This window comes from Neoarius graeffei, chromosome 17 (genome assembly GCF_027579695.1).
Source record: "Neoarius graeffei isolate fNeoGra1 chromosome 17, fNeoGra1.pri, whole genome shotgun sequence".
Lineage (NCBI taxonomy): Eukaryota > Metazoa > Chordata > Actinopteri > Siluriformes > Ariidae > Neoarius > Neoarius graeffei.
The window spans coordinates 45,951,945-46,203,842 of record NC_083585.1 but is presented as its reverse complement, the minus strand read 5'-3'; the positions used below and the strand labels follow the sequence as shown (position 1 = coordinate 46,203,842).

The 251,898-nt window shown below is 42.6% G+C and overlaps 5 protein-coding genes across 10 annotated transcripts; 3 read left to right on the top strand and 2 right to left on the bottom strand.

The window, feature by feature from the left end:
• Positions 1-8,468: 8,468 nt before the first annotated feature.
• On the bottom strand, positions 8,469-83,396 carry LOC132901727 (NLR family CARD domain-containing protein 3-like). 4 transcript variants are annotated; one of them, XM_060944304.1, is made up of 19 exons: positions 83,262-83,396; positions 82,901-82,996; positions 68,360-68,458; positions 67,413-67,511; positions 63,370-63,468; positions 56,214-56,312; positions 55,242-55,340; positions 52,427-52,525; positions 45,697-45,795; positions 38,265-38,366; positions 31,363-31,464; positions 31,008-31,109; positions 27,591-29,393; positions 27,312-27,485; positions 18,025-18,198; positions 17,745-17,915; positions 13,730-13,903; positions 12,829-13,002; positions 8,469-10,177 (listed from the first exon to the last, which is right to left on the bottom strand). In XM_060944304.1, the coding sequence occupies exons 2-19, from the start codon at positions 82,984-82,986 to the stop codon at positions 10,171-10,173; spliced, it is 3,762 nt and encodes a 1,253-aa protein (XP_060800287.1). In that variant the 5' UTR covers positions 82,987-82,996; positions 83,262-83,396; the 3' UTR covers positions 8,469-10,170. The 4 variants fall into 4 exon arrangements, with proteins under 4 accessions (XP_060800287.1, XP_060753651.1, XP_060753652.1 ...); XM_060897668.1 differs by lacking the exon at positions 52,427-52,525; XM_060897669.1 differs by lacking the exons at positions 82,901-82,996; positions 83,262-83,396 and adding an exon at positions 71,316-72,316.
• A 14,213-nt stretch (positions 83,397-97,609) lies between these two features.
• Positions 97,610-129,824, bottom strand: LOC132901726 (calponin-3-like). Its single transcript, XM_060944303.1, has 7 exons — positions 129,628-129,824; positions 104,008-104,129; positions 102,257-102,323; positions 101,973-102,110; positions 99,576-99,692; positions 99,261-99,407; positions 97,610-98,598 (listed from the first exon to the last, which is right to left on the bottom strand). The coding sequence occupies exons 1-7, from the start codon at positions 129,682-129,684 to the stop codon at positions 98,257-98,259; spliced, it is 990 nt and encodes a 329-aa protein (XP_060800286.1). The 5' UTR covers positions 129,685-129,824; the 3' UTR covers positions 97,610-98,256.
• Positions 129,825-134,830: 5,006 nt separating this feature from the next.
• On the top strand, positions 134,831-161,822 carry LOC132864755 (TLC domain-containing protein 4-B-like). Its single transcript, XM_060898171.1, has 7 exons — positions 134,831-134,968; positions 145,011-145,177; positions 145,323-145,412; positions 145,503-145,561; positions 151,916-152,010; positions 157,519-157,592; positions 161,149-161,822. Exons 2-7 carry the CDS (start codon positions 145,023-145,025, stop codon positions 161,465-161,467), a joined length of 792 nt encoding a protein of 263 aa, XP_060754154.1. The 5' UTR covers positions 134,831-134,968; positions 145,011-145,022; the 3' UTR covers positions 161,468-161,822.
• Positions 157,518-199,311, top strand: LOC132864754 (holocytochrome c-type synthase-like). 3 transcript variants are annotated; one of them, XM_060898170.1, is made up of 7 exons: positions 157,518-157,592; positions 172,005-172,112; positions 173,296-173,456; positions 173,677-173,825; positions 196,580-196,699; positions 196,783-196,869; positions 198,522-199,311. In XM_060898170.1, the coding sequence occupies exons 2-7, from the start codon at positions 172,010-172,012 to the stop codon at positions 198,712-198,714; spliced, it is 813 nt and encodes a 270-aa protein (XP_060754153.1). In that variant the 5' UTR covers positions 157,518-157,592; positions 172,005-172,009; the 3' UTR covers positions 198,715-199,311. The 3 variants fall into 3 exon arrangements, with proteins under 3 accessions (XP_060754153.1, XP_060754152.1, XP_060754151.1); XM_060898169.1 differs by lacking the exon at positions 157,518-157,592 and adding an exon at positions 168,481-168,789; XM_060898168.1 differs by lacking the exon at positions 157,518-157,592 and having other exon boundaries at positions 171,998-172,112.
• A 1,036-nt stretch (positions 199,312-200,347) lies between these two features.
• On the top strand, positions 200,348-209,466 carry rwdd3 (RWD domain containing 3). The gene is made up of 4 exons (XM_060898167.1): positions 200,348-200,473; positions 204,902-205,371; positions 209,105-209,220; positions 209,338-209,466. Exons 1-4 carry the CDS (start codon positions 200,389-200,391, stop codon positions 209,447-209,449), a joined length of 783 nt encoding a protein of 260 aa, XP_060754150.1. The 5' UTR covers positions 200,348-200,388; the 3' UTR covers positions 209,450-209,466.
• The last annotated feature ends 42,432 nt before the right edge of the window (positions 209,467-251,898 follow it).

Genomic DNA, 251,898 nt, shown 5'->3' with positions numbered 1-251,898 from the left:
AACAGACTAATATAAATACTGTATGTATAAATGTTTCAGGAAAAACTCCACTGATGCACATAAATGATGTAATGTCTCCCTCTAGCGGTCAGTGCCTTTAATTTCGTGTGTGCCTTATTTTACTCTGATATGTCGTAGTAGCAGCAGCAATAATAATAATAAGCAGTAGAATAAGAATAGAAGAAGAAGAAGCCTTAATTTGTCGCATACACATAAAAGCACATTGACTTTTTTTTTTCCACACATCCCAACTTGTTGGAAGTTGGGGTCAGAGTGCAGGGTCAGTATCCATACAGAGCGTCCATCGAGAAGAGAGGGTTAAGGACCTTGCTCAAGGAACCAACAGTGGCACAGCTGGAGCATGAACCCATGACCTGGAGGTCTAATTATTATTATTATCCATCCATCCATTATCTATACCGCTTATCCCTCAGGGTCCTGGGGGAAGCTGGAGCCAATCCCATCTGACTTCAAGCGAGAAGCAGGGTACACCCTCAGCAGGTTGCCAATCTATCCCAGGGCTACGATCAACCATTCACACTCACATTCACACCTATGGGCAATGTAGAGTTGACCTAATTTACATTTCTTTGGACTGTGGAAGGAAACCAGAGCCCTTGGAGAAAACCCACACAGGTACGAGAAGAACATGCAAACTCCACACATTTAAGGCCCCAGTCACCTGCGAGGTTCGAATCCAGAACCTTCTTGCTGTGAGACAACAATGATAACCACCATGACATTATTATTATTATTATTATTATTATTATTATTATTATTGTTATTATTATTTCAGTTACATAATATTAGATGGAAAAGTCATATAAATAATAAAATTACATTAAATAAATTTATGAAATAAAGTGACTATGAAAGAGACACAGCAGATCAATACACACACACACACACACACACACACACACACACACACACACACACACACACACACAGAGCATAAAATAAGATAACCAGGCTGGGAATGTAAACCGTGTAATGAGCAGCACTGGGTGAGGGCTGATAATCTCAGTACTTGTGTCAGGGTTCAGCTGCAGCCTGCGTCACCAATTCAGGGGGTTTAATCACAGTCTTATTGACCCACATAGACAGGAATGTTTCTGCTATTGATCTCCACCTCACACCTGGTCTCTCCAACACAGCCAGATGGTCCTGCTAACAGGGGCTGTCAATCATTTATCCCACTTTCTCCCACCTTCTCTCCCTCTCTTTCTTTCTATCATCCTCTCACTACCTTCCACATACATTTGTCTTTTCCTTTTCTCCTCTATTTCTTTCAAAATGTTCCATCTCTTTTTCGCTGTATCCTGATCCTTTTCCCTCTGTCTCTCTCCTTTAATCTCCTCCTAATGTATTTATCTTCTACCTTGAAATGTGCAGTACTTTTAAAGCTTTACTCTAAAAAATAACACAAGGAAGTTCTGAGAAAATCAATTAAAGACCAATTTTAAGGCTTTAATATGTCCATTTATAGTTGAACTAACAAACATACATGTATCTCCTAACACACAAAATGTAGTCGATCATCCAAAACATTTAATTCCTGATGTTTCTTTGTTAGTGGTTAGCACTGTCACCTCACAGCAAGAAGGTTCTGGGTTCGAGCCCCGTGGCCGGCGAGGGCCTTTCTGTGCGGAGTTTGCATGTTCTCCCCGTGTCCCCGTGTATGACATCTTATCAGCCGCCCACAATGCACCCATCAGCATTCTGATTCGGATTCTATGATGATCCATGAGAGAATAAATACTGGATACTCCCTAGTAGTCAGACAGAACTGAGGATGCCTTTCGAAGGAGAGGCGAAACGTTTTCAAGAATCGTCAAGCAAGTCCAGTTGCTCTCTTCTACCAACCACAGATTACTGTGTACCTGGACGACTGAGTTTCTTTACAGATATGTTTCTACGCACTTTGGGATGAGTTCCCTTCGACTGGTGCGGGAGTATGAGAGGACTTCCAGAAAACTGGCAGACATCTTAGCCAGAGAGGATCGTTAATTTTTGTCAACCTGGAACGACCATCATTGAACAGAGGTGGGTGTCTATGACATCTATCAGCCACCTACAATGCAGCCATCAGCATGATGATCCATGAGAGGATAAATACTGGATACTCCCTAGTAGTCAGACAGAACTGAGGATGCCTTTCGGAGGAGAGGCGAAACGTTTTCAAGAATTGTCAAGCAAGTCCAGTTGCTCTCTTCAACCAATCACAGATTACATGCAGGTTAGGTTAACTGGTGACTCTAAATTGACCGTAGGTGTGAATGTGAGTGTGAATGGTTGTCTGTGTCTATGTGTCAGCCCTGTGATGACCTGGCGACTTGTCCAGGGTGTACCCCGCCTTTCGCCCGTAGTCAGCTGGGATAGGCTCCAGCTTGCCTGCGACCCTGTAGAACAGGATAAATGGCTACAGATAATGGATGGATGGATGGATGTTTCTTTCTTGGATTTTGCACTGATGCTTATCGCCGCCATATAGTTTAGCAAACTGCAAGTTATCACAAATCTTGTTGAAGATATAAAAGATGTTTACTTATGTACTTCCTGACTTTGTATGAGCAAAAGTGTGCAGCAGAGATTTAAAAACATTCATACTTCAATTGTAAAAAATTAATCACTTTTCTCCTCATGAGATAATTTGATGTCATTCCACACAAGCCTCACTCTCAGGTAGGAGGCACGGCCCAAAGTCTGAGTGCACAGCTATATGGGAAGAGTGTTCAGGAAGATAATATGATTATAATTTCTTTTGCTTCAGTGCAAAACTAAAGCAGAAAATCATGTATAACAAGTAAGTCTTGGCTGATCAACTAGACGTGGCATAAAGAAGAAATTGTGTATATTGTATTTTTGGTTGAACTATATATTGAAGTTGAATATGTGAATGATGAACAGGGTGAATCTTCTTCTTCTGCTTCTTTTGGCTGCTCCCGATTAGGGGTCGCCACAGCGGATTTTTCGTCTGCATTGCTCCCTGTCTTCCACATCCTTCTCTACCACACCTGCCACTTTCATGTCCTCTCTCACCACATCCATGTATCTCATCGTTTTCGTTTGCCTGGCAGCTCCATCCTCAACATTCTCCTTCCAACATGCTCTGCATCTCAGTCTCATCTCTCTTAGCTTAATTCCCAAGCTCTCCACATGTGCTGTCCCTCTGATGTGCTCGTTCCTTATCCTGTCCAACCTCCCATCGCAAACCTTAACATCCTCAACTCTGCCACCTCCAACTCTGCCTCCTGTCTCTTCGTTAAGGGTCCGGTCTCCAATCCATACATCACAGCTGGTCTTGCTACTGTCTTATACAGCTTACCTTTCACTTTTGCTGGGACTTTCCGATCACAAATGACTCCCGAAATCCTTCTCCAACTGCTCCACCCTGCCTGCACTCTCTTTCTCACCTCACTATCGCAGCCCCCATTGTCCTGCACAGTTGACCCCAGGTATTTGAAATAAATAATATATATAAGAATAAATGTCTTTAAATGGCTTTGAACAATTCATACAAACAGTTTTGCGACAATGGCTTAGGACTACAATAGCCCTTAACTGTTTTGCGCTCAAGTCTCCATCAGTAAACAATTGAATTTCCTTCACTTTTTGACCAAATAGGACACATTTATAGAAGCAAGTTATGTATAATCACACCTGTTATCACATAAATGAGGATGGATAACTAAGGCAGGGAAAAACTCCCTGAGACGACACGAGAAAGAAACCATTCGAGGAACCAGACTCAAAAGGGATTTTGAGTCTGGTTCCTCGAATGGTTTCTTTCTCGTGTCGTCTCAGGGAGTTTTTCCCTGCCACCGTCATCTCAGGCTTCCTCATTAGGGATCAATTTATAAATTTATATGTTGAAAATTTATATGTGGAACTGATATATTTCTGGGGCGGCACGGTGGTGTAGTGGTTAGCACTGTCGCCTCACAGCAAGAAGGTCTGGGTTCGAGCCCTGTGGCCGGCGAGGGCCTTTCTGTGCGGAGTTTGCATGTTCTCCCCATGTCCGCGTGGGTTTCCTCCGGGTGCTCCGGTTTCCCCCACAGTCCAAAGACATGCAGGTTAGGTTAACTGGTGACTCTAAATTGACCGTAGGTGTGAATGTGAGTGTGAATGGTTGTCTGTGTCTATGTGTCGGCCCTGTGATGACCTGGCGACTTGTCCAGGGTGTACCCCGCCTTTCGCCCGTAGTCAGCTGGGATAGGCTCCAGCTTGCCTGCGACCCTGTAGAATAGGATAAAGTGGCTAGAGATAATGAGATGAGATGAGATGATATATTTTTGTAAAGCTGCTTTGCAGCAGTGTCTGTTGTAAAAAGTGTGATACAAATAATATTATATTGACTACACACACACACACACACACACACACAGTTTACTCTGTGCTTCTTGCCCTCCTCTGCCTATCTAATCACAGTCCACGAGTTAGTCCATTAAAATTCTTTAGTCCAATTTGAGAAGAATCCATTTCTGTGAAGGCTGAGTGGAATGACTGCTGCTCACGCAAGCAGGGTCTTTCAGTCATGCTGGAACACTTACGGTACATACGTTCTCTCTCTCTCTCTCTCTCTCTCTCTGTGTTGGTCTCAGATCTACTGTATGTACAAATGTTCAAGTCAAGTATGTTGCAGATATCAGTTCTGACAAATAGCAATTTAAAACAATTTAGCATCATATAATTTCACAATATAGTCTTCCTGCAGCTGTGTCCTAAGTGAGGTGTATCTCAGTCGGGAAGGGTGGCGCTTAATCTAAAAACTCATCAGCCAATTACAAATTTAATAACTTAGAAGAACTGCTGGCTGTTCTTTTCATTTAACTCATAAGCCATAGTGCTTAGCGTAAAATACTGGCTTTAGTTACCCACCCACCCATCATCTGTAGCCACTTATCCTGTACAGGGTCACAGGCAAGCTGGAGCCTATCCCAGCTGACTATGGGTGAGAGGCAGGGTACACCCTGGACAAGTCACCAGGTCATCGCACGGCTGACACATAGAGACAAACAACCATTCACACTCACATTCACACCTACGATCAATTTAGAGTCACCAGTTAACCTAACCTGCATGTCTTTGGACTGTGGGAGAAACCGGAGCACCCGGAGGAAACCCACGCGGACACGGGGAGAACATGCAAACTCCACACAGAAAGGTCCTTGCCGGCCACAGGGCTCGAACCCGGACCTTCTTGCTGTGAGGCGACAGTGCTAACCACTACACCACTGTGCCGCCAGCTTTAGTTACACAATACAATATTGTATTTAAACTGGACAACTACACAAATTGCAATAACAGCTAGTTATCCAACTAAGTAGCAAAGTGAAACATTATCTTTCTAGAAGTAGCTAAAATTTCAGTAGCTATCTAGTTAACATTACACGAGCTGTTGTATTGTGTATAAATATAAATTGTCAAGCTAACATGAGTTAACTGTCATACTGTGTAAGTTAATTGAATGCAGAAACCAGTAACTTTGAAGGAACAAGCTAGCTAACATTAGCTAAACTATTGCTGTGATGTAATGTACAAGTGGCTAATGTACTGTTTTATTTTTGGATTGGTGTTAAATTAAAGCAGATGTATGTATCTATGTTTGTATATATGTATATATCTATATAATAAGTGGCAAAGTTTGTTTGTTTGTCTTGAGCTAATGTCACCATTTCTCGAGGGATTTTCACCAAATTTGGCAAGTCGGTCCGGGGATGACCCGGAATTTTGCAGATATAAACAAAATTCATGTACGGACCCCAGGGAGTCTCCAGTGGGCCTCTGGGTGGTGGATGTTTGGATTTTTGTTTGTCTTGGATTGACATCACCATTTCTCAATGGATTTCACCAAATTTGACATGGAAGTCTGGGGGCAATCCCCAATTTTGCAAACCCAGGCAATGCCAGGTAACCTCCTAGTATAGTGTATATATATATATATATATCACACATCACATCACATTATCTCTAGCCGCTTTATCCTTCTACAGGGTCGCAGGCAAGCTGGAGCCTATCCCAGCTGACTACGGGCGAAAGGCGGGGTACACCCTGGACAAGTCGCCAGGTCATCACAGGGCTGACACATAGACACAGACAACCATTCACACTCACATTCACACCTACGGTCAATTTAGAGTCACCAGTTAACCTAACCTGCATGTCTTTGGACTGTGGGGGAAACCGGAGCACCCGGAGGAAACCCACGCGGACAAGGGGAGAACATGCAAACTACACACAGAAAGGCCCTCGCCGGCCCCGGGGCTCGAACCCAGGACCTTCTTGCTGTGAGGCGACAGCGCTAACCACTACACCACCGTGCCGCCCCATATATATATATATATATATATATATATATATATATATATAATCTGTAACAAACTGTTGCTGTTCATTTTTCTGTCAAATTAATACATGTATAAAAGCTAAAGGAGAGCTAGAAGACATCTAAGGATGAGTGTCATATAGGGTGATTAATATGGCATATGGATGAACCCCTTGAGAAAACACAGAGCTTGTTATGAGGAATTTAATGATGGCTCTAATGACTGCAACAAAATCAGTATTTTTACAGTTCACGTGAAAAGTGTCTTTGAAACACGTGCTCTGAATTTATTGTAATGACTGTCATTATCTACTGCAAATAAAATTACACTTGAACACAAACTACACCAAAACTTCATGTTCTATCAATTCTATCAGACTGAGGTTTTTCTCGGGTAGAACAGCAGGCCGTCAGGGCAGGAAGTCGGATACGTTTACTGGTTGCTGTAGTTTTTACCCGCAGCTATTTCAGAGTCTGGTTGTTCTAATCACTGAATCTGAAGAGACAGAGTAAATAGATTTATAGTAGGGTTATAGTAATAAATAAAGAAAAAGAAAAGAAAAAGCTAGATTTGGACACCAAACATGTCTTTATTGATTGACTGCTTTCCAAATAAATAAATAAAATTAAATAAGATACCAGACAGTCTGAATATTTGAGTTTTCTTTTCACACCATTCACTGAAGTGCCTGAAGAACCCTCAGAGCTTGCAGGCACCAGTGCAGGTGCTGTTTGGAGTCTCAAGAGGTTTCCACCCAGCATTCTTTTCTTTCTTTCTTTGGAGTCCATTGGATTACTTCAGCTCTACTGGGAATTTCAGAGTCAGTTGTATTTCTTCTTTTCAAGTGTCCAGCTACAATGGCCTGCTGTGTTTCAAATGCAGCTGGCTTTCTCTTAGTCTTACACAAAGTATATCTAGGCTACAAGATGAAAGTGTGAATAAAATTAAGTTGCATTTCAAAAAGAAGTGAAATCATGCAATATGGAATTAAAAAACAAACAAACTCAAGATATTTTCTGTTTAGAACATTTTATTCCTTTATTTTCTTCTTTTTTTAAAAGAAATATAATTAAAAATGGGCAAAATAATATAAAAAGGTATTGCACATATTAGACAAACACCAGAGGCACCATATACACAAATAAAGTTATAATCGTCTGTATATTCACATACTTAGGACTGACAAATAACAGAAAGATACCTGTGTAACTATAGCAATTACAAAGAGACGAGACACTATGATTAAAAGAGCTTTTGGACCCAAACAATGATCTCATCAAGATGTAATAGGATACCAGGCCATTCTTCATGAAGTAGGACCTTTAAAAAACCTCTAAATTTATCATTTAAACCGTTAAAATAATCTATGATGAATAACAAATTTAGTTATTATTCACGCCATGACTTATACCACTACTAAAAATGGAAGGAAGATGATTTAGCTTGAGAACATACTTAAAGAGCATCATGCAGATCCAGGAGCTATCAAAACAAGTCAATAACAAAGCTCTGGATAAGCATCAGTCATGGTTTGGTTATATAAAAAAAAACAAAAAACCCATCCCAGACTTTTAGCATCCCATAAAGCACTATTACATCCATTACTAAATCTGAAAAGGATATTACACAAATGCACTGAGAGGAAGAAGGGCATTAGTCATTAAATAAGCCACCAAGAAACCATGGGTAGTGCAAAACATGATGCTACCATCAGCATACTTCAATGTGGTGAGTGCAAACACTGCTTAAATATAACGTTACACAGGCAGCATCATTTTGAATGGACCCAAGATGTAGTGACAATATTTTGAGACACCATGATTACAATATTATGCCATTACCAGTTATGAAGGTTAATTGTGAATCTCATCTCATCTCATTATCTCTAGCCGCTTTATCCTTCTACAGGGTCGCAGGCAAGCTGGAGCCTATCCCAGCTGACTACGGGCGAAAGGCAGGGTACACCCTGGACAAGTCGCCAGGTCATCACAGGGCTGACACATAGACACCCATTCACACTCACATTCGCACCTACGGTCAATTTAGAGTCACCAGTTAACCTAACCTGCATGTCTTTGGACTGTGGGGGAAACCGGAGCACCCGGAGGAAACCCACGCGGACACGGGGAGAACATGCAAACTCCACACAGAAAGGCCCTCGCCGGCCCCGGGGCTCGAACCCAGGACCTTCTTGCTGTGAGGCGACAGCGCTAACCACTACACCACCCTGCCGCCTTAATTGTGAATCTCTTTATGGATAAAAGATTCCATGCGGATAAAAACAAATCTCTTTATGGATACAAGGCTCCATCCTTGGCCCACTGCTTTTTCCCCCCATATATGCCCGCAGATATATCATGTAACTAGATAGCACCACATGTCTTGTAATATCATGTTTATTTATTTAATTTTTTTGTTGTTGTTGGGTTGTTTTTTCTTGGTTGCTTGGTTTTAAACTGAAACTGGTGACTAGGGATATTCTTCTTCCAAGATGTAAGATTCTGCGGTGGATTTAGAGAATTTGATTAGCCATATTAAGTAGTGTATGACAAATAAATGCAGCGTTGAGTTTTCACAGTATCTATCTGCTTTGAGAAATCTGTGCTACCTCATATTAGTCTGGCTAACGCAACTTCAAAGCTCTGCGAGCATTGGTCTGGCATAGATATTAAGCCCAACCGTTTCCCAAAGGCGTGGTTGACCCGCCTCCCTGAAATGCCTCAGTTTGCTACTGGTCGAAGCCAGAAAAGGCTGTGATGAAGCTTAAACCAATCACATCACTCCTTCCTCTGACATATGTGATGCGACGGAAACTGCTTGAGTAACAGGAAGAAGAAGGAGGAGCTGAAGAGGAAGTGGATGATAATAGCGCGATCAAAGGCGAGACGACCACAACGATAGGATTCTCGCTGAGCCTCATTGATTTGGCTACCAGCAGGGCTAACTGGTAGATTAAACTCTTACCGAAGCCGGTCGGGAGCAAGGCGAAAACGTCCTTCCTTTCAATAAATACCTCCAGGGCTGCTCTTTGCTCCGTTTTCAATGAGAACTTCCCGTTGAATGCTTTCAATACAGCATCTACCGCTGTGTCAAAGGCTTGCCGCTGCTCCATGTTCATAATGTTTCTAGTGAATGAAGCGCTTCCGGCATAGATTCTGTAAACAATCTATGGCTTCCGGTCGCAGTTCTACTACGTCACTGCCTTGAACACGCCTCTACCCAGGGCCGTTGGAGATGCTCAAAGTTGATTGGCTCCCGATTTTTCGGGAGCTTGGAAGAGCTGGAGATAGCTTGCCTTGACAGACTAAGTTCGCAACAGCCCCCCGTGTTGCGTAACACTTAGGATGGGCGGGCCCAGGCTAACCTGATAGACTGTTATGTATATTGTACTATACGTTGCAGCTTTCAGTAAAACACTGGCTCCAATATGAAAATACAAAGCCTGACTTATAAAATAGTAGTTCATCTTAACATGTTCCAGACACAGGGAAGGATATGTGAGGAGAGAATGAGACCATTTTTTTTTTTGTGCGTGTTTCATAATTTACTTGTTACAATACTTTCAGTTGGTTCCACCATTGCAGACAGAACGTTCAACATCTTTCCACACACACAAACTTATACAGATGTTACTGATGCTATCACAACAACATCTCAGAAGATACTCATATGCATTGCATAGTATTTTCTCAAATGAAAGACAAAGACCAGAGTTGACCACCATGCCGTGTGTGAGTATTCATTCACCTTCCACACTTCCATTTCTTTTTCATACTACGCATTCCACTGATTCATGGCAGAAGGACATGTAGTTTTGTGCAGGAGTTAGTGCATGAGTCTTCTATAACCTACAATGATAAGAAAGAAAAAAAAAGACAAACTAAGCATAATGATTATAAAGTTACTCAATCTTAAATAGTTCTTCTGGGAGTATTAGTCAATGTTTGCTACAATCAGAATTAATTAACAGGACATTAGTGTACATTTGCAGTAAAACTACAATATGTTCTGATATTTAGAGTTTGCATGTTCTCCTCGTGTCCGCGTGGGTTTCCTCCGGGTGCTCCGGTTTCCCCACAGTCCAAAGACATGCAGTTAGGTTAACATGGGGTGGCCTTGGGCTGAAGTGTCCTTGTGCGAGGTACTTAACCCCTAGCTGCTCCCTAGGTGCTGTAGCAAAACTGCCCACTGCTCTGGGTGTGTGTGTGTGTGTGTGTGCTCATTGCTCACTTGTGTGCACACGTGTGTTCACTGCTTCAGATTGGTTAAATGGAGAGGACGAATTTCACTGTGCTTGAGTGTGCATGTGACAAAGTTTTCTTCTTCTTTCATAACATGATGACTACAATTTGTGATTGTAATATAAATTATTTATATATATATATATATATATATATATTTTTTTTTTTTTTTTTTTAATTTACTTTTATTTGTTACCTCCGCCATCTATGTTGGAGGCGGTTATGTTTTCGGCTCTGTTTGTCTGTTTCCAACGTAACTCAAAATTCAATTCAAGATGTCTTTATTGAAATTCGCAGTGAAGTCGCCACTGAATTACTTTCAATTTACAGACTTAAAAATTAAAAACTTATACGCCTAACGATATTGCACATCTCGTAACATTCGTAATTAAAAGTAGCAAGATTCTTACACTATACCCCTTACACACAATGATTAACACATTCATAAAATATGTATACATCGATTGCACTTAATTTTTCAATCGTCTGAAAACAGAGAAGTGTTAACGACATGGAAAATATTTGCGGCTTGCTGCTGATGGAAATTATTCCCCAGACTTATTGAGCAGGTTGCACATGTACGGAATAGGAGAGTTACTATATCGGTATGTTCTTGTTTTGGGGCAGTTCAGTTTCTGACTGTTTCTCGTGATATGGCCTGAGACCTGAAGCCTGGTCGGTGGCAGCCAATCTCTGTATTCAGACTTCAGCAATGTCCTTGAGAACTTGAGGCAGAGCTGCTCCCTTCTCTCTGCTAATGTCACAAGACCAAGGCTTTGCAGTGCACAAGAGTAGCCTGTGTAAGCGTTCCCTAAAATAATACGGCACGCCCGCTTCTGGATTCTTTCCAGTTTGTCTGCTTGAGATTGGGTTAGTCCTGATGACCATGCGGGTGCTGCATACTCAAGAATGGGCCTAACATAGCCCGTATAAATCGTTGTCAGGTCAGCTGTAGACAGGGCGAACTTCCTTAGTCGTTTGAGGAAGTAAAGCTTCCTCGATGCTGAACTTAGCATTTGATCAACTTGTTTGTCCCATCGCAGATCTTTTTGGATGTGAAGCCCTAGAACTTTCAAACAAGATACAACGGCTAAGGGCGTTTCACAAATCTGAAGTGGTGGAAATAGAGGAGGGTTTCGACAGAAAGTCACATGCATGGTGAGGCATTTGATACCGTTCAGCAGCATGTGGTTGTTCATAGACCATAAGTGTAGCTCGTCCAACTCCTGTTGAAGGGTGGAGGGCTGGTGGAGGGCTCTGGACTCAAGCAGATTCATGTCGTCCACGTATTTCCACGTTGGAATGGCAGTGTTACTTGCCGCGTCATCAATAAGGGTTAGGAACAAAATGGGACCAAGCAAGGTTCCACCACAAGACAGATGTTCAAAAAAAAAAGTACTCAAAAAGTAGTGAACAGATCTTGATGAAATTTGGAGGAAAGGTGGACCATGGGCCAAGAAACAATTGATCAGATTTTGATGCAAATCCGAATGTGTGGCTTGGCAGAGGTATGCACTCTACTGAGTGCCCTTGTAGTTTCATTTGTTTTCAGTGGACAGCACAGCCTACGTGCAAATCTCGTCTGAAGCACTGATAGAAACTCAAATAAGCTGTATTTGTATGGGGTTCTATGGCAGATTCAAGTACAATATGTTTTAGTAGGGGCAAAGATTGACTTTTATTGGACAACAGGATTGTAACACGTCAGATTATCCTCTTCTTCTTTCGGCTGTGCCCGTTCATCCAGGGTCACCACAGCGGCAACCACAGCAAATATCTGTTCCACATATTTGATTTGGCATAGATTTTACACCAGATGCCCTTCCTGACACAACCCTCTCCAATCTATCTGGTTTGGTACTGGCACAAAGTATGCACTGGCTTGTGTAACCCCAATGGCTGGGTATTTTACCTCATCTACATGTCTTTGGGTACCCTGCCTCTCACCCAGGCTCCAGCTTGCCTGCGACCCTGTAGAACAGGATAAGCGGCTACAGATGGATGGATGGATGGATGGATGTCTTTGGACTGTAGGGGAAACCAGAGCACCTGGAGGAAACCCACACAGACACAGGGAGAACATGCAAACTCCACACAGAAAGGCCCTCATCAGCCATGAGGTTCGAACCTGGAACCCTCTTGCTGTGAGGCGACAGGGCTACACTACACCACCGTTGCCACCCTGCAGCTTGGATTATCCAGATATTGGGATATTACAGATTATCAGCACATGTCTAGATACAAAGGTGAAAACTCACTTTAATTTTTCCAGTCTGTAGTCTTTATGCTGTTGTAGAGTTGAAAGTCTTTCTTTTCCAGAGTTCTCCAGTTTGTTCCCAGTTAGTTCCAGCTCTTTGAGATGTGATGGGTTCAGTGTGAGAGCCGAGGCCAAAGCAGTACATCCGCGGTCAGTGACTGAACAGTATGACAAACTAGAAAAATACAGATTTAATTACACTTGGCACATCTCCACAAAAGTGTAAGCAGCTACAGTATAAAGTATTGTGTGAAAACGGTCCACACTGAAAAGTATACTACTGTATATATTTGCCCCTCTCAATGACTGGCCTAGCTTCTGTTTTTTTCCCCCCATTCATTAAGTTCTTTAAGATTCAATTAAGAAATTATTCAAATTGTCCCCGAGTTAAAGGACTAGTTTGGAAAAGGATTTCATTTATATTCATGATCAGCCAAGATATGGTTGCTACCCCACTTTTGTTTCATCGGTCTTATGCTGGAGATACAAGGCTAACTGACCATCAATTAGCATCATGATAACATCGGGGAAGGTAAGTGGTGGAATCATTGCACCTGATGGGAATTAACCTGTGGTTGTGTGTCTTCCCCAGTGACCGCGCCCTTTAAAAGGAGAGAGAGAGCAGAGAAAGGGAGCTCTCTCCCCAACCAGAACACTTGTGTGCGTGCGTGTGTGGCTGGGAGAGTGTGGAAAGCTGAAAAGCTAAAGAATAAAGAGTTTTTGTGAACTCAGTTCTAGCCTGCTGTGCTTCTGTGCTCCACCCACCTGGTCAGATGCAACAAACTTGCTTGGCTAGATTTGAGTTATATGAAACCATTTCCCCTGATCCATTTGTTAACATTCCCCTGATATTCATTTATTTAAAGCAGCTGTTCACAGAACTGAAATGAATTAATCTTCACCTTAGCTTCTCCAGCTTACAGCAGGGCTTGCTTAAAAAATCAGCGACGTGCTGTATGCCACGGTCCGTAAGCAGATTCCTGTTCAGACACAGCTCCCTCAGGTGAGAGGGGTTGGAACTCAGAGCGTTACACAGTGAGCGGCAGCCGTCACTGTTGATGCCACAGTCTGCTAGGCTGTGCGGGGAAACAGGCAGATACATGCTGTCAGCACATAGCTCCTTCTGAGATTATCAAACACTTCACTTAACCCCAACACAAGAATGATCAGTGTCTTTTGACTCACAGTACCAGTCAAAAGTTTAGACACACCTTCTAATTCAATGTCTCATCTCATCTCATTATCTCTAGCTGCTTTATCCTTCTACAGGGTCGCAGGCAAGCTGGAGCCTATCCCAGCTGACTACGGGCGAAAGGCGGGGTACACCCTGGACAAGTCGCCAGGTCATCACAGGGCTGACACATAGACACAGACAACCATTCACACTCACATTCACACCTACGGTCAATTTAGAGTCACCAGTTAACCTAACCTGCATGTCTTTGGACTGTGGGGGAAACTGGAGCACCCGGAGGAAACCCACGCGGACACGGGGAGAACATGCAAACTCCACACAGAAAGGCCCTCGCCGGCCCCGGGGCTCGAACCCAGGACCTTCTTGCTGTGAGGCGACAGCACTAACCACTACACCACCGTGCTGCCTCTAATTCAATGTATTTTTCTTTATTTTTATTCATTAAAAGATGCTTCATGTCTTAAAGTAATGATGAACTGTCATTTCTCTTTACTTAGTTGAGCAGTTCTTGAAATAATATGGATTACTACATACATATGGGTGTCATGGGAATATGAGTGTTTACATATTCAAATAGGGCTATCTGTGTGCAAAGCTGTCAGCAAGGTAAACGGTGGCTATTTTGAACAATCTAAAATATATTTTGTTTTTAAAAACACTTTTTGTTTACCACATAATTCCATATACGTTCCATATGTTATTTTATAGTTTTGATGTCTCATCTCATCTCATTATCTCTAGCCGCTTCATCCTGTTCTACAGGGTCGCAGGCAAGCTGGAGCTACGGGCGAAAGGCGGGGTACACCCTGGACAAGTTGCCAGGTCATCACAGGGCCGACACATGGACACAGACAACCATTCACACTCACACCTACGGTCAATTTAGAGTCACCAGTTAACCTAACCTGCATGTCTTTGGACTGTGGGGGAAACCGGACCACCCGGAGGAAACCCACGCGGACACGGGGAGAACATGCAAGCTCCACACAGAAAGGCCCTCGCCGGCCCCGGGGTTCGAACCTGGACCTTCTTGCTGTGAGGCGACAGCGCTAACCACTACACCACCGTGCTGCCAATGTACAAAATACAAACCCCAAATCAGAAGAATGAGATGGTAGGGAAAATGCAAATGGGGAATGAATGAATGAATAAATAAATAAATAAATAAATAAATAAAGCAATTTCTAAATTTACTTTGAAATATTTCAGTGCAGACAGTATGAACCCAAGATATTTCATGTTTTATCTGCTCAATTTTATTTCGTTTGTTAACATGCATCCATTCCTGTGTTTCAGGACTGCAACACATTCCAAAAAAAATTGGGATGGGGCAAGTTGGGGCTAATAATGAGGTAAAACAATTAAAGGAGAACTGAAGGCAAAATTTATCATCAAAATTCTATTTCTCTCATTTTATTCAATATAGGAATGCATTTTTGATCGCTATTTTGTCACTGCTATAGCAAGTTATGAGTGTTTGAAATATGCTATGTAATATATCAGTCCCTATGTCAAAGCAATGGCTGTAAACAGGATTTGTTGAGACCTGTGCGAGACATCGTAGGACAGAAGTAAAACGTACAGTGGAAATCAAAGTGGCCAACATCTGCCAACGTTGTCAAAAGACGCGCGTGTCCTCTTTCGAATGCTGATGTAATCAACCCGGAAGTTTTGTTTGTTTCGATAGCAATCAGGAAAGTTTGAAAAAAGTAGGCAGTAATCGTCATTTAAACTCGTTTTTGTGCAATATTTCATTTGGAAAACAGTTTTCAAAATGGTGGCACTGACACCTGGCTGTTACTTCACGTTTTGAAGTCTCGCACAAGTCTCGTGAAGATCGTGCGGATAAGCGACGCCTGCCGTGGACCATCTCATTATCTCTAGCCGCTTTATCCTGTCCTACAGGGTCGCAGGCAAGCTGGAGCCTATCTCAGCTGACTACGGGCGAAAGGCGGGGTACACCCTGGACAAGTCGCCAGGTCATCACAGGGCTGACACATAGACACAGACAACCATTCACACTCACATCTACGGTCAATTTAGAGTCACCAGTTAACCTAACCTGCATGTCTTTGGACTGTGGGGGAAACCGGAGCACCCGGAGGAAACCCACACGGACACGGGGAGAACATGCAAACTCCGCACAGAAAGACCCTCGCCGGCCACGGGGCTCGAACCCGGAACTTCTTGCTGTGAGGCGACAGCGCTAACCACTACACCACCGTGCTGCCCTGCCGTAGACCAAACGAACTAAATTCAACATGGCTACAAACCGAACAGGCTGATAAGTATAATATTTAATTGCAATTGGTTGCCAATACGAGTCATGATATAAGGTTACTACAACCAAAAACATAACTGAATAACATGTTAAGAAATAAAGCAAGGTTAAAAATGACTTCCGTTCTCCTTTAAATAATGATGCTATTTGAAACAGGTGATGTCAACAGGTGATTGTAATCATGATTTGGTACAAAATCAGTGTCCAGGAAAAACCTAGTCTTTGAGGAGCAAAAATGGGCCAAGGATCTCCAGTTTGCCAACAAATGCATGAGAAAATTCTAGAAATGTTTAAAAATAATGTTCCTCAAAAAAAGATATGAAGGAATTTAGATATTTCTTCCTCTATGGTGCATAAGATCATGGAATAGAGTTGGGTCAGTGCCCTCCCTTGGCAAGGGTAACTTACACTTCTGTGATAGCAACATTAATACAGAAAAGTACACTGAGATTTTGGAGCAACGTATGCTGCCTTCAAGATGACATCTTTTCCAGAGATATTTCAACAAGACAAAGCAAAACCACATTCTGCACACCTTACAAAGGTACGGCTGTGGAAGAAGAGGGTGTGTCCCGTCTGTCCCCAATAGATAATACATGGTGAATTTTGATATGAAAAATATCAAAATGATCATCCTGTCATGTTGCACACCTTAAGACCTGTGTGCAGGAAGAATGGGACAAAACACCTGAAACGCTTCATCACTTGGTCTCTTCAGTCTCTATTAGTCTTAAGTATTGTGAAAAGGAATGGCATCATTACAAAGTGCTAAATGCTTTAATGTGTTGCAAGAATCAAAATTGAAATAAGTGTATATTTTTTAAAAAAGACAAAAAAATTCATGAAGTAAAACATCAAATAATGTGCTGCTGTATTGTTTTGAGTGCAATGCAGGTCAAAAATTATTTACAAATCAATGCTTTCAGTTTCAACATACCGTTCCAACGTTTATTGTTTTGGGGTTGTCGTCAAAATCCAGGATTTTTTTTAATTTATGAGTTTTGTCATAGCGAGATATATATGTACATATACGTAATGACTGGGAAACCACTACAGCTTGCACCACTTACAGTGGCCCCATTGTACCCAATCTGTATGTCTTTGAACTGTGGGGGAAACCAGAGCACCCAGAGAAAGCCCACGTAGACATGGGGAGAACATGCAAACTCCACACAGAAAGGCTCCCGTCGGCTGAGAGATTCGAATCCGGAAACTTCTTGCTGTGAGACGACAGTGCTAACCACTGCACCACCGTGCCACCCAGAAAAACCTATGAATGAGTAGGTGTCCCCAGACTTTTGACTGGCACTATAAGTAATGCATTTCTCACAGAAACACGACATTGCACATTTTAAGCTTCAAGACCTGAAAGCAAACATTTATTCTGAAACTTCACGTGAGTAAAAAAAAAAAAAAAAAGTTATATACAAACACCCCCTACCTTAGAACACTCAGTTTACAGGAAGGATTCCTCAGGCCATTAGAGAGATCTTCTGCTCCGTAGTATGCCAGAAGATTTTTACTCAAATCCAATTCAATCAAGCTGGAGTTATTTTTCAGCGCTGCAGCCAAGTGTGCCCAGTCTCGGCTCTTTTGGTGACAGCTACAAAGCCTGGTGACAAATAGTTTGAAAGTTTCACCTTTGATAAAATATTACAACAATCATTTTGTCTCAATAAATGACATTAAGTGACTGTTTAAAAGTGTGTTCTAGCACTCACTTTAATGTCTTCAGCCTACATTGTGGTTTCTGCAGAGTGTCAGAGAGGAGAGATATTCCTAATGTGCCAATGGGATTGAAGCTCAGGTCAAGCTCTCTCAGATGTGAAAGGTTTAAATTGAGGCCTGAGAAAAGGAACTTGCAATCTTGTGCTTGAATAGTACAATCTGACAACCTACAATAAAACAAATGGAATTAGGAATAAGGGCATACTGTAGAACCATTTTACCTAGTTCTCATAGTGTTGCAGTCAAGACCACCTAAACTGAGACCAAGTCATGACAGAGACCATCGGGACTGAGACAAGCCCAAACTTTGAAGTCAAATCAAAAAGTCCTTCCCATGCCACATCGGGCAACACAAATTTCTGTTTCAGTTGCCCTTGGCCTCTCACTTACCTAGGGTTACAGTGGGGGGGCTAGTCCTCTGGTAACCACAACAGTTTGACTCCCTGCTCACATCTGTATTTTGCCTCACCAGATGGCAGTAGGTACCATTTTTACAATGGTCTTTGGTATGACCCAACCACAAGTAGAACTCACAATCTCCCAGTCAAGAGGCAAACATGCTAACCATTAGGCCAACTCACAATCAAGACTTTGAGGGGTTGAGATCAAGTCAAGACCAAGGCAAAGGCAGGGTGAGATTGAGTCAAGACCAGAACTTAGACTATGCGACGACAAGATGGCGCCAGTGTGTGTGGCTGGCCATCTGCTGCTCCTGCAATGTTTGGTGTTTTTATTGTTTTTAACCATCGGCACTAAACAGATTGAGTCTCTGCTGGTGTATGATCGCCAGTCGCTCTTGATTATCCCACAAAATGTCAGTGATTTAGGTCTGTTTGCTCACAGTGGACACAATACCTTGCCCCCATTCCTGGCGAGGATTCTGCCTCATCTATGCCGGGCCTCGGCCTTACCTTTTCGACGGAAGCATCCACATCGCCGCGGCAGACGCCGCGGCTGGCTGGTGCAGCTGAAACTTCATCTGGCACGCTCTTCGTCCACTTTCCGGACAGGACATGGGTTATTCCCTCCTTCTGCGGTGCCCCGGTGCTTCCTGGACCCAATCGACGCCTGCCTGGTACCTGTCGCCGGCGTTTTTGATGGACTCCAGCCCCGACGCCGCTGCCCTCTTCGGCTGTCTCAGCATGGGGTAAACCACCGGCTCCTGAGGACGCTGCCCCGGGCTCCTCGATCCATCGGACCACAGGCTCCAGCTCTCACCAGGATTGGCTTGGTAAACGCTAGATCCCTGGCGAACAAAACTTTCCTCCTGAGGGATTTCTTCAGCTCCCATAACCTGGATTTCCTCTGTGTGACAGAGACCTGGATCGGTACCGGTGAGTGCAGCACTCTGGTCAAACTTTTACCCGCTGACTGTTTTTACTTCAACTCCCCACGGATGTCGGGTCATGGAGGGGGAACGGCGATAGTTTATAAAAATGATTTTAAATGTAAACAGCGCATCGTCTCATCCCCACCCTCCAGCTTTGAGGTGACTTTATTTAAGGTGGGTCGTTCCGACCTGGTGCTGTGCGCAGTCATCCACCGACCCCCCAAATACAACAAGGACTTTGTGAATGACTTTTCTGCTCTTTTGGCTGAAATTATGCCTAAAGTATGACCATGCCCTTTTTCTCGGGGACTTTAATATTCACGTGTGTTGTCCTGAAAAGCTGTTGGTGAAGGAGTTTTTAGGCCTTATTTTGTCATTTAATTTGGTGCAGTGTGTGTCTGGTCCCACACATGAACAAGGACACACATTAGATCTTGTCCTCTCTTATGGTCTATCTGTGTGTAACTTGGAGATATGTGACAGCGTGATTTCTGATCATACTGTATGCCTGTGTTGTTTGAAGTTGCCTTTTCCAGTGCTGAGGTTAAAACTGGCGCTCCTGTTCAGAACCATCGGATTGTTAACTCTTGTACTGCTGGTCAGTTCTCTGTTGCTTTTGATCAGCTCTGTGACCGTCCTGCCTCTGTTAACACAGAGGAGCTCAGCTCCTGGTTTCATTCCTCCTGCCGTACCATACTGGACTCTGTGGCTCCAATAAAAACCGTGCAGTCCAAAACTAAATCTGAGCCGTGGTTCAATGAGGAAACTCGCGCGGCTAGGCGGGAGTGCCGCAAAGCTGAGCGAAAGTGGAAGAAGGACAGGCTGGAGGTTTCCTTCCAAATCCTAAAAAGCTGCTGGCGATGCTACCAGAACACCGTTAAGGAGACCAAAAGACAATACCTGTCAAATATCATTGAGTCCAATCATCAAAACCCATGAGTGCTATTTAAGACCATTGACACTGCTCTTAATGCCCCACAGCCTGTCAGCGTGGAGGCATCTCCTGAAATGTGCAATAGCTTCCTCCACTTCTTTATTGATAAGGTTGCTACTGCTAGGGCTCTCATCTCAGCTCCTGCATCGGACCCCTCAGACTCTGCTCCTTGTTCTGTAGTTCTTGATAAGTTTGAGCCTGTGTCTCTGTCGTTTTTAGAAGATCTGGTCGGCCATATTAAGCCTTCAAGTTCTCCCTGTGACGCTGTCTCTCCTCGTCTCTTTAAAGAGACATGTCTGTGAAGATTCTCAATCATCCAGGTCATAGTAAACTGTGGGTGGTAGAAATGGGCAACTGGACTTGCTTGAAAATTCTTGAAAACGTTTCACCTCTCATCCAAAAGGCTTCCTCAGTTCTGTCTGACTAATAGGGAGTACCAGATATTTATCTTTTCCTGGATCAGAATCAGAATTCTGATGACCAGCTCATCTAAGGTGTCATTGAGGCATCATGTTGGTGTGGGTCACTGGAGGCTGGGTGTGAACGGCGAGTCATTAGGGTGATCAAAGGATTGCCCGTTAGGGTGATCAATGGCAATCTGACTCCCTCTGTCCTCCTGTGAGTCACCGAAAACAGCTGGGTCCTGGCGTACACCCAGCCATCTGGGAAGAGTGTCCAAGACCGCCTTGTAGATGTTTGACAAATTATGTCTTAGACCCCCACCTCTGTTCAGTGATGGCCATTCCAGGTTGACAAAAATGGCTTCTTTAACTCCTCGCTCATACCAACGATCCTCTCTGGCTAAAATGCGTACGTTACAATCCTGAAATGAGTGTCCTTTGTTGTTAAGATGAATGTAGACAGCCGAGTCCTGGCCTGAGGAGCTGGCTCTCCTGTGTTGGGCCAAGCGCCTGTATAGCGGTTGTTTCGTCTCCCCAATATACGAATCCGTGCAATCATCACTGCACTGAATTGCATACACTACGTTGTCCTGTTTGTGTCTGGGTATTCTGTCCTTAGGGTGGACCAGTTTCTGCTTCAGGGTGTTACTGGGTCTGAAATGTACCGGAATGTTGTGTTTGTAGAAGATCCTCCTGAGTTTCTCGGATAGACCAGAAATGTAGGGAATGACAATGTTCTTGCATTTGTTCCTGTTATCATCCTTGTCAGTTATGTTCCTTTTTATGCTCTTTAGGAAAGCCTAGTTGGGATAACCGCAATTCTGAAGTGCTTTCTTGATATGATTCTGCTCCTTCTCTTTTCCCTCTAATGTTGTAGGAATGTTCTGAGCCCTGTGTTGCAAGGTCCTAATGACCCCCAATTTATGTTCCAGTGGGTGGTGAGAGTCGAAAAATAGGTACTGGTCTGTGTGTGGGGGTTTCCGGTAGACCTCGATACTAAGGCTTCTGTCTTGTCTAATGTGTACATCACAATCCAAGAAGGCTAGATTATTCCCACTGACATCCTCCCGAGTGAAGTTGATGTTGCTATCCACTGCATTGATGTGTTTCGAGAAAGCTTCCACCTCATGGATTTTGATTTTAACCCAGGTATCATCCACGTATCTAAACCAATGGCTGGGAGCAACTCCTGCAAAAGTGGTCAAAGCTATATGTTCCACTTCCTCCATGTATAAATTAGCCACAATAGGGGACACTGGTGATCCCATGGCGCATCCATGCTTCTGTCTGTAGAAACTTTCATTAAACTGGAAATAAGTGGTAGTCAGGCAGAGGTCAAGCAGGGTGCAAATCTGATCCGTGGTGAGTTTCGTTCTATCCAGTAAGGAGCTATCCAGAAGGAGTCATTTTCTTACAGATCCGACTGCTTCTGTGGTGGGAATGCAGGTGAACAGAGAAGTGACATCGTAGGAAACCATGGTTTCATCTGCATCTAGTTTGAGGTCTGCAACTTTAGAAGCAAAATCTTGGGAATTTTTGACATGATATGGTGTATTACCAACTAGAGGAGCCAAGATGGTGGCTAGGTGTTTAGCAATGCTATTGAGGTATTTCACCTCACGTGACGCCCCGGTGTCCACCATTTTGGACGGCAAGCTAGCTAATGTCAACAACAGTAGCTAGTATGTTACTGTAGCAATATTTACGTTCAGTCATTTGGATGACTGTTAAAACCTTTCAGTCTCAAGTTTTTCCTTTACTGGATTTACTAGTTTACTGAGCTAGCGCGCGATGGCTCCCGGCCCGGCCGGCGAGCGCGCGATGGCTCCCGGCCCGGCCGGAGAGCGCGCGATGGCTCCCGGCCCGGCCGGAGAGCGCGCGATGGCTCCCGGCCCGGCCGGAGAGCGCGCGACGGCTCCCGGCCCGGCCGGAGAGCGCGCGATGGCTCCCGGCTCGGCCGGAGAGCGCGCGATGGCTCCCGGCTTGGCCGAGCACGCTAGCTCAGTAAACTAGTAAATCCAGTAAAGGAAAAACTTGAGACTGAAAGGTTTTAACAGTCATCCAAATGACTGAACGTAAATATTGCTACAATAACATACCAGCTACTATGTTGTTGACATTAGCTAGTGCTAACAGCTAGTTGCTAATACACTGCTACAACTACACCGACCCTAATAATACAGTTCTTGGTCATTGCCTGGTAACAGCAAATTTATAACGGGACATGTCTCAACAGACTAAGAAGTTATTTCAATGACATTTAATAACATTTTGTTCATCCTGAGGACCGAAAGTAAATGAAAATGTGAACAAACCTTAGCTGTAATCAGATGGCGACCACCGGCTCCAGGGACGACCCGCTGATGTAGGCATGTTACCCAGCCTGACACAAAATATTTGTAGGCATCCAAACTCTTATACGCTTTCAGATCAATACCTGTGTATGGCGATGGGTTTTTAATGACATAGGTATACAGATCATGTGGGCCGAAGTCAGGTAAAGACGAGGGCTTCGTGTACTTCTGTACGTCAGTGAACAATCCTGGTGGAAGCAGGTAAACGTCGTTCTCCAAGCCTGCTAACCTCAATTTTTGCAAATGCCTCTCCCTCTGCTCGCCCTGTAAATGCCCTACGTCGCTGGATAGTGAAGGTGTTTTCTGCATCTCGCTCCTTTTTCTTTTATGTTTTTCGTTTGTCGCCTTCCTCGCATTCAAACTGATTCGAGCCGTGCCGTCCAAAATGGCAGCATCACATGACTTGGTCACGTGAGTGAAATACCTCAATATGTGACCGAGTTTATACTGCTGATAATAGGTCTGAGAGGAGCTCCTTCTTTGTGAATCTTGGGGAGTCCGTATATGAGAGGCACGGCTTCCCCAGGGTACAATCTGTAGTAAAGAGATCGGTTGATGGCTTGGTCCTTTTCTAGTTGTTGCAAACAGCTAACAACTTTCCTTTTGTAACCACTTGTGGGGTCCCTCCTCAATGTTTCATAAGTGGTTGTATCACTGAGGAGACTGGTCATCCTGGAGTGGTAGTCCCCTATTGTAGCCAATTTATACATGGAGGAAGTGGAACATATAGCTTTGACCACTTTTGCAGGAGTTGCTCCCAGCCATTGGTTTAGATACGTGGATGATACCTGGGTTAAAATCAAAATCCATGAGGTGGAAGCTTTCTCGAAACACATCAATGCAGTGGATAGCAACATCAACTTCACTCGGGAGGATGTCAGTGGGAATAATCTAGCCTTCTTGGATTGTGATGTACACATTAGACAAGACAGAAGCCTTAGTATCGAGGTCTACCGGAAACCCCCACACACAGACCAGTACCTATTTTTCGACTCTCACCACCCACTGGAACATAAATTGGGGGTCATTAGGACCTTGCAACACAGGGCTCAGAACATTCCTACAACATTAGAGGGAAAAGAGAAGGAGCAGAATCATATCAAGAAAGCACTTCAGAATTGCGGTTATCCCAACTAGGCTTTCCTAAAGAGCATAAAAAGGAACATAACTGACAAGGATGATAACAGGAACAAATGCAAGAACATTGTCATTCCCTACATTTCTGGTCTATCCGAGAAACTCAGGAGGATCTTCTACAAACACAACATTCCGGTACATTTCAGACCCAGTAACACCCTGAAGCAGAAACTGGTCCACCCTAAGGACAGAATACCCAGACACAAACAGGACAACGTAGTGTATGCAATTCAGTGCAGTGATGATTGCACGGATTCGTATATTGGGGAGACGAAACAACCGCTATACAGGCGCTTGGCCCAACACAGGAGAGCCAGCTCCTCAGGCCAGGACTCGGCTGTCTACATTCATCTTAACAACAAAGGACACTCATTTCAGGATTGTAACGTACGCATTTTAGCCAGAGAGGATCGTTGGTATGAGCGAGGAGTTAAAGAAGCCATTTTTGTCAACCTGGAATGGCCATCACTGAACAGAGGTGGGGGTCTAAGACATAATTTGTCAAACATCTACAAGGCGGTCTTGGACACTCTTCCCAGACGGCTGGGTGTACGCCAGGACCCAGCTGTTTTCGGTGACTCACAGGAGGACAGAGGGAGTCAGATTGCCATTGATCACCCTAACGGGCAATCCTTTGATCACCCTAATGACTCGCCATTCACACCCAGCCTCCAGTGACCCACACCAACATGATGCCTCAATGACACCTTAGATGAGCTGGTCATCAGAATTCTGATTCTGATTCTGATCCAATCAGATAAATATCTGGTACTCCCTATTAGTCAGACAGAAATGAGGAAGCCTTTTGGATGAGAGGTGAAACGTTTTCAAGAATTTTCAAGCAAGTCCAGTTGCCCATTTCTACCACCCACAGTTCTCTTTAAAGAGGTTTTTCCTAGTATAGGGCAGTCAGTCCTGGCTATCATAAACACAGTCTGTCTTCTGGTGTTGTCCCCCTGAGTTTTAAACATGCAGTGGTGCAACCACTACTTAAGAAACCTGGCCTTGATCGTAGTGTGCTGGCCAATTTCAGACCCATCTCTAAGCTGCCTTTTATTTCAAAAATTTTGGAGAAAGTTGTTCATGCTCAGTTGAAGTCATTTTTAGACGAGCATGGTGTCCTGGAGGTCTTTCAGTCTGGTTTTAAAACTCTGCATAGCACAGAGTCAGCTCTATTAAGGGTTTTTAATGACATCCTCATGACTAATGACTCTGGTGACTATGTAATTCTTGTTCTGTTGGACCTAACTGCGGCCTTTGACACTGTGGACCACAACACCTTGGTGGCTCGGTTACACCGCCTAGTGGGTATTCATGGTACTGCTCTGGAATGGTTAAAATCATATCTGGCTGACAGAAGCATGAGTGTAAGCCTTGGAAATTTGGAGTCCAGCTCTGCTCCACTGTTGTATGGGGTTCCACAGGGGTGCATTTTAGGGCCGCTGCTTTTTTCTTTGTATTTATTGCCCCTGGGCTCCATCCTGAGAAAGCATGGCATCTCCTTTCATTGTTACGCAGACGATAGTCAGATATATGTGTCACTGAAGAAAAAAAAAATGCTTTCTCCCTCACACCACTTCTGTCATGTCTTGAAGACATCAAGGCCTGGATGGCCTTGAACTTTTTAAATTTTAATGAAAATAAAACAGAAGTGATGGTGTTTGGCCCCAGCGGCTCTTCTGAACCCTTGCCCGTTGATTTGGGCCCTTTGGCAGACTATGTAAAGTCAACAGTCACAAACCTGGGTTTTAAGATGGACAGTGATTTTAAATTGGATCGGCAAATTAGTTCCGTAGTGAAGTCCAGCTTCTTTCAAATTAGGCAGCTGGCAAAGGTAAAGCCTTTCCTTGCACAAATGCACTTTGAGACAGTAATCCACGCCTTCATAACATCTCGGCTGGATTACTGTAATGCACTTTATTTTGGAGTCAGCCAGTCCTCCCTCGCACGTCTCCAGCTGGTGCAAAATGCAGCCGCTCGCCTCCTAACTGGAGCACGTAAGAGGGAGCACATAACTCCCATCCTGGCCTCCCTCCACTGGCTGCCTGTGCACTTTAGAGTCCATTTTAAGATTCTTTTATTTGTTTTTAAGTCTTTAAATGGTCTCGCCCCCCCTTACCTCTCTGAGCTCCTTCAACCCTACGCTCCTGCTCGGTGCCTCAGGTCAGCTGACTTGCTGCTCCTGGAGGTACCGAGGTCTAAATGGAAGCTCAGAGGGGACAGAGCTTTCTCCACTGCTGCTCCAAAATTATGGAACGAGCTACCATTGCATATTAGGCAAGCCTCCTCACTGTCCACTTTTAAAACCAGTCTTAAAACCCATTTTTACTCCTTGGCTTTTAACTCCACATGAGATTCTGCTCTTGTTTTAGTGTTTTATGGTTTGCTTTTATTTATTGTTTTATTGTTTCTAATTGCTTTTAAAAACAATGAAACAACTGTTTTACTGTCTGTTTTATTTATTTCATTGCTTTTAATTGTTTTATGTCTTTATGTACAGCACCTTGTTTTCAACTATGGTTGTTTTAAAGTGCTATATAAATAAAGTTGAGTTGATAACCAGACCAGGGTGTGTGAAGGGGGGTAGGGAGGGGTGACAGCCATTAACAGTGACAAAAATTTTAAATTAGCAATGAATCACATTATTGGTTGCATTTGAAGCAGGAAATTTTACATCCAATCACAGTAACGATATTAACCAAGAAATCAGACAATACACAGGCAATTTAGTAAAACCCCTATACTTGTAGTCTTGACCTGTCTTGAAATAAAATCCTGAATCCTCTATGTCTGAGACCAAGACAAGACTGTAAAAAATGTCATCGATTCAGAGACTGAGACCTTCAAAAAGTGATCTTGAGACTGGTCTAGGGACCAAGACCAATCTCAAGTACTTCAACAATAAGTTCTAGTATAGAGACCCTTAAAAGTCCTATTTTGAACATCACAACAAAGGGGTTTGTTTTCAGAAATGGTTTAAGTAGAAGTGTTAACATTCTGTGAAGAATTTCTATGAATGTACAGCACACTGTCATGGTCAAATTGTTCATGTTGGGTCAACGCTGGTAATATTCAATAACAATGAATGGCATAAATATTTGCATTTAAAACATGATGTACTTACTCCAGAATTTCCAGTTTACAGTGTGGACTTTGAAGACCTTCAGAAAGAATCTTTATGCCAGACTGATGCAGATCATTACCATTGAGTTTCAGTTCTCTAAGGCTTAAAGACTTTGAACTGAGGGCTGAGGTCAGCGCTTTATAGCCTTTGTCTGAGAGGTTACAGTTTCTGACTCTGGAAGACAAATCAGAAGACAAAGCTGATGCAAAAAAGCTTTCTGAAAATCATCATCATCATCATCATCATCATCTTCCATGTGTTGCAGACATGAAAACTTACTCAGCTGTTCTGGATGCCATCACAACAGGCAGCATTCTCTGAAGACATTCATCTGTATTGTCCATGGTGTATTTCCTCAGGTCAAAGACGTCTAGAGGATTTCCTGAAGTCAGCAACACAAACACCAGGGCACGCCACTGTGAAGGAGACAGCTTGGTCTTTGCAAGGCGCCTGGATTCCTGGAAGTTTTGTATTTCTTCCACTAGAGAAAGGTCATTGAGTTCATTTAGGCAGTGAAACAGGTTGATGTACTTCTCTGGATTAAGGTTCATCCTGAGCCGGATCTTGATGTACTCGATTGTTTCTTGAACACTTTGGGAACTGCATGGTGATATCTCTGGCAGCAGCTCTTGCAGTAGAGCCTGGTTGCTTTCCTGAGAGATGCCAAGAAGGAAGCGGAGGAACAGGTCAAACTCCCCACTTTTACTTTGCAAGGCTTTGTCTACAGCACTCTTGTGAAGGTCAGCGAGGGACGAACATGGAAATGTAATGGCACACTTTGTCGGATTCCACTGGTTAAGCACAGTATTTTTCCCTTTGTTGAAGGCTATATGCACATACAAACCTGCAAGATGCTCTTGGATGCTTAAGTGTACAAAGCAGAAGACCTTTCCTTGACTATGGAAAAGCTCAGATTCCTCTCTGAAGATTTGTGTGCAAACTCCTGAGTACTGGACTGCATCCTTGACATTGATGCCGCACTCTTTCAGGTCTTCCTCATAGAAGATCAAATTGCCTTTGAGCAACTGTCTGAAGGCGAGCGCTCCTAGTTTAATAATCATCTCGCCATCATTTCTCTCTTGACCCTCATGATACTTGTCCCTTCTAATCCGAGTCTGGATTATGAGGAAGTGTGTGTACATTTGAGTCAGAGTCTTTGGGATTGCTTTACCTTCTGCTTCTTTTAACATCTTCTCCAGAACAGTTGCTGAAATCCAACAAAACACTGGTACGTGGCACATTATGTAGAGGCTCCTTGACACTACCAGATGTTTGATGACTTCATTGACCAGGCTTTTGTCGTGGATGTTCTTCCTTAAGAACTCTTCCTTTTGAGGGTTATTAAATCCTCGGATCTCAGTGACCTGACTAATCCATTCATGAGGAATTTGACTAGCTGCTGCTGGTCTGGAGGTTATCCAAATGAGTGCAGAACGAAGAAGATTCCCTTTGATGAGGTTTGTCAGTAAAACAGCAACTGAGGTTGTGATAGTTGCTTCACTTACAACCATACTGTTTTGAAAATCCAGGGGTAAACGATGTTCATCCAGACCATCAAAAATGAATACAGTGTTGTGTGTGGTAACATTGGTAAACTTTATTTGTTTGAGCGGTGGAAAGAAATGGTGAACCAGACCCTCCAGACTGAAGCACTGGTCCTTCATCAAGTTTAGCTCCCTGAAGGGAAGTGGGAATATGAAGTGGATATCCTGATTTGCTGTACCTTCAGCCCAGTCCAGAATGAATTTCTGCACAGAGACTGTTTTTCCAATTCCAGCAATTCCCTTTGTCAGCACAGTCCTAATGAGTGTATCTTGTCCTTGTAAGGGTTTGAAGATGTCATTGCATTTGATCGGCTTGTCATCTGTTGACGGGTGAATCCTTGATGCTGTTTCAATCTGTCTCACCTCATGTTCATTATTCACTTCTCCACTTTCTCCCTCTGTAACGTAAAGCTCTGTGTAGATGTCATTGAGAAGTGTTGAAGCTCCATATCCTTGTAGTTCAGATAACCGCTGGGATCGACTCATGAGAATGGATTTTAAGGTCATGCATAATTCTTTGTCAAGTAATGTTGAGCACCTGTAATATGACCACATTATTAACCACACATAGATTAAAACAAAATCATGCTTTCTGAAATGCATTTACATTTGTCATTGGTTTTCTTGGTTGAACCTTAGTTCTATTCCTATTTCTTTGGAGAAGTGTCAAAATACATTTTTCCAAAAGACATGCTCTGGTGTTAAATAACCTTATTTATTACCATATTAACTATACCAACATCTTTCTACATCATTTTCATTTAGTGCATTTTCTCTGCTGCTCTTCTCGACCTTTCTCCAAATACATTTGATGCTGATATTTGAAACTGGGGTGGCACGGTAGTGTAGTGATTAGCACTGTCGCCTCACAGCAAGAAGGTCCTGGGTTCGAGGCTGGTGAGGGCCTTTCTGTGTGGAGTTTGTATGTTCTCCCCATGTCTGTGTGGGTTTCCCCCAAAGACATGTAGGTTAGGCTAATTGGTGGCTCTAAATTGGCCGTAGGTGTAAATGGTTGTTTGTCTCTGCATCAGCCCTGTGATGATCTGGTGACTTGTCCAGGGTGTACCCTGTCTCTCGCACATAGTCAGCTGGGAGAGGCTCCAGCTTGCCTGCAGAACAGGATAAGCAGCTACAGATAATGGATGGATGAATTTGAAACTGGCACAGTATGTTGATACTTTTGACTACTGGCACTCTTGACTTAAGGGGACTTTTTCTTAACAGGGACAATCCCCTTAGATGCAAGCTGATTTCTTTCTAAGTAGGTCGATCCAGTGGGTGCAAGGGCACAATATGCAGTACTTTGCCAGAATTCCTTCTTTTTCACTGTACGGCTACTCGAAAGAGTACATAAACTTCACCCTCACTGATAACAAGGCTGATGTAAAATGAAGCAAGAAAACTTCAGTACCTGTCCTGTAACTTTTTTTTTTGACTGTAACAAACTTAAAAAGGTTGTGATCTTTTCTCCTGGATTGGCATGAATGAACATTAGAATGAAAATGATGCCTATTACACACTGTTAGAAATAGGGGTCCAGTAGGAATCTATTTCTGTCCCCCAAGGTACAATTTATGCTGATGTACCGCCTAGGGCTCATCATTGGACTTCAAGGTAACTAACTGTGTGTAACTTTTTTGGGTCAAAAAGGTACATGTATATGTTCCCAATCAGTATATAAAGGGTACAAATAAATACCTTAGAGGATACTGCCCAGCGACAAGCCATTGTACCCCTAAAGGTACAACAATGTACTTTATTTTCTGAGAGTGTATGCTATGGCCTTCACACTCACCAGATCTCAACCATTTGAACACTTATGGGAGATTTTCGACTGACTTGTCTGAGAGCACTCCAGCACCATCAAAGCAACACCTCAGGGAATATATTTTGGAAGAACATTGTTCCATTCCTCTAGTACATATCCAGAGACTTATAAAGTCAATGCAAAAGCTCATAGAAGCTGGGCATAGGGCAAGAATACACACTGATTTGCTGAGGAGGATGTAAATTGATGTAAATTCTATGCTATTGCGTTCACAGTCAGATACTGGAATGACATATTAGACAGCGCTCTGTGCCAAGATCATAAAAGTGACAGCTGTGGGAAAACATGCCTACAAAATTGGAAAATGTGTTTCAGAACTGTTACCCAGAAGATCTGTTCAAAGAGCTTGGTCGCTCCATGGACGAGTCACTTTTGAGAGACGCACAGCTGGGTGCTGATGTGTGTGATCTCGCTTGCTGGATCGGCCTGAATGAAAATGGACAGTGTCAAAATATTCCTGTGTATCTGTAACAACTTAAATGGCTCTATATTAAAGAAATGCAATTTCAGTGCCTTGTTTATTTTACATGACTGATGGGCACACTGTTTATAGTATTTCACAGAATATGATCAAGTATCTCATGACGCTGGTGTTTTTAAAGTGTCATTTTCATAAATTCAACTATAATTAGCCTTAGCAGCTTTGTACATATGTATTTATTGTATATCAGAGTCTTACCGGGGCATTTTTGAGGTCTCTCTTTGAAACTTATGTGGAGGGTCCATTGATCTGTCGCTTTTCATTGACAGACAGCTCGGTACAGGCAAATTTGGATTTAACCTGTGGGGGGGAAAAAAAACAAAAGAACAACCACCCAACAGTAAATATTATATTTGAATGTACACACATCATTGCCTGGCTACATTTCTTAATTTCTCTGCTCGATCATTAATTCCATCCATCCATCCATCCATCCATCCATCTTCATCTGGATTTTCTGGGAAACTGGGAGAGTTGAAAACTTATGAAAGCAGCATTTTTCAGTTGTTGATTTTCTTTGAAATACTTGCTGACCAATAATTAAATTTAATTTTGAAAATTCACTGTAAGAGAATATGAGTTTGAACTCAGGTTTAAGAGATTAATGGGAATGGACAAATCAATGCTAGCCAGCTAGCCGACTGGCTATAAAGTGAGTGTGGCTTCTTCGGGATCTATTACCGCTAACAGAGCAAAAATAAACAGAACATTTGTCCATATTGTGTCTGTGATGTGACTCCTCCTCCTTCTTGTTCTTCTTCACCTGTCCAGCATGTTCTGGGCTGGGACCCTTTCTTAGGGTTTCTTGGCTAAGTACAGCCAGCTAGCCACTCCTCTGCTGCACTGCTTTTGGTCGTGGACAATTTAGAGTATCCAGTCAGCCTAACTGCATGTCTTTGGACTGTGGGGGAAACCGGAGCACCCAGTGGAAACCCACGCAGACACGGGGAGAACATGCAAACTCAACACAGAAAGGCCCCTGTTGGTTCTTGAACCCAGAACCTTGTGACGTGACTTACTCTATATTAATTTCTTGTTTATAGAATGGTTGGATGAAAGCAGGGTGGCATGGTGGTGTAGTGATTAGCACTGTCGCCTCACAGCAAGAAGGTTCTGGGTTCGAGCCCAGTGGCCAACAGGAGCCTTTCTGTGTGGAGTTTGCATGTTCTCCCCATGTCTGCATGGGTTTCCTCCGGGTGCTACGGTTTCCCCCACAGTCCAAAGACATGCAGGTTAGGCTAATTGGTGGCTCTAAATTGACCATAGGTGTGAATGAGAATGTGAATGGTTGGTTGTCTCTATGTATCAGCCCTGCGATGATCTGGTGGCTTGTTCAGGGTGTACCCCGCGTCTCGCCCATAGTCAGCTGGGATAGGCTCCAGCTTGCCTGCAACCCTGCACAGGATAAGCGGTTATGGATGGATGGATGAAAGCAATATTCCACACAGAATCATGCAGTTATAGTGAATATGAAAAGGGCTGTTCATACCTACTGTCAAGTCACAGCTGTGCTGATATTCAATATAATCTCACTCTTATTTGTGCAATATTGCTTAATTAACAGCTTAGCTACAGGTAAAGATGATTTTATTTATCTATTTTATTATATCTATGTATTTTTATATTCTTGCATATATGCGAGCGCTTGGTGGCTGGGCCTTTGCCCACAGGGCCCGGCCGAGCTCAGCCCGAAGCGGTGACGTGGGCCTGACCTCCTGTGGGTTCACCACCCACAGAGGTAGCCATAGGGGGCTGGTGCAGTGTGGATTGGGCGGCAGTCGAAGGCAGGGGCCTCGACGACCTGATCCCCAAACACAGCAGCTAGCTATTTGGACATGGAATGTCACTTCGCTGGGGGGGGGGGGGGGGAGCCTGAGCTTGTGCGGGAGGTTGAGAGGTACTGGCTAGAGACAGTCGGGCTCACCTCCACGCACAGCTTGGGCTCCGGAACCCAGCTCCTCGAGAGGGGCTGGACTCTCCACTTCTCTGGAATCACCCATGGTGAATGGTGGCAGGCTGGTGTGGGCTTGCATATAGCTCCCCAGCTCAGCCGCCATGTGTTGGAGTTTGCCCCAGTGAACGAGAGGGTCGCCTCTCTGCACCTTAGGATCGGGGAGAGGGCTCTTGCTGTTGTTTGTGCCTATGGGCCAAATAGCAGTATAGAGTATCCGGCCTTCTTGGGGTCCCTGGGAGAGGTACTGAGAGGTGCTCAGATTGGGGACTCCATTGTTCTACTGAGGGACTTCAATGCTCACGTGGGCGACGACAGTGACACCTGGAGGGGCGTGATTGGGAGGAACGGCCTCCCCGATCTGAACCCGAGTGGTGTTTTGTTATTGGACTTCTGTGCTAGTCATGGTTTGTCCATAACGAACACCATGTTTGAGCATAGGGGTGTCCATAAGTGCACGTGGCACCAGGACACCTTAGGTCAGGTCAATGATTGACTTTGTTGTCATTTCATCGGATCTCCACCCCTATGTCTTGGACACTCGGGTGAAGAGAGGGGCTGAGCTGTCAACTGATCACCACCTGGTGGTGAGTGGATCTGCTGGTGGAGGAGGAAGCCGGACAGATCTGGCAGGCCCAAACGTATGGTGAGGGTCTGCTGGGAACGTCTGGCCGAGCACTCTGTTGGGGAGGTCTTTAACTCCCACCCCCGGGAGAGCTTCTCCCAGCTTCCGAGGGAGGTGGGGACATTGAGTCCGAGTGGACCATGTTCTCTGCCTCCATTGTCGACGTGGCTGTTCGGAGCTGTGGCTGCAAGGTCTCCAGTGCCTGTCGTGGCGGCAAGCCCCGAACCCAGTGGTGGACACCGGAAGTAAGGGATGTCGTCAGGCTGAAGAAGGAGTCCTATCAGGCCATGTTGGCCTCCGGGACTCCTGAGGCAGCTGATGGGTATTGGCAGGCCAGGCGTGCTGCAGCTCGGGCAGTTGCGGAGGCAAAAACTTGGAACTGGGAGGAGTTCAGTGAGGCCATGGAGGAGGACTATCGGTCAGCCTCGAAGAAATTCTGGCAAACTGTCCGGCGTCTCAGGAGCGGGAAGCAGTACTCTGCCAACACTGTTTACAGTGCGGGTGGGGAGCTGTTGACCTCAACTGGAGACACTGTCAGATGGTGGAAGGAATACTTTGAGGATCTCCTCAATCCCACTGTCACGTCTTCCATTGAGGAAGCAGAGGCTGATGACTCAGAGGTGGACTTGTCCATTACTCAAGCCAAAGTCACTGAGGTGGTTAGCAAGCTCCTTGGTGGCAAGGCACCGGGGGTGGATGAGATCCACCCCGAGTATCTCAAGTCTCTGGATGTTGTAGGGCTGTCTTGGCTGACACGCCTCTGCAACATCGCGTGGTGGTCGGGGACAGTGCCTCTGAAGTGGCAGACTGGGGTGGTGGTCCCTCTTTTTAAGAAAGGGGACCGGAGAGTGTGCTCCAATTACAGGGGAATCACACTTCTCAGCCTCCCAGGGAAGGTTTACTCCAGGGTACTGGAGAGGAGAATTCGGCCAATAGTCGAACCTCGGATCCAGGAGGAACAATGTGGTTTTCGTCCTGGTCGCAGAATACTGGACCAGCTCTATAGACCCTTTTCAGTCACGTGACCTTCGTAAACGCGACCGCCATTTTGGACATGTAGTGGACTTCGGCTCAAATCAGTTTGAATGCAAGGAAGGCAACAAATGAAAAACATAAAAGAAAAAGGAGCGAGATGCAGAAAACACCTTCACTATCCAGCGATGTAGGGCATTTACAGGGCGAGCAGAGGGAGAGGTATTTGCAAAAATTGAGGTTAGCAGGCTTAGAGAACGACGTTTACCTGCTTCCACCAGGATTGTTCACTGATGTACGGAAGTACACGAAGCCCTCGTCTTTACCTGACTTCGGCCCACATGATCTGTATACCTATGTCGTTAAAAACCCATTGCCATACACATACACGCCAACGTCCGAGGTTCCGGAGCGCGCTCCGGCTTGCTCCAGGAGTGCTCCGGCCGAGGTTCCGGAGCGCACTCCGGCTTGCTCCCCCTCAAATTAAGCAACGTGCTCCGGCTTGCTCCGGAGCAAGCTGGAGCACGCTGCTTAATTTGAGGGGGAGCAAGCCGGAGCGCACTGCTTAATTTGAGGGGGAGCAAGCCGGAGCGCGCTGCTTAATTTGAGGGGGAGCAAGCCGGAGCGCACTCCGGAACCTCGGCCGGAGCACTCCGGGAGCAAGCCGGAGCGCGCTGCTTAATTTGAGGGGGAGCAAGCCGGAGCGTGCTGCTTAATTTGAGGGGGAGCAAGCCGGAGCGCACTGCTTAATTTGAGGGGGAGCAAGCCGGAGCGCGCTGCTTAATTTGAGGGGGAGCAAGCCGGAGCGCGCTCCGGAACCTCGGCCGGAGCACTCCGGGAGCAAGCCGGAGCGCGCTGCTTAATTTGAGGGGGAGCAAGCCGGAGCGTGCTGCTTAATTTGAGGGGGAGCAAGCCAGAGCGCGCTGCTTAATTTGAGGGGGAGCAAGCCGGAGTGCGCTCTGGAACCTCAGACGTTGGCTCCGGCAGCTATTTACACTGGATCCGGTGTAAATAGCTGCCGGATCATAATTACAGTAAACTAGTAAATACAGGAAAGGAAAAACTTGAGACTGAAAGGTTTTAACAGTCATCCAAATGACTGAACGTAAACATTGCTACAGTAACATACTAGCTACTTGTTGACATTAGCTAGTCAACAATAGCTACTACAGAAGAACAAAGAGGTTACAATGGGTTATTTTAACCCATTTGGTTACACACTCACCGCCACAGAATGTTAACAGCAATGTAATGCCTTTTCTGGCTAATTTTATTTGTCTTACCTCCAACAAAGTGGTCACTACACAAGCGTTGGTATGCCGAGGGCTGCCAATCTTTCCTGTTAATGGCCGCTATCCATCTTCTCCGTTGGGATCCGATAAAATGATAAACCTTGCCTTGTTTGTTGATGGTTACTACATCCAGGTGCACAACAATATAGTGGCATGATGGAAGTCTTGCTGAAAGTAAAAGCTTTCTTTCCTGCCGTTCCTCAATGTTGGCTGTGGTAAACTACTGGTAGTACATGTCCAAAATGGCGGCCGCGTTTGTCGTGACGTCACGTGAAAAGGGTCCATACCCTTCATAGGGTGCTCGAGGGTTCATGGGAGTTTGCCCAACCATGTACTTTGTGGATTTGGAGAAGGCATTCGACCGTGTCCCTTGTGGAATTCTGTGGGGGGTGCTTCGGGAGTATGGGGTTAGGGGCTCTTTGCTGAGGGCTGTCCGGTCCCTGTATGAAGGGAGCAGGAGTCTGGTTCACATTGCCGGCAGTAGGTCAGACTTGTTCCCAGTGCATGTTGGACTCCGGCAGGGCTGCCCTTTGTCACCGGTTCTGTTCATAATCCTTATGGACAGAATTTCTAGGCGCAGCCAGGGGCCGGAAGGAATCCTGTTTGGGAACCACAGGATTTCATCTCTGCTTTTTGCAGATGTTGTCCTGTTGGCTTCTTCAAACCAGGACCTTCAACATGCACTGGGGTGGTTTGCAGTCGAGTGTGAAGCGGCTGGGATGAGAATCAGCACCTCCAAGTCAGAGGCCATGGTTCTCGACCGGAAAAGGGTGGCTTGCCCTCTCCAGGTTGGTGGAGAAGTCCTGCCTCAAGTGGAGGAGTTTAAGTATCTCGGGATCCTGTTCACAAGTGAGGGAAGGATAGAGTGTCAGATAGACAGGTGGATTGGTGCGGCCTCCACAGTGATGCAGTCGCTTTACCGGTCCGTTGTGGTGAAGGAGCTGAGCCAAAAGGCGAAGCTCTCGATTTACCGGTCAATCTATGTTCCGACTCTCACCTATGGTCATGAGCTTTGGGTAATGACCGAAAGAACAAGATCGTGGATACAAGCGGCCAAAATGAGTTTCTTTCGCAGGGTGGCTGGGCGCTCCCTTAGAGGTAGGGTGAGAAGCACAGTCACTCGGGAGGAGCTCGGAGTAGAGCCGCTGCTCCTCCACATCGAGAGGAATCAGCTGAGGTGGCTCGGGCATCTCTTTCGGATGCCTCCTGGACGCCTCCCTGGGGAGGTGTTCCAGGCATGTCCCCCCGGGAGGAGGCCCCGGGGAAGACCCAGGAGATGCTGGAGGGACTATGTCTCTCGGCTGGCCTGGGAACGCCTTGGTGTTCTTCCCGAGGAGCTGGCCGAGGTGTCTGGGGAAAGGGAAGTTTGGGCTTCCATGCTCAGACTGCTGCCTCCGCAACCCAGCCCCAGATAAGTGGAAGAAGACAAGATGATATTTTTATATTCTGTATATTAGGGCAGTGTGATCAAGTATTGCTGAATTTAGTTAAGTTTTTTGGTGGCAAAAAATATGTGGACACCTGACCATTGCACTCATGTGCCCATTCCAAAACCATGGTCATGGCCCCACTCTATCTCATCCTTCTCGATAGACAGACATAATTTCACTGCATCAATAAATAAATATCACCTAAAAAAATAAAGCACTGTTCAGTAGATATTTGGGAATATCAGCAGTACTCCACAGCTTTTAAAACTTTATTTGTGCCAGGGACGTGCATGTCACAGCAGGAACTTGGATACTGTACTGCTTGTAACAACTTGATATCACACACTTTGTGAAGAAAGCTATTCCCTCACTGTTGGGGGGGGGGGAATTCTGCACTGGTTTAATAAAAGCAATGTTTAATCATTTAAACATTGTTCCAGGAGGAAGATGATCAATGGCTGTTTGATTACAGATATGCCTAAAATCAGAGGATCTTTTTGTTTTTTGGTGGGGGGGATGGGCATGCATGGGGGATCTAATGGCTTTGATTGTTTTCCAAAAGTAGACTCATTCTTGACCGAGATACTGTATGCTTAGTACAGCTTTGGGGATAAAATGGCTAACAAGGAAGACATAAAAGTATAGCAATCAGTTCAGTATGTTTAAATTTGATCAAAATGGATTCAAGTCAGTCTCTTCTAGAACAACTTGAAGTTTTACTTGAACTAGATGCTGTATGCAAGATAGGATTCATTCAGACATGATGCAGATTACATGCAAATCAGTGTAGGCTATGAAAATAACCCTCATGGAACATCTCCTCATCTTACCTGGGAATGCTTGATGATTCTTCCTGAAACTTCATTGGAGGGTCCATTGAACAGTTACTTTTCATTGACACACAGCTCGATACAGGTAAAGTTGGTTCTATGCTGTAAAAGAGGATTAATACTAGACATCACATTTCCACCATGAACCTACACAGTTGGTGCCGTCAAAAAGGCCGTCACAGACTACAACAACTATCCTATACCACACCGCTCTCAGGCTACATCCACACGACAACGGCAACGAGATGTTATTTAAAAAAATATCGCGTCCAAATGGGCAACGATCAGTAAAATATCAGGTCCATATGGCAACGCAACGCTTGCTGAAAACGATGCAATACACATGCCACACCTCTAGGGGCGCTGTAAGACGATCCCTTCGGAGACACCAGAACAATAGAAGAAGTAAGGACGCATGCGCATAAACTATTATGCGCGAGACTTCATATTAGCCACAAAGTCAGGAAAATCTGTTCGTAAAATTACGTTATAATGACCAAATACAATGAAAAGTATTTTTCCAGTCTCACCTGTGAAAGGTAATCCCATGTGATTTCGTTTGGACGGTAAACCTGTTGGTACAGTTAAACGCAGCACATGAATGAGGCATCTTTATTCTCCGCTTTGACCTATCCAATATGGTGGAGAGCATGACGTATGATTCTACGCGGAAGGCGGTGTCTTTAATGGTCCGGAATAAATTGAATGCTACACGTTGATGGATTAATTTGTTGTTCTACGCCCTTTTTGAGGAATGTATTGTAGGACTTAAACCAACATCTGAAGAGGTGAGATTGCTCCTTTTTTTCCCTATTTTTGCTGGCGGGATTGACTCTGCCCTAAGGGCTATTCTCTCTCTCTCTCTCTCTCTCTCTCTCTCTCACTTTGCACCATTACACAATAAATATTCACAGTGAAAATATTTTGTAAGCGCGTTTCATGAACCAAGTTATAGGATTTGTTGACAACTCGCATCGAGTTCGTTACACTTCTACCCGGCGTGAAGCACTGACAGTCATGTGGTTGTGACGTCATCATAAACAAATCCGTTCTACTCATCCAGACGACTTTGCAACGGCAACGTTGCCAGATCTTTCCACTCTGGAACCCGTTCTCAAAAAGATTGCGTTTTGGGCACCCAAAACGCCGGTGCCGTGTGGACGCCAGGCCTAAACGATAAGCAATTGTATCGGAGTCACCTGAATCCGTTGCCGTGTGGACAGGGCCTCAGTCTCCGGAATACTGATTATCACTCAAACCTTTTCCTGATCACAGCTTAATCACTGAGCAGTTTGGACTGACCATTGACTGTTTGTTGACTCTGCCTTCGCATTACAATTTTAATTTGTCTGCCAACTTTGTCTTTAATAAACCCTCTGCTGCTTTTACATCCGTCTGTCGCCTGAAATCCTGACATAGACTTGATATTTCCATCATGAAAGTACACAATTAGCTCCATTTCTCTAATAAACATGAACAGTGGGTTACACTTGATCGATCATCAACCAAAGCACACTCTCCATCTAAATCTGCAAAAACAATTCAATCCTTCATGGAGGAATTTAACATGTCTGATCCATGGTGTTTTCTATATCTGAACAGTAAACAATACTCTTTTTTTCTCTAATGTCCATCAAACATTCACACGTATTTATTATTTTTAATAAGTAACAATTTATTACCTTCTCTTCAGTTTGTAACATATAATCCCCTAGTAATATCCGACCATGTGCCAATCTCTTTGACAATAGGTTTTGATGGACTCAATTCAAAGCGCCCAACTTGGTGCTTCAACACTCGCCTGCTATCTTGTGATGACTTTGTCCAATCCATCTCCAATCAGATCAACACCTTTATAGAGATTAATAAAACTCCTGATATAGCTGCATCAACTCTATGGGAGGCATTGAAAGCGTATCTCAGAGGGAGCATCATCTCATACACTGTGTTTGAAAGGAAGACAAGGGAGGCAGAATTGTCTAGACTGATGCAGAAAATTGGTCAACTTGACATAATATATACAGCGAACCCCTCCCCTGATCTATATAAAGAATGCCTTGCCCTTCAAGCAAACTTTAATATTTGTTCTACACAGAATGAGGAAGAATTGTTACTTAGATCTAGATACAATTATTATCAACAGGGGGATAAGGCAGGCCGCCTGCTTACACACCAACTCAAACAGGAATCCTCCTCTCACCAGATTCTTCAAATTAGGACCCTCTAGGCATGACAACAGATCCAAAACAAATTAATGATCACTTTAAGGACTACTACAGCTCGTTATATGCGTCTGAACACCCTCCCGATTCTACCACCATTGATCTTTTTTTTTTATTCATTGGACATCCCAAAAGGTGGATGAGGAGGCTGCTAGCAGATTGGATCAGCCTCTGTCTGTAGAAGAACTTGGGACTGCTATGGTCTCAATGCAGTGTGGAAAGTGTCCAGGACCTGATGGCTACCCCATAGAGTTTTAAGGCCCAGTCACACAGCCAATCACGCATAAATCACGTATAAATCACGTATAAAGTTGGCTTGTGCGTGATTGTCAGTGGAGAAATTGACCATTTTTTGGGGGTGTGCGTGGTCGAAAATCACCGATTAATTGTGCATGAACTACGTACAAATCACTTACAATCACTTACAAATCACGCACATCAGCGCATAGGGTCAAAAGAGGGACAATTTCTGGTTTTTATTGACGAACACTCCACGCATAAACTGCGTATGAACCACGTATAAGCACGCATGAACCGCACACTAGCACTGATGAACGACGCATAGAACGCGCATGGATCACGCATGGATCACTTATGATTCACTGATGGCTAGCGAACAGCGGGCGTCACTATCGCATCCGCTCCGCGCACAATAAATAGCCTGCAGTTATGGGGTTTTGCCAGTCTCGTTCCAGCAGCCGAAGGATCCACATCAGAATACTACTTGAATATTACTTGACGTAGTATTCACGTTCCAGATCTGTCTTCTCCTCCTTCTTCTTCTCCTGGCCAACATCTGATGAAGTTGCAGCAGCTGATCATTCTGGTTCTGCATCAGGAACACCAGGACATCTCTTCTCTGAGGGTTCATGCTGGATGTGTACCCCTTGGCAGCAAGGACAAGACTGGCAAAAGTTCAATAAATGGTTGCTTTTATACAGCAAAAATCATACGTGAGTTGTTAGTGATACATAAGTGATTCATAAGTTTTTCATAAGTTTTTTATGCGTTTTTGTAAGTGTTATATACGTGTTTTATGCGTTAATACTTTTTTGTCAGTGATTGTCAGTGGATATCAGTGAAATGTACGTTACTACAGCGAGACATGCGTGATATGTGCGTTATTCGTCAGTGAAAAGTCATCGACGTGCGCGGTAGCGGTAAATTTCTTGTGATCAACCACTAACGGTCCACGCATATGTCGCGCATTGTCCGCGTCAGAACTATGGCAAAGGACGCACGAATTACGTTAAACGGCGCACAATCGCGCATACTTGTGCGTGATCAATATTTTTGAGCAGCTCAAAACCTGGAATCGCGCACAAACCCGATTCGTCGAACATCCACTGACAACTACTGATGCTCCACATCAAAAAAACTTATGAATTACGCACAGCACTGATGAATCGTGCACGACTCGAAATTTATGCGCAATTCATGCATAAATCGTAAGTTTTGGCTGTGTGACTGGGCCTTTACAGAACATTTTTTCCACTATTGGCCCCCCTACTGGTCAATATGTATAATGAATCATATACAAAGCATACCCTTCCATCAACTCTCACTCAAGCCACCATATATTTGATTCTTAAAAAGAACAAAGACCCTTTGGACTGTACTTCTTATCGGCCTATTAGTTTGTTGAATGTGGATTTAAAGTTACTTTCTAAATTATTAGCGCTTCGCTTAGACCCTATACTGCTGACCATCATCTCTCCAGATCAGACAGGGTTTATTAGAAATAGGTATTCATTCTACAATCTATGACGTCTTTATAATATAATCTATAACCAACCCTCATCTAATACCCCTGAAGCCTTGATCTCCCTTGATGTGGAGAAAGCATTTGATCGGGTGGAATGGGCATACCTTTTTTACACAATGCAGAAATTTGGCCTTGGACACAAATTTATCACATGGGCTCAACTATTATACTCTGCCCCAAAGGCCTCAGTCAGGACTAATAACAACTTTTCTGAATATTTCTGCTTACACCACTCCACTAGACAAGGATGCCCATTGAGCCCTCTTCTATTTGCTATAGCAATTGAACCACTGGCTGTTCTCCTTAGATCCAATCAGGAAATTACAGGCGTATTTAGATCAGGTATAGAACATAAAGGTGTCGCTTTATGCGGACAACCTTTTGCTCTATATATCAAACCTGTCCACATCTATACCTGCAGCACTGCAATCTCTTGCAACATTTGGCTCTATATCAGGCTACAAATTAAACTTGAGCAAAAAAGTGAGTTGTTCCCACTAAATGCTGCAGCTAGAGCATACCCTACCCATTCTTTCCCATTTAAGATAGCAAACCACAGATTTACCTACCTAGGAGTACAGATCACAGACAAGTTCCATGATTTATACAAATTTAATTTTGCCAGCCTGCTGTCCCCGCATACAGAAAGACTTTGAATGGTGGTCTTTACTGCCCCCATCACTACCAGCAAGAATTAATTCTGTCAAAATGAACACCCTTCCTAAATTCTCCAACCTTTTTCAGAGTATCCCCATTTTCCTTCCACAAACATTTTTTCGCAAGATTGAGAGTCTGGTCACAGAGTTCATCTGGAATAGGAAGACACCTAGAATTCGCAAATAATTTCTCCAAAGGCCCAAAAAAACTTGGGGGAATGGCATTACCAAATTATTGCATTATCAATATTATTATTGGGCAGCCAATATCAGAGCCTTACATTACTGGCTGCATTCAGATACACTCAGTCCACTCCCTACGGTACATGGTTGCAAATGGAAGCCTTGTCCTGTAAACCCACATCTTTGAAGGCCTTAAAGTGCACATCACGGGTAAATTCAGGAGCAAGATCAATGTAATTCTCCTATTTTATATTAAACTTTGGTCAAATATCTGTCACATTTTGCATTTTGTGCAATTTTTTTACCTTGCGCAATACCAGAAAAATTCAGTTGAAATCAAGCCATTTGAGGTGAATTGGTCCGCCTCTGAAAAAACTTGGCATTTGGATTTCCCGGCAAACATTGATTTTTGTGACGTCGCGTGTGGGACGCCTCCTTCTGAATCGTACATCAGCGCTGGTTTGTTTATGAGAAACGACCGCATTATTTACATCCCCGGTGTTGTCTCTATCGTCTTCACTACTTGAATCATCATCAAATCCAAACAGATGAAGCCCCAATTCTGACATCTCATTATATTCTTCATCCAAAGGTGAAGTAACATTGCGCTCAGGTGACAATTCCATATTTCAATGCAAAATCGCTAGCTGCTAAACTTGGTGTACACAGACTGTGCACTGAAACCGTGCAAGCTCTCGCAGCCTGCTGGTGCTTCCACAGGTGACGTCACGAATCTGGCTCCAGAGTCCCTTGGGATTTTTCCAGACGCATTTTTTTTTTTTTTTTTCTGCTGTAGACAGATGGCCTTGTGCAAAATTACCCTTCTGGATGAGTGTGTAAAGGGACATACTTTCATATAAATAAAAAAAAAAATTACATTGGTCCAGGATATGCACTTTAATGTACTCCCCCCTTGGATTCCCTCTGTCCCCATATACTAAAAATGTATGCGTTAAAACATCATTGAGAATATGGAACCAGTTGAGAAAACATTTCAACCTAAAAACTCTTTCCACCCTTTCTCCTCTTACTACAAACCCTGTTTATCCACCCTCCCTGATTGACGGAGCATGGTCGGTATGGTCTAAGTTGAGTACCAGGACAATTAATGACATATATAGATGGCTTATTTGCACCATTCCAACAACTGTCTGAGAAATATTCTTTGGCCAAACCGCAGTTCTTTACATACTTACAGATACGTAGCCTTGTTAGATCCTTATATCCCCATTTTTCTAACGCACCACCTGCCAGCCCTACTGACTCCCTCTTTATGCCCCTCCCAAATATTAGAGGAATGATATCTTTTATATTTATAATAGTATGTATACCTTACGACCAGGAAGTCTCAACTCAATTAAAACTCAATGGGAGGAGGACCTAGGGGATGAGATCTCAGACGAACTATGGGACTCAATCTTACACCGAGTACATTCCTCATCAATATGCGCTAAACATGGTTTGATTCAGTGCAAGATTGTCCACCGTATTCACTGGACTAAGGTCAAATTAAGCCCGTTTTTCCCAGATATTGACCCCACACGTGAGCGGTGTCACTCATTACCTGCATCCTTGGCACATACACTCCGGTTTTGTCCAAATCTATATGAATACTGGTCCAAGGTCTTTGATATCCTATCAGATGTCTTGGAACTGACAATTTCTCCCTCTCCTTTTACTGCTTTGTTTGGTGTTCTCCCTCCTACAGTACCCCTCTCTTCATATAAGGCTGACTTTGTTGCATTTATCACACTTGCGGCAAGACGTTTAATTCTGCTGAGGTAGAGGTCTTCAAATGCCCCCTCATTCAGTTCCCTGATTAAAGATATCCTTTCTTTTATGAAGAGAGAAAAAATAAGACACACCATCAAAGGGCTCTACCCGCAGGTTCTATGAAACTTGGGGATGTCTTTCGAATTACATAGACAATTTGAACCTTCCCTCTGTGACAGACTAGAGCTGGGTACACACTAACTAAATAGACAACAGACAAACCACTGTAGTTACATTTCTCTGTAGAATGCAGGGTTTGTGTTTTTTGTTTTGTTTTACACAATTAGATCCATTTCTCTAATAAACATGAACAGTGGGTTACACTAAATGTTAATATAATTTGCTGAATGAGGTAACACCTATGTCAAACTAATCACAAGATCGCAACCATTTGAACACTTATGGGAGATTTTGGACTGACTTGTCTGAGAGCACTCCAGCACCATCATCAAAGCAACACCTCAGAATTCTGTAATGGCTTAATGTTTTAATCATTTAAACATTGTTCCAGGAGGAAGATGATCAATGGCTGGTTGATTACGGAAATGCCTATAAATCAGAGGATTTTTTTTTTCCAAAAGTAGACTCATTCTTGACCGAGATACTGTATGCTTAGTACAGCTATGGGGATAAGATGGCTAACAAGGAAGACATATAAAAGTATAGCAATCAGTTGAGTATGTTCAAATTTCATCAAAATGGATTCAAGTCAGTCTCTTCTAGAACAACTTGAAGTTTTACTTGATCTAGGTGCTGTATGCAAGATAGGATTCATTCAGAGACGATGCAGATTACACGCAAATCAGTGTAGGCTATGGAACATCTCATCTTACCTGGGAATGCTTGATTCTTCCTGAAACTTTATTGGACGGTCCATTGAACAGTTACTTTTCATTGACACACAGCTCGATACAGGTGAAGTTGGTTCTATGCTGTAAAAGAGGATTAATACTAGACATCACATTTCCACCATGAACCTACACGGTTGGGTCAATTTCTCTAATAGATATAAACCATGGGTTACACTTAGCATTAAGAAATATTATTTGCTGCATTAGATAAACTTTACCGGGCGGCACGGTGGTGTAGTGGTTAGCGCTGTCGCCTCACAGCAAGAAGGTCCTGGGTTCGAGCCCCGGGGCCGGCGAGGGCCTTTCTGTGTGGAGTTTGCATGTTCTCCCCGTGTCCGCGTGGGTTTCCTCCGGGTGCTCCGGTTTCCCCCACAGTCCAAAGACATGCAGGTTAGGTTAACTGGTGACTCTAAATTGACCATAGGTGTGAATGTGAGTGTGAATGGTTGTCTGTGTCTATGTGTCAGCCCTGTGATGACCTGGCGACTTGTCCAGGGTGTACCCCGCCTTTCACCCGTAGTCAGCTGGGATAGGCTCCAGCTTGCCTGCGACCCTGTAGAAGGATAAAGCGGCTAGAGATAATGAGAATGAGATGAGATAAACTTTACATTAGTTAATAAAGATAAACAATAATCCATCCATCCATCATCTGTAGCTGCTTATCCTGTCCTACAGGGTCACAGGCAAGCTGGAGCCTATCCCAGCTGACAATGGGCGAGAGGCGGGGCACACCGGGGACAAGTCGCCAGGTCATCACAGGGCTGACACAGAGACACACAACCATTCACACTCACATTCACACCTACGGTCAATTTAGAGCCACTAATAATCCTAACCTGCATGTCTTTGGACTGTGGGGGAAACCAGAGAACCCAGAGGAAACCCATGCAAACACGGGGAGAACATGCAAACTCCACACAGAAAGGCCCTCACAAGCCGCTGGGCTCAAACCCAGAACCTTCTTGCTGTGAGGCGACAGTGCTAACCATTACACCACCGTGCCGCCCTAAACAATAATCCATTACAAGTAATGTTCAAAAAGTAACTAACACCTGTGTTGAACAATAGTTACTCCATCCCTGTTTAAAGTACAGTGGTACTTGAAAGTTTGTTAACCCTTTAGAATTTTCCATATTTCTGCATAATATGACCTAAAACATCATCAGATTTTCACACAAGTCCTAAAAGTAGATAAAGAGAACCCAGTTAAACAAATGAGGCAAAAATATTATACTTGGTCATTTATTTATTGAGGAAAGTGATCCAATATTACAAATCTGTGAGTGGTAAAAGTATGTGAACCTTTGCTTTCAGTATCTGGTGTGACCCCCTTGTGCAGCAATAACTGCAACTAAACATTTCCGGTAACTGTTGATCAGTCCTGCACACCGGCTTGAAGGAATTTTAGCCCGTTCCTCCGTACAGAACAGCTTCAACTCTGGGATGTTGGTGGGTTTCCTCACATGAACTGCTCGCTTCCGGTCCTTCCACAACATTTCGATTGGATTAAGGTCAGGACTTTGACTTGGCCATTCCAAAACATTCACTTTATTCTTCTTTAACCATTCTTTGGTAGAGCGACTTGTGTGCTTAGGGTCGTTGTCTTGCTGCATGACCCACCTTGTCTTGAGATTCAGTTCATGGACAGATGTCCTGACATTTTCCTTTAGAATTCGCTGGTATAATTCAGAATTCATTGTTCCATCAATGATGCCAAGCTGTCCTGGCCTAGATGCAGCAAAACAGGCCCAAACCATGATACTACCACCACCACCATGTTTCACAGATGGGATAAGGTTCTTATGCTGGAATGCAGTGTTTTCCTTTCTCCGAACATAACGCTTTTCATTTAAATCAAAAAGTTCTATTTTGGTCTCATCCGTCCACAAAACATTTTTCCAATAGCCTTCTGGCTTGTCCATGTGATCTTCAGCAAACTGCAGACAAGCAGCAATGTTCTTTTTGGAGAGCAGTGGCTTTCTCCTTGCAACCCTGTCATGCACACCATTGTTGTTCAGTGTTTTCCTGATGGTGGCCTCATGAACATTAACATTAGCCAATGTGAGAGAGGCCTTCAGTTGCTTAGAAGTTACCCTGGGGTCCTTTGTGACCTTGCCGACTATTACACGCCTTGCTCTTGGAGTGATCTTTGTTGGTCAACCACTCCTGGGGAGGGTAACAATGGTCTTGAATTTCCTCCATTTGTACACAATCTGTCCAACTGTGGCTTGGTGGAGTCCAAACTCTTTAGAGATGGTTTGTAACCTTTTCCAGCCTGATGAGCATCAACAACACTTTTTCTGAGGTCCTCAGAAATCTCCTTTGTTCGTGCCATGATACACTTCCACAAACGTGTTGTGAAGATCAGACTTTGATAGATCCCTGTTCTTTCAATAAAACAGGGTGCCCACTCACACCTGATTGTCATCCCATTGATTGAAAACACCTGACTCTAATTTCACCTTCAAATTAACCTAGAGGTTCACATAATTTTGCCACTCACAGATTAGATTAGATAAAACTTTATTGATCCCTTTGGCAGGGTTCCCTCAGGGAAATTAAGATTCCAGCAGCATCATTACAGATAAACAGAGAAAAGGAATAGAGAAAACTTCTAGATAAATTAAAATAAATTAAGTATTTACATATACAACCCCGATTCCAAAAAAGTTGGGACAAAGTACAAATTGTAAATAAAAACGGAATGCAATAATTTACAAATCTCAAAAACTGATATTGTATTCACAATAGAACATAGACAACATATCAAATGTCGAAAGTGAGACATTTTGAAATTTCATGCCAAATATTGGCTCATTTGAAATTTCATGACAGCAACACATCTCAAAAAAGTTGGGACGGGGCAATAAGAGGCTGGAAACATTAAAGGTACAAAAAAGGAACAGCTGGAGGACCAAATTGCAACTCATTAGGTCAATTGGCAATAGGTCATTAACATGACTGGGTATACAAAGAGCATCTTGGAGTGGCAGCGGCTCTCAGAAGTAAAGATGAGAAGAGGATCACCAATCCCCCTAATTCTGCGCCGACAAATAGTGAAGCAATATCAGAAAGGAGTTTGACAGTGTAAAATTGCACAGAGTTTGAACATATCATCATCTACAGTGCATAATATCATCAAAAGATTCAGAGAATCTGGAAGAATCTCTGTGCGTAAGGGTCAAGGCCGAAAAACCATACTGGGTGCCCATGATCTTCGGCCCCTTAGACGGCACTGCATCACATACAGGCATGCTTCTGTATTGGAAATCACAAAATGGGCTCAGGAATATTTCCAGAGAACATTATCTGTGAACACAATTCACCGTGCCATCCGCCGTTGCCAGCTAAAACTCTATAGTTCAAAGAAGCCGTATCTAAACATGATCCAGAAGCGCAGACGTCTTCTCTGGGCCAAGGCTCATTTAAAATGGACTGTGGCAAAGTGGAAAACTGTTCTGTGGTCAGACGAATCAAAATTTGAAGTTCTTTATGGAAATCAGGGACACTGTGTCATTCGGACTAAAGAGGAGAAGGACGACCCAAGTTGTTATCAGTGCTCAGTTCAGAAGCCTGCATCTCTGATGGTATGGGGTTGCATTAGCGCGTGTGGCATGGGCAGCTTACACATCTGGAAAGACACCATCAATTCGGTATATCCAGGTTCTAGAGCAACATATGCTCCCATCCAGACGACATCTCTTTCAGGGAAGACCTTGCATTTTCCAACATGACAATGCCAAACCACATACTGCATCAATTACAGCATCATGGCTGTGTAGAAGAAGGGTCCGGGTACTGAACTGGCCAGCCTGCAGTCCAGATCTTTCACCCATAGAAAACATTTGGTGCATCATAAAATGGAAGATACGACAAAAAAGACTGAAGACAGTTGAGCAACTAGAATCCTACATTAGACAAGAATGGGTTAACATTCCTATCCCTAAACTTGAGCAACTTGTCTCCTCAGTCCCCAGACGTTTACAGACTGTTGTAAAGAGAAAAGGGGATGTCTCACAGTGGTAAACATGGCCTTGTCCCAACTTTTTTGAGATGTGTTGTTGTCATGAAATTTAAAATCACCTAATTTTTCTCTTTAAATGATACATTTTCTCAGTTTAAACATTTGATATGTCATCTATGTTCTATTCTGAATAAAATATGGAATTTTGAAACTTCCACATCATTGCATTCCATTTTTATTTACAATTTGTACTTTGTCCCAACTTTTTTGGAATCAGGGTTGTACAATTTCCCATGGTAACAAAGAAGCTTCTATCTTTTAAGTATGATTTTAACCATTTGATAACTTTACCAGTCAACCCAACCCAATGTTCAAGTCGATATAGCAGTATGTTCTGATCAACAGTATCAAAAGCTGCACTGAGGTCCAGTAATACCAGGACCGATGTTTTGCCTGCATCAGTATTAAGACGTATGTCATTTATAACTTTAATCAGCGCTGTTTCAGTGCTATGATTGGCACGAAATCCTGATTGAAAGTTATAAAAACAGCTGTTTGATATCAAGAAGGCAGTTAATTGATTGAAGACAATTTTTTCAAGGATTTTCCCGATGAATGGTAGATTTGATATTGGCCTGTAGTTATTTAATACTGAAGCATCCAGATTATTCTTTTTAAGTAGGGGCTTTACAACGGCTTTTTTCAAGGACACAGGAACAATGCCAGTCTCTAAGGATGTATTTATGATTTGAAGCACATCTGTAATTATAAGATGTAGAACAGACTTAAAAAAGTTGGTGGGCAGAATGTCCAATTCAGATGTTGAGGAACTGAGATTTTGTACAGTTTTTTCAAGAGTCTCAATCAATTAAACAAAATTCTGACATTGTGTTGAAGTTATCTGTCTGTGTCACTGGTGATTGCAGTTTTTCAATTATTTGCAACTGAGATATATTATGAGCAATATTATGTCATATTTTATCAATTTTACCTTTAAAGAAGGATGCAAACTCATTGCATTTATTAACTGAGAGAAGTTCAGGTGCTAATTGTGGTGGGGGATTTGTTAGCTTCTCTACTATTGAAAATAGCACACGGGCATTGTTCATATTCCTGTTGATGATGTTGGAGAACCAACATCATCAACAGGAATATGAACAATGCCCGTGTGCTATTTTCAATAGTAGAAAGACTGTCTTTTCTATTTTCAATAGAAAGACTGTCATGCTTTACGAATTTCATAATTATATTTACAAAGCATCTCTTTATGGATTTGATAATGGATGTGAAGTTTAGTTTTGTGCCATTTTCTTTCAGTCTTTCTACATTCTCTCTTTAACAGTTTAACAGCTGGGTATTGCTTCCATGGTGCTTTCTGCTTATCATTGACTCTTTTGATTTTGAATGGAGCAATATCATCCATAATTTGGGTCATACTTATATTAAAAATTTCCAGTAAATCATCTACAGAGTCTGACATTTTGGTTGAGATCCGAGAGAGAGCTTGCTCAAAGAGAACACGTGTTGTCGTTTATGACTCTCCTACCCATAGTCATTGAGCTGTTCTGAATGTGAGGAGACATAGAAACATCAGAGAAAACACAAAAATGATCAGATAAGGCCAGGTCAACAACAGTAGTAGAAACAGTCTTGCTGTGAGGCGACAGCGCTAACCACTACACCACCGTGCCGCCCTTCTTTCTTTCTTTTATATGGTAAATGTCCACAGACATAGCATATGTCATGCACACTATATGTATGGGTGGGTGGGTGGGGGTTCTGTGTGTTGTTGTTTTCATAAAACAATGTCTCATCTCATCTCATCTCATTATCTCTAGCCGCTTTATCCTTCTACAGGGTCGCAGGCAAGCTGGAGCCTATCCCAGCTGACTACGGGCGAAAGGCAGGGTACACCCTGGACAAGTCGCCAGGTCATCACAGGGCCTTAGGTATTTCAATTTTAGAATTATTTTTTCCTGTTGTGCCTTAGACATATACCACATATCAGTACCCTGTGTGTTTGTATTTGTACTTGGGGGAAAAAAAAATAAAGAAAAAAAAATGAATAGCTACATTTATAATTAGTCTCATATCTATCCATCTATCTATCCATCTCCTCTCAATAGATAGATAGACAGACAGACAGACATTACTTCACTGCATCAATAAGTAAATATCATTTAAAAATAAAAGTACTGTCAGTAGATATTTGGGAATATCAGCAATACTTCGCAGCTTTTAAAACTTTATTTATGCCAGGGACATGCATGTCTCAGCAGGAACATGGATACTGTACTGCCTGTAACAACTTGATATCACACCATTTTTTTTTAAAGAAAGCTATTCCCTCAATGTTGGGGGGGGATTCTGTAATGGCTTAATGTTTTAATCATTTAAACATTGTGCCAGGAGGAAGATGATCAATGGCTGGTTGATTACGGAAATGCCTATAAATCAGAGGATTTTTTTTTCCAAAAGTAGGTTCATTCTCGAGCTAGGTATTGTATGTTTTGTACAGCTATGGGGATAAGATGGCTAACTAGGAAGACATATACAATTACAGCAATCAGTTCAGTATGTTTAAATTTCATCAAAATGGATTCAAGTCAGTCTCTTCTAGAACAACTTGAAGTTTTACTTGAACTAGGTGCTGTATGTAAGACAGGATTCATTCAGACACAATGCAGATTACATGCAAATCAGTGTAGGCTATGAAAATAACCCTCATGGAACGTCTCCTCATCTTACCTGGGAATGCTTGATTCTTCCTGAAACTTCATTGGAGGGTCCATTGAATAGTTACTTTTCATTGACACACAGCTCAATACAGGTGAAGTTGGTTCTCCACTGTAAAAGAGGATTAATACTAGACATCACATTTCCACCATGAACCTACACAGTTGGCTCAGTTTCTCTAATAGATATGAACCATGGGTTACACTTAGCATGAAGAAATATTTGCTGCATTAGATAAACTTTATATTAGTTAATAAAGATAAACAATAATACATTACTTGTAATGTTAAAAAAAAGTAACTAACACCTGTGTTGAACAATGGTTACTCCATCCCTGTTTTAAAATACAGTGGTGCTTGAAAGTTTTCTATATTTCTGCGTAAATATGACCTAACACATCATCAGATTTTCACACAAGTCCTAAAAGTAGATAAAGAGAACCCAGTTAAACAAATGAGGCAAAAATATTATACTTGTCATTTATTTATTGAGGAAAATGATCCAATACTACATATCTGTTGTAGGATTAGCAGTTCGTTTGAAGGTGAAATTAGAGTCAGTTGTTTTCAATCAATGGGATGACAATCAGGTGTGAGTGGGCACCCTGTTTTATTGAAAGAACAGGGATCTATCAAAGTCTGATCTTCACAACACATGTTTGTGGAAGTGTATCATGGCACGAACAAAGGAGATTTCTGAGGACCTCAGAAAAAGCGTTGTTGATGCTCATTAGGCTGGAAAAGGTTACAAACCCATCTCGAAAGAGTTTGGACTCCACCAGTCCAGAGTTAGACAGATTGTGGACAAATGAAGGAAATTCAAGACCATTGTTACCCTCCCCAAGAGTGGTCGACCAACAAAGATCACTCCAAGAGCAAGGCGTGTAATAGTCGGCAAGATCACAAAGGTCCCCAGGGTAACTTCGAAGCAACTGAAGGCCTCTCTCACATTGGCTAATGTTAAATGTTCATAAGTCCACCATCAGGAGAACACTGAACAACAATGGTGCGCATGGCAGGGTTGCAAGGAGAAAGCCACTGCTCTCCAAAAAGAACGTTGCTGCTCGTCTGCAGTTTGCTGAAGATCATGTGGACAAGCCAGAAGGCTACTGGAAAAATGTTTTGTGGATGGATGAGACCAAAATAGAACTTTTTGGTTGAAATGAGAAGCATTATGTTTGGAGAAAGGAAAAACACTGCATCCCAGCATAAGAACCTTATCCTATCTGTGAAACATGGTGGTGCTAGTATCATGGTTTGGGCCTGTTTTGCTGCATCTGGGCCAGGACAGCTTGCCATCATTGATGGAACAATGAATTCTGAATTATACCAGCGAATTCTAAAGGAAAATGTCAGGACATCTGTCCATGAACTGAATCTCAAGACAAGGTGGGTCATGCAGCAAGACAACGACCCAAATCACACAAGTCGTTCTACCAAAGAATGGTTAAAGAAGAATAAAGTGAATGTTTTGGAATGGCCAACTTAATCCAATCAAAATGTTGTGGAAGGACCGGAAGCGAGCATTTCATGTGAGGAAACCCACCAACATCCCAGAGTTGAAGCTGTTCTGTACAGAGGAATGGGCTAAAATTCCTCCAAGCCGGTGTGCAGGACTGATCAACAGTTACCGGAAACGTTTAGTTGCAGTTATTGTTGCACAAGGGGGTCACACCAGATACTGAAAGCAAAAGTCCACATACTTTTACCACTCACAGATTTGTAATATTGGATCACTTTCCTCAATAAATAAATCTCATTCTCATCTCATCTCATTATCTCTAGCCGCTTTATCCTGCTACAGGGTCGCAGGCAAGCTGGAGCCTATCCCAGCTGACTACGGGCGAAAGGCGGGCTACACCCTGGACAAGTCGCCAGGTCATCACAGGGCTGACACATAGACACAGACAACCATTCACACTCACATTCACACCTACGGTCAATTTAGAGTCACCAGTTAACCTAACCTGCATGTCTTTGGACTGTGGGGGAAACCGGAGCACCCGGAGGAAACCCACGCGGACACGGGGAGAACATGCAAACTCCACACAGAAAGGCCCTTGCCGGCCCTGGGGCTCGAATCCAGGACCTTCTTGCTGTGAGGCGACAGCGCGAACCACTACACCACCGTGCCGCCAATAAATAAATGACCATGTATAATATTTTTGCCTCATTTGTTTAACTGGGTTCTCTTTATCTACTTTTAGGACTTGTGTGAAAATATTGATGTTTTAGATCATATTTTGCAGAAATATAGAAAATTCTAAAGGGTTCGCAAACTTCCAAGCACCACTGTATGTTCCACTCCTATGTTCTCTGTGTTCTTCCTCTGATTACTCCTGAACTGTCCTTCATGAGAACTGATAAGCTTAAAAGGAAATAAGCAATGTGAACATTATGCACTTGCAATACACTTTACACTGCTAGTCAAACCTTTTAGAAGTGCGTATAAGCACTTATCTGCTAGCACGTATAAATGGGCTAGCAGAGTTTACCCCACCTACTTTTTTCTCCAAATGTAAAAGGAAAATGAATACAAGTTTTCATATTTGGGCATCATCATCATCTTATCTGCACTTAAACATTTTAAAGAGGATTATTTATAAATGATTATTTTTTTTAAACCAAGTGTAACACCACTAGTGTTCATGCAAAAAACACACACAGGCTGTGGGTTCACTGAAACGAGCCCAGTGCTGTAGTCAGAGATATTCTCTGCTGTAGGCCGATCAGGAACAAAAATGTCACGCGACACTTGATCATATTCTACGAATGGACATCAGTGTAGGCTCTGAAAATAACCCTTATGGAACATCTCTTCGTCTTACCTGGGAATGCTTGATTCTTCCTGAAACTTCAGTGGAGGGTCCATTGAATAGTTACTTTTCATTGACATGCAGCTCGATACGGGTGAAGTTGGTTCTACACTGTAAAAGAGGATTAATATGAGACATCACATTTACACCATGAACCTACACAGTTGGTGCTGTCAAAAAGGCCGCCACGGACTACAACAACCACACCGCTCTCAGTCTCCGGAATACTGAATATCACTCAGACCTTTTCCTGATCACAGCTTAATCACTGAGCAGTTTGGACTGACCATTGACTGTTTGTTGACTCTGCCTTCACATTACAATTTGAATTTGTCTGCCAACTTTGTCTTTAATAAACCCTCTGTTGCTTTTACATCCGTCTGTCGCCTGAAATCCTGACATAGACTTGATATTTCCATCATGAAAGTACACAATTAGCTCCATTTCTCTAATAAACATGAACAGTGGGTTACACTAAATGTTAATATAATTTGCTGAATGAGGTAACACCTATGTCAAACTAATCACAAGATCGCAACCATTTGAACACTTATGGGAGATTTTGGACTGACTTGTCTGAGAGCACTTCTGCACCATCATCAAAGCAACACCTCAGAATTCTGTAATGGCTTAATGTTTTAATCATTTAAACATTGTTCCAGGAGGAAGATGATCAATGGCTGGTTGATTACGGAAATGCCTATAAATCAGAGGATTTTTTTTTTCCAAAAGTAGACTCATTCTTGACCGAGATACTGTATGCTTAGTACAGCTATGGGGATAAGATGGCTAACAAGGAAGACATATAAAAGTATAGCAATCAGTTCAGTATGTTCAAATTTCATCAAAATGGATTCAAGTCAGTCTCTTCTAGAACAACTTGAAGTTTTACTTGATCTAGGTGCTGTATGCAAGATAGGATTCATTCAGAGACGATGCAGATTACACGCAAATCAGTGTAGGCTATGGAACATCTCATCTTACCTGGGAATGCTTGATTCTTCCTGAAACTTTATTGGACGGTCCATTGAACAGTTACTTTTCATTGACACACAGCTCGATACAGGTGAAGTTGGTTCTATGCTGTAAAAGAGGATTAATACTAGACATCACATTTCCACCATGAACCTACACAGTTGGGTCAATTTCTCTAATAGATATAAACCATGGGTTACACTTAGCATTAAGAAATATTATTTGCTGCATTAGATAAACTTTACATTAGTTAATAAAGATAAACAATAATCCATCCATCCATCATCTGTAGCTGCTTATCCTGTCCTACAGGGTCGCAGGCAAGCTGGAGCCTATCCCAGCTGACAATGGGCGAGAGGCGGGGTACATCCGGGACAAGTCGCCAGGTCATCACAGGGCTGACACAGAGACACACAACCATTCACACTCACATTCACACCTACGGTCAATTTAGAGCCACTAATAATCCTAACCTGCATGTCTTTGGACTGTGGGGGAAACCGGAGAACCCAGAGGAAACCCACGCAAACACGGGGAGAACATGCAAACTCCACACAGAAAGGCCCTCGCCAGCCACTGGGCTCAAACCCAGAACCTTCTTGCTGTGAGGTGACAGTGCTAACCATTACACCACCGTGCCGCCCTAAACAATAATCCATTACAAGTAATGTTCAAAAAGTAACTAACACCTGTGTTGAACAATAGTTACTCCATCCCTGTTTAAAGTACAGTGGTACTTGAAAGTTTGTTAACCCTTTAGAATTTTCTATATTTCTGCATAATATGACCTAAAACATCATCAGATTTTCACACAAGTCCTAAAAGTAGATAAAGAGAACCCAGTTAAACAAATGAGGCAAAAATATTATACTTGGTCATTTATTTATTGAGGAAAGTGATCCAATATTACAAATCTGTGAGTGGTAAAAGTATGTGAACCTTTGCTTTCAGTATCTGGTGTGACCCCCTTGTGCAGCAATAACTGCAACTAAACATTTCCGGTAACTGTTGATCAGTCCTGCACACCGGCTTGAAGGAATTTTAGCCCGTTCCTCCGTACAGAACAGCTTCAACTCTGGGATGTTGGTGGGTTTCCTCACATGAACTGCTCGCTTCCGGTCCTTCCACAACATTTCGATTGGATTAAGGTCAGGACTTTGACTTGGCCATTCCAAAACATTAACTTTATTCTTCTTTAACCATTCTTTGGTAGAGCGACTTGTGCGCTTAGGGTCGTTGTCTTGCTGCATGACCCACCTTGTCTTGAGATTCAGTTCATGGACAGATGTCCTGACATTTTCCTTTAGAATTCGCTGGTATAATTCAGAATTCATTGTTCCATCAATGATGGCAAGCTGTCCTGGCCTAGATGCAGCAAAACAGGCCCAAACCATGATACTACCACCACCACCATGTTTCACAGATGGGATAAGGTTCTTATGCTGGAATGCAGTGTTTTCCTTTCTCCGAACATAACGCTTCTCATTTAAATCAAAAAGTTCTATTTTGGTCTCATCCGTCCACAAAACATTTTTCCAATAGCCTTCTGGCTTGTCCATGTAATCTTCAGCAAACTGCAGACAAGCAGCAATGTTCTTTTTGGAGAGCAGTGGCTTTCTCCTTGCAACCCTGTCATGCACACCATTGTTGTTCAGTGTTTTCCTGATGGTGGACTCGTGAACATTAACATTAGCCAATGTGAGAGAGGCCTTCAGTTGCTTAGAAGTTACCCTGGGGTCCTTTGTGACCTTGCCGACTATTACACGCCTTGCTCTCGGAGTGATCTTTGTTGGTCAACCACTCCTGTGGAGGGTAACAATGGTCTTGAATTTCCTCCATTTGTACACAATCTGTCCAACTGTGGCTTGGTGGAGTCCAAACTCTTTAGAGATGGTTTGTAACCTTTTCCAGCCTGATGAGCATCAACAACGCTTTTTCTGAGGTCCTCAGAAATCTCCTTTGTTCGTGCCATGATACACTTCCACAAACATGTGTTGTGAAGATCAGACTTTGATAGATCCCTGTTCTTTCAATAAAACAGGGTGCCCACTCACACCTGATTGTCATCCCATTGATTGAAAACACCTGACTCTAATTTCACCTTCAAATTAACCTATAGGTTCACATACTTTTGCCACTCACAGATTAGATTAGATAAAACTTTATTGATCCCTTTGGCAGGGTTCCCTCAGGGAAATTAAGATTCCAGCAGCATCATTACAGATAAACAGAGAAAAGAAATAGAGAAACCTTCTAGATAAATTAAAATAAATTAAGTATTTACATATACAACCCCAATTCCAAAAAAGTTGGGACAAAGTACAAATTGTAAATAAAAACGGAATGCAATAATTTACAAATCTCAAAAACTGATATTGTATTCACAATAGAACATAGACAACATATCAAATGTCGAAAGTGAGACATTTTGAAATTTCATGCCAAATATTGGCTCATTTGAAATTTCATGACAGCAACACATCTCAAAAAAGTTGGGACGGGGCAATAAGAGGCTGGAAACGTTAAAGGTACAAAAAAGGAACAGCTGGAGGACCAAATTGCAACTCATTAGGTCAATTGGCAATAGGTCATTAACATGACTGGGTATAAAAAGAGCATCTTGGAGTGGCAGCGGCTCTCAGAAGTAAAGATGAGAAGAGGATCACCAATCCCCCTAATTCTGCGCCGACAAATAGTGAAGCAATATCAGAAAGGAGTTTGACAGTGTAAAATTGCAAAGAGTTTGAACATATCATCATCTCCAGTGCATAATATCATCAAAAGATTCAGAGAATCTGGAAGAATCTCTGTGCGTAAGGGTCAAGGCCGGAAAACCATACTGGGTGCCCTTGATCTTCGGGCCCTTAGACGGCACTGCATCACATACAGGCATGCTTCTGTATTGGAAATCACAAAATGGGCTCAGGAATATTTCCAGAGAACATTATCTGTGAACACAATTCACCGTGCCATCCGCCGTTGCCAGCTAAAACTCTATAGTTCAAAGAAGAAGCCGTATCTAAACACGATCCAGAAGCACAGACGTCTTCTCTGGTCCAAGGCTCATTTAAAATGGACTGTGGCAAAGTGGAAAACTGTTCTGTGGTCAGACGAATCAAAATTTGAAGTTCTTTATGGAAATCAGGGACACTGTGTCATTCGGACTAAAGAGGAGAAGGACGACCCAAGTTGTTATCAGTGCTTAGTTCAGAAGCCTGCATCTCTGATGGTATGTGGTTGCATTAGCGCGTGTGGCATGGGCAGCTTACACATCTGGAAAGACACCATCAATTCGGTATATCCAGGTTCTAGAGCAACATATGCTCCCATCCAGACGACGGCCCAATCCCAATTCTAATTTCTACCCCTACCACTCCCCCTTCCCCTTGGCCCTTCCCCTTGAAACTGAGCTACAAGGGATAGGGCTTGAAATTCAACCCCTACGTATTGGGATAGCCCTTCAACGATCGCATATGTCATCGCGTACCTCCGTCAGCGTTTACGTTAGCAAAACGCGACCAAATGCGTCATTGGCTGTGACCAGCCGCTCCAGTCAGAGCCAGAGGCAGAACCAGAAATCTCTGCTGGCAGGGTGTGATTTGTTAACTAACACCACTGAATGGGATATCTCTGGCGCTTCGTGCACCACATCCGACAGAATGAGGTGTCAGAACACTCATGTAAACAATAAAAGCGAGAATAACAGAACAAAACGTACGCAGTCAAGCAACCGAAAACAATACTCACTCCCAAAGCTTTTTAGCAGCAGCTTGGATTTCAGAAATCGCTGCTCATTCTCAGCTCGAAAGCGAATCAAGCGGCACGTTTCCTCTGGATAACAACTTAAAACACGCAAATAATGGAGAAAATACATTTATGACAATCTTTCGCCGCGGGAACCGCCATCTTTCTGAAATCCGCATGAAATATCGCTGAAATCCGCATGGCATTGTGGGAAATCACTCAAACCCCTTCGTTCGGAGTCAGCTCCAGGAAAATCTCCGTTTGGAGGGGTACAGAAGCTCTACCCCTTCCCCTACCCCTCCGCGTTAACTGGGATTGGGATACCCCTACCCCTTCATGTGAACGCGCAAAATGGAGGGGAAGGGCCAAGGGGTTGGTCCAAGGGGTGAAATGGGATTCGGCCGACGTCTCTTTCAGGGAAGACCTTGCATTTTCCAACATGACAATGCCAAACCACATACTGCATCAATTACAGCATCATGGCTGTGTAGAAGAAGGGTCCGGATACTGAACTGGCCAGCCTGCAGTCCAGATCTTTCATCCATAGAAAACATTTGGCGCATCAAAAAACGGAAGATACGACAAAAAAGACCGAAGACAGTTGAGCAACTAGAATCCTACATTAGACAAGAATGGGTTAACATTCCTATCCCTAAACTTGAGCAACTTGTCTCCTCAGTCCCCAGACGTTTACAGACTGTTGTAAAGAGAAAAGGGGATGTCTCACAGTGGTAAACATGGCCTTGTCCCAACTTTTTTGAGATGTGTTGTTGTCATGAAATTTAAAATCACCTAATTTTTCTCTTTAAATGATACATTTTCTCAGTTTAAACATTTGATATGTCATCTATGTTCTATTCTGAATAAAATATGGAATTTTGAAACTTCCACATCATTGCATTCCGTTTTTATTTACAATTTGTACTTTGTCCCAACTTTTTTGGAATCAGGGTTGTACAATTTCCCATGGTAACAAAGAAGCTTCTATCTTTTAAGTATGATTTTAACCATTTGATAACTTTACCAGTCAACCCAACCCAATGTTCAAGTCGATATAGCAGTATGTTGTGATCAACAGTATCAAAAGCTGCACTGAGGTCCAGTAATACCAGGACCGATGTTTTGCCTGCATCAGTATTAAGACGTATGTCATTTATAACTTTAATCAGCGCTGTTTCAGTGCTATGATTGGCACGAAATCCTGATTGAAAGTTATAAAAACAGCTGTTTGATATCAAGAAGGCAGTTAATTGATTGAAGACAATTTTTTCAAGGATTTTCCCGATGAATGGTAGATTTGATATTGGCCTGTAGTTATTTAATACTGAAGCATCCAGATTATTCTTTTTAAGTAGGGGCTTTACAACGGCTTTTTTCAAGGACACAGGAACAATGCCAGTCTCTAAGGATATATTTATGATTTGAAGCACATCTGTAATTATAAGATGTAGAACAGACTTAAAAAAGTTGGTGGGCAGAATGTCCAATTCAGATGTTGAGGAACTGAGATTTTGTACAGTTTTTTCAAGAGTCTCAATCAATTAAACAAAATTCTGACATTGTGTTGAAGTTATCTGTCTGTGTCACTGGTGATTGCAGTTTTTCAATTATTTGCAACTGAGATATATTATGAGCAATATTATGTCATATTTTATCAATTTTACCTTTAAAGAAGGATGCAAACTCATTGCATTTATTAACTGAGAGAAGTTCAGGTGCTAATTGTGGTGGGGGATTTGTTAGCTTCTCTACTATTGAAAATAGCACACGGGCATTGTTCATATTCCTGTTGATGATGTTGGTTCTCCAACATCATCAACAGGAATATGAACAATGCCCGTGTGCTATTTTCAATAGTAGAAAGACTGTCTTTTCTATTTTCAATAGAAAGACTGTCTTGCTTTACGAATTTCATAATTATATTTACAAAGCATCTCTTTATGGATTTGATAATGGATGTGAAGTTTAGTTTTGTGCCATTTTCTTTCAGTCTTTCTACATTCTCTCTTTAACAGTTTAACAGCTGGGTATTGCTTCCATGGTGCTTTCTGCTTATCATTGACTCTTTTGATTTTGAATGGAGCAATATCATCCATAATTTGGGTCATACTTAAATTAAAAATTTCCAGTAAATCATCTACAGAGTCTGACATTTTGGTTGAGATCCAAGAGAGAGCTTGCTCAAAGAGAACACGTGTTGTCGTTTATGACTCTCCTACCCATAGTCATTGAGCTGTTCTGAATGTGAGGAGACATAGAAACATCAGAGAAAACACAAAAATGATCAGATAAGGCCAGGTCAACAACAGTAGTAGAAACAGTCTTGCTGTGAGGCGACAGCGCTAATGACTACACCACTGTGCCGCCCTTCTTTCTTTCTTTTATATGGTAAATGTCCACAGACATAGCATGTGTCATGCACACTATATGTATGGGTGGGGGTTCTGTGTGTTGTTATTTTCATAAAACAATGTCTCATCTCATCTCATTATCTCTAGCCACTTTATCCTTCTACAGGGTCGCAGGCAAGCTGGAGCCTATCCCAGCTGACTACGGGCGAAAGGCGGGGTACACCCTGGACAAGTCGCCAGGTCATCACAGGGCCTTAGGTATTTCAATTTTTGAATTATTTTTTCCTGTTGTGCCTTAGACATATACCACATATCAGTACCCTGTGTGTTTGTATTTGTACTTGGGGAAAAAAACAAACTAAAGAAAAAAAATGAATAGCTACATTTATAATTAGTCTCATATCTATCCATCTATCTATCCATCTCCTCTCAATAGATAGATAGACAGACAGACAGACAGACATTACTTCACTGCATCAATAAGTAAATATCATTTAAAAATAAAAGTACTGTCAGTAGATATTTGGGAATATCAGCAATACTTCGCAGCTTTTAAAACTTTATTTATGCCAGGGACATGCATGTCTCAGCAGGAACATGGATACTGTACTGCCTGTAACAACTTAATATCACACCTTTTTTTTTTAAAGAAAGCTGTTCCCTCAATGTTGGGGGGGGGGGGGGGATTCTGTAATGGCTTAATGTTTTAATCATTTAAACATTGTGCCAGGAGGAAGATGATCAATGGCTGGTTGATTACGGAAATGCCTATAAATCAGAGGATTTTTTTTTTCCAAAAGTAGGTTCATTCTCGAGCTAGGTATAGTATGTTTTGTACAGCTATGGGGATAAGATGGCTAACTAGGAAGACATATACAATTACAGCAATCAGTTCAGTATGTTTAAATTTCATCAAAATGGATTCAAGTCAGTCTCTTCTAGAACAACTTGAAGTTTTACTTGAACTAGGTGCTGTATGCAAGACAGGATTCATTCAGACACGATGCAGATTACATGCAAATCAGTGTAGGCTATGAAAATAACCCTCATGGAATGTCTCCTCATCTTACCTGGGAATGCTTGATTCTTCCTGAAACTTCAGTGGAGGGTCCATTGAATAGTTACTTTTCATTGACACACAGCTCGATACAGGTGAAGTTGGTTCTCCACTGTAAAAGAGGATTAATACTAGACATCACATTTCCACCATGAACCTACATACTTGGCTCAGTTTCTCTAATAGATATGAACCATGGGTTACACTTAGCATGAAGAAATATTTGCTGCATTAGATAAACTTTATATTAGTTAATAAAGATAAACAATAATACATTACTTGTAATGTTAAAAAAAGTAACTAACACCTGTGTTGAACAATGGTTACTCCATCCCTGTTTTAAAATACAGTGGTGCTTGAAAGTTTTCTATATTTCTGCGTAAATATGACCTAACACATCATCAGATTTTCACACAAGTCCTAAAATAGATAAAGAGAACCCAGTTAAACAAATGAGGCAAAAATATTATACTTGTCATTTATTTATTGAGGAAAATGATCCAATACTACATATCTGTTGTAGGATTAGCAGTTCATTTGAAGGTGAAATTAGAGTCAGTTGTTTTCAATCAATGGGATGACAATCAGGTGTGAGTGGGCACCCTGTTTTATTGAAAGAACAGGGATCTATCAAAGTCTGATCTTCACAACACATGTTTGTGGAAGTGTATCATGGCACGAACAAAGGAGATTTCTGAGGACCTCAGAAAAAGCGTTGTTGATGCTCATTAGGCTGGAAAAGGTTACAAACCCATCTCGAAAGAGTTTGGACTCCACCAGTCCAGAGTTAGACAGATTGTGGACAAATGAAGGAAATTCAAGACCATTGTTACCCTCCCCAGGAGTGGTCGACCAACAAAGATCACTCCAAGAGCAAGGCGTGTAATAGTCGGCAAGGTCACAAAGGACCCCAGGGTAACTTCTAAGCAACTGAAGGCCTCTCTCACATTGGCTAATGTTAAATGTTCATAAGTCCACCATCAGGAGAACACTGAACAACAATAGTGTGCATGGCAGGGTTGCAAGGAGAAAGCCACTGCTCTCCAAAAAGAACGTTGCTGCTCGTCTGCAGTTTGCTGAAGATCATGTGGACAAGCCAGAAGGCTACTGGAAAAATGTTTTGTGGATGGATGAGACCAAAATAGAACTTTTTGGTGGAAATGAGAAGCATTATGTTTGGAGAAAGGAAAAACACTGCATTCCAGCATAAGAACCTTATCCCATCTGTGAAACATGGTGGTGCTAGTATCATGGTATGGGCCTGTTTTGCTGCATCTGGGCGAGGACAGCTTGCCGTCATTGATGGAACAATGAATTCTGAATTATACCAGCGAATTCTAAAGGAAAATGTCAGGACATCTGTCTATGAACTGAATCTCAAGACAAGGTGGGTCATGCAGCAAGACAACGACCCGAATCACACAAGTCGTTCTATCAAAGAATGGTTAAAGAAGAATAAAGTTAATGTTTTGGAATGGCCAAGTCAAAGTCCTGACCTTAATCCAATCAAAATGGTGTGGAAGGACCGGAAGCGAGCAGTTCATGTAAGGAAACCCACCAACATCCCAGAGTTGAAGCTGTTCTGTACAGAGGAATGGGCTAAAATTCCTCCAAGCAGGACTGATGAACAGTTACCGGAAACGTTTAGTTGCAGTTATTGCTGCACAAGGGGGTCACACCAGACACTGAAAGCAAAGGTTCACATACTTTTACCACTCACAGATTTGTAATATTGGATCACTTTCCTCAATAAATAAATGACCAAGTATAATATTTTTGCCTCATTTGTTTAACTGGGTTCTCTTTATCTACTTTTAGGACTTGTGTGAAAATATTGATGTTTTAGATCATATTTTGCAGCAATATAGAAAATTCTAAAGGGTTCGCAAACTTCCAAGCACCACTGTATGTTCCACGCCTATGTTCTCTGTGTTCTTCCTCTGATTACTCCTGAACTGTCCTTCATGAGAACTGATAAGCTTAAAAGGAAATAAGCAATGTGAACATTATGCACTTGCAATACACTTTACACTGCTAGTCAAACCTTTTAGAAGTGCATATACAGTGGTGCTTGAAAGTTTGTGAACCCTTTAGAATTTTCTATATTTTTGCAGAAATATGACCTAAAACATCATCAGATTTGCACACAAGTCCTAAAAGTAGATAAAGAGAACCCAGTTAAACAAATGACACGAAAAATATTATACTTGGTCACTTATTTATTGAGGAAAATGATCCAATATTACATATCTGTAAGTGGCAAAAGTATGTGAACCTTTGCTTTCAGTATCTGGTGTGACCCCTTGTGCAGCAATAACTGCAACTAAACGTTTCCGGTAACTGTTGATCAGTTCTGCACACTGGCTTGGAGGAATTTTAGCCCATTCCTCCATACAGAACAGCTTCAACTCTGGGATGTTGGTGGGTTTCCTCACATGAACTGCTCACTTCAGGTCCTTCCACAACATTTCGATTGGATTAAGGCCAGGACTTTGACTTGGCCATTCCAAAACATTAACTTTATTCTTCTTTAACCATTCTTTGGTAGAACGACTTGTGTGATTAGGGTCGTTGTCTTGCTGCATGACCCACCTTCTCTTGAGATTCAGTTCATGGACAGATGTCCTGAGATTTTCCTTTAGAATTCGCTGGTATAATTCAGAATTCATTGTTCCATCAATAATGGCAAGCCGTCCTGGCCCAGATGCAGCAAAACAGGCCCAAACCATGATACTACCACCACCATGTTTCACAGATGGCATAAGGCTTTTTTGCTGGAACGGAGCGTTTTCCTTTCTCCAAATATAACGCTTCTCATTTAAACCAAAAAGTTCTATTTTGGTCTCATCCGTCCACAAAACATTTTTCCAATAGCTTTCTCGCTTGTCCATGTGACCTTTGGCAAACTGCAGATGAGCAGCAATGTTCTTTTTGGAGATCAGTGGCTTTCTCCTTGCAACCCTGCCACGCACACCATTGTTGTTCAGTGTTCTCCTGATGGTGGACTCGTGAACATTAACATTAGCCAATGTGAGAGAGACCTTCAGTTGCTTAGAAGTTACCCTGGGGTTCTTTGTGATCTCGCCAACTATTACACGCCTTGCTCTTGGAGTGATCTTTGTTGGTTAGCCACTTCTAGGGAGGGTAACAATGGTCTTGAATTTCCTCCATTTGTGCACAATATGTCTGACTCTGGATTGGTGGAGTCCAAACTCTTTAGAGATGGTTTTGTAACCTTTTCCAGCCTGATGAGCATCAATAACGCTTTTTCTGAGGTCCTCAGAAATCTCCTTTGTTCATGCTATGATACACTTCCACAAACATGTGTTGTGAAGGTCAGACTTTGATAGATCCCTGTTCTTTCAATAAAACAGGGTGCCCACTCACACCTGATTGTCATCCCATTGATTGAAAACACCTGACTCTAATTTCACCTTCAAATGAACTGCTAATCCTAGAGGTTCACATACTTTTGCCACTTACAGATATGTAATATTGGATCATTTTCCTTACTAAATAAATGACCAAGTATAATATTTTTGTCTCATTTGTTTAACTGGGTTCTCTTTATCTACTTTTAGGACTTGTATGAAAATCTGATGATGTTTTCGGTCATATTTATGCAGAAATATAGAAAATTCTAAAGGGTTCACAAACTTTCAAGCACCACTGTAAGCACTTATCTGCTAGCACGTATAAATGGGCTAGCAGAGTTTACCCCACCTACTTTTTTCTCCAAATGTAAAAGGAAAATGAATACAAGTTTTCATATTTGGGCATCATCATCTTATCTGCACTTAAACATTTTAAAGAGGATTATTTATAAATGATTATTTTTTTAAACCAAGTGTAACACCACTAGTGTTCATGCAAAAAACACACACAGGCTGTGGGTTCACTGAAACGAGCCCAGTGCTGTAGTCAGAGATATTCTCTGCTGTAGGTTCATGCAGCCGATCAGGAACAAAAATGTCACGCGACACTTGATCATATTCTACGAATGGACATCAGTGTAGGCTCTGAAAATAACCCTTATGGAACATCTCTTCATCTTACCTGGGAATGCTTGATTCTTCCTGAAACTTCAGTGGAGGGTCCATTGAATAGTTACTTTTCATTGACACGCAGCTCGATACAGGTGAAGTTGGTTCTACACTGTAAAAGAGGATTAATATGAGACATCACATTTACACCATGAACCTACACCGTTGGTGCTGTCAAAAAGGCCACCACGGACTCCGGAATACTGATTATCACTCAAACCTTTTCCTGGTCACAGCTTAATCACTGACCAGTTTGGACTGGCCATTGACTGTTTGTTGACTCTGCCTTCGCATTACAATTTGAATTTGTCTGCCAACTTTGTCTTTAATAAACGCTCTGTTGCTTTTACATCCGTCTGTCGCCTGAAATCCTGACATAGACTTGATATTTCCATCATGAAAGTACACAATTAGCTCCATTTCTCTAATAAACATGAACAGTGGGTTACACTAAACGTTAATATAATTTGCTGAATGAGGTAACACCTATGTCAAACTAATCACAAGATCGCAACCATTTGAACACTTATGGGAGATTTTGGACTGACTTGTCTGAGAGCACTCCAGCACCATCATCAAAGCAACACCTCAGAATTCTGTAATGGCTTAATGTTTTAATCATTTAAACATTGTTCCAGGAGGAAGATGATCAATGGCTGGTTGATTACGGAAATGCCTATAAATCAGAGGATTTTTTTTTTCCAAAAGTAGACTCATTCTTGACCGAGATACTGTATGCTTAGTACAGCTATGGGGATAAGATGGCTAACAAGGAAGACATATAAAAGTATAGCAATCAGTTCAGTATGTTTAAATTTCATCAAAATGGATTCAAGTCAGTCTCTTCTAGAACAACTTGAAGTTTTACTTGAACTAGGTGCTGTATGCAAGATAGAATTCATTCAGAGACGATGCAGATTACATGCAAATCAGTGTAGGCTATGGAACATCTCATCTTACCTGGGAATGCGTGATTCTTCCTGAAACTTTATTGGACGGTCCATTGAACAGTTACTTTTCATTGACACACAGCTCGATACAGGTGAAGTTGGTTCTATGCTGTAAAAGAGGATTAGTACTAGACATCACATTTCCACCATGAACCTACACGGTTGGGTCAATTTCTCTAATAGATATAAACCATGGGTTACACTTAGCATTAAGAAATATTATTTGCTGCATTAGATAAACTTTACATTAGTTAATAAAGATAAACAATAATCCATCCATCCATCATCTGTAGCTGCTTATCCTGTCCTACAGGGTCACAGGCAAGCTGGAGCCTATCCCAGCTGACAATGGGCGAGAGGCGGGGTACATCCGGGACAAGTTGCCAGGTCATCGCAGGGCTGACACAGAGACACACAACCATTCACACTCACATTCACACCTATGGTCAATTTAGAGCCACTAATTATCCTAACCTGCATGTCTTTGGACTGTGGGGGAAACCGGAGAACCCAGAGGAAACCCACGCAAACACGGGGAGAACATGCAAACTCCACACAGAAAGGCCCTCGCCAGCCACTGGGCTCAAACCCAGAACCTTCTTGCTGTGAGGCAACAGTGCTAACCATTACACCACCGTGCCGCCCTAAACAATAATCCATTACAAGTAATGTTCAAAAAGTAACTAACACCTGTGTTGAACAATGGTTACTCCATCCCTGTTTAAAATACAGTGGTACTTGAAAGTTTGTGAACCCTTTAGAATTTTCTATATTTCTGCATAATATGACCTAAAATATCATCAGATTTTCACACAAGTCCTAAAAGTAGATAAAGAGAACCCAGTTAAACAAACGAGGCAAAAATATTATTTTTTGGATGGAGTAACCATTGTTCAACACAGGTGTTAGTTACTTTTTAAACATTTCTTGTAATGGATTATTGTTTAGGGCGGCACGGTGGTATAATGGTTAGCACTGTCGCCTCACAGCAAGAAGGTTCTGGGTTTGAGCCCAGTGGCTGGCGAGGGCCTTTCTTGGTCATTTATTTATTGAGGAAAGTGATCCAATATTACAAATCTGTGAGTGGTAAAAGTATGTGAACCTTTGCTTTCAGTATCTGGTGTGACCCCCTTGTGCAGCAATAACTGCAACTAAACATTTCCGGTAACTATTGATCAGTCCTGCACACCAGCTTGGAGGAATTTTAGCCCGTTCCTCCGTACAGAACAGCTTCAACTCTGGGATGTTGGTGGGTTTCCTCACATGAACTGCTCGCTTCCGGTCCTTCCACAACATTTCGATTGGATTAAGGTCAGGACTTTGACTTGGCCATTCCAAAACATTAACTTTATTCTTCTTTAACCATTCTTTGGTAGAGTGACTTGTGCGCTTAGGGTCGTTGTCTTGCTGCATGACCCACCTTGTCTTGAGAGTCAGTTCATGGACAGATGTCCTGACATTTTCCTTTAGAATTCGCTGGTATAATTCAGAATTCATTGTTCCATCAATGATGGCAAGCTGTCCTGGCCTAGATGCAGCAAAACAGGCCCAAACCATGATACTACCACCACCACCACCACCATGTTTCACAGATGGGATAAGGTTCTTATGCTGGAATGCAGTGTTTTCCTTTCTCCGAACATAACACTTCTCATTTAAATTAAAAAGTTCTATTTTGGTCTCATCCGTCCACAAAACATTTTTCCAATAGCCTTCTGGCTTGTCCATGTGATCTTCAGCAAACTACAGACAAGCAGCAATGTTCTTTTTGGAGAGCAGTGGCTTTCTCCTTGCAACCCTGTCATGCACACCATTGTTGTTCAGTGTTTTCCTGATGGTGGACTCGTGAACATTAACATTAGCCAATGTGAGAGAGGCCTTCAGTTGCTTAGAAGTTACCCTGGGGTCCTTTGTGACCTTGCCGACTATTACACGCCTTGCTCTTGGAGTGATCTTTGTTGGTCAACCACTCCTGGGGAGGGTAACAATGGTCTTGAATTTCCTCCATTTGTACACAATCTGTCCAACTGTGGATTGGTGGAGTCCAAACTCTTTAGAGTTGGTTTTGTAACCTTTTCCAGCCTTTTTCTGAGGTCCTCAGAAATCTCCTTTTTTCGTGCCATGATACACTTCCACAAACATGTGTTGTGAAGATCAGACTTTGATAGATCCCTGTTCTTTCAATAAAACAGGGTGCCCACTCACACCTGATTGTCATCCCATTGATTGAAAACACCTGACTCTAATTTCACCTTCAAATTAACCTAGAGGTTCACATACTTTTGCCACTCACAGATTAGATTAGATAAAACTTTATTGATCCCTTTGGCAGGGTTCCCTCAGGGAAATTAAGATTCCAGCAGCATCATTACAGATAAACAGAGAAAAGAAATAGAGAAAAGTTCTAGATAAATTAAAATAAATTAAGTATTTACATATACTACAAATATAAAAAGAATAAGATATGGGGGGGGCGGCACGGTGGCGTAGTGGTTAGCGCTGTCGCCTCACAGCAAGAAGGTCCTGGGTTCGAGCCCCGTGGCCGGCGAGGGCCTTTCTGTGCGGAGTTTGCATGTTCTCCCCGTGTCCGCGTGGGTTTCCTCCGGGTGCTCCGGTTTCCCCCACAGTCCAAAGACATGCAGGTTAGGTTAACTGGTGACTCTAAATTGACTGTAGGTGTGAATGTGCGTGTGAATGGTTGTCTGTGTCTATGTGTCGGCCCTGTGATGACCTGGCGACTTGTCCAGGGTGTACCCAGCCTTTCGCCCGTAGTCAGCTGGGATAGGCTCCAGCTTGCCTGCGACCCTGTAGAACAGGATAAAGTGGCTAGAGATAATGAGATAAGATATGGGGAAGAGGGGGAAGGAGGGGGAAAAAGGTGGGGGGGGGCGGTAGGAGAGATATTACATTTTAGATTGCATATTGTCCAGTATTGCTTATTGTTAGGCTAGGCTACTGCTCCTTACCATCCTCTGTCCTCCTGTTACCCCTCCTCCCCCCAGAGAGGAGTTGTACAGTCTGATGGCGTGAGGGACAAAGGAGTTTTTGAGTCTGTTCATCCTGCACTTGGGAAGGAGCATTCTGTCACTGAACAGGCTTGTCTGGTTGCTGATGACGGTCTGCAGAGGGTGACTGGCATCATCCATGATGTTCAATAGTTTGTCCATAGACCTCTTCTCTTCCACCGTCACCAGAGAGTCCAGCTTCATGCTGACCACAGAGCCGGCCCACCTGATCAGTTTGTCCAGCCTGGATGTGTCCTTCTTGGATGTGCTGCCCCCCCAGCACACCACGGTGTAAAACAGGACACTGGCGACCACAGACTGATAGAACATCCACAGGAGTTTCCTGCAGATGTTAAAGGACCGCAGCCTCCTAAGGAAGTATAGTCTGCTCTGTCCTTTCCTGTATAAGTGTTTGGTGTTGCAAGTCCAGTCCAGCTTGCTGTCCAGCCACAGCCCGAGGTACTTGTAGGAATCCACAGCCTCCACCTCAACTCCGTCGATCAGAACTGGTCATGACCTTGGTCTGGACCTCCCAAAGTCAATGACCAGCTCCTTGGTCTTCAAGGTGTTGAGCTGCAGATGGTTCCTGTTGCACCACACAGCAAAGTCCCTCACCAGGCTCCTATACTCCTCCTCTCTGTCATCACTGATACACCCAATGATGGCTGTGTCATCGGCAAACTTCTGAATGTGACACAGCTCTGAATTGTAGCAGAAGTCTGCGGTGTACAGGGTGAAGAGAAGAGGGGCCAGCACCGTGCCCTGGGTTGCTCTGGTGCTGCTAATCACAGTGTCAGACGTGATGTCCTTCAGCCTGACGTACTGCGGCCTGTCAGTGAGGTAGCTGGAGATCCGAGTGACCAGGCAGGGGTCCACTCGCATCCTGTTCAGTTTGTCCTGAAGCAACAGGGGCTGGATGGTGTTGAAGGCACTCGAGAAGTCCAAGAAGAGGATCCTCACTGTGCTATTTCCCTTATCCAGATGCGAGTGGGCTTGGTGTAGCAGGTAGAGGATGGCGTCTTTCACACCAACACCTGCCTGGTATGTAAACTGCAGACAGTCCTGGGCATGTTGTACCTGGGGTCTGAGGAGGCTGAGGAAGAGCCACTCCAATGTCTTCATCAGATGTGAAGTGAGTGCCACCGGTCGGAAGTCGTTCAGCTCGCTGGGCAATATTCTTTTTGGGGACTGGAACGATACATGATGTCTTCCAGTGGGTGGGCACTCTCCCCAGCTGCAGGCTAAGGTTGAAGATGCGTTGGAGTGGTTCACCCAGTTCAGCAGCACAGGTCTTCAGTAGTCGGGGACACACCTTGTCCAGGCCTGCTGCTTTCCTGGGGTGAAGCTTCCTCAGTTGACCTCTGACCTGGTCTGCAGTAATGCATGGAGGAGTCTGTGTTGAAGTGGGGGAGGAGGAGGCTGCTGTGATGACTGGGGGGAGGTGTGTTGAGGGAAGAAGAAGAGGTGGCTGCAGTGAGGGAGAGAGTGGGGGGGACATGGGCTGGTTGAACCGATTGAAAAAGTCATTCAACTCATTCGCCCTCTCCACTGTCCCCTCAATGACTCTGATCTTTGTATTGTGGCCTGTGATAGTTTTCACACCTTCCCAGACCTCCCTCATGCTATTCTCCTTCAGCTTCTGCTCCACCTTCCTCCTGTAGCTGTCCTTAGCTTCCCTCATGCAGCATTTTACCTCCTGCTGTGCTGCTTTCATTGCCTCCCTATCCCTGCTCCTGAAGGCAGCCTTCTTCCTGTTGAGGACAGCTTTGACTTCCTGTGTTACCCATGGCTTGTTATTAGGGTAACACCATACAGTTTTAGTGGGGGAGACCACGTCTGCACAGAAGTTAAGGTAATCTGTCAGCCAGTGTGTCAGCCCCTCTATGTCCTCACGGTGTGGGCTAAGCAGCACATCCCAGTCCGTGATGTCATAACAGTCCCTGAGGGCATCTTCCATTTCAGGGGACCACCTCCTGATGGAGCTAGTTGTTGCAGGCTGCCTTTGAACCGGGGGGGGGGTGTACTTCGGCTGTAGAAGAACCAGGTTGTGGTCAGACTTCCCTAGTGGGGGGAGGAGTGTGGCTCTGTATGCATCCCTCACATTAGCATACAGCAAGTCAGTTGTCCTGTTGTTCCTTGTTGGACAATCCACAGCCTGGTAAAAAGCAACCAAAGTAGAATCCAAAGTAGCATGATTAAAGTCCCCAGAAATGATCATAAATGCCTCAGGGTGCTGTGTCTGCAGCCTTGCTGTGACAGAGTGAATCCTCTCACATGCAGCGGCTGCGTCTGCCCTCGGAGGGATGTAAACACAGATGGTGATCACGTGACTGAACTCCCTCGGCAGATAATATGGCCGCAGGCTAACAGCTAGCAGCTCCAAGTCCGGGCAACATAAAACTGTCTTTACGGAGATATGTCCTGGGTTACACCAGCGATTGTTAACAAATGATGAGTCCTCCACCTTTGCTTTTCCCGCATGTGTTCGTGTCTCTGTCGGCTCTCACAGCAGTGAATCCAGTGGTCCATGTTAGCATCCGGTACAAGGTGTGTTAGCCATGTCTCTGTAAAGATAAATAAGCTGCTCTCCCGGTAAATCCGCTGGTTGTTCAGTGCGGATAGCTCATCGACTTTATTCAGCAGCAAGTTCACATTCCCCATGATAACGGAGGGAATGGATAGTTTGTAGTGCCGCTGGTTGTCCGCTAGCCTAGCATTTAGCTTAGCCCCAGTTTTGCAGCCCCTGGGTTTCCTCCTCAGCTCCGTCGGGATGGGGTGTCGTATCCCGGCTCGTCCCATTGTTTTCAGGGCCAGCAGCTCCTCTCTCGCACAAGCAAAAAAACTGGCTCCTGGTTGTGTGTTAAAGTTAAAAATATCCATGTTATATAGTAAAACACACTATGTCTTCGTAAGAAGAGCAGAAAGTAAAAAAGGTGGAAAAAAGAAGTTTAAAGAGCTAAAAACTACAGAGCTACTGGAGAGGCAGCTGTCTCACACAGCGCCCATTAATAAGCTGTAATAGGTAATATTGGATCATTTTCCTCAATAAATAAATGACCAAGTATAATATTTTTGTGTCATTTGTTTAACTGGGTTCTCTTTATCTACTTTTAGGACTTGTGTGAAAATCTGATGCTGTTTTAGGTCTTATTTATGCAGAAATATACAACCCCAATTCTAAAAAAGTTGGGACAAAGTACAAATTGTAAATAAAAACGGAATGCAATAATTTACAAATCTCAAAAACTGATATTGTATTCACAGTAGAACATAGACAACATATCAAATGTTGAAAGTGAGGCATTTTGAAATTTCATGCCAAATATTGGCTCAATTGACATTTCATGACAGCAACACATCTCAAAAAAGTTGGGACAGGGGCAATAGAGATCTTGCAGTCACGTGACCGGAAAGTACACAACCCCCATCTTGTCGGTCAAAAACACCGCTGAATACTGCTGCACTCGTGTACAGAATGGATCAATTTCAACCGACGGACTACACGGCTCATTTTTCTAATGAACAGATAACTAGATATATGTCTAAAATAAACGATCTACAGATTAGTGACCCTTATGGCTTTCCGGACGGAGTTTTCACGACCGGATTTTGAACTGCCAGTGGAATACCTGGACGTGTATGATTACCTCATTCACTTTCCCTCGCTGTTCAGTGGTGAAGCACTGCGTGCTTATAAATCTCTGGACAGTTATCTTTACAGAAATTCAGGATTTGTCAGCGACTCAGATGTGGCATCTTGTAAACAAGAAAATAACAATCCTCATTGGATGGGTAAGTCACTTAAGTATTGAGTATAGCACTGACCAGCCGATTATAGAATAGAATAAGGTAATTCCAAATCGTCCGTCTTGTTTACATGGATCTGGCGTTGGAGAGGTAGAGGCTTGGCAGTGGAGGTTTGAGTAGCTGTTTTCTGAGCTTAGTCAACAGGCCGGCTCTGCCTGTAGTCTCGCTTTTGCTTCCGCTCCCGGCGCCGCCTCCTTCACTTTGCTTCCGATAACAATCCACGGAGACCCTGCTGGTCTCGCCCGGAATGTTGTGCATGCGATGGAAATCGCTACAAACCGTCATTTTCTGCTGGAAACCAATGTCCAGTAAGTCCATACGGTTGTAGTGGATATTCAGGGTTAGATCTTAACACTAGCCCGCTAGCCCGTGTCTAGTGCAAAATCTCTGCTACTAGCCCGTGTTGGCTAGTGCAATAACTTGACATGGGTGTGGCCATCTTGAATCACGCAAAATCTGATACAAAATCTTTTAGCTCATTCTATTTATTGTACATGGTGTAATGCATTGTTGCTGAACATTACTGTCACAGTTCATTGACACAGGTTGTAACTGTGTACCATGATGAGTGCCTAATTTGCCAGACCTACCACAAGGTGGCACCACCATTCAGCACATTTAATATTCTGTAAGAGTAGGTGGTAGGGCAGTGGGGGCTGATGTCAGCCATGTTTGAAAAGTTTTGAGATGTGAGTAAGAGGAGATTTGCACTGAATTTGCAAGACAGCATAGTTTTTAACTGGCCTATCCATATGGCCAGTGATTCTGAGTGAATGAAGCATAACCTTGTGAGTATGAAAATTCAAGATGACTCCAAATCAGTCAGTTTTTAGAATTGAAATACATGTCACATTATGCTTGTATGGCAAGGCATTAATGCCATAACATACAATTTAAAGCAAATGTATTGTTATCAGTAGTTTATCATTTTGTATTTTGAAGAGTGCATTCACAATGTTTGCTCACTTGTAATTTCATTAATTTGCAGGAATGGAACAGAATTTAGTGCAGAAAAACCTTAAGATCTAACCCTGCAATGACTACCTCTTTTATACTTCAAAGTGACAATTATGGTTTGAAACACAGTCACATATGAGAACCATAATGGATTGAATAAAGTACTGGTTTTGTTACACTGAATTGGGAGCTTCTGTTGTTTCAACTTGTTCATTGTTTAGTATTTAAAATTCTTTCAATTGTCACAGGAATTGGGCTTAAAATAGCGGGCTAGTGCAACACTCTGCGGGCTAGTGCAATTTGCAAGCCACTAGCCCAGCTGGCTAGTGCAGAAAAACCTTAAGATCTAACCCTGATATTGAAGTCCGGTACAGACGAACAACATGCAAAAATACACACAAAAAACATAAAAAACGTGCACAGGTGGGGAGAGCTTGTAGCCGCAGCCGTTGTAGTAGAATTGTATATAGTAGGGTTTTCCAGAAGAAAAGGTAGAAGTAAAAGCAGAAGTAGAAGGCGGAATATGGCGTTTGACCAACACGATGGCGTCTGTCACAATCTGGATCGGCTGTGACGTCACATGCAAGTGCTCCATAAGAGGCTGGAAAAGTTAAAGGTACAAAAAAGGAACAGCTGGAGGACCAAATTGCAACTCATTAGGTCAATTGGCAATAGGTCATTAACATGACTGGGTATAAAAAGAGCATCTTGGAGTGGCAGCGGCTCTCAGAAGTAAAGATGGGAAGAGGACCACCAATCCCCCTAATTCTGCGCCGACAAATAGTGGAGCAATATCAGAAAGGAGTTCGACAGTGTAAAATTGCAAAGAGTTTGAGCAAATCATCATATCCAGTGCATAATATCATCAAAAGATTCAGAGAATCTGGAAGAATCTCTGTGTGTAAGGGTCAAGGCTGGAAAACCATACTGGGTGCCCGTGATCTTCAGGCCCTTAGACGGCACTGCATCATATACAGGCATGCTTCTGTATTGGAAATCACAAAATGGGCTCAGGAATATTTCCAGAGAACATTATCTGTGAACACAATTCACCGTGCCATCCGCCGTTGCCAGCTAAAACTCTATAGTTCAAAGAAGAAGCCGTATCGAAACATGATCCAGAAGCGCAGACATCTTCTCTGGGCCAAGGCTCATTTAAAATGGACTGTGGCAAAGTGGAAAACTGCTCCGTGGTCAGACGAATCAAAATTTGAAGTTTTATGGAAATCAGGGACGCTGTGTCATTCGGACTAAAGAGGAGAAGGACGACCCAAGTTGTTATCAGCACTCAGTTCAGAAGCCTGCATCTCTGATGGTATGGGGTTGCATTAGTGCATGTGGCATGGGCAGCTTACACATCTGGAAAGACACCATCAATGCTGAAAGGTATATCCAGGTTCTAGAGCAACATATACTCCCATCCAGACGACGTCTCTTTCAGGGAAGACCTTGCATTTTCCAACATGACAATGCCAAACCACATACTGCATCAATTACAGCATCATGGCTGTGTAGAAGAAGGGTCCGGGTACTGAACTGGCCAGCCTGCAGTCCAGATCTTTCACCCATAGAAAACATTTGGCACATCATAAAACGGAAGATACGACAAGAAAGACCTAAGACAGTTGAGCAACTAGAATCCTACATTAGACAAGAATGGGTTAACATTCCTATCCCTAAACTTGAGCAACTTATCTCCTCAGTCCCCAGACGTTTACAGACTGTTGTAAAGAGAAAAGGGGATGTCTCACAGTGGTAAACATGGCCTTGTCCCAACTTTTTTGAGATGTGTTGTTGTCATGAAATTTAAAATCACCTAATTTTTCTCTTTAAATGATACATTTTCTCAGTTTAAACATTTGATATGTCATCTATGTTCTATTCTGAATAAAATGTGGAAGTTTCAAAATTCCATATCATTGCATTCCATTTTTATTTACAATTTGTACTTTGTCCCAACTTTTTGGAATCGGGGTTGTATTAAAATTCTAAAGGGTTCACAAACTTTCAAGCACCACTGTAAATAAACAAATTACTTTGATTCTAAATGTTGATAATCATTAGAAGTTGGTGGGTGTTAACACTGGAACACATGAATATTTAATATATTATATGGATATGAGTTTTAGTGGGAAATATCCATCCATTGTCTGCAGCCACTTATCCTGTACAGGTTCGCCGGCAAGCTGGAGCCTATCCCAGCTGACTATGGGTGAGAGGCAGGGTACACCAGGGACAAGTCGCCAGGTCATCGCAGGGCTGACACAGAGTCAAACAACCATTCACATTCATTCACACCTACGGTCAATTTAGAGCCACCAATTAGCCTAACCTGCATGTCTTTGGACTGTGGGGGAAACCGGAGCAGCCGGAGGAAACCCACGCATACACGGGGAGAACATGCAAACTCCAATTAGTGGGAAATATGCCACTCATATTTTTCATACGAGCTACATCCAGGACATAAAGCTCTATATGTAACTTGTGAGGAAATCAATGAATTGTTTTGATAAATTTGGGTACTTTGTTTGTGAATGTCTATATAATCAAAAGAAAATCACACACTGGCTTGAAGATATGAATTTTATCGTCTCGTGTTGAAAAACTCGCACTTTTTATACAAAATACATCATGGATCTTCGTGACCTATTTCCTGATATTTCAGTCCGATGGCGTCACTCCCAGTGTTTTCCCACTGACTGGAAGCATGTTGACTCTAAATTGACCGTAGGTGTGAATGTGAATGGTTGTCTGTGTCTATGTGTCAGCCCTGTGATGACCTGGCGACTTGTCCAGGGTGTACCCCGCCTTTTGCCCGTAGTCAGCTGGGATAGGCTCCAGCTTGCCTGCGACCCTGTAGAAGGATAAAGCGGCTAGAGGTAATGAGATGAGATGTTGTTAAAATGGCGAACCAGTTCAAAAATAAAATTGCTGATTAACTTGCTTTTTTGGGGGATGTGTCCATATGTTATAAAGAACATCACATGGTGGCGTGAAGATATGAAGTTTATCGTCTTGTGTTGAAAATATTTTCACTCATTTGCTTCACTCACTTGTGAAATATATTCACCACTTGAAGATAAATTTCCTATCTTTGCGCAACTGTGTTATATCCTCTCGCTCTCTCATTTTATTATATATATATATATATATATATATATATATATATATATATATATAACACCACAACAGCATCAAGAACGGCACTGAATATAAACTAACAAAAAAATGGTTTCCGTTAGCAAATTTTCCATCTTCTTCGGGCACTGTATATTTAAATGTACAAACAGCAGTACACGGAGTGAAATTTATTTATTTATTTAACAGTTATTCCATGAAATTGAGTTGGATATGCACGGATATATATTTACTCTATCCACATTCACTGGATATGAGCAATCACGCACTCAGATTGGCTACTCTTTTACTAGGCTATCAGCTCATACACCAGACCTGGGCATTTTACGGCCCGCGGGCTGCATCCGGCCCTTTGGTTCATTCTGACCGGCCCGTGTAAGGTTAATTAGAAATTACAAAATAAACGTATTTTCTAATTTTACCTCATGCATGGATTGAATGTGCATTGCTTTTATTTTGAAGTTGTGTTCAACAAAAACACAATGTGCGCGACAAGAACATTACATGAAATCCCACGAAACCTAATCCCGCGATAACTACTTCCATAATTTGTCCAGACCAACCACAAACTTGTATGTCATCCTTCAAACGGTCCAGCCAATCACATAGTGTGACGTCACCAGCAGGCGCCGCAGCCCGAGCCGATCTGTAGATCTGATTCCTACACCGAATCGACTGATGATCATCTGTCAGCTGTGCTTCGCATCTCCACCTCAGACATTCAACCTGACTCTGATGCACTCGTTAAAGACCAACAGAGACTAGATTTCTCTCACTGAACAAATAAAAAACTGAAAAACACTAAATGAGGTGATTAGACTACAAATGTGGGCATCATTATTATAATATGATGTATCTTGCTTGATATTTGGAGTAGAAAGACAATTCACAAATTGCTCCTGTCATTTTGCTGGTTTGTTTACATTCGGAGAGGAAATGATTGTCAGACATTTTGTATAAAGTTCTAATTTATCAAATTTGAAAAAAAAATGCTCTGTTTCTCAAAATCCAGTGAATGTGGATAGAATAAAACAGTTATTCCACTCAATCTCATCGTACATGGCTTATAGCCGACTCGGTGCTGTGCACCTTGTCGGCTATCAGCTCATGTACGACTCGATTTCATAGAATAACTTAAATATATACTTAATATTCAAACAAACATCAACTGATTTGAGTGTTTATTAATATTACTTGTAAAACACTCACTGTCCATTTTAAATAGGAACACCTGTATTCCTGCTCATTTATGCAGTTATGCACAATGCATAAAATCAGACAGATACACGTCAAGAGCTTCAGTTAATGTTCACATCAACATCAGAATGGAGAAAAAGTTTGATCTCTGTGACTTTAACCGTGGCATGGTTCTTGGTGCCAGATGGACCATGGTTTGAGTACTTCATAAACTGCTGAGATTCACCCACAACACTCTCTAGCGTTTACACGGAATGAGACGGGGGAAAACATCTTGTGTGCAGAGGGTCTGCAGGCTGAAGCACCTTGTTGATCACAGCAATCTGAGGAGAATGACCAGAGTGGTCTGAGCTGACAGGAAATCTCTGGTAAATTAATTCTTTATAACCATGGTGATCAGAAAAGCATTTCAGCATGCATAAAACATTGAACCTTGAGGTGGCTGGGTTACAACAGCAGAAGACTATATCAGGTTCCACTCCTGTCAACCAAGAACAAGACTATATCATGGGCAAGAGGCTATCATGTGCACAGACTCAGTGAAAACGGGACAGTTCAAGACTGGAAAAAGACCTGGTGATATATTTTTTTTCTCATCTTTCAGACTGTCCAGTTTGGGTGGGTCGATGCCCATGACAGCCTCAGATTCCTGTCTTTGACCGACAGGCAAGGCAAGTTTATTTATATAGCGCATTTCATACACAGTGGCAGTTCAATGTGCTTTACAGAGGTAAAAGCAAAACAGTAAAACAATAGAAAATAAAATTACATAAAATAAATGGGGAAGAAGAGAGAAAGTTCAGTAAAAACAGCAGAATAAAATGGAATAAAAGTTAAGTAAAGTTTAAGACATGCAAAGACTATAAAAGTTAAGTAAAGTTTAAAACATGTAAATATGATGATATTTATCAATTAGCGGTAGCAGAAAGCATCTGAGAACAGCTTGGTCTTTAATCTAGATTTGAAGCTGCCAACAGCAGGAGCATTTTTGATGTCCTCTGGGAGTTGGTTCCATAGCTGTACTGCATAGTAGCTAAAAGCTGTTTCACCACACTTTGTTTTAACAACAGGTTTTACCAGTAAATTTTGCTGCTGCGATCTGGTAGATCTGATTGGGTTAGGCCGCTGCAACATATCAGAGAGGTAATTGGGCCCTGTACCATTTAGAGATTTGTACACCAGCAGCAATGCTTTAAAGTCAATTCTGTAGCTTACTGGAAGCCAGTGAAGGGACCTTAGAATTGGAGTAATGTGTTCTGTTCTTTTTGTTCGTGTGAGAACCCTAGCCGCTGCATTTTGAACCAGCTGAAGTCGTTTGATGGTCTTTTTTGGCAGGCCTGTGAAAAGTAATCAACCCTAGTGGACAGGAGTGGAATCCACTGTGGTCTTCTGCTGTTCTAGATCAACCACCTCAAGGTTGAATGTTTTGTGTGTGCTGAGATGCTTTTCTGCTCATCACAGCTGTAAAGAGTGATTAAACGAGTTACTATATCCTTCCTAGCAGCTCAAATTAATCTGGCCATTTTCCACTGACCTTTGTCATCAACACAGTTCAGTTCAGGTCACAGAAACACTGCTTATCACACCATTCTATGTAACACACGTTCTTAAATTGGCTTGTCTGGCACCAACAACCTTGCCAAAATCAAAAATCACATTTTTCCACCATTCCAAAAAGCGCGAACATTAATTGTACTGTATCTTCATGATTTTATGAACTGTGGCATGATCAGGTGTACAGGTTTTCCTAATAATATTAGTTCAGTGAAAAACAAATACAATACACAGGTGAGTTTGATCTGTCGGGCCAAGGTTCCCTTGAAGGAAACACACCCTGTTCGCACTCACCTTTATAAGACCGGTTTTTCACATTTCCTCCAAAACAATTTGAAGACAAAACAATTTTTTCCATCATACCAGTCGTACAAAGAATTATTATCATTATTATTATTATTATTATTATTATTAATTTATTTTTTTATAAGATCAGAGCTCCAGTCTTCAGAGGTCTGTTGCAAACCATTTGCATTTCAAATGAGATTTGAAACACGGTCATTTGATGGTAAAAATTTTTACAAGACTTACTTCTCGGGCGGCACGGTGGTGTAGTGGTTAGCGCTGTCGCCTCACAGCAAGAAGATCTGGGTTCGAGCCTTTCTGTGTGGAGTTTGCATGTTCTCCCCGTGTCCGCATGGGTTTCCTCCGGGTGCTCCGGTTTCCCCCACAGTCCAAAGACATGCAGGTTAGGTTAACTGGTGACTCTAAATTGACCGTAGGTGTGAATGTGAATGGTTGTCTATGTGTCAGCCCTGTGATGACCTGGCGACTTGTCCAGGGTGTACCCCGCCTTTCGCCCATAGTCAGCTGGGATAGGCTCCAGCTTGCCTGCGACCCTGTAGAACAGGATAAAGCGGCTAGAGATAATGAGATAATGACATGAGACTTACTTCTCACACATAGGATCAGCTTGGTGTTTATTAATCATTTCTGCCATCCCGCTCAGGGGCACTTCTGTAAGTGGGCTCTGATTCATAGCTGCAATCCTGTTTAGTGGTACACCATAACACAGCATGACGTCACACATCATAACAACAGAGCTGAAAAATGACCTTAACATTTCAAGTTTGGATAAAATGTTTGCTACAAGAATAATCAGAAATGTCATTAACCTCCTCCTACAGAGACGAGGACTTTAACATGGGAGGTGAATCATCAGAGTAACCAAATGTCCATGAATAATGCATAAGGAATGTTTTAGCTATTTAGACACATATTTGCAAAAAAAAGAGAGAGAGAAATTTTGCTCACTTGAAGTGATCATCTTATTTGCCCATGTTTTGTGAATACTCCTACTGGTTCCATTGCATTCTGATTGTGGCTGCAGCTGTTTCATTTCCTCTCCAAGCGCCACCCAGTCATGTGATCTTTCTCTGTTTGCAGCCCTTTAACTCTGTCTGTCTCAGCTTGTTCAAAGTGCAAACCACCAGCGTTAATACAAACATTGCACAGGTCTTGCTAGATGAAATTCCAGAGATATCCTGTTATTTTTTTTTGGGTGTGTGTTTTTGTCAGCTTCTGTACAAGCAAATTAATTGGTAGAGCAAAGCAAACAATACCCAAACGCAAGACGACACCAACAGCTCGTAACCCAATCATTTTGAGAACTGCTGACGTGTAAATATTACAGAAAGAATGTGCATAGCTTGATTTGAAAGTGTCAGACAAAAGATTGGTGTCCCACAAATTACGCAAATGACATTCAAATGAAACTCCAGGATTTTTTTTTTTTAACCTGGGCCCTAGTTTCCTTTCTCTTGCTGTTCAAATATGTACTAGGGACAAAATCAGTTGGAATCATTCAAACATTGAGTTAGAATGTTATAACTGGCAACCTCAAAATGATTACACAATGTCATCTTAAGGGGAATTTATCTTTGCCAAAGTAAAGCACTTGTTTTCGCCACTGACAGGCTCATAATGTTATTAGAGGTGCGTGACATCATGGAACGGATCCCTACAGAGACAAACTTGTGTCTGTTTACCTCAATAACTGTAAAGAACCTGCAGAATATGTCTGTTTCTACACTCATTGTTTTACCTTTCTATTCTATTTGAAAGTGGCAGGCAAAAGATTGTTGTCCCACAAATTACATGGTGGTGGAAGTGGTTAGCACGGTTGCCTCACAGCAAGAAGGTTCTGGGTTTGAGCTCAGCAGCTGGCGGGGACCTTTCTGTGTAGAGTTTGCGTGTTCTCCCTGTGTCTGCATGGGTTTCCTCCGGGTGCTCCGGTTTCCCCTAAAGACATCCAGGTAGGTTAATATGGGATGGCCTTGGGCTTAAAAGGCATATCCTGGACCAATTTAGTGTTTTTTATATGAAAGTATGTCCCTTTACACGCTCATCCAGAAGGGTAATTTTGCACAAGGACATCTGTCTACAGCAGAAAAAAAATAAAATAACAAAACGCGTCTGGAAAAATCCCAAGGGAGTCTGGAGCCATACTGATCCAGATTCGTGACGTCACGTGCAGATCCGCCAGCAGGCTGAGAGACAAATATAGGAACACCTAATTTAGAGTATAGTCTCTCTTATTTCTTACCCTGGCAACAGTCAACTTGTGAATTGCCAATTTTCTTGGTCTTTTTCTCGGCTCTGCTTGGTCCTCGGCTTCGAGGGCCTCAGTGGATGCGGCACTTCGCCTTCTGTCAGGGGAGACGAACACGGCTGGCTCCTTTGGTGACGCTGACACAAATGTAGACGGTGTTGCTTTGGGCATTCTAACAGATGGAACTGTGTCTTTTTTCAGATCAAGTTGCTTCTTGAAGCCCATTTCCCACTGCAAATAGTTCTCCAAGTAGTCAGGCTTTATGAAGTGAGCCCCGCATATGATGCTGTGGTCTGTTGCATGTTGCCAGTTTTTCCAGGTGCCTCGCACGAAGCGCTCCCATTTCTCTCTCATTGTCCGGTCTTTTGGAAAACGATGAGTACTAATCCCATCAAGATTGGTGTTGCTACACCCTCCTACGATACATCTGTTAACCATTTTAATAATTACGCGATAATGTTGAAGAAATTTGCAGAAAACCACCAGGTTGTTTTCTCATAAACAAACCAATGCTGACATGGGATTCAGAAGGAGGCGTCCCGCACGTGACGTCACGAAAATCAATGTTTGCCGGGAAATCCAAATGGCAAGTTTTTTCAGAGGCGGACCAATTTACCTCAAATGGATTGATTCCAAATGAATTTTTCTGGTATTGCGCAAAGTAAAAAAAATTGCACAAAATGCAAAATGTGACAGATATTTGACCAAAGTTTAATATAAAATAAGAATTACATTGATCTTGCTCCTAAATATACCCAAGATGTGCCCTTTAAAGTGGTCCTATGGACAGATGCTCCCATCTCTGCTGTGGATCATTGCAGCTCCTTCAGTGTTGTCTTTGTTGCATCTCGGATTAATGCCCTCCTTGCCCGCTCTGTCAGTTTTGGTGGGCGGCCTTCCCTTGTCAGGTTTGTAGTGGTGCCATATTCTTTCCATTTTGCTATAATGGATTTAATGGTGCTCCCTGGGATATTCAAAGTTTGGGATATTTTTTTTATAACCCAACCCTGATCTATACTTCTCCACAACTTTGTCTTTGACCTGTTTGGAATGCTCCTTGGTTTTCATGTTGCTTGCTTAGTCATGTTGCAGAGTCAGGGTCCTTCCAGAACAGGTTGATTTATACAGAGATCATGTGACAGATCATGTGACACTTTGATTGCACACAGGTGGATCTTAATCAACTAATTATGTGACTTATGAAGTGAATCGGTTGGACCAGCTCTTATTTAGGGGTTTCATACGAAAGGGGGCGAATACTTATGCACACTCCAAATTTCCATTTTTTTCATCTTAATTATTGTTTGTGTCACAATAAAAAAAAAAAACTTTAAAGTGGTAGGCGTGTTGTGTAAATCAAATGGTGCTAATCCCCCCAAAATCCATTTTAATTCCAGCTTGTAATGCAACAAAACAGGACAAACACCAAGGGGGATGAATACTTTTGCAAGGCACTGTACGTCATACAAGTATCTTGTACCTTGGGAGAAATTATTTCATCTCACTTCATCTGAACACTGTATACGGCTGTGACGACAACAAAGATCTACTTGACTTGACTTGAAGTATACATGACTGAAGACCACTTCATGTCTATCTTTCAAGGTTGTGTTCAAACCCTTAACTGTCAAACACCCTTCTCTTTGATCCATCTCTCAACTAGGTTTACTATAATAATAGTTCCTGTTCTTTATGCTTTTACTTTCTTCTTCTTTCAGCTGCTCCTGTTAAGGGTCGCCACAGCAGATCTTTTTTCCCACATATTTGATTTGGCATAAGTTTTACACCGGATACCTTTCCTGATGCAACCCTCCCCGGTCTATCCAGGCTTGGGACCAGTGCCAAGTATGCACTGGCTTGCACAACCCCAGTGACTGGGTATTTTACCTAATCCGCATGTCTTTGGGAAACCACAGAACACGGGGAAAACCCACGCGGACACGGGGAGAACATGCAAACTCCACACAGAAAGGCCCCTGTCGGCCGTGAGGTTCGAGCCCAGAACCTTCTTACCTTCTTGCTGTGAGGCGACAGTACTAACCACTGCACTGCCCAATATAATATAATATAATATAATATAATATAATATAATATAATATAGGGCGGCACGGTGGTGTAGTGGTTAGCGCTGCCGCCTCACAGCAAGAAGGTCTGGGTTCGAGCCCCGTGTCCGGCGAGGGGCTTTCTGTGCGGAGTTTGCATGTTCTCCCCGTGTCCGCGTGGGTTTCCTCCGGGTGCTCCGGTTTCCCCCACAGTCCAAAGACATGCAGGTTAGGTTAACTGGTGACTCTAAATTGACTGTAGGTGTGAATGGGAGTGTGAATGGTTGTCTGTGTCTATGTGTCAGCCCTGTGATGACCTGGCGACTTGTCCAGGGTGTACCCCGCCTTTCACCCGTAGTCAGCTGGGATAGACTCCAGCTTGCCTGCGACCCTGTAGAACAGGATAAAGCAGCTAGAGATAATGAGATGATAATGAGATGAGATAATATAATATAATATAATATAATTCATTATAATAATATAATATAATATAATTCACTAATATAATAATTTACACTGTGAAAGGAAGCGCCTTTATGCGCTTCCTTTCATATAGTGTAAATTATCAGTGTACTTTTGCAATGCAATTATGGTATTAGTTTGTATAGTTTAATAAAAATGTCGCATATGTAGAAATCACAAAAAAAAAATTCAGAGCCAGTGCTACAACACTCAGAAACAGCATGTGGCGCCATACCACCACTTATGAGAATATTTCATAACAGGAAAAGTCTGTGTATCATGAACCTGAGCCAGACTGCTACACTCAGAAAAAGGGTACAAAGATAAGCATATCACCCAAGCAACAACGGACAGGTGTTTTTGACCCCAAAAAGGTACACAGTTACCTTGAGGTCCAAAAATGAGCCTGAGGGGGTACTGTACATTAGCGTAGATTGTACCTTGGGGGACAGAAACGGACTCCTACTGTACCCCTATTTGACAGTGTACATACTAGAAGTACATAGGATGTATGCTTAAAGGTACGGTCTCAGTGACTACCCATTTTTTCTCTGAGAGTGTGCCTTAACTTGCAAGGAGAGAAACAGGATTTCGCCCTGATCTTGCTTGTACTATTCACATTACCATTTTGTCACTAAGCTTATGACATTTTTTTTAAATTAAAAAAATAATTAAGTGAACGAGGTCATTGATATAAACCTGTGATTTGAATTACAGCCAACACTATTGTCAGAGCGGCTGTTATAAAAAAATAATAATAATAATGGGCAGTACGGTAGTGTAGTGGTTAGCACTGTCGCCTCACAGCAAGAAGGTTCTGGGTTTGAGCCCAGTGGCCGACGGGGGCCTTTCTGTGTGGAGTTTGCATGTTCTCCCCGAGTCTGCATGGGTTTCCTCCGGGTGCTCTGGTTTCCCTCACAGTTCAAAGACATGCAGTTGGGTTAACATGGGGCTGAAGTGCGCTTGAGCAAGGTACCTGACCCCTAACTGCTGCCTGGGCGCTGTAGTATGGCTGCCCACTGCTCTGGGTATGTGTGCGCGCTCGCTTGTGCGTGTGTTCACTGCTTCAGATGGGTTAAATGCAAAGGATGAATTTCACTGTGCTTGAGTGTGCATGTGACAAATAAAGGCTTCTTCTAAACACCTTCTAACCAATCAGATACCACAAATCAGCAGCGGCAGTGTGGGGTAAAGTGTAAAGTAGCTTATTATGGTGGAGCTAATTGGGGCTTATTGAATCAATATGCTTGTGGAAATGTAAAAGCAGTGTTCACTAGGGTGGTCCCCAAAATTTTTTTTAGGATTTTGTTACGACCATCTTACCTTTTTTTTACACTGCCTAAAAGAAGTTATTGTGCGAAATTTGGTTAAGATTGAACAATGTTTAAAGGTGCCACAAAGCCATTAAAGTTTTCACTCAAGGCACAATATAAAATAATGTGACTTACAGTATTAACTGTTTCATATTAATACAAACAATACAGTAATATAACTTCCTGTGTTCAAAGTAACAATAGCTATTACTTGTCTGTGATTTTCTAAACCCTTCGGTATTATGGTATCTTGTGGAGATAAAAGAACACACTAAATAAGGCTACGTTTACATTAGACCGTATCTGTCTCGTTTTCTTCGCGGATGCACTGTCCGTTTACATTAAACTGCCTGGAAACGCCGGGAAACGGGAATCCGCCAGCGTCCACGTATTCAGTCCAGATCGTGTCAGCTCCGGTGCTGTGTAAACATTCAGAATACGCGGATACGCTGTGCTGAGCTCTAGCTGGCGTCTCATTGGACAACGTCACTGTGACATCCACCTTCCTGATTCGCTGGCGTTGGTCATGTGACGCGACTGCTGAAAAACGGCGTGGACTTCCGCCTTGTATCATCTTTCATTAAAGAGTATAAAAGTATGAAAATACTGCAAATACTGATGCAAATACTGCCCATTGTGTAGTTATGATTGTCTTTAGGCTTGCCATCCTTCCACTTGCAAGTGGTAAGTGATATGCGCTGGGATCACACACACAGCGGCTCAGTCCCGAATCACAGCTTGTGCACTTCACTCGCGCGCTCTGTGAGCTGCGCAAGGCCGGAGTGCGCACCCTCCAGAGGGCACTCGCTGTTCAGGGCGGAGTGATTTGGAGCGCAGGATGCCTGCGGAGCCGAGCGTATCCGTGTATTGGCGTTGCTGTGTGCACACTAATCATTTTAAAAACGTTAATCTGATGATCCGCTGATACAGTCTAATGTAAACATGGGCTAAGAACTTCCCTAGCAGAAGGAAGCTTTCTCCCAGACAGTTCCTTGGAAGTGGGACCAATTAACCAAACATAATTGTCCTTTCTGGTTTTGTGCTTTGCACCACCGGTACTACTTGTATTACTGTTGCTAGCCATCTGAAAAACATAGAAAGAAAAACATTCACAACTTCATCAGCATATTACAATCAGTGCTCATTGTTTAAGAAGCCCTTAGTGCATGAAAGTTAACCTTCTATCAGTCTATAAACTCATCCTGCCTCTTCTTTTTCATAGAAGTGGCATATTCCCTCTAGAACTGTGACTTTTTGGGGGTTTGAGATCTTCTCTGCAACAGTCTACGCACCAACTAATGTTAATGGCTTAACCCGATTTGCAACCTCGTGTGGCACCTCTAAATATTAACCAATTTTTCTGAAATTTTGCTTGTTGCCTTCTTTTAGCCTATGTAAAAAAAAAATGGTAGGGTGGTCGGAATGTTTTGGTAAAAAAAAAAAATTTTCCCATACATTTCGGGACCACCCTAGTGTTCACTAGCCTCTCCCAAGTTGTCATCTGCAGATGCACTTTGTTGTCTTAAATCATAAGACTTTAAAGAATAAATTAAATGTAATCATGGTAAATGAGTACCGCTTACTCTGGTGCCTGGTAGGCATTTCATACTGCATGTCATGTTATGTGGCATCTTAAATTAGGGCATAACAGACAAGAGAGAAAATCTAGCTTGTGGGTGCGCTCGTAAGAGAATCCAGACCACACTTCAATTTCTGCTCTCTTTATTTTCCTGCCAGGTCTATCTATAATGTTTAATAATGTCCTTGAAGGCCCTGTGATGACCTGGCGACATGTCCAGGGTGTACGAGTACCCCGCCTCTCGCCCATAGTCAGCTGGGATAGGCTCCAGCTTGCCTGCGACGCTGTAGAACAGGATAAGCGGCTACAGATAACGGATGGATGGATGGATGGATGTCCTTGAAGCTTATGTAGATAAATCTACAAGCCGTGATATCACACTTCTGCTCTAATCATGTCAAATTACTTTTTCAAGTGGTTCTTAATAGTGTATGAACATTGTGCTTGGCTCAAATCCTTCAACGATGATGGAAAAAAAATCCTGCGTATCTGTGTGTAGCAAATATAATTTAACCACAGAGAAATTTCCACGCAACTTATAATCATATGAGCAGGAAGTAGTGTACTGCCCCCACGTGGTAGCTGCCAGGGCTGCAGTTTCCTTCAATCCCTGTCCCTATAAAAAAATCCAAAAGATGTCAAACTTGGGGGCAGCGCGGTGGTGTAGTGGTTAGCGCTGTCGCCTCACAGCAAGAAGGTCCTGGGTTCGAGCCCCGTGGCCGGCGAGGGCCTTTCTGTGCGGAGTTTGCATGTTCTCCCTGTGTCCGCGTGGGTTTCCTCCGGGTGCTCCGGTTTCCCCCACAGTCCAAAGACATGCAGGTTAGGTTAACTGGTGACTAAATTGACCGTAGGTGTGAATGTGAGTGTAAATGGTTGTCTGTGTCTATGTGTCAGCCCTGTGATGACCTGGCGACTTGTCCAGGGTGTACCCCGCCTTTCGCCCATAGTCAGCTGGGATAGGCTCCAGCTTGCCTGCGACCCTGTAGGACAGGATAAAGCAGTTAATGAGATGAGATGTCAAACTTGTACAATCACTTGGCAGGCCTTTCGAATTAAAGCATCTTCCTGTATGCCTGCTTATAATATAAAAGTCTAAGCGGAATTCCTGCCTTACGTTCCTTCAAGAAATGGGCGAAACCGTCACATTGCAACAGTACAGACCTTAAGGTGACTTCAAGCCAAGTTATCACTGAAGCAATACAGCACAACATGGTTGCTGGTTATGGATGAAGGTTCGCGGTTTATATTGTTAACATTTAACCACAAATGCTTCCTTCTGAAAAATCTCAAAAATGATTTATTCCACACTAGCGCTTAATTTGCAAACGCCCTTGATTGGAATGTTGATAAGCTCTATAGGAACACATTTCATATTTGTTCATGGGTTGAAACTCCTGTCCTTAAAACTTACTTGCATTAGAAGTTTTAAGTAAACTTTTTTTTAAGTAAAACTAAGTCCTTTTCTCAGTCCAGGGAAAAGTTCTTCTTCATGGTAATTGCATATAACCCAAATGTGGTTGAGATTTTTCCAATATGAACTCAGATACATCTGTAAACTTCAGAGTCTTAAAACAGAACTTAATACCACAGACTCGGAGCCAATGTTCCAGATGATGTTTCAATTTCTAAAGCACTATAAAAGGAAGTGTGTTAATATCTTATACTTAAATTAAAACTCGCCAAATATATAGAGACTGAGCAAAAGTGAGACACAGAGAAGGAGAGGGGCTGGGAGTAATCGGAAGAGAGGGTGAGGGATGTTTTCAGTCCCTTAGCAGCTGTGCACTGCGAGGAATTCCCTTTGAGCCACAAGTGGAAAATATTCCTCACCAAGTACAAAGCAAATTCATTCTCGTTTACTGAAACCACAGCCGGCTGTTCTCAGATGGTGCTCTTTCAGGGACTTTAGTAGGACGACACAAAGATCATCATGCAACTGCTTTAAAACAGTGCTGTTCAAACTTTTCTTACCTGGTGCAGAATGAGATTTTAAATAAATAATAGCCACAATAAACTATTTGATTACCAGCACAACGAATTAAGTGAATACAGTGGCATGCAAAAGTTTGGGCACCCTTACTGAAAATGTCTGTTACTGTGAATAGTTAAGTGAGCAGAAGATGAACTGATCACCAAAAGGCATAAAGGTAAAGACATTTCTTTTCAGCGTTTTCTGCAAGATTTGTGTATTATTTGTTTTGTACAATTGGAGAGTGAAAAAAAAAAAAAAAAAGATACATCATGCGAAAGTTTGGGCACCCCAATACATTTGAGCTCTCAGGTAAAAATTTTACCAAGGTTCCAGACCTTAATTAGCTTATTGAGCTCTGGCTTGTTCAAATTCTTCATTAGGAAAGGTCAGATGATGCAGATTTCAAAGCTGTATAAATTCTCTGACTCCTCAAACTTGTCCCTAAAATCAGCAGCCATGGGCTCCTCTAAGCAACTCCCTCGCATTCTGAATAATAAAATAATTGATGCTCACAAAGCAGGAGAAGGCTACAAGAACATAGCAAAGTGTTTTCAGGTAGCTGTTTCCTCAGATTGTAATGTTATTAAGAAACAGCAGTTAAAGAGTGGAGATCAAGGTGAGGTCTGGAAGATGAAGAAAACTTTCTGAAAGAACTGCTCGTTGGATTGCGAGAAAGGCAAATAAAAACCCCTGTTTGACTGCAAAAGACCTTCAGAAAGATTCAGCAGACCCTGGAGTGGTGGTGCACTGTTCTACTATGCATGCTTTGGGGTTGTGTTGCAGTCAGTGGCACAGGGCACATTTCATTGGTCGAGGGAAGCATGGATTCGAATAAATACCAGCAAATTCTGGAAGCAAAACATCACACCATCTGTAAAAACGTTTAAGTTAAAAAGAGGATGGGTCCTACAATAAGTCGATGATCCAAAACACACCTCAGAATCTACAATGGAATACCTCAAGAGGCCCAAGCTGAAGGTTTTGCCCGGGCCCTCACAGTCCCCTGACCTAAACATCATTGAAAATCTGTGGATAGATCTCAAAAGAGCAGTGCATGCAAGACAGCCCAAGAAACTTGTAGAACTGGAAGCCTTTTGCAAGGATGAAATGTGTGAAAATCCTCCAGGTAAGAACTGAAAGATTATTAGCTGGCTACAAAAAAAGGTGTTTACAAGCTGTGATACTTGCCAAAGAGGGTGTTACTAGGTACTAACCATGCAGGGTGCCCAAACTTTTGCTTCAGGCCCTTTTCCTTTTTTGTCATTTTGAAAATGTAAAAGAAGAAATTGTTTTTGCTTAAAATATAAAGGGAATGAGTCATCTTTAACTTTATGCCTTTTGGAGATCATTTCATCTTCAACTTGCTTAACTGTTCACAGTAACAGCAATTTTGACCAGGGGTGCCCAAACTTTCGCATACCACTGTTGCTAATGCATGATGGTCAGGGAAAACCTGTCAGATATCACCCAGCAGGTTTCCATTGCAGTTTTATGCAAAATAGAAGTGATTTTTAATTTTAAAGTCAACAAAAATTTGCGAATGGTCCGTTTCCATTGAATGACGTACAATTAAAGCTGGGTTTTCTCCGCTCATGATAATCATTCCAATTAAACAAGGTGATGATCCCCAAGGCCTAATAATTGTTGACATTTTTTCATTGATTTTATTCCTCATGTCATTAGGACTACAGTTGTCATAAACAGTTTTGCACTCAAGTTTCCATCAATGAAATGTGTTAAAACTGTTAAAATGTTATAAATCACATCACCCAAATGAGGATGGGTTCCCTTTTGAGTCTGGTTCCTCTCGAGGTTTCGTCCTCATGTCATCTGAGGGAGTTTTTCCTTGCCACCGTCACCACAGGCTTGCTCTTCAGGGATAAAATTAGTTCATGTTTGAAGCCACTAAAATTCCTGTAAATTCCTGCTTTGTGACGTCTATTGTTAAAAGCGCTATAAAAATAAAAATGACTTAAAAGGAAAAAGTTTTTCAATTTTGTGAAATACTGCTGTGCCAAATTGCCTGAGAAGTCACCTCATGTGAGTGTATAAACTTTGTACTTGAGTTTTTCTGTTAAATTCACGTTTCAATTACTTGTTTAAAAAAAAAAAGTTTCAATGCTGTGGCTGAATTCTGGCAAAATAGCCAGAGAATCAGTTTTTCATCTGATTGCTTGGGCAGCACGGTGGTGTAGTGGTTCGCACAGTCACCACACAGCAAGAAGGTTCAGAGTTCAAGCCTAGCGAGGGCCTTTCTGCGTGGAGTTTGCATGTTCTCCCCGTGTCTGCATGGGTTTCCTCCGGGTGCTCCGGTTTCCCTCACAGTCCAAAAGACATGTGGTTAGGTTAATATGGGACGGCCTTGGGGTGAGGTGCCCTTGAGCGAGGCACCTAACTCCCAAATGCTCCCCGGGCGCTGTTAGCATGGCTGCCCACTGCTCTGGGTGTGCGTGCACGCATTGCTCACATGTACACGTGCCCTGCTTCAGATGGGTTAAATGCAGAGAGGAATTTCACAAGCATGTGATGAAAGTTGTTCTTTTGCCAAAACATACCTGGATACATAATTCTACAGGCTATTTCACCAAAATGACAATATTTACTTTTATAGTTGCAACATAACCTTGCTTTTTGCCTACAAAGATATTGCATAAGAAGCCAGTTTAACAAAAAGCAGTTTAAAAAAAGTCTGATTCCTGCTAGCTAATGCTAACTGTACACTAGAAGACTTTGAGAGACTTAATACTAGAAGTGTGACACCTTTAGACTCGCATCTAAAAAGATAACTAACATTTTATGCCAACTTCCAAGCGATGAGTCTGCAAAGACTGGGGCTCTTTAGTGTCATTATTTGCATGAGCCAAGACTAAAGAAACCACAGAATTTAATCAGAACAACATCAAGATGAGAAGACTGGTATAAGACAGCTATCCTAACCACTCCAGCAAAACTCATTTTATTTCGATATTGTACATTTTTCTGTGACGGTGTGATTTCAAACAAATGGCGACTGGCACGCTTTGCTCAAGGCGCTTTATTTTTTGACTAGCTAGTTACTGTAACAAAAGACAATTCAGTCAGTAAATCACATACTGGCTGTCACATTGCTTTATGTGATGCTTCTGTGCTTTCAAATTGTGATCATTTCCCCCACCACTGTAAAAACAGTGTAGATGCCATGACTGTCAACAGGTGCAGAGAGATGATCATGTAAGAACTCACTCCCCATCGTAAACTTACTTTGAAAACAAGGTTTCATATAAAATATAGCTTATATTAAAATACTTTACATATTAAAACTGACCAACACTGCTTTCATTTAGACCGTGTTGGTGTGCTTCAGTGGAATTAGGCCAAGTAGATTTTAAATCTCTCCGACTTGATTGATGGTTGAGACACATGCAAAGGAAAAACATTTCAGTGCAGCTCAGCCTGTAATTTTCAGTTATATATAGTAGAAAATGTCAGTTTAACCATGTGATGGATTTTAAAGCACCCATGTGGTGTCCTGTGAATCACCTTCTGCTGTACAAGTAAAGAGTTTACAGTAAAATATTTAGATTTAATGACTGCACCCAAAATCTGGTTTTGTTTGAGTGCTGCCAGGTCTACTAAAAAAAAGGGCTCAATAATAAGATTAATGTAGGCTTGTAGAACTAATACTAGTAATGCTTACAACCTGATCCTGAACAACAACAAAAAAAAGATCATTGTTGACTTCAGGAAAAACCAACCCAGCCATGCTCCACTTCTCAACAACAGTGCCGTGGAGGTGGTCAATAGCACCAAGTTCCTGGGGGTGCACATCACAGACAACTTCACCTGGTCTGTGAACACCACATCACTGGTCAAAAAGGCACAGCAACATCTGCACTTCCTGTGCAAGATGATAAGAGCCCACCTGCCCCTACGCATCCTCACTATATTCTACAGAAGCACCCGAGAGAACATTCTAACCAGCTACATCTGTGTGGTGTGGAGGCTGCAGTGCCTCTGATGCTCCTTTTCCACCAAAGCAGTTCCAGGGCTGGTTCGGGGCCAGTGCTTAGTTTGGAACCGGGTTTTCTGTTGTTTCCACTGACAAAGAACTGGCTCCGGGGCCAGAAAAACCGGTTCCAGGCTAGCACCAACTCTCTGCTGGGCCAGAGGAAAGAACCGCTTATGTCAGCCGGGGTGGGGTGGGGTGGGTGTTAAGACCAACAACAATAAGACCACGAAAGATCGCCATTTTTAAGCGACGAGAAGCAGCAGCTGTACAAACGTGAAGTCATCCATTATTATTGTTGTTGCTGCTTCCGTGTTGTTTTTGCTTTGATATTCACGCCAAGGTTTATGCAAACGTAGTGACGTACCTGACATATACAGCGACGTAACTGACGTGGCTTCCCTTAGCACCGCGAGCTATGGAAAAGCAAACTGGTTCTCAGCTGGCTCGCAAGTTGAACGAGTTGTGAACCAGCACCAGCCCCGAACCAGCCCTGGAACTGATTTGGTGGAAAAGGGGTACCAGTGGAAGAATGTGAGAAAAGTGGTGAGGACAGCAGAGAAAATCATTGGGATTTTTCTCCTCTTCCCTCCATTCAGGACTTGCCTCCATCCAAGGCGTTGCATGTCTTGCGCCAGAAACATCAGTGACCCCTCACACCCTCATCATGGACTGTTCTCCCCTCTGGAAAGAGGTTCCGCAGCATTAGGTGCAGGACCACCAGGTTCTGTAACAGCTTTTCCCCCCTAGGTCACTAGACTGCTGAACTCCAAACCCAAAACTTCTATAACTTGAACATTCCAAATTCTACAGGTCACTTTATATTTCTGCTGCATAATTTAATACACTTCATATTTAATTTCTGTGCTGAGCCAAATTGCAACAATTTCGTTCGGTGTACACTTGTTGCATACTGAAGGACAATTAAAGGTTGTCCAAGTCTAGGAGAGGAAAGAGGAGCTTGAGAGTTTGTTTCCAGAAATAACCAGCATTCAAAAAAGTAATTGTTTTTAACCTTCTTCGCTTTCACAACAGCTCAAGGGTTGCGATTCAGATACTCCTGCCTTGAAGTAGAAAAATGTGGTTATAAGTGTTTTTTAGCTGCAGAACTGAAGCACTATGATCCCAGTGCGCTCCCTTGGAGAATTTTGCTACCATGATAACCTTACATTCCTGGAAGTTTCACTTACCACAACAGAAATCCAAAATGAAGATGTACGTGTGCACATGCACATAGGCTGTTGTGCACTAGCTGGCATTTGGTTTGTCCAGAAAGGCCAAGTTGCTAGGAGAACCTGTGCTGTTGCTCAGCTTCTGTTCCAACTGAGCTGTATTATGATCAGGCCTGAATAGCCAGACAAAGCAAGGCTTATTCTCGAGGGGGGAAGGAGGGAGTGAAACTCTGAGCTACTGGACTTTTCCCATGATCCTATCAGGCAGCTCACTTCCTTGTCATGTCTTACTGAGCTGCTGTAGCTGGACAAGTTTGGGCTTACTGGCATGGATGTGAAGATTTTAGCTCCCCTCTCCCCCACGGATTTATGGTCCCCGAAAGGAAAAAAGATCTCATTCCGGAGGTGGCATACCTCCACTAAACAGATCCTCGTGCACAAGATAGTTATTTCTTCTAAAGGCTGTGAAACCTCTTCCATGATGGTTGCATCATTACAAAACAAAAATCGAAAACACCCCTGTGGCTGTAGGTCATATGTAAAAATTTATTCATTAAAAATAATTTGACAGGACCATATCGAGTGACAGCAGCAATAAATACAAAAAGAATACAAGAGAAAAGGGATAGACTGCCTAAAACTTGAAAGATGGTACAAGTAACAATCACTATTAGATCAAGTTAACTAAAAGGAATCTAAACCAAGGAATCTAAAAGAGGCCATGTGTTTAAAACCGACAGCTAGTGATTGAACAGCTTCCTGGCCAGGCATGGGGAAACTACACAAACTTTCAGGAAGTGGTACTCAAGTCCCTCCCACTGTCCTTGAGCAGAGAGTCCAAGAGCAATGAGACGAACGTCCCGTAAATCAGACAAGCTACAGGAGGATAAAGACGACTCCGAGGGAGGGGTTGCGCACTTGGCATTCCACCAACACCAAAGTTAAAACAGGCTTTAAAAACAATGTTCCAAACATAATTCAGTAATTAAGAAAAAAATAAAATAAAATAAAAATACTGACAAGCTACATAGGAATGGAGTATTAAGGCAACTTTTGCTCCCTCTGCATCAGTTTTTAAGGCCAGCAAGGAAAGAAATCTTGCTCTGTTGAAATAAGAACCAAAATTGGAAGGGGGGGGGGGGGGGGTCTTGATCTGAACACTTATTCAGCTGCTTAATAATCAATACCCTGGTCATAGTGGCCACGGTACTCGTCATATTGCGGCTGGTACTCGTGGTGGTATTCCGCTTGGTAGTCACCCTGGTAGTCAGTGTCGCTGACCTCGGAGCCGGTGGTGCCTGTGCCCTGGCTGCCGTTGGTGTGGGCTCCAGGCTCCCCAGCTGAGCAGTACTTGGGGTCATAGATCTGCCTGCCCAGGCCGTAGGCACTCATACCCTTCTGGGAGGCTGTTTTATTGGTGCCCATCTGCAGTGAGATGGTGGAGTTGTCCACTGGCTGCAGAGACACCTTCTGGTCGTAGATGTCTCGCCGGGTGCCAGGGGCGCCCATGCCAGCCTAAAAAGAGAGTCAAGAAAGCCAAGTAGATAAGACTGAAGTTGTGAGTTTAGATGTCTGTATCTGTCACACAATGGAACAGTGAACACACCATCAGGTCTGTCTAATAATAATTTCCCCCCTCCATGCAACAGCTTAAATTTTCACTTGTGTATTTAACTTGCTTTTATTTGGCTTACATTTGATAATTTTACTTGTCTACTTAGGATGGGTATTATTTTTTTATACCCGTCATACTTTAAATATACAAGAATATTAACTATAACCCCTTTTTTTTAATATGCATAGTCTCCAAGGAAAAACTAGTGAGGAGCTGCCAACACATCCTGTGTGTAATATGCACAAGTTACTGCCATCACTTTCTGTTGACAGACAATATGAATAAATTGAGTTGATGCCAAGTATCATGTCAGCTTGGACTTTTTTCTGGAGCTGAGCAGCAAGTTCACTGAAGAAACACGAACACATGAGAAGTGACAAATGGTTTTCACTGACTCACTGCACACAGCTCATTCAATCTGCTGCAGGGAGCATGATTATCCCATCTCTGCTGAGGAAAGCCACGCTATCCACAGTGTACAATGGTGTCTCCACCATGTGGAATGATAACCATGGACACCAAACTGTTCGACATGGTACAACTGTTTTCACCATCAACATACCTGACTTGCTCCCTTATTGGTGCCCATCTGCAGGCTAATGGTAGTCTGGTCATATGGCTTCTCCGTTTGAGTCTTTGGGTCATAAAGATGCCTTCGGGTGCCATAAGCAGTCATGCCAGCCTGACTGGCACATTTATTTGTCCCCATCTACATGTCAAAGGGAAAAAAAAAAAAAAAAAAAAAAGTCAGAAATGGGCAGCGAGATGTACTTCAGTCAAAACAACCATGAATAAATGGGGTGGGAGGAAAGCTGCACACACTATGGTACAAGAATGCTTCAGCAACCCATACTTAAGTTATGATGATATGCCACACCTGTAAGCCAATGACGCAGTTTCCAGCCTTTAGCTTCTCATCATCAAACATGCGTTCCTGCTTGTCTGCATACTTCACCCCAATAGCAACCTTGCTGCCCATGCCTTTGGTCTTTGCCTTTTGATTCAAGACAGAATAGTTTAGTACACAAAGTGAAAAATTGCATTTTTGGACCATTTGGAAAAAAATGGTCAATCCCTATTTGGGCCAGATTCGTTTTACATTGGGAGGAGAGATGGTTCTGGTGCACCTCCAAAACCTAACAGTCATTTTTGGCTCACAAAACCTAAAATCAAATCGTGGCAGAGTTGAAACCATGGAACAAGAAAAACAGACAACATTTAAAGGAAGCCTTCAGGGGTTTTAGTCAAGTTATCGCATTTATACATGCAGTAACGGTCAAACATTTGGACACCTACTCACTCAGGTTTCTGTATTGACCATTTTCTACATTGCAGAACAATACTGAAACATGTATGCATAATCTATCTTCCAAATCCAAACTAAGTCAAACTGAACTCTAAACTATTTATACTTGAACAATTCCCAATTCCACAGGTCACTTTATATTTTTGCTGCTGCATATTTTAATATACTTTTATATTTAATTCCGTGCTGAGCCAAACTGCAACGAAATTGTCCTGTGTATACTTGCTGCATACTGAAGGACAAAGGTTGTCATGTCTAAACACATTTCATACACTACGTTCACACTGCAGGCTGAAGTGACTCAAATCCGATTTTTTCGCCCATATGTGACTTGTATCCGATCTCATCTCATTATCTCTAGCCGCTTTATCCTTCTACAGGGTCGCAGGCAAGCTGGAGCCTATCCCAGCTGACTACGGGCGAAAGGCGGGGTACACCCTGGACAAGTCGCCAGGTCATCACAGGGCTTACACAGACAACCATTCACACTCACATTCACACCTACGGTCAATTTAGAGTCACCAGTTAACCTAACCTGCATGTCTTTGGACTGTGGGGGAAACCGGAGCACCCGGAGGAAACCCACGCGGACACGGGGAGAACATGCAAACTCCGCACAGAAAGGCCCTCGCCGGCCCCGGGGCTCAAACCCAGGACCTTCTTGCTGTGAGGCGACAGCGCTAACCACTACACCACCGTGCCGCCTGTATCCGATCTTTTATTGACAATATGAACGACACAGATCCGATTTTTTCAAATCGGACCCAGGCCGTTTGGATATGTGGTCCTAATTCCGATTCCTATCCGATCTTTTCATATGCGACTTCAGTCTGAACCGCCAGGTCGCATTCATCCGACTTACACGTCATCAACAAGCCACAAACGTCACTATTCTGCGCTGAAGTAGGCGGCAGGTCTCAAAAAAAGTTACAACATGGCACATGACATCAATGCGACTCCGCACCCACACGTTCCTTTGAACGGAGGCTGCAGTCACTACCCCGCAGAACACCCGAGCCAAAACCCTTGCCCTCTTCCTTCTCAACCTCCTCCTTAACATCAGGCTATTGTGCATGTTCTGGCTCCGTCGCAACAACAACTGCATCATTGCCAGGTACTCCATGCTGGCTACTGTCATACACAGGAAACTTTAGGTTACTTCTGTAAACACTGGCCATGCTCACTGCGTGTGACGTCGTCGTATCCTGCAATGCGCATGCGGAACACTTTTAGGTCACTTTTCGTTCATACTGAGGATCACATACAAGTCGCATGTGTGTGTTAATGTGAATGACCTCACACACAAAAAATAAAAAAATAAAAAATAATCGGATTTCACCAAAAAAATTGGAATTGAGCATTAAGCCTTGCAGTGTGAACGTAGTGATAGAGTCTTCAAAGTAGCCAGCATTTACCTTGATACTTTATACACTATTGGCATTATCTTAACCAGCTTCATGAGGTAGTCACCCAGAAAGCTTTTCAATTAACAGCTGCCTCGTCAAAAGTTGGTGCAACTTCTTGCCTTCTTAATGCATTTGAGAATAAACAGTAAATAGCCCTATTCCATAACTATAGTAATGCATATGTCAAGAACTGCTCAATGAAGTAAAGAGAAACATTAAAATGTCTTTTAAAAAAATTGAATTCGAAGGTGTCCTGTGTCACGTGACCTACTAATGATTGATAAGCAGCCACAATTAATTACTTCAAAACACCATAAAACATTAACAGCCACGTGTCCAGAAATCCAATCTGAGTAGTACACAAGGGTGAGCCTATTAAGTTCAAAACACTTTAGGCATTTTTCTAACTGAATAACTAACCTACGACACCAACAGTGAAAGACCTTTTGTACTGCGATGCCATTTAAGGTCATGGTCTTTGAAAATGAAATGAAGTAACTGGATACCATAATGCATCTTAAACCACAATATTGTGAATTTCCACCAGGAGTGAAAGTCTCACCATGCCAGCCAGGGCAAGCAGTGTTGTCTGGACCTGCGTCATGTTCCCGTTCTCAAACAGGTCATTCGCTTCAAATATGTCATTTGGCTTCAGGCCATATGCAAGAATGGCTTTGATGAAGTTGCCCAGGTTCTCCAGCTATGTTAACAACAAAAAAGGGGATTTGGTGCCTTGGCTTTAGCATGCAAAAGCTGTTCTGGTACAAGATTCACTTTGCAGTCAAGCTTAAGTTGTTGTGCAAATAAATAAAATGACACTTTCCTAGCAAGTCAGAAATACCTCACCTTATGCCAGTTGAGTTTGGAGTTGTTAATTTTCTTTATAGAGCCAGGCTGGAGTTTGTTGATCAGCCTGTAAATAATGAACACAGTAGGTCATTCATTCACTTAGTCAACCATCAGGAACTACTTTATCCTGGTCAGGGTCAGAGTGGCTCTGGAATCTATCCCAGGAGCACTGGGCACAAAGTGGGAATTAAGCTTTTTTTTAAAAACATGGTGTGCCAATATCAGACAGCACCATGCAGACACATTCACACCAGAGCTCCCTGCGCACAAAGTGAAATGCCATCGTTAAGAGAACGTCGTAATGAATCAACCTGATTTTTGAAGGCTTTTGCGACCACAGGACGTCTAGTGTACCACCACAGGGAACCCAAATCGTAACTGCAAGGCAACATCTCGAACACGACCACCAGACAAAATTTGTAGCTTTATTTACCTTTAGATGGGTTTTTAATCCACCTTTTTTTTATTTAGCTTACTTTTTAATAAATTACATGGGATTTACCAACATTTTACAGATCGTGATGAATCTCATAGCAGGCAACACATCTTTGCATTGTATGCTTTTTTTTTTTTTACACCTGAACAATTTCTTACTCTGCACATTTGTGTAAACAATTATAGTAGTTCCCACAATTGTGACCACCCTTCCTTTGTTTTAGATAATCTAAACCTGTGAATTGATCTTGATTCATTCTTGTGTCTGATAATATACATGGTAACTATATAGTAAAGTGAAGGTGCTGGTTCACTGCTGTCCACCAGGCACCCAGCAGAGTTACACCATAAACATTGCAGTGTTTCTGGCATGTGGTACGCTGTGTCAAAGAAAAATCTATTCATAACTGATGTGGATCGCATATTGAGATGACGGTCAACAATGCAGCAATTTATTGATGTGAAATACACTACACAAGTCGATGATTCATATACTTTTTCACCCTTGCAAATATTTTGCTTATTACACATCAGGAGCACCACTTTTAGGCGGTGCCTAAATATACATTACTGAGGGGTAATTTGGGGTAGCCAATTGACATGGCAGTAGGTTTTTTTTTTTCCCCCCTTGGTGGGGCAGGGGACACCAGAGAACCTGGAGGAAACCCACATGTACTTGAGCCAGGAACCCCGTCACTCTGAAGCAGCAATGCCCAAACACTAATTCACATTTGTTTTAGAAGTGTGCGCTGAAGCATTTTGATTAAAACAATGGTGACCGCTGAAAAGGAAGTTGGGAATTTTGTGCCCCATGCTCAAAGTAAAGGGTACAAAATAAACCACACTAAAAGGCTTGAAATGCTCAGAATTACAACAGGCTCCCGAGTGGCGCAAATGTTATCAGGAGACTGACGTCAAATCCCCATGATGCCACAGCTATCTGAGACAGAACAGTGAGTCACACTAGCCAATCACAGGCATCTGTTAGCTTGTCTACAGAATAGGCCAATTAGCACTAGGACACTACATAAGCAGCAGTTCGGAAAGAAACCAAGTTGAAAGTTTCCCAGAAGAAAATGGAGAAAGTAAACTGGGCAAAACGTTTCCTGTTAAACACTTCTATTCTAATGAAAAATGTCCACTTTGGGACTTTGTTAGCCTTCACTTTTGATCAACTCCAAGTATAATGAAAACACGCAAGGCTACCCAAATGACCGTCTTCACAAGTGTTGGTAGAATGGGGGAAGGGGAAAATTTAATTCATGCAAACCAGTGCTGAGACAGTTAGTCAAATGACATTAGTAACACCTTACTCGCAAAGGATGACACCGTCCTTCAGCCCCAACTGGAAGTTCTCTCCAATCGGCATCCCGGTGACCTCCTCAATCCAGTAGCGTAGCTCCTCCTCCTTCTGTAGGTCATACTTCTGAGCAATCTGAGAAAGGAAGAATATAACCAGAACGTCAGTATACAGATAGACTCTGCAATTTATTGGAACCTCTATACAGAGCTGTAAGATGTGGGTTAATTTTCCCTCGGACAACTTAGGCGGGGATTTACGGTAAACCTGGGGGGGGGGGGGGGGGGGGGGGGGGCGGGCTGGGATAGTGTACATTTGGCATTTTCATAAGGGGTTCTCCAGTTTTGAGACTTTGACAGTCAAAGGTAAAATTGCGACCAACTTTTCAGGCACAGAGAAGTCTTCAGCATAGAGCCTTCACTTTTGTGGTTTCTTGGTAACATGATGGGCTGCCTTATCTTGTCATTGGTTTTAAAAGAGAGGGGAGGAAAATGCATCTCGTGAGGAAGTTACTTTATTAGCTGCTATAACCTTAATGATAAGAAGACATTTTATTTTGTGGCTGTTGCATGACATGAAATGGCTACAAACTGGCAGTCAGCTATGATAAAACGCTTCAAGAAGTGCTTATTAGAAAATGGTTGACTTCTGGGTGGCAACAATAATTCTGCTTCATATCAGGTTATTCCTTACTTCCGTTTCTTCAACTTATGTTCATCAAAGACAGACCAGCACACGAATATCCGCAAGAGGCAAGTTTAACTGTGTGCATATGGGGTGGGGGGGAGATTGTAAGCTGCTTGAGAACACTCCACTGACAGCTTTCTGGTCTCCTAGCATTTAATCAAATGGTGTTCATTACATCCAGGAAAAACAAAGACTCAAATGTTGTACAATGTGTCATGTTCTACTGGACATCTGCATCTGATGAAGTTGCAAAACTGAAAATACCACATTTATACCCTGTCCACACTAGGGATTTTGTACCGATACGATACTACACTACTTTCGTACCACAACACCTGTCCACACTAGCAACTATACCGGTATAACTATTGGTACGAAACCCACAAAGGTATGGGTTTCGTACTGGTACAGTATCACTTCGCTGTAATGTGGACAGATGAAGCAGTTCTGTATCAATACAAATATAATGCGCAATGAACCATTCCTACTTCTTCCGGGCTATTCATACAATACAATACGCACGTGCTTTCCAGCTGTAAATAAAACGTCAAAATGGCTCAAAACGACCGTGGAGCTACATGGAGCAAAGTTGTGTTTGTTGAAGCTTTGGGGAGACGAGCGATGCCAGGAACAGTTGGAACAGGAGATTAGTTTTCTTTGTTTCTTTCTCAACTGCCTCGCACGTTTTATATGATTCGACTGAATAAATGACCACCAGAAATACAGACTGTACATTGACAACAAAGCACACACATTGTTTCATCCGCCATATTCTCGGAAGGAAGTTACTTGGTAACCATGGAAACGTTTCGCGCATGCGCATTTCAACTACCGTGAAAGAAAACCACAAACATTTCTCGGTAGTGTGGACAGATGCACTAAACTGTACCGGTATACTTTGTATCAATACAGTTACACCACTTTCGTACCGGTATATATGTGAACACAGCTTTAAACAAATTCACACAGGTCAATGGACAGGAATTCTGTGAAAGCCAGCCATAGCATCTCTTAAATATTTGTATCTGCATACAAGCCTTGTGTGAAAATAAGGATCATCTCTCCCCCTCCCCATGATTGAGGGCCAAACGTATTCATTGTGAAAATCCATTGGGGAGGGGTGTCAGATCCCGTTTTTCTAATCCTAGACCATCTCAGCCCTCAAAGAACACTCATGGTCTCTGAAGTTATGCTACTGGAGATCAGATCAGGGAAATGTTTTGCCTCTTCACCCCAGCCATGTTTGTGGAGGCTCAGTGCCAAGCACCGCGCTCCATACAGGAAATTGCATTGAGGGTTGCCCGACCTCTGCCCTGTGGCTTTAGTCAGCTCTGGATGCAATTTCAGCTTCTGAAAAAACAGCATAGGGATAGGGACATGGGAAAATTCTATCCAGATACTTTAACCAACTCATGCCAAGCTTTAAAATATGTATTTTTATCTGAAGTGTGTGTACATGTTAAAGAAACAAGGCCAGTTTACACTTGTATGACCATGTTAACCTCTGCATCACAACAAATGTAAAGTGTAACGTGCAGAGAGCTTAAAACCCTATTAGCGTGTTGTGCAGGTCAAGCAAATGCTCACTGGCTGTGCTGGGAAGACTCAACCCTTCAAATCAAAATGCAGTTAAACCTACTTCCTGAGATTTAGTCCATCAGTATTCTTCATTTCACATTATATCTTAGTTTACATCACCTCTTAATGTATTTGAATACATTTGTATAAAAAAAGGATCCCATTTTAGCAATACTAAAAATATTGCTTTTTATTAGCCCAAAGAATCCAGAATGGACCTCACAAATTAAACACAGCCTAGACATGTGATGCTACAATAGGCAAGTATTGGAGTGGGGACGGCGGCACGGTGGTGTAGTGGTTAGCGCTGTCGCCTCACAGCAAGAAGGTCCGGGTTCGAGCCCTGTGGCTGGCGAGGGCCTTTCTGTGTGGAGTTTGCATGTTCTCCCCGTGGGTTTCCTCCGGGTGCTCCGGTTTCCCCCCCCCCACAGTCCAAAGACATGCAGGTTAGGTTAACTGGTGACTAAATTGACCGCAAGTGTGAATGTGAATGGTTGTCTATGCCCATGTTTACATTAGACCGTATCAGCGGATCATCAGATTAACGTTTTTAAAACAATTAGTGTGCACACAGCAACACCAATACACGATTTGCGTGCACACAGCAATGCCAATACACGGATACGCTCGGCTCCGCAGGCATCCTGCGCTCCAAATCACTCCGCCCTGAACAGCGAGTGCCCTCTGGAGGGTGCGCACTCCGGCCTTGCGCAGCTCACAGAGCACGCGAGTGAAGTGAACAAGCTGCGATTCGGGACTGAGCCGCTGTGTGTGATCCCAGCGCACATCACTTACCACTTGCAAGTGGAAGGATGGCAAGCCTAAAGACAATCATAACTACACAATGGGCAGTATTTGCATCAGTATTTGCAGTATTTTCATACTTTTACACTCTTTAATGAAAGGTGATACAAGGCTTAAGTCCGCGCCGTTTTTCAGCAGTCGCGTCACATGACCAACGCCAGCGAATCAGGAAGGTGGATGTTACAGTGACGTTGTCCAATGAGACGCCAGCTAGAGCTCAGCACAGCGTAACCGCGTATTCTGAATGTTTACACAGCACCGGAGCTGACACGATCTGGATTGAATACGTGGACGCTGGCGGATTCCCGTTTCCCGGCGTTTCCAGGCGGTTTAATGTAAACGGACAGTGCATCCGCGAAGAAAACGAGACAGATACGGTCTAATGTAAACGTAGCCTATGTGTCTGCCCTGTGATGACTTGGCGACTTGTCCAGGGTGTACCCCGCCTTTCGCCTGTAGTCAGCTGGGATAGGCTCCAGCTTGCCTGCGACCCTGTAGAACAGGATAAAGCAGCTAGAGATAATATAATGGAGTGGGGACACCCACATACACCACACTCATACCAGTAACACTGCAACCCCACTATAAAACTTATGAACTTCTGCATATAACGAACCAACTGTGTGTCTCCATGACAAGCAGTCAGAGTCAACCCCCCCCCCACGAGCCACATGCTCCTCTTTCCACCAGAGAAACCATAAACAATCAAGTCTGCAGGTCAAGTTAATACATGTCAACACCATAAAACAAAAAGGCTTAACTAGTGCTCGACACAGAGGTCAAGAGTTAACAAGAACTGTTATCAAAAGGCTCAATAAGAGGACAAAAGTGACTGATACCAAACTTAACACCTAGTTAAAAGCATACCAGTGGTGTTTTATAATCCGAAACCAGCCTTGTGACACAAATGACCTCACTGATTTGGAACACATGAACAAACTGAATGGTAAATGATTTTTTTTTGGGGGGGGGGGGGGGGGGGGGGGGGGAGGAGACAGTGACAACAATATACCAGTAACCTCAGTCATTTCCATAACTGATAAAGAAATCATTGTCTCCATTCATGATCCTTTAACTCAATGAACTGTGATAGTTCTATGCGAAAGTTCGTAAGAGTTCATATAGCAGGGGTTGCAATGCATGCGCTTTAAAAATAATAAAAACCCTAATCAGCTACTTTATGCAGTAGTAATTTAACAATTTGCACACATCAATATAAATCAAGCATGCAACACCATATTGTATAGTCTAGTCTTCAATGCTTACTCGGGTAATATCAGAAGCACAGAGTCATTACAAGGTCAGTTGAGACGGCTATAACAAAACAAGGTAACTGACTCAACCCAAGTCAGCAGCAGTGGTATTACTAAAAAGGACTTCCTTTGCATGCTCAAACACACCAGTCTTTCCAGTAAGCTCAACAAGTCTGTGCTTGAAAAGGCAAATGAAAGAAGTCCTAAATGCAGGATCATGGTGAGCTTAATTCAACAAGCAAGCAAACATTAACATCCATGAAAACATCACCTATATCCAGAGTACGCGACACTGCAGTTACAGCTAGTTAAAGAACATGTGATTTAGAACAAACATGATCAGTTACACAGCTCATTTGCAAGTGATTAACATTGCCACATGACATTTGGTAAGTGTGAGGAAGGAAATTGAACGCATCAACTCCTGTTACAAATCAACAGTAAGCCATCACATAGTTCCATGAGTCATGGTGAGATGTACAACTGTTCTGTAGACTTGTGCTGTACAAAAAAAAAAAAAAAAACCTCCCCTATACCCAGTTATAACCTGAAGATAATTATAACCAAGGATCTCCTTAGTTTCAGTGTCTAGAATTTATGCTGAAATGTTACAAATAGTCAGTAAACAGCAGTTCTGTGAATAAATTCCTACTGATGGAGGAGACTAGCCACTGGTTTGAGTCAACAGTAAGGCTACAGCAAGTCAAAACCATGGCAAACTGAAAAGCATCTCAGAATGCGCAACATATCGAACCTCAAGCTGGATGGGCTACAGCAGAAGACCATGTTGGTTTCCATGCTAATTAGCCAAGAACAGGAATCCATGACTACAGAACAGGTTCATCGAACCTGGACAACCAAGTCACGAAGGGCGAGTTTTTACTTGTAAAATACCTTGGATGATCTTAAAGTGCCACCACCAAGTGTTAGTCTGTCATGTTTTTAAAGCAGATCATTTATTCATTCATTTTTTTTATAACCCAAAAAAAAAAAAAAAAAAACCTACTAAATTGTAATCTCCTAAATGTTTTTGCCATGATATGGCCTCAAGTGCTGACATGGCATTTTAACCCCCCCAAAAAAACCTCGTGGTGTTTAGCCCAGGGCAGCAGAGTAAAAATATGCTCCACTGTCAATGACCATGAAGAATGATGGTTCTTTACCTTTTAATAAAAAGCCACAGGTGAGTTTTGTATGTCCAATCCAACACCCGGCGTATGCTCATGTCCATTTTGAAATGGGGATAATGTCTTTAACAGGGTTAATTTTGTGTGATTTGTTTGATATACGAAAGTGTTTTCCCAACTGAGGAAGAACCCAAGCCAAGGGGTGTAGCTGAGAACCTGGGTCCAATACACCAAACCTACAATCCTATGAGCCATTATACAAAAACATGGGGGGGGGGGGGAGACCCACACAACCACTTCACCTATTGCCACACGCCTTGTGGGAAAGTTGCGCTAGAACAGAAAGGTTAACAAATTAGCCAACTTGCACTTATGTTCTACATAGGCATGTAACAAATCAATCACGGTGCAAATTTGACATTGATGCAATTTTACAAAAAAAAAAAAAAGCACCAGACTGCAAGCTTAGTTTGTGTAGTTCAGACAGCAAAAGGGCACAATAACTGTACCCTGAAGTCTAGCAGGAATGCACACGACTTCACCATAGGCAGATGCATCACAGCTCTAATGCCTGCCAACAGATCTAAATGGAAGAACAATTGTGTACTGACTGTACAAATAGATTTGACAAGAAATCAGCTCTTTACAGTGTTCAAAAGAAAATGGAGGTAGTAGAAAAAAAAAAAAAAAGTGTTCAAAAGTTTGAGATCCATTTGTTAATTTTTAATAAAAGGAAATTTACTTTAGGTAGCCATGATTTTACAAGAGAGTAAACTACTGGTTACCATTTTATTTAACAAGAAATAGTCAAGTTGATAAGAGGAAAATGCTGCATTTTGTTAAATTATGAAAATTTGCTTTTCAAAAAAGGGAATCAAGCTGTGAAGTGAACGAACTAGTTGAATTTTACCACAAAAGCCCTGCCACATTGGATTGATCCCAACAGCATGCATTTTCCTTGATGTTCATAAAGCAAGTGTTTGTGTGTCTCTGGTATGACCAATCTTTCTACTGGTTCAAAAATACCCAAGTTTACAAATCCACAGGTCAAAACACTCATCTAGCGAGTCTGTGCAATAGGGAAAGTAACCATTACCAGAAGCAAATGCAACCTTCATCCCATGCTCTTTCCCCTTCAGCAAATTGGCTTTTCACCAGATAACTTATTTCTATTTGGCTTGACTGCAATTTTAGCTGAAAGTTTAAATTAAAAAAAAAAAAAAACCAACACTTTCCCATTTCACCGATTACCTATACATACTCCAATGCCATGTAGCTTTTTTTTTTTTAAAACCCTGTTAAAGAATGGTCAGCAGTGGACAGAAACTAAAAGGTTGTTCCTCAGAAGTTCACTAACCCAACCTTTGTATAACTGAAGCCATGTTATAACTGGCTGTCCCTCAGCTGTGTCATTGTCAGGCCAGCAGGAAGCAGCACTTCAACAAAAGCAACCCGTTGAGTAAACACGAGGTTTCAACATGACAAGGTGCGAGTAAACACGACAGGGTATTGGCACAGTGTTCACACCCCCACACTCAAGGTCTCCTGGACTGTGGGAGAGGTGATGTGATGAGAGTAAAAGGCAGGGGAGACATTAATCATAGCATTGCACTTCCTGTAATACAGAATGGCCGGGTCTCCAAAGACCCGAGTACTCAGATGTACAAAAAAAAAAAAACAAAAAAACCCACACCTCAGAAGTGAAAGTAGTGAACCCATGCTCACTTCTCTACATGATCTCATTCAACAGCACAGACACAGCAGGCAAAATGCAAAACGATGGACAAAAGGCAAAGTCAACAGCTGTCTCTGGAAAAAGGCACACCTGCATTCCAATATTGTTCAGTACACCGCTGTACACTTCCCCTCAGCATGTCAGCTTATGCTTAGGACAACTGAAATTTGAAACATGGAGTTTGATAAGCGACTGCATGAAAAACAGTAGCTGAAGATGGACAGTTTAACAGTTGTTCAGGCACAAAAGGCACACTATCAGGGATGAGAATGAAAAATATTTTTAAAAAGTTTGAAAAAACCGGGGCAGGGCCGGGGGGGCTAATGATTTTTGGCTTTTTTTTTTTTTTTTTACACCCCAAAACCATTAATTTTATCAGCAAAAATTTGCAATTTGTTTGGAAATAAATTCCCCTTCTTGGTGGACTCCCAGGTGAAAATGATTAATATGGTACAAGAGACTTGTTTTTAATCAATTCACATTTGAGGATTTAAAAAAAGATCAATGCACTTTTTAATATAAACGAGCTCTACAGTATTATATTTCTGCATTTTAGCTATTCATGTCTTTGAATACTCTAATCCTTTAAAATGAAGTGCAAACCAGAAAAAAAGTTCTATCATATAATTCTCTTAAGCTTTCTTCTGATGTTATCATGGTAGCAGGAGGTCTTGCATATTAAGCAGGCAACATTCATCACTTCCCTTTCAACTGCTGTGTACACTAACTAGGTTTTATCTGGACAGGATGTTATGTAATGTAATACAGATACCATATGGTCAATCTGAAGATCGAGATGGTGATTTTGAATTAAAGAACAGGCATGTACAATGGGCATTACATATTGGAAATTTAAAAAAAAACTAAGTTCATCTCGGCCTAAAAAATTTGGGCAGATGCTCCTGCGCGGCACATGCCAGCAATTCCCCCCCCGTCCCCCTATGAAATGAGCAATAAGTAGGAGAGTTATACATGCTATCATACTTAATTTCATCAGAAATAGATAGGATACTATGATTCTCCCCAACATGCTACATTAGATAAGCTAACCCCATTTATAAGAGATACACACTTGTACATGACATGTAATTGATATATATTTTTTGGGGCACGCGCGCTCTCTCTGCCATAACGATCCTGTAGGCTGCACTGACAACTGAAAACTCCAGTCCTCGAGAAGAGATAAAAGCCCACCCACACTGAAAGCTGATTGGCTTATTTTGCTGAGTAACACAATCAAGATGCTCTTTGTCTGGCATACGCTACATGAACAGGCAGTGTTGCCAGATTGGGTGGTTTTAAGTGCATTTTGGCAGGTTTTGAACATATTTTGGGCTGGAAAACGTCAGCAGTATCTGGCAACACTGCACACAGTCTCCCTCACACCCCCTCGCGCGCGCACATTCTAAGATGCGTGATGCAGACCTTAAATGTTGCGCGCGCATGCTCTTGCTCGCTTCTATCAATATGCAGGAGACTCCCGGAACTTCCGGGAGACTTGGGATGTCTGCGTTATAAGGTGACCACAGATCGTTAATCATAACACCCCCCCCCCCCCAAAAAAAAAAAAAAAACTAAACGGATTTACATCAATCTCAAAAACGATCATTTTGGTCTGAAAAAGTCGGAAATCCGCCAATCGGCGGAAAATTCTCATCCCTGCACTACAGTGGTGCTTGAAAGTTTGTGAACCCTTTAGAATTTTCTATATTTCTGCATAAATATGATCTAAAACATGATCAGATTTTCACACAAGTCCTAAAAGTAGATAAAGAGAACCCAGTTAAACAAATGAGACAAAAATATTATACTTGGTCATTTATTTAGTAAGGAAAATGATCCAATATTACATAACTGAATGGCAAAAGTATGTGAACCTCTAGGATTAGCAGTTGTTTTGAAGGTGAAATTTGAGTCAGGTGTTTTCAACCAATGGGATGACAATCAGGTGTGAGTTGGTACCCTGTTTTATTTAAAGAACAGGGATCTATCAAAGTCTGATCTTCACAACACATGTTTGTGGAAGTGTATCATAGCACGAACAAAGGAGATTTCTAAGGACTTCAGAAAAAGCGTTGTTGATGCTTATCAGGCTGGAAAAGGTTACAAAACCATCTCTAAAGAGTTTGGACTCCACCAATCCACAGTCAGACAGATTGTGTACAAATGGAGCAAATTCAAGACCATTGTTACCCTCCCCAGGAGTGGTTGACCAACAAAGATCACTCCAAGAGCAAGGCATGTAATAGTCAGTGAGGTCACAAAGGAACCCAGGGTAACATCTAAGCAACTGAAGGCCTCTCTCACATTGGCTAATGTTAATGTTCATGAGTCCACCATCAGGAGAACACTGAACAACAATGGTGTGCATGGCAGGGTTGCAAGGAGAAAGCCACTGCTCTCCAGAAAGAACATTGCTGCTCGTTTGCAGTTTGCTAAAGATCACATGGACAAGCCAGAAGACTATTGGAAAAATGTTCTGTGGACGGATGAGATCAAAATACAATTTTTGGTTTCAATGAGAAGCGTTATGTTTGGAGAAAGGAAAACACTGCATTCCAGCATAAGAACCTTATCCCATCTGTGAAACATGGTGATGATAGTACCATGGTTTGGGCCCGTTTTGCTGCATCTGGGCCAGGACGACTTGCCATCATTGATGGAACAATTAATTCTGAATTATACCAGCAAATTCTAAAGGAAAATGTCAGGACATCTGTCCATGAACTGAATCTCAAGAGAAGGTGGGTCATGCAGCAAGACGACCCTAAGCACACAAGTCGCTCTACCAAAGAATAGTTAAAGAAGAATAAAGTTAATGTTTTGGAATGGCCAAGTCAAAGTCCTGACCTTAATCCAATCGAAATGTTGTGGAAGGACCTGAAGCGAGCAGTTCATGTGAGGAAACCCACCAACATCCCAGAGTTGAAGCTGTTCTGTACGGAGGAACAGGCTAAAATTCCTCCAAGCCGGTGTGCAGGACTGATCAACAGTTACCGCAAACGTTTAGTTGCAGTTATTGCTGCACAAGGGGGTCACACCAGATACTGAAAGCAAAGGTTCACATACTTTTACCGCTCACAGATATGTAATATTGGATCATTTTCCTCAATAAATAAATGACCAAGTATAATATTTTTGTCTCATTTGTTTAACTGGGTTCTCTTTATCTACTTTTAAGACTTGTGTGAAAATCTGATGTTTTAGGTCATATTTATGCAGAAATATAGAAAATTCTAAAGGGTTCACAAACTTTCAAGCACCACTGTATGTCTGAGATTTGATCTGAGCTTTGACTTAAAACGAAAAGGCTAATGTAGCTAACAAAATGACATCAAGCCAACAACTACCAGTTGGCCATCATTCAAACTACACATTAAGACATACTTGTACAAAGAGCATGCTTTAGAGGCTGTCCACATGGCAACGGATTCAGGTGAATCTGATAAAATTATTTTGGCCTGGCGTCCACATGGCACCGGCGTTTTGGGTGCCCCAAAACGATATTTGAGAACAGGTTCCAGAGTGGAAAAATCTGGCAACAGCGCCGTTGCGAAGTCGTCTGGATGAGTAGAACGGATGTGTTTACGACGATGTCACAACCACACGACTAGAACAAGCAGCACTCTCGCTGTTTTGTATGAACCACTGCATTGCATTCACTTTTGTATACAGCTTTTCTTTTAAATAAACAAGTAACCATTTCTTGAATTTCTTTTTTTTTTATTGGATAAGACTGCTTTTCAAAATGTTCACACAAGAAGAAAATTAAGTTATATAAAACTATGCACACTAATAAAACTAATTTGTACACACAGAAGGCATGATTTCCTCGCGTAGTCGCAGCCATCTTGTTGTTGTGGGTTTGTTCCTGTGAGTACTTCACGCCAGGTAGAAGGGGTTTATGCGCATGCGTCCTACTTCTATTGTTCTGGTGTCTCCGATGGGACCGTCTTACAGCGCACGTAGAGGTGTGGCATGTGTTTTGCATCGTTTTCAGCAAGCGTTGCCATATGTACCTGATATTTTACTGTTCCATTGCCCGTGTGGACGCGATTTTTTTTTTTTTTAAATAAAATCTCGTTGCCGTTGTCGTGTGGATGTAGCCTTAGTAGCATATTAGCTTGTTACAGAACCAGATCTGTTCTTTCCATTCTTTCACTCCAGTAATCTAAGCATTTTTACAGATATCAGCCCGATACGGACATCAGACTGCCGCCATCTATAATATTTAGTCATTACATTAAATTCAGAATCCTGTCTTTTGGACAATTCCACCTTCAGATATTGATCTGGTTTGAGGCAAGTGAAGATTGAGATGCTAAACCATGCTATATTAGAGGGTCATAGTGCCAGTGTAAAAATTTCACAAAAGTAAACTTAATCTCAAATATTTAATATTAGTTTTGCCATGTTCAGTTTGGGTACAGTGCCTCCAACATTACTCATGTAATCAGGACATTTTAATTCCGCTAGCTAATAAAGTTGTTAGCAAGCCAACTACAGTCTAGCCGGCAACAAATCCATAAAAGCGTCATGAAACAGAAGCCTGTCACATACCATCATGCACAGTAAAGCTATAATTAGCACAAAATATACACCTCTGCTTTTCTGCATATAACACAGGGGGATATAGACATTGCTCTGTCCATCTGTCTAAACACCGAGTTATCTTCTGGAAACTAAAGACTATTAGGAATTCTCATGAAACCCAACAGTTGTGTAAAGTGTCTAAAAGAATTGTGCCTTTTGACATTTCTGCAATTTTTATCTCCGTTTCCATGGCAACCAATTCAACTTAAGAAAATCTGGAGTGGGGTTTCATGTGGGGAGCATCATTTCCTGATAACCTTCTATGCAGTAGCTTTGCATTTTCTTTACCTACACATTTTTATTCCAAGTTGATCAATTCACTATCCTGCCTTCAGTTCACACCAAAAGGTGCTGGGAGTCGAGCTCAGAGTCGATTCCCCAATTCCAGGCATCGAAAACAGGCAATCCCAAAGCCTTGGAATCAACTCTAGACTCACTCAGCTGAATCAGTTAATCAGGTCAGGGCACACCCATTGTTTATTGGCCTTTATTTTGAGCTTGTTTGGACATTTAATTTGGGTTATGATATGGGGGAAGGACAAACTCTCATGCCAGGACAGGTTATCTGAGAAATGTTCACAATACTGAATTGTACCCAGTTACCCATTATTTAATTACACCTAGATGTTCTGTAGTACAACTAGTGGACTGAAATGCTGGAAAGACAGTTAAAAATCAATATTTTTGGAATTAGCACAAGTTAAAAACTTAAACGGACTAAATAACTGCAATCGTCCATTGCAGCCCTAGGTCAAAAACAGGCACATTGCCAATTAAAAACAATTACTATTATCCTACAATCCATTTGCCCCTACACACTCCTCCACCAGCTGTGAGTGTACTCATGTGATGCAATCAATACCCTTCCAAGCAGAGAAGGAAATTAGGACATTAGCTGAAAACCCAATGAAGTAAATACCGAAAAGCCGATCTACAGTTCCCAGTGATCTCAGCCCGTCATGAAAAAGACGACCATTGACAGACCCACAAAGGAAAAGTGTCCACACACACAGGTCAAAGGTTAACAGCAAGATTCTTTCCAACTTCCGCCTCTCAAGATGCTTGGGCGTTTTGTATCCAACAGTAAGCAAGGGACCAAACATGTCTTTACAGAGGCAGCCATCTGCATCCATACAATAGATCCTGTGTCTCTGGCCTTGATTTTGCTTGTTTGAGGGGGAAGAGGAAAAACTGAGTGCAAATCTGAAGATGGCTCAGAAACCTCCAGGTCTGACAGTCATCATTTTCATCCCACAAGGTGATCAATTTCTCAATCCTAATCAACATGGGGTTTAGTGTGAACATGCTCACAGCTGTGATTCAATTTTCAGGCATGATGAGTCAAGAACCTCAGGTAGAACCTACAATTTCACTCCAACCTGTATCGAAGTAACACTTGGCATACACCATTACACACACCAAGATAAGACACACCCATAACATTGTCTGTTTAGAAGACAAGTAGTTTTTCTGTACATGATGCAACACTAAATTCCATACAGTCTGGAAGACTGGGTGCAAAATTGGGAAAGTAAAGTTATTCTATAGAAAAAACCCACAGGGATGTACAAGAGACCTCATTAACAGCACCACTAAAATAAGCCTATCCATTTTATTTCTTGGCAAATATTTCTGATGTAAGAGGGGGAGGCAAACCACACATTACACCCTGAACTGTTATTTACTTTACCAACTCATTTATATATAAAAACAAACAAAAACAAAAAAAAAAACAAACAAAAAAAAACACCTCCCCCCAAAATTCCCCCAGTCCATAGAACTAGTTACTTCCTGTTATCACATATTGTGAATATAAAACCCCCATTGTTCCTTTGCTTTAAGTTAAGAAAAGCAAAATACATCCATAATCACGTTAATTGTCCTTTTTTAGCTTACCTTAATTGTGTTTATTCATTTATACATAGTTTTAATTATTTGGGCGGTGCCTCGCATGGCACAAATGGAACTTTCGTTCCATTCGGCACGAATGGAACTTTCGGGTTCCATTCGTGCCGACCCCTTTGGGTGGCTTTCTTGTCAGTTATTTATTTATTTGCTCATTTATTTTTGTATTTTTGTAATTTGATGCGAGAAGTCATGCCCAATAAAGCAATAAAAAAAAAATAAAAATAATAATAATAATAATAATCCTTCCCATGGCGAGTGTGTGGTTTTTTTTTTTGGGGGGGGGGGGGGGGGGGGGGGGGGTTAAAGCTCCAGCTTCACCTTGGACCATTACCAAAAAAAAAAAAGTGACACTGGAGACTCCTTCCAAAAATGCTAAATAAAAGCACCTAACAACAAGAACACCTAACAACAACTTTTCACCATATCCTAATTCACATTTTTAATCCATTCATGTGGAGGGTCCACCAGACAAGTCCAGTGTTATTATAGAAACATTAATATAATCCAAAAGCTCATTAATATAAACCAATTGCCTTTTAGTCAGCACTGTCCGATCTCCAAGAGGGAGGGGAGAAGAAAAAAAAAAAAAAAAACCCTTCCGACCAATCAGAATCAAGAATTTAGCAGTGCTGTAGAAGAACAAACAGTTCATAGCCAGCAAATAGCCCGTGTTCATATGCGTCAAATTATCCCTGATAAAATCATCACGTACCCCCACCCATACAAGTTGATTAGTCAAAAAGTCAAAGTCCCTCTCGCACCAGAATCTGGTCTTCCCAAGCAGTCTCCTGTCCCAGTACTAACCAACTCCAAGGCATATGGTGTGGCACCGATCTCCATTTCAATAGCCCTCGGCCTCTCAGTTTTGGATTATTGATGTTGCGGGGAAGATAACTTGAACCAACATAACATTTGCTATAACCAGGAGTTTAAGGTATTTTCACTACATTCACACTGCAAGGCTTAATGCTCAATTCCGATTTTTTTGTGAGGTCGTTCACATTAACAAATATATGCGACTTGTATGTGATCCTCAGTATGAACGAAAAGCGACCTAAAAGTGTTCCGCATGCGCATTGCAGAATACGATGACGTCACACGCAGTGAGCATGGCCAGTGTTTACAGAAGTAACCTAAAGTTTCCTGTGTATGACAGTAGCCAGCATGGAGTACCTGGCGATGCAGTTGTTGTTGCGACGGAGCCAGAACATGCACAATAGCCTGATGTTAAGGAGGAGGTTGAGAAGGAAGAGGGCAAGGGTTTTGGCTCAGGCGTTCTGCGGGGTAGTGACTGCAACCTCCGTTCAAAGGAACATCAAAGCCATGTTGTTGTAACTTTTGAGAGACCTGCTGCCTACTTCAGCGCAGAATAGTGACGTTTGTGGCTTGACGCAAGTCGGATGAATGTGACCTGGCGGTTCAGACTGAAGTCGCATATGAAAAGATCGGATAGGAATCGGAATTAGGACCACATATCCAAACGGCCTGGGTCGGATTTGAAAAAAAAAAAAAAAAAAAAATCGGATCGGTGTCGTTCATATTGTCAATAAAAGATCGGATACAGGTCACATATGGGCGGAAAAAAAAAGTTATCGGCTTTGAGTCACTTCAGCCTGCAGTGTGAACGTAGTGTTATTCTTTACCTCTGCCAACTTTGATCGTATTTTCCCCTCCATTTGTTTGACTTCCCAATGTAACTCAAAAAGTAGTGAATAGCTTTAAGAAGTTTGGCCTACAGCTTAAGTATTATCCTAGCTTCAAATGATTTGATTCATGCTGATAATATGGCTTGACAGAGGTATTACACTTCACTGAGTGCCCTAGTTTGAAGAAGCAATAAGTAGAGAACAGTTTGCCCAAATATGATCTCTAATTTTGACACACAAAGTCAAAACATGTTTGGTGTGAAGTTTAATTCTACATCACTTGTGAATAATTCACGAAATACTTCATGCAACAAACAATAGATCAGGATCGACTAAATATGCAAATTAAACTGAACTCTCGGAATTACTGCTTACAGTTTTGCATTTTAGGCCACGCCTCCTACTCGTGGAAGAACGCAAGTTGATGGTAGGTGTGCGTGATTTAGACAGGCAGTTTTCACAAAGTAGATCTGACTTGATGTGGTTTGAGGTGAGCGAGTGAGGATTTAGACACTAACTAGGTTAAACTGGATACAAGCCTTGTAGTCAAGTACTTTTGCATTTGTTCAAACCATAAAACAAAAACGCCAGACAGCAAACATTCCACTTGATCAACTAATCACACCTAATATTTCACTTGCTATGTTTAACTTGGGTGTTCTCCAACTCCCTTATGTTCATGACAATCAACCTGATCATGTTTTTTTTTGGGCTAGTTATGACTAGAGCTAGCCGGCCAGCGTATGAAATTAAAATAAACTGCACAAGTTGCCATGGACATAAGCAGCATTTTAGCTGAGAGAATGTACATGGAGAAATTGAAGTCGCACTTTGGAGGTACATGTAGTAATAAAAATCTTAGTGGCTTTATATTTAACACACACACACACACACACACACACACAAGCAGCTGTGATACATTGGAGTTTTTGTTGACATTCCTGTGCACGTTAAGCTGGCACTTCAATTGCAGCACAGTGTATTTGAGGGAAAACATGGAGTTTTATATTCATGTCAGTCTTTCATTTTGCCTAGCATGTGTCAATGATTAATCAATAACTGTTCATAACTTGAGTCTGTTCTTGACAAAAATTGTACCACTTACTAGGGTTGGGCGGTATCCAAATTTTGATACCTTTAAACTGTGTGTTTTCCCGGGGTATACGGTATTACCGAGAAAAAAAATATTTTGTTTTGGCCTACTGTGTAACATGCGCCTATACCGGCGGACCTTGTCCAGACCTGCGCCTATGCCTCAAATGTACTATTTAAAAGCAGCATAGCGAATTGTGTGCATTGTGGTATGGATTAAGCAGCAAAGCGAATTTTGTGCATTGATGAATGGATTAAGAGATATTTCAAAGCATCACGCAACTCTTCCTTAATCTTGAAAATAGCATTCAACTGTCGTTTACACATGTCTGCATTGAAACGCCATTTGCAGCACTATTTCACCTACTCCATCAAAAAAAAAAAAAAAGTACACGATGAGCAGGATCATACCCTTTCAAGCATGGGAAATAAAAAAAAGAATCAACCAACACCCAAGTCCGTTTAGACTGCGCGATAAACCATATTCTTCAGCGCAAATGAGGCGAACCTAATTCAAATGCGTGATAGCTGCACAAGGCAAAATCATATGGGCCCACGTCATGCCATGGCGGGGAAATTAATAATCAAATGGCCTTACCTTGCTTAAAACGTTGTCTTGATCACATAACTCCTTACAATTATTCCACTTAAATCCATACGGTTTAACACACCCAACAAAGATAGCAAGCGCATTGCTAATTCCCACCAGAAACCTAACAGTTTACGCTACGATGTTTTCTTCCGTTTCTTCAGTAGATGACATTTCAAACGTTTATTACCCACATCCCAAATGTCATACGTTATATTATTTTACCTTGTTGTTACTCATGTAACCTACTCAAAACACAACTCATTGGAGAGATCTCGTGGAAGTGGAGTACCCCAGGTTATGGTGTGCCTTAGGGGACATATTAGATTTTTCGTTTGGTTTGAAACCAAAATACTGCCACACTGCCGATGTTGTATTTTTTTTTGCCACTAACTCGTTATCTTGACTTGCCATCTTTCAACCGCGGTCTCAGTCTTTTTTTTTTTTATAGATAGGACAGTATAGAGAGACAGGAAATGAGCGGGGGAGAGAGAGACGGGATCGGGAAATAACCTCGGGTCGGAATCGAACCCGGGTCCCCGGATTTATGGTACGGTGCCTTAGCCATCTGAGCCATGACACCCCCGGTCTCAGTCTCTTGCGAAGCTTTCTGTCAGACTGCAAATGTCACGCAGGGTTGCCATGGTAACAACAAACAACCCTGCACGCGATGAGAACTTCTTTAGGAAATTGATAGAATTAGTGAAAATACGATCACACAGTTATTCGGGATGATCTTCAATTTATTATTTTATATTATGACCTCATGTACTCCATATTTATTTAGATATCATATTTTTTTAAAATGACGGTAATGAGACCGATACCGTTGGTACTTTTGGATACCTCGGGATACCTTCTTACCGTAATACCACCCAACCCTACCACTTACCAAGTATGGTGCCCATTGTTTTACACATTATACCATCCAAAGGAGTACCAACATGCTTAGTAACATACTTGCACTTTAAAATGTTTTAAAAATAAATAAATAACCCACAAGTCTTTTTTTATATATATATATATATATATATATATATATATATATATATATATATATATATATATATATATATATATAAAAAGCCACACCCTATGCTAGCCAAATGCATCTTGGGTGATTGGATTAGTGCTAAATACAAGCGTAAACAGCCACCAAAACACATTCACTCATTTTACCCACTTGCTGAGGTGGTCTGGGCCACATTCAACCACATTTCATAGCGCAAGCTCAAAAAAAAAAAAAAAAAGAGAAAAAAGTGCAGAGCATTGGCGCATGTGGTAGAACAGAGTGCAAGAAAATAATGAAGGCATGTTGCAGGTTTAATATTAAACTGTGCACGAGGCCTTTTGACCTAAACAGACATGACACAGGCAATAAAGAAACCTGAACATAAGTGGACACCTTGAAGAGCCATGATCAACACTGGTGTAAATGGCAGCGTGTTTCGGCTGTCCATTTGTAAGCCGATCACCCAAGACGCATTTTAAAACCAAATAAAAAAAAAATAAGGGGGGGGGGGGGGGGGGGGGGGCAACTCTGTACATACAGACCAAGAAAACAAGAACAAACCCACATTGATTCACATGGGCGGCAGTTCAGTGACGCTTGTAGACACCTTATAATTTGATATGAGTCATACCCTGTTAAAATCAGCTTGGATGCTAGGACTAGAGTTAAGAGTCGACTACACTGCACCTGGCTTATACAAGCGTCTCGGTGCCAATATCCAGAGCACCATGCAGCCCCAACACCAAATCACCACCCTGCCTGCATGTGGCCTCCTTTGAACAACACACTGCAATTTAGTATTTGCCATCACCAGCTGATACATTTTGACTACTGAAATGTCAACTTCCTCATTCATACCAGTCTGCATGCAGAGTCTGACATTCTGCACATTGTGAGAGAGTCCAACTGCAGCATACACGTGTAAATCAATCCATGCGCGATTGAATTTCAGCAAAAGCAAATGTGTCTGAGCATTAACACTCTGTTCCAAGTATTCAGTGTCTGACACCGAGTAGTTTACATGAATCTGCACACCCACGTGAGAGCAAATTTCTCAAGATGTGGAGGAGAACAAGGTACATGCCTGAAATCAGGTTCGTCAAGAAACTACTTCAGCTTGCATGTTATTGAAATTCAGAACAACTTCAGTAACTGCTCTGCATCATGGCTGGTTTCAGTCTTTCAGAGAACTGCTTTCTGAGAATAGATGCAATTCAAGCATTTTTTTTTTTTTTACAAAATAAAAGAATGAAAAAAATCCTTAAGCCATCTTCTGCATGGGACAAATCTTTAGGGTTCAAGCAACACAAAAGGATGTGATGTTAAACAGGTGCAATAATAATCTAATCAATTACTGGCACACGCCATTATTGACAAAAATTCTACTTTCTGTTTGACAAACAGGAAGCCTCCACCTCAAGTGCGCGCGTGTATGTGCTAGAAAAACAGCACACCTGCAACTTGCATTTCTCCACCTCGTTGCAATGAATAACAGCTTTTATCAATTTGACTTTCAAATTTAACAAAGTGCACCGTTCACTTTACAACGTTTCCCAGAACGACAAAAAAAAAAGTGCAGAGGATTTGCCCTTTTTAAAGTGATCAATACGAGAAATCAATTTATCTAGGGACTTGAAAACAAGGCAGAACCTAAGCTGAGTGTTAAGGATTTGACTCTAGGAACGTGTGCAAACCCATGATCACATCCCCCATCACCACTTAACACTTATTACCATACGAGGAAACTCGAGCTGCAATTTCTTTGAAACAAGAACCCAAAAAAAAAAAAATCTGTTCTGTGTGTCAGACATTTCAGATGAGGCATGATCACTGAGAATACTCAAAAAAAAAAAAAAAAAGTGCATGAGATCACTTCCTGAAGGGTTTTGACCACAGCCACAAAAAGTTGCTTCCATTTTGCTTGAACTATACGACTCGTAAGGGAGCACGGGGAACAAACCAACAGGGCAAACTAACATTCCAGATGCTTACATGGTGTTACAACTAAGCTGCTTTTCATAGCATTTAGTACATTTACACTACCGTTCAAAAGTTTGGGATCACCCAGACAATTTTGTGTTTTCCATGAAAAGTCACACTTTTATTTACCACCATAAGTTGTAAAATGAATAGAAAATATAGTCAAGACATTTTTCAGGCCATTTTGAGCATTTAATCGACCCCACAAATGTGATGCTCCAGAAACTCAATCTGCTCAAAGGAAGGTCAGTTTTATAGCTTCTCTAAAGAGCTCAACTGTTTTCAGCTGTGCTAACATGATTGTACAAGGGTTTTCTAATCATCCATTAGCCTTCTGAGGCAATGAGCAAACACATTGTACCATTAGAACACTGGAGTGAGAGTTGCTGGAAATGGGCCTCTATACACCTATGGAGATATTGCACCAAAAACCAGACATTTGCAGCTAGAATAGTCATTTACCACATTAGCAATGTATAGAGTGGATTTCTGATTAGTTTAAAGTGATCTTCATTGAAAAGAACAGTGCTTTTCTTTCAAAAATAAGGACATTTCAAAGTGACCCCAAACTTTTGAACGGTAGCGTACATGCACACCAGTATTCAACTATTATTCCAATGATGACAAAATTTGGAGTTGATACAGTTCATGTAAATCGCATATTCCATTTGAATATTCCCAGTTTAGCCTCCACCAAATAAAACGTGGGATATGGTGCCATTATCCAGGTTTTAGGAGCATTCTTCAGACATGGATACCATGCACTTGGAACATGCATCTTATTTTCGGTCTTCACAGCGGTTTGTGACGCAGGACCTCTTGCCCGTTAATGGTCAGCTCTGTGTCGTACACAAAGCAACCAGACAACAGTTTGCAAGGCTGGAATAGACACAGGGCTCCATGTAAACAGGAATTAGTGGAATGCTCATTTTCCTTAGCTGTGTAAGCAACATGGTTTTTAGAATAAGAGCAAAAAATGAAATATTGTGCATGTAAATGTGATGACTGGCAAGGTCGCGCTCATTTTTAAAACAAAATCTGCTTGGGACTTGTGTGGTGTGAAAATTGTTTCCTCTGTCCCTGGGAGTAATGGACAAAGAGTCTCCTCTGTGAGGGGTGTGAGCAAACTCACTGAAGGTTATAAACATTTACCTCCACCAACTGTGCTGAAGGTTGTTTTGCCTCCGTTGGTTTGCCTGTTCCCAATGTAACTCAAAGTAGCGAGCGGATTTTGAAGAAAGGTGAGCCATGGTCAAAGAACAATTGATTAGATTGATACAAATCCTGGATTTTTTTTTTTTTTTTTAGGTCTGTTCCCAGTACAACTCAAAAACAATGGATTTCGATTAAATTTGGTGAACAGCTCTCGTATTAGCCATCCTAGGTTCAAGTGATTTGATCTTGATGTGGCTTGATGGAAGTATGAACTCTACCGAATGCCCTCATCATCGTCATTCGTAATGAAGCATACGCCCATGATGACCTGCAGGGTTTCCCATACATAGACCATTGTGTGGCGCAGCACCACACAATGGCTTCCTATCGCCACACAGACTCACGATTTTGGGGGGGGGGGGGGGGGGGGGGGGGGGGGGAATTCCGTTGCGTATCGTTCCGTTCATTCATAGTGCTCTTTCTTCTCGTTCACGCGCGCACAGAGAGAGAGACGGAGAGACGTGTACACAGGCCTGCCGTTGCGCATATACCCAGACTGCAAGTAGGCCTGTTAGGCTAATTAAAAATAACGCAGCCTTCCCAATTCGCCTTCTGATCCCTTATTTTAAAAGGTAGCCTACGTCGTGCTCGTGATGAGCTTTATCATAGCCTTCTTGGCTTACAGGAAACGGACATCCCTGAGTCAGGCTAGAAGCCAGTTTTGATGCATACAGTAGCAGCTTGATGCGAGGAACCGGCCTTATTGCATTATCCCGTTTATCCCGCTTCAGCATTCACGCAAGTTATTAATAACGGCTTGACATTCACAATAAATAAGGATTTCCCACTAGCCTAAATAAAATGTTATACTCGCGGGAATGCCTAGTTGATGCTATTTTTTTTTATTATTTTGTTACATTATACTATTTATTTCATTTTAGTATTGGTTGAGGTAAGTGTTGAGTTCAATACTTAAAAACCTCCAGCTTGTTTTTTGCAATTTATTACTTGAATGTCAACTAAAGAATGATTGAAAGATTGCCACCAAAAAGGCAAAAAACTAAGGTAAAAACTAAACTTTAACTTCAATTTTGGTGAGTAATTTTCATAAATTTAAGAGAGGTTTTCCACCAACATCAAAGTCCAGCAAACTAATGGTCTGCCCTGTAATGTAAAGTTGGGTCGAGGAATGAAACCAGGCAGGGTTCTGGTAAAAACTGTTTTAGCTGTCTTCTTTTAAAGAACTTAAAAGAATTTAGATTATTCAGTTCAATCTCAAATGCTTCTTGTAGCTTTAAAATAGTCCCAGCAGGTGACTCTGAAGAAAAATACTGTGTGTTTGAACACCGCCCGCTGTAAACACTTTGCATACACCCCAATGACCAACTCCACCGACCGCCACGACACCACCGCGCACAATTCCCTCATTGGCACAGTGGAGCACCACAAATTGCCACCTGGTCTGTGGGAAACACTGACCTGGTCATGATAATTGGACATTGTTGCAAATACACAAGTAATTTATTTCCCCATAAATATCATTGCAAAGATTATATAGGAACGAAAGTGAACAAACATTGTTGGCACCAATTTATCAGGCTTTTCTAGCAAATGTTAGAACTCCTCCACTGTTCCAATGAGCCCCACTTGTGGGATAAGTTGTAACACTGCCCATCCTGCCACTTTGGAGTGGAACAGTACATGAAAGGTAGGTGCTAGAAACAAAGCTCGAGTGTTCATTTGCAGCAGGGAGAGCTGTACACGTTGCTTGTGTAAAAACATGATTATAAACTTAAAAGTAGACAGCCCTTTGATTTCATAAAATCGGTGAAATTTGGTGATTGGGATACACGTTTCCGTAATAGCTTAAACCCAGACCATTCTGTGGCTGGGAAGTTACTTAATTTGAGGTGATTCCCAAGCAAATAAATGTGCATGAAATTGCTCGTGTCACACAGTCAAGCAGACAGAGGAAGTCCGTGTGCACACGCGCCGGTTTACCTTCATCTTTTGGGTTTTACAGCAGCTGGCATCCACAGCCTTGCATTACTGCCATCTACAGGTTTACCTTTGACCATGCACTGACAGTTCCATCATTCTGTCGCTAAACGAACAGCTGATCACACCGAGGTGCTCGCTGACCGCCAATATTTATTAGTTTGGTCCTGCGTTTCCTTTGCAACATAACAGCGTCTTGCTTTCTGTTACTGTAGGCAGTCTTTCACATCCTCCATTTTTCTCTCCCATTTCAAATTTGCATCCCACAATGCCTTGTGCAACCAGGGAAAGCCCACCACATGACATAGTATCTTGTATTGCATCATGGTGAAGCAGGAAAAAACAGAATTTAGGACCACTATTTAAAAAATAAATAAATAAATAGGAAGTCTGTGATTTGACTTTAGTAGCTTTCGGTCCACTAAACAAAAATGATTGGGTGTCAGGGAAAATTCTTTTTAATGACCTAAATTTAAAATCTGAAAAGGCAGTCTACCTTTAAATATTTCAGTGTTTCCCCTACCACCAGCGAGTGGCCTAGTGGTTAGTGAGTCCACCTCTCAATCGCAAGTTCTACTTACGGTCAGGTCATACCAAAGACCATCATAAAAATGGTGCCTACTGCCATCTGGCAAGGTAATACAGATGCAAGTGAGGAGTCAAACTCTTGCAGTTACCAGAGGACCCACTGTAACCGTAGCTATGTAATACAGGTGAGAGGCCGAAGGCTATGAAACAGATCAGCACCACCAAACGCACCATGAATGGTGCAGGAAGGATTGACTTGACCCTTTCCCCTACGGCTTTTTTTTTTTTTTGGGGGGGGGGGGGGGGGTGTTTCTAAAATAAGTGTGAAGACTTAGGGCCTCTGCATGCTCTTGCGACAAGGCTTTCGCAGATAGCTTTTCGCAGACAGTTGTAATTTATCGTTGAGCGGGGTGTAATAGGCATGCGCGATGTTATTCACCGCCACAACGTAAGGGGGCGCGAAGTCGCTAGGAGTAGTTGGTGGGTGTGGTTAGTGGAGTGTTTATCCTCCGGTTACTTATAATGACTAGAACTGGAGTCGTATAGATGTACGTACTTCCTCGATCAACCGCTCTTCGTGCTGCTCCATCTTTGCCCGTGTTTTTAAAAATGGCGGTCGTGAAAACAAAACAAACCGGGAAAGTAGGGAAGCGGAAGTGCATGTACAGCGGATGTAGAGTGGACCAATCAGAGCCCTCTTATCTGCGAGGCTTCTGCAGTGGTCACAATTTTTGGGAGGTGCGCGCAGAGCGTCTGCAGGGGGGGGGCTACGCAAACGCCATCTGCGAGGACGGCGTTATCAGCATAAATTGGCCTTTATATATAATGACTCCTTTAACTGTTTGCTCAGGTCCAAATGCCCTGTAAGAGCAGCCACAGGGAGGGGTCCTGCAGGTGACCATCCTCATCCCAAACCAGCAAACTTTGGGGGACCACACCAAAACATTGTTTATTAAAAAGCAAAAGCCAAAACACATTGGGTTGTGCACAGTTCATCTGCTGTTATGCTTAAAGGACAGCGAAAAAAGACAAAACAAGACCCATGATTACGCAATGCATGTCAAAGCACCTGAAGCATATGAGCTGGTTGTATTTTGAATATCCAGGTCATGCTATAACAAACAGCCTCCTTCTCCTAGTCTGTTTCTGCATTAAAAGACTCCACCCTGGCTTTCCAAGAAAAGGCCATGCATACTTGTATGAAGCATATACCACTTTCTACACTACCCTCTGGCACAGTACATAATGCATTTCCCTTGTTTTAATGCCCCCAAGCATGTAGCTCTTAATCTGAGGGCTAGAACTTACCCCTTTTGCCTCATCACAGATAATAATAATAATAATAATAATAATAAAATGACTCAGTTTTAATACAAGCCTTAGCCATAAACTCTAAAACCAACACTCTGGAGTTTCATGACTTCATAAAATAATGAGATGTGAACACATGCTGTTCTGCCATAAACTCATCAACGAAATGCATTCGTGGCAGAAAGAGAGTTTCCTCAAAGTGCCGGAGATTTAAATAAATAAATAAAAGTTTACATTTACACCACAAACAAAAAAAAAACAAATAAACAAAACACTGGCTTCCATCATTCATTCATTAAATGAATGTGTGTATTATGCATGTGAAAGTGTGAATTAAAAAGTTTTAGACCCAAATACTTTCCAGAACATTCTCAAGGAAAGAAAGAAAGAAGTGATGGGCAGGACAAAGAAAGTAGAAACTAATCTACATGTGTCCCAGCAAAAGAATCAGAATATCGTCGATGTGATTATTAGCTTCGAATATTCGATTACTGCACCAGTTAAAAAATAATCGAGCGCGGAGATGAAAGGTAAAAGAAGAAGAAGAAGAAAAAAGGAAGCGACAGAACAAACAAAGTAACAACAGATTTCAGTTCAAACAAACAGGCAGGGATTAGTAAAGCTGGTCCAGGCTTACCTTACTCCTAACTTCAGCTGATAAACCATATGCAGGTCCTTTATTAAAGTGAGCCATTATTATTATTGTTTTATTTTCTTGACTTTGAAGTCGGTGTGGATAAATACTGCTCCAGAAGTTTGCCTCAATTTTGAGGAAGATCCTCAACAGCACACCACCGCGCCAAAGAAATAGGCAACTTGAGTTTGGGTTGGGCAGCGTGGCGTTACCTCCTCCCCACTACGCCAGAAAGCATGCGCTATGGAAGGCCAATGAGTCCAAAATATCAGATTTTTAAAATGTATTTATTTATTTATTTAGGCAGGCAAGCTGGAGCCTATCCCAGCTGACTATGGGTGAGAGGCGGGGTACACCCTGGACAAGTCGCCAAGTCATCACAGGGCTGACACATAGACACAGACAACCATTCACACCTACAGTCTATTTAGAGCCACCAATTAGCCTAACCTGCATGCCTTTGGACTGTGGGGGAAACCGGAGCACCCGGAGGAAACCCACGCGGACACGGGGAGAACATGCAAATTCCACACAGAAAAGCCCTTGCTGGCCGCGAACCCGGACCTTCTTGCTGTGAGGCGACAGTGCTAACCACTACACCACCGTGTCGCCCTCATCTCATTTCATTATCTCTAGCCGCTTTATCCTGTTCTACAGGGTTGCAGGCAAGCTGGAGCCTATCCCAGCTGACTACGGGCAAGAGGCGGGGTACACCCTGGACAAGTCGCCAGGTCATCGCAGGGCTGACACATAGACACAGACAACCATTCACACTCACATTCACACCTACGGTCAATTTAGAGTCACCAGTTAACCTAACCTGCATGTCTTTGGACTGTGGGGGAAACCGGAGCACCCGGAGGAAACCCACGCGGACACGGGGAGAACATGCAAACTCCGCACAGAAAGGCCCTCGCCGGCCACAGGGCTCGAACCTGGACCTTCTTGCTGTGAGGCGACAGTGCTAACCACTACACCACCGTGCCGCCCTGTATGATAATAATAATAAGTTCAATTTATATAGCACTTTTCTCAAAACCCAAGGTCGCTTTACAATTATAGGGGGGAAAAAGTCCAGCAAATAGAGGCCAGGATGTCATTCCAATGGTGTAGCAGCCACAGTCCCACCAAAAGGCGCACAAAAACAAGTCCCACACCTCCAGCACAGCCACCACGCCGCCGCCAGGCAACATCACTCAGAACACCACGCCATGGATCCACAAAGCGAACACAGAAGCACCGCCACGCAGAGCGCTGGCACATCCCAAACCGCCTGCACAGCTGCCGCGATGCCACTGAGCAACATCGCTCGGAACACCATGCCAAGCACCAAAGCACAGAGGGCTGGACAACCACAATGCCAAAATGAGCAACGAGCCCACTGCAGTCCACAGCGAGGGGCACAGGCACCACCCACAGCGAACCAAGGCCTGGAGGGAACCGACGCCCAAAACTGGGTCTAGAGCCACACTACCACCGGTGGACAAAGCACCCAAACAAAAACAAACATCAAACTACACAAGCACATGCACAAAAAAAGAGAGAGAAAGCAAAATAAAAAGCTCCAGTGAGAAGTGGCAGCCAGAATGCGCACAACGTACTCTCAACCGGAAATGGAAAAGGTGTGGTTCGCCTAAGTGTACTAGTCAAGTCAAGTCAAGTTTATTTCTATCGCACTTTTAACAATAAACATTGTCACAAAGCAGCTTTACAGAATTTGAACGACTTAAAACATGAGCTAATTTTGTCCCTAATCTATCCCCAATGAGCAAGCCTGTGGCGATGGTGGCAAGGAGAAACTCCCTCAGATGACATGAGGAAGAAACCTCGAGAGGAACCAGACTCAAAAGGGAACCCATCCTCATTTGGGCAACAACAGACAACATGACTGTAACATTAACAGTTTTAACATGAAGTCAGTTTCGTTGATGTTATAAACTCTTCATTGATGGAAACTTGAGTGCAAAACTGTTCATGACCACTGCAGTCCTAAAGTTAGCAAGTCAACTGTCGTCCTCAGCCATAAAAGCATTACTGTAAGAGTCCAGAGCGTCCTCCAGGTGTGACTTTCAACTGTCCATATGGGGCCGTCCTCTACTGGAGCGATGTGATGAGACTCCTACCAGACATAGGGCTAAGTAAGGACAAACATGCTCCCAGGGTTCTCCACTTTTCAAAAATAAAAGGTGGTGGCGGGGGTTTGTGGGTTTGTAATGTAACGCAGGGATAGACCTCAATCTGCAGAGCTCTGTGTCACAATCTGTATGCAGCCGGCAGGATGTTTTTCTACTGCAATCGCATGGGCACTTCAGGTAGCCCTGTATGCATTCATTTAATGGTGTTCTACATGTTAAATAGTTACAAAATTATAATAAAGCAAATACTTTACGATTTATTTGGTGTATACTGATGAAGTTACGTATTTTTTTTTTTTTGGCCAAGGGAAGGGTGGCGGGCCAGTATTATAATGTGGCGGTGCACCACTTTAAAAATGCCCGTGGAGAACACTGTGCTCCATTATCATTCAAACTATTTTATACACCATTTTGATTGGCTGATCGACCTGCATGGTAGTGTAGTGGTTAGCACTGTCGCCTCACAGCAAGAAGGTCCTGGGTTCGAGCCCAGTGGCCGATGGGGGGCCTTTCTGTGTAGAGTTTGCATGTTCTCTCCGTGTCTGTGTGGGTTTCCTCCACAGTTCCAAGACATGCGGTTAGGTTAACATGGGGCGGCCTTGGGCTGAAGTGCTATTGAGCAAGGTACCTAACCCCTGACTGCTCCCTGGGCGCTGTAGTATGGCTGCCCTCTGCTCTGGGTGTGCGTGCGTGTGTTCACTGCTTCAGATGGGTTAAATGCAGAGGATGAATTTCACTGTGCTTGAGTGTGCATGTGACAAATAAAGGCTTCTTCAAATAACTGCCTAAAAACAATGGTCTGCTCATGCACATTAGCCTGTTTACAAAATACGGACAAGTCGCGGAATACAGATTCACGGAAAATAAAAAAAATATAGTACAAAGCACGGATCTTTTTTTCACAGATATGTGATATTTTGTATTAAATATAAATAGTTAAAAGTAAATCTCATCTCATTATCTCTAGCCGCTTAATCCTTCTACAGGGTCGCAGGCAAGCTGGAGCCTATCCCAGCTGACTACGGGCGAAAGGCGGGGTACACCCTGGACAAGTCGCCAGGTCATCACAGGGCTGACACATAGACACAGACAACCATTCACACTCACATTCACACCTATGGTCAATTTAGAGTCACCAGTTAACCTAACCTGCATGTCTTTGGACTGTGGGGGAAACCGGAGCACCCGGAGGAAACCCACGCGGACACGGGGAGAACATGCAAACTCCACACAGAAAGGCCCTCGCCGGCCCCGGGGCTCGAACCCAGGACCTTCTTGCTGTGAGGCGACAGCGCTAACCACTACACCACCATGCCGCCGTTAAAAGTAAATAGTAAATTAATAAACTAAACATACACATGTAGGGTCTCTCGCACATAGTCAGCTGGGATAGGTTTCAGCTTGCCTGCGACCCTGTAGGACAGAATAAGTGGCTACAGATAATGGATGGATGGATGGATGGATACACATGCAAGTAATATATTTTTATTATGAACTTTGGCAGTCCAAACATTTAATTGTTCTAGACTTCTTAATTTGTTTTTTTACTAAGTTTACAATAGGCGGCATGGTGGTGTAGTGGTTAGCACTGTCACCTCACAGCAAGAATGTTCTGGGTTCGAACCCAATGGCCGACAGGGGCCTTTCTGTGTGGAGTTTGCATGTTCTCCCCGTGTCCGCGTGGGTTTCCTCCGGGTGCTCCGGTTTCCCCCACAGTCCAAAGACATGCAGGTTAGGTTAACTGGTGGCTCTAAATTGACCGTAGGTGTGAATGTGAGTGTGAATGGTTGTTTGCCTCTATATGTCAGCCCTGCAATGACCTGGCGACTTGTCCAGGGTGTACCCGCCTCTCACCCATAGTCAGCTGGGATAGGCTCCAGCTTGCCCGCGACCCTGCACAGGATAAGCAGTTACGGATAATGGATGGATGGATGGATGGATGGACATCTCTTATTGAAAGACTTGTCTGCCAGTTAGTTAGTATTGGCTCAACTTTATCTGGTGCTTCTACCTTCATCATGTAGATGATGACGTCACTGTGGAGACAGTCTTTGTGACGTTTGTGTCATTGTTCCACCAACCCGTAGCAACATTCGTAAAATTAACCATCCATAATACGTAACCATCCGTAAAATTAATCATCTGCATGAAATCTGTGACCAACCTGTAATATACTTAAACATCCATGATGCATCCGTGTTAAAATCCGTAACAACGGCATATTTTGTATCCTTTTTTTTATATTTCCGTGAATCCGTAGTCTGTGACTCGTCCGTATTTTGTCAACCACCGCCTCATTATGGTGGAAAGTCATTTTGCTGTAAATAATAGTCTGCGCATACACAGTTCCTTTGCACTTTTGTATTTTGAGTTCTATGATACGTAAATAAAACAGTGATTGCATCTGTTTTCTTTGTTATCGTTTGACTCGTCACGCAAACTTTATAACCAGTATTTCAAAAAAATCATTTGAATGATTAAACAATTAGTGAACTCGGTTTTCACAAAATATCATGATTTGTTCGTGTCTCGCAAGCCTTTGGCATCAGCAAATAATTGCTGCTTGCTCACCACTAACAAATCATGACATTTTGTTCAACCTTGTCCAATAATTTCTTATTATGTGCTGATACATGAAAATAATGCATGACTTGGATTTTGTGATGCAGTATGAGGTACAAGCAGAATGTGCATTATTTTCATAGAACATTACAGTCTGGAGTGTGTAATTCTGCTTATACCACAGTGATTTGCTCACAGTTATTGTATGGTGCAACACAAATTTTAGTGGTTTATAGTTAGATGTAATGTTGTCGACCATAAAAAAGACAAGTTAGTATTCTCATTTATCTTATAGCTGCAATAAACAGTCATACCCTCACTAGTCCCCATCTCTCTCTCTCTCTCTCTCTCTCTCTCTCACCCCTTTTCGATCAACAGGGAACGGTTTCCATTCTCATTCATGCACCAAATTTTGAACCGTTCAGAGCACTTCAACCAAAAATAAATTGGTTTGGAGCCTGAAAAGTTGGAACTAAAACATAGCTGTTTTTTCCAGTCATGGCAGACAATGATGACATCAATGGGTGTGTCATTATTTCGGCGAGGAAGTGGAGTGCAGCAATGGAGAATGCAATGGAAAAGGATACATCTACAGAAAAAAATGGACTGAAAACAATTATCTGCAGGAACAGAACAGAAGCTTGCAGGTAATCAATGCACTCTGCCATCTCTCAAATCTCCTGTATCACAGTCTGAGTATGATGTTTAAATGCAGTTTTGTTCCTTTGCGCTATTATAGGTAAGCAGAACCTAATTTGTCCTTGAGATATAATCCATGAAGAAGAGAAATATATTTTAGCCCAAGAAAGCCTGTAATCTTCTGAACCGTATACAGGGGAAATGATCAAATTTCACCATGTTAAAGGTTTTCCCATGCACCCACACATATAATCTGTTCTATTCGCAGAAACAGATGGGTATGTAACCGCACAGGTTAATCAAGAACCCTTGATGTTTACTTAGTTCACAATCATCAGTGTTCGACCAGTTTCTCATGCTCACAGCAGTGACAAATATTTTACCCCATGCAGGGATTTGATATTTTGTAGCAATTTTGACACTTTTGGACTTCCATAAACATAAACTTGGTAGTTAATCTGTTGGGTGGATTTTGAGGTTTGGACATGATTGTCACCAATTACAAGTCAAATGTTAAAGCCATACATATTTTAGGACGTTTTGCTAAGGTTATGGCTACCAAGAGTTAAATTTATAATCTAACAAATGCATTAGAGAATCATCTATGGATGGTTTGTAAAAATAGTTCAGTCTTATCACACAACACCAAAAACAGTCACTAATTATATGTCATTCATAATCTCATCTCATCTCATTATCTCTAGCCGCTTTATCTTTCTACAGGGTCGCAGGCAAGCTGGAGCCTATCCCAGCTGACTACAGGCGAAAGGCGGGGTACACCCTGGACAAGTCGCCAGGTCATCACAGGGCTGACACACAGACACAGACAACCATTCACACTCTCATTCACACCTACGGTCAATTTAGAGTCACCAGTTAACCTAACCTGCATGTCTTTGGACTGTGGAGGAAACTGGAGCACCCGGAGGAAACCCACGCGGACACGGGGAGAACATGCAAACTCCGCACAGAAAGGCCCTCGCCGGCCCCGGGGCTCGAACCCAGGACCTTCTTGCTGTGAGGCGACAGCGCTAACCACTACACCACCGTGCCGCCCCATTCATAATACTAAATTAATTAATTTATTTTTTTGTGAAACTATTTTATGAGATCACATATTGTTTTCCATGTTTCCCACTGAAACCAAGAGTGGATTAGTTCTAATTAAGTCCACACTCTTAGAACACAAATTGGTCACAACATGTTGAACATTTTCGACAGGCAAGGCCTTTGCTAAAATTAGTGAGAGGTTGAGGTCATGATTTCAGAACATTTTCTTTTTCCAGGATATCCTGCACACAGAGTTGACAGCACGTCTTGTCTTTTCTTTCTCTGTGCTTCCTGAGACCTTAGCACAGCTACTAGGGTACGCGGAGCCATAAACAGGAAACTGCCAGGAACAACTTTTAGAAAATTACACCAGTTGCAAGTTTCTGGACAACTTTTAATGAGCTGAAAGCCATATAAAGTATCCTATAGCATATGCATAAAGATTAGGGCTTTGTCTGAAAGGACTTGTGACTTCTCATCTTATCTCATCTCATTATCTCTAGCTGCTTTATCCTGTCCTACAGGGTCGCAGGCAAGCTGGAGCCTATCCCAGCTGACTACGGGCGAAAGGCGGGGTACACCCTGGACTAGTCACCAGGTCATCACAGGGCTCTAAATAATTATGCATAGATAAAAGTAAACCATGAAATATCTTGCTTATGGTTACTAAAATGGATGATTTAGCAGTTTAAAATGTTCTCAGTTCAAAACTAACAACATAACTGTTCCATAAAAACACATCATGAATCACAAATAAAATGATCCCAAATTATAGCTAACCCACGCAAGGCAAATGTGATTAAAATATCCTAACTGGACAAATTATCATCAGTTTGGCAACATACACCATTTCTGTGCCTTTTCTCTCTCTGTCCACACCTTTAACAGCCTTGTGATTGGACTGCATGACTCACAAGAAACTTTGGATTATGGTATCTACCAAATAATTCTATGTAAATGCAAATGCTGGATAGTTTGACTTTTACAAATGATCTAGTACATAATTCATGCTGTTATTAAAACGTAATGTGGATCAGGGAAAAACTAACTCATCAGAAACACTGACATATAACTGTCATGTGATCTCCATCCATCCATTATCTGTAACCGCTTATCCTGTACAGGGTCGCAGGCAAGCTGGAGCCTATCCCGGCTGACTATGGGCGAGAGGCGGGGTACACCCTGGACAAGTCACCAGGTCATTGCAGGGCTGACACACAGAGACAAACAACCATTCACACTCACATTCACACCTACGGTCAATTTAGAGCCACCAATTAGCTTAACCTGCATGTCTTTGGACTGTGGGGGAAACCAGAGGAAACCCACGCAGACACAGGGAGAACATGCAAACTCCACACAGAAAGACCCTCGTCAGCCACTGGACTCGAACCCAGGACCTTCTTGCTGTGAGGCGACAGTGCTAACCACTACACCACCATGTGATCTCCACAATTCCAATAATGGAGCCCATTTGTATTAAATACTTTCTTATTATATTTGACTGCTTTGTGTAGTATACAAGCGATGCTGAGGTGTACAAGAAAGCAGTTTTTATGTTCATATTATCAAAACAAGCAAAAATTGACGAGAATACATAAAAGTCATTGATCAGACACTCCGTGCGCATCATTTCTGCATTTCATTGTGGACTGTAAACTTTAAGGAAGCGGACAAAAAATGCTAACATTAAAAACAGCATTTGACAAATGATGCATGTTAGTGTGGACTACTGTAGGTGTAAGTCAGAATTCATTTTCTATACCAGTTATCCAAGGAAGCTGGAGCCAATCCCAGCTGACACTGGGCATGAGGCAGGGATGGGTTGCCAATCCATCACAGGGCTAATACAGAGAGACAGACAGCCATTCACACCTATGGGCAATTTACAGGAGCCAGTCGACCTAACTGCATGTCTTTGGATTGTGGGAGGAAACTGGAGCACACAGAGGAAACCTACGCAGGCACGAGAACATGCAAACTCAGCCATGGTGCGCAAACCTAGAACCTTCTTGCTGTGAAACAACAGTGTTAACCACTGCATCACCATGCTGCCCATATAGCAGAATTTTTTTTTTAAATATTTAATAAAGTTATGGCGGCACGGTGGTGTAGTGGTTAGCGCTGTCGCCTCACAGCAAGAAGGTCCTGGGTTCGAGCCCCGGGGCCGGCGAGGGCCTTTCTGTGCGGAGTTTGCATGTTCTCCCCGTGTCCGCGTGGGTTTCCTCCGGGTGCTCCGGTTTCCCCCACAGTCCAAAGACATGCAGGTTAGGTTAACTGGTGACTCTAAATTGACCGTAGGTGTGAATGTGAGTGTGAATGGTTGTCTGTGTCTATGTGTCAAGCCTGTGATGACCTGGCGACTTGTCCAGGGTGTACCCCGCCTTTCGCCCGTAGTCAGCTGGGATAGGCTCCAGCTTGCCTGCGACCCTGTAGAAGGATAAAGTGGCTAGAGATAATGAGATGAGATGAGATAAAGTTATTTTTATATTCCAACGCTCCAATCCAGTTTTAAACCAAAGAAAGAAAAAAAAACTCATGTAAACTGGAGAACAAACAAATGATTTGGACCACCAACATACAAACAAATCAGGGCAGTAATGTTGACTATCAATTTGGAGAGCTTCTACTCTTGCATTAACATTCAGGCATTCTAGCCTAAGCAGCATGTGTGGCTTTTTTGAACTGGTGCTGGATTTATTTGGATTTTGTGTAACTTCTTCTACCAAAATGACTGTCTATAGCTTTACTTTTCTGAAGCAAATACCCTTCTGGAATATTTACACCACTGAGGATATTTACACCACCATGGTGTTCTTATTCACTTTTCTTTTTCTTTGTTTTTTTGCATCATTCCTCAGCTCTGTCCATGCACATTCTTCTGTTTTTATTCAGTGCATCCTGTTTTGGTTTTGGTTGAGTGAGACTAAAATTAAAGGATTAACACTTGCAGTCTTCTTCCGTTTTCTTTCTTTCATCTGGCTGCTGGTGTGTTCTGATCAGTGAGTGGGAAGGTGTAATATAAGTTATGCTTTTTACCTTCATGTTCTTTTCTCTCTTACAATGGCTACACTGTTATGCTATCTAATATCATCCCCTTTAAAATGTGAAGGCGTAAGCAGATGTAGTGATGTACTGAGAATCCCGATATTAGGTTGTACAGTTAAATACTGTAAATGTCTCATGTCACTGTACTCCTGATGTTTATATAGCCTAAATGCAGAGGATGATGTGTAGACAGTTCGATGCTTTGCACTTTCCCCCCCCTCCTATAGTGTTACACGTGTCAGCAGTAATCCCACACTGCTGGAGGACAGTTCAAATCTGACAAGGTCACTGTGATTCTTGCATCACTGCCCGTTCCATTATTATTTCTCATTATGGAGGGATTGACAGAGTCCAGGAAAGACATATGTTATTGGTGGATTTTAATGTTATTTTCATTGTCTAATGGATATAGTCCACTACTACTACTACTACGACTACTACTACTACTAACTAGAGGTACTGTGCCAAGGGCACAGTGGTATCCCATTTCCACACCTGAGGCCTTGGGACAAAGGTCAAGGTCACAGAGCTGAAAGAAATGAGGCCACTTGTCTGGAATCTGATAACAAAGGGAAAAGGATATAATACTTCCATGGTTAATAATATTAACTAAGTTCCTATCTTTCACTAATTTCTTGATGCAGACCAGTGAAAAATATGCAGATCACTGATCTGACCTGTCAAGGTCACTCCAGGGCAAAACCAATGTTCCCAAATGAAAGTCCATATATGACTTCCTATTCATGGTTAATAGTAACTATAGCTTTGTCTTGCTCCGTTTTTGAAAATATGTGAAAAAACCTCTAAATATTCATTAAAACGTGTTTTTCTATGGCAAAGGAGCAAGGCTAGCTCAAAGACCATGATAAATAGACAAAACTCTGACTTTTTGCTATAGAGCCACCTAAATTGACAAGTTCAAGGTCACGTAAATCAGTGAAAATAGGTCAAATCGCTTAACCGATGTGAACTATTCTGAATATCTATATCTATAGGTTCTCCGTACCCAATTCGGTGAAAATTCATGAAAGGAAGGAGTAGCGAGTTAACGCAGAAGTGACCTTTGACCTAATTCTGGCAAAGGGTCAAGGTCAGAGGTCAAATGAGTGCAAAAAAGTATTCAGGTATAAGGGCCATGGAAGATGGCATGAAAGAATTTTGTCTCGCTTGTCCTGGTACTGTACCAAGTGGTCCCATTCCTGAAATTTTTATGACATCATAAAATGATGTCATGACGTTGTGTGATGTCATGCATGATATGAAGAGCACAGATGGCCACTATCTATATGCACACCAAGTTTCATCCAAATATCTTGAAAACTGAGTGAGAAATGACCCTTGTCTAACTACTACTATGACGTGTACACTAAACCTAAGCAATTTCAAGATCCCATTTCCACTGAAGTGGAAATGGGATAATAATAATAAAAACCTTTCAAAGGTATTTCAAGCCCAAAGACATTCATTCATATTTAGTAAGTGCTTCATTTTGATCATGGTCTTCGATCTGGAGCCTATACCAGGACCACTGGGTGTGAGGTGTGAGGGGGCAGCCATGCCCTAAAGTTTAGAGAAGCAGCCTTGGGTTCAAAGGGTTGCTGGTTCGATTCTCTGGACCGGCATAAAAATCCATGGCTGAAGTGCCATTGTGCAAGGCAACTGCTCCCCAGGTGCTGGGTATTTCTGTGTGCTCCTTGTACATTGCTCTGTATAAGAGTGTCTGCTAAATGCCTGTAATGTAATGAGGCAGGAACAAGTCCAGGATAGAATGCCAGTTAATTGTGGAGCACCATGCACACACTCACTGGCACCGAGGGCCAATCCGTCCAATCCACCTAATATCATGTTTTTGCAAGGTGGGAGGAGACTGGAGAACCTGGAGAAAATCCAATCCAGACACAGGGAAAATATGCAAATTTCAATAACAAACTGCTGCCTGCTGCACCACTATGCTGCCCTAACCCAAAGACGGTTACACAGATATGTGGAAACAGAGATAAACACTGAGAGACACATAAACTTACATGAAAATAAGAGACAATGATGCAGGTGAGAAAAGCGTCAGGAAAAATGACATAACAGAAAATGTCATCCAGTGACATCCAGTCGAGGCAAGTTGTAGGTTTAAGCAGCAAAAAAGGCAGAGTAACAGGGGAAAAGACAAAATCCAAGACAGGTAAGGGTTTTTATAGTGGATCTTGTAGGGTTTGAATGACATAAAACGGTCCAAAATGATACTGAGATTACAAACTAGGGGGAAATACGTAACGAATCATCAATGAGCAGTGTTGTAGGATCTTGAGAAAGTTGTGTTTCACAAGGTTTTGATGTGTTTCTGATTTTTGAAAGGGTTTAGTGTTGAGGTAGATCTGTGTGGTGTCGGCATAACAGTAAAAGTCAGCATATGTGGCTAATGATTGGCAGTGGTCCGTGCATTGAGCCTTAGGGAACCGTATGAGTGACACTGCAGGTGGAAGAGGTGTAGCCAAAGAGGATAAGTGTGTTCTGTTGGTCAGTTTAGGAGCAGATCTGAGTGATGTGATGTCCTGAGTGATGAACATCCAGTTCACACAACCTGAACAAGACAAAACTAATATATAATCTCATCTCATCTCATTATCTCTAGCCGCTTTATCCTTCTACAGGGTCGCAGGCAAGCTGGAGCCTATCCCAGCTGACTACGGGCGAAAGGCGGGGTACACCCTGGACAAGTCGCCAGGTCATCACAGGGCTGACACATAGACACAGACAACCATTCACACTCACATTCACACCTACGGTCAATTTAGAGTCACCAGTTAACCTAACCTGCATGTCTTTGGACTGTGGGGGAAACCGGAGCACCCGGAGGAAACCCACGCAGACACGGGGAGAACATGCAAACTCCACACAGAAAGGCCCTCGCCGGCCCCGGGGCTCGAACCCGGACCTTCTTGCTGTGAGGCGACAGCGCTAACCACTACACCACCGTGCCGCCCCCCTAATATATAATACATAGTTTAAATGCTATTGCAAGTATTATTATTCTCATCTCATTATCTCTAGCTGCTTTATCCTGTTCTACAGGGTCGCAGGCAAGCTGGAGCCTATCCCAGCTGACTACGGGCGAAAGGCGGGGTACACCCTGGACAAGTCGCCAGGTCATCACAGGGCTGACACATAGACACAGACAACCATTCACACTCACATTCACACCTACGGTCAATTTAGAGTCATCAGTTAACCTAACCTGCATGTCTTTGGACTGTGGGGGAAACCGGAGCACCCGGAGGAAACCCACACGGACACGGGGAGAACATGCAAACTCCGCACAGAAAGGCCCTCGCCGGCCACGGGGCTCGAACCCAGGACCTTCTTGCTGTGAGGCGACAGTGCTAACCACTACACCACCGTGCCACCCAGTATTATTATTATTATTATTATTAGTAGTAGCAACCAGACCAACCATGATGGCGTCGCTCACTCCGGCCCCATCTAGTCCAGAAGGAACGATCTAAAGTGGGCCACCTTGTGCAATAAATGTTGCAAATGATATACACTATATAGAAGCTATATACACCCTAGGAATACCGACCTATTTGCCAGAAAGAATCCAAAACAGCGAGGAATTGACCGAGAAGAAGTGACTTTTATTGAACTGCTCATTAAGGCTTAATTAATCCATAACTTCATTAATAATTGTAATTAAGCAAATCTGAGTAGAAGTTATATGCACCCTAGGTACCCCTACCTTCATGCCAGAAAGAATCAAAATTGGTGAAGAATTGAGGGAGAAGAAGTGATTTGTGTGGAAACTGGTCATTAGGGTTTAATTACACTTTATCTTCATTATTAATTACAATTATGCAAATTTGGGTAGAAGCTATATACACCACAGGCAGACCTACCTTCCTGCCAAAAACAATAAAAATCGGTGAAGAATTGAGAGAGAAGAAGCGATTTTCGTGAAATGTGGATGACGCCAGACAGACGATGGACAACACATGATGGCATGGGCTCATCACCTGTCAGCCGGATGAGCTAATAATAGTAGTAGCTTTAATATATACTCAGAGTATCACAAGCTTGAAAGGAACGATTTGGTGAAAAATAAAATTTCTGTTACCCTAACATGTCTAGTCTCTGAAGTTTATTTCTTTAATTAGTAGCTAACATGCAGTCAATTTTTTCCCATAAATATCTAACCAGTTACAGGTTCTTGAGTGATGAAGAAGAGGAAGAAGAAGCCTTTATTTGTAACACGCACACTCAAGCACAGTGAAATTCATCCTCTGCATTTAACCCATCTGAAGCAGTGAACACACGCACACACACCCAGAGCAGTGGGCAGCCATACTACAGCGCCCGGGGAGCAGTTAGGGGTTAGGTACCTTGCTCACAGGCACTTCAGCCTAAGGCCGCCCCATGTTAACCTCACTGCATGTCTTTGGACTGTGGGCGAAACCAGAGCACCCAGAGGAAACCCATGCAGACACAGGGAGAACATGCAAACTCCACACAGAAAGGCTCCCATCGGTCACTGGGCTCGAACCCAGGACCTTCTTGCTATGAAGCGACAGTGCTAACCACTATGCCACCATGCCTCCCTTTTTTTTTAATTTTTAAAATTTTTTTTATGATACATGTACTTGCTTTTGTGGTTTGACATTGTGATAAACATGAATAAAACTTCCCAATGTAGCTGTAACGTGAAGGAGGCAGCCGTGTTGGAAAACCAGAATTACTTTTGCCCTTTCGTGCCATTTCGCATCAATCCAAGCCTTTGATTTTAACATAATTCCACTCTGCGCTTCCACTTCCAATCCATTTCCTGGCAGGTTTTTGGGAGATGGGAGAAAACCAGAGAACCCAGAGGAAACCCACATGGATGCAAGAAAAATCTCAGGACAGAGAGTAACCTGAGCTCAGGATTGAATTATGCATTTTTTTTTTCTTATAAAGAAATTATCAAGGGTGGCACGGTGGTGTAGTGGTTAGCGCTGTCGCCTCACAGCAAGAAGGTCTGGGTTCGAGCCCCGTGGCCGGCGAGGGCCTTTCTGTGCGGAGTTTGCATGTTCTCCTCGTGTCCACATGGGTTTCCTCTGGGTGCTCCGGTTTCCCCCACAGTCCAAAGACATGCAGGTTAGGTTAACTGGTGACTCTAAATTGACCGTAGGTGTGAATGTGAGTGTGAATGGTTGTCTGTGTCTATGTGTCAGCCCTGTGATGACCTGGCGACTTGTCCAGGGTGTACCCCGCCTTTCGCCCGTAGTCAGCTGGGATAGGCTCCAGCTTGCCTGCGACCCTGTAGAACAGGATAAAGCGGCTACAGATAATGAGATGAGATGAGAAATTATCATAGGATGGTGGGATTTATCCAAATCAGGACTAAATTTACTCCCAGTATGTCAACTACACTGGTGTTAATTAAAAAGTTGACTTTTAACGAGTCTAGTGTTCTAAAGGAAAGGGAAAACATATTGAAATATGTTTAACATGCATGATTGAAGTGAGTGAAAAGACCACATCTGGGAACAAAAATAAGCCTGTCGAGTATCTTTTTTCGTCGAGCATCTTTTTTTCCTGACACTGTATATTTTGCCAGATGCTTGTACTCCACTCATTTCTGTGTGTATCTCCCAAAGCCATTGATCATTTCACTGTAAAAGAAGGATACAGCAATATGAGAATTGGTTGTCCAATAGCGCTGTGTCAGCAAATATGCAAACGGAGCTCCATGCCGGGTATTTGGCAGCAGAGAGGTACTGCGGCAGCACGTGGGACAAGTGATGCTTTTCACCTAGCTGCAAATCTGAAACCTGGAAATAGTCTTTTTTTTTACAGCATAAGGCATGATGTAGCCTAGTGAGGAATTTACTGCATGCTGGAGTGAGAACAGTGGTGTGTATGGGTTGTCTCTGTCCTCTATCTTGTGTTGTCTCTGTCCCTCACTCACACTTCTTCTCTCTGCAGGACGAGGTGGCGATGGAGCCTCTGAGCATCCCTGTGGTGTTGGTTATCCTCAGCAGCTTCCTCGTCTCTCAGTGGATCTTTCACGTCGCATGCCCGTGGCTGTCCGAGCGCCTCATCCCAGCTTTCCTCACACTCACACACATGCAGAGGACAGAATGGAGCTCTAGGTCAATATTTTTTTCTTTTATTAATATGTCTTTTATCTTATGTTTGCTGTAAGAATGTGTATTTGTGTAGAGCGATATTATTTTATGTTTACGTGTCCCTATTCATGTTATATTATAAAATGCAAGCTCTGTGTATCCCAAACAGGGCTGTCTCTACAGTTCATGCTTTGGTTGTAGGACTTTTTTGTCTCTATATATTACTTTTTGATGAAGCTATCAAGAAAGACCCCATTTGGTGAGAGTTTTCTTGTGGCATTATCTATGGTTAAACTTGTCCATTCGTTCGTTCATAATTGTTCATTGACATTCTTGTCTTTTCTTAAAGGGGAGATCCGACACTGGTGAAACTGAATGTGGGCGTAACCACAGGCTACCTCATCTCAGGTGGGAACCTTTACAAATATTTAACACTTAACTTTGTACCGCAGGACTTATATCGATATATCAGTAGGCCTGATATTAAGGTTGCATGTCTTTTTGCGTGTGTGAGAGAGTTCTGCATTGTCAGGTATCTATGTTGCATGTTCATAATAATATACATCTGAACTACATCAGTAAACACTCTTTCAGAGGTGTAGTTAAGGGGTGGATTATGGGTTTGAATCCCTGAAATACACTCACCGGCCACTTTAATGGGAACTTGTTCTTGATTCTAAGATTCCTGTTCTTGGCTGCAGGAGTGGAACCCAATGTGTTCTTCTGCTGTTGCATGCTGAGATGCTTTTCTGTTCACCACGGTTGTAAAGAGTGATTATATGAGTTATTATATCCTTCCTGGCAGCTCAAACCAATCTGGCCATTTTTGTCTGACCTCTCTTATCAACAAGGCATTTGTTTCCACCCACAGAACTGTCGCTTACTCGATGTTTTTTGTTTTTCGCACCATTCTGTGTAAACTCGAAACGCTTCAGACTGTAAACATGCTGAAGAAAAGACTTTTGTTTATGAACTGGAGAATGAAAAAGGATTTTGGCATTTACCTTTGTTGGCTCATTTGATATTTGCATTTGATTGCACTTTATTGATCCTGCAGAGAGCATGGCCTAATTATTGAAGGCAAAGATAATCTCATCTCATTATCTCTAGCCGCTTTATCCTGTTCTACAGGGTCGCAGGCATGCTGGAGCCTATCCCAGCTGACTACGGGCAAAGGGCGGGGTACACCCTGGACAAGTCGCCGGGTCATCACAGGGCCGACACATAGACACAGACAACCATTCACACTCACATTCACACCTACGGTCAATTTAGAGTCACCAGTTAACCTAACCTGCATGTCTTTGGACTGTGGGGGAAACCGGAGCACCCGGAGGAAACCCACGCGGACACGGGGAGAACATGCAAACTCCGCACAGAAAGGCCCTCGTCGGCCACGAGGCTCGAACCCGGACCTTCTTGCTGTGAGGCGACAGCGCTAACCACTACACCACCATGCTGCCCGGCAAAGATAATATATTTATATATTATGTAGGGAATAAAACACACCATGGCATGCTGTTATACAAAAATAAACAATTCCAGGGTGGTGGTCTGATATCCATGTACCATCCTGAAGATGATTATTTTCCTCAAACCTCACACCATGAAGGGTTTTATTCCTCTTATCCCACAGCGATGTGCCCTCACAGAATTAACAAGGTTTTTTTTTAATTTATTCTACACAGAGCTTCCACCATATAAGTGCCTATGTCAGTTAATATAGAAATTATATAGGATGTAACAGAACAAGAGGACATTATGGAAGAAGTACACTGTGATCCAAAATTACTGGATAAACCAACCATATGGACTAATTATTGATGTAGTTTATGTGTTGCACACTGTGGGATGTGCACGACACTCACCGGCCACTTTAATAGGAACTCGTTCTTGATTGTAAGATTCCTGTTCTTGGCTGCAGCAGTGGAACCCAATGCGTTCTTCTGCTGTTGCATGCTGAGATGCTTTTCTGTTCACCACGGTTGTAAAGAGTTGCTATGAGTTGCTATATCCTTCCTGGCAGCTCGAACCAATCTGTCCATTTTCCTCTGACCTCTCTTATCAACAAGGCGTTTGTTTCCACCCACAGAACTGCCGCTCATTCACTCAGTGTTTTTTGTTTTTCGCACCATTCTGTGTAAACTCTAGAGACTGCTGTGTGTGAAAACTCCAGGAGATCAGTCGTTTCTGAAATACTCAAACCAGTCCATCTGGCTCAAACCAACACAGTGAAAGAAAGTCACACTTTGAGATCACAATTTTTCCCATTCTGATGTTTGAAGTGAACATTAATTAACTGAAGCTCTTTATTTGTATCTGTATGATTTTATGCATTGTGCTGCTGTCAAGGGATCGGCTGATTAGAGAACTGCATAAAACAGCAGGTGGATGGGGGTTCCTAATAAAGTGGCTGCGGAATGTATGTTATGACAGTTCCAAATGCTTATTCGTGACTGGTTAACATTGCTCATGTACAGTACATCGTAGCTGACTATGAATGTGTCAAATAACATTTTCTTCACAGTAGCTGTGCTGTAATGTCGCTCATCATAGGTCAACATCAAGTCATCATAATAAAATGAGAAATTCTGAACATGAACACTCCTACTGATACTCATACTCATGTATGAGCACATTATTAGCATTTTAGTTGCATAGATCATGTACTGATTTTACTTTGAACATTTCCTCGTTCCCTGGAAATTAATCCCTGACTATGCCACTGTACTCTAAACTCCATACACTCTGAGGGAAAAAAAGGTTCTTCAAAGTTTTTATAGATAGTTCAAATCTGTTGAGTTAAAACCTCTGACTACTCTCAGAAAACAGGTTGTCATTGTAGTTTTGCTCAAAATAGAAGCAAGTTAAAAAAAAGTCAACCAAACACAATTGCGAATGTTCTGCATTTCCATTAAGTGATGCTCTGTGATTAAAGCTAGGTTTTCTCCTCTCGTTATAGTCATTCCAGGCATTTCAGTTAAACATAGTGATGGATTCCATCCATCCATTATCTGTAGCCGCTTATCCTGTTCTACAGGGTCGCAGGCAAGCTGGAGCCTATCCCAGCTGACTATGGGCGAAAGGCGGGGTACACCCTGGACAAGTCGCCAGGTCATCACAGGGCCGACACATAGACACAGACAACCATTCACACTCACATTCACACCTACGGTCAATTTAGAGTCACCAGTTAACCTAACCTGCATGTCTTTGGACTGTGGGGGATACTGGAGCACCAGGAGGAAACCCATGCAGACATGGGGAAAGCATGCAAACTCCACACAGAAAGGCCCTCGCTGGCCGCTGGGCTCGAACCCAGGGCCTTCCTGCTGTGAGGCGACAGTGCTAACCATTACACCACCGTGCCGCCAACGGCAAAAATATGAATGCAAATACCAGGTTGCATGGGAGAATGAATTTCCATGGATAAGCAAATGTTCGACCAGCCAGTTACACATTTCAAGGTGAAGATACCTTAAATCAGAATATAATGGACATTTGAGTGTGAAATTAAACTAGTCTTCCAGACCATTTCAGAAACAAACTGTACAACTTCTAAAGTGTTTCGTGAAATTTTGCATGACAGAGAATTTGTTTGGTGAGTGTATTTGAATAGTGTGGGAGTGTCTTCGTGTTATTTTGAATTTATGTTTGAAAGTTTTAAGTGAAAGTTTACATGTGAATTATTTGGAAAGTGATTGATTTTGATCGAGTTTTGAGGTTTTAAGTGAAAGATTACTAGTGAATGTATTTGGGTCGTACTAAAATTTTGCATTCGAGTGAATTTCTTTGTGGCGTACACTACCGTTCAAAAGTTTGGGGTCACTTTGAAATGTCCTTATTTTTGAAAGAAAAGCACTGTTCTTTTCAATGAAGATCACTTTAAACTAATCAGAAATCCACTCTATCCATTGCTAATGTGGTAAATGACTATTCTAGCTGCAAATGTCTGGTTTTTGGTGCAATATCTCCATAGGTGTATAGAGGCCCATTTCCAGCAACTCTCACTCCAGTGTTCTAATGGTACAATGTGTTTGCTCATTGCCTCAGAAGGCTAATGGATGATTAGAAAACCCTTGTACAATCATGTTAGCACAGCTGAAAACAGTTGAGCTCTTTAGAGAAGCTATAAAACTGACCTTCCTTTGAGCAGATTGAGTTTCTGGAGCATCACATTTGTGGGGTCGATTAAATGCTCAAAATGGCCAGAAAAATGTCTTGACTATATTTTCTATTCATTTTACAACTTTTGGTGGTAAATAAAAGTGTGACTTTTCATGGAAAACACAAAATTGTCTGGGTGACCCCAAACTTTTGAACGGTAGTGTATATTTTGATAGTATGGTAGTATTTATAATGCCATTTTTAAATTTTGTTTGAAAACTTTCAGCCAAAGTTTGCAAATGAGCATATTCCTTTGATGCATTCCGATAGGATTTGGATAGGATTTCTAGTGCTTTTTAAACATTCTGTTGGAAAGTGTTTCGTGAGAGGGATGCATTTTAGTAGTACTAAGACAGGGCAGTATTTCTTTAATTGAGTTGTTACTATTTTGGTTAAATCTTATCAAAATTTTATTTAATTTCTATATGATATTATAGTTCTCTGTATTTTTACATGAGCTTACAGAAGGAAATCACATTTGATGCAATCCAATAATACTTTCATTCACTGTGACTATTTTAAGAAATGATAAACATTCTTCTAAAGCATCACTTGTGTTATTTTCTGTGGGTCTCTGTGTGTAAACAATATTCAGGCATGAGATTTTTCAGCTCAAAATCTGATTTAAGACTTCCCTTTCATTGTTATGATATTAAAATTCAAGACGAGTATTATTTCAGATTTTTCACTCTGAGCTCTCTCATGCCTGATACATGAATCCCATAACCTATAGTAACTGATAGAACAATATCAACAATTCAAAAACTCTTTAATTGTATACATTTCAAATGGTTTGCAATTAATTGGGATCCACTGTTTTTATCATTTCAACCGCGCATCATACCCTCGTCCAATTGAAAATGTCGTTCACGCAGTTTTCTCCCCCATGAGAATTTTGAAAAGTTGGCAAGTATGAAGTATGGTTAGAAGGTATATTTTTAGCCGACTGGAAATATTCATATTGGTGACATTCATGTTGCTACATACAGTATCCTGCTTTCGGGTGGGGTTTAGTATGAGGAGTATGTTCAGTATGCCATTTTGTCCCATCCACCCTGATTCCATCACTGTTCACTCATCATACTCCCTGACATTCCTGACATACATTCCTTTTGTGGTCAGTACTTCTTGTTCTCATTTCCTCTTGCCATGAGAGTTATTTATTTCACCTGTTTGCTTGCTATTGCTTGGAATTCTGTATAGTTATGGCTGCTGTATAGTTACGGTAGGAAGCCATGGCCTAATGGTTAGAGAAGCAGCTTTGGGACCAAAAGGTCACTGGTTTGATTCCCTGAACCAGCAGGAATGACTGACGTGCCCTTGAGCAAGGCACCTAACCCCCTCCTGCTCCCCAGGCTGTTCTGGGTACACTGTACATCACTTTGGATAAGAGCATTTGTAATGTAATGCTTGGTTTCCTGCTGTGTTGGTGATGTACTCCATGTGGAAAGCTGGATTACTGAGCTGTGGGTTTCCTAGTTGTGTCAGTCCTGGTGTTGAGCTATTTTGTTTGTTCCTTTCTTTTTATTTGCATGTACCTGAACCTTTTTTAAATTATAATTCTTTTATATTTTTCCTAATATGTGCATTTTGGGTCCTTGTGTATCTGCTGTTAAAATTGACAATATCTGTTTGACTAAAATATTGATGTCTGCTTAATTCGATCAGCTGGTTTTGAACTTTTAGCTCCTGGTGAAAATTTCTGTATCAGTCAGGCTTTAGTTAGTATCAACCCTTCATCATAATCTTTTTTCTCATCTCATCTCATTATCTCTAGCCGCTTTATCCTGTTCTACAGGGTCGCAGGCAAGCTGGAGCCTATCCCAGCTGACTACGGGCGAAAGGCGGGGTACACCCTGGACAAGTCGCCAGGTCATCACAGGGCTGACACATAGACACAGACAACCATTCACACTCACATTCACACCTACGGTCAATTTAGAGTCACCAGTTAACCTAACCTGCATGTCTTTGGACTGTGGGGGAAACCGGAGCACCCGGAGGAAACCCACGCGGACATGGGAAGAACATGCAAACTCCACACAGAAAGGCCCTCGCCGGCCACGGGGCTCGAACCCGGACCTTCTTGCTGTGAGGTGACAGTGCTAACCACTACACCACCGTGCCGCCCTATAATCTTTTTTAATTCGAATAATTTTCCAATAAAATAATTTTCAATTACTGCAATTACTCAATCTGTTCAAATAAATTAGCTCAATTCTGTATCTAGTTTGCAGCGCAATCTGTGTTACATCCAGTAAGTAACAATTAAAATAAAATTTACATGCATGCAAGTGCTAAAGCACGTTTGCAATCACAAGACCATTTCTGTGCACTAGTGATACTGAAATAAAGCAAAATTCTACCACACAAAGCTTTCACAGCTTCATTTTGAATAATGATCATTGCACTGTAAAGTGTGCTGCTGCTGTATCTGCCATGACAGATTTTTTTACTTTTTTTAGAGAGAGATTGAAAACCTTGAATTTAATTAAAAGTGATCTTTGTATGGACATCAGAAGTGAACATGCCATGATCGTGTCATACTGTTTGGCTAAAACGGATCTTAGGGACTGTGCTCTGTTTCCTTTCCAGATCTGCTGCTTATGATCTGCTTCTGGGATTTCATAGGAGAGAAGTATTTTGTCATACACCACCTTGCTGCTCTTTATGCCTATTATTATGTACTGGTGAGTTTGTAGATTTGACAGATTATTTGATGATACTGACTAGAAAATGTCATTATCCTTTCTACTTGCTGGGACTTATCTTTATATATCTTTTTTTTTAAAAACATGAGTCTAATTCTAATATGCCGTAATTTTAATATGTGTTTTTATAGTAGGCGTGCTACTTACAAAAATGAACATTAATGTCATAGAGGCTGATAAAAAGGATCTTATAAAGTGAATGACAAGATTTCAGCATGAAACATTAACATATGCTTTCTTGGTAAGACCATGGAGACAGATCAGAAATGTAGAAAAGAAAAAACGAAAGAGACTCAGTAATACAACTATGACAACTCTAAGCGGACAAAAACTAAACTAGACCACACCAGTACAGTCAGTATTAAATATAAACATAAATAAAATGACTGGTAGCTAAATAGGACAAAGTGACATTATCTATCTATCTATCTATCTATCTATCTATCTATCTATCTATCTATCTATCTATCTATCTCTTATTTATAATGTTTATAATGTAAAAAGATAAACAAGAAGAGTCCTTGCAGCTTCAAACCTCACACACACACACACACATATACATATATATATATATATCAGCTGGATAGTACAGTGGTAATGCTCACTGACTACGACGCAGGAGATCGGGGTTCGAATCCCGGTCGGGGCAAAACATCATCCAGTAAGGGTCCTTAGGCAAAACCCCTCATGATATATCAGCCTACCTCAGGAATGAGCGAAAACATAACTGATAGAGTCATACCGGCTCAGACGTCGCCCGGGTCAACAAGGTCTGCGTCAGTTGCTAGGGAACCAGGGCAAACTGATGAGAAATGGGCTACTGGAACAAGACATCGATGGACGAGGACAGAAAATACGGATTTGCTGGAATGCTACTATACAAGCAATCCCAGAGAGAGGGGATACATGCAGAGAATGTGGGACCATTGGATACTTCGAAACCCACAATCAAGGCTAACAAAGAAACAGCTATTAGCCCAGTGTTCCAACATCCATAATCGAAATCTGCTATCACAACTAGAGATTAATGAAATACAACAACGATGCTACGGCAAGGGGGAGCCAGGAAGACAGGTCAGCGGGGAGATGTCATCATCCCCACAACCAGAGATTGGGTACCAAGCCCCAACAGCTAACAGCCTCAACACAAGAGCTGCTGACCTGAGAAGGAAGATCGTGACCCAACTGGAAACCTGGAGCCCCCGACGAATACCAAAGCTGAGTTGCCAAGTACCTTCAGAAGATCTACTAGTAGATGTGAATGCTGCTCTGAAGACAATCTCCACAAGAACCATCACTGAGACCAACAAGCTGATACACAGTACAGCAACAGTAATCATGGAGATGCTTGGACACAAGGTGGGCTCGGGACATAACAAACAGTATCCACCATGGAAGAGACGATTAGAGGCCAAGATAAAGGCAGCAAGGAGAGAAGTTAGCCAGCTAGCTGAACTACAGAAAGGGAACATGGTGAATAAAGGGGCGCCTAGGAAGTACAACTCACTCTCCATACCAGAGGCACTCGAAACTGCCAAACAGCGACTAACAGCTCTGGCCACCCGGTTGAGGAGATACACCAAGGAAGCAGAAGCCAGGAGAATAAACAAGCTGTTCTCCACTGAACCAGCAAGGTGTACTCTCAATGGCAGGGGAACAACAACCGGTCAGACCCACCAAGAGCTGAGGTGGAAAAATACTGGAAAGACATATGGGAAAGAAAGGCATCACACAACACCGATGCCCAATGGTTAGTGGACCTAAGAGCTGACCACAGCAACCTCCCAGAACAAGAACCAGTAACCATCTCAATGGCAGACGTCCAAGAAAGAGTGTCAAAGATGAAGAGCTGGACAGCACCAGGCCCCGATATGATCCATACGTACTGGCTGAAGAAGCTAACTGCACTCCATGAACGCCTAGCAGCACAGATGAACCAGCTGCTGAGGGATGGAACCCACCCAGAATGGCTAACCCAAGGCAGGACAGTCCTAATCATGAAGGACCCCCAGAAGGGACCCATCCCATCCAACTACCGGCCAATTACCTGTCTCTGCACAACATGGAAGGCCCTGTCAGGCATCATTGCGGCAAAAATAAGTAAGCATGTGGCTCAATACATGAGCGAGGCACAGAAAGGAATTGGCAGTAACACCAGAGGAGCCAAGCACCAGCTACTGGCCGATAGAACAGTCGCCCGAGACTGTAAGAAGAGACAGACCAACCTGTGCACTGCCTGGATTGACTACAAGAAAGCCTACGACTCAATGCCACACACATGGATACTGGAATGTCTGGAACTGTATAAGATCAACAGGAACCTAAGGACCTTCATACAGAACTCAATGGAAATGTGGAAGACAACCCTAGAGGCCAACTCAAAACCCATTGCCCAAGTCAACATCAAGTGCGGCATATACCAAGGAGATGCGCTATCACCACTGCTGTTCTGCATAGGCCTGAACCCCCTCAGTCAGATCATCACGAAGAGCGGCTACGGGTACCGATTCCGTAGTGGGGCAACAATCAGCCACCTGCTCTACATGGATGACATCAAGCTGTATGCCAGGAACGAGCGAGAAATAGACTCGCTGATCCACACCACCCGGATCTACAGCGATGACATAGGGATGTCATTCGGATTGGACAAGTGTGGCCGGATGGTCTCAAAGAGAGACAAGATGATCCGGACTGAGGGGATTGACCTACCAGAGGGCAACATAGGTGATATCCAAGACAGCTACAAGTACCTTGGCATCCCACAGGCTAATGGAAACCATGAAGAGGCCACAAGGAAGTCAACCACAGCCAAATACCTCCAGAGAGTAAGGCAGGTCCTGAAAAGTCAGCTGAATGGTAAAAACAAGGTCCGAGCCATCAACATGTACGCACTACCAGTCATCAGATACCCCGCTGGTATCATAAACTGGCCAAAGGAGGAGATAGAAGCCACAGATATCAAGACTAGAAAGCTCCTCACCATGCATGGAGGGTTCCACCCCAAGTCCAGCACCCTGAGACTATACACTAAGCGGAAAGAGGGAGGCCGAGGGCTAGTGAGCGTCAAGACCACGGTCCAGGATGAAACATCGAAAATCCGAGAATACATCAGAAAGATGGCCCCAAAGGATGAACTGCTAAGTGAATGTCTCAGGCAGCAGAACCCTGATGAGAGTGCAGAGGAGGAGGAGGAACAGACAACCTGGAGAGACAAACCCCTACATGGCATGTACCACCGTCAGATAGAGGAAGTGGCTGATATCAAGAAATCCTACCAGTGGCTGGATAATGCAGGACTGACAGACAGCACAGAGGCACTAATCATGGCAGCACAAGAACAGGCCATAAGCACAAGAGCCATAGAGGCCAGGATCTACCAGAGTAGATCAGACCCAAGATGCAGACTGTGCAAAGAAGCCCCTGAAACAGTCCAGCACATAGTAGCAGGGTGTAAGATGCTAGCTGGATCAGCGTACATGGAGAGGCACAACCAAGTGGCTTGGATAGTATACAGGAACATCTGCAACCAGTATGGAATAGAAATACCCAAGTCCCAATGGGCCATACCACAGAAGGTGGCTGAGAACAACAGGGCCAAGATTCTGTGGGACTTCAGCTTCCAGACTGACAAACAGATCCTGGCTAACCAACCGGACATAGTGGTGGTGGACAAAGAGCAGAAGAGGATGGTGGTGATAGATGTGGCGATCCCAGCTGACGCCAACATCAGGAAGAAGGAACATGAGAAACTTGAGAAGTATCAAGGGTTGAAAGAGCAGCTGGAACGGATGTGGAAGGTCAAGGGTTGCGTGGTCCCCGTGGTAGTGGGGGCACTTGGGGCAGTAACCCCCAAACTGGGAGAGTGGCTCCAGCAAATCCCAGGAACAACATCTGAAGCCTCAGTCCAGAAGAGCGCAGTCCTAGGAACATCGAAGATACTGCGCAGAACCCTCAAACTCCCAGGCCTCTGGTAGAGGACCCGAGCTTGAGGATGACATGGATACCACCCCCCCGCCGGGGGTGAGAAGGAGATTTTTTTTTTTTATATATATATAAAAGCTACCAGTCATTTTATTTATGTTTATATTTAATACTGACTGTACTGGTGTGGTCTAGTTTAGTTTTTGTCCGCTTAGAGTTGTCATAGTTGTATTACTGAGTCTCTTTCATTTTTTATTTCTTTTATTTTAAATGTAATATTATTTCTGCTCTCAGGCTACCTGAGCGAGGTAACCAAGGATTTATTTATCTCTGGTGTGTGTAAATGAAACCCTGATGTGGTTGAGATTCCCTCAAGACTCTGTGCAGGAGTTATTTAGTGTAAACGTTCCGCATCATTGCTTTCCTTAATGACTGTGAAAAAAAAACATGTTCTTCATGTTCACTGGCTTGAAACATAAAGATTTTATCTGTTGCTTTAGTTTACTGAAAATATACACTAATATTTAAAATGTTAAAAATCACCTGTGTTTATTATTAGTAGTAGTAGTCAGATAAAATATGAAATGGTTAAAATATAATATAATACAAACAAATGAGTAATTTAAATTTATTTAGTATTTCAACAATTCTGGGAAAATTATAAAGAGTTAACAGATATCTACTATACTGCAGTTATTTGTACATGTACTGTAGGCAAATTTCCCAATAAAGTATTCATTTCAAAATGTTAGCATTTTATTCCAAAATACAAGAAGTTTATTTATTGTAGTAGTCATCATAATATAATGTACTGGAGCATTATTCTGAATGTGAAACAACTTTATACGTCTGGAATTTCCCAAAACATATCTAATAGTTTCATTTCCACAAATGGTTTGAAACCAATGACATTCATTGGTTTCAAACCATTTGTGGAAATGAAACTGAAATGAAACTATGGAGAACCAAAAACATAAATCTCTATGTCACTTGTGAAGAAATCGATGAATTCTTTTGATAAATTTGGGTACTTTTTGTTTGTGAACGTGTCTATATTATAAAAAAGAAACTCACATGTTGGCTTGAAGATATGAAGTTTATCTTCTTGTGTTGAAAAACTCAAATTTTTCATACAAAATACATCACAGATCTGAGTGACACATTTCCTGATATTTCATTCCGATGATGTCATTCCCAATGTTTTCCTGCTGACTTGATGCCAGTTGTCAATATGGAAAACCGGTTCAAAATTAAAATTCTTTTGATTACCTTGCGTATTTTTTGTGGATGTGTCCAAATAATATAAAGAACATCGCATGGTGGCATGAAGATATGAAGTTTATCTTCTTTTGTTGAAAATATTTTCACTCACTCGTGAAATATGCATTCACCACTCGAAGAGAAACTTCTTCATATCTTCATGCAACTGTTTAATATCCTCTATGTATTTAGGGTTAGATATATAAAATGGACAACATTTTATATGAATTTGACATTACGGAGAGTGTTCAGTTTGAATACTAGTGTACTGTATGATCACATTAATTCATGTGCATTTTTTTTTAGAGTCAGGGAATATTGCCCCATTTTGCCAATTTCCGTCTGCTTGCTGAATTTTCCACTCCCTTTGTGAACCAGAGGTAAGTTACCTAACACACACACACACACACACACACACACACACACACACACACACACACACACTTCTGTCTCCCAAAATATGTTTAGTTGCAAAAGTTTGCACCCCATTTTTTGAATATGATATAAATCTCCAAAAACTTCAGAACATTTAGTGTTCAATCCCGAGCTCAGATTACTGTCAATATGAAGTTTCACATGCTCTCCTCATGTCTGCATGTCTTTCCTCCACCTCCTAAAAAACATCCCAGTACATGGATTGGTAATGCTAGATTGTATGCAGGTGTGTGTGTGTGTGTGTGTGCACACGCATGTGTCCCACCCTGGGTGTATTCTCACCTCATAACCAGTGTTCTCAGGGCACGTGCCACGTCCACGTCAACCCTGAACAGGATAAAGCAGTTGCTAAAGACCTGGAGACTGGGCGGGGCATGGCAAAATTTCTTTTCAAACTATGCTACCGTTGATTCTGTGTGTGTTTTTGGATTATTGTCTTCTTGCAGGATACACCCATGTTCATTTGTTTTTTAACATTTTGTCATTTTTCTGGAATGTGTTTATAGATAAATTGTAAAATGGAAGTCTATTTTCCTTTCTTCTATTCAGAAACAATGGGGATGCAAACTTGCTCTTAACTGTAAAGTATGACGTATTTGGAAGATATTATTTCACTATATATTCAAAAACAAGAACTCAGCGTTCTAGCTTATTTTCTCCCAGTCTGACAGATGACTGGAATGGACACAGTGATTAGAGACCCAGTGATCATGAATAAATGATCAACGTTAAGAAACACAATTAAAATAACACTGTAAAAACTTTATCAGGATACTTTCAACTCTGTGAAGTTGCATCCTACATGCTCGGAAAAATGATGAACATTATTTATGTCCTCTTTGCAGAGGTTAATTGGTACACAATGTAACTAATAAATGGAGCTCGCCATGCTTTTGGAATTGAATAACAAACTGCCTAGTGTTTAATCTGCATTACACTAACCATTTAAATTAGCAATGGATAACACCAAGGGACCACACCGTTATATGCTTTATATTTTCGGCTTTTTATTTGGTTATTAGCTCATCCAGCCAACAGGCGATGAGCTTATGCCATCATGTGTTGTCTGTCACTCGTCGTCCATCCGTCGTCAATTCTTCACTGATTTTTATTCTTTTTGGCAGGAAGGTAGGTCTGCCTGGGATGCATATAGCTTCTACCCAAATTTGCATCATTGCAATTAATAATGAAGATATGGAGTAATTAATCAATCAGTCGCTAATGAGCAGTTTCCACACATCACTTCTCCCTCAATTCTTCACCGATTTTGATTCTTTCTGGCATGAAGGTAGAGGCATATAACTTCCACCCAGATTTGCTCAATTACAATTATTAATGAAGTTATGGACTAATTAAGCCTTAATGAGCAGTTCAACAACAATCACTTCTTCTTGGCCAATTCCTCGCTGTTTTGGATTTGGCAAATAGGTCAGTATTCCTAGGGTGTATATAGCTTCTATATATCGCTTGTATAGAGTGTGTATATCTTGCAACATTTATTGCGCAAGGGCACTTTAGATCGTTCCTTCTGGACTAGACGGGGCCGGAGTGAGCTATGCCGTCATTGACGCTCTCATTCGTTTATAGAATGCCAAACATTCCATGATGTGTTTCCCATAACCAAATAACAGGAAAAAGTGTTGCCCCTGAGTACCATTAGTTCCTTATGGTACCAACTTTAAACCTCTCTGTACCCCAACAGAATTCAAGAACACTGCAGTATTTCACTGAGAACAACAAAGTTATACTTAGAAAAAGAAAGAAAAATGATGATTAAAAAAAATTAAGTTTGTTTTGTTTGAAAGAGCATGAAGTATGTTTTAATATGATATAAAATGTGAATTTGTAACATTTACAAATATTAAAATACAGTACATAGTTTTACATACACACTAAACCTCATTTCCATAGCCAGGTCCAATTTGGACTTCTGTTTTGAACAATACTGCAGATGTATTTATTACATTTCGTATTTTCTTAATGCGTTTAAGCGGTATTTATCATATTAGCATCTTATTTTTCATCTTATCACACAGGTTATAAGATAAGCTCAACTTTATTCATGTTTCAGCAGCTCACAAATAGAAAAGAGTCAGGAATAAACAGTAACAACAAACAGAGTGCAATAAAAGTCTTTAAAAAACCCTATCGGAAATAAATATATATCTTTGTATATCAAAAAAAAAGAGTAAAAACATGGGCCAGGTACAGAATATACACAACAGGATAAGAAATCAACTGAAAAGTTAATGATTTATCCAAAAAGATAAATCAAAATATAATAACTCTCTCTCTCTCTCTCTCTCTCTCTCTCTCTCTCTCTCTCTCTCTCTAAAACCACTCCACACACACACAGCAACTAAACATGGCATGGATTTCCATTTTTTGTTTGATTTTGCTTGGTTTACAATACATGTATTCTTATTTATCTTAATCTGATCATCTTAATGAGCGATTATGCCAGTGATAGCTAGCTATGGACCGCTAGAGAGTGAGCTAGTCATAAAAAAGGAGGATGATAATATTACTCTTAAGCTTTTTTTTAATTATTTTGACATTTATCACATCAATATGAGCATCACTGTAATTCAAACACAATGGATCATCATGATTGGTGCACATAAATACTGTCTCACGCCATAGTGAGAACAGACACAGGGATTTCCGATAGCTAGCCATAACTCCCTGAGACACTGCAACTCCTCAGCCCATCAGTCAGTAGCGAAAAAAGTGAACAAATTGCTTCAGAAATGTCAATGGCAACACTCCCGGTTGACTTTTTGAAAATAAAGCTATGGTGTTCATGTATCCATTGGTAAGCACGGTAATATTTCATGAATGAAGCTTCTACTATAGCAGATATGAGTTTTAAAAGTCATGGCCGCTATGGGGTATAAGGAGTTAAACAGGTCCCAAAAAACCCAACTAGGACATTTGGTGCTGGATCAGTGATCAGTGGAAAAAGCACAGTTCTAGATTGGTTAGCGCTGTCGCCTCACAGCAAGAAGGTCCGGGTTCGAGCCCCGTGGCCTACGAGGGCCTTTCTGTGCGGAGTTTGCATGTTCTCCCCGTGTCTGCGTGGGTTTCCTCCGGGTGCTCCGGTTTCCCCCACAGTCCAAAGACATGCAGGTTAGGTTAACTGGCGACTCTAAATTGAGCGTAGGTGTGAATGTGAGTGTGAATGGTTGTCTGTGTCTATGTGTCAGCCCTGTGATGACCTGGCGACTTGTCCAGGGTGTACCCCGCCTTTCGCCCGTAGTCAGCTGGGATAGGCTCCAGCTTGCCTGCGACCCTGTAGAACAGGATAAAGCGGCTAGAGATAATGAGATGAGAGATCATGACAATATCATAAAACAGGAAAAATAATAGCTAGGTTTTGTCATCAATTAAAAAAAAAATCAACAAAACATCAGCACATGCTGACTCAAAGGTCATCTCTGGATGCTTTTTAGGACGACTCACTCAAAGCTCATGTTTGATGACCACATGATGTGATTCCAGGTGGTTTCTTCAGGTTCTGGGCTACCACAAGCTTTCCAAAGCCAGCTTTGTTAATGGGGTAGCCATGGCATCCTCCTTTTTCCTGGTGAGGATCGCAATCATTCCAGTCTACTACAGCCAAATGTACAGTGTGTATGGCACCAAGGCCTTCTACAGACTCACACCGGGGGCTCGCTGTGCCTGGATTCTCTGCAGCCTCTGCCTCGACATCATGAACATCATGTGGATGCGCAAGATCTTTCGGGGTTGCATCAAAATTCTATACTCCAGCAGATCTCAAAAACCAGTGATGGAAATGGAGAAGCCAAAAATTGACTGAGACTGAGAAAGTTAAGCCTAGTCAACTTTTACTGGTGTGTCATCCTTATAGACAAATACTGTGATATTAAATATTAAGCCTCCAGGAAGGACCATGAAGGTGCATGTAAGACAATACAGGGTTTCTCTACTTGGGCCTACATAAAGAGCAAATAGCAAGCATTTTGTAGGTGTGTAGTTACTGACTGGAGCCCATGTGTTGACATGAACAAACTGTCAGTCCTTCTTTCCTCTAGTCATCAGTGGAAAGAAATGACAAGACTTTACATTTTCAATATAGTTCTTTTACATATTGCTTGTCGAATCTATGTATCTGAATGTGACTACACTCAGGAGAGCAAAGCAAAAAACAGTGTTTTAAAATCATTTTACAATTAATATCACCATTAACATTATTTGTAAATTGTTACAACCACAATTCTAAAGTTGGGACGCTGTGTAAACTGTAAATAAAAACAGTATGTGATAATTTGCGAATCATGGAAACCCTGTATTTCATTGAAAATAGGACAAAGACAACATATCAAATGTTGAAACTGAGAAATTTTATTGTTTTCTGAAAAATATATGCTCATTTTGAATTTGATATCAGCAACATGTTTCAAAAGGCAGGCCAAAAGGCAGGCAGACCAGTTTAGCACCTGGACTCTTTTACTACGGAGCCATGCAGTTTTAATATGTGCAGAAAGTGGTTTGGCATTGTCTTGCTGAAAGAAGGAAGGTCTTCCCTGAAAAGGATTTTGTCTGGATGGCAGCATATTGCTCTGAAACGTGTAGATATCATTCAGCATTAATGATGCTTTCCCAGATGTACAAGCTACCCAAGTCATGTGCAATAATGCACCCTCATACCATCACAGATGCTGCTTTTGAACTGTGCACTGATAACAAGCCGGATGGTCCCTCTCCTCTTTAGCCTGGAGGACGTGGTGTCCATGATTTCTAAAAAGAATTTCTACTTTTGATTCATCAGACCTCGGGACAATTTTCCACTTCGCCTCAGTCCATCATAAAAGAGCTCGGGCCCAGAGAAGGTGGCGGTGTTTCTGGATATTGTTTATATCTGGTTTTAACTTGCATTTATGGATGCAGTAATGAACTGTTCTCACAGATGATGGTTTTCTGAAGTGTTCCTGAGCCCATAGAGTGAGTTCTGCTACAGACACGTGTCTATTTTTAATGCAGTGTCGCCTGAGGGCCTGAAGATCACAGGCATCCAATGTCAGTTTTCAGCCTTGTCTCTTGCATACAGAGATTTCTCCAGATTCTCTGAATCTTTTAATGATATTATGTACCATAGATGATGTGATCCCCAAATTCTTTGCAATTTTACATTGAGGAACGTTATTCTTAAATTGTTACACTGTTCGCCCATGCAGTCTTTCACAGACTGGTAAACCCCTCCCCATCTTTACTTCTGAGAGACTCCGCCTCTCTTTGATGCTTTATTTTTATACCCAATCATGTTATTGACCTGTTGCCAATTAACCAAATTATTATTACTATTTTTTAGCATCACACAACTTTTTCAGTCTTTTGTTGCCCCGTGCCAACTTTTCTAAAAAGCGTTGCTGACATCAAATTCAAAATGAGCATATATTTTTCAAAAAACAATAAAATTTCTCACTTTCAACATATGTTGTCTTTGAACTATTTTCAATGAAATATAGGGTTTCCGTGATTTGAAAATCTTCACATTCTGTTTTTATTTATGTTTTACACAGTGTCCCAACTTTTTTGGAGTTGGGGTGGTAGAGTTGAGATTTCATTTGTAGCCCTGCTTGTTTATTTATTTGTCAGAGCTGTCAGTTTTGTTTCTGTTTCACCATATTTGGCCATCCCTGGTAAATATACTTAGTTAATGTTAAAGAAACACTTGTCCAACATTAACTACGTTACCGTTCAAAAGTTTGGGGTCACCCAGACAATTTTGTGTTTTCCATGAAAAGTCACACTTTTATTTACCACCATAAGTTGTAAAATGAATAGAAAATATAGTCAAGACATTTTTCTGGCCATTTTGAGCATTTAATCGACCCCACAAATGTGATGCTCCAGAAACCCAATCTGCTCAAAGGAAGGTCAGTTTTATAGCTTCTCTAAAGAGCTAAACTGTTTTCAGCTGTGCTAACATGACTGTACAAGGGTTTTCTAATCATCCATTAGCCTTCTGAGGCAATGAGCAAACACATTGTACCATTAGAACACTGGAGTGATCGTTGCTGGAAATGGGCCTCTATACACCTATGGAGATATTGCACCAAAAACCAGACATTTGCAGCTAGAATAGTCATTTACCACATTAGCAATGGATAGAGTGGATTTCTGATTAGTTTAAAGTGATCTTCGTTGAAAAGAACAGTGCTTTTCTTTCAAAAATAAGGACATTTCAAAGTGACCCCAAACTTTTGAACGGTAGTGTAAGTCAAACACATTAACAGATTTTATTTCACATTAATAACCTTGAAAATTCACACTTTCCCTTGAATTGAATGTGAGTGCACTGTATCAGCACTGTATCAAACACCCTGGCGACTCATCAAAACATTGCTAAAGTGAGATGGGAGTCAGGGGGCGGGGCTTCCAGAGAGTTCAAAACTCTTGTGTAATTATCAGTCAATAAACTCATCTGACATTTTTATTATGCAACAAAGAAGAGTGAACTTTTGGTGTATTTTGGATTGACAACTCATTCCAGGGGCGGCACGGTGGTGTAGTGGTTAGCGCTGTCACCTCACAGCAAGAAGGTCCGGGTTCGAGCCCTGTGGCCGGCGAGGGCCTTTCTGTGTGGAGTTTGCATGTTCTCCCCGTGTCTGCATGGGTTTCCTCCGGGTGCTCCGGTTACCCCACAGTCCAAAGACATGCAAGTTAGGTTAACTGGTGACTCTAAATTGACCGTAGGTGTGAATGTGAGTGTGAATGGTTGTCTGTGTCTATGTGTCAGCCCTGTGATGACCTGGCAACTTGTCCAGGGTGTACCCCGCCTTTCGCCCGTAGTCAGCTGGGATAGGCTCCAGCTTGCCTGCGACCCTGTAGAAGGATAAAGCGGCTAGAGATAATGAGATGAGATGAGACAAAGAAGAGTGAACTTTTGGTGTATTTTGGATTGACAACTCATTCCAGGGGCGGCACGGTGGTGTAGTGGTTAGCGCTGTCGCCTCACAGCAAGAAGGTCCGGGTTCGAGCCCCGTGGCCGGCGAGGGCCTTTCTGTGTGGAGTTTGCATGTTCTCCCCGTGTCCGCATGGGTATCCTCCGGGTGCTCCGGTTTCCCCCACAGTCCAAAGACATGCAAGTTAGGTTAACTGGTGACTCTAAATTGAGCGTAGGTGTGAATGTGAGTGTGAATGGTTGTCTGTGTCTATGTGTCAGCCCTGTGATGACCTGGCGACTTGTCCAGGATGTACCCCGCCTTTCGCCCGTAGTCAGCTGGGATAGGCTCCAGCTTGCCTGCGACCCTGTAGAACAGGATAAAGTGGCTAGAGATCATGAGATGAGAATGAGAACTCATTCCAGAGTACTCTGATATCAAAATACAGAGCTCCTTTCATCGGAGTAAAGGAAGGCTGACAAATTGTACATATCAAGAAATGGTGTACAGTAAGTTGTAATCTTACTTAATAAATTGTAATCTTTAAGGTGACCTACATTTTATGGTAAATTTAAATTATTATCGAAAACAGCCGATTAGAGTCTGGTGTAAGTCTGGTGCAAGTCTGGTGTACCTGATAAACTGGCGAGTCTACTCCAACTGCACCTGCGAACAGTTTCAATCTGTACTCCAAATGAACTCTTCAGAGATTCACCGAAGGACTGAGGATAAAAATCCGGACAATCAAAACTGACGATGCTAAGCTGCTATGAAGTGAAACCAAATTTGCCTTTATTTTATCGGATGCAATAAAGTCAGCACAACATCAGCACAGTTTAATATAAAGGAACTAACATGTCCATGACTTGTATGTTATAGATACTATAAGGGACCATGCATGCCGAAAAAATGATTTTAATTATGTATTCTCTGGATGAATGTATATGCTCAAACACTATGCTGCCTATGTGCTGTTTATAACCATAACTTTCAATGTACAACTATAAATAATTGACTTAATTGACTTGTGTATTTGTTTAATAGGGGAAGCCATGGCCTAGAGGTTAGAGAAGTAGCTTTGGGACCAAAAGGTTGCTGGTTTAATTCCCTGGACCAGCAGGAATGGATGACGTGCCCTTGAGCAAGACACCTAACCCCCAGTTGCTCCCTGGGTGGGGTGTGTCAGGATCCTGTTGTACGTTGCTTTGGATAAGAGCATCTGCTAAATGCCTGTAATGAAGTCTATGTGGCATTGTTGAATGTTAAAAAAAAAAATCATTAACGAGGAGAGAAAAAAGTACATTTTAATATGACGCGTCTGAACTGCTGAAAGTGGCCCTGATAATTCTGTAGTAGAGTTGAGATTGGGGGGAAATTTGTATGCACTTTTTTAAACCATATTTTACCACTGATTATAAAGTTATCCCCCGCAACAGACAAATCCAATTTGAAAACACATTCTTCAAGGCATTTGAGTCTTTTTAAGGTCTCCGTCATCTGGCTATTGTTTGTCCATTACATTACATCACATCACATCACATCACATTATGTTACAGAGTAGAGCAGATGTTCTTATCCAGAGCGACATACAACATACCCAGAGCAGCTTGGGGAGCAGTTGGCGGTTAGGTGCCTTGCTCAAGGGCACTTCAGCCATTCCTACTGGTCTAGGGAATCAAACCAGCAACCTTTTGGTCCCAAAGCTGCTTCTCTAACCATTCAATCATGGCTTCCCCAACTACATGGTGACAGACAGGAGACACAGCCAATCAGCAGTGATGGAGAAAGTGAGAGTGTAAGCAAAGTAAGAATTAATAAAATATATGAGAAAATAGATTGATGGAGTTTTTGTTCGTTTTTTCCCCCTGAAAAGGTAAGGTATTTATTTATTTTTCTAATTTGGTGGGAAGCGAGAGTGAATACTTATCAGCTCATTTATCCTCATAGTGGAGTTTGTTTCTTGACCCAGTTGTTGACCCAACAAACTCATGATAGTGAGGGGTGTTTGTGTTTCTATGTGTTTTTGTATTTCAAACTCATTTATATCAGGTAATGAGCTAGTCATCAGGACCGCGTGTGCATGTTTATTGCTCTTGTTTTAGCAAGTGTGCTAACATAATCCAGTTCGTTACAAATCAAATTATGTAAATTTCATATCATAAAACTCTTCTTTAATTTACATCATATGGTTCTGTCAAAAAAAAAGTTATTAACTTTCAAATGCAACCATTAAAAAAGAGACAGAAATAGACCAAACATTTATTGTCCATGAAATGAGACTATCAAACAATTAAAGTTGATGGTGTTTCATACTTAAAATTTAATTTGTGTTTTATTTGATGTGGGGACTTTGGATAATCCTTTTAATGCATTTCATTTGATGCAACATTTAATGTTGGATAGATTGGCTTGAAAGCATGAAACTCATATTGCAAACAGGAAGGGAGAAACAGCTGACTGTGTGTATGAAAATATTGGCACCTTACTCAAAAATATCTGAGATTACATTTTAACTGAAAGACAAGACTGGCCATACCCACACGTACTGTTCCACAGTTTTAATTTGACATCTGGGCCAAATACTACACTCAACAACTGGCCCATATCTTGTTTGCTGCCTTAAAGGTGGTGCCACCTCTGTCACACCTGGGCCACATTCAATTCATATGCCTCATACCATTGCTGACTGAACGCCAGCTGTGCCAACTTCACACCAAATCTGGGCCAGATGTTTCAGCTATGTGTCAGCAGATGTTTCACCTTTGTTGGAGGAGGTTATATTTTTTGTCTCTGTTTGTTTGTCTGTTCTCAATTTGAACAGATTTTGATGAAATTTGGAGGAAAGGTGAGCCATGGGCCAAGATTAGATTTTGATGCAAATCCAGATATATATGCGGATCCAGTATTTTTTTTTTGTCTTTTCCCAATGTAATTCAAAAAGTAGTGAATGGATTTGGATGAAATTTGGTGTACAGCTTTGGTATTATGTTATTTTCAAATGATTTGATTTTGATGTTGATAATATGTGGCTTGTTAGAGGTGTGCCCTTCTATTTTGTTGGTGCAGCCTAAGTACATATTACAGCACTAAATCATTTCAAATCTTGGAAATTTTATTTGATTTGTCTTTAGGTTTCTTGTCAATAAAACAACAGGGATGTTCACGTTGGGCGGCACGGTGGTGTAGTGGTTAGCACTGTCGCCTCACAGCAAGAAGGTCCTGGGTTCAAGCCCAGCGGCCGGCGAGGGTCTTTCTGTGTGGAGTTTCCATGTTCTCCCTGTGTCTGTGTGGGTTTTCTCCGGGTGCTCCGGTGTCCCCTATAGTCCAAAGGCATGCAGGTTAGGCTAATTGGTGGCTCTAAATTGACTGTAGGTGTGAGTGTGAATGGTTGTCTCTGTGTCAGCCCTGTGATGACCTGGCGACTTGTCCAGGGTGTACCCCGCCTCTCACCCATAGTCAGCTGGGATGGGCTCCAGCTTGCCTGCGCCCCTGTAGGACAGGATAAGCGGCTACAGATAATGGATGGATGGATGGATGTTCACGTTGAGCACATGATCTTGATTAGTCCATGAAAAAAGAGATGCTGAACCATGTTATCTATCCATCCATCCATCCATCCATTATCTGTAGCCGCTTATCCTGTACAGGGTCGCAGGCAAGCTGGAGCCTATCCCAGCTGACCATGGGCGAGAGGTGGGGTACACCCTGGACAAGTCATCAAAGGGCTGACACATAGAGACAAACAACCATTCACACTCACATTCACACCTACGGTCAATTTAGAGCCACCAATTAACCTAACCTGCATGTCTTTGGACTGTAGGGGAAAACGGAGCACGCAGACACGGGGAGAACATGCAAACTCCACACAGAAAGGCCCTTGTCGGCCGCTGGGTTCGAACCCAGAACCTTCTTGCTGTGAGGCGACAACTACACCACCGTGCCGCCCACATGTTATCTAATAAAAGACAAATACAGTAAAGCTCTACTCTCTGTTGCAGTAGGACTGTAGAATTATAGTGCTGTTCTTCTTCCAGCCAGAAGGTGGCGATAAAACCTCCATAGAGCTGTGTGTGCTTCACCGCTGAACCCAATGAAGAAGCCGGTTCACACTGTACACTGGGTAAAGCACAGGATTCGACATTGAAGAGATCATGGAGCTGTATTTATCAATATTAAAATATTAAAACACGTTATAATACAAATTTGACGCTCGGCACATTGTTACAGTGAGGTAAAGATTATTTTACTGATTATTTTTATTGATGTGAAAGGTTGTATTGGTTATATATCAGTATGTTCTGGTTACTGCAGGGACTCCAGTGTGACACTAATTTAAAAACATTTATCAGGTATTAAAAGTATGTACAGTTATTTCTGAAGGATTAACTCAGATTGTCTGTCTGAGTCTCAAATCCCAGTTATTCATTACTGATAGCTACAGTGACTCCTGGGTCATTTACAGTGGTGCTTGAAAGTTTGTGAACCCTTTAGAATTTTCTATATTTCTGCATAAATATGACCTAAAACATCATCAGATTTTCACACAAGTCCTAAAAGTAGATAAAGAGAACCCAGTTAAACAAATGAGACAAAAATATTATACTTGGTCATTTATTTATTGATGAAAATGATCCAATATTACATATCTGTGAGTGGCAAAAGTATGTGAACCTCTAGGATTAGCAGTTAATTTGAAGGTGAAATTAGAGTCAGGTGTTTTCAATCAATGGGATGACAATCAGGTGTGAGTGGGCACCCTGTTTTATTGAAAGAACAGGGATCTATCAAAGTCTGATCTTCACAACACATGTTTGTGGAAGTGTATCATGGCACGAACAAAGGAGATTTCTGAGGACCTCAGAAAAAGCGTTGCTGATGCTCATGAGGCTGGAAAAGGTTACAAAACCATCTCTAAAGAGTTTGGACTCCACCAATCCACAGTCAGACAGATTGTGTACAAATGGCAGAAATTCAAGACCATTGTTACCCTCCCCAGGAGTGGTCGACCAACAAAGATCACTCCAAGAGCAAGGCGTGTAATACTTGGCGAGGTCACAAAGGACCCCAGGGTAACTTCTAAGCAACTGAAGGCCTCTCTCACATTGGCTAATGTTAATGTTCATGAGTCCACCATCAGGAGACCACTGAACAACAATGGTGTGCATGGCAGGGTTGCAAGGAGAAAGCCACTACTCTCCAAAAAGAACATTGCTGCTCGTCTGCAGTTTGCTGAAGATCACGTGGACAAGCCAGAAGGCTATTGGAAAAATGTTTTGAGGATGGATGAGACCAAAATAGAACTTTTTGGTTTAAATGAGAAGCGTTAAGTTTGGAGAAAGGAAAACGCTGCATTCCAGCATAAGAACCTTATCCCATCTGTGAAACATGGTGGTGGTAGTATCATGGTTTGGGCCTGTTTTGCTGCATCTGGGCCAGGACAGCTTTCCATCATTGACGGAACAATGAATTCTGAATTATACCAGCAAATTCTAAAGGAAAATGTCAGGACATCTGTCCATGAACTGAATCTCAAGAGAAGGTGGGTCATGCAGCAAGACAACGACCCAAAGCACACAAGCCGTTCTACCAAAGAATGGTTAAAGAAGAATAAAGTGAATGTTTTGGAATGGCCAAGTCAAAGTCCTGACCTTAATCCAATCAAAATGTTGTGGAAGGACCTGAAGCGAGCAGTTCATGTGAGGAAACCCACGAACATCCCAGAGTTGAAGCTGTTCTGTATAGAGGAATGGGCTAAAATTCCTCCAAGCCGGTGTGCAGGACTGATCAACAGTTACCGGAAACGTTTAGTTGCAGTTATTGCTGCACAAGGGGGTCACACCAGATACTGAAAGCAAAGGTTCACATACTTTTGCCACTCACAGATATGTAATATTGGATCATTTTCCTCAATAAATAAATGACCAAGTATAATATTTTTGTCTCATTTGTTTAACTGGGTCCTCTTTATCTACTTTTAGGACTTGTGTGCAAATCTGATTATGTTTTAGGTCATATTTATGCAGAAATAGAGAAAATTCTACAGGGTTCACAAACTTTTAAGCACCACTGTATAGACAGGAGAAAGGGGGGCATTGGGTCTACTTTTAATTATTTATTTATTTAAATTATATGGTATAATACGGAATGTAACTTTATCATCAGTGTAATGGAACAAACAATGAACTGGCATGAAATCCAGTGATGCTAATACAACAGTTTTCTAACAAGTCAGTTTTTTTTTTTTTTTTTAAACAGTAGAGCCTATTCCCTACAGGTGTGGGGCAATAATCCCCCAAGAGAGGAGTTCTATTTTCAATTTCTATCTCAGTTTACTGGGGACCGGTATCGCACATTCCCATTGGCTCTTCAGTAATCTGTAATAATCTCGGACATGCTTGTGATAAATTCCATGCATTTTCAATGTACTGGAGCCGAATACCCCACAGGGCTTAATGCCCCCCTTTTCCCCTTGAAAAACAAACTAGCAAACCTGTGATGACACTCTCTCTCTGGCATATCACTGCAGAGACGTGGCCACCCTGACCGCTCCAGCCATCAAGGTTTCTCGGGAACATTACAGTCGTGGTTTCTCATTGTTTTCTACTGGATTATTATTGAGGTTTTCTCCTCTCAACCATTCACAACTATGGGCAATTTAGAGTAGCCAGTTTACCGAACCTGCATGTCTTTGGACTGTTGGGGAGACCGAAGCACCTGGAGGAAACCCACACAGACGCGGGGAGAACATGCAAACCTTCATACAGAAAGGCCCTCGTTGGCCATGAGGTTCAAACCCATAACCTTTTCTCTGTGAGGCAACAGTGCGAACCATTGTACCACCATGCTGCCCCTGTGATGACTTAGAGTTAACAAATCATTTACATTAATACTGTTAAAATATCTCTAAAATGTTTCAAATGCGAGCGGCACGGTGGTGTAGTGGTTAGCGCTGTCGCCTCACAGCAAGAAGGTCCGGGTTCGAGCCCTGTGGCCGGCGAGGGCCTTTCTGTGCGGAGTTTGCATGTTCTCCGCGTGTCCGCGTGGGTTTCCTCCGGGTGCTCTGGTTTCCTCCACAGTCCAAAGACATGCAGGTTAGGTTAACTGGTGACTCTAAATTGACCGTAGGTGTGAATGGTTGTCTGTGTCTATGTGTCAGCCCTGTGATGACCTGGCGACTTGTCCAGGGTGTACCCCGCCTTTTGCCCGTAGTCAGCTGGGATAGGCTCCAGCTTGCCTGCGACCCTGTAGAACAGGATAAAGTGGCTAGAGATAATGAGATGTTTCAAATGCTCACACAGTAAAAGTAAACTTGCACTTGGTTTTTAAATCATGGGTTTCTGTGATATCGATATCTCCAAGATCAGTTTTATTGTGATGTATTGTGCAGCCCTGGATTTGGTGTCATAATGTTTCTGTATAGTGACGGTTGTGTCCACCTCATGACAGAGACGATGTCCAGTCCTTTTGGTCCAGTCACAGCAGAGGCTGTTGTGATATCTAATGAGAACCGAGCTCCACCCCCGGGCTGTCCCGTGCATCAGGATGCCAACAGAGGTGATTTATCATAAATAATAAAGTCAGTTTAATTAATTTGTCTGGTTTGAGCAAACTTTGGGAACTTTACAAATGGCCCTTATTTATGTTGCTGTTAGTGTAGTTGTGTAAATGGATGATTTTTTTTTTTTTGGCTTGATTTTATTTCATGAGGTTCATGCTGGCAGTGTTGTAGTCGAGTCACTAAACCTCGAGTACGAATCCAGTCTCGAGTCCCCAGTGTTCAAGTCTGAATCTAGTCCAAGTCATTCAAGAAAGTTTCAAGTCGAGTCCAACACTCCAACCGCACCATTTGACGGTGGCTGTTTTAGCGCCATTAACGTTAGTTTGTTCCTGAACATGACGTACGAACAAGTGAATGTACTTCTCTTTATCAGGGAGTGCAAAGTATTCTGTCAGAGATGGTTGGGAGACGGATGTAAGTGCAGAAGGTGTGTTTATTAATACAAGTGAAGACGATAAACAATCCAGAACGGCAGGCAAAATCGTAAAACGGTAAAACAGGCAATAGGTCGAGCGAGGCACAAACAGGCTATCGTAGACTCGGCAGAATCAGAGACAAGAAACAGGAAATCAGGAAACCAAACAAGGAAATAAGGCTCTGTGATGTGTCAGCAGCACAACGCAATACTTCGCAAAGTAAGTGCGATTTCACAGTTTTAATACAGGTGCGCTGATTGCACCTTCATTCTATGCAGGTGCGAGTCATTTATGGCGTGCACGTGAGAGCCCGCTTGGTGCGCACGCTGTCCGGAGCACGTCCAAGAGTCTATCTGATGCATGCGCCAAGGCGCACAGGTGTGACACTCTTGCATGAAATTGGTACAAAAATTATCTCATGCCAAATTATTATGGCATGTTACAAAAAAATAAAGAAAAAATCCGAGTCCTCGTCTCCAATTTACGAGTCCGAATGCAGTTAATGCACGAGTCCGAGTCCAAGTCGAGTCACAAGTCCTTAAAATTAGGGCGCAAGTCGGACTCGAGTACTACAAGCCTGCATGCTGGGCAGTACTGCGATATTCAGCTTCAATTATAACCACTAGGATTGTTTTTAGAGCTTCTGCAATGTCCTTTTGTCCATTTTCATCAATAAACATGTCATCCCAAACCACGTAAGCAACATTTGGAAGAATTATTATGGAACTTGATGATCTGTGTTTGTTTGTGTGTCTGTGTTTAGCCGCTCCTCCGTCTGAGTGCCCCATGCATCGAGTATCTGCTACAGAACACCCCAAGAGTGCACCAGATGTGCCAGCACATCAGGACAGAGCCTATGAGTTTGTACAGTGTCCTGTGACGGGAAGCAAACATGCAGCATCAGACATCAACCCTGCAAACATGGTGCGATATTCATTCATAAAGCGATTTACTGAAGATGAACGAATGATAAACTCTCATCAGCAGTGGAGTTGAGTAGAATATGTGTCGAATAGAGGTGTTCTTGCATGATTGCAAAATGTAGAGCTACGTAAAACACGGGTGAGACAGGAGAGAAGAAAGCAGACTGTCCTCGCAGTGTAGCTGTTACACGGCTTTACGTTTTTCCTCCTCTTCATTTCAGATGCCTCCGCCCAACCAGCAGCCTTCACCCGGTCAGCCCTTTCCTCTATCCGTGGTGCGAGAAGAGTCCCACATCCCTCGCTCTGGATTGGACCAGAACTGGGTTTATCCCTCCGAGCAGATGTTCTGGAACGCCATGCTGAGGAAAGGGTGAGCGAGTATGAAACACTCCTAACCAAACTACAAACCTGAGCATTTGATCACCTGCTCTTCTTTTCAGTGCAGCTTTCAACACATCTTCGTTTACAGCCTGCGTACACACCCACAGAGAGGCTTAATTTATCTTTAATTACATTTTACAAATGAAATGAATTGAGTGTTACACTGAGGCTGTCTGCTGAGTTCAACCAAAAGCCAAGAAGTCCAAAGTTCACTGTCGACGATGCAGTAAAACGGCAAATTATATCTTCCTTTAGATTTGTCCTTGATTTAACCTCTTTTCCAGTCACATGGTGCTGAAGTTGGCTCAGGGATCCAGGAAATAGTTTAAGAACCATTAACCTGTTTTATCAGGTTAGAAGTAGGGCTGTCAAACGATTAAAATTTTTAATCGCGATTAATCTCATAAAAGTATGTAGTTAATCGCGATTAATCGCAAAAAAATCTTTAAACATCTGTTTAAATTGTACTCAAATACATTTCTACATCAGAGCAAACATTTGAATATATGCTCTGATGCTCCATGTCAATTATAAGGCTCATCTTCTTTATGATAGACAATATATAGGCCTAATGCACAAATATTTGGCATTCGGGTTTTGATATTAGATCTAGGCATGCAGCATATTCTTTCCAGTGTAGCCTATCAGACATCTGTTGGGCATACTGTAGGCTATGTGCAAAATACGATTTGGAGAAATAACAAACTAATATATTTTTTTCTCAACTGTAATGGCTGCAAGCTACACTTCGAAGAGCAAAGAGGAAGTAGTTTGACTCCTGCAAGTTCATTCAAGTGAAGCAGTAGGCTATTTGGAAATCGCTAGGCTACCTACAATCTACAGGTGGAGAAAAGGGAATGTGCGCATTCCCCACGGGCGCAGATAGAGGGTGGGACGGGTGGGCTTCGTCCCACCCAGCTTTAAATTCACCTCGTTCGGTCCCCCCCACTTATAGGGAGGAAAAAATGTCTATGCTGTCTTTCTTTGCATAAGGCAAACCTCACGGAAAAATCAAAAGACTAATTACCATTCGGTTTATTGAGGTGCACAGCAGTACATACATAGTTGCAACAACTCGCATAAAACAAAACAAAGACTGATATTCGGTTGGTTGAGCTGCGCAGACTGCACAGGTTGCGAGCTCAAGCTTGGTTGCTATGGTTACCCACAACAAGTTTGACAGGCATATCGGGGACAGCTCCTAGTTCAGGACCCCAACACGGCATGATGAAGGGTGCCAAACCGAAAAGGCAGAAAACAATTGCATCGTTTTTTCAAAAAACAACGACTGTAAGTAAACTGTGCCTTACTTTATCATATCACCTTGTTCAAAGTAATGTCGTAGTGAAAGTAAAATCGTACGGAGTAGAGATGCCTTTCTGGTAGCCTCCTTCTTTCGGTGGTAGCCTGTAGATACAGTGCTCAGAAGGCAGTTTTAATGTTTAATCTGGCGTTCCCTGCCATAATTTCAGCGAGCATATTGTTTCATAAGGAAACTTTGCGAAGAGTTGTTGACTGACTGCCGCTCACGCAACACACAGGCATAGTTAGAAAGTCAACACATGTTGACAACACATGGTGGGGTTGGGGTAGGGCTGCACGATTATGGAAAAAATGATAATCACGATTATCTTGATCAAAATTGTAATCGCGATTATTAATCATGATTATTCTTGATGTTAGGGAAATCACTTAAATTTTATTTCACTATATTCAAACAAACAATATGAACAGCTTTCAGTGCAGAATGAAATTTAAAAGAGAAGTTCTGATTTCCAAATGACAAATAAATGAAATTTATCCAAGAAATTACCAAAGGATGAAGGAACTGAAAACTCAATTGCAACAATTACATAGCATTATACTGAGGCCTACAAGTTTTTAGCTAGAAAGAGCAGCCTATCAACATGCTCTGGCTTTAAACATGAGCGAAGGCAGGTCACAACATTGCCTCCAGTGCTAAATAGTCTGTTGTTCTGACATAGTTAGCTTTTCTCTCTCACCTCAATCTGCTACCTACTCTCACGCTATCACCCCTCGAAGAAGATACCGCTGCACTGAAGCTCTGCGCACTTGGCCAGTGTTGCCAGATGCTGCTGACATTTTCCAGCCCAAAATATGTTCAAAACCCGCCAAAATGCACTTAAAACCGCCCAGTCTGGCAACACTGCACTTGGCTGGCTTGCTTATTTAGGCGGAGTAATGAAACCTTACATGCATTGGTTCGCCCCCTAATGGTTTGGTGGAGTATTGGTCAAAAAGTGCTTGATCAGATATACAGCAGAGCTCGCATTTTAAATGGAAATAAATCGCGATTTTCATTTAATTTAATCGTGGCAGCCAAAATCGCGATTTTCAATTAAATTCGATTAATTGTGCAGCCCTAGGTTGGGGTTGGTTTGCTGGCAGCTTTGTCCCCCCCAGTTCAAAAAACCTATCTGCGCCCCTGGCATTCCCGATCGTAGCCCATCAGATATCAACACATTTCACGCGGTAAAGTGAAAGTAAACGGAACTCGCATCGCATATGCAGGCTACAATTTAAGCCTAGGTCACAACCGGACATACGATTTTTTGGACGTACGATTTTTGGCGTTTCCCAAATTGCTGCGTTTTTTTTTTTTTTTTTTGTTCGTGGAGAAAGACGCGCGTTGGCCGTAAGTTTGTCTTGCAACCTGAAAAAAACTTAAGCGCCCGTAGAGTTTGTTTGACATGACAAAGAACCTCTGTGGCCAGTCTGTGGCTCGAAAATCAGCACGTCACACGCGCGCCCTCCGTGCGTTTCTTGCATTTTTTGCACGTAGACTGGCCGTAGGAGCACGTACGGCCGGTTGTGACCAAGGCTTTAACTGACCATGTTGCGGGTTTATTTGACAAGTTGTAGAGCTACGTTTTACCACAAAGTTAATGTTATAACTAGCTTTATTTTGCATGCTAGTCACCCACGAAAATCTGCATTGTTCCTTACCAAGATGAGCCCAATTCACTATACCCTCCAATAACGCCGTCATTTTTTTTTAATCGCGATCAAATTAAATTGCGTTAACGCACTAATAACGCGTTAACTTCGACAGCCCTAGTTAGAAGAAAAAACATTTCATGAAATAAGTGGGACTTGAACCAAAAAAAAAAAAAAGTTGTATGTCTGGCTTTGAGAACAGATTTTACCACTCACTATAAGATGAAACCATGGATGGTTACAGGTTTGTCTGATATTTTGTGCAGCAAACAGTAAATGGGAACGAAACTAAAGTTAGTGGGATACTGAAGAAAAGTCCCTCGCACACATCAAAGCGAAAGGCAGCCATAAGTTTTCCGTGTACGAGCGAGACATGGAGCTGTGATCTCAGTGACGGAATGCGAGTTGAGATTTTTAAAATGTATGCAGATTAAGCGTGACGTGGTGAAGTGACCAGTCGAAGTCCTTGGCTTCAATGATTCCTCGGATCAGTCACGTGGCATGTACGGTAGAACGTTTTTTCAGTTCCCACTCTCACAACTTTAGTCCAGCTGGTTTCTGCAGTGGGGTCTAAAAGTCAAAGACCACGTTGAAAATCTGGATTTTTATTATTTGTATTATACCCCAGCTCCCAGGGGTGTACTGGTTTACCTCTGTCCGTCCGTCTGTCCATCCAAAACACCCTTTTTCTCAGCAACCACAAATCATAGCCACTTGGTACCAAACTTCAGCTTGGGGTTCTATACCATGTGTACCGTTTTCATGTCTGTTGCACATCGACTTCCTGTTTACCGACTGAATGTATTTATGAAACACATAGCGTGGATTTACAAAATTTTCACAACACTTTTCTCAGCAACTACAAATCACAGCTTCTTGATATTTGGTACTGAGCTTCAGCTTGGGGTTCTATACCATGTATACCGTTTTCAGGTCTGTCGCACATCGACTTCCTGTTTACCAACTGAATGTATTTACGAAACATATAGGGTGGATTTTGACGCTATTTCAAGAAGCAAAATGCTATTTCAAAATGACGGTTTACCAGGATGCTGTGTGAAATCCCTGGGGAGAGACACTGCTCTTTACTTACTTGTTTCAGGGTTAATTATTTGTTGAAGTCAACATTCATAATAAGTGTCCTGTTCCTTCGATTGCTTGCATTCTGATATAAGCGGGGGGGGGATACGTAAGTAGCTCACAGGTCTCGTCTCGTCTTCTTCCGCTTATCCAGGACCGGGTCGCGGAGGCAGCAGTCTAAGCATGGAAGCCCAAACTTCCCTTTCCCCAGACACCTCGGCCAGCTCCTCGGGAAGAGCACCGAGGCGTTCCCAGGCCAGCCGAGAGACATAGTCCCTCCAGCGTGTCCTGGGTCTTCCCCGGGGCCTCCTCCCGGGGGGACATGCCTGGAACACCTCCCCAGGGAGGCGTCCAGGAGGCATCCGAAAAAGATGCCCGAGCCACCTCAGCTGGTTCCTCTCGATGTGGAGGAGCAGCGGCTCTACTCCGAGCTCCTCCCGAGTGACTGTGCTTCTCACCCTATCTCTAAGGGAGCGCCCAGCCACCCTGCGAAGGAAACTCATTTCAGCCGCTTGTATCCGCGATCTTGTTCTTTCTGTCATTACCCAAAGCTCATGACCATAGGTGAGAGTCGGAACGTAGATCGACCGGTAAATTGAGAGCTTCGCCTTTTGGCTCAGCTCCTTCTTCACCACGACGGACCGGTAAAGCGACCGCATCACTGCGGAGGCTGCACCGATCCGCCTGTCGATCTCACGCTCCATCCTTCCCTCACTCGTGAACAAGATCCCGAGATACTTAAACTCCTCCACTTGAGGCAGGACTTCTCCACCAACCTGGAGAGGGCAAGCCACCCTTTTCCGGTCGAGAACCATGGCCTCTGACTTGGAGGTGCTGATTCTCATCCCAGCCGCTTCACACTCGACTGCAAACCGCCCCAGTGCATGCTGAAGGTCCTGGTTTGAAGAAGCCAACAGGACAACATCATCCGCAAAAAGCAGAGATGAAATCCTGTGGTTCCCAAACAGGATTCCTTCCGGCCCCTGGCTGCGCCTAGAAATTCTGTCCATAAAAATTATGAACAGAACCGGTGACAAAGGGCAGCCCTGACGGAGTCCAACATGCACTGGGAACAGGTCTGACTTACTGCCGGCAAAGCTCACAGGTGATTTTTGTTTTGTTCAGTTAAAATGGGAATAAACGGAAGAATGAAAATAAATATTCAGAATCTTGCATATTCCATGTCCCAACAGCTAGCCGCTGTGTTGGTAGAGAAGTCCTGCCTCAAGTGGAGGAGTTTAAGTATCTCGGGATCTTGTTTACGAGTGAGGGAAGGATAGAGTGTGAGGTCGACAGGCGGATCGGTGCGGCCTCCGCAGTGATGCGGTCGCTTTACCGGTCCGTTGTGGTGAAGAAGGAACTGAGCCAAAAGGCGAAGCTCTCGATTTACCGGTCGATCTACGTTCCGACTCTCACCTGTAGGTAGAATTGGGATTAATTAAATTATAAATTATGTAATAATTGATAATTAAATTAATCAATTTATAAATAAAGATCAGTCTCATAAAATCTTAAATTATTAATCTTAATACTCACCGTGAATGGTTACATTCAAGATTAATGGTAGCTCTGTATTAGATGGGAAACCCAGTTGTATACAAAAGCTAAATTCTGAAGGAAAAAGGAGTTCTAAATAGTTGACCTTGTGAATAAACAACAGGAACAAGTAAAATGCAATTCAATTTTATTAGCTTTTATTTGTCTACTACTCACTAATAATAATAATAATCTCAAAATACATTCAATGTCGGCAAAGGTAATAACAAGACAAAACAATGGAACAATTACACCTGGACTATAAATTTGAGGGAAAGAGAGAGAGAAAGAGATAGAAGGAAAAGAAAAGAATCCCTTGTGTGGGCGTGTGTGTGAGGCTAGGGCAAGCCGATGCGTGTGTGTGTGTGTGTGTGTGTGTGTGTGACCTAGCTTGTCGTTAGCTAAAACAAAGGAGTGTTAGCTAAAACAAAGGAATGTTAGCTAAATAGAACAAAGGATTAGCTCTGTGGCTAATGTGTGCTTTGTGTAGGTATCTGTGGGCAGATGCTAATGACTAGCCACTCTGGCAATGCTTAAACAAAATGGCGGTCAGTGCCTAGGTGTCGTATCACAGGTAACTCAATGAGGAAGGTATCAAAATGGCGTCGGAAAAATGGCGCCTGCAGGCCTAGTCGAGAACACAAGCCTACGAGCTAGCGTATCACCCTGAGGTAGCTAGCAATCAGTTGCTAAGGAGAATCTGACCACGTTACAGCTGGATCCAAACACTGTACTTAACAACAATTTCCAACAGACTATCTAGGCAAAGAACTCAACACGAGAGAGAGAGAGAGAGAGAGAGAGAGAGAGAGTGTGTATATGTGTGTGTAATAGGTGTTGGATGGAGAGAACTAGGCCTTGTAGCGGTCTAGCCTCGGAGCTGAAAATAACAAACTTGTCGCTGCGCTGCTAATCAGATAGGGAAGCTAGCAATGGAGTTAAGGAAAGATATCATGCAAGATACCCTGTCTAACAAGTTCAAAGAAAAAAAAACAGAACCAAAACAAACAATAAAAGCAAACAATAAAAACAAACAAACACCTTCCGTGTCTGAGCGGGTATGCTAAATAGCTCAAAGCTTAAACATGACCCTAACAACCATCTGAATAAGCTACAAATTAAAAATTTGCCCAAGTGCCTACTCAATGCGATGGAAGTTCTTTCTCCGATGTCCGCGCTGAGGGTCGCAGTCCGAGGAGAGGAGGTTAGCGGCGCGTTGCGTCCAACCGCGGCTAACGAAGCAGGGAGATGAAGGCCTAGCTGGCCCACGGTGCTTCAGGAGAAACCTCCGGTGATGCGTCGACGAGGAAAAGGCTGAGAGGAGCGAAGCTGTCCGCAAATGCCTCTTAGCGTGGAAAACTACTTAACTGTAGTTAAACTTTGCAAAGGTTTAGAATCAAAACCACTATATCGCTGAAACTTAGCGGGTCGTTCAAAAGTTCGGCCGAAACTAATTTGAACAGGCTGTTCTCAGACAATAGCGGTTAGTCTCAACACTGTAGGCGAGCGTGCCTACAGTCCGTCCGACCACTCCAGTAGTCAGAACATGAGAGCGAATCGAGGCGCTCTCGATACAGTTAAAGCAGTTCCACTTCACGTCACATCCGGGTGGAGCGCGCAAGGAAATTGTGGGATCGTTATAGGGGGCGCTGGCGAGTTACCAACATTCCCCCCTTGGCCATAGGCGCTGAAAGGAGTGATACCCTATGGGCACATGGTGTTTAGTCTGCGACCCACGGTCCCTAGTAATCCACAATGAGGTAGTTCCACATTGAGGTAGTTCCAAGGGTCCTTTCTGTGAAAAGTCTTTCAGACACAGTTCAACAGTTCAATTCATTTCATACAGTCCATAAGATGCATAGGCACTTGGGCATGAAAGCATAGGCACTTGGGCATGAAAACAATTACACTATGGCTACTTAACTACCTTCTACATACAATATTTCACACAGCAAACAAAAATAATCAAAACTCCTTAAAGGAAAATGGAAAAGAGGGGTTAGTTAGCGTGTTAGCAAGCCTACTCTTCAAGAAAGTTAGTGGAGGCCTTAGGCCTGATGGAGAATCGGACAATGCCACGATCTAATTTCTCAGGTGCGTAGATCGTTTTGTCCAGTTTGCGGTGTAGTGTCAGTATGTACCTGTGTAGGGTGATGGCTATGAAGACTGTGATAACCCAACCGCTAGCTAGAAATCCCAGCGCAATTCGGCTTATTAAAGATCCTTGATCGGACGAAGGGTTTGCGCGGTTATTCAAGAAAGTGGTAGCGATGCCAGTGGGCTTAAGATCGAATTGCACGGTTTTGGTCCCTTCCAGCAGTAGTTGTGCTTGGAGGGTGGAGTTTATCTCAAGTTCGTGACCTGGGAAGGCATCGGGCATTTCTATCTCGGTCTCATACTGGTCAGCGCTAAGGTGATGGAGGGTGATGTCACCCACGTGAACAGTGGCTCCTAGTGGGACACTTAGGAGAGAGGTTTCGTTAGGGATCTTCATTCTAGTGGCAGTGTTATGTTGATCATATGATACCAGAATCTCAGTTTGGGGAGTGTTGATTAGCCACCGATTACCAGCTCTTTCTACTCTAGTTCCTATTCCTTCATCTTTAATAGACAATTTGCCTGCACACTTCTGCTCGGGGACTTTTGTCAATCCACAGAGACGGTCTGTGGTGTCTCGGATAAAGGGATTGCTGGGGCAGACCCAGTGGATATCTTTGGTAGAGGTGCACATGTCTAAGTTAGGGACGAGGTAGATAGAGGGGTTGTCATCGTGATAGGCTATGGTGGAAGGTGTCTGCAACTGTACGTGTACGTCGTTGTTCCAGAAACCTACATTAAGGACAGATTTGATTCTGTATATGTTTTGCCGTTCAATAACGGGGAGATTGAGGATGAAGCCTATTTCTAGGTTTTGAGGGTTCACAAAAATGGGGATAGCACTGCCAAGACTATAAGCCAGATGAATCTGTGATGAGTAAACGTTAGTCGTGGTAGTAGATCGGAGTATGCTGTCAACCATGCTGAGGGGTATCAAATATGGTGGGATTTTACCTCCACTCAGGGTGCTGAGAGAGCTACTTACTTCTCTCATCAGGTCCTGCATTAGGTCTCGGATTACTCGGACGTACTTGACTTCGCTTCTCATGATTGTCACTAGCCTGTCTACGGCATGTACTGTGTTCTTGATTAATGTAGAATGCATGTTAACGGTTAGTATGGTTCCCTGCAGGGTTTTGCCTAGGCCCTGCAGCTCCTCCTGTTGAGTTAGTAGTCTACCCTGGATTTCTGGCATTTCTTCCTTAAGAATGTTCATTTCTCGTTTGACCGCGGTTAGGCTAACGGTGTTAACGGCAGAGAGGCCCATTGAGAACAGAGAGCCAATGGCGGATGCAGCAGTAAGTAGTCCTCCGTGTTTTGCCGCTGAGTTCCTCCTCAGTGACTATGAACTTCTGTAACTGTTCGAGCATGTGAACTGTGGTACGCTTGGCGTGTTCGATGTTGGACCCAATCTCGGAGTCAGGCCCGGTTTCGAGGTTTGTTTGTGTGGGCGATCTAAAATGCTTACGGTACACGTCCCAAGGATCGAGGCGGGTGTACACGCGCTGGGTATGGACGCGGCAGTTGGTGAGGAGCAGTCCTGGGGCATCTTGGAGAACGATGCCACTCGGCGGACCTGGTTCCACTATGTTACCGGCCAATGTGGTCTGCAGGACTAGGAAGATGCCGAGGATCCAGAGAGGGGCCATTCTGCAACATACAGGAGTTTGTTATTCCGATTTGAGTGGTAACGAGGGTGGTTACTTATAGATGCACGCTTATGGATTGAGAGGCATGCAACTAAGTTGGGCAGGCTATAACTTATTGTTTGTCCACCCCCCTATGGAGTGTGGACTGCTCAAAGAGCTTTATTTGGTTGCTATGGACCCATCTATACGAAGGCGCCTGGCTGGGCTTCGAAGTTTTGATGCGGTAGGCGACGGGGGACAGTTTACCGACGATTTCGAAAGGACCGGACCAACGGGGTAAGAATTTTCTGGCTACTCCTACCGGTTTGGTGAAATTGAAGTATAGGACTCTGTCGCCTACTTCGTACTCACGGTGTGTCGCCTTTCTGTCGTAGTAAGCTTTCTGTCCTTTCGCACTCTTTTCGAGGTGTTCCTGGGCCCACGCAAATGTGGCCTGCAAGTGGCGTTGCAAGTCGGTGACGTACTGGTGTGCGGTGTACGCAGTGGCAACGCTTAAGTCCTCTGGTCGGTAGAGGAGGTGTAAGGGAAGAACCATTTCACGGCCAGTCATCATTTCGAACGGGGTGACTCCGGTGGTGCGGTGAGGAGTGGACCGAATGGCCATCAGCACCAGAGGGAGTTTGATGTCCCAATCTTTGCCATGGTGGCTAACATACTTGCGAAGCATGCTCACGATGGTTTGGTTGGCACGTTCGACCTGACCGGAAGACTGAGGATGATACGCGATGTGGAATTTTGCCTCGACTCCGAGCATCTCCCACAACACTCTCATGACCTCTGCGGTGAAATGAGTACCTCGGTCGGAATCAATGGATAGGGGCAAGCCCCAACGGCTGAACACATGGTTCATAAGAAGGAGAGCGGTGGTCTCTGCGGTTTCGTTCGGGGCGGGCAAGCATTCCACCCACTTCGTGAACGCGCAAGTGACTGTCAGGAGGTACTTATTACCTCGAGCCGATTTCGGCACCGGTCCGACCCAGTCTATCTGGAGATTAGACCAGGGGAATGAGATGCCTTTGCTTTGCAGTGGGGCGCGGTTCAATGGTTGGGCTGGTCGGAATTGGCAGCAAATCAAGCACCCTTTAACATACTCGGTAACGTCCTGAATCATGAAGGGCCAATAGACAATCTGTTGGAGTGTCTGGTAGGTCGCCTGAGCGTTCCTATGGCCCCCGCACGGGCTGTCGTGAGTGTACTGCAACATGACCCCCCTATGATCTGTGGGCACGACCCACCGGGGAGGTCCCTGGTTGCGTGGTGTGTACACCAGGAGTCCTTTCTCGAGTTTTAAGCTGTTTTTGAGATTGTGAAGGTGATTTAAGTCTCGGGACTGTTGCAACTCTTGTGGGGAAATTGGGGATGCCACGGGGTCCGCAAGGAACTTACGGATTTGGTGGATCACGGGATCCCTTTCCTGCATAGACACCAGGTCGGCGTCCTGGGGCAGTCGGCCGAGTTGCACGGTTCCTGCTTGGGGTACTGCGTCAGTTTGACCTGCTCTAGCCTGTCGGCGAGTAATCGCGGTTACGTTATGGCGTGGCATCTCGGGAAGCCATGACGGCTGGAATTCCCAAAGGGGGCCGTCTACGGCTCCCGCTTTGGCGAGGCCATCTGCCTCATCGTTACCGACTTTGTCAGGTCCTGGGACTTGAGAATGTCCCTTCACCTTCTTCCAATAGACGCACATTCCCTGTTCGGTTACGAGTCGATCGCATGCTAGGAAGAGTTCGGAGTGTTTCACTTCCTTGCCCCTTGCGTTTTTCATGTCCTGCACCTTCCACGAGGGAAAGTGTGAGACGAAGCTATGCCTGGCATAATTTGAATCAGAGCAGAGGACTAACCGCTTGATGTTCTCACGGGCAGCTTGTTGCAGGACGATGAGCACGGCTGCTACCTCCGCATATTGGCTAGTCTTAGCCCCGAGTCGATGTTGGTATTTCCCTTGTATAGGGCCGTTCGCCCATACGATACCGACACCGGCTTGCACTTTGCATTCATGATGGAATGAGCATCCATCTATGTAAGCGGTGGGGAGGTCTTTGCAGACGTTCTCGTCATAGTAGTGGTGGTCGGAGGGGAGAGCAGGTATGGTTGTTAGTTCGGTTTGATCTGGACTATTCTCGCAGTCGCAATGCGGGCATTCCGCCAGCCCTCGGCCAAGCACCATCTTGTGGTTCTGGGCGTACTTCACCTCGACGTCGTAGCCCTGTAATGCCATCATCCAAGCTGCGATGCGACTGTTCGAAACTCTTCCCTCTCTCAGCCTCTGGCTGTTCAAGAACGAGACCGGTTGATGATTGGTCTCTATCACCACCTTCTGGCCACCAATGTAACTGCGAAAGTGTTCAACGGCCCAGACCGTGGCCAGCAGGGCTTTTTCGCAGTCTGAAAATTTCAACTCCACAGCACTGAGGGGCCGACTGGCGTATGCTACGACACGGCGATCTTTGTCATGCTGCTGTGACAGTGCAGCGCTCAGGCAGTGGGTGGAGAAACTAGCCTCCAAGAAGAACGGTTTGTCTTTGTCGGGATACGCAAGGCAGGGAGCAGAGCAGAGCTTCTGCTTCATGCTCTTGAACGCGAGTTCTTGAGACTCACTCCACTGGAAGGGTTTATCCTTTCGGAGGAGCTCGGTGAGCGGTCGTGCTATCTCCGCGTAGTCCTCGATGAACTGTCGGGAGTAGTTGCAGACCCCTAAGAAGCTCCTGAGTTCGGGTACGTTGGATGGGGCTTTGATGTCTTGGATAGCCCGCACCCTCCCCGACTGGGGTTCAATGCCATCTGGCCCAACGCACAGCCCAACGTATTCGACTTTGGTGCGACACCACTGCCCTTTGGTGACAGAGAGCTTCGCTCCTGCTCTGGACAGCTGAGACAGAACATGGCGTATCTCTTCGAGGTGTGCATCAAAAGTCTGTGACCTAATGAGGATGTCATCGACATAGATCAAGTTGCCACGAGCTGCGGCATCGCTCATTGCCTTATGCAAGAAGATGTTGAATTCAGCGGGGGAGTTCGCGTAGCCGAACGGACATCGGTTGAAAGTTAGCTGGCGGTTCCCAAAGGAAAAGGCCAGCTTGTGTTGGTCAGCTGGATCCACGCGCATGGTCCAGAATCCACTCGCCACGTCGGCGGTGGAGAAGAACTTTGCACCCTTCACCTTGGCAAGTTCTTGATCCAGATGGATCATGGGCCATCTTGACAAGGGCACTTGCTTGTTCAGCTGCCTATAGTCAATGGTGAGACGCCACTTGCCGTTCGGTTTCAGCACCGGCCACAAGGGGGAGTTGTAAGTCGAGTTACACTCGCGAATGATCTGCTTTTCCAGCAGAGTGTCCAGTGTTTCTTGTATTGAGTCGTATGCGGCTAACGGGATTTTGTATTGCCGCACGAACGTCGGTGGAGCGTTCGGATCTGTTGGGATTCGGACGGTGTGGATGTCTGTGACTCCGCAGTCATTAGAATCTCGCGCCCAGATCGCCTTGAAGTCGTAGAACAGTTCACGGAGCTGTCGTCTCTGGGCGTCCGTGGTCAGGCTGTCAGCTTCTACCAGCTGTTGTTGAACTTCTCGTTCGAAGCCTGGGTACGGTTCACCTAGAGCTGAATCGACGACCTCAGTTGCAGGGGTGTTGTTGCTCGATTGCGTGGCAAGAGCGTACACCAGCATGTGTTTCGGGGTGTCAGTTTTGGTCATGACTATGCGCTCGTCGCGAAGCATGTCGTGAGGTTCGACGCGGATCATGTGGAAAGGAAGAGTGATCCAGGGAGGTTCCACTGGATCGGAATGAGTGTCCGGCGTTGGCAGCTCACCAATGACTGGAATGGTGAGTTCAAAGTCATGGAATGCCTGGTCTATCAGAAGGCCTAAAGGCCGACGGGCGGGGATCGTGATGGCGTCCCGCGTGGAGTTTTGAACCAGGAGGTGAGCGGAACGATGACTCACTTCAAGCAGCGGAGTCCCACACACGGCTAAGTCAAGCTCCATGAAGAATCTGAGAGGCTGGAAGAACGCCTGGGAGCTACGAAACTGTTGGTCTTTCATGATGACCAGCTTAAGAGGGGAACCAGCAGTCCTAGCGGGAATGACAATGTCAATTTCGCTAGCGACATGGCAGGCTTGGGGAATCGTTTGTCCTGACCGCATTTGTTCCGGGTCAGCTTGGAACGGGTGCTTAGCAGCGTCGGCTTGGGTCCAGATGACCCGGTTGACTAGGTCCAGTTGGGCTCCCAGTCTGACCAAGATGTCTGCCCCAATGACCAGTGGGTCAGGAAGTCCGGGGACGACACTCAAGAAATGAAGGAATTCTCTCTGACCGATGGCGAGCGACACGGCGCAGATGCCCGTGGCTTTGATGGGGCTCTGGGGTTGTTCGGCTGACAGTAGCCGGTGGCTCTTCTGCACAAAGACAGGGGAAGGAGTGCTCTGACGCACTATGTCAAACCACGTTTGGCTGATGGCTGACTTCTCTGACCAAAGCGCTAACCTGACGCCAGGTGCCGTGACGCCGTTGACAATAATGTTGCCAGATATCCAGGGGTAGTACCTGGTTGGGGCAGATTTGCCAAGAAAGCAAAGGAAAGACGGGTGGCCATCAAGCGCGTTGCGGTTGAGAAGAGTGTCGGTTGAGTTTGGTGCGTCTCGACTCGGCTCAGGGTGGAGCGGAGTGGTCTCGAGGCTCTCGGGGACCTGCCCTGACTCAGCTATCGGTGGAGTAGCCTCCACGCTAACTTCATCGCAACAGGCTCGATCGTGACGACGAGGATCTGGGGTCTGTGGGGACGCGACCTGGGCCCACAGTTGCCCACGACGACAGTCAATGAGGGGCGCTAGCCTATCTAGTAGGTCTTGGCCAATGAGGAACGGTTCTACACCAACAGAGCAGATGTAAGTGGGGTGAGTGATGGACATGCCCTGGAATGTGAGTTCTAACCATGCAATGGTTGTTACTGGGGCTTGATTCTGGGTGAAGCTAACCAAGTTGACGTCACAACGTTCGGTTCTGATGGGTCTACCTTGCGCGCGCCGCGCATCAGAAACCTCTGCGAAGACTTTGGAACACATCAGGGTGATTTCTGACCCGGTATCCAAGAGAGCTTGGAGGGAAACGTTGCCTTCTACCACAACTGGGGTATAGATACGCCCGGCGTTGCCTTTCCTAACCAAATCTCCAAGAAACTGCGTCAGGGGTGCATCCTGCGGGTCAGGCTTCACTAACGGAGGGGGTGGGTTCAACTCATCGCTGCCTATTGGGCAGGGGTCCTTTCCCCACCCCACGAGGTAGACACGCGGTGGTGGTGGGGATGGGTCCCGGCCTAGTCATGCTGACGGTTCGTCCCTGTCCTCGCTCGGCTTACCCTTCCTGTTCTTATTGCTCAGCAGTTGTTTAACTCGTGCTAATTCGGTCCTCAGTTCTGCCATCCCAAGCGGCTCTTGGTTAGCTTGTTTAATCCGTGCTAATTCAGCCCTCAGTTCTGCCATCCCAAGCGGCTCTTGGTTGGCTTGTTTAGCGGTAGCTAGCTTAGGGCTCCGCTCCCTTCGAGAGGAGTTGCGATGGGGCCTTGACTGTCCGCTATTCTGAGATTTAGGGCCGTGACTGCCAGGTTTGCGGTTACCTTGCCCTTTGGCGTTGGGGCCCTGTTCCCCCTTGGCTCCAGCTTGTCGAACTTTCCAGTTACCTTTGGGTTGACTCGACGTCTGGTGGCCGGGGTTTGGGTTCGCCCAAGGGGGCCCGCGGTTTGGGGCTTCACCCCCTTCTAGGCCTAAGGACTGACCTTCCTGCTCATATAGGCTGAGGACTCTGGGATCGTCCTCGTGGCGGTCTGTGGGTCGGACGAACGTCTCCCACGTTAGTTGTGCGGTGCGACGCATTTCTCTCATAGTATGGGGGCGCTGGCGACACGCGAGTGTTACTTGGTTACGGATGCACGGGTGAAGGTTATGGAGGAAGAGGGACTTGAAGTTGCGATCTTCCTCTAGCCCGGGCTTGCTTCTGCCCTGAAAGTACGCTGCACGGAGCCGACGGTAGTACTCGCGAGGGTGTTCGCTTCGTTTCTGTCTGATCAGAATAGCACCCATCGTCGCAGCAGTCTCATCCTCGTACAACGAGTATTCCTCTTTCAAGTACTTACGTATTTTCTTGTAGTTGTCGAGGACTGACTGCGGTAGGGTCTCAACGAATGCTCGTACGCCACTACCTAAAGTTTTCCAGACTAGTCTGGCCTTTTCATGCGACGTAGCCTCTGGCAGGTCCAGGAGGCTACGCTCGATTTCCCGGAAATAATCATTAACGCTTCGGTGTCTATGATTTTCCGGCTCAAAACGCTCTATGTCTTTCGCAAGGACGTCGATTTGGCGGATCCTAGTTTTGCGTTCTGCGACGAGGCGTTTTGATTTTGACCCGTAGGGGTCCTCGCTGTCTTCGCTATTTGAGCTGCTCTCATATCGCCTATGTCTGCGTTTCGGCTTGTAGGCGGCCTCTCCGTCAGAGGAGTCTGAGGGTACGTAGCGCGGCGTTTTCTGCGGGCTAGAGGCTGCAGCGATATTGAAGCGCGAGGGGGTGTAGTGGGGAGTAAAGTAAAAACTCCCAGCGCCACGAGGTGGCGATCGTGCGGCTTTCACGCGAGTTGAGCTTGAGTGCGGTGTCTGATCTACCGTTCTAAGCTCAGGTTCTTCCTCCTCCAGAGCGGAACTCTGTTCTTGGGAGGGTTTGGCCGATCCCTCATCTGAGCGACGTGCTTGCGTCACTTCTTCTCTGAGGTATTCTATTTCGCGCTTTAGTTCATCTTGTGTGGCTCTCAGGCCCACGAGGCTACTCTCCGCGCTTTCTGCTCTCCTTTGAGCTTCGGCCAGTTGTCGTTTTAGTGTTCTTTTCTCTTGTTCGAGGGTCATACACACATGTTCCATTTCCTTATAGTAGATCATGAACAATTTGGGTAGCCCTTCTGGAAGAGTCATAGTACGCTCCTTAAGTTCCCTAACGGCTATGTGTATTTCATCAAAGCGAGCCTTTTGGTCCAGATCACAGAAGTAATTTCTCCTATCCTCCGGGACTTGGCCTAAATCGCCTACAACGTCGAAGAGAGAGAGGAGGGGCCCTTCTGACTCCCTTGATGGGGAACGCGACATTTTGTTCGAAATGTATTAATTAACTTAAAGGAAATTAATACTAGGGGTTGATTAGGTTAGAATTTAATTTAATCCAAGTTGCTAAATAATTGATGTGGTTTCTTAGCCACTTTGTTTTCACTAATGTTTCACTTGTATTAATTAGCTCAATTAATAATTAGTTAATAATAATAATTATTATTAATAATATTAATTAAGTACTTGGATTAGATATTACTCTAATGTACTAATCAATTAAACCAGTTTATCAGCTAACTGTGGTTGGCAGCTGAATTTCAGTTCTGTGATTAACACACTGTTAATGATTCACCATTAAAGTCATCTGTGTTATACCTTGGCAGTTGATTTTGGGTATACAGCAGTTTACAAGTTATTGTTGAGAAATTCACAAGGTCATTAAACTATGCCTCACACGGGGCACCACTTTAATGTAGGTAGAATTGGGATTAATTAAATTATAAATTATGTAATAATTGATAATTAAATTAATCAATTTATAAATAAAGATCAGTCTCATAAAATCTTAAATTATTAATCTTAATACTCACCGTGAATGGTTACATTCAAGATTAATGGTAGCTCTGTATTAGATGGGAAACCCAGTTGTATACAAAAGCTAAATTCTGAAGGAAAAAGGAGTTCTAAATAGTTGACCTTGTGAATAAACAACAGGAACAAGTAAAATGCAATTCAATTTTATTAGCTTTTATTTGTCTACTACTCACTAATAATAATAATAATCTCAAAATACATTCAATGTCGGCAAAGGTAATAACAAGACAAAACAATGGAACAATTACACCTGGACTATAAATTTGAGGGAAAGAGAGAGAGAAAGAGATAGAAGGAAAAGAAAAGAATCCCTTGTGTGGGCGTGTGTGTGAGGCTAGGGCAAGCCGATGCGTGTGTGTGTGTGTGTGTGTGTGTGTGTGTGTGTGTGTGTGACCTAGCTTGTCGTTAGCTAAAACAAAGGAGTGTTAGCTAAAACAAAGGAATGTTAGCTAAATAGAACAAAGGATTAGCTCTGTGGCTAATGTGTGCTTTGTGTAGGTATCTGTGGGCAGATGCTAATGACTAGCCACTCTGGCAATGCTTAAACAAAATGGCGGTCAGTGCCTAGGTGTCGTATCACAGGTAACTCAATGAGGAAGGTATCAAAATGGCGTCGGAAAAATGGCGCCTGCAGGCCTAGTCGAGAACACAAGCCTACGAGCTAGCGTATCACCCTGAGGTAGCTAGCAATCAGTTGCTAAGGAGAATCTGACCACGTTACAGCTGGATCCAAACACTGTACTTAACAACAATTTCCAACAGACTATCTAGGCAAAGAACTCAACACGAGAGAGAGAGAGAGAGAGAGAGAGAGAGTGAGTGTGTATATGTGTGTGTAATAGGTGTTGGATGGAGAGAACTAGGCCTTGTAGCGGTCTAGCCTCGGAGCTGAAAATAACAAACTTGTCGCTGCGCTGCTAATCAGATAGGGAAGCTAGCAATGGAGTTAAGGAAAGATATCATGCAAGATACCCTGTCTAACAAGTTCAAAGAAAAAAAAACAGAACCAAAACAAACAATAAAAACAAACAATAAAAACAAACAAACACCTTCCGTGTCTGAGCGGGTATGCTAAATAGCTCAAAGCTTAAACATGACCCTAACAACCATCTGAATAAGCTACAAATTAAAAATTTGCCCAAGTGCCTACTCAATGCGATGGAAGTTCTTTCTCCGATGTCCGCGCTGAGGGTCGCAGTCCGAGGAGAGGAGGTTAGCGGCGCGTTGCGTCCAACCGCGGCTAACGAAGCAGGGAGATGAAGGCCTAGCTGGCCCACGGTGCTTCAGGAGAAACCTCCGGTGATGCGTCGACGAGGAAAAGGCTGAGAGGAGCGAAGCTGTCCGCAAATGCCTCTTAGCGTGGAAAACTACTTAACTGTAGTTAAACTTTGCAAAGGTTTAGAATCAAAACCACTATATCGCTGAAACTTAGCGGGTCGTTCAAAAGTTCGGCCGAAACTAATTTGAACAGGCTGTTCTCAGACAATAGCGGTTAGTCTCAACACTGTAGGCGAGCGTGCCTACAGTCCGTCCGACCACTCCAGTAGTCAGAACATGAGAGCGAATCGAGGCGCTCTCGATACAGTTAAAGCAGTTCCACTTCACGTCACATCCGGGTGGAGCGCGCAAGGAAATTGTGGGATCGTTATAGGGGGCGCTGGCGAGTTACCAACACACCTATGGTCATGAGCTTTGGGTAGTGACCGAAAGAACAAGATCACGGATACAAGCAGCCGAAATGAGTTTCCTTCGCAGGGTGGCTGGGCGCTCCCTTAGAGATAGGGTGAGAAGCACAGTCACTCGGGAGGAGCTCGAGTAGAGCCGCTGCTCCTCCACATCGAGAGGAATCAGCTGAGGTGGCTCGGGCATCTCTTTCGGATGCCTCCTGGATGCCTCCCTGGGGAGGTGTTCCAGGCATGTCCCCCCGGGAGGAGGCCCCGGGGAAGACCCAGGACGCGCTGGAGGGACTATGTCTCTCGGCTGGCCTGGGAACGCCTCGGTGTTCTTCCCGAGGAGCTGGCCGAGGTGTCTGGGGAAAGGGAAGTTTGGGCTTCCATGCTCAGACTGCTGCCTCCGCGACCCGGCCCCGGATAAGCAGAAGAAGACGAGACGAGACGAGAATCTTGCATATTTATTCTTCAGGATTGTGCACTATTTTGAGGTCCCTATTTAAATGTAAGAAAATGTACAAGAGGTCAGATTTTCCTCATGTCCAGTCTTTTCTGTTGCAGTGTGTTCAGATGACATGATATATTTGATCGAAAATGGATCACGAGATTTTGCACAAACACTGTCCTGAGTCCACGCCAGTTCTGACAATAAAACAAACAAAAAAAGGCTGTACCAAATAGGGGATTGCAGGGAGACTTGGGACAAGTTTTCAGCTTTTGTAGATTGTGTGGAATTCTTTGCAGGTCGCGTCACATTCATATTACATTAGAGAATGTTTACTGCACCTTCTTACCACAACACTAGTTTCTCAGCTTGTCACATATATACTAGTCTTCAGGCCTCAGTTTTTCTGTCATTATTTTTTTTTTTTGCAGGGAGACATGAGACACTGACAGGAGATATGGGACAAAAATAAAATACCTAGACCTCCATGTTAAATTTTTATTTATTATCAAAACTTGTAACATACGAACTGTATGAACACACAGTGCTGGTACAGCGATAGAAAAATGTCAGTTTACTCAAAACCTGACGAGACAAAACGGTTCCATTCTCAAGAAGGAATGAAATAAGTTTAATCCTCATGCAGGGACACGCCCACATTTTTAATAAAATTTTTTAAACAATTTTATATTTGGGGCGGCACGGTGGTGTAGTGGTTAGCGCTGTCGCCTCACAGCAAGAAGGTCCGGGTTCGAGCCCTGTGGCCGGCGAGGGCCTTTCTGTGCGGAGTTTGCATGTTCTCCCCGTGTCCGCATGGGTTTCCTCTGGATGCTCCGGTTTCCCCCACAGTCCAAAGACATGCAGGTTAGGTTAACTGGTGACTCTAAATTGAGCGTAGGTGTGAATGTGAGTGTGAATGGTTGTCTGTGTCTATGTGTCAGCCCTGTGATGACCTGGCGACTTGTCCAGGGTGTACCCCGCCTTTCGCCCGTAGTCAGCTGGGATAGGCTCCAGCTTGCCTGCGACCCTGTAGAACAGGATAAAGCGGCTAGAGATAATGAGATGAGATGAGAATTTTATATTTGTAAACCACAAGACAAAACCTGTAACATGATGAACTGTCCCAACTCTCCCCATTTGACCATTTTGAGAAAAAAATCCTTACTTGTTTTTTCCCCAGAATTTAAGTTTAATAATAAATACTATACATGGTAACTCTCAGCTACAGACTTTAATTCCTAACAAATCCCGAATTCAGCAGCGTACATTACACCGTAGAGTGGAGGTGGAAGTCAAGCAGAAAATACAAGTTTGCGTTGATAAAATATTGAAGTGTATAGACCTGACTGCAGTGTCCAGCTTCATGGCTCCAAAGGAAGTAGGTTACTCTCAGGGGCAACATCGAACTTCTGATGTAATCTAAAACCTGAATTGGTTGAAATTTATTTCTGCGAATACAAACTGTCGCAAGTCTCCCTGCTCTCCCCTACTAAGAAACTCTGAAATTCAAGTAAATATTTCCAAGCTCCGAGACAAGTTGTTGTCAGTCATATAATTTGTATTGAAAATTGTTGTATTTAATTAGAAAAGAATGCAAACTAGAAGTATTTTCACTCTTACACTCAGACATTTGGACCCGACTGTATGTACTGCTTAACTTGAGGGGGGAAAAGAAAAGATAAAAGTGGCTTCATCTTATCTTATTGTCATCGACGAGCTCTCATTAAACATGTATAGAGATGATTGCAAAGAAAAATAAAGCTGGAAACAAAGCAGCAGAGTCTCGAGGGTCTCTGGAGACTATTTAACAGTCATTCCATGAAATTGAGTCGTATATGCGCTGATAGCTTTAACTCTTTCCCCCTTAAAGCAGTTGCGACAGCCACCCTTGGATATGTATATACTGTTCCCTCTTAGAACATATTTGCAAGAAAAAAAAAGTCGTCAAATGTCGTCATTATGGTGCATACACGGGGTCGTCATTAAGGGGTAAAGAGTTAAGCCATTTACGAGGAGATTGTGGATATAATAACACAGTTACTCCACTCCTTCACCAGATTTTGAAAAACAGAACGTCTTTAATTTTTAATTTTTTGCAAATCCGATAAATAAAAACTTTATACAAAACATCTGACAAAATCATTTCCGCTTAGAATGGAAACAAACCAGTGAAGTGACAGTAGCAATTTGTGAAAAATGCTATAAGAATTTTTTTTCAAGAGTTCTCATCTCATTATCTCTAGCCGCTTTATCCTTCTACAGGGTCGCAGGCAAGCTGGAGCCTATCCCAGCTGACTACGGGCGAAAGGCGGGGTACACCCTGGACAAGTCGCCAGGTCATCACAGGGCTGACACATAGACACAGACAACCATTCACACTCACATTCACACCTACAGTCAATTTAGAGTCACCAGTTAACCTAACCTGCATGTCTTTGGACTGTGGGGGAAACCGGAGCACCCGGAGGAAACCCACGCGGACACGGGGAGAACATGCAAACTCCACACAGAAAGGCCCTCGCCGGCCACGGGGCTCGAACCCAGACCTACTCGCTGTGAGGCGACAGCGCTAACCACTACACCACCGTGCCGCCCTTTTTCAAGAGTTATTACCGTCAAATATTTTTATTCCATATTTTGTTGCCCCCCCCCTCCCCTTTTTTTTTTTTTTTTGTATTTTTCGGGATTTTGTTTTCAAGTAGAGTTTTTATTCCATCCTCGGTTGATTCAGCAACACGCTCAGCCATTTTGTTTTTCTTCTTTAGGTTTTTTTTTTGGGCGGTTGGCAAACTAACTTAAAGGTGCATTACTGCCACCAACTGGGCTGGAATGTGGAACAGGAACTATTGGGGGCGGAAAAAACTATACTGTTTTAGCTATTTCTGTTTCTTTTAAATACTTGATAACGAAGTGATATATCTGACTTGATGCGCGCCGCCATTTTGTTTTTCTCTACTCACGGTATATGAGCTGATAGCCTAGTAGTAGAGTAGCCAATCAGAGTGCGCGATTGCTCATATCCAGTGAATGTGGATAGAATAACATTATTTATATGGCACCTTTCATACAAAAAGCAGTATAAAGTGTACAAAATGACAATTGGGTAAAACGATGAAAGAATAAATGGATATAGCGTTTAGTCGAAAGAAGGTTTAAATAAAATATTAGAACGTTAAGAGAAATATGATGAATAAATCTCATCTCATTATCTCTAGCCGCTTTATCCTTCTACAGGGTCGCAGGCAAGCTGGAGCCTATCCCAGCTGACTACGGGCGAAAGGCGGGGTACACCCTGGACAAGTCGCCAGGTCATCACAGGGCTGACACATAGACACAGACAACCATTCACACTCACATTCACACCTACGGTCAATTTAGAGTCACCAGTTAACCTAACCTGCATGTCTTTGGACTGTGGGGGAAACCGGAGCACCCGGAGGAAACCCACGCGGACACGGGGAGAACATGCAAACTCCACACAGAAAGGCCCTCGCCGGCCCCGGGGCTCGAACCCAGAACCTTCTTGCTGTGAGGCAACAGCGCTAACCACTACACCACCGTGCCGCCCGAAATGCAGTTGATATCATCATTAAATAAATGAATGTCCTCTACCTGACCTGTGTCCACCAGATGGCGCTGGAAGGAGCAAGACATCTCTCAAAAAGACATGATGAACATCATTTCAATCCACAACCAGAACAACGAGCAGGCGTGGAAGGAGATCCTGAGATGGGAAGCGCTCCATTCAAAGTACGTCAAGTGAAACTTGTAGATTTTTATAAAGCCGTGATGTTCCGTTACTGATCCGTTGTGACTTTGTGTGTCGTCTAAAGGGAGTGTCCATGTGGACCCGCTCTTAAAAGGTTTGGAGGCAAAGCGAAAGAATTTTCTCCGAGAGCTCGCTTTCGTCACTGGATGGGGTGAGTTTCAGTCCCAGTGTGTAAAAACCACGGAGAATGGAAATGCATGATTGCTTTATGATTATAATAGTCTCATGTGTAAATAATCTGTAGTCTAATAAATCTAATCAAAGGATAGAGCTGTAGCACTGCAGAAATGTCATATGCATATTTGGACTGAAAAAACAAACACACTGGATATGAATTACAAAAAATATTGTTTGTCTCATCTCATCTCATCATCTGTAGCCGCTTTATCCTATTCTACAGGGTCGCAGGCAAGCTGGAGCCTATCCCAGCTGACTACGGGCGAAAGGCGGGGTACACCCTGGACAAGTCGCCAGGTCATCACAGGGCTGACACATAGACACAGACAACCATTCACACTCACATTCACACCTACGCTCAATTTAGAGTCACCAGTTAACCTAACCTGCATGTCTTTGGACTGTGGGGGAAACCGGAGCACCCGGAGGAAACCCACGCGGACACGGGGAGAACATGCAAACTCCACACAGAAAGGCCCTCGCCGGCCACGGGACTCGAACCTGGACCTTCTTACTGTTAGGCGACAGCGCTAACCACTACACCACTGTCTCGCAATATTGTTTGTGTATAATTATTTAATCATTTATGTAGCACCTTGTTCTCTGTGCTAATGATCCATTTTTTTTTGTTTTTTCGTATTCTGTTTTTCTGTCTCCATTTTGTCATATTTCCAGTGAATGAAAGAGTTTTATGAACGTTTTCAGCCGTCTGTATCCCTTAGTCAACAGATTCTTCTGTTTTTTTTTTTTTAAAGGGTTGTTTAATTATGTGCAGTGTGGAAAAAAAAAATCCAGTCCAAACCAAACAGGCATCAATTTCACACTGATTCATACTCGGGAATCTGACTAATGGGTCTGAAAGCACCCTAAAATTTAGGCTTCTTCTCAAGGGACCTACATGGCTTTTTGAAAGTCTGGAGATTTGTCCTTACAGCCTTCCAGTCAGAACCTTAACCACTGCACCCCCACTACCATGAATTACATACCACAAATATGGGCACAAATCAGAAAAGTCTGGAATTCATATACAGGGAACGATCACTTGGTAAAACTGATACAGTTTTAACAGATGAAAGACATCCATTATTTTATACTTTTGAGCTGCTGCCATCAGGCAGCAGATTCCGATACCCCGCTATTTTTAAAAACAGGACGAAGCAATCTTTTATCCCACAAGCCATTAGCCTTTTTAACAAATATGTGAAACAAAAATGTAGATCTTAATTTGCGTCCCCCTGTTCAGCTGGCCTGAGCAGGTATGCTATTTTTATAGCTTTACCATTTATTTTTTTACCACCCTTGCAGCTTTGTACAGCTCTTATGCTATGGGAATGCTATAGATAAACTGGGATTGTTGACTGATTGTTGATGGCTGACATCTGTCTAATGTCTTGTCATGTATTGGGATAAATGTGGCGTCTTGGGTATATGTGTAGCAACATAATGGGGTTTGTGTGTTTGCTTGTTTTGATTGGTTTTTCATGTCTAACGTTTCATTTTCTGAAGGAAATTTCCCCACGGGGGACAATAAAGTTTTACGACTACTACTATACCAAAAAATAAAAATAAAACGATCTATGACTAATTTTTTTTTTTTTTTTGTCTCCTGTCTCCCTCTTGCTGCAGGCATGAGCTGCCGTTTGACAGACACGACTGGATTGTGGACCGGTGCGGGAAAGAGGTGCGATATGTGATCGACTACTACGACGGAGGTCAGGGGTCGAGTCACACCATCTTAGACGTCCGCCCAGCGTTTGACTCTTTAGGAGCCGTGTGGGATCGCATGAAGGTGGCGTGGTGGAGATGGACCTCGTCATGAACCTGTGCTGCTATAGGAGATTTATATTCATACATACTTATTGGGGATTATTTGGGCTCGTTTATCTCACTCTGACAGGAAGTGCTGTGTTTACTGAAGGTATCATTGCATTGCACAAGCACCCAACTTTCCAAGTCGTGCATACTACTGATGATGATGATGGGCTGTAAATATCAAACATGCAAACAAGTTATCAGTTGAAACCTGGTCAAATGTACATTTATGGAACAGTTTAATAAAGTTGCTATCTGTAAGAATTATATAGTGTAGCAGAATGCTAACACAGGGCTCAAACTGCTGAGAGCGAATCACATCACAGGATCACGGATCACTTTACTACTGTTAAGTTATTCTTTTTTGAATAGGAATTTAATTAGTGATTGAGCTCATAATATGTACAATAGTTATGCAATAATGAAAGGTCTTTTCCCTTTTTGCTTTAGTATGAAAAGCCTAGCATGTAAAACATCATATTTATCCCGGATTGGAGCTAAATTTCAACATTCATACTGATGTCCAGTGTTCTGTAATATGATTTGCATCCGTACTGTATGAAAGCCACTGTGTGTTCAATAAATATCTGAATTTTTCTGTAAATGTTGCACTTGTATGTTTCATGAAATTTGGAATTCCTGCCATCAAAATGGTGCTGAGGCAGCACGGTGGTGTAGTGGTTAGTGCTGTCGCCTCACAGCAAGAAGGTCCGGGTTCGAGCCCCGGGGCCGGCGAGGGCCTTTCTGTGCGGAGTTTGCATGTTCTCCCCGTGTCCGCGTGGGTTTCCTCCGGGTGCTCCGGTTTCCCCCACAGTCCAAAGACATGCAGGTTAGGTTAACTGGTGACTCTAAATTGACCGTAGGTGTGAATGTGAGTGTGAATGGTTGTCTGTGTCTATGTGTCAGCCCTGTGATGACCTGGTGACTTGTCCAGGGTGTACCCCACCTTTCGCCCGTAGTCAGTTGGGATAGGCTCCAGCTTGCCTGCGACCCTGTAGAACAGGATAAAGCGGCTAGAGATAATGAGATGAGATGAGAAAATGGTGCTGATGTTTAACATCACTTGTTTGAATGTCTAGGTGCCATTTTCACAGCTTATTAGTTTGTTATTGTTATAAGTTTGTACTGAAACTAAAATTCATTAAGGCTTATGGTCCATATTAAAAGAGTTAATTTGCGTTCAACTGACAATAAATGTGATATATATTGTACTAAAATTAAAACAATATCGTCTCTAGACCGGAACTGAGTTTAGTCAGTCAGTGTTGCAACACGGACACAGGCGTCTGCGTACAATAACAAGTACATCGACTAGTAATTTTTTTTTTTAACCCAACCGTATTCGGACAGTCCCCGCCTCCTATACTAGCATTGGCTAGTGGCTATTATTCACAAGCAGTCCCTTGATTAAATATCATATATTTTTAATCGGTTAATTCCTGTAAAACAACTTAAAATAAAAAATGAATCTGACGAATGAAGTTGAATTTCTTGATTACGGTTCTCAGACGTGTATTATGTTCTGTGGTTGCTGTGGTAACGTGAATATCTTCCAATCGGCACGCTCGTGTATAAGAAGTATTAGCCAATCACAGAGGAGGAGGCGGGATGAGTATGAATACAGGTGTGGAAACATAACGCGAACCGGCTAGTGAACTTTAGTGCATATCATGTCGCGAGGATGTGTGAAGAAGCGCGGGATGAAATGTCAGTCCTGTCTGCTATTTTCTGCGAAAAAGACGAATTTGAGTTAATTGAAGAATCAGGTGAGGTTAATAAGCAGTTTTAAACAGATGATCAATGTAATTCAATGCTGAGAACATGAACGGGGGAGCAAGTGTCTGTTGCTGAAAATATAATTTGCGGGTCGTGCTGTGATAGGAAAATAATCAAAGATAGGGTGGCGGAGAGTTACTGTTGTAACACTTATGTCCTCCCATGACAGACTGTTTTTTCTTGCCTTTTGTAACTACAGTAATTTACTAACAGTTGAAGTTTTTTTTTTTAAATTAAAGAATTAAATATAGCGGCAATTATCGACACCTTAACGATCTTTTGGTTGTTGCAAAATTACAAAACACTTTCAATATGTAAATTGTGTATGAATAATTAGGTACCCAAACTTCCACTGAGGAAAAAAATGAGTTGATTCCTAATTACTTAGCGGATCAGATCACATGACACCGTTCCACAATTATCTATGCCTTTGTCCACAGTTATCGACACCATTTCACAATTATGGATGCCTTTGTCCACAGTTATCGACACCTTTGTCCACAGTTATCGACACCGTTCCACAATTATGGACGCCTTTGTCCACAGTTATCAGCACCGTTCCACAATTATGGACGCCTTTGTCCACAGTTATCGACACCGTTCCACAATTATGGACGCCTTTGTCCACAGTTATTGACACCGTTCCACAATTATGGACGCCTTTGTCCAGTTATCGACACTGTTCCACAATTATGGACGCCTTTGTCCACAGTTATCGACACCGTTCCACAATTATGGACGCCTTTGTCCACAGTTATTGATACTGTTCCACAATTATGGACGCCTTTGTCCACAGTTATCGACACCGTTCCACAATTATGTATGCCTTTGTCCACAGTTATCGACACCATTCCACAATTATGGACGCCTTTGTCCACAGTTATCGACACCGTTCCACAATTATGGACGCCTTTGTCCACAGTTATCGACACCGTTCCACAATTATGGACGCCTTTGTCCACAGTTATCGACACCGTTCCACAATTATGGACGCCTTTGTCCACAGTTATCGACACCGTTCCACAATTATGGACGCCTTTGTCCACAGTTATCGACACCGTTCCACAATTATGGACGCCTTTGTCCACAGTTATCGACACCGTTCCACAATTATGGACGCCTTTGTCCACAGTTATCGACACCGTTCCACAATTATGGACGCCTTTGTCCACAGTTATTGACACCGTTCCACAATTATGGACGCCTTTGTCCACAGTTATCGACACCGTTCCACAATTATGGACGCCTTTGTCCACAGTTATCGACACCGTTCCACAATTTTGGACGCCTTTGTCCACAGTTATCGACACCTTTGTCCACAGTTATCGACACCGTTCCACAATTATGGACGCCTTTGTCCACAGTTATCGACACCGTTCCACAATTATGGATGCCTTTGTCCACAGTTATCGACACCGTTCCACAATTATGGACGCCTTTGTCCACAGTTATCGACACCGTTCCACAATTATGGATGCCTTTGTCCACAGTTATCGACACCTTTGTCCACAGTTATCGACACCTTTGTCCACAGTTATCGACACTGTTCCACAATTATGGACGCCTTTGTCCACAGTTATCGACACCGTTCCACAATTATGGACACCTTTGTCCACAGTTATCGACACCGTTCCACAATTATCGACGCCTTTGTCCACAGTTATGGACGCCTTTGTCCACAGTTATCAACACCGTTCCACAGTTATGGACGCCTTTGTCCACAGTTATCGACACCGTTCCACAATTATCGACACCTTTGTCCACAGTTATGGACGCCTTTGTCCACAGTTATCGACACCGTTCCACAATTATGGACGCCTTTGTCCACAGTTATCGACACCGTTCCACAATTATGGACGCCTTTGTCCACAGTTATCGACACTGTTCCACAATTATGGACGCCTTTGTCCACAGTTATGGACGCCTTTGTTCACAGTTATCGACACTGTTCCACAATTCGACATCCAGATGATTATTTCTAAAAAAAAAAGAAAAACCATAATCAGTATGTTGTATTAACTTAAAACATAGTTTTTATTTAAAATTTGTTTTACATAGATGTATATTTAGTACGTATAAATATATTGATGTTGGGGTTTACATAAATGAGGAAGAAATTCTACTGTTTATAAACAAATGAAGTGATAATGTTGAGCCTGCGTCAGAAAATCTTTTTGTTCCACTTTCTCAGTATTTTCGTAGGTCACATTTTGTTAATCATTCGTTGTTGTTGTTTGTATTAATTTCTAGTTTTGTAGTTTACCAGTAAATGTCAACAGGCAATCGACGTTATAACCACATGAAAATCCAGGTCAAAGGTCGCATGTCATTCCTCGAATCAAAATATAGAACGTCTACTGATATTGTAATGTGTGGTAGATATTTACAATAAACTGAAAAAAAAATTCTGAAAGGAATACCGTAGAAAAATGTGAATATGCTAGGAATTTAATTCTGGTCTAATTCTATTTATTGCAATCGGATTCCAAATGCTCTCTAAACATTCCATTCTGTTATGGATCAGGAAAAAAATATTATTAATCACAGCACTTTTTTTTTTTTTTTAAAGTACTTCAACAATGTTACACAAAGATCGATCCTTAACAGCTGTAAATGTCACGTATCTGTCTGAAGACTTCCTCATGTTGGAAGGTTGACACTGGAGACTTATTCAAAAAAATTTAAATAATACCTCTATACAGAAAAAATCTTATGATATCAACAATTAACTGAGACGAAGTCAAAGTTATTATTCACCGATATTCACTGAGCCTGAGGCAGTTAATATAAATACACCGGTGATGATTATTTTTCTAAAATTGTATGAAGAAAAAAAAATCTTCAAAAGCAGCATGCAAATGAAATGCACGCAGACTTGTGTCCCTTATCTACGCCGACTCACATAAGATACTTCTCGATAAACTAAATCACAGTTCCACCTTACCTTTGAATAGTTTTAGAACAAACTTTGTAGCATCTTTGGTGCTTTTAGGAACAGCGTTTTCTTTCATAATTTGCAATTCTGCCTCACTTATGGTGACGAAGTGATCGGCCGCCATTTTGCCGAGTCGCTTGAGGTGATTATCAAGAAATGGTCTAAATTTCTCGACCAATCGGTGCATGTGATTTCCTATAATCACCTCCGTATTTATATTAAAAACAATTATGTGTTTCTTGATCAGTTTATGTGGAGCTAAGGCCCTGTCCACATGGCAACGGATTCAGGTGAATCCGATATAATTGTTTATCGTTTCGGCCTGGCGTCCACATGGCACCGGCGGTTTGGGTGCCCCAAAACGCAATCTTTTGAGAACGGGTTCCAGAGTGGAAAGATCTGGCAACGTTGCCGTTGCGAAGTCATCTGGATGAGTAGAACGGATTTGTTTACGATGACGTCACAACCACATGACTGTGAGTGCTTCAAGCCGGGTAGAAGTGTAACGAACTTGATGCGAGTTGTCAACAAATCCTATAACTTGGTTCATGAAACGCGCTTACAAAATATTTTCACTGTGAATATTTATTGTATAATGGTGCAAAGTGAGAGAGAGAGAGAGAGAGAGAGAGAGAGAATAGCCCTTAGGGCAGAGTCAATCCCGCCAGCAAAAATAGGGAAAAAAAGGAGCGATCTCACCTCTTCAGATGTTGGTTTAAGTCCTACAATACATTCCTCAAAAAGGGTGTAGAAGAACAAATTAATCCATCAACATGTAGCATTCAATTTATTCCGGACCATTAAAGACGCCGCCTTCCGCGTAGAATCATGCGTCATCCTCGCCGCCATATTGGATGGGGCAAAGCGGAGAATAAAGATGCCTCATTCACGTGCTGCGTTTAACTGTACCAACAGGTTTACCGTCCAAACGAGATCACATGGGATTACCTTTCACAGGTGAGACTGGAAAAATACTTTTCATTGTATTTGGTCATTATAATGTAATTTTACGAACAGATTTTTCTGACTTTGTGGCTAATATGAAGTCTCGCGCATAATAGTTTATGCGCCTGCGTCCTTACTTCTTCTATTGTTCTGGTGTCTCCGAAGGGACCGTCTTACAGCGCCCCTAGAGGTGTGGCATGTGTATTGCATCGTTTTCAGCAAGCGTTGCGTTGCCATATGGACCTGATATTTTACTGATCGTTGCCCATGTGGACGCGATATTTTTTTAAATAACATCTCGTTGCTGTTGTTGTGTGGATGTAGCCTATGAGTCACTGTGTAACTTGTTACTATAAAAACTATAATACGTGAGAACAAGTGTATTAAGATCAACCTATGAACTGTTCTTTGGAGCACATTCCAGCCAATCAGATGAATGTTGTGGATTAAATACTATTAATCTATTACGTTAATTCATAATCATGCGAGAAACCTGGAGTATTTTCTAACACTATGCGAATCTGTTCCTGAAACACAGCTCAGACAGGACTCGTGTACCGCATCTGCACTGCGATAGACACGGACAGAGGGAGAAAAACCCTGAACCTCACGTTCCATCTCCCTCCCCTCTATCCTCAAACCCCTCCTGATATCAGCGTCACTTCCAGCCATTTCTCGAGGAACCACTGCCAGGAGCTGAAGAGAGCGATGCTCAGTAAAGCTCACACCCTTCCACCAGAGCCCATGGTTCACCTGCTCGTGATGTGGCTTCAGAACAATTTCACGGACCTGATTACAGTCCCGAACAGCCCAGGAGACTGCTCAGATCCAGCAGATAGTAAAGCAGAAGACACCTGGGTGGCATTGCTGCATTTAGATCATATGCGGTCGAAAGTGAAATATATCAAACTGATTGAAAAATGGACTTCAGAATTGGGTTTGATGGGGAGACTGTTTACTGGAAGGCCGATTTTGATTTTACTGCAAGGAACAAAGGAAAGCATTAAGGTGAGTTTATCGCAAGTTCATTGGCCCCTGACTGAGATGTGACCAAACCTCAGCTTGATTTGTAATGCAGGTTAGATTAGACATGTTTGGTGGCTGATTTTGACTACTTTTTTTTTCTCATTTGATATAAAACTAATGCAGTCTTTTGGCAGAGAAGAAGCCTTTATTTGTCACACGTACATTCACAGTGAAATTCAACCCATCTGAACACATGCATGCACACGCAATGAGCATACACACATCCCCAGAGCAGTGAGCAGTGATGCTACAGCACCTGGGGAGCAGTTGGGGGTTAGGTATCTTGCTTGAGGGCACTTCAGCCATGATACAGAGGGAGGGGAAAGTGCTGTTCATTCACTCAACTCCCTTCACGTGTTTCCTGCAGGTCCCAGGAATCAAACTGACAACCCTTTGAGCCCAAGGCTGCTTCTGTAACCTTCAGACCATGGCTGCGATATCTCCCTCAAACTGTATCTTTGCTGAAATAGTTGAGGGTACAGTGCAACTCGCTGTAATCTATAAACAAGAACAAAACACTTCAACTGGAAACTGTGACGTTATGTGGGCGGCCATTTCGGACACCCAAAGGAACCCATAGCCTAATGGTTCAAGAAGCAGCTTTGGGAACAAAAGGTTGCTGGTTCGATTCCCTGGACTAGCAGGAATGACTGAAGTGCCCTTGAGCAAGGCATCTAACCCCTAACTGCTCCCCAGGCTGCTCTGGGTATGTTTTATACGTCACTCTGGATAAGCACGTCTGCTAAATGCCGATAATGTAATGTAATATTCCTCAGCACGATTTGGTATTGTTCATTCACTCAGCCCCTCTGAAAATATGAAGGTAGAGTTGTATCCATCCAGGCTTGTAGTACTCGAGTCTGACTCAACTCGGATTCGTGCATTAACTGCATTTGGACTCGTAAGTTGGAGATGAGGACTCGGATTTTTTTCATTTATTTTTTGTAACATGCCATAATAATTTGGCACAAGATATTTATATCTACATTAATTTTTGTACTAATTTTGTGCAAGAGTGTCACACCTGCGTGCCTTGGCGCGTGCATCAGAGAGACTATCGGGTGCGCTCCGGACAGCCCACGCACCAAGCGGACTCTCACACATGCACCGTAAACGACTCGCACCTGCACAGGATTAAGGTGCAAACAGCGCGCCTGTATAAAAACTGTGAAAACACACTTACTTGGTGAAGTATTGAGTTGCGTTGCTGGCACATTACCGAGCCTTATTTCCTTGTTTGGTTTCCTGATTTCCTGTTTCTCGTCTTTGATTCTGCCAAGTCTACGATAGCCTGTTTGTGCCTCGCTCGACCTATTGCCTGTTTCACCGTTTTATGATTTTGCCTGCCGTTCTGGATTGTTTACCGTCTTCACTTGTATTAATAAACACACCTTCTGCACTTACATCCGTCTCCCAACCATCTCTGACAGAATACTTCACACTCCCTGATAAAGAGAAGCACATTCACCTGTTCATACGTCATATTCAGGAACAACCTAATGTTAATGGCGCTCAAACAGCCACAGTCAAATGGTGCGGTTGGAGTCTTGTTCTTGGACTTGACTCGGATCAATAGTGGACTCGACTCAATTTTTTTTTAATGACTTGGACTTGAACATTGGGGACTCGAGACTGGACTCAGACTCGAGGTTTCATGATTCGACTACAACACTGGTCGTACCACAAAGCTGTAAATGATATAGTTTAAAATTAAATCTATAAATGCAAGCTATCCTTGTCATTTTACAAAATTGCTTATTTTAAAATGAGATAAAGTAGCTTACAAAGCATGTACATACAGTATGTAAAGGTAGAAGGGTATCTGGGTTTATGGAAAAGATTCCGGAAGAGATAGACTTCCCTTAGTTATATGATCTTTTGTTATTTAAGTATAAAACTAAATCAAAAAACATCAGACACCAAATATGTACAGTGGTGCTTGAAAGTTTGTGAACCCTTTAGAATTTTCTATATTTCTGCATAAATATGACCTAAAACGTCATCAGATTTTCACACAAGTCCTAAAAGTAGCTAAAGAGAACCCAGTTAAACAAATGAGACAAAAATATTATACTTGGTCATTTATTTATTGAGGAAAATGATCCAATATTACATATCTGTGAGTGGCAAAAGTATGTGAACCTTTGCTTTCAGTATCTGGTGTGACCCCCTTGTGCAGCAATAACTGCAACTAAACGTTTCCGGTAACTGTTGATCAGTCCTGCACACCGGCTTGGAGGAATTTTAGCCCATTCCTCCGTACAGAACAGCTTCAACTCTGGGATGTTGGTGGGTTTCCTCACATGAACTGCTCGCTTCAGGTCCTTCCACAATATTTCGATTGGATTAAGGTCAGGACTTTGACTTGGCCATTCCAAAACATTAACTTTATTCTTCTTTAATCATTCTTTGGTAGAACGACTTGTGTGCTTAGGGTTGTTGTCTTGCTGCATGACCCACCTTCTGTTGAGATTCAGTTCATGGACAGATGTCCTGACATTTTCCTTTAGAATTTGCTGGTATAATTCAGAATTCATTGTTCCGTCAATGATGGAAAGCTGTCCTGGCCCAGATGCAGCAAAACAGGCCCAAACCATGATACTACCGCCACCATGTTTCACAGATGGGATAAGGTTCTTATGTTGGAATGCAGTGTTTTCCTTTCTCCAAACATAACGCTTCTCATTTAAACCAAAAAGTTCTATTTTGGTCTCATCCATCCACAAAACATTTTTCCAATAGCCTTCTGGCTTGTCCACGTGATCTTTAGCAAACTGCAGACGAGCAGCAATGTTCTTTTTGGAGAGCAGTGGCTTTCTCCTTGCAACCCTGCCATGCACACCGTTGTTGTTCAGTGTTCTCCTGATGGTGGACTCATGAACATTAACATTAGCCAATGTAAGAGAGGCCTTCAGTTGCTTAGAAGTTACCCTGGGGTCCTTTGTGACCTCGCCGACTGTTACACGCTTTGCTCTTGGAGTGATCTTTGTTGGTCGACCACTCCTGGGGAGGGTAACAATGGTCTTGAATTTCCTCCATTTGTACACAATCTGTCTGACTGTGGATTGGTGGAGTCCAAACTCTTTAGAGATGGTTTTGTAACCTTTTCCAGCCTGATGAGCATCAACAACGCTTTTTCTGAGGTCCTCAGAAATCTCCTTTGTTCGTGCCATGATACACTTCCACAAACATGTGTTGTGAAGCTCAGACTTTGATAGATCCCTGTTCTTGAAATAAAACAGGGTGCCCACTCACACCTGATTGTCATTCCATTGATTGAAAACACCTGACTCTAATTTCACCTTCAAATGAACTGCTAATCCTAGAGGTTCACATACTTTTGCCACTCACAGATATGTAATATTGGCTCATTTTCCTCAATAAATAAATGACCAAGTATAATATTTTTGTCTCATTTGTTTAACTGGGTTCTCTTTATCTACTTTTAGGACTTGTGTGAAAATCTGATGATGTTTTAGGTCATATTTATGCAGAAATATAGAAAATTCTAAAGGGTTCACAAACTTTCAAGCACCATCGTATCTTGGCTGATCGAGCACATGAAGTGAGCATTGTCTGGTTTTTTTCACTGTTGTGCTGTATGCGTTTATTTTCCTTTATCCAGCCCAATTTCCAAGTATGTCATGTATATTCATTTGAGTAAAAGATCTAAAATATAAAATTGAATAACAACTCTCTAAATCCTCCCTTAAAGGAATATATCCACCTTCAGAGGACGGTGAAAGTTGACGTCGACTCGTCCGGCAAACGGTGCAAAGAGAAGATGATGAGGGTTTTATGTGAAGTGCCCCTTGTAGAGGATTTTAAAAGGTAAGTGTTGCCACTTTGCACATTTCAACATCCCTTTACACTGAACACTGCTTACTGCATCGTGTCATTTATTTAAAATATTGTTCTCTCCCTCCTCTCCATTTCCCTTTATTTCAGAATATCAACGTTTGAAGTGAAGGAAGACTTGTCTTTCGAGGACCTCAGAAGGGAGTTTGATGTAGTCGGCTCAATGAAGCTTTACCAAGAATTTGTTCTCGCCTTACAATAAATGTCCGATAAACGGTTGGCTCTTCTTTTTTTAAGAGTCTGCTTTTATATATGATTTTAGTACTAGGGAAGTCCTTGAAGAAAACCTGAGCTGGGATTTAAGGAAGCCAAGAAGTCTTTATTTGTCACATGTACACACTCAGTCTTTGGACCGTGGGGGAAACCCACGCAGACAACATGCAAACTCCACACAGAAAGGCTCCGTCGGCTGCTGGGCTTGAACCCAGAACCTTCTTGCTGTGAGGCGACCGTGCTAACCACTACACCACTGTGTAGCCCTGCAAATTTTCACAAATTTAAAAGGTTGCTTCAGATTTAATTAATTTTATTGTGGTCATATTGCACATTTGAAGGTCCTCACTTAAAGGATGAGCACTGCACAGGGGCACAGCAGGTCGTGCTGCTGTCTCACAGCTCAAGCGTCTCCTGAGTTTGGATTATTGTCCATGGAGAAGTAGTTAAAGGGGACATATTCTGAAAAACTCACTTTTCAGTGCTTGTGTGCATATATGTGGGTATCTGGAGTGCATACCAACCAACAAACTCTGAAATAAGACAACCGGTCAACATGTGCTTCAACAAACCATTTAGATCTTTCTCTCCTGTAATTGTCATAAGGAGCTCATTAGAATGATCCCGCCCCCTCATCTGAGTATCTCCACTCATGGTTTGAGAACCGCCTTTGCGAATGAATATTCATAAGCAAAGTGATACCTGATTGGCCAGCGAAAGACAGGGTGGGGTGAACAGTGGCTTCTTATCATTTTTTTTTTAAACTTATGTATCTCATCTCATTATCTCTAGACACTTTATCCTGTTCTACAGGGTCGCAGGCAAGCTGGAGCCTATCCCAGCTGACTACGGGCGAAAGGCGGGGTACACCCTGGACAAGTCGCCAGGTCATCACAGGGCTGACACATAGACACAGACAACCATTCACACTCACATTCACACCTACGGTCAATTTAGAGTCACCAGTTAACCTAACCTGCATGTCTTTGGACTGTGGGGGAAACCGGAGCACCCGGAGGAAACCCACGCGGACACGTGGAGAACATGCAAACTCCACACAGAAAGGCCCTCGCCGGCCCCGGGGCTTGAACCCAGAGCTTCTTGCTGTGAGGCGACAGCGCTAACCACTACACTGCCGTGCTGCCCTAAACTTATGTTTATTGGTTGTTTTTTTTTTTTTAAACACGGTTAGAAATTTTACATGGATACATTATTGTGCATTTATTTGTGCAAGCAAGAAAAAGAAAATACAACAACTAAAGACCAAAAAGGGATGTCACTGTACACGACAAATGATCATTCATGGGTTTATCTTGTTGAAATAATCTATGAAAGGTTGCTATATCGAGTAGAACATGCTAACCTTTCGTCTCAGGGTAAATTTAATTTTTTCCAATTGTAAATGCTTCATCACAGCTTTTAACAAGGTTAAGTGGTCTGGTGTTTTTTTTTTCCCCCAATTTAACAAAATCAATCATCATACTAGCAACATTACAAAACGTATCATGTTATACTGGTTGTTTGTTAGCTCAGTTGTGTCTGGTTTTCCTATGATCACCACCAAAATTGTATCTGGTTGGAGTTATTTCTGTAAAACCTCAGATAAAGTTTGGAGTATCTTCGACCATTACTGAGCAATGTCTGGACAGCTCCAAAACACGTGTGCTAATGAGGCACGCGTCTGTCCACACCCATCACTGTAGGAAATTAGAGAATCCTCGAGAATCTCAGTTTTGATAGATGCAGTCTATTTTGAACTGCAACGGTCCATGTCCAGTGCCTACAGAAGAGAAATGGATGTGTTTGGGGCTTTTCTCCGTCGACCTTCGGCTCATTATCCATTTAAAGGAAAATGATGTCATTCAAATCAGCCATTTTGAACAGGGCTGTTTAGACAGGGTGAGAAGGGAACTGTAGTGCCTTACCTTTGTGGTATTTTGACTAAAGCATGTCAGATATTTCATTAAGACTTCAGGTGAACCATGTCAACTTGTGGAAAAGGGATACAATCTGTCACCTTTAAGGCTTTGGGCTATGAGCAGAAAGTTATATGTTTAAGTTCCTGCACCACCAAGCTAGCATAGTTGAGTCCTTAAGCAAGATCCTTAACCTCAGTAGAATCCTGTCTCAACTGTAAGTCACCAAATGAGCTAATGTAAATTTATCCACTTGGGTTTCGTCTAGGTTCTTTAGTTTCCTGCGCTTTTAGAAAATAAAGTACATTATAGTACCTTTAGGGGTACAACAGCTTGTCACTGCGGCAGTACCCTCTATGGCATTGTTTCTCAACCACTGGGCTGTGGCCCATTAGTGGGCCGCAAATTTTTTTCAAGTTTGAAGCCGAGTACTAAATAGTTCAGGATGTCGTAGTGTCCCAAATCTGGTAGCTGGTTTGACGTACACCTTTCAAGTGGAATAAATACACTTGTGGGTAAATTAAGAAGAACACAACTTTATTACTGTCACGTTCCTCCTTTGCATTTAACCCCTGCACACGCGCGCACACGCACACAGAGTGTGAACGTGCAGTGGGCAAAATAAATAAATCCGTTTGTGGGTAAATTCTATGGATCTGTGATGCCTGTTGGAAGAGAAGAGCAGGGAGGATTGAGAATCGAGCAGCTATGGTTTGTTTACACCCGATACCAAAACTTGTAGCGTCCTAGCAACCATTGCAAAGACACGTGCAAAGCCCAGAAATTCCTTCTTACCTGGGTAAAAACGATACAGGATTTATCTTGTAGTGTCCTGATCCCCATATCTTTAACCCAGACACATATAAAAAGTTGCACTCCTTCATGCTCTTCCAGGTTTTCATCTGTGTGTCTGTACAGAACGATGTCTGCAGCACGAGGTAGTTTGAGATGTCGGGGAACTCAGCGGATGGATAATTTTCCAACTCATAATCAGTGAATGAATAACTTTATTTAAACATGGTACAGTAAGTTGATCAGCGGTGCTGGTGGGGTCGTGCATGTACAGATACAAATAATTACAAATACAAAAGACTAAAAATATACACAATCTTAAAAAAACACTTAAATCTGTTAATTATCTCCACATTAAGTTAATTAATAGTATGCATAGCTGTTATCTTTGTATTTAGTTCCGGCTACAATAGGATCAAAATTTATTCTACTAATGTCAAATTTAGCTAGTAAATTTTTCTTTCATAGGAAAAATCCTTCACATGTAAGGATCTAATCCCATTGAGTGGTTGCTGTAGTCACTTCTTTTGAGCGTATTTCTTGGTTTTAATAACTTGCTTGTTTGCTGTACACAAACATGACAAAAAGTTCTTGTGTTAATAGACCAAACTCCAATTTTGGATCATTAATCCCTTTTGACTGAGAATGCCCTGCCTGTGTGGTTTTATGTTGGCTTCTGGCACATCATACAGTTTTAAATACAATACCTACAATTAAAACAGTTTGTTTTTATTGCATTTATTTAATTCCTGGGCTCCCATCTGTAACAGGGAATGATGTTGCATTCCGTTAATACACTTTACAATAGATTATTAGATTCTAATAGAATAGATGAGGCAAAATAATTGGGGATTTTTTTTAATGGGCCCCGACTCGTTACAAATATGAATAGGTGGGCCTCGAAGCAGAAAAGGTTGAGAACCCCTGCTCTAAGGTACTGATTTGTACCCTTTATATACTGCTTGGGAACATGTATGTACCTTTTAAGCCCTAAAAAGGTACACATAGTTACCTTGAGGTCCAATAATGAGCCCTGTGGGGTACATTAATGTAGATTGTAGCTTGAGGGATAGAAATGGACTCCTACTGTACCCCTATTTCTGACAGTGTGCCACGCAAGTGGCATCCCATCCATGATGTATTCTCAACTCACACCCAGTGTTCCCAGGATAAGCTCCAGATTATGATCCTGTCCAGGATCCAGCAGTTACTGACAATGACTGGATGTCTGTGTCTGTGGATCATTCTTTAATAATCTGCATAATACTATCAATAAAGATTTAAGTCATTAGGGGAAAAAAGATAAATCATTATAAATAAAGGATAAAGGCACCTATCAGCTAAATAAAGATTTACTTTAAAAACTCCAGCGTGTACGAAATGACTTTTCATTTGTTCTAATTCTCCTGCTTTCCTGGATCCATCTATCCACATTTCAGAGTTTAAATATAGACAGCTGTTTGTGGCTTAAAGTAGGATTTATATCAAATTCCATTTTGTAAATCCTGATTAACGGTGCTTAATGAAAATCACCTTATTGCCCTTTACCATCATCCTTTCCGCATAATAAATTCACCTTACACGGCCTTTCTCCTCGGATGTGTTCTTCCAAGACATTACAGCTTAAATGTCACCTACATAGTGGCATTTACTTAATATATAAAATTACCTTTGGATCCAATGCGAGAGCATATCGGCTTCTCGGAGAGGCTGTGAGGGGATAGACACACAAAACCATTTAAATAGTTTAGCTCTACACAGGTTAAATGAGTACAGAGGTTCAATGAGCTAGGAAATGCATTGGCTAAATGGCATTTGAGCTCTACAGATATCGGACTCTTAATTGAGAGCCACTGTTGAAGCATCGATGTGAACTGGACATTTGTTTAACCTCAGAGTCTGTAGAAGTGAGTAAAAGTCTGCTCAGATTAATACAGTAGACCACAGAGATGCTGTAACCACAGTAAGGTATCTAACAGCTCCATGTGAAGGCTGTAGGAGGTTCCCAATCCTCCAATTATAGCTGACTTCACATAGTCATTACTTTGGGTCAAAAGTCAAAGTCCCTCCTGCACCAGGACCTGACCTTCCCAGGCAGTCTCCCATCCCAGTACAAACCAGTCTTTTGAGGCACATTGGGCAGCACTGATCTCTGTTTCAGTAGCCCTCTGCCTCTTGCCTACTATTTCATTTCATTTCATTTTATTTGAAAGGGACAATGTGCAATTAAAAACATAAATGTTGCCATTTGATGCATTGCACCAGAGTTAGCCTTAGGCTAATTTACATCTGCAGTCCCTACTTAAAAATACATATGGCACAGATAAAATCACTCAGCAAGTGCTGACAAGAAGAATACAAATAAAAACAATACAGATAAAACATCAAATATCACTCAGCAAGTCTCATCTCATCTCATTATCTCTAGCCGCTTTATCCTGTTCTACAGGGTCGCAGGCAAGCTGGAGCCTATCCCAGCTGACTACGGGCGAAAGGCGGGGTACACCCTGGACAAGTCGCCAGGTCATCACAGGGCTGACACATAGACACAGACAACCATTCACACGCACATTCACACCTACGGTCAATTTAGAGTCACCAGTTAACCTAACCTGCATGTCTTTGGACTGTGGGGGAAACCGGAGCACCCGGAGGAAACCCACACGGACACGGGGAGAACATGCAAACTCCGCACAGAAAGGCCCTCGCCGGCCACGGGGCTCGAACCCGGACCTTCTTGCTGTGAGGTGACAGCGCTAACCACTACACCACCGTGCCGCCCCCACTCAGCAAGTATTAACATAAAAAGTACAAATTAAAAAAAAAAAAAACATAAAACGTCACTCAGCAAGCGAAGACAATACAATAAGGAAGTACCCCTCACAGGTACGCACACACGTGTACACACACACAGTTAGTGGGTACACTGCTGTGAGAGTTTTAGGTGTTTTTTTATGTTTGCTTTAAAGTCACCAAGCATGTCACAGTTTTTTAAGTTGTCTGAAATGGTGTTCCATTGTGTGATAGCTTTAACAGAAAAGGCTGCCTGTCCAAATGCTGAGTAGCGAAAGGCTACAGTGCAGCTATATACAGAAGCTATTCTAGTGGACCTTACAGAGCCACGGTAACAGACAAACTTTTGCAAACAAGTGGGAGCCAAGCCATTTAAGATTTTGTAGACTGTACATACGTTTGAAAAAAATCTGAAATTATCAAAAGTTAGGAAATTGTGCCTATGTAGCATGTCACAGTGGTGGTATCTACCGTAAGTGTCTTCTTGTCAAATATTTTCAGTGCCTGTTTGTACAGTGATTCTAAGGGCCTGATTGTTGTTTGACTAGCCTGCGCCCAGCAAGTGATACAGTATGAGATGTGTGAGAAAATAAGAGCATGCAGAAATATTTTTGCAGCCTCTGTGGATAGAGAGGATCTGATCTGTCTGAAGTTAGCCAAGTTGTATTTAATAGTTTTTGTCATCTTCTTGATGTATTTTTTGAAACGCAGGTTTCGATCAAGTAGTACACCAAGATATTCAAATTCGCTGACAGTCTCAATCTGTTCACCTTTGATGCAGATGTTTACATCTGAGATGCTTAGGTTAGTTTTGGAGAAGAACATGCCTTTTGTTTTGCTTACATTCAAGGTAAGGCAGGATCGGTCGAGCCACTCAGCAACTCCAACCAGGGCATTGGTTAATTTAGTTGCAGCTTGCTGGGCTGATTTTGCATGTACTTATAAGACAGTGTCATCAGCGTAGAGCTGCAGTTCTATGTCATGACAGTACTGTGGGAGGTCATTAATGTATAAGCTGAAGAGTAGTGGGCCTAACACAGATCCTTGAGGTACACCCATTGTGCTCCTCAGGTAGCTGGAGCGTGCATCTTTAATTTTCACACACTGCCTTCTATCGGATAGGTATGATGATATCCATGCAAGTGTGTTGGAGGAAAGGTTGAAGTTGGAGAGTTTAGACATGAGGACATTATGATTAACTGTGTCGAAGGCTTTACTTAAGTCTAAGAACACAGCTCCAACAACTCCACCTTTGTCCAAACCTTGTCTGATTTGCTCTGTTAAATGGAGGATGGCTGTTTCTGAAGAGTGATATTTTCTGAATCCAAATTGAGCTGAGTCTAGACCTGGGTTACAGCTGTTTATGTGGTCTATAAGTTGGTTTATGACTACTTTCTCTGCAATTTTGGAGATTACTGGTAAGATGCTGATCGGTCTGTTGTTACTAACTATATGGCGATCACCAGATTTGTAAATTGGAGTTACAATGGCCTGTTTCCAATGTGAAGGAAAAAAACTGTGAGTGATTGAGAGATTTACCAAATGAGTAATAGAGGGGATTAGAATGGTTGAGTGTTTTTTGATAAACACTGTGTCCTGATGGGAAGCATCTTTGCTTTTTGAATTTTTTAGGGAGCAAATCACTTTCTTTACTTCCTCTTCAGTGACTGTGGCTAGGTGGAAACCCTGTCCCACAGCATTCAGGTCTGTGAATTGTTCCCTAGGTTTAAAATTATTTCCTAGTTCCTGAACAGAGTCTATAAAAAAAGAATTAAAAATGGAGGCAATTTTTGCATTGTCGTCTATCATCTGGCCCTGAACTGTGAGCTGGATATCCTCAATGTGGTGTTGAGCTTTCCCTAATAAACTGTTGATGCTTTTCCAAATTTCGCTGCTGTTGCCATTTCGCTGCTGTTGCTATATAGCTAGGGTTACAGTGGGGGGCCAGTCCTCTGGTAATTGTGAAAGTTTGACTCCCTACTCGCATCTTGCAGTGTGCCTTGCCAGATGGCCATAGATACAATTTTTATGATGGTCTTTGGTATGACCTGACCGCAAGTAGAACTCACGATGTCCCAGTCGAGAGGCGGACACGCTAACCACTAGGCCAGCTCGTGGTCATTACTTTGGGTCAAAATCCCTCCCACGCCAGGACCTGGTCTTCCCAGGCAGTTTCCTGTCCCAGTACTAACCAGTGTTTTGAGGCATTGGGTGGCGCTGATCTCTGTTTCAGTAGCCCTCTGCCTCTCGCCTACTATATAGCTAGGGTTACAGTGGGGGGCCAGTCCTCTGGTAACCACAAGAGTTTGACTCCCTACTCACATCTGTATTGCAGCGTGCCTTGCCAGATGGCTGTGGGTACCATTTTCATGATGGCCTTTGGTATGACCTGACCGCAAGTAGACCTCACGATCTCCTGGTCAAGAGGTGGACACGCTAACCACTAGGCCAACTCGCGGTCATTACTTTGGGTAAGAATGCTTTAATATAATGATACTTTATTTTCAGAAGGTTAATAACCAGTTTAGCTTACGCTAATCTTACCCCAAGCCTTCTATCTAGCTGAGCTTGGGACCAGCACTAAGTATGCACTGTCTTGTACAACCCTAGTGGCTGGGTATTTTTACCTCATTTGCATATCTTTGGACTGTGGGGGAAACTGAAGCACCCAGGGGAAACCCACACAGACACGAGGAGAACACACAAACTCCACAGAGAAAGGTCCTCGTTGGCCAAGGGATTCGAACGCAGAACCTTCTTGCTGTGAGACGACAGTGCTAATCACTAAGTGGTTAGCCAGTTTGAAAACAGGTGTGTTTTTCCTGTTTGTTTGTGCAGGTGAGAAAACACTTTTCAGGTTTGGGTACAGACCAAAACAACCAGTTCAAGCTCACATGAGTGATGTGTTCTGGTTCAGGTCCAAGTGAACTCTACCACAATTTGATCCTGAACTGCAGGAGGTGAACTAAACATACCATGTATTTTGGATTTCAGCATTTTTCTATAGATCTTGAGATACAAGCTTCTAAACTGATCTGCGAAGTGGAAACAGGAGGACTGCAATTACACTGCTGCAGAAATGTGACTTTTGGACCAATGAACAAAAATTGAGGCAGCAATGTTGGTGAGGCAGGTTGCGTTGCTGCCTCATACCTCAGAGTCACTGGTTCCATCATGAGTTTGGGTTACTGTCTGTGGAGTTGCAAGTTTTTCTCCATGGGTTTCTTCCCACATTCATCCATCCATTCATCCATTATCTGTAGCCGCTTATCCTGTGCAGGGTTGCGGGCATGCTAGAGCCTCTTCCAGCTGACTATGGGCGAGAGGCGGGGTACACCCTGGACAAGTCGCCAGATCATTGCAGGGCTGACACATAGAGACAAACAACCATTCACACTCACATTCACACCTACGGTCAATTTAGAGCCACCAATTAGCCTAACCTACATGCCTTTGGACTGTGGGGGAAACCGGAGCACTCAGAGGAAACCCATGCAGACATGGGAAGAACATGCAAACTCCACACAGAAAGGCCCCCATCAGCCACTGGGCTCGAACTCCGGACCTTCTTTTTGTGAGGCGACAGTGCTAACCACTACACCACCGTGCCACCCTTTCTTCCCACATTCCCCCCCAAAAAAACAACAACAACAACAACAACAAACACATCAGTAGATAATATGCTAAACTGCATCTAGACATGAATGAGTGTGTGAATGATTGCATGTCATGCCCTGAGATAGACTGGAGTCTTGTCCAGGCCTCATACCTAGCGTTCGAGGATCAGCCTCAACCATGACCAGGATAAAGCATTTACAAAAGAAGAATGAGCATGGATCATTGAACACAAAGAAAACGAGACCGTCAATGACGGTGTAGCTCACTTCGGCCCCGTCTAGTCCAGAAGGAATAATCTAAAGTGGGCCACCTTGTGCAATAAATGTTACAAGATATATACACTATATATAAGCTATATACACCCTAGGAATACTGACCTATTTGCCAGAAAGTATCTAAAACGACGAGGAATTGACCGAGAAGAAATGATTTCTGTTGAACTCCTCATTAAGGCTTAATTAGTCCATAACTTCATTAATAATTCTAATTAAGCAAATCTGGGTAGACGTTATATGCACCCTAGGTAGCCCTACCTTCATGCCAGAAAGAATCAAAATCAGTGAAGAATTGAGGGAGAAGAAGCGATTTGTGTGGAAACTGCTCGTTAGAGGTTAATTACTCCATATCTTCATTATTAATTGGAATTATGCAAATCTGGGTAGATGCTATATGCACCCCAGGCAGACCTACACTACTGTTCAAAAGTTTGGGGTCACTTTGAAATGTCCTTATTTTTGAAAGAAAAGCACTGTTCTTTTCAATGAAGATCACTTTAAACTAATCAGAAATCCACTCTATACATTGCTAATGTGGTAAATGACTATTCTAGCTGCAAATGTCTGGTTTTTGGTGCAATATCTCCATAGGTGTATAGAGGCCCATTTCCAGCAACTCTCACTCCAGTGTTCTAATGGTACAATGTGTTTGCTCATTGCCTCAGAAGGCTAATGGATGATTAGAAAACCCTTGTACAATCATGTTAGCACAGCTGAAAACAGTTTAGCTCTTTAGAGAAGCTATAAAACTGACCTTCCTTTGAGCAGATTGAGTTTCTGGAGCATCACATTTGTGGGGTCGATTAAATGCTCAAAATGGCCATAAAAATGTCTTGGCTATATTTTCTATTCATTTTACAACTTATGGTGGTAAATAAAAGTGTGACTTTTCATGGAAAACACAAAATTGTCTGGGTGACCCCAAACTTTTGAACGGTAGTGTACCTTCTTGCCAAAAAGAATAAAAACCGGTGAAGAATTGAGAGAGAAGAAACGATTTTGTGAAATGTGGATGATGCTGGATGACGGATGGACAACGGACAACACATGATAGCCTAAGCTCATCGCCTGTTGGCCGGATGAGCTAATAATCGGAGGATGTGATATGCTGTATGAAATGTTGTAAACTCATTATTTATGTAATTGTCGACTCACTCATTTCGCCATGTACCTTTTTTGTTGACATATTTCTGAGCATCGAATAAAAGCATTTTATTAAGAAGTTTCGGTGATGGATGATAGTTACATTCAACTAAAACTACTAACTCGGAATTCCCAAAGAACTCCTCCTTGACTTGGAATTCCCATTCAGAGAGTCGGGAAGTTCTCCTCAACCCAGAGTTCAGCAAGTGACATCAAATCAACATTGCCTTTTTCACAGCAAAGGCCTCTCAGGAGCCACAGGTTCAGAAATATTCAATTCAGTCCTCAAGGCTACCCAGATGCTTGATGTTTGTTCTCTTGTATTATATACACTCGAAACCTTTTTTTTTTCTTAGTTTTGAAACAAGTGCCACCCAGGAGTTACAGGTGTTCGGGTTAAGATATACCAAAGGTCCCAGAGATGATTATTTTACCGCCATGGAATTCTCTCATTAGTGTGAAACTGTCCATTACCTAAAACATAGTGGGTTCAATGATGCTGTGCTTGTCTCATTTGGATGCTGAGTTTCATTTCATTTGGAGCACATGGCTTATTTTGCAATTAATCTCTCAGGAGGATTGGGAGAAATGAGCAAATTGTGTTTAATGTGTGGAGTTTTGAGAGCATGAGATGTAATTTCAGAAAACAGCAATCACGCCTGGTCATCGAGCTATCCGATTTCCTGATAGTGAGTCGGCATGCTCATTCTTCATCACAGCCACAAGACAGACCAGCTTTTTAGCATGCAAGCACACACTCGTAGATAATGTAGCGAGTGAACACAGGCCTTTTTAATTAAACTGGAGTGCTGAGGATGGTTTTAGGTGAGAGATAGACATGTTAATGAAGTTAACTGAGAACTGAGATATCGCGGGTTGAGCTTTGTGGAGACAACTTGGAGAGGCTCAGCAGATGGTGTGAGGGAAAGCTGTGCTTTAATTTGGGATTTAATTTGCGATGAAGTCTGGGCTTTGGTCGATTGGAACGAATTTGGGCAGGTTTGAGTGTTTGGGTTAATGTGAAAAACAGCCTTATCTCTATCCGGCGAATGTTGTTTTGCTTGAAGACATTCGTCTTGCTTTCACAGAAGCATTGTGGTTTTAAAATAATCCAAATACAATTTTTATAAATATACATCACAATTAGATTTAATTAAACAGCATTTATGTTGCTAGATTACTATAATTAAGATGTTTTTTTTCCCTCCATAAGATTTGTACTGGGGCGGCACGGTGATGTAGTGGTTAGCGCTGTCACCTCACAGCAAGAAGGTCCAGGTTCAAGCCCCGTGGCCGACGAGGGCCTTTCTGTGTGGAGTTTGCATGTTCTCCCCGTGTCCGCGTGGGTTTCCTCCGGGTGCTCCGGTTTCCCCCACAGTCCAAAGACATGCAGGTTAGGTTAACTGGTGACTCTAAATTGACCGTAGGTGTGAATGTGAGTGTGAATGGTTGTCTGTGTCTATGTGTCAGCCCTGTGATGACCTGGTGACTTGTCCAGGGTGTACCCCGCCTTTTGCCCGTAGTCAGCTGGGATAGGCTCCAGCTTGCCTGCGACCCTGTAGAACAGGATAAAGCGGCTAGAGATAATGAGATGAATGAAGATTTGTACTTTAGTACAGGAGTTTGCTGACCTCTAATCCAACACACAGAAAAATATTTTTTTTCCTTTTAATATATCTGATCTTTTTCCCCCGATATTTAACACATTTTGCTAGATGACATATCCAACATAAATCAACATTAATTAAAAGTATAACAGTTTATGTTTGTCGGTAAATACAGTGGTATGCAAAAGTTTGGGCACCCCTGGTCAAAATTGCTGTGACTGTGAACAGTTAAGCAAGTTGAAGATGAAATGACCTCCAAAAAGCATAAAGTTAAAGATGACTCATTCCCTTTATATTTTAAGCAAAAACTATTTTTTATTTTCATCTTTTACATTTTCTAAATGACAAAAAAGGAAAAGGGCCTGAAGCAAAAGTTTGGGCACCCTGCATGGTTAGTACCTAGTAACACCCCCTTTGGCAAGTAGTGATACTTGCCAAAGGGGGTGTTACTAGGTACTAACCACTTTTTGTAGCCAGCTAATAATCTTTCAGTTCTTACCTGGGGGATTTTCACACATTCATCCTTGCAAAAGGCTTCCAGTTCTACAAGTTTCTTGGGCTGTCTTTCATGCACTGCTCTTTTGAGATCTATCCACAGATTTTCAATGATGTTTAGGTCAGGGGACTGTGAGGGCCCGGGCAAAACCTTCAGCTTGTGCCTCTTGAGGTATTCCATTGTAGATTTTGAGGTGTGTTTTGGATCATTGTCTTATTGTAGGACCCATCCTCTTTTTAACTTCAACTTTTTTACAGATGGTGTGATGTTTGTTTCCAGAATTTGCTGGTATTTATTCGAATCCATGCTTCCCTCGACCAATGAAATGTGCCCTGTGCCACTGGCTGCAACACAACCCCAAAGCATGATCGATCCACACCCATGCTTCAGAGTTGGAGAGGTGTTCTTTTCCTGGAATTTGGCAACCTTTTTTTCTCCAAACATACCTTTGCACATTGTGACCAAAAAGTTCTATTTTGATTTCATTAGTCCACAGGACTTGTTTCCAAAATGCATCAGGCTTATTTAGATGTTCATTTGCAAACTTCAGACGCTGAATTTTGTGGCTAGGACGCAGGAAAGGTTTTCTTCTGATGACTCTTCCATGAAGGTCATATTTGTTCAGGTGTCGCTGCATAGTAGAACAGCGCACCACCACTCCAGGGTCTGCTTAATCTTTCTGAAGGTCTTTTGCAGTCAAACAGGGGTTTTTATTTGCTTTTCTCGCAATCCAACGAGCAGTTCTTTCAGAAAGTTTTCTTCATCTTCCAGACCTCACCTTGATCTCCACTGTTTCTGTTAACTGCCATTTCATAATAACATTACAATCTGAGGAAACGGGTACCTGAAAACACTTTGCTACGTTCTTGTAGCCTTCTCCTGCTTTGTGAGCATCAATTATTTTATTATTCAGAATGCGAGGGAGTTGCTTAGAGGAGCCCATGGCTGCTGATTTTAGGGACAAGTTTGAGGAGTCAGAGAATTTATACAGCTTTGAAATCTGCATCATCTGACCTTTCCTAATGAAGAATTTGAACAAGCCACAGCTCAATAAGCTAATTAAGGTCTGGAACCTTAGTAAAAGTTACCTGAGAACTCAAATGTATTGGGGTGCATGGTGTTCCTTTTCTTTTTTTTCACTCTCCAATTGTACAAAACAAAAATAATACACAAATCTTGCAGAAAATGCTGAAAAGAAATGTATTGTCTTTACCTTTATGCCTTTTGGTGATCAGTTCATCTTCTGCTCACTTAACTATTCACAGTAACAGACATTTTCAGGAAGGGTGCCCAAACTTTTGCATGCCACTGTACATATCTTTCATGTTAAATATGCAATGCTGTAATTATATGTTTAACAAGATTATAAAAACTAGTTTATACAGTATCGGGATTTTTTTTTTTAAACTAAGCACTGAAGACTAAAATGAAATCTGTGGCTCTACAGATTATTCAAAATGCCTCGAAAGCAATTTTATCATGCAAAATGTAAAAAAAAGACATTTAGTATTGAAATAAAGTTTAAAATAAAAATTAAAATACAACACAGTTTGATAATCAGTGCTTATATATTCCTCAGGATTATTTTAAAATGCTGCAGATACATGTAATACCACAAATTGATTGTTTTTAGGAGCATTTCAACTTTTATTCATGCAAATTCGCATTTCTATTTTTAATCACACACATTAGTAACTTATTAATCACACTGAATAATAGATGATCATCCCACAGACATTGTGAAGAGGAACTCAAATTGTACACTTGTGTGTGCTGCTGGTGGACAGTATAGGGCGCTGTTGTGCTGCAGGAAAACTTGTCTACTCACTACTTGTCTTCATACCAACTTTCAGTCTCTTGATATATAACACAGCTATATGAATGAACCTACAGTACACTGTGGTGGTGTACAACACCAGTCAACATTGAGGACGCGTTAGATTTAATATATACTTGTCATGACCTTAAGGACATGAGAACAGATGACAATAATAACATCCATGTATTAATGCATTTCACTTAATAAGAAAAAAAATCATATTTAAAATGTAAACTTTCACCCAAACTGGTGGTGTTTATTTAGGACTTAGGAGAAGCAGTGAGGTCTATTTGGGAAGTTGAAGAAAAATTGGTTGTGAAGATAAGAAAAGTGTGCAAAGCTTCATCAGGAACACTGTTAATTTAAAATAAAAAAAATAGTTTGGTTTAAAAACTTTTCTTGGTCACTGCATGGCCATATGTGTTGTTTCACAACGGGATTTTCTTCATTATTATTCATTATCAAGTAAAAATAAAGGAAATCCTCAAATGAATAGGTGTGTCCAAACTTTTAACTGGTCATGTAAGTCTATTAGGCGGCACGGTGGTGTAGTGGTTAGCACTGTCGCCTCACAGCAAGAAGGTTCTGGGTTCGAGCCCAGTGGCTGATGAGGGCCTTTCTGTGTGGAGTTTGCATGTTCTCCGCGTGGGTTTCCTCTGGGTGCTTCGGTTTCCTCCAAAGACATGCAGGTTAGGCTAATTGGTGGCTCCAAATTGACCATAGGTGTGAGTGTGAATAGTTGTTTGTCTCTATGTGTCAGCCCTGTGATGACCTGGCGACTTGTCCAGGGTGTACCCCGCCTTTCGCCCGTAGTCAGCTGGGATAGGCTAAGCGGCTATAGATAATGGCTGGATGGAGGTAAGCCTATTATTTTGGTGCTTTCTATAATTCAGTCTGTTCTCAGTAAACAGTATCATATATATATATATATATATATATATATATATATATATATATGATATTATAATAACACTACGTATATATATATATATATATATATATATATATATACACACACACACACACACACACACACACAAAGTATCTTCATAGCGTTATTCCTCCTTTGTGTTTGGTCATTATTGTTATTTATTAAAATGAATTTACACTGTAAAACATTTCAAATTGGTTTAACTTGGAAATGCAAGTTCACCTGCTGCCTTGAAAATGCAAGTTAACTCAATTTGACGATTATCTTTGTTTCAACTCAGAAAAAGTCTCAATTAGTCAAGACAACTAAGTAATTCAAGTCTCATCTTTGAAAACTTGCACAGATTAGTTCAAATTAAAGCACTTTTCAGAGCTCATTGAGTTAAAGAGAAAAATTAAGTGGATATAATTAAACAAGGCTGAAATGTTTTACAGTTCTTGAAGTGAATATTTGTTTGTGCGTGCGTGGGTTTTTTTATTATTGAGAACATACTATATTCACACGCTCAGACTAAAGGTTTCTGAGATCATTTAAAGTGAATGGAGCAGATTCTCTGAGCGACTAATTTGAAAGAAGAAGAAAGTGATTCAATCTTAAAGAATGCAACTTTGACTTGAGCCAAAAAGGGGGCCAGATCAATATTACATCATCACGTTGCTTCATCCACTGCAGTAAAACTATGGATTTTCTAAATCAGGTCTCGTCTGGGTTTGCAGTGAGTTTTCAGGGCCACCAGCTCATATAGTTTCCTGTACTTTTACGATGATAAAGTTTGTTCGTTAAGGTAATCACTGTTATTCAACACTAATCCATTATGTTACAGTGATTTTGCTGGGATGAGTGGGGAATAGTCATTTTAAATGTCTGTTTTTTTCCTGTGTTTTAAACTCAGTTTGATTTTAGTGTCATATAAGAGAAAACAAAATCTCCATCTACCGAACTGAAGACCATTCATTTTTGTCACATGATACAATATGTTGAAATCTTTATGTTAATTCAGGCAGGAATACATTTCCTTTTACAGTAGGTAAAACACAAAATAATCACAGTACTGATTCAGATGGGACTGAAATCCCAGAGATTACAGATACTAGTAATAAATACAATCCCCCACCTCCTCATGTAAAACTGACCCGGTCTGAATAGGGCTCAACATGGTTTTACTTTATGGTTGTTATATTATTGATCATGCCATTGCCTTGCGTTTACTCTGATATTAATGATAGGTTGCAACATTTATTTTGATACACTGCAAAAAATGATGTCTTAGCAAGTGAAAATATCATGAAAATAGTTGAAACGGTCTAGCATTTCCTACTGGAAGAATATAAGACACCAATTCTGAGATTATTAAACCTTGCAACCAACTTATTCTAAGATGTCTTACCAAGTAAAAATATCTGTCCATGCAGTAAGATAATTTCACTACTATTAAGTCATTTTCTCCTCAAATTCAGTTTCCAATTTTTTTTGCAGTGCATAAGTACAGTGTTTATATTTGTTGGCTGGCACGGTGGTGTAGTGGCTCGCACTGTCGCCTCACAGCAAGAAGGTTCTGGGTTTGAACCTCACGGCTGACAGGGGCCTTTCTGTGTGGATTTTGCATGTCCTCCCCGTGTCTGCATGGGTTTCCTCCGGATGCTCCGGTTTCCCCCACAGTCCAAAGACATGCAGGTCAGGTAAAATACCCAACAACTGGGGTTGTACAGGCCAGTGCATGCTTAGCGCCAGTCACAAGCCTGGATAGACTGGGGAAGATAAACCTAGGCTAAATCAAATATGTGGAACAGTGGTGGGTTTCCCAAAAGCCTAACGCTAAGAGTGTCTTAACTAGGAGAGAGAGTATTCATTGTGTTGCACACTTTACCATTTAACGATGACCTTTGTGCTGCAATGCTTTGGGGAAACTCGGCACAGATCCACTGTGGCGACCCCTAACAGGTGCAGCTGAAAGAAGAAGTGTATATTTGTTGGACAAAGAGACAAACTTATTCAATAATTGCCAAGGTTTGCTAAAACCTTATTGTCTCAATACATTTAGGCCTATTTGATGTTATTTTGCTCTAGTATTCAACTTAAATAAATAAAGAAATACAAAAACTGTATTTTTTTTGTGTGTGTGCGTTTAATATGGTTGCTAATAAGGACCCAAACATTTCTCTAACTAGTGATTTTCTTTACAGAAAATCAGTTCCAACTTATTTATTTATTAGCCTGGCACGGCACGGTGGTGTAGTGGTTAGCGCTGTCGCCTCACAGCAAGAAGGTCCGGGTTCGAGCCCCATGGCCGGCGAGGGCCTTTCTGTGCGGAGTTTGCATGTTCTCCCCGTGTCCGCGTGGGTTTCCTCCGGGGGCTCCGGTTTCCCCCACAGTCCAAAGACATGCAGGTTAGGTTAACTGGTGACTCTAAGGCCCTGTCCACACGGCAACAGATTCAGGTGACTCCGATACAATTACTTATCGTTTAGGCCTGGCGTCCACACGGCACCGGCGTTTTGGGTGCCCAAAACGCAATCTTTTTGAGAACGGGTTCCAGAGTGGAAAGATCTGGCAACGTTGCCGTTGTGAAGTCGTCTGGATGAGTAGAACGGATTTGTTTACGATGACGTCACAACCACATGACTGTGAGTGCTTCACGCCGGGTAGAAGTGTAACAAACTCGATGCGAGTTGTCAACAAATCCTATAACTTGGTTCATGAAACGCGCTTACAAAATATTTTCACTGTGAATATTTATTGTGTAATGGTGCAAAGTGAGAGAGAGACTCTGCCCTTAGGGCAGAGTCAATCCCGCCAGCAAAAATAGGGAAAAAAAGGAGCGATCTCACCTCTTCAGATGTTGGTTTAAGTCCTACAATACATTCCTCAAAAAGGGCGTAGAAGAGCAAATTAATCCATCAACGTGTAGCATTCAATTTATTCCGGACCATTAAAGACGCCGCCTTCCGCGTAGAATCATACGTCATCCTCGCCGCCATATTGGAAAGGTCAAAGCGGAGAATAAAGATTCATGTGCTGCGTTTAACTGTACCAACAGGTTTGCCATCCAAACGAGATCACATGGGATTACCTTTCACAGGTGAGACTGGAAAAATACTTTTCATTGTATTTGGTCATTATAATGTAATTGTATGAACAGATTTTCCTGACTTTGTGGCTAATATGAAGTCTCGCGCATAATAGTTTATGCGCATGCGTCCTTACTTCTTCTATTGTTCTGGTGTCTCCGAAGGGACCATCTTACAGCGCCCCTAGAGGTGTGGCATGTGTATTGCATCGTTTTCAGCAAGCGTTGCGTTGCCATATGGACCTGATATTTTACTGATCGTTGCCCATTTGGACGCGATATATTTTTAAATAACATCTCGTTGCCGTTGTCATGTGGATGTAGCCTAAATTGACCGTAGGTGTGAATGTGAGTGTGAATGGTTGTCTGTGTCTATGGTGGTGTTTACATTAGACCGTATCAGCGGATCATCAGATTAGCGTTTTTAAAACGATTCGCGTGCACACAGCAACGCCAATACACGGATACGCTAATCGCATGACTAATTAGACGGCACGTAAGTTGAAATGTGTCAGTGCGGCTCAGCGCTTCCTCCTCAGCGGCTGCGCTCCAAATCACTCCGCCCTGAACAGCGAGTGCCCTCTGGAGGGTGCGCACTCCGGCCCTGCGCAGCTCACAGAGCGCGCGAGTGAAGCGCACGAGCAGTGATTCGGGACTGAGCCTCTGTGTGTGTGATCCCAGTGCATATCGGGCATGCGCAAGTCACTCACCACTTGCAAGTGGAATGATGGCAAGCCTAAAGACAATCATAACTACACAATGGGCAGTATTTGCATCTTACCATGAACAACATTAAGAATGACAAAGCAAAGCATTATATTCATACTTTTATACTCTTTAATGAAAAACAAAAAGGTGATACAAGGCGGAAACAATAGCAGGAAGTGAAGTCCGCGCCGTTTTTCAGCAGTCGCGTCACATGACCAACGTGGCATGAACAACACCAGCGAATCAGGAAGGTGGATGTCACAGTGACGTTGTCCAATGATGACGTCAGCTAGAGCTCAGCACTGCGTTTCCTCGTATCTCAATGTTTACACAGCACCAGATCAGATACGAACTGGGTTGAATACGTGGGCCCTGGCGGATTCAAGTTGTTCCGCCTGTGGAGTCGTTTCCCGGCGTTTTAATGTGAACGGACAGTGTATCCGCGATGAAAACGAGACGGATACGGTCTAATGTAAACACCACCTATGTGTCAGCCCTGTGATGACCTGGCGACTTGTCCAGGGTGTACCCCGCCTCTCGCCCGTAGTCAGCTGGGATAGGCTCCAGCTTGCCTGCGACCCTGTAGAACAGGATAAAGCGGCTACAGATAATGAGATGAGATGAGATTAACCTGGCTGACACAGTGACCATAGCAGTAATACTAGCATGTACCATGTTTTAGCCAAAAAAAATGTTTTGGTATTTTTCACAAAAGAGGACTAGGAATAGTTAATACAGAATAAACTAGCCCAGTTCTTGGCAAAACCAACAGACTATGTGATTGCCAGAAAAGCTTTTGCACATGTAGTTGATGCATTGAACTCAGACTCTGTATCCGAATCCCTATCCCCCTTTTTCTCCTTTCACTCACTGTCACTGTATGTGTCGCACTGCTTATGCACTTCAACACCACCCCTGCAGTGAAGTGAGAGGATTTCTCCGTAGTGTAACATGGCGTGCTGTAGAGAGATCCAGCTGAGACTCAACAGAGCCCCCCTCATGACTCCAACTGAGAAGATACCTTCAGATACTGAGAGCCAATCTAATTCCCTCAAATTTCCTCATATCCCTGCAGGCGATCTGGGTGCATCTTGATCGGGCCTCTAACAAGTTTGATGAATGAAGTGAGTTGAGATCAGGCAATTTCTACATCGGCAAAATGCATATCTCAGTGTCAGAGGACTGATGTGTTTCCAGGTCCAGCTATGAGAGAATTCTTTTCTTGTAAATATGTCATTGGTTTGTTTCGTTTTCATTGCACAAATAATAGAAATTTTAGTATCATGAAACTGAAACTAGTACTACCAAAAGGTCAAGTCATGTAGTTTTTGGTACTTGCTAATAATAATAATAATAATAATAATAATCTCATCTCATTATCTCTAGCCGCTTTATCCTTCTACAGGGTCGCAGGCAAGCTGGAGCCTATCCCAGCTGACTACGGGCGAAAGGCGGGGTACACCCTGGACAAGTCGCCAGGTCATCACAGGGCTGACACATAGACACAGACAACCATTCACACTCACATTAACACCTACGGTCAATTTAGAGTCACCAGTTAACCTAACCTGCATGTCTTTGGACTGTGGGGGAAACCGGAGCACCCGGAGGAAACCCACGCGGACACAGGGAGAACATGCAAACTCCAATAATAATAATAATTCTTGAATTTTTTTTAAAAGATAAGTTCTTACCAGCAAATACTTTTATTCCATATTTTGTTGCTTTTTTGTATTTTTTGGGGTTTTGTTTTCGAGTCGAGTTTTTATTTCGTCCTCAGTTGGTTCAGCAACACGCTCCACCATTTTGTTTTCTCTACTCACGGTATATGAGCTGATATCCTAGTAGTCGAGTAGCCAATCAGAGCCCACGATTGCTCATATCCAGTGAATGTGGATAGAATAATACAGAATATGCAACACCATGTAAACAAATATCAAATAAAATACGTAAGGTGTAAAGCACCACAGGCTGAGCTATGATAGGAAAATAATCATTGACGAGGTGCTTTGATGCGACACAACAAAATTATTCTGCCAAACTGTTATCTTCCTATGACAGTGTTTTATTCCATTTATACTGCAGCAATCTTTTTTTTTATTTATAAAAAAAATGACGTACTTTTTATCCGTTTATAATTATAGACCTTTGAGTGTTACAAAGCACTGACACTAGAGTTTCCTTCCATAAATGTTAACTAAATCTTTCCGGATTATACTTTGTTAAATAACAACACATTTTTTTTCCGCTTATAAATCCATCCCTGTGAATTAGCGGTTATAGGAACGATAGCCAAATTTCAAAACCCTTCATCATTGAAAGCCTTTTTGCCAGTAAATTTTATTGCACCTGATAGGATTTGATAAACTAAAGGATATAAACGAAGGCACAATGCTATTTATCGAAGAAGAGCATCATTATGCACCATAATGGTGTTACAGATGCTTTTACTGCTGCCACTGAGACATGTCCAGTCATCTCTCAAGTTGGAAAATTAGACAGATCTAGAACCTCATGTTCCCCTGGCTCCAGTTTGGACAAGTTCTTGGATCCATATGTGCAGTGGAAAAATGGGCATTCATTTGAATACTAACTGAAGCAAAAGGTGTTTGGCCTGAAGACACAACTATGGCAAGGTTACATGGTTAGAGGCTCCTTCATCATGAAGTAGCTGAGTATCTGTTGGGGAGTGCATATGGTCGGTCGCTGTGGTGCCTGCGGCTTTCTCATTGTCCTTTCTCCTGGGTGATTATTGCCAGGTCGAAGCCAATGAATGCCACTGATGAAGACCAGGTTGTTGAGTCAATGGTGGTGCAATTTGCTGTGATCTAATTTTACCTTTAGCATCCTTTGGGGATGTTATCAGGGATGTTGTTTTCCAGGCAATGTGAGTGAGCTTCTCTTTGCTCTCGTGTCCTCTTTCACTATTATGTTTTATGCTCCTGTGTGTAGCATAGTACCTTTTTTATGCTAGATCATGAATGTTAAATTCTAACTGGCTTGCATCAGTCAACAGCTTGTTTTTATAGAGGTGTGTGTTTCCAGCCTGTCGAATGGACAGTGATCCTCCACGGCCTCATCTGCATGTTTCGATTAGCTGTGCTTCCAAATCCAGACATTGAAGGACTAGTGCATCTCCGTGGTCGCTACATCTCTCAACAACACATCATTAATTCCAGATGGGACAGCAAGCCTTGCCAATTCAATGTCCTCCTGAACTAAGGTTTGCCAGATCTACATGATTTGCGGAGGATGCTGTGAATTTATTCCTTCTGCCACGTGCAAACTGGCCAATAGCTGATGTTGGCATTGAGTAAACAAACAACTAATCCAAGTTGTTGGGTGTCAGTGCCAGACGTTGGTCGGGCTTTATTTTTTTTGGGGGGGGGGGTTGCAATATCATTGTCAGGTTCACAGGAAAGTCCGGAAAATATGATGCTGGCCATGGCTGACTCATTCTACTGGAAAACGAGAGTGAAAACATATTTGCTGATGCCCTTGAAGATGATGATGATGATGATGATGATGTGTGCTGCCTAATTGCTGGGAAGAGGATAATTGGGCCACCTGCCAGTTTAAATGCACTTTTTGTGTGTCTGTCACCTTAGCTTTTTGAGACGCTCAAATACACCCATTGCTATCAGAGTACTAAAAGTCCATGAGAGGTAGAAATTGGATAAAGTTTAGAACTCAGTTCGAATCTTGCCATTCAAACAAACATGAGGCAAAACAATACACGTTGTGCACAATCCTGCTGTTATTTCAATGCACAAATATCCATATGATGACATCATTACTGACAAGAATGACATTATTATTTGAGAGACTTGTTTTGTCTCTTTCATCTAAAGTCATATGTTACTGTCACTCCATGAGATTTGACAATAACCTAACATAAATACTTCAGTATTGCTTTATACAGTGTGTATATATATATATATATATATATATATATATCATCTCATTATCTCTAGCCGCTTTATCCTTCTACAGGGTCGCAGGCAAGCTGGAGCCTATCCCAGCTGACCACGGGCGAAAGGCGGGGTACACCCTGGACAAGTCGCCAGGTCATCACAGGGCTGACACATAGACACAGACAACCATTCACACTCACACCTACGGTCAATTTAGAGTCACCAGTTAACCTAACCTGCATGTCTTTGGACTGTGGGGGAAACCGGAGCACCCGGAGGAAACCCACGCGGACACGGGGAGAACATGCAAACTCCACACAGAAAGGCCCTCGCCGGCCCCGGGGCTCGAACCCAGGACCTTCTTGCTGTGAGGCGACAGTGCTAACCACTACACCACCGTGCCGCCCCATATATATATATATATATATATATATATAAAAGGCATATGAATGCATTATGAAGGCCCAGTGTATGCACCCTTCCAATAAAGCATGATTAAAAAAATTCATGATTTTTGTTGTCACATTATTACTGAGCTTTAAAATTTTTTTAAAATCAGATTCACCAACCTTGCATCTATATTTTGCCAATTTATCAGCACCACACACTGTATGGTCTATTATTCAAACAATATCTGGTCAGCAGCATTTCTTTGGTGGTCTTTTTCCAATGAATAGAGAAAAACGGGACTGATCTACACTCACTGGCCACTTTATTAGAAACCCCCATCCACCTGCCGTTTTATGCAGTTCTCTAATCAGCCGATCCCTTGACAGCAGCACAATGCATAAAATCATACAGATACAAATCAAGAGCTTGAGTTAATGTTCACTTCAAACATCTCATCTCATCTCATTATCTGTAGCCGCTTTATCCTGTTCTACAGGGTCGCAGGCAAGCTAGAGCCTATCCCAGCTGACTACGGGCGAAAGGCGGGGTACACCCTGGACAAGTCGCCAGGTCATCACAGGGCTGACACATAGACACAGACAACCATTCACACTCACATTCACACCTACGGTCAATTTAGAGTCACCAGTTAACCTAACCTGCATGTCTTTGGACTGTGGGGGAAACCGGAGCACCCGGAGGAAACCCACGCGGACACGGGGAGAACATGCAAACTCCGCACAGAAAGGCCCTCGCTGGCCACGGGGCTCGAACCCGGACCTTCTTGCTGTGAGGCGACAGCGCTAACCACTACCCCACCGTGCTGCCCACTTCAAACATCAGAATGGGAAAAATTGTGATCTCAAAATGTGACTTTCACTGTGGCATGGGTGTTGGTTTGAGCCAGATGGACTGGTTTGAGTATTTCAGAAACGGCTGATCTTCTGGAGTTTTCACACACAACAGTCTCTAGAGTTTACACAGAATGGTGTGAAAAACAAAAAACACTGAGTGAGTGAGTGAGTGAGTGAGTGAGAGTTCTGTGGGTGGAAACAAACGCCTTGTTGATAAGAGAGGTCAGAGGAAAATGGCCAGATTGGTTCGAGCTGCCAGGAAGGATATAGTAACTCATAGCAACTTTTTACAACCATGGTGAGCAGAAAAGCATCTCAGCATGCAACAGCAGAAGAACACATTGGGTTCCACTCCTGCAGCCAAGAACAGGAACCTTACAATCAAGAACAAGTTCCTATTAATGTGGCCGGTGAGTGTCGTGTACATCCCATAAACTACAGTCAATACTTAGTACATATGGTTGGTTTATCCAGTAACTTTGCATCACAGTGTACTTTTTCCATAATGTCCTCTTGTTCTGTTACATCCTATATCATTTCTATATTAACTTACACAGGCACTTATATGGTAGAAGCTCTGTGTAAATGGATTAAAAAACTTGTTAATTCTGTGAGGGCACATCGCTGTGGGATAAGAGGAATAAAACACTTCACGGTGTGAATTTTTTAGGAAAATAATCATCTTCAGGGTGGTACGTGGATATCAAATCACCCTGGAATTGTTTATTTTTCTATAACAGCATGCCATGGTGTGTTTTATTCCCTACATAATATATAAATTTATTATTTTTGCCTTAAATAATTACGCCATACTCTCTGCAGGATCAATAAAGTGCAATCAAATGCAAATATCAAATGAGTCAACAAAGGTAAATGCCAAAATCCTTTGTTTGTTCTCCAGTTCATGAACAGAAGTCATTTCTTCAGCACGCTTACAGTCTGTTCTTTCCTCCACTGGTGGTTTTATTTACCCAGCCATGACATTCATCATGAGAAGTTGCCTATAAAACGATTTCCTGAACTGAGAGCTTTACTCCTGTCATACATAATGGTAAAGTTATATATAAATGTAGAAAGGAAAGAGGAAGAACATTTTAATGCTCACGCATAGAAGAAATCTATGTGTGTTTACAGCATGTACACACTGAACATATTGCATCCATTGCTCATCCTGAGCTGCACTCTGGGACCCCTTTGTCATTTAAATGCTAAACATGCAGTCCGTTAGCTAAAACATACTGTAGCCTCTGTCTCCGCATCACGTCCTCTTGGCTCGAGCTGCAGGTCAGAAAGCGGGTGCACATTTGAATAACAGATGATCTCGGCGAGAGAACAGATGATCTGCCTTCACATGGGACGTGCGCATTTCGGAACGCAGGTAGCACAGACGTCTGGAGGCGTTAACCACATGTTTGACTGGCGCTGATGCATACCTAAATTTTAATCATCAACAAACAGCCTGCAAGATTTAATTCCTGTCCAAAAAAAAAAAAAGCAAAGGCAGTGCAAAGCCGGCATTTACTGATTAACTGGTTTATTCAGCAGGAGCACTGAACAAAGCAAATCACACTGGGGAATTAGTTTTACAAGACAGCCTGACTGTGAAAGGTGTGTCTGGACCATGTTCTGGCTTTAAAGTGTACATTTTCACAACATGATCACAGCATGAGTGGTGTGTCAAATCAGTGATGGGAAAGTATGAACAGAAGGTACAGCCATGATGGTACAGAGATGGCTCATGCACACGAGAAGGTAAGAAAGGACAATGAAGAAGAGTATGGGAAATTTAGGGACACATGCTAGCATCCGTTTGCTGAAACCTCGCCATGGAATGTGACAAGGAAAGGTGACCGTGACTCATCGAAAAGTTCTTTTTCTTTCCTCGCCATCTGTCCAACACTTGCTTTTACCCACACTTCTGTTTAGCACCACCTTAGTCATCAACATTGTAACAGACTACTGATAAAATATATTTTAAAAAAAGGCAGTTTCACATTAGGGAGCCAGACAATGGAAATAAACACATGACAAAACATAGTTTACCTTTTATTAGTAGTACTATAAATAATGGTGAATAATTTGTTTAGTGATTAAAAAAACTAATAAAATAAAATAATAGAATAATATAACACAATCCACTTCAGGAATCGACTTGACGTCAAAATAGAGAGAATTTGCTTCCAGGAGGAGTATATTTAACTTCATTTATGTGAATTATAATTTAGCAAGGCGGCACGGTGGTGTAGTGGTTAGCGCTGTCGCCTCACAGCAAGAAGGTCCAGGTTCGAGCCCCGTGGCCGATGAGGGCCTTTCTGTGTGGAGTTTGCATGTTCTCCCCGTGTCCGCGTGGGTTTCCTCTGGGTGCTCCGGTTTCCCCCACAGTCCAAAGACATGCAGGTTAGGTTAACTGGTGACTCTAAATTGACCATAGGTGCGAATGTGAGTGTGAATGGTTGTCTATGTGTCAGCCCTGTGATGGCCTGGCGACTTGTCCAGGGTGTACCTCGCCTTTCGCCCGTAGTCAGCTGGGATAGGCTCCAGCTTGCCTGCGACCCTGGAGAACAGGATAAAGTGGCTAGAGATACTGTAATGAGATGAGATGAGAAATCTGAACATTGAAAGTATAAGGCAATATCAAACCTGAGAGCAGGCTGTAATATATTCTTTCAGAATTAAATAAACTGGTAATTATTGTGACCGAAAAAAAAAGGATGCTGTGTAAAACGCAAATAAAAACAGAATGTAATGATTTGCAAATCCTTTTGGATCTCTGCTAAATTAATTACACTACAACGACTGTCGGTGCTAAAGAAGGTAACTGGATGTAGGACATTCCCTATGTGTGGGTGGAGCACAGAGGATGGCAGGACAGAGATCAGGTTTATAACTCGGCTTTATTGCCACACTTTTCAGTCTAACAATATCCAGTCTAGCACAGACACACACACAACTGGGCCCTGTACTACGAACGGAGGTTAACCTACCCAGAAGTAACCCAGGGTTCCCCTGCTAAACCGGGGTTGACAAAACCTGGTTATCTTGTTTGGGGTTAAACGGTACTACGACGCCAGTTATGAAGTTGATTTGTTGAACCTGGTTTAACTTAATCAGGGTTAATGCGCGTTCACGTTAAAGGGGAGGTTATCAGCGCAAATCACCACTGTTCACAATGGCACAGTCGCCGTACTTCATGGAGGAAGAATGCGCTGTCATAATGCAAAGCTACGAGGAGTTCAAAACAACATTAAGAGCAAAATCTAAACACAGCGGCTGCCAGTAAGGAGCGGCAAGCATGTTGGCAACGAATTGCCGATCGGGTAAATGCGCAAGTACATTCTCCCTTCTACATGTTCCAGAACAGAAGTATAGGATGAGAGAAAGCTTCATGATCAATCACAAGTCACAGAAAATGGTCCTTCGACGTGGCCCCAGTCATATATAGCTTGTCTAATGTCCGAAAAATCCTGAATAAAATTTGGTATGGTAAATTCATGGAGTAGCCTACTTAAGCTGATATGTGCACAGAGTCACATGAATTAGGATGACTGACTGTTCAGTCCCTTTGACTAAGTTGGTGTCAGTCCTGTGAACATTTCAGAGGCAACAGCAGTGCCAAACGCACCTGGCAACAGGTGAAAATGAAATATAAAAACATCATTCATAATGGTGTGTGTGTGCGCGTGCAAGCAAGCATTCATTTGCCTTTTATTTATTCAAGTTTTATCTGTTTGCCTAATAGTTCAAATTGTTTTGTATATAGTTTATAATGTTGTTGTGTGATATTAATGATAATATTGTGGGGAAACTACTTTGCACGGACGTTCATTTAATTTATTCTATCGTCATTTTGTTTGTTCTATTTTTGTGTATTTTATTTATTTATGTTTGTCTAGTTGTATCTATTTTTCTAATAATAATATATTTTTTGCATTAATAGTTTGTTTTTTCCTATTAAAATAATCTTGTGTTCTTGTTATAACTTTATCTATTTATCTAGTTGTATCTATTTTTGTTACAATTTCAATATTTTTAATATAGAAAGGTTTTTTTTCTATTAAAATGTTCTTGTGTGATAACTAGTTATTGTGTTATATTTATTGTAGTTTTATCTATTTTGTATCTCAGACTTAAATATTTTTGTAAAACAAGTGTTTTTTTATAAAATATTCTTGCGTTCTTGGTAACTATGTTCTTGAGTGGGTTCTTTTTTTTTTTTTTTACAGAAAAGCCGTTCTGCATGGACATTCATTGAAGCCCTCATTGTTTTTTAATGGTTATTTATGAGCGTTTAGGGGTTACAATAATGTAAGTCTAGGTTGCTTTATATAAAAGGTATGTCCAGAAATATTGATGTCACTGTCTAAGCAGAGGGATCTGGCTTCTTTAGATGCTGTCTTCTTAAAACTGAATAAATATTTAAAAAGAGCCAAATGAGCCAGTCTTTTGAACGGCTCTTTTCAAAGAACGGATCACAAAGATGCGGATCCCATCAAAGAGCCATAAATCCCATCTCTAATCTGCGCTCCGATATCGCACGGGTCATCCAGGTACGCTGGCATTGTCTCTAGAGGAAATGTCGGTGGAGAGGTGGTGTTTAAAAAGGGTGTGGTTAATCGGAAACCTCGGGTTAACCAAGAACATAACCTGAGACGAGCAGGTTTGAGATGCAGCGTAAGTTGCCATGGCAGCATACCTCGGTTTGAACATAGCCAACTTTCGTAGTATGGGTTAATCGGGAAGTTACGCTGCACATGATCAAGTTACTCTCGAAGTTACCCTGGTAAGCCAGAAAACCCGCTTCGTAGTACAGGGCCCTGGTGTCTTGTTCAGGGCTGAGCTCCTTCCGCTCTCGCTCTCCCTCCTGATATAGGGCGCGGTCACTGGGAAGACACACAAACACAGGTTAATTGCTCTCAGGTGTAGTGATTCTGCCACTTACCTTCCCTGACTCCGCCCTCCTGTCACAGACCGGCGCTTGACCACGCCCCCGCTGCAACACTGGACTTGCTTGAAAATCCTTGAAGACGTTTCACCTCTCATCCGAAAGTCTTCTTCAGTTCTATTTGACTAGTGGGGAGTTCCAGATATTTATCCTCTAGTGGACCAAAAGCAACCCTAAGGAGAGTCGTTGGGGTCACATGGGTCTTTGACCCTTTCAGTCATCCTGTAGGTGTTAGGGTCACTGAAGGTCGAATGTGAACAGTCACTACGTTTACATGCACATAGAGAGAATCGAATTTCTGCCGTTGCTCGACTGAAATCGAAGTTCAAAATGCCATGTATACACCTTAATTCGGCTGAAATTGAACCGAACTTGATTTCTCGGAATCGAGCTACACGACCTAGTTTATACGATTTCTGCCGAGCTACTTTGTGCATGTATACCCTATCGAGCTAGCTGTCGAGCTACTTCCGGAAGTGACGAGTGACGAGACCACAAGCGGGAAACACAACAGCCTCGGTCGGCATGACAACGAATCATGACAACGGCATGAATCTTTTCTTTTTGTGGCATTGCTTGCACTGTTAAAATTTAGCTCACTTACTCTATCACCAAATACATCTGTACAGCTGTTGCATAGCTGTGAATTGTGTACATAAACAAGTCATTGTATTTGTGTGTGTGTGTGTGTGTGTATATATATGTCCAACATCTGAAGAATGTCAATAAAAACAAAACAATTGACCTTTTTGTGTGTTTATTAAGACATAAGTTAAATTGTAAGCAAAAAAAAAATTTTTTTTTGTAAGCAAAAAATGGACTTTAGAAAAATATTATTGTGCAAAATAAGTTGTCTTACAAAACAGTGGTCTCCGCCGGACAGTTTGTAGCCATAGGCTGTTAGAGCAAGCCTAACAGCTTGAACACGGAACTGCTAGTGTTGCCAGATTGGGGGGTTTAAGTGCATTTTAGCGGATTTGAACATGTTTTGGGCTGGAAAACGTCAGCAGTATCTGGCAACACTTTAGCTCTTCTTCATGACGACAACCGGAAGTGTACCAACACGATGGGGCGTGTAGCGCCACGTGTGGCTCGGGTGCACAATGCACCTTGCACAATAGCCCGATTTCACTTGTGCATGTAGGATTGGATTTCTCTGGCACCCCTGCTGGGACCCTTTGCTCGATTACCGACAGCAGCTCGATTTGGACGTGCATGTAAACGTAGTCAGTGTTAGCAGCCTAGAGGGTCGTTAGGGTGATCTGTGGGTCATTGGCTCTCTCCACCATCATATGAGTCAGTGAAATCAGCTGAGTTTTGGTGTAGATGTGTATTCAGTTTTCTGGGAAGTGTGCCAAGAACTGCATTGTAGGTGGCTGATAAGTGGTGTCTCAGACCACCTCGTCTGTTAAGAGATGGTCGTTCCAGGTTGATGAAGATGGCTTCTTTTACTCCTCTTTCAAACCACCGGTCTTCCCTGGCTAAAATGTGTACATTGCAGTCCTGAAATAAGTGTCCTTTGTTATTGAAATGAAGATAGACTGCAGAGTACTGGCCTGAGGAACTGGCTCTCCTGTGTTGAGCCATGCGCCTGTGAAGTGGTTGTTTCGTTTCCCCAATGTATAGCTCTGTACATTCCTCACTGCATTGAATTGCATACACTGTGCTGTCCTGTTTGTGTTTGGGTATTCTGTCCTTAGGGTGGACCAATCTATGCCTCAGAGTGTTACTGGGTCTGAAGTGTACAGGGATGTTGTGTTTGTAGAAGATCCTCCTGAGTTTCTCAGCTAGTCCAGAAATGTAGGGAATGACAATGTTCTTGCGTTTGTTGCTGTTTTCTTCCCTGCCCGTTATGTTTATTTTTTGGGTCTTGATGAAGGCCTAGAAAGAGGAGTAATTTAATGTTCAAACTGATCAAATTTATTGTTTTTTTTTGTAAATATACACTCATTCTGAATTTGATGCCTGCAACACGTTCCAAAAAAGTTGGGACAGGGGCAACAAAAGACTGGGAAAGTTGTGGAATGCTAAAAAAAAAAAACAACAAACCCCCCCCAAAAAACACCTGTCTGGAACATTCTTCAGGTAAACAGGTGAATTAGTAATTTGAAAGGCTCAGTCATTCACAAGTAAGAATGGGGTGAGGTTCCAACAGTTTAAGAACAACAATTCTCATTACAAGTGCAAGGAATTTAAGGGTTTCACCATCGACAATCCATAACATCATCAAAAGGTTCAGAGAATCCAGAGAAAGCTCTGCTTATAAAGGGCAAGGCCGAAAACCAATATTGAACAGCCGTGACCTTTGATCCCTTACGTGGCAATGCATTAAAAGCTAACATGATTGTGAAAAGGATATTACAACTTGGACTGGGAAACACTTCAGAAAACCATTGTCGGGAAAGACTGTTTGTCGCTGCATCTATGATGCAAAGAGAAAGCAAGATATCAACAGCATCCAGAAATGCCACTGAATACTCTGTTACCCCTTTTCCATCAAATCAGTTCCAGGGCTGGTTCGGGGCCAGTGCTGGTGCTGGTTCACAACTTGTTCAACTTGCGAGCCAGCTGAGAACCAGTTTGCTTTTCCATAGCTCGCAGTGCTAAGGGAAGCCATGTTTGCATAAACCTTGGCGTGAATATCGAAGCAAAAACAACACGGAAGCAGCAGCAACAACAACCACAATAATAATAATAATAATAATAATGGATGACTTCGCGTTTGTACAGCTGCTGCTTCTCATTGCTTAAAAATGGTGATCTTTCGCGGTCTTGTTATTGTTGTTGGGCTTAACAACTCCGCCCCCCTGCTGACGTAAGCGTTTCTTTCCTCTGGCCCAGCAAAGAGCTGGTGCTAGCCTGGAACCGGTTTTTCTGGCCCCAGAGCCAGTTCTTTGTCAGTGGAAACAGAAAACCCGGTTCCAAACTAAGCACTGGCCCCGAACCAGCCCTGGAACTGCTTTGGTGGAAAAGGGGCATGTGACACATCGTGCTAAACTGGCCTGCCTGCCTCCCATTGAAAATGTGTGGCGCATTATGAAGCGAAAAATACGACAATGGAGACCCCGGATTGTTGAACAAATGAAGCCATTTATCAAGCAAGATTGGGAAAGAATTGAACTTTGAAAACAGCATTTTGTATCCTCATTTCCCAAACGCTTACTGAGTGTTGTTAAAAGAAAGTGATGTAACACAGTGGTAAACATGCCCCTGTACATGCTTTTTTTGGAACATGTTAGTGCAAGCCTTAAATTCAGAATGAGTGTATATTTACAAAAAAAAAGTTTACAGTTTGAACATTAAATATCTTGTCTTTGTCTTGTATTCTGTTGAATCTAGGTCGAAAAGGATTTGCAGATCATTGCGTTCTGTTTTGATTTACGTTTTACACAGCATCCTGACTTTTTTTTGAATCTGGGGTTGTACCATTTCAAAGCACCACATTTTATACAGCTTTAGCCTTAACAAAATATGTGTGAAAGGAAAAACATGTGAAACTCCATGCAGTCAGTAACCAGAGCTCAGGCTCAGACCTTGGAGCTGTGAGGAGGAAACTCTACCTGCTCCATCACTATGCCACTTGGCTTATGATTTACTTTGGTTTACTTTCAGTCAAATAAATATATATACTGAGATGAGACAAGGACCAAAAATCATTTTCTCTCAGTTCAGCTGAGTTCATGTCTGCTTGTAATGGGAGCTCTCTTGGTCTAGTAGTGTTTGTGTATATGGGCTATAAAACTGGGTAATAAAGGCTCATACGGTGGAAGATACGAAGCTAAAACTAATGAGCTCCCTATAACAAATCATGAAAACTTTTATTAGGGCCCCAGGGTTTATTTTCAGTGCTGTAACCCACTGAAGTGCATGTTTAAACAAGGTGGTTCAGGGTTTTTAAAGTGGAATTGTGAGGTTCTGAATGCAAACTGTTAAACTAGAAAATGTTTTTTGATTGTTACAGATCCCTCATTGTCGTGTAGAGTTTATGATGCTAACACAGTCGTAACCACTGTATATGAAGAAATTGGAAATCTCAGGCAGTGTCTCTAAACTGTTCGCTAAAATCTATAATTCAACGTTGAAATGAGAAATGCCACAAAGATAACAAAATTGCATCATTTATTCTTTTAATAGTCCTGGAACAATATTATCTCTTAACACTACAGGGAACCTAAATCCATGTAGTCTTTCTATTTAAGTTAATGTTGATGTTGTTGCCTTGCAATATGCAATGTATGAATGATTGGTGATGATGAAATATCTGCATACTTTAACAGAATTTCTCCCCTTAAAACCTAAAGTGGGCTGGGTTATGCCCAGGTCAGATGGCAGGCTGCAACTAGTTTTCAACTACTTGCATCTACCTGCGATAACAAAATTGCAGGTAGACGCAAGACTGTCCTTGCGTCGACGCACGATGACGCAGATAATGGCAAAGTGTTGCAGAGGGTCTTTAGTAGAGGCAGGTTGACGGAAGTGGATCACGATCTGTTCGCTTCCAGTTGGTGCAAATAGCAGGTTGATGCATGAAGAGGCAGGCGGTTGTGCAATGCTTGAGCGACCAATCACAGGTTGAAACAGGTCGTGGCAGCTAGACACAGGCTGATGCAGGAGAAGACAAGTCTTTAGAGATGGCTGCGATGCATCGTGGGTAGACGCAGACTGCACCTGCAAATAGTTTACAGCAACCTGCGAGCAGTCTTATGGCCTTATATTTTTTAAAGGTTTTCTGTGCGCTGCATCAACCTGCATCTAGCTGCATCTGCTTCCAACTGGTTGCGTCCTGTTGTAACTAGTTGCAAACTAGACTCAACTGGTCGTAACCAGATGCAGCTAGACGTGGCTAGATACCAGGTCCGAATGCGGGGTATAAATAGATGGTGGAAGCCGCCTCCCACAGAGACATGTTGATGAAGTTCCAGTCGATCAGCACCATCACCTACAGAGCCCTTGTCTTCCCGTTGTTCCAGAAGGTGCAGCCATGCTGAAGAAGGTGCGTCCAAAGACCTCCAAGAAGGCTGCTCCACCACCACTGCCTCCTGAGTCTGATGAATCTACACCAGTTGACAGATGAAGAGGAAGAACAAGCGCATCAGACTGATCATGAACCAGAGCCGCACATGCTCACCATTCAGGCAAGGCAAGGCAAGTTTATTTATATAGCGCATTTCATACACAGTGGCAGTTCAATGTGCTTTACAGAGGTAAAAGGGGAAGAAGATCCACCTTGGTGATCACCTATCCACTGACGAGGAACAAGCTCTGGCTGAGTGGGTTCAGGACCACCCATGTTTCTACAACCAGGGCCAGCGGACCTTCAGAGACAGGCAGCTGAAGGACCGTCTCCTGACTGAAAATGCCCTTGAGATCGCCAAGCTCATAAACCTGCATATGATGATCAAGGATGTGGCCAGCTGGTGGCACTCGATGAGAACTAAATCTTGGATAAGCAAAAGCTTTTCTCCCACTGATCCCAAGGCCAGTGTCATTTGTACTGTCCAAAATTGCTTAAATTTAGCTAAAGCTAATCTAGTGAGCATAGCCTAGAGTAATTATTCTATGATTTAATGGGTTCAACAACCCTGAGTCCCGCTTTCTGCTATCATTGTGTTAGTTTTACTTCAGAGGTGTGAAGAAAACAACATTATTAACATTTTACTTTGAGTTCTCCCATATTTGGAGAAATTTTATTACCAGGTAAAAGCATTATACGCAGAAATGCCAAAAAAGCTCTTCTATACACAGTCGAACTGAAGAATATCTCATCTCATCATCTCTAGCCACTTTATGCTGTTCTACAGGGTCGCAGGCAAGCTGGAGCCTATCCCAGCTGACTATGGGCGAAAGGCGGGGTACACCCTGGACAAGTCGCCAGGTCATCACAGGGCTGATGCATAGACACAGACAACCATTCACACTCGCATTCACACCTACGGTCAATTTAGAGTCACCAGTTAACCTAACCTGCATGTCTTTGGACTGTGGGGGAAACCGGAGCACCCGGAGGAAACCCACGCGGACACGGGGAGAACATGCAAACTCCACACAGAAAGGCCCTCGCCAGCCACGGGGCTCGAACCCAGACCTTCTTGTGAGGCGACAGCGCTAACCACTACACCACCGTGCCACCCTAACTGAAGAATGAATATATATATATATATATATATATATATATATATATATATATATATATATATATATATATATCAGGGCTTTGAACCGGTTCAAGGAACGAAAACGAAAACCGGGAACTTTTTCTATTTCACATGGAACAGAAACGAAACCAGAAACTTTATTATTTTTTTATGTTCTGGAACAGAAACGCTTATTAAAAATAATGGTAACCGGTTAATACCGGTTTTTATTTCGTTCCTCAAAGTTTCTGTAGCCTACAAAGAGTCATTCTTCTCCTGCGCAAGTTTCTATGACCTGCTGGGGTTCACTTCCTGTGTGACGTTCGCTGATTGAATGGAGAGAGCGGGAAGGTGGACTGCTAGTGAGTAAGTGCATTACTGAGTGTCTGAGCAAAGAAGAGCCTGAACGATGCAACCTCCCTATTGGCTGTTTGTAAAAATGTATCAGTTGTTGCCCTTCCCACGGGAATCATCGCGGGCTCGAGAGACGAGACCTGACGAGTTAGTTCGTTGGTAGCAGAACAAAATGTCTGGACACAAATCGGGTTTTCAGAAAAGGAAAGAAAATAAACGGAGGGTCGAAAATACAAAAAAGGAGGCAGAAAATGCAAAACGAGTTTTAAGGTAGGACAAATGGTTACTTTTCTGAGGCAGCCCGCCGTGGCTGCCTGCAGGCTTATTTATTATAGCCCATTTAGTTAAAATAGTTGATATAAAATGTTTATAGTTATGTGATGGTTGTCCTGATTTAGACTGGTGGTTTTTTTTTTGGGGGGGGGTTGCGCGATGTTGCACCCGGGTCCAGATTAGGGCAGAACCGGCCCTGGCTACATTTCAGGTGTAGTTTGTTTTATGTACTTGCATAGATGTGTACTTGGTCTTCCAATATGGCGCTTAACAAAATCTCGCGGCGCAGTGACGTCATGCGGTAGCCCTCTATAGGGCCTGACTAGCCTTTGGTAACACACTAAACGAATTATCTTTCATTTTTGGCACTTTTTCTGTTTGTGTGGATGGGAAGACATACTGAGAATCCAAATCGCCAACATTTGAAATAATTGTTTTGAATTATTTCTTGTCTTATTTAATGAAGGTTGTAATAGAATTAGCCTACATTTGGCTTAAGCTGGATGAGACAGAGACATAATTTTATAGCCATTTGTTAAACAGCTGACAGGGAACGTAATTAACCGTTCCGGGAACGAAATTTTTTTGTTCTAACCGGTTCGGGAACGTCTATTTAATGGTGGAACCCAAAACCGGAAACGTTAAACTTCCGTTTCTGTTCGGAACGAACCAATAGGAAAAAAATTCCGGTTCAAAGCCCTGATATATATATATATATATATATATATATATATATATATATATATATATATAATTTTTTTAAGCATTAAAGCCTTTGCACCAAGGCTTTGCAATTTACAGACAAAAAAAATATATGCAATAAAGACTTACAAGGCAACACAGTGGTACAGTGGGTAGTACTGTTGTCTGGCAGCTCCAGGGTCACCAGCTTGAGCCTGAACGCACGTTCCTGTTTTTGTGGAATTTTGCATGTTATTACTCTTTCCCATGGAGGTTTTCTGTAGGTTCTCTATTTTTCCTCCCAACTCCCAAAAACATGACAGTAGGTGGACTGGCTGCTTGAAATTGCCCCTAGGTGTGAATGAATGAATGTGTGTCTGGTCTTCTGAGATGTTCTGAGTATTCCCAGGATAGGCTCTGGATCCACTGGAACGTTGACCAGGATAAAAATGGTTCATATGAATGAATGAATGAATGAATGAATGAATGAATGCTTTTACACACACTATGCCTTCTGGCAACATACCAAGTCCACAAATTTCATTCTGCCTCAGAGCAGTGACCAATCTAAACGACTCAAAGTCTTGAGGATAAAAATGGCTTTGGATAAAAATGGCTGCTGAATGGCTCATAGTTTGTTCCTAAGCATAAGGATTTTCTGACTGAAAAAACATGAACCACACTTGGCAGGGAAATGGCGATTTGGCGATCCAAATGGTGGGTCTTTTACCTCTCACTGTCAATATTTAGTTCCTCAGTAGGCTGTAGCTTATGTAGCTGGTAATTGCAGTTTCAAGCCTGCCATAAAGCCTTCAATCCTATTTATTAAACAAGTATCTGTGCTTTTCATGTATTTGGTTGCTCCACTCAGGGTTTGTCTCACATTGGCAAGCATATGAGAAATAAGATGAGAACACATCTTCACATATACCAGTGCCATTTTAAAATACTTGTTTTTCCCAGGAAAGCATGTTTATTCTCTCTCTCTCTCTCTCTCTCTCTCTCTCTCTCTCTCTTGCCCTTTAAGGTGAAAAGCAAGCTATATATAATGTTGTTCCCACTTGATATTAGATAATGAATATCAATCTCAGTATTCTAATGAAGCATGGATGTTTAGAAATCTCTAATGTAGGCGTATGCTCAAATTGCTAATATTGCGTTGGATGCAGAAAAAATATCACCTGTACTTCAGCATTTGATGGATTTTCACGGTTAATGTTTCAATTTTTATAATGACATTTAAACAGTATGTGCCTCTGTCACCGTGAAAAAGAAATGTAATTATCCCTGCTATAAATGGTTACATATATCAGTTTTGTGTCGCCTTGCAGAAAAATGTAAATTTAATGAAGGAACGTATCATCCAAGAACAAATACATTTAAAGCAAAATGTGAGTTTTGACATAACTGTTGGGTTGGCATTGAGGAACCTGATTTTAATGAGATATTTGCAATCTTTCTATATAAATGACACGGATAAAGAAAGTGGGATAAAAAGACCACCTTGTCTATGAACAATGTAAACAAGTAGAATTAAACCTGGACAGTTACTTTAAAAATGGATAGAACTGCATCCATTAAATTGTCCATCACTCACCTGTTCCTCTAACAAATATTCATTAATCATTGATGTGGTTGTTCAGAGACTGTGGCAGAACTCGGGAGGGAACGGGAATGATGGCGCCTACAGAATGGTGGGTAATGAAATCCGTGGCTGGAGAATTAATTAGTTGAGTTGACCCCATCATCTTGTGAATGGTAAGATATACCAGTAGTGACAGTCACAGAGTCCTACCAGAGACAAGCTGGACAAGACTGACATCATCAGTCTCATGTACAGGAGCGCAATGCCTGATTGCTACAGCTAGTGACTAGTTAGTGTCATAAGACAAAGTATTTCCTTTCATAAAGCAGAGTTTTGTTCTGGACTGCATCTCAACAAATAGGGATAAATGCATCACTATAAAGCAGTAATTCAGTTTATAAAAAGATACACAGAACAAAAAAATTATAATTACAAGATACTTCATGGGGCGGCACGGTGGCGTAGTGGTTAGCACTGTCGCCTCACTGCGAGAAGGTCCGGGTTCGAGCCCAGTGGCCGAGGAGGGCCTTTCTGTGTGGAGTTTGCATGCTCTCTGCGTGGGTTTCCTCCGGGTGCTCCGGTTTCCCCCACAGTCCAAAGACATGCAGGTTAGGTTAACTGGTTACTCTAAATTGACCGTAGGTGTGAATGTGAGTGTGAATGGTTGTCTGTGTCTCTATGTATCAGCCCTGCGATGATCTGGTGACTTGTCCAGGGTGTACCCTGCCTCTCGCCCATAGTTAGCCGGGATAGGCTCCAGCTTGCCTGCGACCCTGTAGAACAGGATAAAGCGGCTACAGATAATGAGATGAGATGAGGCTCCAGCTTGCCTGTGACCCTGTAGGACAGGATAAGCGGCTACAGGTAATGGATGGATGGAAAATACTTCATTAATCAATTTTGCAGAAAATGTCTAAAAACAGTTTTATGTTGATGACGGACAACGTTGCACAGCACAATGCCAAACTTTTAACCCAGTGATCTATTTGAGTTCATTTATATTTTACAGTCATTTTGATGAGTTTTAAATGTACATATAGGAATCAAATTATAATATACACATCTATAAACGTGTCACATTTTAACATTTGATAAAAATAGCCTCAATGAGGCTGTAGCTCATACCAGCCACTGTTGTTGTATGTGAGTTTGAAATCCAATCAATCCTGTGAGAGGAGTAGCGATTTTTATGAAATTGCATATGACCCCTGTGTAGTTGCATCTGTGGCAGGTGGCGCCACCTGGTGAACAACTCTTCTTGGAATATGTCTTTAGAGTCTTCTGGGTGAGTTTCAGTGAAAATGTTCCAGCAGTTTACGAAGAGTAGCGTTTAATGTGACGAGTCACCCAAAAATTTCAGGCGCCCTTAAAATCGTAAATATGACAGTCTTGACAATTTTCATGCACACCAACCTGGAGAACATTGTGTGTGAGTTTGACTGAAATCCAGTCGATCCTGTAGGAGCAGTAGCGATTTTTGTAAATTGTAGATGGACGAAGACAACTGACGACTGACGGACGACGGATGGACGATGCGTGATCGCATAAGCTCATCCAGCCTGGACTACAGCCGGATGAGCTAATAAAAATCAGTCCAGTATACAGATAGATAACAGACATAATTTTGATCCTCTGCAAATTACTATACATCTGTATCTGCTGTACTGACTTTTTCTTTGAATTAACATTAAACAATAGAACAGTGCAGAATCAGTGCAGCAAGTATTCATTAGAAATGAGAACTAGAAATTATATATTCAGTATTGTGCAGACGTCAGACACACAAAGAAATGTTGTAAAGATTTATCAAAAATAATGAAATTAAACATCAAATGTCTCCATAGAACATCTCCTATAAGGTGCAGTAAACAGTAATAAACTAAACACAGGCAACCCTCTGCTGAAAAAGTAACATTTGGAAATCTAAAATGTTTTTGTACTGATGTAATAATGCAGAAATACAAAACGTTAAATATATACTGTGTTACATTTATTATATATACACTTACTGAACACTTATTAGGAACACTAGAGTACGACTGAGTAGGGCCTTGCTTTACTCTCAAAACAGCCTCAATTCTTCATGGCACGGATTCCACAAGACGTTGGAAACATTCCTTTAAGATTCTGGTCCATAGCCTAAAGGTTGCTGGTTTGATTCCCTGCACCAGCAGAAATGGCTGAAGTGCTCTTGAGCAATGCACCTAACCCCTAACTGCTCCCCAGGCTGCTCTGGGTATGTTGTACATCATTCTGGATAAGAGCATCTGCTAAATGCCTGGAATGTAATGTAATTAAAGATGCTTTGTAAACATCTAAATCTTAGTTTCCTTCGTACCTGTATGCTTCTCAAAACCATTCATAGCTCACTCTAATCAGCACTGCTGTGTTGAAAAGTGTTGTCCAGTGTGGGGTACCACTGCAATCTACAGCCCCCTCCAAGACGTCGCTGTCAGCAACAATACACAAATAGGCTATGACATTCAAGCGATGATTGACTGGTATTTACAGGCCCAAAATGTGCCAAGAAACCTACCACCACCACCATTACAATCCACCAGCCTGGGCTGTTGATACAAGATAGGTTGGGTCCAGTGCTTAATTTGTGAAGTGGGAGGTCCCGGAACGCAGGAGGTGGGTGGGTCCGGCGACTCAAAAAAAAAAAAAAAAGGCGGGGGGCGGTTTACTATAACTTTACGCACACACGCCTATTGCATGACATGTATTGCAACAGCACCAGTTATCAAATCCTGGACAACAATGGACAATGCTCAGAATGTTCTCCAAACAGGCACTCAAGTTCACTCTCACTCTCCACACATACGTTAAGGCAGGGGTCGGGAACCTTTTTGGCTGAGAGAGCCATGAAAGCCACATATTTTCAAATACATTTTCGTGAGAGCCATATATAAAAAGTGACGCTGAATACAACTAAAATGCATTTTTACATATGACCAACAATTTGAGTGTAATATATTCTTTTTCATAATGAAGAGAGGCTCTTGACATGCCGTCTTCCTCCTGTCCCCCGCTGAATATTTTGACGCAAACGTAGCTTGGCGTGTTTCGAAGTACGCTGCTTTATTTCATTGTTTCATCGATGCAATCTTGTCATTGTATAGGCCTGTTGGACACAAAGCAGAACCCTCTCACCCCACAAAGGCGAATTCCTCTGTCCATTCTATTGAAATGTACGGTAGCCTACCAGTCACCTTTTTTCCCTTTTCGCCATGTTCTTTGTCAAAAGGCTTTGCTTTGCGGACAGCTAACTGACTTTTTCATTAAATGGAGGTGTACTTCTTGATCTCAATGTGAGCTGATTAATCTGCGAGCCAGATGCAGTCACCAAAAGAGCCACATCTGGCTCCCGAGCCATTGCAGACCCCTGTGTTAAGGCAACAACTGGATCAACAATTAACAAATCAAACACAGGTTACAATATATTGATGGCCATAATAAAACACAGCAGAGTAAAGACTTAATCTTGCTTGTGTATCTGACTGAGATTATAAAGAAAGTAAATAAATAAAACGGTCCTGGCACTTGCACCCACAACGCAGCCCCAGAGACCATAGAACGCATTTGAACAATAGACCTACCATGTGTCGACCGACCCGGCAGTGGCCCCGCTTGGCAAAAATAAATAAATAAATAAATAATAATATCAGACATTATGATCTTAGAAAACGCTTTAGTGACAAACAGTTACAGACAGTAATATGTCGTGATGTTATGTTATAAAATATTTTTTATTAGGCTATATATTAAATTATATATTAAATTTATCTTCTAAAATAACAGCCTGTACTCATATCACAACCGGTTTATTTCACCATTGGAGATCAGATCACACAAGACATGAGTTAAATGACTCATTTTAAGGATTTAAGTAGGGTATTTAAAAGCATAGCCTAGGATTTCAAGCATATTTCAAGTTTAAAAGCAGTGCCAGCAAACATAAGTGCAATCAATTCAAGTAATAGTTTAGAAATAAAGGGTTTACAAAACAAGTTGGAGAATTCATTTTAAGGATTCAAGTTTTACTATATTCCAAGGATTCAAGTAGCAGCCATAAGTGCAACTGATTCAAGTAATGGGTAAGTAATAATGGGTTTTTAAAAAGTGACGTGAACCATTTTTTCTTTT

Bases quoted from the DNA above. Each gene is read 5' to 3' on its own strand.
- LOC132901727 (XM_060944304.1), bottom strand. From the start codon at position 82,986: ATGAATCAGAGCCCACTTACAGAAGTGCCCCTGAGCGGGATGGCAGAA. The intron at 67,512-68,359 runs GTAAGATGAGAT...CCTCTTTTACAG, and splicing joins GAAGAATCACGCATTCCCAG to TGTAGAACCAACTTCACCTG. The intron at 31,110-31,362 runs GTAAGACTCTGA...ATTTTCATTCAG, and splicing joins GAGACCTCAAAAATGCCCCG to GCCGATCCAGCAAGCGAGAT.
- LOC132901726 (XM_060944303.1), bottom strand. From the start codon at position 129,684: ATGGCTCACTTTAATAAAGGACCTGCATATGGTTTATCAGCTGAAGTT. The intron at 104,130-129,627 runs GTAAGCCTGGAC...TTCCTTTCTCAG, and splicing joins CAGCTGAAGTTAGGAGTAAG to ATTGCTCAGAAGTATGACCT. The intron at 102,111-102,256 runs GTGAGGTATTTC...TTGTTAACATAG, and splicing joins CCAAACTCAACTGGCATAAG to CTGGAGAACCTGGGCAACTT.
- LOC132864755 (XM_060898171.1), top strand. From the start codon at position 145,023: ATGGAGCCTCTGAGCATCCCTGTGGTGTTGGTTATCCTCAGCAGCTTC. The intron at 145,178-145,322 runs GTCAATATTTTT...TATCCCAAACAG, and splicing joins AGGACAGAATGGAGCTCTAG to GGCTGTCTCTACAGTTCATG. The intron at 157,593-161,148 runs GTAAGTTACCTA...ATGTGATTCCAG, and splicing joins ACTCCCTTTGTGAACCAGAG to GTGGTTTCTTCAGGTTCTGG.
- LOC132864754 (XM_060898168.1), top strand. From the start codon at position 171,998: ATGACAGAGACGATGTCCAGTCCTTTTGGTCCAGTCACAGCAGAGGCT. The intron at 173,826-196,579 runs GTGAGCGAGTAT...TGTGTCCACCAG, and splicing joins AACGCCATGCTGAGGAAAGG to ATGGCGCTGGAAGGAGCAAG. The intron at 196,870-198,521 runs GTGAGTTTCAGT...CTCTTGCTGCAG, and splicing joins CGCTTTCGTCACTGGATGGG to GCATGAGCTGCCGTTTGACA.
- rwdd3 (XM_060898167.1), top strand. From the start codon at position 200,389: ATGTGTGAAGAAGCGCGGGATGAAATGTCAGTCCTGTCTGCTATTTTC. The intron at 200,474-204,901 runs GTGAGGTTAATA...CCTGAAACACAG, and splicing joins TGAGTTAATTGAAGAATCAG to CTCAGACAGGACTCGTGTAC. The intron at 205,372-209,104 runs GTGAGTTTATCG...CCTCCCTTAAAG, and splicing joins GAACAAAGGAAAGCATTAAG to GAATATATCCACCTTCAGAG.